Source organism: Anguilla rostrata, chromosome 9, assembly GCF_018555375.3.
Source record: "Anguilla rostrata isolate EN2019 chromosome 9, ASM1855537v3, whole genome shotgun sequence".
Classification (NCBI taxonomy): Eukaryota; Metazoa; Chordata; class Actinopteri; order Anguilliformes; family Anguillidae; genus Anguilla; species Anguilla rostrata.
Genome location: NC_057941.1, coordinates 5972627 through 6260984, shown reverse-complemented (window position 1 = coordinate 6260984; position 288358 = coordinate 5972627). Strand labels below are relative to the sequence as shown.

At 40.7% G+C, this 288358-nt stretch overlaps 8 protein-coding genes and 1 long non-coding RNA gene across 23 annotated transcripts; 4 read left to right on the top strand and 5 right to left on the bottom strand.

Moving 5' to 3' along the window:
• Nucleotides 1-17741: 17741 nt before the first annotated feature.
• Nucleotides 17742-55041, bottom strand: usp25 (ubiquitin specific peptidase 25). 3 transcript variants are annotated; one of them, XM_064349977.1, is made up of 26 exons: nucleotides 54809-55041; nucleotides 50928-51005; nucleotides 50342-50486; nucleotides 47656-47779; nucleotides 47229-47391; nucleotides 44879-44965; nucleotides 43614-43751; nucleotides 43080-43156; nucleotides 42673-42746; nucleotides 42033-42181; nucleotides 41267-41394; nucleotides 40782-40877; nucleotides 39462-39626; nucleotides 39050-39258; nucleotides 31412-31482; nucleotides 30990-31218; nucleotides 30123-30344; nucleotides 29690-29832; nucleotides 28128-28325; nucleotides 27449-27544; nucleotides 25818-25996; nucleotides 24492-24570; nucleotides 23173-23252; nucleotides 21792-21915; nucleotides 20623-20818; nucleotides 17742-18631 (listed from the first exon to the last, which is right to left on the bottom strand). In XM_064349977.1, the coding sequence occupies exons 1-26, from the start codon at nucleotides 54848-54850 to the stop codon at nucleotides 18459-18461; spliced, it is 3465 nt and encodes a 1154-aa protein (XP_064206047.1). In that variant the 5' UTR covers nucleotides 54851-55041; the 3' UTR covers nucleotides 17742-18458. The 3 variants fall into 3 exon arrangements, with proteins under 3 accessions (XP_064206047.1, XP_064206048.1, XP_064206049.1); XM_064349978.1 differs by lacking the exon at nucleotides 27449-27544; XM_064349979.1 differs by lacking the exons at nucleotides 27449-27544; nucleotides 28128-28325 and having other exon boundaries at nucleotides 54809-55039.
• Nucleotides 55042-76454: 21413 nt separating this feature from the next.
• Nucleotides 76455-119252, bottom strand: LOC135262772 (nuclear receptor-interacting protein 1-like). Of its 4 annotated transcripts, XM_064349974.1 has the most exons (4): nucleotides 119003-119252; nucleotides 114217-114307; nucleotides 113985-114001; nucleotides 76455-84051 (listed from the first exon to the last, which is right to left on the bottom strand). In XM_064349974.1, the coding sequence occupies exon 4, from the start codon at nucleotides 83616-83618 to the stop codon at nucleotides 80268-80270; it is 3351 nt and encodes a 1116-aa protein (XP_064206044.1). In that variant the 5' UTR covers nucleotides 83619-84051; nucleotides 113985-114001; nucleotides 114217-114307; nucleotides 119003-119252; the 3' UTR covers nucleotides 76455-80267. The 4 variants fall into 4 exon arrangements, with proteins under 4 accessions (XP_064206044.1, XP_064206045.1, XP_064206043.1 ...); XM_064349975.1 differs by lacking the exon at nucleotides 114217-114307; XM_064349973.1 differs by lacking the exons at nucleotides 113985-114001; nucleotides 114217-114307.
• Nucleotides 119253-172277: 53025 nt separating this feature from the next.
• Nucleotides 172278-177402, bottom strand: LOC135262771 (uncharacterized). The gene is made up of 2 exons (XR_010332317.1): nucleotides 177231-177402; nucleotides 172278-175859 (listed from the first exon to the last, which is right to left on the bottom strand). It is a non-coding gene; the product is annotated as an uncharacterized LOC135262771 (long non-coding RNA).
• Nucleotides 175052-186443, top strand: LOC135262770 (SAM domain-containing protein SAMSN-1-like). Of its 4 annotated transcripts, none has more exons than XM_064349968.1 (8): nucleotides 175052-175756; nucleotides 180677-180757; nucleotides 180889-181026; nucleotides 181535-181658; nucleotides 182297-182448; nucleotides 182667-182873; nucleotides 183264-183414; nucleotides 185190-186443. In XM_064349968.1, the coding sequence occupies exons 1-8, from the start codon at nucleotides 175616-175618 to the stop codon at nucleotides 185351-185353; spliced, it is 1158 nt and encodes a 385-aa protein (XP_064206038.1). In that variant the 5' UTR covers nucleotides 175052-175615; the 3' UTR covers nucleotides 185354-186443. The 4 variants fall into 4 exon arrangements, with proteins under 4 accessions (XP_064206038.1, XP_064206039.1, XP_064206040.1 ...); XM_064349969.1 differs by having other exon boundaries at nucleotides 175365-175756; nucleotides 180677-180761; nucleotides 180899-181026; XM_064349970.1 differs by lacking the exon at nucleotides 175052-175756 and adding an exon at nucleotides 179268-179458.
• A 1545-nt stretch (nucleotides 186444-187988) lies between these two features.
• LOC135262769 (glycerophosphodiester phosphodiesterase domain-containing protein 5-like) lies at nucleotides 187989-236112 on the bottom strand. 6 transcript variants are annotated; one of them, XM_064349962.1, is made up of 17 exons: nucleotides 235713-236110; nucleotides 212834-212991; nucleotides 205136-205239; nucleotides 202782-202875; nucleotides 202407-202466; nucleotides 201944-202042; nucleotides 201724-201817; nucleotides 200343-200488; nucleotides 199300-199382; nucleotides 197913-198063; nucleotides 197134-197355; nucleotides 196616-196773; nucleotides 196133-196280; nucleotides 195641-195723; nucleotides 194290-194304; nucleotides 192406-192521; nucleotides 187989-190912 (listed from the first exon to the last, which is right to left on the bottom strand). In XM_064349962.1, exons 2-17 carry the CDS (start codon nucleotides 212948-212950, stop codon nucleotides 190821-190823), a joined length of 1782 nt encoding a protein of 593 aa, XP_064206032.1. In that variant the 5' UTR covers nucleotides 212951-212991; nucleotides 235713-236110; the 3' UTR covers nucleotides 187989-190820. The 6 variants fall into 6 exon arrangements, with proteins under 6 accessions (XP_064206032.1, XP_064206035.1, XP_064206031.1 ...); XM_064349961.1 differs by lacking the exon at nucleotides 187989-190912 and adding an exon at nucleotides 191339-192305 and having other exon boundaries at nucleotides 235713-236112; XM_064349966.1 differs by lacking the exon at nucleotides 187989-190912 and adding an exon at nucleotides 191339-192247 and having other exon boundaries at nucleotides 235713-236111.
• A 6496-nt stretch (nucleotides 236113-242608) lies between these two features.
• Nucleotides 242609-249068, top strand: LOC135262767 (serpin H1-like). Of its 2 annotated transcripts, none has more exons than XM_064349959.1 (5): nucleotides 242609-242772; nucleotides 245468-246063; nucleotides 246233-246331; nucleotides 246501-246733; nucleotides 247091-249068. In XM_064349959.1, exons 2-5 carry the CDS (start codon nucleotides 245472-245474, stop codon nucleotides 247391-247393), a joined length of 1227 nt encoding a protein of 408 aa, XP_064206029.1. In that variant the 5' UTR covers nucleotides 242609-242772; nucleotides 245468-245471; the 3' UTR covers nucleotides 247394-249068. The 2 variants fall into 2 exon arrangements, with proteins under 2 accessions (XP_064206029.1, XP_064206028.1); XM_064349958.1 differs by having other exon boundaries at nucleotides 242610-242777.
• A 913-nt stretch (nucleotides 249069-249981) lies between these two features.
• LOC135262766 (retinal guanylyl cyclase 2-like) lies at nucleotides 249982-261707 on the bottom strand. The gene is made up of 19 exons (XM_064349957.1): nucleotides 261069-261707; nucleotides 259992-260810; nucleotides 258700-259001; nucleotides 257674-258028; nucleotides 256923-257007; nucleotides 256563-256659; nucleotides 256317-256451; nucleotides 256145-256225; nucleotides 255629-255805; nucleotides 255060-255216; nucleotides 254710-254859; nucleotides 254474-254622; nucleotides 254029-254192; nucleotides 253234-253426; nucleotides 252885-253059; nucleotides 252385-252483; nucleotides 252015-252109; nucleotides 251828-251913; nucleotides 249982-251255 (listed from the first exon to the last, which is right to left on the bottom strand). The coding sequence occupies exons 2-19, from the start codon at nucleotides 260734-260736 to the stop codon at nucleotides 251171-251173; spliced, it is 3330 nt and encodes a 1109-aa protein (XP_064206027.1). The 5' UTR covers nucleotides 260737-260810; nucleotides 261069-261707; the 3' UTR covers nucleotides 249982-251170.
• A 1654-nt stretch (nucleotides 261708-263361) lies between these two features.
• Nucleotides 263362-270606, top strand: LOC135262768 (alkaline ceramidase 3-like). Its single transcript, XM_064349960.1, has 11 exons — nucleotides 263362-263688; nucleotides 264908-265018; nucleotides 265198-265250; nucleotides 265538-265590; nucleotides 266388-266469; nucleotides 266931-266966; nucleotides 267813-267871; nucleotides 267999-268100; nucleotides 268732-268836; nucleotides 269002-269047; nucleotides 269135-270606. Exons 1-11 carry the CDS (start codon nucleotides 263589-263591, stop codon nucleotides 269186-269188), a joined length of 801 nt encoding a protein of 266 aa, XP_064206030.1. The 5' UTR covers nucleotides 263362-263588; the 3' UTR covers nucleotides 269189-270606.
• An 8622-nt stretch (nucleotides 270607-279228) lies between these two features.
• Nucleotides 279229-287719, top strand: LOC135262762 (neutrophil collagenase). Its single transcript, XM_064349953.1, has 10 exons — nucleotides 279229-279409; nucleotides 280715-280950; nucleotides 281027-281172; nucleotides 281770-281895; nucleotides 282072-282233; nucleotides 282615-282744; nucleotides 282840-282970; nucleotides 284065-284224; nucleotides 286723-286826; nucleotides 286912-287719. Exons 1-10 carry the CDS (start codon nucleotides 279257-279259, stop codon nucleotides 287010-287012), a joined length of 1449 nt encoding a protein of 482 aa, XP_064206023.1. The 5' UTR covers nucleotides 279229-279256; the 3' UTR covers nucleotides 287013-287719.
• Nucleotides 287720-288358: the final 639 nt, after the last annotated feature.

Sequence of the window (288358 nt, the reverse complement as noted above, 5' to 3'; positions counted from 1 at the left end):
CCAGAAGTTATTGAACAAGTATACTGTAAGTGTTAATAGTACATTGTCAAAATGAGTTTTATATGTTCTCTACCCTTGTATTGAATTCTTACATAGGAAGAGATCAATTTGGAATGTTCATATTTATCTATAACCAGATACAGGTACTGCAGTAAAGATTCATACAAAAACTTTACAAGTAATCCAGAAAGGCAACAAGCCCCCATAAACAGATCAGCATGTACAAACACACTGTAGTATATGTTATGCTCCTTCTGCTGCTTACTCAGTTAACAATTAGGTTTTAGATTTCATTCTAGAACCTTAAACCTTTCTAGATTCCATTCTAATGTAAGGTTTATTTGCTCCTATGACTATTGGAAACACTGACCCATAAGCCCACTTGGAATCTACACAGTCAAATGTGTTATGAACAAACAGGATCATCACCTGTTTTAAAAAGCATCTTCTGAAGTGGTTTACTTATTAAAATGGGGCTTACAATGGCCAGTGAATTCTACTGCAGCTAAATGGAAATCAGATCAAGAACGCTGAGGGTGGGATGATTTTTAACAGGTAAGCAGTAATGTACCACATACCATTACATAAATATTCCAGGCCTCTGTTAAGCTAACAAAAGCTGGGCATGTCTTAATGAACTATTATCACTTGTAATATTTCAGTGGTAGTCTAACTCTGCATTGCAATTTTCAGCAAAAAATGTTTACCTCCTAATATGTAAACTAAATTTAAACTCTATGTCATTGAATAATGCCATATTTCTGAATATTCAGGGCGAGCGTAACCCATTGAAAGTAAAGAATGAAGAAAAAGAGGAGTCTATTATGCTGTAACTCCAAAAAGATACCTCAACCTGCATTCTAAAAACACAATACAGTATATTCTATAACACAATTTATCTGCTTGTATTCTAATAAACAAAAATGAAATACTATATTGAACACCAAATACTCAAATTGACAACATTCATTTAACATGTCTTGTAAATGTCACCTAACTAATATTATTAAATGCAGCAAGTTTTTCAGTTTCTCTTGTTTTCTGTAATGTTTGCGTTTTCACAGCACTATCAAAATAAGTTTTGAAATGCGTATGGATCCACCAACTTTTTTTTCCGAAGATCACAAGATGCTGAGCAAATGAAACAATGACTGGACTGTGCTGCACAGCAGGCGCTCTCTATTGCAAGGTTTCAAAATGGAATAGTACGACATTTCAGGACAGGCACTCAAGCAATACCAATTACGCAAATAATATATTTACATTTAATACAGCAAGCAATAGGACGATCATAATCATAATTAATAATTCATCTTTTAATTTTGAACCATGAAACATGGAAAAAAGTTTCTAAAATAAGTATACAGGTCCACACAAGTTAAAAAATACTGCAATGATTTGAACACACAGTTCTCCAGTTACAATAATATACATATCAGAGGTCCCCAAACTATCATATCCATTATCCACAGATAAGATTTGTTGGGTTTATAAATCTTCATATATAGGTTATACATTTGTGAAGTACAGCAACAGTATTATCTTGCCATGTTCAAAGATTTTTTTAAATTCTTAGAAGGACAGACAGACTTTAGAAAGACTTTCCAGGCCAACAATATATTTTGTCACAACAGAGTAATATTGGATCAAGCCTTGCTTGTGCAAAAAATCAGCAAAAGTTAATAAAAACTCCTGCCTCTGCAGGTGTTAAAAAACAGAATAGCATTATAAAATTCAGGTTCACGTGTTTCAAGAAATGAAACAGTAAAACCAAATGCAAGGTTTTTCAAAAAGCCACAACTGGAAAAGCACCACAAGAGTTGCATTACTTTTTATCAGATGGGATCCTGTGCTTGGTATGTACAGATACATAGTCACCCCACAGGCCATGAACCCTCTAGCTCTCCTGAAATTAAAAAGCACAAAGCCGTCTTTTCACTGTACCCCCACGACTCAATCACAAAGATAAGGTACATGAAGAGACTCTTCTTTGGTAGAAGAAGCAGAAACCGCCCAATCCCAACAAGTTGTCCACACTATTAGACATTTTTCAGACCTACGCACAATAAGTTAGAAGTGAGGATTAAAGAGCATCTGTCTTCAAGGAAATCTATCTGTGCATGCCAGCCTAGTTGCATGCGTGCAACTTTATATATCACTGTATATATAAATATATATATATATATATATATATAATATAAATTATAGACATAAATTCAGGCAAAACCATGTGGCAGAAAGAGGGAGAGGTACACTCACCACAAAGAGTTGCAGCCTCCAAAAGTGTAAAAAGGCTCCTTTTTTTCCTCCCCTGATCTATTCCATTGCAGTGTTCCCACAAAGCTCCCCTGTAGACCCGAGCAGAAACTTGGAACTGCTAAATTGAGCCCCCTGGCCCCCCCTGAGAGGGATTTTAACTGCCTGTCAGACCGTATGCCGGCTTCTGCGGAGTGCAGCTGGGCAGTTCCAGTGTTCCCTGCCTCCAGTCGGAGCCCCAAATCCATTTCAGCCCAGCGCAACGGCAACCCAAAAAGTTCTCTCCTTGAAGTAAACAAATGCGTGGAGAGAAAGAGAGAAAGAACGAGAGAGAGAGGAGAGAAAAAAAAGAAGGATATTAGCATGGCTCGGGGGGGGGGGGGCCTCGGCAGCCTAGAGGAGCAGATTTTTTTTTTTTCAATCTTTCCCCTTCAGTTCGTGGAATCTGCTGCCTCGGAGAGAGAGAGGGGGGCGGGAGGGGAGCACGGCAAAGCTCCTGGACGAGGAAACTGCGCGGTAATCCCCGGGCCCGCGAGAACTTCCTCCCTCTCCGCTCCTAATAAGCTCCGCTGCCCCCTTCTCAGAGGGCTGGAATGCAAAGGCAGGGCTACGAGAGGCCCAGCCAGACAAGGCTCTGAGTCACTTCACCGCGACCCGGGGTCAGACGCAGCAAGTGTGTGTGTGCGTGTGTGTGTGTGTGTGTGTGTGTGTGTGCGCCGCGTGCGTTTAGGCAAGGGAAAGCAGTCCTCCTTAAAGAGTGCACAGCACAGAGAGAGAGTACGAGAGAAAAAATTAGGAGGAGGAGGATGGAGATGGGACAAAATGGGGGAGAGGACATGAAAAGTAATAGAGAGGACAGAAATCAGTTTATATACGTTTAACAGATATGAGTCTGCCGTCTACGATGTCATTAAACAGATCAGGTGTTTATTAATTGTTTCATTAGCACATGAGAAGCACACATTTGGAAATAAACACTGCTTTGCTTTCTATGAAAAAATGCCAATTTTCTAAGAACACACACATGTACATATGTGTATGTGATCTTACATACATACCTTTCTTACTAGTCAAAACTATTGTCAAACTGAAATTATGAAATTATTGGCATCCTATTGCTGATGTCACAGCACCTCTTGTTCAACTAACAGGACTACAACTTGTCTTTTTCTATACCATTTTTATTGCAGTTTCTTTAACAAATTAAAGACTCAAATATTATGGCTAGTTAATTTTAAAATTTGGGTTAAAGCAACATAAGTTAGAGTATGTATTACTAGATGTGTCAGCAGGGTATATGTCTAGGCACCTTGTGATGTTCAAAACATGTTTATTTTTTGCTGGAGTTAATTGAGTGACTCAATTAGGTAATTGTTTACACAGGATCAAAGATTTTATGGACAAAATAGGGAACTCTAGCAGTAAAATCAGCACTAGTGGGTTGGAATTAGCATCTGCATTGAATGCATATCATTTTTTGTTATTTAAAAACAATGAAATGCCAATAGCTAGCTAATGCACGAATACCAAAAATATTTCCACAAGGTGACATAGTTTCACTGATAAATCCCTAATCTTAGTTTTTCTCCCAGTCTGGGTGACCATGAAACCCAGTCACTTGTGACGTATGGGATAAGCCACCCAGCAGGTCCCCAACTCACTGCTTTATAACAAAACAATAAAGCTATACTGTCAGTCGATCTAGAAAAGATCAAAGGGAATGAAGAAAAAACATGCAATTACACGAGTCAACATTGCATTTTGAAAGGCAAAAAAAGTGAGTGAAGTTACTGGAAAGTCCTGCGTTTAAAGTTAATATTTTTCCTGAGAAACTGTAGGCCTTGTTTAATGCATACTACTCTGTACAAATAACTGAAGACTAGCAAGTGGCATATCCGCTCAGGGTCAACCCCAGGGATTTACTCTGTCCAGTACAGCACAATCCAATTTTTAATATAGTATAACAGATGTAGGAATAACCTGTTAAACATACAGTGCCATGAAAAAGTATTTGCCCCCTTTCTGATTTCTCCTATTACTACATATTTTTCACATGAAAAGGTTTATATTTAAAACAAATTTAAATGTTATGTCAGACCAAGGGAAATCTCTTAACTTATTTGATTTAACGAAAAGCATTATCAAACACCCATATCACCTATGTGAAAAATTCCCCCTTTAGTTACTCAATCATCTCATTAACAAAATTGAAGCTGAAGCATAAATTGGGTTCGGCAGAAAGGCAATGATCCAAAACACAAAAGCAGGTCCACATCTGAACGTCTGAAAAGAAATAAAATAAAAGTTATGGAGTGGCCTAGTCAAAGTCCTGACTTGAACCGAATAGAGACGCTGTGGCAGGACATGAAACGAGCAGTTCATGCTCGAAACCCTTCCAATCTGTTTGGATTAAAGCAGTTCTGCAAAGAAGGGTGGGCTTAAATTCCTCCACTGCGATGTGAAAAACTGGCATCAAATTATAGGAAGCATATGGTTGCAGTTATCGCTGCTAAAGGTGGTGCGACCAGTTATTATGTAATAGGGACAATTTTCCAAATCTAATTTAACTTGGGGATGACTGGTCGAAGGTTGAGAGAGCCAGATTGGGAATTTAGATAGAACGCCAGGGAACATCCTACTGTTTGTGATGACAAAGGTGTTCTAGGATCTTTAATGACCACACAGTAGTAACTCAGTTCTCCCAGGAGGTCTCCCATCCAAGGACTAACCAAGCACACAACCAGCCAGTCAGCAGGAGCAGGGTAAACGACAGTATGGCTGAGATCCACCAAATGAGCAGGCAAGAAAAACAATATCTCTCACTGTGTATGCAGTTAATGTAGCATTTGAATGGTATTGGAAATTTCTGTTCTATAAGCTTATTCTGAACTATATGCATATGCATTATATAGAAGAAAAACAACTTTGTCCTCAGCTTCAAGCTAAAAACAGCGTTTGGGGTCGCTGGGTGGTTCATGCAGTAAAGGCATCATTCTCCTCCTTGTGTATGGCTGAGCCTCCCAGTCCAGGATGGGATCCTGACTGTGCCATTGTCGACTGAGGCCATTAGCACATAATTGGCCAACGTGTCATACAAGGTTAGGGAGTGTTCAGTTGGCAGCGATCCGTATTTGCTTGTTCAACAAGGATCCTTGCTGGTCGATTAGGTGGCTGCAAGTCCACCTGTTAAGCTGTACACGGTGTCTTGCTCCCGACACGACTCCGTGCAAGCCTGATTTTCAAGCTGCAGTGTGACATAAAGTGACGCTTGGCATGACATGCTTTGGAGAAGAGCACATGTTTGTCTGCATGCTCTCGCAAAGCGATAGGGCTCCAGTTATGAGTGCTGATATATTATTGGGCATTCCAAATGGGGACAAATTTGTGTGCATTTTTAGTTTTGTTAGAATGTTTAATGGTCAGAATGCATTAACTTTTCCTAAGCTCGCCTCATACTAGTCACCTCCCGGATAACTCCCTAATCATCTTAAAATGATCTGACGTTTCACTCCCTGAATTCTCAGTTTCTTCCCTCATATGTACTCCCTTTTTGAATCCCTTCTTTTTTCAGCCAAGCTCTTGACCCCTGCTTCTCCTCATGCTACAAATGGCTTCTGCAGTGGTTTTTCTGCTGCTTGTCCAATGTCTAATCTGCAAAGCTGCACGTCAAGAGACTCGTACCGTTAAGTTTTCTCTCCCAAAACCCTGACAATGTCAAACTACTTCCCTCCACTTTGTCGTTTTACTCCCATATTCTTTGCACCTCGTACCTGCTCAGAATGCCAAGTTATTTCTACTTAGAAATACTGCTCCACGTGTTGACAGTTGCTTCTGACCTGTACATTCCAGCAATCCTGGTGATGGTAAAAAAAAAACCCACAGCCCTTAACTAAAAAATTCAGTTTCACATATATCAATTACTCTGAGTCTTACCTTTCCAGAATTCTGCTAAAATTCCATTGCCCGGTACGTAGAAATCCTGCTTCTGCAAGCTTTAAACATTGTGACTGACCTCTATCTATGCAGGACTCAGCTTGTTTCGTGAACGAAACTTTCCCAAGTGTTTGAAAAAGTAATTCACCACTTAACATTGTAAATGGACTGCATTTATATAGCACTTTTATCCAAAGCACTTTACAATTGCTCAGGAACACTTCGACACGCCCAGGGCAGGTGATCGAACCGGCAACCCTCCGACTGCCAGACAACCGCTCTTACCTCCGGAGCTATGTTGCCCCACAAATATGGACATTGCCCAATGTCCATATTTGCATTGCTGCCAATGACAGATAAGCGGTAAGATACAAATGTTTCATTATCAATTTTATGTGACACTTAGGATTTCTTGCATTACAGGTGGACAGCTAAGACCCCTTACCTATTACCATACAATTTCAGTGTAGTTGGCTAGGTGTACACAAGGGTGTTCAACTGAAAAAAAGGGTTGATAAAAACATTGCCAAAGGCTGCAACCCCTTTCAACCCCACAGAAGAGCATTTTAGATGGTGTCAATGCCCCTGTCATTGTTGGAACTGTGTGCCCCAATACAACACTGCCATTGCAGACTACCTGGATTTCCAGATTTATACAGTGTAGTAAAAAGTACTGTATCTGCCCATTTCCAATCTATTATTGCATATTTGTCACACTGTGACAAATGAATGTGAATGAATCTTTAGACAAAATGTTATATTAGACAAATGGAACCTGAGTAAATACAAAACTCATTTTTAAAATGATTATTTCATTCATTTCATGGAAAAAGTTATCAGACACCCAACTCATCCATTTGAAAAAGTTATCTACGCTTAAACCTAATAATTGGTTGTACCTCCTTTAGCAGCAATAACTGAAACCAAACACTTCCTTTAATTTGATATGTCTTTCACATCACTCTGCCCACACTTTGCAGAACTGCTTTAATTCAGATAAGTTAGTAGGTTTTTAAGCAGGTCCTGGCACAGCATCTCTATTGGGTTCCAGTCATGACTTTGACTAAGCCACTTCCAAACTTTAATTTTGTTTAATTTCAGCCATTAAAATGTGTACTTGCTTTTATTTTGGATTATTGTTTGCTGCATAAGCCAGTTACGCTTCAGCTTCAGCTCATAGACAGATGACCGGACATTCTCCTTAAACAAGACCAGATTAAAACCTAGTATATGGCTGGACCTAACACGTGATCCGTCCGACCAATGGTGTAACTTCATCACTCACTCAGTCACTCACTCAGTCAGTCACAGACATTCACGTTTGTAGGTACAGAGCAGAATTCATGGTTCCTGCAATAATGGCAAGTCATCCAGGTCCCAGCAAAGCATCCCCACACCATCACACTACCACCACTGTGTTTGACCGATTTTCTTACTGTGAAATGCGGTATTTGCTCTACGCCAGACATAATGTGACCCGTGTCATCCAAAAAGTTCCATCAACTTTTGACTAATCTGTCAAAATCTGTCATAGAACATTATCCTAAAAAGGCTTGGTGATCATCTAAGTGCTTTTTTTTGCAAATGAGAGAGGAGTATTGATGTTTCTCTTGGTAAGCAGTGGTATCTGCCTTGCTACTCTCGCACGAATCCCATTTTTGTCCAATCTCTATCTAATTCTGCAGTCATGAACTCTGCCTTTAGCTGAGGCTAAAGAGGCCTGCAGTTCTTTGAATGTTCTTCTGGGATATTCTGGAACTTCCTAAATGTCACTACGTCATCAGCTGAATCTAATGATCAATTAAATTTGGTGAACTGGTTGATTGAGTAACTAAGGGGGCAATTACTTTTTCATATGGGTAATATGGGTCTTTGATAACTTTTTCATTGAATAAATGAAATTATAATTTTAAAAAATGTTTTGTGTTGAGTCAGTTTTCCATTTTCTTTTGTCTAAAGATCTGAAATCGTTCTGTGTGACAAAATTTGTTATAATAGAGGAAGTCAGGATAGGGGCCATTTTTCCACAACACTGTAATAATATTGTAGTAAAGTATGCATCTCCAAACTTGCAACAATACTACAACAATACCTACTTTTTAGAAAAAATTTGCAATTAGAAATTAACTTCTTATTTAACTCTTGTTTATCACATTTATGGACTAGCATTAGACAAAAACAAAATAATTTGTTTTTGTGCACATCAAATAAATTAATAAATTAGATAAATGTAACCTCATAAAATGGAAGGACCAGATACATGCTTCAAGATATAGTATACATTTGTAAATAAAAATAAACAAAAGCTCATATTAACTAAACCATACAGGCAACGAAACCACCTTATCATGTGATGCAAATAACAATGTTATGGTTCTAACTAGTGCCAAACTTTCACTTTGTAAATTTTTTTTATCAATGATGTTGATCAGCTATCACATGATTAGCAGTGTTCAGATCTTTTTAACTACTAATGTACTGAGACTTAATACAAAATGAAATACCCTATATGAGGTACCATATTGTATTATTATAAGGAAACTTCAAGTGCAAAACATATCTTGGTACAAGTGCATTAATTCAATTTCTTAATTTACGACCACTCAAAAGTATATATGCATTTATACAGTAGCATGAAACCTTTTATCTACAGACATGTCCAGAAATGATTCCAATAGGAAATGTCACTTGAGGTATTGTTTAGTCTTAAAGGCAACATATTGCAGCAATAATGGTGACACGTGCTGAGCTGCAAATATTGTGAAATTGTTTGTTTCATTTGCTCAAAGGGAGCCTTTTACTCAAAATTAGTAAGTTTTCTGAAATCATTCATTTGAGAGTGAGTGTAACGGGCAACTTTTTGCACGAACAATCTGGACAAACTAGCAGATGTTATTCCTAAAAAATAAGATTTACCCAAGTGAGTAATACCTAAATGTAGGTACGGATCCAATCTGTCCTCTAGAGCAAAATGTATGGGCCCTCTGTGCACTGCAGGAGTGCCCCTGAGGGGTAACATATTATTACAGATGATTCAAATTACTGAACCTGCAGGAAGCAAACTCAACACTAAATCAGCAAAGCCTTGGGCAGAATATTGATGAGCCAGTCATGGAATGTGATGCAGGTTTCTTTCTTTTTTGTCGTATTCAGCTGAAGATGAAAAGTAAAAACAACCAGCTCTTTCCTTTTTTTCCTTTTTCCAGTTTGATGAGCGTAAGACTCGCTTTCTGTCGCTAAACTGGAGGGGTAAAATCCAGAAACTGCAGCAAAGTAGAAAGTAGAGGTGCGTGTATGGAAATACGGACTCTGTGATCTTTATGGAAATTGCCATCAGATGCACAATGAAACTGTTCAAAGTTCCAAATTTCTGGAAATTGCATGAGCAGCTGGGACGTCGGATCCCTTATCTCGCGCACGGTGTTCATCTATTTTTGTGCGGAGCGTAACAGTGCACAAGATGGAGTGTCACTGTCAGTTCTTTCCTGGCAAGCTCTCAGACTGCACCATTCCAGCAAATGGATGCAAATCAGATATTGTGTGCGCAGAGAGTGTAGATGGAGCGAGGGGAGGGGGGGGTGGGGGTTGGGAGGGGCCAGGGGTTGCACTGGAACTCATTTAAGGTTAGAAATGACCTCAGCGCAATTCATTAGTAAAATGTCATCTCAAAATGAAAATCGCAAAAAATCTCGCCCAGCCAGGCAATGCTGTCTCAGGCAGATGTGTTCTCGAGAAAAGCGTAGTTCTGAAAATGAGCACGACGCAACAAAAATTTCTACAACAGTGTGTGCGGAAAAGAAGGATAACAGACCGAAAAATACACAATGCTCTGCCGTGAGATTAGAGCTAATCCAAATGCAACAGAGAAAGCAACAGTGAGAGGAGAGGAACAGAAAGAGAGAAAGAGAAAGAAACACAGGGGGAGAGAGAAAGGGCTCAGCACAGTTTGCATAGCTATTCTAATTTCGCCAGCAAAATAATTAATGGATGGAGCTAATCTCTGTGAGAAAAGCAATATGTTGAACAAAATTCATTACCGCACGATGCAAATGAGTTCCTCACCAATGAAGTCACTGATTGGCTGGGAAGAGGAGCTGCTTGTTCGAACAGTGCACCGGGGCTGGATTGGCTGACGAGGCTCCTGGTAACGGTCTGGCCGGGCAGCGGCAGAGTCAGACACCAGCTTGCCTCTTGTTTGTCGACTGAAGGGAATCTTGTTCAGCCCAGCTGCGTCTCCATGGAAGTGGCACCTAGAGAGGCACTCCCCCCCGGTTTCCCAGCACTCCCCGGTGCGAGGCAGTGGCTGCCGTGAAAACACCAGACTCTGGCACGGAGCCCAGATGGCATTTTTCTCTCCGCGCAACTTTCATCTGACTATAAAGCGAAGCCCAACTAGAAAGGCTGTTAAAAACCATCATTAAGCGTTAAGTCAACTGACAACAATTTGTGCTATAGCTGGTTTTTTTTTCTTTCTTTCTCCCTTTTCTCAAGCTTCAACCAATTAAAGACCCGTCTGTTGACTGATGTATAATTAGGAAAAAAGGCGCTCTTGATCAAAAATATCCTCTTTGTATAGCTTTGAAAAAAAACTCCTTCATTGCTTTCCTTTTTAGTGCTTTCGGTGGATAGCTGTGGCATAGAACCAAATGGTACTACCCAAAAATATTCTGCTTACTGACAAATGCCTTAACCTCAGCCCCATTGTTTCCGCCCTGTTAATATTTCAGGGGATTATAATTAACCCTCTTGTATACCTTTACAAAATGAAATGGGTGTGGTACATCAGCAAAAAAAAATTTAATTAATTTAATTAAATAATAACAATAAATCTGAATATCTTTCACAGTTCAGCAGCCTGACCCCATATAATAGTGGAAAGCAGTCACATCAACTTTACCAGACAATGGAGCACCTACAGGCTTTCTTCAGCCGTCTACTTTATAACCGGCTGCTATTGTGTGCCGTGCCCAGTGGCCAATCGCTGTGCACCTCACTGTAGCAATGACACAATAGGTGCACCAGCCATACTATGTTGTCAGACCTAAGCCTGTTTACTGTTCATTCAAAAAGCACAGTCATTGAACAATGCTGTAGAATCGCTGTCTGAGTTCCCACTTAATATTGTCGGCTGAATTACACACGCGCAACAAAAAAAGTGTCACCACTTTCATTATGTGCAAATGCCGCCCCCAAGCTTGTATGGCAAAAAATAACCGTGGATCACATGGATGGCTATTAATGCTATGGTTATACACTTTGTTGTACGTCGCTCTGGATAAGAGCGTCTGCCAAATGCCTGTAATGTAATGTAATGTAATGCTGGGCAAAAGTGAACAATGAAATTTTGTAGTAAACATGCCCACCTATGCACTCAGCTGTATTCTTCAGATATAAAAAAAAAAACGGTACATCTAATGAATATTATTTATTAAACATTCCTGAGCAGAAAACAGTTATTAACAAAGCTTGAAAATGAAATGCATCCCTCCTCCTCAGAAGTTTCACCATTGATGCAAATTAAAAAAACGTATAATTGCATAACGCATAATTGCTTTGCAGCTTCATCTACTACTGTAAAAACATGTAGGCTGTGTCTAGTTCCAGTCAGTTTGATATCCAATGCAGAATGACACCCCTCAAATCTCTCCACAACAAAATACAGCCCTGTTTCAATGACACATTATCTTACCGTCATTAATAGGAGATATAACTGCAGTGTGCTTTGGGGTGACCCTACAATACTAATAACCAAAAATGGGAAAACTTGGTGTAGATTCCTATAGTGCATTATTCATTAGCTATTCACGAAACAATGGTGACTTCCATTAAATTGGCAGTACCATCAGGTAACCATTATCATTTGAATTTTGTAGACTATAAATAACGATGGACATTTTATATCTCCACACGCAAATCCTAAGGCAATGCTCACCAAATCAAAATCAAAGCTTGGTCATTGATTTAAGTTTAAGACCTAAGGGATCTTCTCTGGCTTTGAGAAATGTCGTGTCAGGTGTCACAGGATGTCTAGACAATCAGACAATGAATGATTGCTATGGAAACGTCTGGCTCTTATCAGTGGAGTGTGGCAGACTACAATTGAAGGAAGCCATGTTACAAAGATACACTCTGTCTGCACTTAAATGGCTAACCAATAAAAAAAAAGACCAAAAACAGCATTAAATCACAACGTAGGAACCGTTTGTTCCTTTTTTTAACACCGTCTCCCATTTCATATTAGCAAAGTATATCCTGCCGGTCAAGGATTGTGTATAAAACAATGGAATGGAATACAGCAAAAAAATTTCTGTATTAAATTCTATTCTGGTTCCTCGTTCCTTTGTGTTAAAACGTGATATTTGGGGTAGCATGTTACCAGTAGCTGTGACATTTAAAATGTATTATATATATATATTTTTTATACTTTATATATCAAGTTTTGATATATCCTTCTGGAATTTTAATTTATTATGTTTTAAGTAAGTTGAGTACATAGTGTAACATGTAATAATGCAGTACAAATGTAAAAATACAGTTAGCCAGTGGGTGGTAGTCACTGTCTTTCCAAAGCAATAGATAAAATAAAAAAAATGAGCTTCCCTTTCTCCTTACAGGAGGTGAGCCAAGACCAAAGAGACAATTGGGGCAGAACAACAGTATTTTGATGCAGCTGAAGAGGATGCGGGTTTGAGAGAATCTCAATCTAAATGTTTGAAAATCAAAACCTCCCAACTTCTTCACCAGCAAATTGCACTTTGGTAATATGACTCTATATATTATTTGGGGCATTTACGTTTTTTAAATCCATGACTTGAGTATGTTGGAGGGAAACTGGATCAACTATTTTGCGGTGTGGATTGCTACAAATGTACAGCACAGTAGTAATTTAAAGGTTTTAACATATGGTACTGAAAAGGTTGCTTCAGTCCAAATGCAAAATAGATTAAGTGATTTACACAAAAATATATATTAAATAAGCTGAGGCAGCATCTATACACACACCACTGTAGCACCAATATTTTATAAATCAACATAGCAAAGAAAATATTTACAATATACCTGTCCAACAGCTGGCTTGTATTATCTTTAAAGTCACATTTGCAAAGTTAAAATGCATATAAGCAGACTTATGAGACAGCCTCTAAAAGCAATATAATTTCAAGAATCCTAGTTCTTTAGACATTATTTATCATTCAGATAGCTTGTTTGGTTTATACCTATATGGTTTAGATGGATAACATGGTTTCAGGTACAGCAGCATAGCCATATAGCAACCTATGCATGTCAAGGAATGTACCAATAGTTCAGACCACAAGGATTTAAGGGATCACAGTGTGTCATTAGACGATAACAGAATTCTTCAGTCATATTCTAGCTAAATAATTCTTATTTTATATTTAATAATTTTTTTAATAATATAATTAATATTAATCTATAGAATATTTAGTGGTCTCCAACCCTGGTCCTGGAGAGCTACAGGGTCTGCTGGTTTTTGTTTTCACCTTAAAATCAGCACCCAATTGAGACCCAAGACACCAGGTGAGTTGAGTTAACTGTGTAATCAACTGCTCTAATTGATTCATGAAGTGCAGAGTCACTATGAAAACCAGTAGATCCTGTAGCTCTCCAGGACCATGGTTGGAGACCACTGAGCTAGAAAGTAGCTAGCTCCCATGACACAGAATGGCTGAGTGCACACTTCTTGACTGTAGAATTTAAACCAGTCAGAAGTTGGTATAATTACTTGTAACAGTATGGTGGCTCTGAAGTGCAAAACACAAAAACAAAAACTTTCGGCCCTGAGGTGCATATGCAACATACAAAAACAAAAACGTGCAGCCCAGAAGTGCAACAGTGCACTTCAGGCTACTAGTTTTTGTTTTTGCATGTTGCATCTGCACCTCAGGGCTGCTAGTTTTTGTATGTTTGTGTTTTGCACCTCAAGGCCGTTCCTTTTTGTTTTTGTATGTTGCATTTGCACTCCAGGGCTGAAAGTTTCGTTTTTGCATTTTCTTTTTGTTTTTGTGTTTTGCACTTCAGAGCCACCGTACGATTGCCACTGAATGTTTGTATCGTTCGGAAACGTTAGCCAGTATATCTCGATCTCAGAAAAAAACACCTTTTCAACATACAAAAATTCCAAGTTACTCACACATACAAAGCACTGTCTATAACTCATTCATTCAGACTGGCTACATCTAGGCCTTGAAAGTATTGATATCAAAATGACGCCAAGTTACTGTACTACAAACTATATAGGGTATCTTGCCTCACCAAACGTAAAGAACCTGTATTCCAAAGCAATGCTACCAAATGTTTTCTAAATTGTGTCAAGTCACTTGGCCCTGTGTGTATAAGCATATAGAACATGAACAGGCCAAATATACACTCACCGGTCACTTCATTAGGTACCTGCTAGTACCGGCTGTGGTCTTTTGCTGCTGTAGCCCATCTGCTTCAAGGTTTGATGTGCTGTGCGCTCAGAGATGCTCTTCTGCATACCTCGGTTGCAACGAGTGGTTATTTGAGTTACTGTTTACTGCCTTCCTATCAGCTCGAACCAGTCTGGCCATTCTCCTCTGACCTCTGCCCCCTGCCATCAACAAGGCATTTTCGCCCAGAGAACTGCCGCTCACTGGATATTTTCTCTTTTTCGCACCATTCTCTGTAAACCCTAGAGATGGTTGTGCGTGAAAATCCCAGCAGTTTCTGAAATACTCAAACCAGCCCGTCTGGCACCAACAACCATGCCACGTTCAATGTCACTTAAATCACCTTTCTTCCCCATTCTGATGCTTGGTTTGAACTTCAGCAGATCATCTTGCTGCCACGTGATTGGCTGATTACATATTTGCGTTAACGAGCAGTTGAACAGGTGTACCTATTGAGCAGTTGAACAGGTGTACCTAATGAAGTGGCTGGTGAGTGTATATGTGGATGGGTTTGTAAGAGTCAATATTGATTGAATAGACCTGAATATGTGAAATTTGTATCGGTATGTATTTAGCTGCCTAGCCTTTCTGTTGTGTGGATGATTGTATGTTTCTTGGTATAAATGTCTGTTCGCAAATGTGAATGTTACATGCTGCGAGGGAAATGTCCCCATGTGGATAATGAAGTATTGTATGAATGTATGTACAATATTTATTTTACATGCAGTATTTATTGTAAATAGCAAATATACAAGAACTTGTACATTTAGTAAAATTAACTTGACAACCAAATATGCATTCTGTAGGTATTCAGCACTAGTAGTTATAATTATGATTGAGTCATGTTTTAAAATGTAATGTGTTAATGGGGTGTTGCAGACAGTTCATGCGTAGTAATTGTTTGTATGTGGGTACATAGGGAACAGTGCGAGGTAACATGAATGTAGAAATGTGGCGTTTGCTGATATGAATGTTTTCTACAGTAGCCAAGTGAAGAAATGTAGTCAGAAGAAACACCACAGTGGTCAGCCTGTGTAACTTTTTAAGTTGTCTGTTGAAATGGAATCAGAACGTACCGAAATTAATGTTTTTAAGGGCTGAGTGTCTGTGGCTGTTGTGGTTATTTCCGTGGGTATCCCTGAAAAGTGCCAAGCGCTCGGTGCTGTATAGGTATGGGGCATGCCGCTCCACCAAGGCGTAACTTGGTGGGACGGCATACCTGCCATCCCAATGGTTGCAGTGACTAGGTGCATTAGGCCTACTATCATCCCAAATAAGCAAAAGCAAGAAAAACAAATTACATTTGTGCAGTAAGCTGAACCACTCCAGCTAAACACACCCACCCTTTCATTTTTTAGTTACATTCTTATAAATAGCTACAGCAATAGCTCTAATGCTTCCGTGTGTGGCCTAAGGGAGACACATTATGACAGCATGTTCATGTTCAAACATTTCAAACTGTTCCACTATTTCAAACTATTCCAGCACTGAACTTCGAACTGAACTGGAAGTGACGTCACATTTCGATCTCTACACTGCCAATAGGGAGTCAGTGACTCAGCGAGTCTTCCAGCCCCGCGGTAAGAGACATTCGCGGTTCTTGGTCGGACCTCAGGGTTTGGCCAATATGATGGCTAAGCTAGTTAATCAATGTAGGAAGCAATTGTTGAGCAATTCGCCAATCCATTGAATTCAACTATAAAACGTAGTCTACAATAACTGCCTAAGAGGCTTCTGCATAAGGTAAGGTGCAATAGGCTACTCACTTGATCAGGCAAGATATAATAAATAGAAATAACATTGTACATTTTCCCCAAAACTGCTGGACCAATAAGAAAAAAGAAAAAGTTTGCGAAACTGTTCTCCATAAAAAATGTTAACGCACATCAGGGTTTGCTGTTGATTTGCTGTCAAAGTAGCTTGTTTCAAAGGGCAGCAGTAGGTCATCCTTGCTGTCAGAATTCGCGATAAAGAATGTTTCAGGTATTATCCTGTGCTTTAGCCACAAAGGAGGTATAATAAAGTTAATATGGCTTCAGCTCCTCGCCCCTTCCACCCTCTCCATTTCATATGTAACACTGTATGGGTAAATGTCATGTCATGCACCACTAAGTGCACTGCCATACACTGTCTGTACATTTTCATATTTGTCTTTCAAAGTAATTGATTTCTTGGCCAAGAGAACAATTGAACTAGCCTGTTAAGTAATCCGTGGTTGAGACCACGGCATTCAATCAATGTTGAGAAAACCTGGATATAAGAGACCTAATCGGCATAAATCCATCATACATTCACATTCAAAGTTTGTGGAGGAAAATATTAAGTTAGTGTGTGTTTAGCTGAAATTCCCAAACCACTGAAAGCTTTTGCTTTTCTAATGCATTTGAAGGAAACTGTTAATCCGATTGTTATGAACTACAGAAAATAAAAATTTTACTTTATGATCTGAATCAGTTTCACAAATTTCACTAGGGAAGCGTTGCCTAAGTCACACACAATATGGATATAAACAATGACAAATTTTGATGATAAAAAGTCTCATCCACACACATTTTCTTCATATGTATACCTATAACTGAGACAAGACTGATGCTTAGCAGAGTATGTTCTTTAAGGGAACCTAACTGAAAGGTAGACTATACCTTTCAGATTAGTCTTTTCGGCCTTTCCTTAGTCCCTCATGTTTTTTGGGTCACAGCCTAATAAACACCACATGCTGGAGGAGAATTGGAATGGATATTGTGCTTCCCTCAAAGTTTTCCAAATGACTGAAACCAAAATATCAGGCGTGACCATCTCTGTATGACTACCCTTTTAATTAGCAAGGAGCGAGCAGCTCCTCTCCAGACGCAGAGAAGGAATAATCAATGTTCACATCGACACTACAGAGCTTGAAAGGACAACAGAAAGAACTCAAAACCACAAGATAAGAAAGCGCAAAGAGCATAACACTTTGGCTGTGGGGAGCTTCCCAGTGCATTTTGCCTTGAATAAATGATTGCTTGAGGAGGTATGAAGGTATGGGAGCAGCACATCCATCCATGAGGTAGTTATATATCATAAATGTTATGCTGGTAATTCAGTGTCCAAAAAAGTAGACAAAAATCAGAGCAAAGCATGTAATTATTTGGCCTAAAAGGGCCATAAATAAAACTTTATTCTCTCAGTATATTAACAAGCCACAAGGAGCTGTGGCCTACCACAGCACTTGAAATTTCTCATTCAGTTGCAGTCCTCAGGTCTGGTATAGACCCACTCTATATACTTAAAGCCATTGATGAATCTCAAGGTTTTATTTCTTCTCGTCCTTAAGGAAAGAAAAACATGATAATACTGTAACAGGTGAGAGGCTGAGCAGCAGTGGAATCCTTTCACTAGGAAAGGGGGGTGTGTTGGTGCGGGGGAGGGGGGGGGGTTGTTGGTGATGGTGGGTGTGGTGGTGGAGGTGGGGTTAAACCAAACAAACAACCAACCAAATGGGGAAAAAACTTCAACCTCGGTTAAACAAAGCTGGAGCAGCATGCGCCGAACTTCAAATCACTGCAGTTGCCATTTTGATTTTCTTTTTTTTTTTTGTTGCCCCTGTCCAGTCCCGTCCCTCTGTTGCAGTTGCTTTTAAAACATAACTGAAAGTGGAATAACATCATAATAGTAAAACCTATAGCAGCAAAGTAACACACAAAAAAAAACAAAAAACCAGTAACAGAGATATAGCAACCCCTGGTTTAAGGAAGGCATGGGTTAAAATTGATTCTGTAGATGAACGCCCAGGTGATGGGGTATGGCGTTGGGTTGGGGCGGGGGGGGGGGTGGTGAGGGGTTGGGTTGGCGCACAGCTCATCTCCCGTCAGCAGGTGTCCGGCTCAGGGAGGTCATGACACGGCTGAAGCGCTCGCACAGTTCCAGGGTTGAATACGAGGGCAGCTTGGGCGGGTCATGGAAGCTTTTGATCTCGGTCGAGCAGTCAAGCAGCTTGGGAAGGAAGTCGGTCAGCTTCTCCTGGAGGTGGGCTGCGGGGGGAGGGCACAATAGATGCTATGTGACGAGTTCTGTTCATTGTGGTCGCGCACTTATTTGTGTCAGGCATTCTTATCCAGAGCGATCAACAAAACTACTGTGGCTCAATGTATTAAATACATATGACACAGGAACGTCAGTACAGAACAACCAATTGCAGTATTTATGTACCATTCTGAAACACAATCCTAAAATAAAAAACACAGCTGTAAAAAAGTACCTAGCTGCGGTTTTTAAGAGAAACATACTTCCATGTGTACTACATGCTCAAGGGAGAGTACAGCCTTAAAAAATCAATCATAAGTTTGAAATGACGATAAATAATAATAACGATATTAACTTGAAACTCACAGGGACTACACACATTTCTTTTTTTTGGGGGGTGGGGATTTATCAAAGTACATTTCTGATAGTGGGCCAAATGTTATCCCTACGTAATTTTTCCGAGTGGGCTAATGTTAAGTTTGCTGACAAGCAACCAGAATCAAAGGGCCTCCAACCAGCAGCAACGCGCTCACAGAAAATTACTAAAGGATCCGACATTCAGCCCATTCCAGCACAACCAGTAACGCGGACTCTGAAGGTGATCACTGCCCACCATATCCACCAATATGCATCACTGAACCAAACAGGTCACGGTTATAGGGTAATAATTACTTGGAAAAACTATATTAAATAATCAAATTTCACTTGAAGGGGAACTCCAAAAATCATTATGTAATTTGATCTTCATATGAATTTAATTTGTAAAGTGTATGACAGTTACAAGGGTTTTGCCAACAAACAAAGTGACCATCCCAAACTATGACATCATCAAGGTACAATGCCTCCCCCCCTTTCTGCCACTATTGAGAATGTATTCACAAAATTTAGTCAAAGCTGAAACAAAAGACAAAAGTTTTTTTTAAGTTGTGATTGTAAACCTGAAATATAAAAACATAACTAATAAAAATTGGTTAGATTTATATTTTGTGCTCTCACAATCAAAGCACTTTACTGCAATGAGTGGGAAACTCTTCTCAACCTCCACCAATGTGTTAGCATCCACCTGGGTATGATTAGGTGCAGGTTGAGAGAGCTAGGCTGGGAATTTAGCCAGGATGCCAGGAACACTCTACTCTTTACAATAAGTGTTGTGGGATCTTTAATGACCACAGAGTTCAGCATCTCTTCTGATCTGACCACAGGGAAGATCGCCCCCTACTGGCCCACCAACACTGCTTTCAGCAGCAACTCAGTTCCCCCAGGAGGTCTCCCATCCAAGTACTAACCAAGCACACACCTGCTTAGCTTCAGCCAGTCAGCAGGGGCAGGGCACATGGTGGCACGGCTGCTGGCAACCTTTACCTTCCACTTAAAATAAACACCTCAATTCACTTCAACAGGAAGAGGAAAAAGTATGTTTTCCCAGGAATGTCGTTACTTCAAACAGTCTGTGGCAGACATGGGAAAAAAAATGTTTTTGGTGGAGTTCCATTTAATGATGGAATGATTAGACTATGGGTTCAAAATGCCAAATAGGATAGAGCTCCTAGAAACAATGTGAAGTCGGATCAGGTGTGGTGACCTTCCACCTGGTGTTTTTGGACATTCAGGTTTTTGTGAAACCTGTATGTTTGAGCATAGGTTTGCACATTTTTCTTTTGTTCCATCTCAGTTCGTCATAGCTACATTCTACGTGCAGGTTCCTTTCCATTTATAATGCGACTAAGAATGATTTAAGTACCGATAAAGCCTCAAAGACCCCAAATGAAGGTATTACGAAGTGATAAGAAAGTGAAAGTATCAAACTTCATAATGGGTGGAGCCATAATGAGCTGTCAATTTGTGCCTTATTACCAATTAAGAGCCCATGCTCTCTACACCATGTTTGGTTCTAATCACTTGATCACTAAAAGCATACAGCAGCTTCACTGATTTTTATGTCTCACTCTCCCACCGCTAGTTAGCGGTAGCTCTCTGCTCAGTCCCGACTGGTACTTACGCTCCATCTCCTGCCCCAGGTAGGAGCACCAGCGGTTCCTCATGTCCTCCACTGCCACCAAGTCCTTCTCCTCCGATTCGTCCACCAGAAGCAGGGGGATGCAGGGCACCACCAGCTCATTCATGATGTTCAGACCGCTGTTCACCTCCGGCTCCTCCCCGGACTCAAACAACGCCGTCGCATGCTCGTTCAGTTTCTGCAGGGGACAAAGAGCAGCACCAACCCTAATGCTTAATGGAAAACCAGCCATGCGGTGCCCTTATCTTAAATTTACTGTCTTCATTATGGAGGAGATCTTTATTAGGTGAAGCCCCGTGCATGCAGCACCTTAGCTAACCTTCAGTGGATTTTTGGGAACGATGTTCGGAAGGGAAGAAAGTTCCTCACGCATTAAAAGTGTAAGTGTTATTGATACGTTCCATTAAAACAGACCAAAAAGTAAATACTGCGGCTTAAAAAGAAGTCAAAGTGCCTGCTGAAGATGTAAAGGGACTGCCTGGAACCTCGAGCCAAGGTCGAGCCAGGACAGCGAAAGCTTTCTCAATAATGTGTTTACACTTACGGCACTGCCTGTTTCCTACTCCAAGTCTGGTGATTACAGTACGAGCGCGCTGCCAGCACAGGGTGACTGAGTGCATGAGCGCGAGCTAAAAGACCAGGGATTTCAGCACAGCCGTAGATTTTAAAAAGATTTGAAGTGCAGCTGGGCCTGTGTCCTTTTCCAGTATGGGAGTGGTTTTAAAATGTCCTGCCAGCAGGTACTACGTGAGCGAGGCTCTGTACTTGACAACGGAGGATTAGTTTCTTAATGTTTTCAAACAACTGTGCCAAAGTCTCGAAGGCAGGCATACTATCGTGGGCTGAAGTACCTTAATGCACAAAATCAGAACAACGAAAGAAAAAACAATGCAAATATTTCCATGCTTCCCCTAAATTATGTCACGTATGTAGTACTGTTTCCTATGCACTGCAGTGTGTAAAATGGGTTGCATCAATCAGATGTGATAGGAAAACGTCTACAAATTTCTTGTGGGTCTTTGTCACCGATGTTTTGTTAATGGCTACAGAACAGGTGACAGGAAGTCCATTGTGGCTTGACAAAATGGGATTGGCCCCGCTCCTCTGAATGCGGTACGCTGCGAGTCGATGGGCTGGAGTGTGCCACTCACCAACAGGCACTCTCTCCTGTAATGGCCTATCAGCTCCTCGTCATGGCCACGGTAAGGGCCTTTGGAGAGCAGCTCTCTGTTGTACTGATAGGAGTAGATCAGGTACATCAAAGCTTCCACATAGCTGGGGGGGCGGGGTGGGGGGGGGAGAGAGGGAGGAACAGACATTAATCAAACAGCGCCTAAAATGTGTATATTCTTTCATTAAACTCTCAGCCCTTAAAAAAAAAAAGACCAGGGCTCCTTTCTCTTGTAATGACACACAAGTGCCATAATCAACATTCCCCAAAAAGGAAAATAAGAGAAGGCCTTTCCAATACACACAAACAGATCCAGCGTTCAGAAAGGAGAAATCTACAAGGCAAAGGGTGACAAAAATGGACAAGAGGAACAGATCTTGGTAGAACTGACTGCTGGGGGAAACTGATCAAGGCCTTCACACCAAATAATTCTTACAGTGCTTCTCAAGGGAGGAGGATATAAGGGCACTGAAGATGACAGCTATTGATCCGTAGCCTTGACCAATTATTTTTTTAAACTCAAAACTGGGAATATAGGGTGGATAAAACATGCTTCCTCTCTCCAGTGTCACATTTAATTCAGCACAAGCAGCAATCCTAATAAGAACCATGCAGACAGTAGCTGTTAATTATGAATCAACACAGCACAGCAAATTCAACACATAAAAAGTAAACTGTCAAAGACACAGGTTAGAACAACAACAGAACATAGGTTTTTCCAGTGCAATTGAAATTTGAAAGCACAGAAATTCTGCAGTGAGTCTTCCAAGCCTGAAGATGGCAGCGGACTGTTACTTTCCTGCTTATTCAGAGTAAAAAAAGCATGTAGGCATTTATGACGATACATTGTAAAAAATAAAAAATAAAATAAATAAATAAAAACAATTTGTGAAGACCCTGAATACCAACTGCAGCTTTCCATGAGGGAATAGAATGTTTTTCCAAGATGTTTGAGAAAATCAGACCACCCAGTACAGCCCATTATGAAAATCCCCACTCGGGCCAAAATCTCTCATGCACTGAGATGACCTGAAACAAATGGAATCAGAGCCATTTTAAAGTATGTGCTGCCCTCTGTCGCCAGATGAGGGGATTACAGTTTGGCAGAACAAACAATGCTGTAAATTTAATTTGAGAAAAATGTGGAATGTGACAACTGACCCATGCAAAATAGTTCTGGAGAACCATCCATCCATTATCTATACTTGCTTATCCTGGTCAGGGTCGCAGGGGGTACTGGAGCCTATCCCAGCGTGCATTGGCCGAGAGGCAGGAGTACACCCCGGACAGGTCGGTTCTGGTGAACCATTTTACTTCGACAGCTGTAGATGTGCTTCTGGCAGCTCGCTGAGAGCTCTCACCTCCTCTTTTGAAAAAGTTCCAGGCCAATCATCAGGAAGATGGTCGTCTCCCGGAAATTCCGGTATTCCTGGTGCCACATCTAGGACAGCAAGACGTATAAATGAAAACATCAGTTTATACCGCAATAAATAAAACGATCAATCAATCATACTTTATTTAAATGGCACATTTCATACACCATTGTGGAACACAAAGTGCTCCACAATGAATTGAATGAGTTTGTTTTTAAAACCATCCAAGGACTGAACAGCCCTCAGGCCCTCTGGCAGACAGTTTCAAAGGCTGGGCAATAGATTAAATGATGCCCTGCCAAAGGTCTGAGTCTAGCTGTGACTAATGGGTTACTGCCAGAGGATCTGAGGGCCCTGTTAGGCACATACCCCAAAACCAAGTCAGATAGGTAGGGGGGGGTGCTAGGCCATGAAGAGACTTCTAAACTATAAGAAGAATTTTTTTTATCAATCCTAAAACGAATAGGTAGCCAATGAAGCGCCTTTAAAACAGGATATGTGTGCGCTCTTGTTTTGGTTTTAGTCAATAAACAAGCAACAGAGTTTGGGACTAATGCAAGTGATTGATAATAGATAATGACAAACCAGAAAAAAAGGGCATTACAGTAGTCAAGTCTGCTCATAATAAAAACATGTATTAGCTTCTCAGCACTTCCCTGTGTTAAAAATGGATGCACCTTAAGAATGGATTTATGATGATAAAAATAAAAAAGTATTTGTGCTGAATGTGTGTCTCACAGGCTTAGACAGCTCATGCGTAACCAAATGTTAAACATTGTCTGTTCGTATGTTAAATGTAATGCTGTAGTGCTTGTAATCTATTCCTGTTTACTTGGCCAGGTCTCTCTTGAAAAAGATTTCTAAACTCAATGAGAATAACATGGTTAAATAAAGCTTAAAATACAATTAATTAAAAATAATTAAATCACAATGCAACTGTAAATGGTATTCTTGGAGAAATGAAACCTAAATGTTGCCACCAGCCAGGATAATGATGGGCATGACTCACAATCTGAAGTGTTGCTAAAAACATTTAAATGAAACAAAATACAACTTGGATGCAGCAAATTTATTGAGTGCTGCTTCAACCTACATTCCACAAACGAACTACTCTGATGAACATGGTCAGAGGTCTGTAGTATGAAGACTTAGTTCCGTGGTTTCCTTCTAAATTCTCACATCTTTGCCGCAGAGGGTAAGCAAGTAAGCGAACATATCCATATTTAAAATATATATATAAAAAAAAACATCTAAGTACCGAAACAACGTATTGCTCTTGGGAACAGTAGGAAAGAGGAAGTGCTGACCTCATATTCTTCCATGTTCACTTCATCTGGCTTTATAAGGTCTAGTTTCGCACGTGCAACTTTCATGATGTTCTTACATCTGCAAGAAAAAGGCATTAGGACAGGCACTTGGTGACAGAAAGACGAAATGAAAGAGAGGGAGAAACTGCTAGTGCGGTAAGCTTGAGCAGTGTGCCGAGGGGTAAGCTTTGACCTCGGGCAACAAGTTATCCTTAATCACTAAAAGGAAAACGAAACCAGTTCTGCGGAAGTTCCCATTTAGGCCACACTGGCACATAAATCTAATTATGTTCCTAAAAATAGAAAGGATAGGAATGAATACACTTATGAATATGGATTACGATTACAGCCCACCTGCTTGTCCCACTCTGTCTGGGTGAGGCAGAGTTTTCTTTTTGTTAGCTAGAAAAGCAAAAACGTGTATGCATTTTCTCTCCGGAGATCATGAGATTTGCAACTGAACAGTGCGAAAAAGTGTGTGTGTGTGTGTGTGTGGGGGGGGGGGGTGGTCAGGGGTGGACAGAACACCTCGGAACAGAAGCGCAATGGAAGAAAGACGCGTTGAAGAAGAGAGGGGTTACTGCTGAAACATCAGTGACTTAACCGCAGACCTCAAGACGTAACGGGAAGCGATTACACATCTGCATTGCCTCACACCAGGCAGCCACTTGTATTTATACAATGTAGTAAACATGACTGAAGCCTTGGTGATGTGCAGGGAAAAGAGAAAGAGCAAACAAACAAAAAACAGAAACAGAAAATGACCAACTTTTCCAATGAGTGTCAGCACTTAAAGGATAATCCACAACCTGTAATGGGCATTAAGTCTCATACTCAATTTAGTACTGAAACTGCTTAGCTCGACGATGCCTATGGTCAGGCTAAGACAGCTTCTAGAAGCATAATAGGGAGTCTATGGATTTGTGTCTTCTGTTGGGAATTTTGCTGCCATAAGCTGATTTCTATACCAGCTAAATCTAGACGAATGGTGATGCTGACCAGAAATGAGCACTACACACTGGAAATCCACTGTATTCTCATCATGTTTTCAAGTTGACAAGACCTTGGAGTCACTCATTTCACAACAACTGTATGGGTTTGCTTCAGCCTTGAAACTTGGCAAAGCACAATTTCAGTTCAAATTCCCTGCAACAACAGTGACGTCAGCCGTCACAGTGCTGTGCAAGTAAGGGGGTTTACTGACAAAGACAAAGGAAACTCAAGACACGCACAAGTGAAAACTAGAGAATGTCATGGAAAGGGACGGAAGCGTTACTTGAATACACGTTAGCTGTGGTCACAGAAACACACGCTCATCGTCCGTACCGTTCATCAAAGCCCAGGTTGCGATCGGCAAACTGCATGAGGAGAGTCCTCTCCAGGATCTTCTTGGGAGCCTGGTTCTGGATGAAGTAGACGATCACATGCTGCAGCCGGTGGTCATTCTCGGGGGCAGTGTCCTCCTGAGCGAATCGCAGCAGGCGAGCGTACTCCACCTTGATAGCCTGTGGGAAGAAAGGAGATGCACACTGTCAGCCGGCAGGCCTGTGCCTCATCCGCCCCAGAAGGGGGCAGTAGTCTGCAGAGGGCAGGCACGCTTCATGCCCGTGGCGGGTTAGAGGAAACCACAAGATGCATTCAAGCACGCCCCAATGAGAATCGCCATGGTCAGCGGGGTTGATGCACGTTTATCTTCCCTGTAGTACATGCACATCGCTTTACATTCAGGCCTCCATCTACACCATCGTTTCTTTTACAGTTGTAATTTTTTGGCTGGACCGCAACAGCGGGGCCAGCCCTACAAACGCGAATGTCTGTGACTGAGTGAGTGACTGAGTGAGTGATGAAGTTACACCATTGGTCGGCCGAGTTATGAAGTTACACCATTGGTCGGCCGGATCACGTGTGTTAGGTCCAGCCATATACTAGGTTTTGACCTGGTCTTGTTTAGGAACAACCAGGAACTATAAAACGTTTTAAACATGGTGTAGCAGAGTTGCCGAGAGCCAGAAAAGAATCAAGTAGCTGCCACCACACTGCTCTCAGTGTGCGATCTAAAATTGTCTTGCGAACACACTGCCAACTAACTGGCTTTTACATTCTGTCCATGAACCCCAAGTGTTTCCCATGAGGCCAGAGAGGAACTGAAAGGCTAGAGAAAAGTAATATGAAAGTGTGAAGAAGCAGAAGTGCTGAATTATTTTTTTTTTCTTTTTTTACAAAAAGAGAAAATGATGAATTGGCTAATATGGGGTTGCTTCATGTTGAATGCAACTAATTAAATCTGAGGAAGGAAAGTTTGCATCTCACTAAGTTGTCTTAGAAAAGCTAACTTTCCTAGCGTATTGGGGAGATTCAATATTGTGAGGTTCTTCCACCACTTGTATATCAAAATACATTCATCAACTTTTAAACACAAAATATTTTCAACAGAACATATACAACAATTTAGCAACTACAGTGACATTAATTTCAGGAAAACACTACAAAAAACCAGCCAAAAATATAAACATGCAGTGTCACACAAAGCCTGCCAATATTATCTGTATTGCAGATACTAACTAATAACTTCAGACAACCAACGCAGAGCCTTGAACACAGTTTCTGTGTTAAAAGGACTGATTGATCAATTTCTTCATTCTTCTCTCCAAACCAAATACAAGGATGCACCATACAGTATTTGCACATCCAAGTGTCAACTTTGAACCTTCACAATCCTACATCAGACTGTATCAGACAGTGGTTGGAAGATGTCAGAGACAGTTCTTTTCCCTTCTCTTCCCAATACTGGATTTTAAAGGAAAACGGGAAGAAGGGAGAACAACAAAGAAGATAAAACGATGAGCTGAGAAGCAGGAGGCATGCATAAGTAGGAACATGGGAAGATGAATGGGAAGCATGCAGAGGATATTAAAAAAAATGGATGGGGCAGGAGGGAGGAGTGCGAGGGGATGTACCTTGAAGAAGGCCGCCTCGGGGCCACTCTTTTCGTACACACTCCCGGCTTTGCCAATGGCCAGTATAATACCCTGCATGTTTGGGGTCAGCATTGCCTGCCCAGAGAGGGAAGCCAGTTACTACATCACTGGGAGTTCACTTCCTGTCCTGTGCTCAAATGAAATAGGCCGTTCAGTTCAAGCCCTTTCTTGTGCTAGCAACCGACGACAGACCCGCGCGGCGACACGGTGAACCGCCGTGCTGTGACGGCTCCCTTGGCCTGAGGAACAGGCCAGGGGCTCGTCTCCTGGGACGAGCGCAACAGGAAACCCAAAAAGGAATGGCCTGTTCCCTAGCCCAGAGCTTTGCTTACATCTGAATACTGATGACATGCAAGACTCCAGTCGTGTTCAAATGCACAACATCAAGGTCTTAAACTTGACTGCGATTACACAACACGCTTCACATCAGAGCTCAGCCCTCAGGACCAGGCAGTTGGGAAATAAATCAGGTTTATTTCAACAAATGAATTAAGAGGTTTTACGAGTTTCACTTTCAGGAGTAGAGAAAAGCTCAGAAAACCGAACGGGTCACCAAAAGTGGGCACCCACATTCCCCTTCATACAGTAATCAAATCCCTGAGCGAGGGTTGGGGGGGGAATGGGGTTCTCAGTACCCTCCACCAGACCGGCACACTACCTCGTCATCGTACCCCCCCTCCTCTGTCTCTATGATGAAGGTGCCAACATGGGGGATGGCCACCTCAACCATGCGGTGAGCAGAGGGGGGCGGGGGAGTGGCCGCCTCTGCCTGGTGATCAGGGGGAGGGGTTTGGCGAGGGTTTGACACGCCTGTGGGGTCAGGGGAAGAGGATGTGGGTGTGCCATCGCAAGCGGGCTGTAGAAAGAGACACACAGACAAGGAGAGGGGGGCGGAGCAGGAAAATGGGTGAACTTAAGGCAGGAGGGTATGAGAAAGAAATGGAAACAAGCAGAACGTTACGTACGACTATCACCCTTTCACAGGAACTGTGCGAAATAGGAAATCATCCTGGAAATTAGAAAGTAGCCTTCGATTTAATAATGAGCCCCATTTGCATGCACTTCTGCACTGAATAATATGATAAAAAGATAAGATTCACTTCGGGCAAGTATTGTAGATCATTTGGAATCAGTCGTCAATAGTATTGGAAATAACACATTAAAAAAACATGATTGTTTTAGGTGGAGTTTTTCCTTAGGCTAAGGATTTTATTTAACCACCATACAGAACCAGGGGCAGAGGTTTTCCCTTTTAGGTTTTGCAGTTAAAGAAATTTAAAAAGTACTGCACTGTCATCAACATCTGCAGCATTTGTGGCAGGAGGCTGCATTTCATGACGATTGTAAAGGATGGGAATTCTGTCAGATCAAATGAAGAAAACAAATTAAACTGATGGAACAAGCTAAAGTGTCTGCCCTCCTGAAAACTCAGACCACTGTTGCCTTTCAACTGGCTTGTTAGCAGTTGTATACAGCAGGTGCATTCCGTTTTCAAAATATACAGTTTAAATATCAATCACGCATTAATTCATGAATTGAACTGATTGATGAATCTATCGATTCAGTATAAACACGTGGTTTAAAGTTAAAGTTGGTGCAGTGCACCATGTGGTATTTGAAACTTGTGGGATTTGGAATAAAATGTGAATCTGAGTAAAATTTCTGCAGAGTGTTCATCATAGGCTGCAGACATTTTAGACAAACAAGCAAAAAATACCAAATGTTTTCACCAGGAACCTTGGCTGACTTTGCTTTCACACAACGTAGCCAGGGCTCGGCAGTACCAGTTTTCCCACTCATGTTTGCAAAGCAAGTGGTTTCTTGTCTTATGGGCTTGGTCTGTTTATTCAGGGATCCTCACTCAACCTATTGCAGTGAATTGAGGATCGGCGGCCATACTATGAGGAGTTAAATGAGTCTGAAAGCCAATGAAATGGGAGGAGATGTTACAGCAGAAATGTGACCTTTTCCAAAAACAAACATACAGGTACATGAGCATAATCCTGACACACCAGACACTTTTCAGGAATATGAATAATAAATAAATAGAGTTAGAGGCTTGCACGTGTGATACCAGGAAACAGGGGATACATGCGCTTCCCCCCCCCCCCCAAACCTGAGGCCTGAGATCGACACCCTTTCATGGGAAAAGTGTGCATGTGTGAGCGGCTTCTCCCTCCTGAAGAGGAGAGAGTGCCTGCGGAAAGGCACTGCTCTTACCGCGGCTAGCAGGGCCTCCGGGCTCCTCTCCTCCTCCTGCTCGGCTGCAGCCTTGGAGATGGCCCTCTCCATGTCCTCCTTCAGGTGTTTGGAGTCGTCGGTGGGGGAGGGCTGCTCCATGTACTCCGGCTCCTGCTGAGGGGCTGGGAGGGGCAGAGATGGAGCAGTTTACTCTACACACAAGCACATGTACACAGTCAACCACACACGCACATACACACACTGCCTGTGACATTCCCTCACGAATACACGTATAAAATCAGTCACCAAAATACAGTACATACCCAATTTTACAATTAAACAGTCACAAAGCAGTGAAGAAATGCGTGCTTACTGCTTTCCAGAGCCAAAATATACGAACATATCATAAACAGAACTCTCCAAGATCACAGCTGTTAAAAAATACAACGGTAAAAATTGTACTATGACTGACCTGTGCTCTCTTGGGGGGCGGGATCAGTGCTCATTGGCTGACAGGATGACGCCGTGGCTGTGGCCGGAAGCTTCTCGTGCTGAGCCTTGCGGGCCTGCAGGGCGTCCCACTCCTCCAGCTCCTTCTCAAACAGCTGGTTGTCCTCCTTCACGTACTCCTTCAGGTCCGGAGGGAGCTTGTCCAGACCGCTCAGCATTTGCCCCGTCTCTTTGTCGAATTCCTCTGGACACACACGGCCACAAAATGCATTGAAGCTCTGCTGCCAGCTCTTTTTGCCTAACCTCACTGACCCTAACCCCTTCTGGTTTTAGTACTAACATAAGCTTGTGAGAACAAACATTTTGATCCATTTGGGCCTTGGTCAAGTCATTTTTAATCTCACCTAATGATCTTGCCAGAGCAAAAACAAATAGAACAACCCTTATAACAGTGCTGTAACCGGCAGTGATGTTAGCAGTTAGTAAGAGCAATACTACATCAGTGTAAAATTAGTTCACTGCAATTGTGATGCTAGAATACAATTGCAATTGTGATTACCATTCCTACTGAAAAGTGCCATGGGGTCTACAGCTGAGTCAGGACCTCAACTGATCTCAACTGAAAATCTTCCCTCTGACCCAAACAAATCCTGAGAGGTCCAGAGAGAAGAACAGTGGCAACTACTGGCCCATCAACACCTCTTCCAGCAGAAACTTAGTTTGGACATGAGAAGGGTACAGGGTGGCATGGCTGCAGTAGGATAGTCGCAACTGTTAATATCATTAACAACAATAGCAATGTTAACGCTTTGCATTAGCATTACAATTGCTAATGCTAAGTCACACAATTTTCCACTCTTGCTAGGGCTCAGGGGGTGTGACACCTCACCTTCTATTAAGAAGGGCTTTTTGTCATTGATGTACATGAGGCAGTAGGCACTAGCATTCCTGTAGCCCCCAAAAGAGTCGCGCATCAGCTCCTCCCATGACGACTTGGTGACGGCGATATCGTTGTACTTCATCCAGCGACGGTGGTGTGGGTTGTAGATGTAGGCCCAGTAGTGTCCGGCATTGGCCTGGCCCTCGTGGACCAAGACCGCGTGCAGCCGGTATGGGACCTGAAAAAGCAGCACAGCCAAGCCCAGCAGGCTTGCTCAGGCCTCGCTAAGATACTGACAACTACGTACACAAAACATGTTGCTATTAATGCATCAATAGCTGATATTTGTTGTCTCAACAATGCAGTGAAAGGACTTGTACATTTGATAGAAGAAAACATACAACCCATTTTTATGTGGATTTTTAACTCACCTGCATCATTGTCTTGTCAGAGTACATGAGCTCAATGGTCCTGTGAATTCTGGAGATGCTTGCCTGCAGGTCTGGAAGTGAAGACAGCAAGAGAAATAAAATAAGCTCACAGGAGAGACTGTGGGAGGAGAAGAATGAGTGCACAGGAAAGTCTGCCGCCGGGAGGAGGAGAATGAACACACAGGAGAGACTGTGTGTGGGAGGAGAATGAACACACAGGAGAGACTGTGTGTGGGAGGAGAATGAGCTCAGAGGAGAGACTGTGGGAGGAGAAGAATGAGTGCACAGGAAAGTCTGCCGCCGGGAGGAGGAGAATGAACACACAGGAGAGACTGTGTGTGGGAGGAGAATGAACACACAGGAGAGACTGTGTGTGGGAGGAGAATGAGCTCAGAGGAGAGACTGTGTGTGGGAGGAGGAGAACGAGCTGACAGGAGAGACTGTGTGTGGGAGGAGGAGAATGTGCTCACAGGAAAGACTGTGTGGGAGAAGAATGAGCACACAGGAGAGACTGTGTGTGGGAAGAAGAGAATGAGCTCACAGGAGACACTGTGTGTGGGAGAAGAATGAACACACAGGAGAGACTGTGTGTGGGAGGAGGAGACTGAGCTCACACTCACAGGAGAGACTGTGTGTGGGAGGAGGAGAATGAGCTCACAGGAGAGACTGTGTGTGGGAGGAGGAGAATGAGCACACAGGAGAGACTGTGTGTGGGAGGAGGAGAATGAGCTCACAGGAGAGACTATGTGTGGGAAGAAGAGAATTAGCTCACACTCACAGGAGAGACTGTGTGTGGGAGGAGGAGAATGAGCACACAGGAGAGACTGTGTGTGGGAGGAGAATGAGCTCACAGGAGAGACTGTGTGTGGGAGGAGAATGAGCTCACAGGAGAGACTGTGTGTGGGAGGAGGAGAATGAGCTCACAGGAGAGACTGTGTGTGGGAGGAGGAGAATGAGCACACAGGAGAGACTGTGTGTGGGAGGAGGAGAATGAGCTCACAGGAGAGACTATGTGTGGGAAGAAGAGAATTAGCTCACACTCACAGGAGAGACTGTGTGTGGGAGGAGGAGAATGAGCACACAGGAAAGACTGTGTGTGGGAGGAGGAGAATGAGCTCACAGGAGAGACTGTGTGTGGGAGGAGGAGAATGAGCTCACAGGAGAGACTGTGTGTGGGAGGAGAATGAGCTCACAGGAGAGACTGTGTGTGGGAGGAGGAGAATGAGCTCACAGGAGAGACTGTGTGTGGGAGGAGGAGAATGAGCACACAGGAGAGACTGTGTGTGGGAGGAGGAGAATGAGCACACAGGAGAGACTGTGTGTGGGAGGAGGAGAATGAGCTCACAGGAGAGACTGTGTGTGGGAGGAAGAGAATGAGCTCACAGGAGAGACTGTGTGTGGGAGGAGGAGAATGAGCTCACACTCACAGGAGAGACTGTGTGTGGGAGGAGGAGAATGAGCACACAGGAAAGACTGTGTGTGGGAGGAGGAGAATGAGCTCACAGGAGAGACTGTGTGGGAGAAGAATGAGCACACAGGAGAGAATATGTGTGGGAAGAAAAGAATGAGCTCACAGTAGAGACTGTGTGTGTGTTACATGCCAGGTTTGTGTTTTTTCTGTCGGACTCATTATCCCGTGAGGTCTGTTACGGGTCACTCCGCCATTGGCGAAGAAGAAGGAAGAGTGCGCCGTTTCCCCCCAATCCTCTTCTGCGGACCTGCCTGGCGGCCAATGAGGAACAGACCCACACCTATAAAAACCTAACACTGTCAGTTACACCTCGGTGTGTCTTGGATTTGAATGTTCGTTCACTTCTGTATACTCGTGTGACTTAGTGCTATTTTTTGACTTGTGTAAACGATCGAATTTCTGAAAAGACTTTGGATTTGCGTCTTTGGTTTGGTTGCTGGTTTTGTATATATATATTGGGAGTGGGATTTAAGTAGGTGTTTGTTTTCTTCACTGTCACTGTTAGTTTCACTTGTGTATATATATAGATACGGGCGTGTACCACCCTTGTATGTTTTTGTTCAGTTTAGAATAGTTAGAGTAGTTAGTTAGGTTCGGAAGATTTTCGGGTTTCAGTTAGTTTCTTTTATTTCTAGAATTGTTAATAGCTTATATTTCTGTTTGTTATCTTCTTTTGTTTGGTACCGCCCAGTGTTTCCCCTCCCGTTTGTTCACTGTATAGTAATTGTGTAAAAAACTTTAATCTTTAATAATCATCATTTTGTTATTCCCTGTACCCCTAGACCACAACGGGGACGTAACAGTGTTGGAGGAGGAGAATGAGCTCCAGGAAGGACACTGTGTGTGGAGGAGAGAAATGAGCCATCACAGGAGAGACTGTGTGTGGGAGAAGAATGAACATCACAGGAGAGACTGTGTGTGGGAGGAGGAGAATGAGCTCACATCACAGGAGAGACTGTGTGTGGGAGGAGAAATGAGCTCACAGGAGAGACTGTATGTGGGAGGAGGAGAATGAGCTCACAGGAGAGACTGTATGTGGGAGGAGAATGAGCTCACAGGAGAGACTGTGTGTGGGAGGAGGAGAATGAGCTCACAGGAGAGACTGTGTGTGGGAGGAGGAGAATGAGCTCACAGGAGAGACTGTGTGGAGGAGAAATGACACAGAGAGACTTGAGGGGAGGGAATGAGCCACAGGAAGACTGTGTGTGGGAGGAGGAGAATGAGCATCACAGGAGAGACTGTGTGGGGAGAGAATGACACACAGGAGAGACTGTGTGTGGGAGGAGGAGAATGAGCCACAGGAGAGACTGTGTGTGGGAGGGGAGAAATGAGCACACAGGAGAGACTGTGTGGGGAGAGAGAATGAGCTCACAGGAGAGACTGTGTGGAGGAGGAGAATGAGCTCACAGGAGAGACTGTGTGTGGGAGGAGGAAATGAGCTCACAGGAAGACTGTGTTGGGAGGAGAGAATGAGCACACAGGAGAGACTGTGTGTGGGAGAAGAATGAGCACACAGTAGAGACTGTGTGTGGTACTGAGGGTGTTTCGCGGAACTCATTATCCCGTGAGGTCTGTTACGGGTCACTCCGCCATTGGCGAAGAAGAAGGAAGAGTGCGCCGTTTCCCCCCAATCCTCTTCTGCGGACCTGCCTGGCGGCCAATGAGGAACAGACCCACACCTATAAAAACCTAACACTGTCAGTTACACCTCGGTGTGTCTTGGATTTGAATGTTCGTTCACTTCTGTATACTCGTGTGACTTAGTGCTATTTTTTGACTTGTGTAAACGATCGAATTTCTGAAAAGACTTTGGATTTGCGTCTTTGGTTTGGTTGCTGGTTTTGTATATATATATTGGGAGTGGGATTTAAGTAGGTGTTTGTTTTCTTCACTGTCACTGTTAGTTTCACTTGTGTATATATATAGATACGGGCGTGTACCACCCTTGTATGTTTTTGTTCAGTTTAGAATAGTTAGAGTAGTTAGTTAGGTTCGGAAGATTTTCGGGTTTCAGTTAGTTTCTTTTATTTCTAGAATTGTTAATAGCTTATATTTCTGTTTGTGATCTTCTTTTGTTTGGTACCGCCCAGTGTTTCCCCTCCCGTTTGTTCACTGTATAGATAATTGTGTAAATAAACTTTAATCTTTAATAATCAGTCATTTTGTTACTCCCCTGTACCCCTAGACCACAACGGGGACGTAACAGTGTGGGAGGAGGAGAATGAGCTCACAGGAGAGACACTGTGTGTGGGAGAAAGAGAATGAGCTCACACTCACAGGAGAGACTGTGTGTGGGAGAAGAATGAACACACAGGAGAGACTGTGTGTGGGAGGAGGAGAATGAGCTCACAGGAGAGACTGTGTGTGGGAGGAGGAGAATGAGCTCACAGGAGAGACGTTGTGGGAGAGAATGCCACAGGAGAGAGTGTGGGAAGAATGAGCTACACAAGGAGAGACGGTGTGGAGAGAGATGCCTGGAGAGATGAGTGAGGAGGAAATGAGCTCACAGGAGAGACTGTGGTGTGGGAGGAGGAGAATGAGCCACAGGAGAGACTGTGTGTGGGGGAGAAGAAGGAAGAGTTGAAGGACTACGAAGATGACGTCACAGGAGAGACTGTGTGTGGGAGGAGGAGAATGAGCACACAGGAGAGACTGTGTGGGAGGAGGAGAATGAGCACACAGGAAAGACTGTGTGTGGGAGGAGGAGAATGAGCTCACAGGAGAGACTGTGTGGGAGAAGAATGAGCACACAGTAGAGACTCTGTGTGTGTTACGTGCCAGGTTTGTGTTTTTTCTGTCGGACTCATTATCCCGTGAGGTCTGTTACGGGTCACTCCGCCATTGGCGAAGAAGAAGGAAGAGTGCGCCGTTTCCCCCCAATCCTCTTCTGCGGACCTGCCTGGCGGCCAATGAGGAACAGACCCACACCTATAAAAACCTAACACTGTCAGTTACACCTCGGTGTGTCTTGGATTTGAATGTTCGTTCACTTCTGTATACTCGTGTGACTTAGTGCTATTTTTTGACTTGTGTAAACGATCGAATTTCTGAAAAGACTTTGAGTTTGGATTTGCATCTTTGGTTTGGTTGCTGGTTTTGTATATATATATTGGGAGTGGGATTTAAGTAGGTGTTTGTTTTCTTCACTGTCACTGTTAGTTTCACTTGTGTATATATATATAGATACGGGCGTGTACCACCCTTGTATGTTTTTGTTCAGTTTAGAATAGTTAGAGTAGTTAGTTAGGTTCGGAAGATTGTTGGGTTTCAGTTAGTTAGTTTCTTTTATTTCTAGAATTGTTAATAGCTTATATTTCTGTTTGTTATCTTCTTTTGTTTGGTACCGCCCAGTGTTTCCCCTCCCGTTTGTTCACTGTATAGATAATTGTGTAAATAAACTTTAATCTTTAATAATCAGTCATTTTGTTACTCCCCTGTACCCCTAGACCACAACGGGGACGTAACAGTGTGGGAGGAGGAGAATGAGCACACAGGAGAGACTGTGTGTGGGAGGAGAATGAGCTCACAGGAGAGACTGTGTGTGGGAGGAGAATGAGCTCACAGGAGAGACTGTGTGTGGGAGGAGGAGAATGAGCTCACTAGGAGAGACGGAGTGTTGTGGAGGAGGAGAATGAGCTCACAGGAGAGACTGTGTGTGGGAGGAGGAGAATAGCACTCACAGGAGAGACTGTGTGTGGGAGGAGGAGAATGAGCACACAGGAAAGACTGTGTGTGGGAGGAGGAGAATGAGCTCACAGGAGAGACTGTGTGTGGGAGGAAGAGAATGAGCTCACAGGAGAGACTGTGTGGGAGAAGAATGAGCACACAGGAGAGAATATGTGTGGGAAGAAAAGAATGAGCTCACAGTAGAGACTGTGTGTGTGTTACGTGCTAGGTTTGTGTTTTTTCTGTCGGACTCATTATCCCGTGAGGTCTGTTACGGGTCACTCCGCCATTGGCGAAGAAGAAGAAAGAGTGCGCCGTTTCCCCCCAATCCTCTTCTGCGGACCTGCCTGGCGGCCAATGAGGAACAGACCCACACCTATAAAAACCTAACACTGTCAGTTACACTCGGTGTGTCTGGATTTGAATGTTCGTTCACTTCTGTATACTCGTGTGACTTAGTGCTATTTTTGACTTGTGTAAACGATCGAATTTCTGAAAAGACTTTGAGTTTGGATTGCATCTTGGTTTGGTTGCTGGTTTGTATATATATATTGGGAGTGGGATTTAAGTAGGTGTTTGTTTTCTTCACTGTCACTGTTAGTTTCACTTGTGTATTATAATAGTACGGGCGTGTACCACCCTTGTATGTTTTTGTTCAGTTTAGAATAGTAGAGTAGTTAGTTAGGTCGGAAGATTTTGGGTTTCAGTTAGTTAGTTTCTTTATTTCTAGAATTGTTAATAGCTTATATTTCTGTTTGTATTCTTTGTTTGTAGCGCCAGTGTTTCCCCTCCCGTTTGTTCACTGTATAGATATTGTGTAAATAAACTTTAATCTTTAATAATCAGTCATTTTGTTACTCCCTGTACCCCTAGACCACAACGGGGACGTAACAGTGTGGGGGAGGAGAATGAGCACAGGAGAGACTGTGTGGGAGGATGAGCTCACAGGAGAGACTGTGTGTGGAGGAATGAGCTCACAGGAGAACGTGTGGGAGGAGAATACTCACAGGAGAGACTGTGTGTGGGAGGAGAGAATGAGCACACGGAGAGACTGTGTGTGGGAGGAGGAGAATGAGCACACAGGAGAGACTGTGTGTGGGAGGAGGAGAATGAGCTCACAGGAGAGACTATTTGTGGGAGAGAGAATAGCTCACCTCACAGGAGAGACTGTGCGTGGGAGGAGGAGAATGAGCACACAGGAGAGACTGTGTGGGAGGAGGAGAATGAGCTCACAGGAGAGACTGTGTGTGGGAGGAGGAGAATGAGCACACAGGAGAGACACTGTGTGTGGGAGGAAGAGAATGAGCTCACACTCACAGGAGAGACTGTGTGTGGGAGAAGAATGAACACACAGGAGAGACTGTGTGTGGGAGGAGGAGAATGAGCTCACACTCACAGGAGAGACTGTGTGTGGGAGGAAGAGAATGAGCTCACAGGAGAGACTGTATGTGGGAGGAGGAGAATGAGCTCACAGGAGAGACTGTATGTGGGAGGAGGAGAATGAGCTCACAGGAGAGACTGTGTGTGGGAGGAGGAGAATGAGCTCACAGGAGAGACTGTGTGTGGGAGGAGGAGAATGAGCTCACAGGAGACACTGTATGGGAGGAGGAGAATGAGCACACAGGAGAGACTGTGTGTGGGAGGAGAATGAGCTCACAGGAGAGACTGTGTGTGGGAGGAGGAGAATGAGCTCACAGGAGAGACTGTGTGTGGGAGGAGGAGAATGAGCTCACAGGAGAGACTGTGTGTGGGAGGAGGAGAATGAGCTCACAGGAGAGACTGTGTGTGGGAGGAGGAGAATGAGCTCACAGGAGAGACTGTGTGTGGGAGGAGGAGAATGAGCTCACAGGAGAGACTGTGTGGGAGAAGAATGAGCTCACAGGACAGACTGTGTGTGGGAGGAGGAGAATGAGTTCACACTCACAGGAGAGACTGTGTGTGGGAAGAAGAGAATGAGCTCACAGGAGAGACTGTGTGTGGGAGGAGAATAAGCTCACAGGAGAGACTGTGTGTGGGAGGAAGAGAATGAGCTCACAGGAGAGACTGTGTGTGGGAGGAGAATGAGCTCACAGGAGAGACTGTGTGTGGGAGGAGAATGAGCTCACAGGAGAGACTGTGTGTGGGAGGAGGAGAATGAGCTCACAGGAGAGACTGTGTGTGGGAGGAGGAGAATGAGCACACAGGAGAGACTGTGTGTGGGAGGAGAATAAGCTCACAGGAGAGACTGTGTGTGGGAGGAAGAGAATGAGCTCACAGGAGAGACTGTGTGTGGGAGGAGAATGAGCTCACAGGAGAGACTGTGTGTGGGAGGAGAATGAGCTCACAGGAGAGACTGTATGTGGAGGAGGAGAATGAGCTCACAGGAGAGTCTGTGTGTGGGAGGAGGAGAATGAGCACACAGGAGAGACTGTGTGTGGGAGGAGAATGAGCTCACAGGAGAGACTGTGTGTGGGAGGAGAATGAGCTCACAGGAGGGAAGTGGCGCAAGGCGAGACTCGTACCCCGCGTGTCGGTCTCCACCTCACTCCTCCAGCGATGGAGGCAGCCCTCCAGCACCCGCAGCTCCTCTTCCGTGATGTGGCGGGGCGCCGGGTGCATGGGCAGGTCGGGCGGGAGCCGTGACTGCGTGAAGGGCTTGTGGATGGACACCCGTAGCTGGGGCCCGCTGGCAGGGGTCTCGGGCAAACTCGACGGGCCTTGGTCTGCTGTGCTGTGGGGCCAAGAGTCAACCAAATTTTAGAAAAACATACCCCATGAAAACAGTGACATGTTTTCAGACAAGCCAAGGCAAAGGAAAGAAATATGAATTATTCATTGCACTTTAATTAGCTCTGTGCATCAGGCCTCTAGATGCTTGATCTAAAAGGACGGAAAAAAAAGGAGCACATGTGGTGGAAAAGTAAAGGAGCATGCCTTGGTGCCGGCTGCAGTTGCGCTGTAGTGCCACCGGGTGGTGCTGCAGTATCGATGTCCTCCACAGGTGAGGTGCATACAGGCTTACTGGAGGCAAACTCCATGGCATACTGCAGCACGTCTGCCAGGGGGAACCTCTTGGGGCCCGACCCATAACTCAGATATCTGGGGAGGGAACGGGAGAAAGTGAGACTCAGTTGAGTCTCAGTGAGAGACAGTTTGCTCAGGAAATGTCATTTTTCAGAGACTGAAATAAAGGAAATCCAGAGGACATAAATTAACTGAATATGAATCTCACGTAGTAAGCCAGTTATAAGGGGCTGATCTTATGTCAGCTGTGGTAGTGTTAAACAAATTCATAACAATCCACTTTGTTCAGCCTTGCAGCAGAAAAGTGCAGTCAAATCTGGATCACTATGCATTTAGCAGCTCAAACTGATTTAAGAGCAGAAATGGAAGGCGGCAGATGAAGCGGATTTCTTTTTTGTTTTGTTTTTCTACGTAGCGTTTGCATTTGCACTGTGGTTTGCATTATCAGTGACTGACTGCAGAAAAAAAGTTCCACCCATTGTGAGGAATCAAAAAAAAGCCTAAGGGCACGGTCACACACATACAAAATTAACATTGGCAAATATTCGGCTCCCGTTCATTTCAATTCTATGCGAGCGATGGGGTGAATAAAACATTCGCTTGATGTGGCGAAGCAAATTCGCATCTTCGCTTCGCGTGGAGTTCAACTTTGGTGAACTCTGACCGGTGAATTCGCATCCTCAACCAATAGCAAAGAAGTGTGTGTGGTTGACCCCACTTGGCTGTAGTTTTCTTAGTGAACCGCTCATGTGTGATCAACAACCACAACCACGCAAACGGACTACAAACCAGCAAACTGATTTCCGTGTGCGTCACATCCTGCACTGCCCACATTCAGCACGACAAGATACAAATTTCGCCTCGGCAGGCGATGGTCATTCGCCTGCATTCGCACACGTGTGACCGCGCCCTAACTCTTCCTCTACTACCCTGCTGGACATAACTACAGACTCTCAATTTGACCATTTAAAAACACTTCGAACGACGACCCATTTTCTGCTTCTCATCCTCACATAAGGGTCCACCCATTATGTGGTCAGTGGCAAAAGCTGCTAATGTAACTACAGGGTGTACAACATTTTTCCATCTCCAGCTGGAGATTTAATTTCAGTGCCTATGTCTATGTCCATGAAATCGACTTTTTTTGTACGTCGCTTTGGATAAAAGCGTCCGCCAAATAAATGTAATGTAATGTAATGTAAAGTGCGATGGCGGTGCGAGCGAACAGACCTCTCCAGACGCTGCTGGAGCAGTGTCAGGTGTTCCTTCAGCCTCCGGATCTCCTCACGTTTAATGCGGGTGATGTCCCTGTTCCTGTCCATGTACCTGAAAACCACAATGGGGGCCAGTACAGGAAACGCACTTTGCGTTATTCCACGTTTTACATACCAGCATGACTCACTGCACACAAAGAACCCACAGCGTGTACGTGTTCACGCGGCCCGTCTGGAATGTCCGTAGCTCACCCTTCAATCATCATATGACGTTTAACTCTAAATGGGAAATTTGTTCCAAATTTTCTGTGACAAGACAACGATTTACCGAAAAATTAACCACTGTGGACAAACCCCTGAACACACTGCAGGCACACCAGGCCAGTGGCCTTTATAAGAAAGGAAAAACCGAAGCTCGGGACGTCCACGCAAACAAAGCTTCTTCAGCGTTTGTTTTCTCACAGAGGTGTCTCTCTCCGGTCCTGGGCTGTGCAGACTGACCTGTCCATGTAGAGCATGGAGGGAAACTCCAGCTTGTTGTGGATCTTCTCCGGCCGGCCCAACGCCTGATTGAATTCAAATCTGGACAGCTCAAAGGTCAGAACGGGCGGAAGCTCGGTGAACCAGTGCTGAAAGGAAAAACGGACAAAAGGTGTGAAACGGGACAGCGTACCTGCGCGTAACACGTTTCAGATCTAAACCATAGCAGAGCACCAGCACCAGTTTTACAACCTCTGCTCCCGTCCTCTCCTTCAAGGCCCGGCCATGTCTGAAAGCAGCACCTTAGCCGACGAGAATTTATCTGTATAAAGGGATCCTGCTTTCTCCCTCTCTGCACAGAATGCACAGTTCTGTGACATCACTACGTCATTACATCATCACGCTGCCTCTGGCTGCAGGGGCGGGGCCTACTGCCCGGAGCCCTTGCTTCCATGTGTACAGTAGCGCAGCTATTAGCAGGAAACAGCTGGTGGCTCACAGCCCAGGCCGGTCTATCTGCTGCCTGCAGAGGCCAGGACCGACTCCCTGACCACTAGCCCCTGAAATAGGAAGTTGTTATTGCCACTAACGTAGTAGAGCATGGAACCATATTGGATACCCATGTGTGTTCTCAAATTGCCTACATATGGTACAAATTCCTTTTAAAATACAGCTACTCATATGTGAAACTGCTTTACACTCATTCACGTAGGGTATAATATCAGCACGGGCACATGGTGTGGGGGTGTGTGTGTGCGCGTGCATTCCCTCTGGACTGGACGCTGACCTCTTGTCCAGACTTGGCAGAGTTCTCCGAGTGTAGGGACTCGATCTCGCCCTCGATCATGGCCGCCTCCAGGCACTCGTGGAGATCCTTAAAGCCATTTACTTGGAGGGGGTACTGACCAAACATTTCCGAGTTCTCAAACTTTTTTCCTGAAAAGACACACACACACACACACACACACTTCCTTTATTCTTGAACCTTTTATTCTAGATGCAGCTGGCAGGCTAAACACAAATGTACTCATGCAGAAGGAGCAAGGGTGAGAGGGAAAGCAAGGGAGAAGGGAAAATGAGTTGGCCGGAGACTTCCTAACTGGAACCACCATTCTAGCTGGATTAACATGTTCCCACCAAAGCAAAATATTACAGTTGTCCATCAGTGAACACAGAGGTTCCATAAAATGAATACCTGGCTGCAGTCTTACGGATTCATCAACTGTCATGGCTCTAAGACAGTATTGTGTGGCATTATAAGTAGTGCCAATCAGACATCAAGGGTCTTATAGATCAACAAAGAAGCCCAGTCCTTTAGAGTTGCACCATCTCATTAATCCAAGGTCACTTTCATTACCTGGGGCAAAGATATTCCAGCAGTTACATGGAAAGAATAGTTAAGTGCAATCCCTCCATCCCTTCCTCACCTTCAAGGACACCCACAGCCAGGAAGCGACCGTAGAACAGCTCCACCATTGGATTCTTTGGCTTCTCTCCCTCCCTGCAGAAAATATATATAATACAGTTGAGAGAAATGCCTTTTCTGTTGGCCCTGTGTGACTATGTTCAGAATGTGCATTTAAAATGCAGCTTTTTACCTGCACAGAAAACAGTTACTCTTGTAAAGGCATGTTCAGTTGAAAAAGAATTTGTGCAGCATAAACAAATGGTAACCAGTGGAAAATGGCAAGATTAGCTAAAAGGGTGGAGTCACTGTCAAATGGAACCTAATACTGCAATAACCGGCGAAACCATAAAACTACCATTTGCTCAAATGACATTTTAAGACAATTATTCAAAACCTTGTTTGAGCAAATGGTGGTGGATCACTCACCTGTCCTCTTCGGCCTTCATCTGAAAAGCGTCCTCCAGCCAGTCCAGCAGTTTGTGCGTGAACTCACTCACGTCCTGCTGTGGAACACAGAGAGGAGCCGGTGAGTATAATAGAGTCCGTTCACTTGCTACAAAACCACACTCTCAGCACAAGGCAAAGGCACACGAACAGGTATATATAGACAAGAACACGCTTTTTTATCCCAGTGTGACCAAAGCCTTGACTTTTAGCCTTACTGTTTTTTTAAGGAAGAAAATATTCCATGCAAATTATCAAAACATAAATTATTACAGAATACACAATTTAAGTTCTCAGTCGCGTTTAATTTCATCAGTAATTTTAACCATGGTGCCACCGCCCAACGCTGTCACACAATATCACAGAGAGGAGCGGTTTGAGACGGAAAGGGCCGGGGGGGAACAGGGCCGAACTTCGGCTCACAAGGTCAGAGCTGTCCTGCCACTGCAGCAAAGCCACCCCGGGGGAGAGGCTGGGGCCCTGGAAACAGACAACGGTGAGGGGCAAGCGGCCTACCTGCTGAGACTCGCTGGACTTAAAGGCGTCTTTGAGGATCTCCACTGCCCGGGAGGGGTCCACGTACTTCCGCTTGGACCCCACCATCAGGGAGAAAAGGTGCCTTAGCTCCTGCATGAAGGGCAGGTTCCTGTGTTCCTGCAGGTGCAAAAAAACAGGCAACCAAACATGTTAATACCTCTTCAACAAACCACAACCTAGATTCAACTGTATATTCACTGACTGTTCCATCTGTATCATTGCCCTGTATTCAAATCAAAAATTTGTTCTTAACAAGTCATAAATTCAAATCAAATATTAAATGACTGGCTTTGAGTAAAGAAGCTGAGCAATTATTGCCCCACTCCTCCCCTTCTAAGCGGCAAACTCCGTGTATCAGTTTGAGAGCTTAATTTAAAATCGGTTCATGCAGCGTTACCACATATTGTGACCAAAGATGATTACACGTCGCCATGCAGATTGTGAAGCTAATTGGTATTCTGTGCAGTCGAGGTTAAAGCTGCCTGGCTCTTGGTGCGTAACAACTGACAGAATACATTGCATTTCCCAATGTTTTGTTCCTTGGTAATAGTTTTGGCGCTAAAACCTATAGGCTGCCTAGCTACTTGCTGTGAAAGAGCGAGATGTTTCCCTGAAGGCCATGACCTCACACCTTCAGTGTGCGTACCAGATTCTGGGTTCTGTGCCCATGGAAGCAGCTAAGCTCAGATCCGCGGGAGAGCGCTGAGCATCCCCTGGTGCGTTAAGAAGCAGCGAAATGGCCGTGCCGCCAAGACTGCTACCCCGGGCTGAGAGATGAGCCAGGCGGCTCAGAGCCACGGATCCTGCAGAAAGGTGAACCCACCTTCGCTCGCGACAGACCTGTTAATTCCGCCCCAGCGCGGAACGTCGGTGACACGAGACGGCCCGGGCAGAAACCTGTGCGTTCCGGGGCAGTCTGGGCGGCCACACCGATTCTGCTCACAGCAGATCACGCGCACCTCACTCAATACCGCACGGCTGTAGGGAGGAGGCTACGGAACTAGCCGGACTCCACACCGTGAAATTATTTCAGAGGGACTTCAAGAGGACAGCTGCGCAGCTCAGCCCTGAAGCTGCAGCTCCACACAAATCCCCATTTCCCAAGGTCCCAAGCTTTCGGAAGAACGTGAACCCGTGGACCTCTAGGCCGTCACGCAGCGCTGAAGTCGTTAAGGCTCAGCGTGAGAGGGCGGCGCTCCCGCTGTTCTGCAGCCAATAAGGAGGATGGATAGGCGGGGGCTTACCTTCTGGTTTCGTGGCAGGTCCTGGACACGTGCTGGGGGAGAGTAGTGCAGCACCAGCCTCTGGAACTCCAGCAGGTTAAAGAGGGACTGCAAAGAGATGGGTAGAAATCACATGCTGACCTCAAGCACCCCAGTACAAGGGAAAACTGGACTGAACAGCACAAGGCTCCCCATCCAAGACTAGATTTGCTCCATTACTAGATGGTGTAAACTGTGAAAGGTAAATCAAACACGAGATATTGATGACTATGTCATGCAAATTCCAGGATAGCAGGATGTATCTGAACAGATTGATGGTACCTATACCAATTTAAATAAGGGGATAAAATAACAGCTGCAATACATTTCTCAGTGCTGGGGAGAAATGTGCGTGCACACGTGTGTGTGTGTGTGAGAGAGTGTGTGTGTGAGTGAGACACTGTGTACATATGTGCACGCATACATGCTCCTTCACCATAGAGGTCAGTGTTGACAGAGCTCTCAGCAGGTCCATGCTGGCTCACGGCAGCCGCCGCAGGGGGAGAGCTGCCTAATGAGCCCAGACATAAAGGAGCTCCAGCACTGGGACCCCTGACACTGTGAGTCAAACAGCACCGCAGCTTCATTCTGCTCCCCCTGTCATTAGCAGGTGAGCACGTACCAAGGCGCCAGCCCCGCCCAAGACCCGGGCTTTAACAGGGCTCGGCTCGGCTCGGCTGCCTCTGGCATTACGGAGCGCCGGCTCCCCTTTCTCACGGCGTCCACAAATACGCCACTCTGTAACGCAATCTGACCCCTTTACGACTCGTGTTAGCGTGATTGCAGGGTTTGCTCCTGCATTGAAATGTCTTAGGCAGGGCGCCTAGGTGTTTATTCGAGCCACCTACCGGAGAAATTAAATGCATATATAATTAAATGCATTTAAAGACACTGCAATTCCAAATACTACTAATCCTCTACAATGACCCCCTTACAATGTGTCACTGTAGCTGTAGGCTATATTTAACCCCAGCCCCCCCCCCCCCCCAATAAAGGGAGATATCGCTATACTACAAATAACATCTAAAAGTTCACTTTAATAGAAGCAACATAAATGTTTTACGCCATAACAATCAGTTTATGTTTAGTTCGTCTTTTTTTTTATCAATCAAAACAAGAAAAATGTAAGATGTATCTTAGTTAAAAATCACACTCCTAAACTTCTTGTCGACGAATGAAAATATAAATTCTGTGTGTGTTAAAGGAAGCTGCCGTTGGGCAGCCTGGTAAATATGCACTGCCCCCTTAAAGAATTGAATTACACCCGCTAGGCAAACAGCATGTGACTGCATATCTTGGGTTTGTGTTCCCTGGACATATCTCAACAAGGCAGACTGTTTTCAAACAGGGCTTTTAGGTATGCATTACATCATACAACATCTCTCTCAGTTAAAGCTGCAGCGACAATTACACGCACTTCTCCCCGATCGGCGTTCAGCCCTGTATCTTCTGTATGTCGTGGGCACTGAAACAGACAGTTGGGAGGTAGCAGGAGAGAGGAGGATGAAGGGGAAGATCAGTGCCATCCTGAGCAATTCCTCCCACCCCCAACCCCTACATGAGGAGCTGTGGCGGACGGGGAGCTCCTTCAGCCATAGGCTCATCCACCCCAGGTGCAAGACAGAGCGCCTGAGGCGTTCCTTTGTGCCAACCGCCATCAGACTGCATAATGACAGTGTCTAAAAATAAAATAAAAAAATACGGCCATGCCTTTTAAAGGACTTTGCTGCTGCACTAAAAAAAAAAAAGCACTTCTTTATTTTTAAAGCACAAATTACTACAAGCACTTTATGAATGCTTTCCCTTATATGTATATGTGTATATGTTGTTTTATCTGCTGCTGTAACACCAAAATTTCCCCACCTGGGGATTAATAAAGTCTATCTTATCTTATCTTATGTGACGCATGTCCATTTTGAACACAATGAAGCAAACCTGCTGTCAGGCTATTTAGGATAATTTCAACCTCCTTTATCATCCATGCTTATGCACACACTTCATTATAAACCATGTGCACTCACAGTGTTATGAAAAATACAGCCATTGACTGTATCTGGAGGTCAATGGAAACTTACTTAATTTTGTGCCAGACTTAAATTTAGTCCATTTGGCATCATTGTGGAGTCATTGCCTAGGGGTTGGTACAGCAGAAGCCTTGGCCCAGTTACCTCTGGACAGTAACTACATGAGTTTGCTGAGGTGTTTCACCGGATTTTTACAGTAAGCTAAATGTTGTGCCCTGTGTGCATTTCAATGACAAGAGAATACGCAGTCGCATGAACTGAAATGGAAGTAAACTTAGGGAGCATACACCAGGGCCTAGTTCTCTCACCTGGATGACAGCGCTGAACCAGCACGTGTTCCCCACATTTTTCAGGCCCACGGGACAGTTCTCCAGCCGCTTTCTCTCGTGGGGGTTGGGCGAGTCGCTCCACACCTCTGTGTGGGTCCGCTTCAAGCTGGCCTTGTTCTCCGCTATGCTAGCCTCCAGAACTCTGCAAATTCCAGACAAGAATTTTACTACACACAGTGAAGAAATACAGAGTTTTCCTGTACACCGATTTCTAAACAACATCTATCAGCAACGGCGGGCTGATGTTCTATATCTGAGGGCCTGATGCAATTTCAAAATGGATCAGTGTTCCGTTCAGCACAGCTTTTTTTAGTCACAAACAAACCAACGGAACAATTACGCCAGACAGAATACTTCACAACACGGTCAAACCGGAACGCAAGAGACACTCCCACTGGTCTCGCACCTGCTGATGGCCTGCTCTTCGTCCGTGATCCCAGTCTCCCTGAAGGCCCGGTTGGACTCCTCCAGACTGAGAGCAATGGCCCTTTGAAGGTCGTCCTTGTCATCTCCAGTCAGATCAATGACATCTGAAAGAAAACCGGTACATGTTCTCACAAATCCAGCAGACAGCCATGAATACCGTTAATAGCTACAGAAGACTTTATTTATTTATTTTTTACTTCAACTGCATATAAGCCATATAATTGTGAAGTGGTCTTTCTGTGTAAAATGTTATATTCAGAACTCAAGGATGCATAAATCATAATAATCCATTTTTATTTGCTGTGATAAATCCCTTGTAGCATTTCTGCCACATTCCACTCTACTGCTATAGCTGGGTTCCTCATGAGATTTCTTCCCAATGGGGAGTTTTTTCATGCCACCGTTTGCGGGTTCTCCCCACTGTGATTTTTTTACCTTGTGTAATTGCTATTTGGGGGTTCAGGTCTGGTGTTTAATCCGTTTGATCTTTTTGCACCTTTTCTTGCCTTGCTACTCTGTAAAGTGTCTTTGTGACAGTTCTCTGTAAAAAGCGCTATACAAATAAAATTGAACTGAATAACTACACAATGCTCGGCATGTCCAGAAGGTCACATCTGACAATGCGTAACAATAGACTTCTGAAACACCTCTGCCTGAAGTTAGACTCAAGATTGAAATACTTCTAATGTTAAAATTGAAAAAGACAGGCAGACTACACCTTCCTAAAAATCATTTTGTGATTCAACATTCATTCAGCTGTGACACTGCCACAGTTATCATCTAAATATTTGATGTTTTATTAGAGTGGATTTTGCCCTTTGAACAAATAATCTTTGTACGGGTAAATGAGTCCTTGCGAACCATGGAAAGCTATGGCTGCATCCAATACTGATGTGTCCACGGGATCCATTTTACCGCTACACAAGGCAAATTTTAAATAGGCATTGGTCCCTTTAAGGAGGGGGGTTACCCTCCCAAAATGGCTCCCAACTAGGAAGTGGGATGTATGAAGTAAAGTAATAAAGGTAGGACAGAAGGAGGAGGAGAGGCCTATGGTTTTTTGAATGCGTTTGTCATAGTGTAAAGTTTGTGGAAAAAACTGGGGCAAAATGCATCTACATGCATTCTCAATGGCCTGTCTGGAACTAGAGGTGTGGTGATATGTAGAGTTACCACTGTTGAAAGGAAATGACGCCAAGCACATACTAATACAAAAGTATTGGCTCCCTCCCATTACCGCTGGATTAAGGCATTTTTGCATTTTGTTGTCGATTTTTCCTTTTTTGTTGGAATATTTTTTCTGTTTTTTCCTTGAGACTTACCTTATCATCCAGTGGAAACACTTTTGTGGATGTGGGACTTTGTAAAGGACTTTTCATGTTTCAACTGGGTATATGTATATGCATTATATGGTAGGGTATGGTGTTTGATGTTGTATATAGTGAGTGCACAATTTTAAAAAATATGTTTTCACGGGTATCTATATACTGCGTTGGTGATTTATTAAGCAGTGCCCTCACCCCCCATGGTTTTAGACACAGTGGCTCTCTGGACTTATTTGTAACTAGGCCTGAGTATCAGGCTGTTTGTTACAGAGCCAGTCACTGCAAGGCAGGCATATTGTGCTGCTTGCAGACCAGACTTTGAATGATCCTTTTTAGAAAATACTGGATACACTTCAATTTGTTTTCAGTTCTTTTGCAATTTCTTCTTTTGAAATCCTACAAGCCCAAGCACGCTGCACATATCTCGTGCTTTACAGAAGAAAACTTGTTCTATCTTGCCAATACCCCATTAGAATTATTGGATCATTCTGAATTCCTTTTACAACCTTGAAAGGAAAAAAATCTTGCTTTTATTTTCTCGTCATTTTATCCTCCGACTGCAACCGAAAATCATGAATCATGCCACCACCGTGACACCAGCACCCATACAAGAAGCTCTTTCATTGAAGCTGGGGTACTCCTCCAATCAACTTATCCACGAGGCAATCCTCCATACTGTAGGTCCTCAAAGTGCAACAAGGGAGCTGGTGCTCAGCAGAGAAGCGGAGTACAGCCCTGAGGACACCGCTAGCCTGTGGGTTTACTGCACGCCCTTAAGTAGGCACAGTCAACCTAATGGACACACAACCTTGGCAGGATGAAGTCAGCTGTGTCCAGCAGCTGCAGACTTGCGGTCATAGTCTGCTAATGAGTTTATGCACTGGATTTGCACAAAGAAAGAAAAATTATCCCACCTCTCGACTATCTAAATCAGATAGAAGCTACGTTATTTTCCCATTTCAGCCGCTGACAAAAGATCAAAGTCTTACTCGAATATGACGCACTCTCTATGATTTAAGGATACGTTCAGAAATATGAGAGGGGCAATAAAACAACCAGGCGCACGGCGCTTTGTGTCACTATTGATTAACTGGTGGTGCACATACCAAAAAATAGAAAAAGTGGTTATTAAAAAAAGGAGGTTTGAGATTGCTTTATCTGGAGCCAATTTGATCATTTTTGGCTAGATTATTAAGGGACTGTGATTTATGATTGCGTTTTTGACTGGAGGAGATCTAATTACACTCTGGGACTTTGATGACAATGTTTATTTTACAAATACTTAGAAATCTCGCATCGCAACAGAGCAGGCTACTTGGTCGACGATGAAGCAACACCTACTTGTATCAGCCTGGCTGCCCACACTGATGTATCGGTCATTCCCGACCTGGGCTGTCTGGTAGTATGTGGTTTCATCCTGCTGGGGAACCTTAGCGTTCTTCTCGGTCAGAAAGGCCACAGCCTCCGCGAGGTCACCGTTGCTGACCTTTAACGAGACGCAACAAAAACAGAGTGAAGAGTGAAGATAAACATCGCCCGCTATCATCGTCCAGAGTTCGAACATACCGAACCACATTATCACACACATCTTGAAGCTATTTTTGATGCAGCAGCTGTTATTTTAAGAGTCACACACTTTCTTTTTTTTTTTTTATATGTATTGCTCCTTGTGGTTGTCCGTATGGTTTTCTTTGCATGAATAAAGGAAAACAAATTGTGATACTTTAATAGTTTATGTGAGGTCAAGACTGGATTATTTTATTGAAATTCATTCACATTTTCCATAAAAGCCATTCTTTAATATTTGGATATTACAAATTAATTTCACACATATGCTACAAATTTAGGAAACATCAAGACAGGGAACGAGGAAGGCGTCAACATATTACAGCAATGCACATCTTTGGTGTACACGACACTGCCGTACCTGCAGGGCCTGTTGCAGGAGCTGGACATCTGTGGTTCCAGTGACTTCTCTCAGCTGGTTCAGTAGTGTCTGTTGGTGCTGCCAGGATAAATGCACAGACAGACAAGGCTGTTCAACATACCGTTAACACACTTACAATGCACCCAGACACACTGGGGAAAATGACAGCACAGGACTCACCGTTATGTAAACTGCCCATTGTCGTTGGTGTTAATAGGCCTCATTCTGAAATTAAGGATCACGGTCTTCCTAATATTAGAAATAAATAGGTGAGTGCTGCGTGGTGCACTTTCAATTTTCTTTGCATTGAAATGGTGATTTTTTTTTTTTTGGGGGGGGGGGTGGGGGGTGGGGCTGGCATGTGGAGGATCAGTGAAATCCAGCAGGTTTGTACCACATTCAGCAAATGCAAGAATTCAATATACACTACCAAACAAGAAACACGTGGTTTATTTTCTTAACATAGATGTATTGGATCATGATCATTTGCATAACCAAGACTGCATCTGTGACGATCAAGTATGGCTAGGTACACAGTCAAGAAAACAGCAAATTCATCATCTACTAAAATTGATCAAATAATTATTGTCAATGTATTTTACGAAGTGACTATTAGCCAGTGTATCGTCTAAAACACAGTTTAGTTATCTGGTGATGGTTTTTATCGTCTTTACTCCTTTTTCATATTCCATTTTAATCAAATCCAGTCTTAATTTTCCAATAATTAGATTGGTGTTGAGGAAAATGTTGTTTTTAATTTTCTTTATTCGGTTCAAAAATGTTTTTCTACTGCTTTATCACAATTTAAACCAATGGGATTTACCACAACAGATTTATGGACCCACTTTTTACTTCTACAAGAAGATAGTTGCAACAAAATTTATGATCAAATGCTGGTATGACCAAGGACATTACTGTAGTGAGAGCCATTAACAGATAATCAGTACAGAGGTGCAGTAAACTCACATTTGATTAAATAGCCTAATTAAAATTAGCGCTTTATATAATTTAAATTTAAACTGGACAAAGAGAATTACTTTCAGCCCAAAAGTGATCAGGGCAATACTTTTGTGCAAATAAATGCACCAAGATTCACACACAGCAAACTTGGCTGCATGTCTTTCAGGCAACAGACCTAAAGCCTTGACATCATTTGGGCCTGCTTATACTTGTCTAAACCACACACATTTAGGCATGGCGACAAACTTAAAATAATGTAAGCACTAGTACGACGCAGGCTGCATTTTCCCCTCCACATTGTTGTCAAATACAGCTGTGGTGGTATCCAAGGCAACAGGCACTGCAAGTTCAACTGCAGAGCACAGGCCATTTCCACTTAATGTCAGGACCTCTTTGTGGCCACTTCAGCAAGAAGGGCCACCTTTCGCTTCTCAAAAAAGTTGAGTGGGGAACAACACACGCATCAAATCTAAGTGCTATAAATAATGCACCACCACTTTCTGTTCACCTTGTTCAGACAGAGCAATATGTAGCTGTTGTTCTATAATTACAGGAGTGACATCCTGTGCTGTAAAGACACCATGCCTCAGTAGAACCCTGAGTCTATCTGACCACTGGCCTTCAAATGAACAGAAAAACACAGGGAAATTGCTGAATGCTGCGGACAGAGCTCGTACACACATACCTATATCCCAGTCTGGTATGAAATGCAAGTCAAGAACACAGATGAGTAATATCTCAGGCATTATTGCCTGTGCATGGACCGGGTGACTTGCCTCACAAGGCTGACACAAACCCCCGATGCACACTGCATCCCCAGTGGCTGACTGCTGCCCAGGCTGTCTCTATTTACCAGGTGACCTGTACAAGTGAATGAACACTACCACACTAACAAGCTGATACAGAGCCAAGAACACAGTGTGGGCATCAGCCAGTCACTAGTTACAGCACTGTCCATCACAGTTCTAGTGTGCACAACCAAAAACATCACGCAAGAAACTGTGCTCCTGTAACAGATTCAATCTCCCTTACCATCAGTAAAATTAAATAAAATTATTTTAAGTGACCCCAGGACTCAGTTCAAAACTTTGTGCACACTACTAAATAATACTTTTCTTTCAAAACTACTAGTGAATATGATGCCCTCAGTGGATATTTATCCCTCATTTCAATATCATCATTAGATGTTTCTGAAAAAGTAGCTGGCTTGGGGATTTAAAAAATTCCCAATTTGAAAACGTATATATATATGGGATTGAAAACACTTGCAATATTTGTGGTTTCAAATATTGGCATGCATCTATTCACTCGATTATGCATTGATTATGTGAAAAAAAATTCACACTGCCAGTGTATTTCCATTTCTTTGAACTGCAGTTTGGCAGTGTGTTAGGCTACACTAAACATACATTTTATTTCCTTCACAGTTCGTTTTGTAAGATTGTGTTTGCATCCATTCGTACAAAAACATAAATAAAAACATGTCCCGTGCTTTACCATAAAATTGTGCCTTTAGACATAAAGGCAGCACTGTAAACGCTATTAAACAGTATCAGTCCAGTTATGTAACCAATTATGTGATTTACAAGCCAAAGACAGAAATGTGGGTAGGTTCAAGGCTCTAGGGACCTTTAGATGGATAGGTTAAGGTATTTCGTAGCGTTCCTTCCACGTGTATTTATGCAAAATGAGAATTTGGCTGATAACGCACAGTAAAAAACTATATGTAGCTAGCAGTATGGAAGTAACCGTATCCAACCGGCTGCAAAGGCAAATGCTCAACGTGCAGTGATTGCGCACTTACATTTCAGTATTGGTATGTAACACAAAGCGTAACAAAATAACTGATTTACACTGTATCATCCATGTCCTAACAAAACGTCAAGAAGATTGCGCATACAGTAATATTAGTTAGCAAGCTATAACCCAACTTGTTTGCAGCACCTTAAGAAATATGTCCACACTGACACCACTATGATTCAGACCGTGGACCACGTCCAAAATACTAGGGTCAGGCTTTAACTTACGCTGGCAACCCTGTATGTAAACAAATATTTCATAAGTGTAATTTAAGTAGCTAGCTAGATTGCTGGCGTAGCTAACTTATCCAAGCACACGGCGCGCAGTTGGTTTCTGCACTGAAGTGCAAGCTAGCTCGCATTAGCTATCTTCACCCAAGTTCTAGGGTGTTTGTTCGGCTAAAATGTTCGCAAACCATCGATTACAACATAACGTTATCAAATGTATCAATATCACAAGACGTTAACCACATAGCTAGCCGACTATGTTTGTCAACATGTTCACTTGCAAATAGTATAACTAGCGAATAATCATATGCCAGCTAGCTAATGTGAGTTAAGCAAGGTGTTCCACTTAATCGCGTGCTAGAGCCTAGCTAGCTCGGGAATGATGCTAGCTACTGTCACGCCTTTAAACCAAGTTAGCCAGCTAGCATGCTAGCTATATAAACAAGCTCACAAAACATTGTTTCGCGACCGAACACTATTACTAAGAAGTTAGATAGCTACATAGTCATAATTGGGGAATATGGCCCGACGATCGTAGTAGGTTTCGTTACGACAAATAGTCAGTCAATCAACTGAAAAGAATAAGGGACAACTACATAACGTAGCCGCTAACTCCTGGCTAATACAATTTCGTTCTGCTAACTTGGATAGCAGGCTAGCTAGCAACCTATCAAAACATGATCTTAGTAAGCGTAATCCGGCAATGTCAAATACAATACTTAGCTAACTATCGCACATTTTCATTACTAGCTAGCTTCTTAGTGATGTTCCTGAAAAAACGTGGATCATCGCACTCAATTGTAAGAGGTACCGAGGATCTTATCCCTCCTTTAGCCATTACTACTGAGTCTCTAGCCTGCATTACGCTAGCAGCACCTCCAAATACAAGCTTACCTTCTGAGAATGTTGCTGGAGGACATTCTGCTCCACGGTCATGGCCGGTTGAGAAGGAAATAAAATTTAAAAATACAAACAAGAGTAAAATACGTTGCTAAAACCAACAGAATTTAAAAACCAGTTAAGATGTCCCCCTTTTAATCAGCGCAATAACAGGCGCCATGGGAAATGCAGGCAAGGAAGGAAAAATGCATGTATCTATCAACACGATTGTTTTTCTGTATTCCATTAGTCGAGCCTGGGTAGACTGCATTTACGTCATGGGTCTAACCCTCAAACATGACGTGACCTAACAAACTATATGTGGCATCCCGAAATCTCAAGCGTCGTTCAGGAACCTCAAAGTAAACGTCTGAAGGTTTCACTCATCCTGCAGCGACAAAAGCATTAATGGTTTTACATATTCCATTGAATATATTCTTTTGAATATATTCTTCGGAATATACAGTTCTCTTCTTGGTGCAGTCGGTGGCCAGAACTGATCGTTTGTGCATCCTGATGAAATTAAAAAGTTCTACAGATTCTCTGGCTGAATCCTAACGCTCCTGTATCTTAGCAGAAATTAGAAGACAGCATGGTTTCATCTTATAGGTTTAATGACCTGATTTACACGGGTATTCTTCTTAGATATTGCAAATTACACTTTGGCCCCATAATAAGTCAATGAATTTCAGTCTGGCGATTAGTAGAAAGATGTACAAAATCCTAATTAACATGGCATGCACACTCGCCTATTTTTCATAACCATAGGTTTCTTACTGATAATCGCCCGTTTACCTCCTTACAATGGAACAGGCAAGGGCATTCACGTTTTATCAGATGTTTATTACGTTCCAGGACCTGCAATTACAGCAGAATCTTCCAGGCTCCTCTTTCTTTTTATACTTGAGACTTAGCTCTGCGGGCCTGCGGTGTCCCCTAGGGAAAGAGTTTACCCTTACATCCAATGGATAATTTGTTTTTTGTTAAGCATAAATCAAAAGGATTAGCATCTTTAATTAACATTTTTATTCTACAGACCTCTTACAAACGTTTAACAATATCTATTTGAAATAGAGGCTTAAATACAAAAGATGATGACATTCCATGGATTGAGATTTGGCATAATATCCAAAAATCCTAAATTTGTCTAAATGTTTTTCAAAGGGTGTATCTTACTCCTCGTAGGTGCTACAATATGAAGATTTCCCCTAATCTGGTGTGTACTCCCTGCCAGGGCGACAATATAGGCACTTTTTTGCATATGATCTGGGAGTGTTCTAAGGTTTTGATGTTCTGGAAATGGGTTTCCCAGACTCTAAAGTTAAAGAGGAATGTTCCTCTCTCTTGTAGGGTGTTGATATTGAATTCAGACCTTGATTTCTGTCAGCATCAGAAGCGGATCTGGTTAGCTTGTGTGATTGCAGCTAAAGTTACTGGTAACTCTTCACTCCTTGCTATGGCACCGTTGGGTCCTGGGGGTTTGTAGAAGAGGTGAGTCTATATCTCTCTGGTTGTATGAATTGTGTGTATGTTGAATGATATTTAAAACCTGAGTACAGCGAGGTACAGAAATAAAACATTGTTCACAAACAAAGTTCTACAAATTTTGTCCATCCATCCAGATGAAAGATAGGTTTGCATTCTATGCATTGGCTCACTCTAGACACATACTGAAGTGGTTATTTTTTAAAATTTGTCAACTGGTAAAAAAAGTATGATCTATACATAACCTATATTTTTATTATTATTATTGGGAGGGGGGTCTCACCCTGTAGATTGGCGTATGTGAAATTTCGACTTCTAAGACTCATGAGCGCTGCCAATTACAACTTACAGCCAATATGATAGGACTTTTTACCAAAATTTTTTTAGGTATCTCACTCCAGTGCTTCCTATGAGCAACTGTTTTCATTTTAATAACCAGGGTCAGAAATTATATAACATTGTTGGTGTTAAAAATACGATATGTACTGGAAGACGTTTTAAAAGTGTTACATAGTTTTAAGAAAACGAGTCTGTGAATGCATACGTACATTTGTTTGAATGTGGTACAGCACAAGTTTGTGTGTGTGTGCCTTGTGGACACTGCCACATTAGCTTTGTACTGTTTTGATATTCAACAGGCACAATATACTAAAGGTTTGTAGAAAAAAAATCCTATAAAAAAGACAAGACAGAAAAAAGATTTAGTCAGACTACCCTTTGCTCCCAGTCCTGGAGCACTGTTTTTCAGAGGAGCCAAGTTTATCAGTGAGCAGGAAAGGGTTGAGCCGGCCATACTGAAAGGTAGAAGGGAGAACAGATGATAACAGAGGTGGTTCTCATAGAAGATGAGTGCAGTTTAGCATCAGCCATGTTTTTTATTCCCCAGAAGGCGAGCTTCGGGAATGTGGAGGCACACAGAGTAGGGTTATAGCGTGGGCAGGAATGAGTGGTGTAATAACTAGCAGCTTACAGTGGTGGTGCAACCTTGTGTGTAGGAGGGAGGTCATGTGTGGAATAGTTATACTGTGGACTGAGGGATACAGAGAAATATATTAGATGGAGGGTTGTGCAGTGTGTTATCAAGATTTTGCAATAAAGTAGCTGCTATAACAGTCATTCCCATTAGTGGGATTTCAGAGGTGCCTTTAAGGATGCTGTGCGTGTGTGTGTGTGTGTGTGTGTGTGTGTGTGTGTGAATATGCACATATGTGCAATGATGACATGAAGATATGTAAATATGAAAATGCGTTAAAAACTTTGAGCCATAACATGGCTCGTGCTAAAGGATATTGGAACCTATGATATGCACTGAACCACTCAGTCAGACCACCCAATGGGCTTCTATTCTGTGTCTTTTAACCTGTGAGGTACATTTCTGTCTAGAAGCAGGGGTATCTGAGCTCTGAATAAAAAAGTAAGCAGAGAGTCAGAGATACCAGAGCACAGCAGCCATCTCTGCATCAACTGCGACTACTACATATTTCTGCAGGAGACAGAATAGTTTAACTATGTAGTCATAAGGACTTAACTGAGGACAGCACTGGTCAACCACAGCTTCACATGAACTGGCCAAAGATTGAAAAGACTCATTAAAATAACTGTTTGGAGCAGAATCCACAGAATGTTAAGAAAAGGTTTTGCTATAGCAGTGATGCGCAATCTGATCACTCTTCTGTATTGCATTATGCATGGCATCCATCCTTTATTGCTAAGGGTGCCTGAAAACAACTGACTGATTACCCTTAAAACTGGTCTGTCAGATCACTTGTTATACACTCTAAATGAATGTGGCACATTAAACTCCAGCCAATCAGGGTGATCAGAAATAATTCACTTATAAATCACCACTGCAACTGTCTGCTCCAGATTATTTGGCAACTTGAAGAAACAGTATGTGCCAGAGACATGTTTTATACCACCTGTCCAAACACAGGGAATAGACTGTCAGATGTGAACGATTTCAGTCTCTAATAATGACTTACACAGTTATGGGAGGGCGAGTGATGGGAAATTAACGGTGAAGCCACACTGTACGTCGGCTCCGCCTGGCGGCTACACCGCCTCCATTAATTTTGAATGAGAGGTGGTGGCATACCCCCGCAAGGCATGTTGGGATTGCAGGTGGCGCTGGGCAAGGCGGCGGGGAGATGGCTAAAGTTCAACTTTGACCCCCAGACAAGATAACGCTGCATTGCGGTAACCAATCAGATTTGATCTAATGATCCGTCAAGTAAATTGTCCCAATTTTTTTCAAATTTTAGTTGCACATTCTATAGTTCCACAATGGAAGACTCACTCGTAATTGCCTTTATTGGGTTTCCAAACTTTATACGATCTCCTACAGAGACACCGATAAGAGGAACGCAGCATGGAGAAAAGTCTCTGAAATTATTGGTGGCTCTGCTATGCAAATGTAGCCATTACTATTAGTTATCATTGTCCAGTGTGAACAAAAATCTTTTTTGCTGTAACCTAGCTCTGAAAAATGTTAGTCAGTTGCCTAACTAGGCTGTCTAATGTCTAGCTAGTGAGTAACAACCAACAATAACAACCACCTAGCTAGCTAACCAGATACAACTTTGAAGGCATTAGCTGGCTAATTAGCGAGAAAGTGTTTTTGTTGTTGGTTGTTACTCACCTCCGAGAGAGATTTTGGCAGGAGCAAAAGCCGGGGCCTGGGAGGAGTTTGGAGAGAGCTTCGAGAAGGACCTTGAGTCAGCCCCAAAGTGGTTCCTCAAGAGGGGAAATCAGGACACTGTTCAGGCTATTCTTAGCAGGAATCGTGAAACTGATGTCAACTGGGGATATTGTCAGGAGGTGGATGGAACACTGTGAGGAACTCTTGAATCCGACAGACACGCCCTCATTTTTGGATCCTAGACTGGAGCAATCAGGTGGATCAAAGTTAATCTCTGTGGCAGAATTCACTGGGGTGGTTGGAGAGCTCCTCTGTGGCAGAGCTCCAGGGGTAAAGGAGATTCATCCAGAAATGATGATGGCTCTGGGGCAGACCTAGGAGAGGCTGGAGGGATTATATCCGAAGGCAGGCCTGGGATCGCCTTGGGATCCACCAGGATGAGTTGGCGGAAGTCGCTGGGGAGAGGGATGTCTGGGTTGCTCAGCTTGCCCCTTTACCACCACGACTCTGATCTGGACTAGTCGGTTAAAGAATGGATGGATGGATTCTGTCCTTGCATATGTACTGATGCACACCTGGGACACTGATCATTGGTTATGCATCATTTCAGAGATGACTGTTCCTTCTTCTCTATGACCTTCTCTATGACCGTCCTTTCCATCTTAGAGGTGAGGGTTACTGGCTTTTCTCTGGAGCTCACTGTCATGGACCACCACGTGTCTGGCAGAGATCAGGCGAGGGGTGCTGAAGCCTGACTCTTGCACCAGAGGATGAGGTCTCACCAGCAGAGAGAGCCACTCATCCCCTCCTCTGCCACAATACACAGAAAAACAATCACTTAAAAATGTCCAAAATATTCAAAATACAACAAAATTTACTCAGTTGACTCATGTGATAGGTGCATATTCATTTAAAACTATGAATTTACCCTGACCGTTTAGACAATTTTTAAATTCTAAAATTTCTTTACACCGAAGGAATTACTTTCCATGGACCACCTTTTTTTCTGAGCCTCACAGAACAAGATATAAGATTTTTAAATTTCCATTCATCCCTCCACATTTAGGTATCCAGTGTGCTTGCACATCTTGTGCAAGAAGCTAAAGGAAACATGGAAGCCTCCATCAACTGGCTTCATGCACCAATGAGGAATTCCCATAGGAATCCATGGAATTGGTAAGCAGATGTTGTCTCCAGTTCTTATATATCTCGATGGGCAAAATCTTACTTGTCCTAAAGTCATTTTTCAGGAAAAATAATTACAATTTTCTAAAATTGCAATAGAGTTGTACAGCTTTGCTACGATTAATGAGAGCCTAACAAGCTAAATATCTGAAGATCGTGTTAGAAATGTGTGTCTGTGATACCATTATGTCTGCTGGCCACACATTCCCTTGATCTTATCACAATTACAATACAGTTTGTAGGTCAACTACTCCAGTCAACAACCATGCTAATTCAATCACTGCATGACAGCTACGCCTAATTGATAGGTGTCACAGGTTTACTACATCATTTCTATTTTTGTGTAAAGTATCATTCTTGTGCAAGGCTTGAAAATGTAGAAAAAGTAGTCATCGAAAAAGTTCTGGGTTCACACGAACGTTACCTGTATTTCTGACAACTGGTGTTCTTGTAAATAAACACAATTTCATAAAGTTCAGATAAATGTATCAGATTTGCTATTATGTTTGCATGACTTTGTGTTAATATCATCTTGTATTCACGTCACAGAACTGGATTAGACCTTCAGATATGCAAGTAAATGTCACTGAAGTAAAATTCACCACCTTCATGTAAAAGAAAATATTGCTTGTCACCCATCTGAAAGTCACAAATGCACCTTATTGCACAAAAGTATTTAATAAGATACTTGTGGGGTAGATATTCGTGGAAGTAAGGCATACCAAAGTGACAATCATACATGAATGTTTGATTGCATTTACCAGCTTCTACTTTGTAAATCCTTCTGCTTTGTCATTTTTTATCTATTTGCATAACTTTGGACTGTTGGAAAATGTTCCCCATCAAGCACAGCAGATGGCAGCAATGTGTAAGGTTGGTGGCATTTAATCAAGGTGGCAAGATATGAAAAAAGATTGAATTTGTGAAGACAGTGGGCAACTGGGCATAATACCCATACAAGAGCTTTCCATATTGTATAGCACTCACTCATAAACCTTGATATAGGGCAGAATCATGTACAGTGGTGTTAGACAATGAGAAGTTTATATTGAGAACTCTGTAGGCACTGCTGAGCGTTTAGTGTTTTTTGAGTTAGGTTTGATTTAGCAAAACATCCGTTTTCGATTTCATTTATTTTTTACAAACATGAATGCACCATGAAATAATGATACATGAAATTGTTTTTGAATATTTTTAACTGAAATTTCAGGTTTGTGTATTTATTTTTTATTTGGTGACTTTCTCCATTATCATGCTCTCTTGACTCTGCAAGTAAAGAAATTTTCTCTTGCGCAGGCAGGCAGGGTTCTGTAATTTCGTTGTCTTGAACAATGACAATAAAGCTCTATCTATCTAAGGCAGCAGCCGTCGCCATCAGTGTTCTTCATGAGACATGTTAGTAAGTAAACTAGTAAGATGGGCTAATCATTCGCCCAGTGTCGATTCATATACAAAATTATGCTGAGGAGAAACCAGTTAGTTTCCAATGTTGTTGCAATACATTTGTGTTGCTGGGTACAATCATGCAGTACATATAGGCTACCTCTTTGTTCCAGAACCAGCATTGTTTGTGTCGTGAGTAGGCAACTGGGTTCTGTCTGTTTCCGAACTGTCATGTTACTTGCATCTGCAGACTCCATTGTAGTTATTGCGATTATTATTTCTAAGTGAACTGTGTTGAGTCGCTGCCTTTTAAAAGCTAGTACTTAAAATGTAGGACACCGAGCTTGGAGAAAAACATTTTCTGCCGAAGCAAGACAATTCAAATTATCGAACCGACGTTGACCGATTAATTATTTAAACACCAAAAAGTTATTTGCTTGGCACTGTATGTTGGCACAACCAAGCCCTCTTTTCTGGGTACAAGCATATTAAAGTTTGACCTGGATTGGTTAAAGAAAGCAAACCAATTGTTAAAGAAACAATAAATTGGAGTTAAGGAAAAGAAAAACAGGGAACAATCTAGAACCTTTTCTCATTTTGCCTTTTCTGAAAATGGTTCATGAGAAAAAAAAATCCTGACCATGATGCATCTGATAAACTAATTTGTTCAGTGATGAAAAAAACATTGACCTTTTGGAAACTGCAAGTTACACCACAGTATCTGAGGAGTCTCTATGTATCCCCATTTCACTTCATTTCTCCATGTGTCCCTGCACAAAAATGGTGTTGGGTCAATCAAAACCAATTTTTCCATGGTGGTAGGCTACTGGATGCACTTATGTGAGGCCAAGGTCTGAACTAAATAAAACAATAGTCAGCATGATGCAGACAGAAGGCGCAGCAGAATTTTGAAGCCAGAGCCTTCCCAGAATGCAGCTCGCTTAGTCTCAGCACCTGCTCCTCAGTCATTTCGATGGCGATGACATGCCCTCCGCTCCCCGCCAGTTTGTGAGGATGTAGCAGTCTCTGCCGGGGCCGCTGCCAGGATATTACATCGCCACAGCTTCTCTGGAATCACGAGAGCACAGCCACAGTAGCTGCAGGGGAACAGCGCACATCAGCTCTGTTAGGTCCACAGTCCTACGAGCACTGCCAGCTTGGTCCACAGCAAAAGATTTCCTCGTTTTCTGTGACTGAGATAGCAGTTATGTCTGTTCTGTGTTGGCTTGTTTACTGACTAAATGTGGATATTTTAGAATTCACCATTGGAGAGTTTTTCTTACCCATCTTGTATAGTTTCAAATTAATCTAACGCGGAAAACCCTTTTGTTAAAAATAATAATAATCAAACAGTTTATTCAGATGTATTTTTTGAGAACTTGCTCCTACTAGACGTAGACTCTTTTCAATCGAGTGCTTTAAAATGGGCAATTTAGAAAACTCCAGAGCAGGGCCTAAGCAGTCCAGACATGCAACTCAGGCGGACAGTATAAATATTTTACTTTTCCTTAATGAGACTAAAAACAGGTTTCTGATATTTGGTATAGAAAACCACAATGAAGGACTTTCAGGAGTGGTTTCAGATACAGTAATTGCTGATGCCTGTGGCGATGTGAAAACGCTGTCAATTCTGCATTATAGGACTAAATGTGGCTAAATTAAATAAATAATTAAATACATAAATGTGGAATTAAATAAATCATTAAATATATAAATAATTAAATAAATGCTTCATTTTATTTCAAAATAATTAAACAATTCCCACCTCACGGCTATTTAATTATTACATGTTGTATTTCCGAATGGCTTTTTTCATTTCATAATGACACTTTTCCGAATGACGTATTTCCGAAATGCGTTTTTAAAAATGTATTTCCGAACTCCCTTTTTCATTTCATAACGACACTTGAAAATAAGTGAAACAAGTGTCTAAAAGGACCCTTGATGTCCAAATTTGCCCACAGTAAGCTTTATTGCCATAATGAAAATAACTCAACCGTTAAGTTGTTCTACCACAATCATTATTGCAGGCAGGAAGATCTCAAAAAAATGCGTTTCGAGGGCTGACATTAAATAAAAATATAAATGCGGTGTTTAATTTGGTAATCGGCTGAACGGCGCACATACTCTTGTAAATATTTTGTTGCTATGAGTAGCCTATATATTTGGCTATTTCACTCATTCATAAGAATATTGACAGTATGAATAATTGCCTATAGACCTATGTATGGCCTAGGTCTACCGACCTATCTTTGTATTCAAGACAGAAAGTGTCAGCTCTATTGATGACATTTTGGAAGTCAAATTATTATAAGTCAAATTATTGCATTCTCGAAAAGCGAATTCACAACAAAAATGTAGTGTAGGCCTACTTTCATCGTGTACTGACAACCCACTAGGTGGCGGACGTGTGTCTTTTTGTTTTATTTTATGGAAGAGGAAGAATGTAACCGGAGAAAATGGCTGTTTTACGTTTTATCTTTTTCTCTATCGATGCATGTGTTCGGGAAACCAGACTTATTATGAACGGACGGACATAAATGACCCACGAGGTGTTATAATTTCACGATTATTCCTTATCATTGACCAATCATTATGGCAATACACTTAATTAATCTGCTCGTTTGCATATTTAGACAATTTATATGATTAGAATTGTGTAGAACTCAAATTTGATTTTAGAGGGATGTTTTCATGCCTCCGTATGAATGAGTGAAACCATTTGGAATGTCATGTGGACAATAACAAGTATTTGCAGACATTTTAGTTGTATTATTTTTAAAGTGGTGGGCAGACTACTGTTCTTTTACGCCCGATATATCGTACAGGTTCTTGCTGTCTGTTAATTTACATTGCAGCATAAATTACCAGTTAATCTATATGGACGTTTTCGAACGTTTTACAATATTTGTAAGAAGTGAAACTGTATATCGTCCAATAAAATTGGCTATAGGGTGACAATAACTTTTTGGTTTAAAAAATGGCCTTATAGGAATTCAAACATTGTGGGTTCGATTCAGCTGGGGCGCTGCCATTACACCGTTGGACAAGGCACTTTATCAGAACTGTTTCGGTAAAATGTCCAGCTGTATAAATGGATAGTGTGTGAAAAAAGTAATCTGTGCAAGTAAGTCTGGATGAAACTGTCTGCTAAATGCTGAAATGTAATTTATAGGGACATTAATTGTGATAACTGGAATCCAATGTCCAAGTTGTGTGGATCATACCCCATTGTTTAAAAGTTCACATACATTAAGATAAAAACAGAAAATCACATCTATCAGATCTTTAACCTGTATACTCTGAGTGGCATAACAACATAAGTCCCATATTGTACACTCTAAAAAATAATTCAGCAGCCGAATGTGACAATAATAAATACAATAAAAAGTTACACTGGCTCAGTAAAATTGCTGAATATCGCTAAAGTGATTATTTGAGTTGGCCATACCTAAATAAATGTCTAAAAAGTTATTTTTGTTTGAAATTGACTTATATTATATTATTTTATTTCATTAAAAGTAATTATAATTTGACCAAGAGGTCACATTGCTTAAACATATTGTTAAACATTTTGTTGGAATTTACTTAAATTATTAAGAATAGACTAGACTTAAAATTATTATTCATTCCAAATCAAGACTATTCATCCTGAAGAATAATTAAATAGATGTTGGCTGCTGTTCTAGGGTTAGCCCCACCCACTTTCCCAGAGTTCTGTGTGGCACATCAAGATTCAGACTGATATTGCAAAATAAATGTTACAGTTGCTGAAAATGTTCACAAGTGTTTGTTCAGTAGTAACGTATTCTTTTGTCAGGGAAATTACCATTTCCCATCCCCACAGTTTGCAGCAGCTTCAGTGTATAGTTATTGAGTTAAGGGTGAATTCACACCATGTGAGAGTTTGTTGTATGTGGGAAGTTCCCCCTTGCATTATGCTTAATCAGAGCATTTTTGTCACTGCTAAAAAAAAGTGCATGTTTTCTAAAAGTACCTAAGCGATACAAAAATACAGAGTGTCTCACGGTTATACCTCTGACCTTCTGTGAAACCATATTAAATGCCCCTATCACTAGATAATATTGGTTAAAGCATGTGACATTTGTATGAAATTTCTGTAGGACTATGAATTGTAAAATTGTTTCCATAAATATTTTCCTGCCTGTCAAATTGCTGTAATTCTGCCTGTCTACTTTTGTTCATTTTGTGAATGCATTCGTACTATGCATTCTTGCTGTTGTTTTAAAAGTTGGATATTTGCTCTTTGACAACACGGAAATGTGGCAGAATCTTATGCTATGATATTCACACGGTTTCTAGCTGTAGTGCTGCTGATAGCCGAGACACTTTCACGTAGAGATGCGTTTGCTAAGACAAAGTCATTTAGACCAGGCTTTACCCGTAAAACATTTTGGTTGCGCTCATCCTGAACTGTAGGCTATGAATTAATGAGCAGATTTGAAGGTTTAATAACAATAATTAACTGTGTAACACCCCGATTCCCTGATTGATACCTTTATTATAAAATGCCATTTTAAGGCTTTAGTTGGAGACCTAAATGACAGAAGAGTCCACATGTTGTTACTCTCTACACAGGTATTATGCCTTGTCATTTTGTTTGTGTACCTTTTCTGTTTTTATTATGCCTCCGCGACGGCACAGCCGTGGCCAGAGGCATTATGTTTTCGGGTTGTCCGTCTGTCTGTCCGTCTTGTCCATCCGTCCCATTCTCGTGAACGCGATATCTCAGGAACGCCTTGAGGGAATTTCTTCAAATTTGGCACAAACGTCCACTTGGACTCAAGGATGAACTGATTACATTTTGGTGGTCAAAGGTCAAGGTCACTGTGACCTCACAAAACACGTTTTTGTCTTGAGGGAATTTCTACAAATTTGGCAGAAACGTCCACTTGGTCTAAAGGATGAAGTGATTAGATCTGGGTGGTCAAAGGTCAAGGTCACTGTGACCTCACAAAACACGTTTTTGGCCATAACTCAAGAATTCATACGCTAATTATGACAAAGTTTCACACAAATGTCTAATAGGATAAAATGATGAAGTGATGGCAGAGGCATACAACCGCGAGGCGGTATTTCTAGTTAATGTGTGTTTTCTTACTCTGTAAGCAGGACTCCCTTGTGAAAGAGACCTTGGTCTAAGTGGGACTCTCCCTGCTAAAATAGATGAATAAAGATTAATAAAAATAAATGAAATGAAACACCAGAAATCCACATTATATTTAAAGAAGAACAATAATAAGACAAAAGTGTTAACAAAAAGATTAATCTTTTGCTCCAGGCGATTCAGTAAACCTGGATAGTCATGAAGTTAAAAAAAATCTAAGTAGTAAACAGTCGAAATATCCACAGCGATGTATGATAACGATCTTCATTTGTGCCTATTTTATAAATGGGACAGGTGTAAACCATGCAGTAATTAATGTTGTCAGATGTAAGGAGATATTCATTTTAACTTTCACCATATCAGAAAAGCCACTGAAAATGCAATTGGAGACTGTGAGCTCAGAAGGACTTGGGCTGGGTGACACTGTCACTTCGTTCTTTTGAGAACTCTTTCAAGAGGGTTGCGCTTACTATTCTGTACATGTAGGCAGCCATGACCTCCTTTAGTCCTCAATGACAACCACTTCCTCACAAAATAGTACACTGTTGCCTGCTAGGGCTGGTTATATATGTCAACTTTCACCTTGTTACACACATCTATCATGAAAATTGGAAAATGGCAGTTTTTTGGGCCTGATGGGAGTCTACATCAGGGGTAGGCGATTCAGGTCTTGGAGGGCCGGTGTGTATGCAGGTTTTTGTTTCCACCAATTACAAATGTAAAAAGATTGGTGGCAACTGAATGGAAAAACCTGAAGAAATGAGATGAGTGGAGAGACATAATGAATGCAGATGCTTCCATACAGGTGTACCGCATCATACAATTATATATATATATATATATATATATATATATATATAGTAATATACATATTAATATTTATATTATTATTTATAATCATTATCTCCAGTACATAGGCCATCATGTACATGTGATCATGTGTTATGATGTCACATAACCCTTTCTGTCACTTGTACATGTTCCCAATCCTGCACTCTTGTAATTATTTGGCCTGATATACATGTAGGCTATTCTTCTGCCTAGTTAGGTTTGCAAATTGACAAATGTGATTGGTTTGCTAGAAATAGCTGTAAAAATAAGTAATGTACTTACTGAATCCGTGTTCATGCAGTGTCTCGATCATGAATACTTTTTTAATACTTTGATAAGCAGTCTGCCAATTGAATCATGTGTTATCATGTGTTAAACTGCTTATCCTCCAGGGGTCACTATAGGCACTGCAATGGTACAGTCAAGTGACTAATTGTACAATTAAGTTTCTAATTGAGACATTTATAAAAACAATTAGGTGATATAATATGAGGAGAGTCAGGAAGGAAAGTGAACATGGATGGAATTTTAAATGCTGTAAAAAGCCTGTCTTTGTCCTGCTGGCTTTTGTTGTTACTCAAAACTTAGCACAGCAATTGATCAGTTAAAACACTTGATTACAATTAACCCGGTTTCTTGGGTTGAATCGCTCACTAATCTTATGGGGAAAAAAACAAGAACCAGCAGACTCAGGACCAGGATTGATTATCGCTGCAGTAAGAAGAAAAATTCAACCATATAAAACTGTGGTGTTAAATCTTAATCAAAAACAATTGTGTGTGCTTGTGAACATCACTGTCAAACATCGCCTGTGCTTAATTGGTGGCAATTCCTTTATCAAGTTACTGAGGTGGTGGAAATGGGATAACTGTGTGGGAAGGGGTTTGACAAAGAGACCATCGTGACCTCTAGCTGGCAGAGGATTGAAGTACCATGTGAGAAAGCAAGGGGATACAAACTGGTGGCCCTAATTATAAATAAAGTGATGAGTATCTGTAACCACATTTATTTCATTTGTAGTGCACAAGGACAGAGCATTGCATGCAATTTAATAAAAATGAATCGTGTACTAATGGATGATCCATGCTTAATGTTGTTTGTTAATCATACACAGAACAAAAAAGTGTTCAGAATAATTATTGTAGTAGTATATCATATTACTTACCAGACGCAACTGAATGAGTAGATAAGTGCAGAAAAAACAACTAACCGCCAACACCAGCAAACAGAAATCAGCAAATGTTTTCTGTAAGACAAAAGAGTCTCTCAATATATCACCACAAAATCTACAGGTCAAAAGGCTATCTGGGGTTGTTTTTGAAAGGATGCCTTTGAAGACACTAGCAGTGCGACTGGGATGACAGCTACTGGATGACACTTGATATGCTGCTGTGAAGCTATAGGAAAATTATTGAACGGCTGAGGTCAAGACAGGGTTACTCTGGCCAGACAAAGGTCACAAACCCAGAGGAGAGGGCATGGAATTCTCAAGGGGAATACCTTCAGGGTCAGTGACCCTTGAAGAATTTTATTGGTGGGCAGAAAAGACAATATTATGTTTTTTAATCTTTTAGGATTTTAAAATCAATTACTCACTTTTTCAATTATAAAAATATTGGTGTATTTTCTTATATTTTGTTACCTTGTCATTTAGTAATGAGGTGCTGCAGCTCTTAAATTTATTATTTCTTCATACATACTGATGTGTTACTTCATCATGTGTGGATGATTAGGAGTAATCTGTGGCCCAATGCACACATTTTGGGGTCAAAGAGGCTTAAGCGTAAAAGGACCTACACTCCCTGAAGAAAGGGTTCTCCACTGAGGAACCCTATCTAGTTTAAGGGTTTTTTGTCAGGTAAAATGTTTCAGTCTGGGAGCTTTCATACTTTAGAAGGTTCCATAAAGAACTAAAAAGGGTTCTCCTTTGGAGAAAAGCCAAAGAACCCTTTTTTTCTGAGTGTATACAAAATACATCTTTTATGTTTTTTAAAATATATTTACTGCTAAATGTCGATATATTCACTATGGTTTAAATAGGTATTCTTATCCATTAAAAGAACTGGCTCTTATTGTCACAATCCATCTTGTCTGGATCCCAGCAGTCCCAATGCTGACTGTTGCTGGGACTCCCACAGGGCAACAATCTATTGATCATAAGCCGCGTTTCCACCGCAGGAACTATACCCCGGAACTAGGAACCTTTTGAGGAACTCAGTGCGTTTCCACCGCAGGAACTAGGGTCTAAATTTAGTTCTGGGGGCTTTGTTTTACCCCCCAAAACGTTCCTGCTCGGGGGGTAGTACTTTCCGAAAGTACAGGAACCTTTTGGGTGGAGCTTGCAGCGCTGAACATTTCTGATTGGTCGAGTACTCGTAGCATTTGTGTTGTATTTATTTTCCGCCATTACCCGCCATGTTTGAAAATATGCAGCGGCAAACCAATTTATTTTCATAATAACAAATCAAACTTGTATGTTATGCGGCGCAGTAGCCTACTTTTGGTTATAGCCTGTCAACGTCTTGGAATTATAACGTGTGCTCTTCTGTTCTTTTCTTGCTTTAGTATTCGTTTTATAAAATGCTAAGCATTCGTGCTGGGACAGCATATTACGTAGGCTACCAAAACATTCAAACGGATTAATTCGGTTGCTGAATATTTTCTTCCGGATTTTCTTTGTTAGCCCGTTGTAATTGACTCAAAACGTTTGTTACAGTTATGTGAGGTATGCGGTAGTTCTGCATAATTAACATTGGTGATACAGTACAAGCAAACTGGAAATCACCTTCCGCACTTTTTATCCGGGTAAAATAACAGGTTAATTCTAGTAATCTTCCCTTTAGCTTTTTCAGACTGCCGTAATTTTACTCAATTTTACTGCCATTTTTCAATTCCACGAAAAGACCAGGAAGACTATGGACTCATTTATGGTGCATGGTTCGCATCTGGAGGGCACACTTCGCTGCTCGGCTAGCAGTAACTTCGAAGGAAAGCAAACGGTGGCTGTACCACTACTAATTTACATTTTCACGCAAGTCCGAGTTTTCGTTCTATTCTTGTCATTTTGCGATTAGCCTATATGGAATTGACGACGAGAAAGTAATAAAACAGCAAATTGTTTACAACGTGTGCATGTTTTCTGCTGTTAATGAATGTGTTTGAGAGGATATATGAAAATCAATAAATACAAAAGTAACCATATATAGTCATTGTTGGTAACCCGTTGTATATAAGTGGAATAAACCCCTCCGGGCTGTCCCGGTTATTAGAAAATAATGTAGGCTACTTCGGTGGTAATATGGGGTTACAGAAGAAATCATATGACAGATGGACCGACGACAACGTCAGTGGGCTAATTTGCCTAATCTTCGCGGTACTTTAGACCCCGGTGGAAACGCAGACAACCATTGGCTGAAGGAACCTTTTAGTTCCTGGTAACGTAGTTCCTGGGACTGAAAGTTCCGGGTAATTTTGGTGGAAACGCGGCTATAGATTCACCTAAGGAGGGAGAGTTTCAGTCAGTTTTAATTAATTACCTGCCCAGTTCTGTACAACTCCTCTGCTTGACCAGGCACCTTCAATCTACCTGCTCCAGCTACAACCTATGTGAAGTTAAAAGAACCAGCATTTCTAATAATTGCTGTGCTTGGCTGTGCTTTCATGAATTGAGAAATTTAAGGGGATTGGACAGGGTTTACAATTGAAACTGGGCACTCCACATGAGAGAATAACATAAATTAATAAAAAATCTACCCGCTAAAACTTTAATTAGATCCAAACATAACCTTTTTTTAGCCCATTAACGTATGATAAACAATGTATTACAGATTCCACAGGCATAAGCAAAGTCCCAGCTGAATATAGATTGGCCTATTTATTTGAAAGGCTTACAAAGTGAAAAAAATATCCCAGGCTCCAGTAAGCTTAAGTATTTTTAGCAATAAATTATGAAATCTTGTATTTTAATTTACCCTTACTAAGGCGATGTAACAAAAGCATTATTTCATTGAAGTTGGCAACTAATAAACATTACTCTCATGAAGATACTTGCTGATAAAGTTCTGTTTATCTAGCACAAGCTTTGTGGGTAACCGGGTGATATGATAACCAAGGAAGCACACCTGTGCGTTGTGGTTTGCAACTGAATTGCCCTCGTTTTCTGTTCGCAGAATAGCAGATGAGATAGCAGAGCAGTGCCTCCATCTATAAACCATGACACAATTAAGATTATAGTTAGAGAGGGTTAAAATAGCCAGTTTTAATTAAAAAATGAAATGTAACATGGGTCTGATTTCTGTCATTGACACAAACTCAAGGGAAGGGAATTACAGCATATTTATTGAGGTTCAATCCCTGTTCTGTTTTCACATTTATATTTTAATTCAGTTTGTACTACTTGACTACTGATTGAGTCCTTTTCCCTCATTTAAAGCTCATGGTCATAAAAGAAGATCAAGATGTTAAAGACAAAGCCTCTTGCCATTTAAACATAAATTATTTCAGAGTTACAGATAAACAAACAGATCATTTTCAAGATTTAGCACTTTACCCTGGTTTAACCCTGTGACTGTTTTGCAAGTGCTGGAAGTGAGGGGTTGTTGGTAGTTCAAGTCTGATAAACATCTACACGATGGAGAAGTTCGCAGCGGGAAGAAAGGTCAAATTAAGTTTAAGAAAAGGGAAGTCATTGGAAGATCAAATAAAGAGTGAGCTGGGTTGGGTGGGTGGGGGCTGCGTACAGTACTAAAAGTACTGAGCTGGACAAACCCTCAACTGTTCACCCTTGCATACACAGCCTCTGTTCTCAGCACTCAAAAAAAAAAAAAAAAGTTTGGGTATAACCTCCGCTCTGGCTATGAACTCTCCAAGCCCTTCTCCTGAAAGCAAACTGTCGCAACATTTCCACATAATTCATGTCAGAACATTTCCTCGATCAGAGCCACAGTGCCTTGGAATACAATGGCCCCTTCAGTTTGTGACTCACAGGAGTACAGTGGTAGTAAACACTTCTTTGTTGATGTGGAGAAAATAAAACTGATGTGGAACCATGATGATTATAAGATGAACCCACCTGCTCTTCCTAGATAAGGGGCTTTTCTGTTAGAGTCAACAGCCTTTGAACAAGTGAATATGACTGAAACTCAGCCATATTTTTTTATTTATGATCCGCACACATCATGCTTCTCATTTATTTCCTCTAAGTCAACAGGAAAATTCAAAGCAAAATTAATCAAACCCGTTTCTCCAATTGCTTTCTCTGTGGGGGAAGATTGCACTGTTGGAGATTTTCTTTAAATAAGAACATTTTAATGTGTTTCACTTGCAGTGTTACTGTTGGATAATGAGAAATATTACAGCAGAGGAAGTTACTGAACCCTGAACACAGGGGTCATTAGAGTATGTTAACTCCTTTGTGAAAATTTGTGCAGTTGTTTATTGTTCGTGTACTGCTAACAGCAGGGCCACTGTGCACATGGTGAGTCAGATAATGAACACAATCAAGACCTATAAAACCCTTAGCTGTGAGAAGTGAAGGTGTGGTACTAGTTAATTCAGGGTGAACTATCATCCCTCCAAACATCACTCCAAGTTACTTTTGCGCCCATCTATTTGTCACGTTTTAGTTCCATTTGGTGTTTGTTGAGCATATGGTCTGCTCCATTTTAAGGCTGAAACCATTACCAATCCCCAAAAAAAAGAGATTTTGGACATGGTCACCCTTTTAGATATCAGTGAGTTGAGTTGAACTTGATGACAGTGCATGCCCCCTTATCCATGCTGCAGGAAAAAGTCGGTTTTTCCAGTGAAAACAGCATTTTAAACACCCATGTCTTGAACAAATACAGCTGTGGCTTCTTTCAAATTATTATTATTATTATTATTATTATTATTATTATTATTATTATTATTATTATTGTATTGCAGTTACATGGTTCCTTGATTTATCTCCAAATGCTTTAAAAACTTTTCTACTCTAGATAAGCTATTTTCCACCTAATCTAATCTCATTATACATCTAAACTATATTCTGACACCTTTGAAAGCTGACCATGATATGTCGATTGATTTTTCATTCATTACCACACCTTTCAGACAGAAAAGCAGGTCATTCTAACACAATGAGTTTTCACCAAAGAATATTTACTCTGCTTTAGAGCATTTATTCTCTCCTCAGAAATAAAATGTTTCTCACCCACTATGCTCAACGAGTTTCCGTTCCAGACTCCTCCAGTGAAAAGAAGATAACTGCCAGACATAATCGAGCTAAATTTCTGTTCAGAATGAAATCGATGCCAAAATGCCAATGACTGCTGGGTGAGGAATGGACATGATCTCCAAAGCAAGGCTCCAACTGATTTACTGAAATAACTTGTGTGTGGTATATGACAGTAGGGTAATTATGAGTAAGGCAAAGTTTTTTTTTTGATTTTGGCTGTGCAATCATTCATAAATCAGCTTTGTGTGGACTTGGCATTGTATGTGTCAAATACATCCACAAAGTACTTTTCCACGAGTTCATTTCCAAGTACTTGTTCCCAACTTAAAATTATATTTCTAGCTCCAGTTACATAATCGTAAGGTGATATGCCTGTATTCATTCAGAGCAGTTCTAGGTGCCCTCTGCCATTTCAAGGGAAGTTACATTCAAGGTCACTTGTCCCATACACAACTTCTCTTTGCTCAGCAATGACTAAACAGTCACTAATTATGAAATACATAATGTTGTGTGATTTTACAAAATAACACAAAGGTAGAGATGAATGTGCACTGAAGCAGTTTATCACTGCAAAAAAAAAAAAAAAAAAAATTATTAACAACAACATTGCATCTTTTAAATAAATAAAGCTAGCAAGCTACATGGGCACTAATGCACTGGGTTTCACTGTAATGCTGATAAAGGTAGCTAAAGCACTACAAGCACATAGGATCTGGGTTAGCTAGGCTTACCATAATTAGCCTGCTGGCTAAAGCACAGTAAGCTAAGTTAGTTAGCTAAAGCAAGTGAACAATAGATAGGCCTGTATGGAAGACCTAGAAAGGCCAATATGATATGAATTTAATGTGGCGTTATCACTTGCAGGTTAGCAGCTAGCTAGCTAATTACAGAGCCGTGTTAGGTAACTTCATAGCTAATACGGCTACACACAAGGGTACTAAGTGAAATCACATACCAGTAATCACTCACCCGATCCAGTCGTAACCTCACCTGCGACTCTTGCGAGAATATTAAACCGGTTTGATTTTATCTTAAGTCTTTAGGCACGGTTTGTGTGGTTTGTGACACACAAACGCTCGTATTGCCAAATGGAACCGTCTACAGCCAATTAGCTTTCGGCTCATTGTTTAAGAGTTGGTGCTTACCTACCCAAAGTAGGCTAGAATATAAAACCCAGTTGTACACCAATTAAACGATAGATAGCAATAACCCAAAGGAGAATTTATTCACAGTAAAAGTACTGGGTTATATAGTGGACATAGTGAATCAACTAGAGGCATAAAAGTTTTTGCCATGTGTGGGGTGATTTTATTGAGCTTTAGTATAATGATTCTTGTGTCTGATAGGGAGATAAGGTGATATCATATTGTTGCTGTAGTCTATAACATGGTTAGATCAGATGTGTTATTTGCTGTTTACATCAGCACGTCTGTGACAATCAGCATGGCTCATCCCTGTTCTCCTCAACCAAAGCTAGCCTAAATTCTGAACAATAATATAAACGCCTAAATGGACAAAAGGTTAATGGAACAAAGGGGGAGGATAATAATAATTCTCACTGGAAATTGCCCGTAGGTATGAGTGTGTGAGTGAATGGTGTGTGCCCTAAGATAGATTGGTGACCTGTCCAGGGTGTATTCCTGCATCTTGCTCAATGCATGCTGGGATGGGCTCCAGCACCCCCGCGACTCTGCCCAGGATAAGCGGTCATAGATAATGGATGCATGGATAATAATACTTTCTAGTGTCAAATTCTCCTTGTTTTTCTTTTAGCTGGCAGTACAGTGAGGTTCCATTTATGCATTGCATTCATTTGAACTGGTCAGATAGCTAGCTAGCTGATGGCAGACAGCGATGTATCAGGTTGGTGTACGATGGTGCACTTTGGGAGGAAGCTTTGTCATGACGATTTGCTGGCAGTAGGTGAGGGTGGCGGTATAATGGGGTGGCACTATTGCGTGGCCTGCTGTAGTTCTAGGGCCTGTACAAGAACAATGCTGCTTCCACCCCCTCTTGACCTGCTTTGCTGATGTGACCCAGGAGAGAATGATGACTATCACTCTGCGCTATCCCCCCCCCGTCCTCCCTCTCTGTGTATGTCAAGTCACAGCCACTGTACCAGCAGGAATTAAGGTCACAACTTAAAGCTTGATTGTACATGTAGGTCAGCTGAAGGCTTCATTGTTAGTTCCAAGTCAAACCTTCTACTGCTGCTGCCTTTCTGCACTGACCTACTAACAATGTAAAGGACTTGGTTTCACTCTATAATCAGTCCGCTCAGAACCTGCTGACTCAGTTTTATTTCTGAGGGGCAGGGTAATGGGGCCTACATATGAAGTCTCTGTTCTCCTGTCTGAAGAGAAGACAACAGACACGTTTGTAGTTTTTACAGGATTGCAGAAATTAATGGAACTGGTTCAATCTTGTGTCACCATGCAACAGTAATTATATAATTTTGGAATAAATACAGTATATACATGAGAGAATACATATATATATATATATGACACTATTATATATATATGACACTATTTGATGGGAAACCAAGAAGAATTGTACTGATGTATTGATAATATCTATTATTAAATATCAAATTAAATAAGGATGATATTGGAGTTTATGACATCTAAACGGGTACCAACTGTAAATGAATACAACGCAATACCATGTTTTTATTTTAGGCCTTCTTAAATGTTGTCATGTCTACTGAAGCTATATGTAACCATCAGTGAGGAGATGATGAATACAGACGAATGAGAACGTGGAAAGGAGACAACTCATATTTATTCAACTGTGCATTTTTAGTACTTTATTTAAAATCTGTGCAGGTGAACATCAAAATGAAAAACATAAAAAAAGAAATACATGTTTCAAGTTGCTGCATGTAAAGATTAGACCCTAGATTAGATCTTGCCACAGATGTCCGTCTTTAAAGCCTAATGCAGATGACAACACACTATGCTGCCCCCATCCTTCCTGAATTTTCACTGCACTGAATGTACCATACACAAACTGGTAAGTCTCATTTTATGCTGATAAAAAGAATAATAAATACAGATGTTCAATGCACGTTTGCTTTCAGAGTTTAAATATTTGCTCATCAGTCTATAAATCCAATTTAGCAACTGTTCATGTTTTAAGTAATGAGCGCTCAGTGATAAAAAGACCTATGTTAAGACTTTTACATTTTTCCCCACATTCAGAATTGATACACAGGGTCTTCCCATGCATCTGCATGCAACAGGCAGCAGTGTAGAGCATTAGACGTAACACAACATGTTGCCGAACAAAGATTATCATAAGCTTACAACATACAGACACATGCAAAAAAAGAGCATTTCATCCTCGGTCATGTTATGTACATATCACACAATTTATATTGGTTTAGGGAATTGAAAACTAGTACATTATCTTTTTCTTAAACAATACAAAATAGCTATCTTTCATAAGGAAAGTACTATTTACACAAATATATATATATATATATAATTTATCTTTTTTTATTTTTAAAACCACTCTTTAAACCTTATTTAATATAAAGAACATTTACAAATAATATAGAAAAAAGAACAATGTCACGATTAAGACTTTAAAATGTAAGTGACTGGATGTTGCATGTGGCCTGCTGTTTCTGGAGTTAATGGGAAAAAGAAATATAATGAACCATGTCAGGCAAATGCAGGTGTCAAGGTCATACTAAATTCTGCCACTTAATTATTTTTTATTTGCCAGTGTACTCTTGTTCATACTGTAACAATGGCTTTTTTCCCCCCTCATTTACAAAGGGGACCAGATCTGGGCTACATTATTCAATAACATTTAAATAACAGGAGGATCAAATGAAAATGTTGGACTAGGCCCTTATTTTGCTTTACATACAGATATTACCTTTCATATTGTCTTAAAGGGGTCAATAACAAGATGTTTCCTTCTACATAATGCACAGTATACCTCAAGAGCCCTTTCACATATGGCATTCAAATTCTAGCCTAACACCTTCTTATGTACCATTTAGTTGGGGAAAAAAATGTGATAAATTTGTTCGGGTTTCATATTGTGCTATACATTTGCTAGATTCAATCAACATTTTTTCCTTTGATGAGCAAATACGTGCAAGTGTTATTTTCTTGATCAGATATCTTTTCATTTCATTTTGGTGATTGTTAAAATGGGCAAACTATATTTGTGAAGAACAACATTTACAATTATTAGCATGTCAAAGGACAAATTTCGATTGAACCCAGGGCATAGGTTCCGTATTGCACTACATTTCCCAACATGCAATTATGTAGCTCAGAACGGCAAACATTCTACAAGCTTATTGTGTTGGAGGACTGCCAAGGCTCAGAAACAAAGGAATCACAGCCAAAACATGCATTGTGCATGCCATCTACACATGCTATGGTCACATTACAACCCCACTGTCAGGAAGTAAAAGTTAGTGTAGTAGTGTGCAATTAACTACAAATGTCCTTCCACTGTACCTATTATTTATCACAGATTAATCCAGTGTATTCTTATAACAAGCATTCTAGAAATTACTTATTTGTAGCACAAAATTTAATTCAACAGTACAATATTAGTATTATTGTAAATGGAACTGTGGGAGTGTGTTCAGCAACCATGTCTTTTCCCCAATAGAGTTATCACAAAGTCTCAAATCCACCTTTATCACTGATCTTGCAAAGTGCAGACTACAGTACTTCCAGTTCAAAATACATTTGCTACACAATTCATTTGTACATCCACCCCTCTACTGGGATTCAAATGCATTGGATTCAGTATAGTTTCACAATGGTCACAGTATCTGAATTATGACCACCAGTGAAAGTGCATTCATATGCTGTTAGTACATCTGAAAGAGCTCTCAGGGTAAAGGCTAGAGTTTGAATGCCATAGACTTGCCCAAGTGTCCACACTCTGAGCACGAATGAAGGTGCATTCAAATTGGATGGTGAATGAGCTCTTCCACCGTCTTAAATGTCATTTTGTAAACTGTGGAAATGTCATTGTGTGTTTGGAAAACAATTCTTCACAATATAGCCAACAAAATAATAAATGCATTTCGAAAGCAAAAGGTCACAACACTGATATACAGGATCTCTCAAAACATGCCATAAAAACACCTTACAACACCAAGAGGTTATTCAGAAACTAAATAAAGAGTGATGTAATGTGCAAGGGGACTGTTAAACCAGTATTTAATATTGCTTAATTCAAACATTGCTGAATTAATATTAATAAACGGTCAACTTTGTCCCTTGATTGCCATTGGCACTGATTGTATCCCTGACCTTGTTTAAGCAGTCCATTCCTTGAATGCTGGACCCTGCAGATCTTAGATTTATCTTTTTCAGTTTTCAGTTTGCAACAGACTGACTCATGCTTGCAAATGAACAACAACTACAACCTCTGGGAAGTGGTGTCTGGAGCTTGTCAAATTACACTTCAATTACACTTCAAAAGCTCAAACTCTGGACTGAACCTCCCATTATACTCTTTGTGATATGTTTTCTGACTTTGGAAAAATTTGAATTCTGCACTGGACCCACTGATGAGATTGAAAGTCTGCAGACACTGCTGCCCTTCTACCACTGGAACTGCCCATTCCTGCCCTACATGGTGTTCACTGGTTTCAATGACAGTGAGGAGAAATCAATGATCCATGCATGATCTTTCCAGGCAGTTGACATTATTGAAGTATTGAAAAAACAGATGCAGACTACATCCATATTTTGTCAGGGTTAACTGTCTCGAATTGTTGGCCTTTTCACAGTGATTCCGCAATGCATAGTGTTAACGGGTCTCTCATATGGATGTGGTATTAATGATTTGCTGTCCCTCCCATTGCCTGACCTGTACCTTCAGTGAAAGTGTTTCACTGGGTGGTCAAATCAAATCATGTATTGTTTGGCCGTATATGGCAGGGGTTAATTAACAAATGCCACAGGGCTTGCAAGAGAGTTGGAAATGGCTTTGCACACTGCATGTATAGACTACTGAGTATGTCTCTCAGATTGTTAATGGGAAAACATGAAATACAAAGTATGATGATTTTAGAACTGCCTTTATGGAATAAGTTCAAACCACCCCCAATAACTGTATTAGACAAAATCTGAAAAGCTAAGAGACTAACATGCACTCACAGTACCCATCTACCTTATTTTCAAACATTACTGGAATGATTTAATTGATGTGGCAGCATGAAGCAGTTGAAGTAACACGTGGAGGTGTAAAGTGTAGGTGATGCTCACCAAATCTGGGGAACTAATTTTTTTAAATCCTCAAAAGCATTAAGATTTTGTACAGTTTCAGTTCGGACAAACTTAACCTTGTTTAAAGATAAGACGTAAGCCAGAGAAATATTAACAGATTATGTACAAAGGTAAACCATTTTTTTATACAAAATACACTTTGGGTTCCCAATGTTTTGTGAATAAGTCAGACCATGTTTTCACAATCTCCTTGCCTAAACTAGTTACTTCTTTGAAAACAAAACACAAAGTAATAAAATCAGTAAACTTGATAAAAACATACACAAACTGCAAAGGATGAAACAGTCTGGAAATGGCGTTCCCTTTCCTTGTCTTCATATTTACCAAAACTGTCATTTTTCCAGAGACCCGTTTAGTCGCTCGGTAACATGGCCGTGTGACTTGTCCTGCAGTGGGGAGTGATGTGTCCAGCTCAATCTGTGGTCAACATCCCCCCTGTCAGCCATCGGCTCCTCTTTCACCTTCATCCCACAAAGCTCTGCGTCGCCCCGCTCTCTGACCTCTTTTCGTAGGTGAGAATAACCTTTCTGAAGCATGTAGTACAGTATGGGGTTGGACTTAGTCAGACGTGGAGAGTCAGAGCAGGAGTCCTGTTTCTCCTCACCACTGATCAACCACCGGATGGGGCCCTCAGACTCTCTCTTGACAGGAATGAGATTCAGTTTTGGAGACTCCTGACGTGCTACGTGGGAACCCCAGGGTGACCCTGGCATGCTGGTGCTTGCCAAGGCTGTGGTCACTGTTCTGAATTCAGCAGGGCCAACTCCCAGAGGATCAGGGTTCCAATGAGAGTTGATGACGTCATGATTGTAACCTGGTTTGTTTGTGACATTACCATTGGCCCTGTAGTTAGCCTGCATGGTGGAAGGGCTAGTGGAGGTTCTTGGATGAGAGAGATCCTTTAGACAGTTGTCAGAGAGGAGAAGCTGCTTCAGAACATTGAAACCCCGCCCATCTTGTGGAGGAGATGTGCTCTGGGGACACCTGATGGGAGCATGGGCCTCTGCAGGGCTCAACGGCTTCCTTTGTTCCGGTGTCCAAGGGATTGAAAAACTATGAGTGACATCCTGATGAGTAGGTCTGTCCACTGTTCGTAGATAAGGCTCACTAATCAAGTGATCCTCCAGTCCCATGCAGAGCTTTCTCTTTTTTGGAACAGATGGGCCTTGGTACTCCCCCCACTCTTCCTTCATGTTACTGGCATGTATATCCATCCGCGTGTCAGCTTGGAAGGTCCTTGGCCGCTGCTTTAAAAGCTGGCTGAGGAGACCATCCTTGGGGATGCCTTCTGTTGAAGAGGGTTCTGCTTTTACATCTCTCAAGGGAAGAGACACAGGTCTGAGTCTTTCACATCCCCTTTCTTCTATTTGACATCGTTCCGTCTCTTCATAACTGTTAGATAGATGACCTTCCTCTCTGGGTTCAGTCTTGATCTTAATGTCCAACAAGGGTCCACTGGGAGTATCATAGACCAGTGATTTGTCGACTTGCTTTTCGAAAGAGCCCTTAGTTGCTGTTTCATTCTGCTTGGCACTGGCTTTCTCCTTATTTGTGGGAGTCCCCAAAAGAAGCTGCAGAACTGTGCGCCTCTCCAGAAGATTCTCAATCTCTGATGCAGGTGGTGGTGACTCAGACACAAATGGAATGCAGTTGACATGGGATCCCTCTAAAACTGGGGTCCTGTCCCGTTGTATTGGAGCAGTGAGTCTCTCCAGCAACGTCATGGGCTTTTCCACCTGAAATTCAAGGCTATGTCTTTTGGTAGGAGACATTAGGGCTTTTGGCGAAGGGGAAGGAGATGTGATTGGTAATCCACATTGTGCTAAATTCTGTAGTAGTTTACTGGCGCTAAAAGCCGGCTCATGAATGTTATCTCCTGAGCAGGACTTTGATTTGCACAAATCCAGGGGGCTAGACTGGATATGAGCAGAGGAATACAAACTGTATGGAGATGCAGTACCATTTATGTCCCGTCCATGGGATGATGTAGGCAAGGGATGAGGACTCATATCAGTGAGCCCAACTGGAGGACTCTGTGTCCTAGTTTCCTTACACACAGCAGTTGGGGTCAGTTGACCTGCAGGTGCGCTGTTGGGTTTAGCGGTTATGTCATGCTGTAAATCTGGATTATCTGCAGTTTTGTTTACCTTCTCATTATTTTTGTGATCCAGAAGCAACTGCATGAGGGTGACCTCATGATGGGATTTTACGTCTGGGCTGTTTTTGAGCTGTCTGGACTCAATGACCTGCGACCCTGGAGTCTCTGGCTTCCACTTATTTATCAGGGACTCTGTAAGTTTGTCCAGAGATGTAGAGGAGGACACTGGCACCGAGCCACGGATCCGACTCTTCACAGAGAGGTCAATTGGAGAGCAGCTTGAGTATGAGCTTTCGACATCACTGCTGTCTTTGTTGAGGCTGTTCTCATGGTTGGAGTACTCACTGTCAGACAGCAGGGGTGATCCACGGCTGGGGAAGACACCGTAGTCTTCATCCAGGTGACCACTGCCGTTGATGGGCTTCTGTGGATTGTGGTGGTTCAAAAGGAGCAAGAGCAAGCTGCTGCAGTTCTGAGAGGGTCGTGTATTATGTTTGTCAAAGGGCCGTTTTTCCTTGTAAGGATGCGGAGTCCGTGGGGAGCTGACCGCCCTGCTCTGTCCTGGAATGAGGGTTGGGCTCTGTTTACTAGTGTCTAATGCCGGTGGCCGGAGTGTTCCCTTTTGGGCATTTAAGGAGCTTAACATGTCTGGGGCCATCTGAGGCTGGCCTATGTTGGGCAGCTTCTTATCCTGTGTTTTCTGTGTGGCTATAGCTGCCAGCCTCTCACTGGCAGATCGGGCAGATAATTGTGCTTTTAAGGCCTGCTCTCGGGAATACTGCTGCAGATGAGCTTCACTGGAGAGCAGCAGGGCCAGCTGACTACAAGCCACACTAGGTTTTGGAGAGGGAGTCGGGCTAGACCTGATCTTCACCAGATTGGCCACAGCTTTCAGTCGTGCTGCACAGGAGTCGGAGGTGGCTGGCTGGGCGGTGCTCGGCATTGCGTGGGGGGACTCTGAGAGTCTCTCCTGGCTGGACCGCCGGTGGTAAGGCACACTGTTATGGTTCTGCAGTTTGCTCTTCTTCATCAAGCCCTTCAGGCGACTGGAAGCAGTCTCATAGCATCGGAGATCCTCCTTGTCAGCACGGGTACTCTCTTTGACCTGGGCATCCTGCTCCTTCACATTCGGCGCAGTCTGCTGCGACATCGCCACACTCTGCAGTCGGGAGCTGAATGACTGGAGCAGGGATGCCAGCATGGTGCTCTCAGCCTGAGGTGAGCCGTCTAGGGCTTCGGTGTGGCGATCTCTACTTTGCCCGTTGAGATTCCCTGCAGGTGCAGGCCCCCTCCGGCTCTCAGGCTCATTCCAGCCTTCAGAACGAAGCAGCCTGGCCTTTCTAAGGTGCTGTGTGGCTCCACTGGGAAGTGCATGCCTGTCTTCCTGTTTAATGCCATGACTTGGCTGCTGGTAGGCTCTCACGGCCTTGTTGCTCTGCTCTTGGTTGCTATGTCCCGCCTCAGATCTCCTTGTTGCCGTGGCCCCTGGCCCCCCTGCCACTGGATGCATTAGTAAACCTTCCAGATAAGTTAAAACAACAGAATCCTGGTGCGTCTCAGAGCCAGGCTCTTCCCCATGAGTCATGTTCAATTTTATTTTCCGTTCTATGGTTTTTAAGGTTTCTTGAAGAAATATGTAAATGCTCAGTTGTACAAAATTAACTTTCAATTGTAATAAATGAAAAAAATGGGCTTGGTTCTCTAATATTAAAGATGCCACAGAGTAAATCCTATTCCACTCCAAGGGTAAGAGTAATTTGATGTAGAAAATTCAAGCATAAGTAATGCCTTTAGAGGGCTATCCAGCTGGCATGCCTTGGTGCCAGCAAAACCTTGACAGTCCTCAGTAATTTTGAATGGACTTATTCCAGCAGCCAGTGAGGAGTCAGAAGGATTACATCAAGGCCCTGGCGATCCATTGGGATGGTAAATGTTTGGGATATCTATTTGGAGGACGTGGGGGCTCTGGGTTCCAGACTTCCAGACTTTCCCAACTTCAAGCCGGGGTAGATAGGGTCCTGAAAATACAAGAACAAAGCAAATTTAGTCACAGACTTCCAGAAGAATCCAGAAATTTCCTGCTTCACCCACCCTTGTAATATTCATAAGCTTATTTAAGATCACACTGCTCTATCCACCACACATTCATGCCTTTTCAACAGTTCCAACATTTAATAATTTCCCCATGATTCAATTATAAGAAACATTCTGAAAGCATTTTTATGAATATTGATTTTCATTCTGTGTAAGGTGGCAGCCCCCGTTAATGTAAGTATTTACAATTACTTGATGATAGCAACGAAGCAAATTGACTTTACTTCAAGAAAACACCAAAAATGCTTGCTTAAGGGAAATCATAGTGATGCTATAGTGAGCACTGATTTTGAACAAGCAATGTAATTGGCTTAAAAAATGTTCCATTGTGGATGCAGCACACCGCATTAAAAATCTAGTTCCTGATTCCGCACCAAGAAGTTTGTTGATTTGTGTGTGTCAAGCTGACCGCTCTTGTTTCACATGCAAAGGATAATTTCTAAGGGTTAAGTCCCACATCTCAGTCATATCTCCCATTTGTCAAAAGCATACCAGGCAGGGCTGCATCAGGGAAAGGAAAAAAAGTGATTTTCTACATGTCAAGTTTAGCTCTAGCTTAAGCTTTAAGTGAAAAGACGGCTCAAGCAGGATGTACACACACTCACACACTGCACTGCGCTTTTAAGTTTGTCTAAAAGGAATGTCTCGTGAGCAAAGATAGACTGGTATTTTACAATCAGGCACGGCAGGAATAGAATCAAACTTTAATGTAACAATGACATGTGTTTTTTTATGGTTAACTTAATAATGGACACCTACAAAACAAGCAGTCCTACAAAGCCAACTCAGCTTTTCAGATATCAAGACCCCCAGCAGGTATTTAAAGAAACAAGCTGTAGAATTAAAGAAAAATGTGCTTACTGTGCTGCCTATTACATACAAATAATAGTCACATAGTTAAAATGATTAGGGCACCAGAATTTTCAACATGTGAAAAACAACACTCCTTTTGAAACAACTGCATTACATTGAGATGGACAGCAATTATTGCATCATGGTCTAAAAACATTCCAGTAAACTAGTGCAGCTATTGCAAAGAACTGCATTTACTGAAGTCTATGCCACACTTCAAAGGGTAAAACAGCAACAGATTCATGGTTATCCACTAGCCATGACACTGCACCAGACTGTTAAATCAATGAAGATAAATGACATCATAAGGATGATAACTACATCTGTGGAGCAGTGATGGCAGCTCCTGAAGCACAGCTAATAAAAAGCACGGCCCTGCCCTGCCGGTGCCTGGATCGTCTCAGTACAGGGAGCGCACGTTTGGCGTCACGTTGCATGGCAGTTTCTGAGCAGCCTGCAGATAAAAGTGCCATCAGGTCAAGCCCCCTCTGCCAAAGGCTCCTGCTCTGCAACCTGCACTTCTCTAAGCCTGTGTCAAGATGCCGGCAGACAGCAAACAGGCCTTCAGCTTCAGTGCAAACTCTGCAGTTAACAAGGAGCAGCGTTGCATGCATAACTATTCTGTTCAGTGTATAAAAAATCCCTTATTTATTCCATATACCAACCATAACATGATTCATTATTTAAGCAGGGTTTTGAGCACAAGTTTCTGGTTGTTAGATACGAATCACTGACAGAACACAGAGCTAGGACAGGATGACAGCCTTCAATATGTGTTTAAAAAAAAAAAAACTGAAATGCAAGGGTACAGATATATGTGTGTGGGGGATATATACGATATATGTGTGTTGAAGATATATAAGGTGTGTGGGGGATATATAGATATCTTCTTCACCTGCCTTAAAGGTGCCTGCCTTGACTTGAATTAACCTGCCCTGACCACAAACTTGCAGTAGAAATGACTTAATTGTCTGAATATTATGCAAATGTAGGCGAAAGCCAAAAGAGGTTGTCAACTTTCAAGGTGAAAAGGTGAAGAAAAAAACAGTAAACTGCAGGAAAAACAGACACAATACACTTATTTACACTTCTCCTCAGGGGGGAAGAAAAAAAAAAACATTAATTCTCAATGCTTAAAAGTGAATTTGTATACCTGATAGCCATAAGTAATTATTTCAGAACCTCTAACTATAATCTGGTGGAGTGGGTCTAGTTACGCATAAAGCTTCACCTTAAATATACAAAAATAAAACTTTAAAAAAATTTTGATCCAGCCTTTTTCTCAAGATCAGCTGAGGCCGATTCACACAATTTACAGGAAGCATGGCTCTGAGGTACAGATTCAATGAATACAAATGAGAATTGACCCGCCAGACCCTCCCCCCAGTCACCGAGACAGTCTGATCAAAGTCCTGACTGCGTCCAATGGTCATCTCAGAAGTGGCTGTCACCAGCCAACATCGACCTTTGCCATATCTGGCATTGGCGTGGGGGGGGGGGCAGGTGCTCTGTCAGGCCATAATTCCACAGGGCAAGGATGTGCACCTCAAAGTGCAACCCTACCATCACAAATAATGCCAATGCCCGAAGCTGCCAGAGACTAGACCCTCTGTCTGTCAAGTACTCCACAGCCAAGGCCACATCCCAGGGGTTGACATACAGGTCAATTTTCAGTAGGCCAATGGTTTTTTTTTTAAGTTACTGGCCCACATACTGAAACTACTGGCCCATTCTCAAACCACTAGGTTTTGATGCTGCCAATTTAGTATTGTCATTCAGGCAGGTCTAAATTATAATTCAGACAAAAACAACACTATTTCTATTCATTTAACTTAAAAAAAAAAAAAAAAAAACCCTTTCATTTTTCAACTGCTTATCATTTAAAAAAATATACAGAAATGTATGTATATTTATTCTCAGCAAGACAATGATCCAAAACACAAAAACAAGCCCACATCTGAATGGCTGAAAAGTCCTGACTTCAATCCATTAGAGATGCTGTGGCCATGAAATGAGCAGTTCATGCTCGAAAACCTGTCAATTTGTCTGAATTAAAGCAGTTCTGCAAAGAAGAGTGGGCTAAAATTACTCCACAGGGATGTGTAAGACTGATATCCAATTATGGGATGCGTTTGGTTGCAGTTATTGCTGCTACAGGTGCTGCAATCAGTATTTAAGTTTAAGATCACAATTACTTTTTCACATGGGTGAAACAGGTGTTTGATAACTCTCATTAAATAAACGAGATAATTCAAAAAAAATGTCTTTTGAATTTTGTTTAAAGTTTTTTTGATTTTTTGATCTGAAACCATTCAGTGGGGCAAATATGCAGTCAATAGAGGAACTCAGGAAGGGGGCAAATTCTTTTTCATGGCATGGTAATTGCACAATTAGTGTGTAATCTCTATCTCACATGGTGTACTAAAGGTCAGGACAGGAGTTGTGTGCATCAGGATTAAATGAGCGCTGGTCTCGATCAGTGCTTGCCAGAGCACCTGATGTTTGTGTTTTCTGACCGCAAGTACAGTTGTACACGGTACCCAACTAACAACCTCGCACATTTGTCTCAATTTCACGAAAAGCTAGCGTCCTCAGAAATTATGTCATTTTTAGAGGACAGATCACAGATCATAGTTAGGAAAGTTCCATTTTATGGTCATGTGAGCATAAGAATCTATCGAAAAACAAACCTAGGGAAGAACGTGAAAAAAACTGGCAAAACAGATTTTCTCTCAGATCTTCAGAGCAAGGGTCCACTAATCTTTCAAATTTCTCACGTAGAAAGAATATGATAATAAACATTTGCAGAGCTAATATGACAGTTCAAGCTGATGCAAAGTGATACAAAGACGATATATAGTGTTACATTTGTACTCCTGTTACAACTGTATGCAGACTCCAAACTTGGCAATTAAACTTCCACTAATGGCATGATCGTGCAATTTAAATAATTTCAGTACTTGCAGCATGTTTTCTTTATAAATTTGCTTTGGCATAGTATGTTTCTTCTCTTGTACCGTGTTTCCATGGTTGTGTTTTCTTTAGTATTTATTTTTGTATGCATTTTTGAAATTTGCATCGTTTCTTGGGGTTTTTCTATCCCCACTGGCAAAGCAGGGCCACTAAAAAACAAAAATTACTGGCCAGGAGCTCTGAGAAAATACGGTTGGGCCGGCGGGCATGTGGCAATGTCAAGCCCTGCATCCTTATAGATCAGTTAAATCTGGCCTGTCAAATTCCTGCCTAGTACTATTTAAGCTCTGCCTGGCCTTTGTATGCCCCTTTGCAACTGCCATGTCTGAACTTTTAGGTATTTTGCACTAGGCTTGGCTAACTGATTCAGGCAAACAGTGACATTGCATTCCATAAAAAAGCAGATTATGCAACTTCTGTTGTTCCTGCAAAATTACTTTTGGTCACTTGTTTTTTTTTTATACAACAGACACACCCACTATAAAAATGTGATGCCATGTCACGCACCGTTTCAAATGGTACAAGATATGGCATGTAACTCAAACAGTTGATAAAGTTAAAAGACAAACTGCTTGACTTCTACCACAAGCTTCAGTTGTGACCTCACTTGAGCATGCTGACTAAACAAAGACCTCGTTTAATTAGGGATAGTCAACAAATACGAATAATACCTAAGCCAGGATTATGTTTAGTTTCCTTGCTGTCTCCACCCACTAGGTCACTAAGCAGTAGTTCACTGCTATACCCAATGAGTGTGTGCTTCATTTCAGTTTGCTGTCCTTTGGGATGGATGGTTCAATATATACACATCCTTTGAGGGTTTTTAACAAGACTTAAAAAAAATGGTTCTCAAAAACCAGCAAATCAGAAAGCACAAGAAAAACTGCAACAGCTATGAAATATCACTACAGACGAAGCAACATCCCATTTTCTGTCAATAAAAAACACCCTTTGTTCTAGTAACAGCTTGGTGTTGATGTGAACAGTGTTTTGGAATGCAAAAAGGGGAAATGAGCATCAAGACTCACATCGCCATTTTAAAAGGTATAAACAAACTGGATTTATAATGGCGCAGCCATGCTCACGCTCTACATCCCTCATGACAAATCCCATTATTCACAAGTAAAGCACTACACGACCTGACAGAAAATATGTGGCTATTACAAGATCTTGTGGTACAAATACTAAAAATGACCTGTCTGTGGTCTAAATCTGTCCTTTGGATGGGGAAGGTAATGCATTGCTTTTGAGCCTCTGCACTGCTGGCAATTACACATTATCTTTAATAAAATCAAGAAAGCATCCAAGGGAATTTAAAATGATTTTACAGAATGAAAAAGAAGTAGCGTCGCCACAAGATCACGCTGTGCCTGCCTTCGAGTGTCCTTCCTTCACTTTGAGCCACTCGGTTAAAGAACGTCCCAAACATTATCGGAAGCGGTCAGACACCTCGGAATGAACAGCACAGAGAAAAGGGATGATTCACGTGAAAAAAAGGGGGACCAGCCACAAATGGCTGGGATTTCATATCCAAAGCCAATCTTCCATCGTTCACATGAAAGGTACAAGATTAATTGCCCCAAAAATACTGGATAATAAATTACCTCCATTGCTCAGGAATTGTAATCCATTTAAGCTATTTAAAATGCATGATAAAAAAAATGAAAAAGCTACAGGACCCACGATTAAAGTCAAGGTCATTCATGCAGGCTTTCGACTTGATGCAACAGCTGGCGTCCACACAAAGCTCTTGGTCTTAATAAAAAGTGACAAACCTGCCCTTGGTATATGTATTGCTAATATCCGAAAACTCTTGCTTAGCAGATGTGTCCAGTGCATTAAAGGTTAGAGTTTAAAGGAGAGACAAGGGCTAAACATTATTAAATCACATAATCTGTAGCCAGGTTTCAGTATTTACTGTACAGACTCAGTCGGGGAACTCACACTGCGCTACGATCATCCAGTCAATGCACAGCTTATATTTTCATGACTACATGTTGACAGGAAGAAAACCTGACTAAAAAAAAACAAAAACAACTAAAGATATTTGGTAGAACTGAACTTCTTGAGCAGACAAATTCTGTCCACCTTGGATAAATCATTTTACTGCTGCTATTGTAATAGCCATGCAAAATGCTATTGCACTACAATATTTATGAAATATAATTCAGTGTCATCATATATCAAGTACAACTGAAACAAAAAAAAAAAACTATTTGATGCCAACAATGCACTACCAAAAACAAGCACGTGTGCCACACACACACACACACACACACACACACACACAAAATCAAGGCCCAGACACTTCCACTGCACTAATCATTTGACCCACCAACTGCAACTATAAACTCCACAAAGGGGCACATCAACCTGACCTACATTCCCATAACTTAACCAAAGGTTCCCGAAGGCCAACACAATGCACAGCACAGACGCAAGCCCCACATCATTCCTGCGTATCCCAACAACGCAAATGTCACCGCCACCTCAGGAGAAGCAGAACTATGGGCACACACAAAGATCAGGTACCTCCCTAGAACCCTGTTAGAGGACGATGGGTTTGAACTTCAGGCCAGAGTGCTCCGTCTGAAAAGGCCGCAGAAGAGAATTTTAAATAAAGCATGGTCGAGATGGGATCTATCTGTGTGATCGGGGCCCTTCACAGGCTGATCCCACTCTCCGGCCTGCTGTTCATTCAATTCTCGGCCAGAACACATTGGGGAGTCAAAGACTGATAGATGTGAGCAGATTAATCATTTGACCAATTTGGAGACTAACAGATGAGGAATTGCTTAACTTGCGTAAGGCAACATGACTCTGCACTTTCCAAATGTCCTCCAGAATGTCTCGGAACATTAGGATCTAGCCTGTTAGTGATGGTACGCCAAATGTAACTAAATGTTAGTGTTTGTCATAAATATTTGTGCAGTTGTGGAAAAACCCACCCAGAAGCCTTTTCCCGAAAAGGGAAAATTCCCGTTGAAGGGTAATGTAAATGCACAAAGAGCACATGATAAATGACAGGCCTTCACAATCTGAGGCCAAGGGTGAGTGCATCACAGTACTCATGTCGTACTTCTGGATATCCTTTTGGCTCCAACAGTTGTAGCTTAAAAGAAGGATTTGTCTGCCAGGATATGACAGTACAGTACATATTCACCCTTTGAAATGATAATTTTATGGCTTCGAGATCTTAATAGAGTTGCAGCAGTCACACATCAAACTGCACTAACCCCCCATGTATGAAGCCTTATATTTTGGCCTGCTTCTGACTGCCATTTGACCACTGCACTTTTTATTGTCTGAAAAAAGCCAGCCAGAAAAAGCCTGAGAACATGACACTGAAGATAATGGTGGATGTCAATTTGCTTTCCCAAGACAATGTAATAAACTGTTTTCAAAGCTAAACAGCACTTTGGACCAAACTCCAGAATACTGAATTAAAGAAAGACCTACTTTATTGGTTGCCCTTAGATTCGACTAGTCCGTGGACTTCTTCTGTTACACAATATCCTCAGGCTCAGTGTCACTGAGATTAACAAAAGTAATGCTTTTAGTAACGAGAAAAAACATGCTTACTTTACAGCTATTTAGCATTTTTTAACCATTGAAAACGGCTAGGATAATCAATTTTATGCTTGTGCAAACAAACGGAACTACCAATAAACTATTGTCTACCTCAATGGCCAGTTTATGAACAAAGCATAAACTGAATGCATTCACAGGCTACAGCGTATAGCCTTGCAGATGAAAGTACCAAACCCTGAGAGTCTCATTAGCTTTAGATAGGGTTCATTTTGTTTACAGCCTGTCTGCAAGATAGATTTGCTACTGATCACAGGATGTCACAGGAGCCAGAACAAATCAATATGGACACATTGTATGAAAATGGTATTTTAAAAAATAAATAAAATGATGATCCCATTTGAAGAAATACATGGAGCTTACCCTTTTGATGTATGTTCATGTAAGTTCCCCAACAAGGCTGCAAGGCCCTAAGAATCACCTCAGAAGTGTACGCATCCAATTCAATAATGTACAAAAAACAGACATGTATTCAAACATGTCGGAAACCCCCATCTTTGTAACACACAGAAAGCACACTGCTTTATGGGTCGTCATAATCTTTGAAAGATACTAAAAAGCACCTAGACACCTAAGCACCCACGACTGTAAGAGAATTAATTATTTGGTTGGACGTACCAGCTTTATTAAAGCTTCCCAGCAAAGACACTGTTGATTTACAGTATAAGTAAGGTAAACTGCAATTCCTTTTTGCATTCTACAAGGCAGAAAAGTACATGGACTATGAAATAGTAAAATATTATTACAAAGCAACAATGTACAATATTTCCTGGGGACATTGATTGATCTGCTAACTGTGGCTTTCTTATAGTGGTATGAAAAATAATGCAGAAAACTCGTAAATTTAGGCTATACGTTTTTCAGATGTTGAAAATGTTATACTGACAAAAATTTAATGAATGCTCCTGGTTAGTAAAGCACTTTACACAGAGCTACATAATACACTACAGTGTAAAGCTAAATCACTAGAACTATAAAACACTGAACACATAAAAACTGCAAATACAGGACGAGGCCTGGGCTTTGTCTAATGAAATGTTCCCTTTTAATATCTTTGAGAGCATCCTTTAAACCAAACTGACATTATTAATTGAATCTCTTTAATCAATTATATGCACTTAACCTACTAAGAGATAAAACGATTAAGTATAACCTTTCAGAGGAAACTTCGGCAGCATCATTCCAGTTGGCAGGTCTGTCCCGGAGCACAAGCCAACAAACACCACGGGACATCTCAACCCAATGACCTACGTTCCCCCGCCCCGCGCTGCACCGTGCCCAAATGCAGATACCAGGGTGACCGCGTCTGCTCTCGAGCTTACGCGGGACACTGAGCCGTAACAAGTCACAGCTCACCACCCCTGAAACCTGTCTGCACCAAAGTCAAACCAGGGATCCCACAAAAAAGTTCCCGCCTGCTGTTTGCAGTCTGGATGGGCCGGGTGCAGGATAGGTGACGTGGGGGTATTTTTGCTCCCCTATTAAAAAAAAAAAAAAAGTTTCCGTAGCCAATATAGAAGCAAAGGGAAATATGCATTCTTCAAAAGGGATGACGTTAGTAACCCTGTCTTACATGGTGATAACAGACCGAAAGACATTGTGGTTTCTCTCTGGTTCCTTACAGTACCGTTTCACACAAGTACTTCCTATGACAGTATAACTATAATGTTTTCCACTGCCATAAAACAGAAGCTGCCCAAAGATCACGCTGATTAAGTGAACTAAAGGAAGGACAGAAGAGGTACTCTTCTTTCAGATGTATTCTGAGAATGTTCATGTCCAGGTCAGCTTTTGCCCCCAAGTACAGATCACCCTCATGATATTGTATAAATAGCATTGCGACGAGGAGCTAGGTTTACAAACCTGGCTCTGCTTTCACTGCCACTGTCCACATGAAGTTTAGAAGACGATAGAATTAGACAACTACATTCCACAGCTCTGCAAGCTCCGTGAGATGACAAGGCCTGAATATTCCTTCATAAACCGCCCCCTTAAAAAATGACACGCTGATGACACACTTTAAAAAAATAAACAATAATTGATCCAGTACATACGTTGCACTAGGTTAATTAAATATATATTTCCGCAATGATAATTAGAATAAAACTTAAACTTCCTATAGCAAGAACACTAAAGTTATACAGCAGAACAGAGGCGACGAGGGCCACAGTGAAGTAAACCTGGCATGTTTTCTGCATGTAATGCAAATACAGACCCAATGTGCAGCCTTACCTTTTTTTTTTCTCCTGAGCAGAGATGCCAAGTGCAGGTACAGTGTGGTAATCAATTTGCTCTACAGGCAGGAATGCAGGAATGCTCCACAGGAATACTAATGTGGCTCCCTCTCTCTCTCTCTCCCTCTCTCTCTCACTCCCTCCCTCCCTCTCTCCTATAGTTTGACACCCCTCCGTGCCCCAGTCGTGAACAATGCGAGGGGAGGGCAGACTGTCTTCTGCCCAGATAACTGCTGCCACTAATCAAGTCTACGTGTATCAGGGCATTGGGATTAGAGAGCTCATGCAGCTTGACTCAGAGGCTGAAAAGCAGCTACACACACAACAAGGTCAACAGTAAACCTTCAGTAACCCGGCCGTCCTTCTTTCTTGTTCTCTCCCTCTCCCTTTCACTCACACTCCCTCTTGCTGTCTCTCTACTTCTCTACAAACAATATTACAGTCTCTCTCTCTCTCTCTCTCTCTCTCTCTCTCTCATGCATGGGGGTGGACCACTGGAGTGAACTAATTCATCAGATTTTACTGCTGATGGCTGTGTAGCTTCAGGATATTAAACAGCCTCCTAGAAGAGTAAAACCAGTAAGGTGGCATGGGGGAGGGGGTGGCCATAACAAACCCAAAAGGGATTATGGGAGATCATGACAAAACAAAACAAAGGTAAGTAAGTACTCTAGACAAGAATACAGGGACAAGCTCCTAATTGCCTTTCCTTGGAATGGTGGCAATTTAATACAGGAAACTGTCTTACTGGTGCCTTTCTTGACAAGTTTAGGACTGGAATGGTCAAACTGCTGATACAACACAAATAAGAAGGATATTAAATTCTCATTAAGAAAGTGGATAAACATTCTTTAATGTCTTGCCTATGCTTATTTGAAAAGACTATTTTAAAAGGCTTTTTAATGCTTTCCTTGTCTGTGTGAGGCAATCACACACAATACCACCGAGTCTTTTCTCTACTGTTGCTCAGTTACTTAGCACCTCATTCACATTAATTCTACATGCTCCCAAGTTCATTTGATTCAGTTTCAGTTCTTACACTTGCCGGAGGTACCGTGAAGTAAAATTCCTTGTTCACACATTAGCTGCCACGACAGTCAGGCAAAAGTGTGGAAGCACTGTCAGTGCAGAATTTGCACCGCCACAAATGTTTCGTTATGTACCCAACTAGTCCAATTACTTGCACAACCTGACAGTTTTTCACACAGCACGAATAAAGGGGTCAAGACTAATGCATTAGCTACAGTAATAGTCAGCTACTCCAGCAGACTGGAACCCAGGCTAGGACAGCAGACGAAAAAAAAAAACAAAAAAACACATAGCCAAATGAAAAAGAACTTTAAAAAAGCACACTTGGAACTAATTCCCTCTGCTTCTGCTGACTATCACTAAACTGTAGCCTGAATACAGACAGGAGTGAGGAACTGTAACAAAACACCCAGGGGAGAAAAAAAAAAAAAAAAAAGGTTGGGGATAATGCCAACAGCTCTACCCTTGACATACTGACATCAGGCTACTGTCATGTGACACTTTGTCATCTGCCACCTGGCAGGATCCCCACCTTCTCACGACCTCATCCTGCAGTGACCCGCACCGCTGAGCTTGCGCGAGGCCCCTCCCACCCCTCCGTGGGAAGGTCGAGCGGGTCACTGTGTCCTCATCTGTAATCCTCTGCCATTCGTCAGCAGCCGGGCTAGAGGAGGCAGGCTCGCTACACGGGGAGAATGCCCAATTAGGCAGCTGTCACACAAAGCAGACGCTGCAGAGCCATCCCTTGTTGAACGGAACGGCAGCTGCGGATGCCAATTACGCCAACGTTTTAACCCCTTCAGCCCACCAGGGAGTGGGGGGGCAGCCAGCCTAGACAGTGGAGCTTGTTTTTTTGCGAGAAGGCGAACTTCACGGTTTTGTCATCGTTGCCATTTTTGCACCTTTCATGTGCATTGAAAACAAAATGCACCAGGAAACTGCTGTGCCGTTTGCAGCCTGTCTCTCCCCCTGTTTTTCACCCACCGTGTCTCTGTGCCGTCTGGGGCCCAGAAAGAACTGGCTATAAAGTTCCAGAATTAGACAAGTTTAATCAGAGATAAATGAGACCCCGGAAGGCGGAAGGCGCTGACTGCGGGGCAGAATAATCTCGCCATTCTTAATTAAATGACCGAGGAAAAGCCAGTGCGTTAAAAAAAAAAAAAAGAAGTGCGCCTGGGTTTCCTGCCTTTTTCCCCAGATGAGGGAAGCGGTTAATAAGAAAACCTCGCACGGCCCTCTTTGCTGCGTTCAGCGCAAACGTGCGACAAAAAAGCCACGGAGGAATTCTCAAGGAAACTCAAAAGGAGGAGGACCACAAGTACGGTTCGCTGAGCGACGGCCGTCAGCCTTGTGACAAGGGCAGACGCTGAGGTAATTCATAATGCCCTCATTCAGCTCCTTCTGCTAGCTGGAGCCTTATACTCCAGACATTGTTTTGAATGTTGGTGGACTTGAAACGGATGAAGCCTTTGAAAATTAGGCTAATATCTTTAGCAAACTTTTTTCTTTCTTTTTTTCCCCCCCATTTTCCCCATCTGAGACTTCTTTTCACCCTAAAGGGCAAGTACAGGAAAAAGCTAGAGCCAACTAGAGATATCCTACCGCTGGCAAGGGGCAGCCTGCGGGCCCCTGGCATGCTTCTGTGAGGAGCTAATCCTGCAGTAACATAATGAACCCCACTTTAACCCACCATAGCTCGGATGCAGTCAGCTATGGGCTGTGGCTGCACACTCATTATCATAGCGACCTACTGACGTGGCCCGTGTCTGTGCTATACTGCAGGGCCATGGTATGAAACCCGCACCAATAGGGAATGCAATTTTTACAACCGGATATTAAATGAAGCTAGGTACAGCAATTCACAATCCTCAAGGGTACAGATGCAGCGCCCAAAAAGAGTTTAAACCTGCAACCATATGACTTTAAGCCTACCCCCTTAAACTACACCGAACTACTGCCTTCATCCTATCAAGATGACAGAATGGGTACAAATGATCATGTGTGAACAGATACAATTATACAGTGCGAGAAAATTAATTATTTACTTGAGTGGATGAATTGTTCGCCATTTGTCTCTGCTATGGATATGTACACAAAGGTCACTGTGGTCCACCCACACTTTAAATCCTGATTTTAGGGAAGTAGCATCTGAACTTGTATTGCAAGAGGAGCAATGGGGATTTATTCTGCAAATCCTGTCTGAGCAGAAAGTTGAGTGGAGACCGAAAATAGATACAAGTTTGACAGCTTGGGCTGGTGTTTTCTCTCACACTGCCATTTCACCTGAGGTACAAAAACGTCATGAATAATCCAACATTTCTCCACCATCAACTGAAAAGCCTACACTCTCCCAACCAACTATTTTGTAGAGCTGTTACATGAATGACCTAAAATAACTTTTGCCTGTCAAGAGAAACTGCAAGCACCGACCAAAGATACAACTGGTTTCTGCTATGCCCAAAACAGAGATTACAGACGGACAAAACAATGAATGCATTCTTATTCTCATTCTCTGCAGAACTACTGCCGAATGGTAATCTCAACCAAGGCAATTTTACCAAACATTTAATGCCAGTGCATGCATAATCCTGAGCAGTGAATCTGATTGAAACAGCTGAACTTGGCATTGTTACGTAGGTCTAAATATGTTTGGCAGCCTATCTAATAGCCCACCCTTGTTGATGTTAGAGGCCCTCTTGGCCTTTTGTTTTGTTTAAATAATTACTTGTTGCGCTTTAAGGACTAATAATACAAGGAAGTGCAATACGACACTCTATGGCCATGATCCTAAGCAGGCAGGGTGGAAGGAGTTAGTCTATAGAGATTCTGCCTCTTTAAATAACTCTCTCTCTCTCTCTCTCTCTCTCACTCTCTCTCCACCCCCCCCCCCCCCATTTTTTCCGCTCATTGTGCATGCGCGTGTCAACTACAAAGCACTTTTCAAGCCTTTCGGCTTTGCTCAGTACATGTGTACCCAATAAGTAAGAGACATCATAGTTGTTTAAAAAAAAAACAACAAAAAAAAAAAAGGCTTAAATCCTTCGCCGAAGCAGAATTCAGAATATAAAGTATGGCGGCGGCGGTGGAGGGAAGGCTGAGATTGTTGAGGGGTGCTAAAGGCTGCTTTTCCGTACGCGTGGGGCGGTGATGAATTTCACAGCATCTCTGCCCCCCCCCCCTACCCCCCACCCCTCCCCGTTGTAGCTGAATGTCACGGGGCGAGAGCGTGTGACCTTGAGCCGCATCACTGGCACAGCCAGAGCCGCTCTGCCTGCAGGCATCCTTGAACTGGATCTGCAAGACAAAAAAACCTTCACACCCGCCTGATAGACATCTCAAATCTTCTCAAATGATTTTTTTTTTAATCTGCGCTGCTCTTATCTTAACCCCAGTGTGTGTGTGTGTGGGGGGGGGGGGGGACAGGGAATTATCAGGATGCTGTATCTTTAACCTTACTACTGAGCCGATAGTCATGGCATTCCGAATGTCTGGCCAATACATTTTTAACCTCCTCGCAATGTCATTCGCTTTTTGGGGAGTGAGCGGCTTCAGCCCAAACTCCACGGAACATCCATGAAAATGGATGACACCATTATAGGCCATTTCTGGGAAATTCACTGGGTTACAGGCCATTTTAAGGACCACAGGACTTCAGAAAGGAAATCGTGAGATCCACAATGTTTGAAGGTGGCTAAGTTTGCTGACAGACATCGGAGATCCTTTGAGGCCCAGTGGCCCATGGTGTGAGAATTAAAAAAAGTTCCGGAATATTACGCCTTCCTCCAACATTCATAATTATGGGAATCTCCGTAAAACTAGCTGACTAATAATTTGGCATTCACAACTGAATAGGTAGCAGGACTTCCTTCACAACAGGCTTACCCTGAGGGAATACTTTTTGAACTACAGAACCTGTAAAATGAAATTACTTCTGGCTTAGTGTGTTTATGTGCTGGATTATACACAAAAATAGCCTTTGTTAATGTCAAAGAATGCATTTCAATATTTATATTACACAGTGGTGTTGGGGGGAAAGGGTATAAGAAGTGGTATTGCTATGGTCGCAGTGTATTTTGATTATACACTGTGAACATTTTAATATTAATTCTGTAGACACAGGATCTCCTATTTGCCAATCTTGTGAGAGCCTAAATTAAAGCTGGTATGTGCCAAGCACAACCTGTGCCATCCTTCCTAGCAACCATTTTGGTTATGATTATGGTTATATATTAGGTTAGCGTACTAAATCAAATCTCTCAAAGCAGTTTGATATAGGCCTAGTTAATTTTTACCAATTGATGTATTTTGGATTGACTTGTTAGACTGGTTACATTCGTGCCTATTTGGGGGAGTCGGTTTCTTCAAGGGGGTGGAGGTTGCATTATGTGCACAGGAATGCACACTCACTGATGAGTAGCAGGGAGAGCCCAGCAGAGTCAACTTGCTCAATGTGAGCTGCAGTTATGTGCTGTGCCATTATTCTGTTATATCTTGTACTGATGCATGCCTTGATTGCCTTCATGCTGGCTGACAGAGACAAAAGACAGTGAAAAGAGGGAAAAACTAAACAAAAAAACTAATTTTCTGTTTGCTCACTTACTTCTATGTTCACGGTGAGACCGCATCATTGGAAATATGATCAATGCAATGCTGTTGATGAAGAATCACCCCTAAATGTGCAGACACATTTAGTAAACTATACTTTGGGTTGAACTACTCAGGATGTACAGCCAAAGCATTCAAAGGATAATTTGCAGCGTTTGGATCAGATTTACCCAGTACATTTCTGACCGGCATTTGCATTCCCAATCGGGGTAGTTTACAGATGGAGTGGATGTGCTGGAACTCTTACCATGTGAGCGATGCCAGTTTCCCAGAGTCCCCAAGCCCTCCTCACGACTGTAATGTTATCACATGTCAGTTACCAGCCTCCCTGTGACCAGCTGTTCCCATCCTGCTCTCCAGAGACTGCTTCGCTCCTCAAAGGAGAGAACGTTTCACCAGAACAGCAAGGGGAACTTTTAAAACATCCTCACCTCAGCTACTGGTGTGTGTCCAAAGTTGTTATTATGGATATAAAAATGTTGGTGTAGCAGTAGGAGACATGGTCTCAAGTCAGTCTCCATTTGCAGATTCTGGTGGGTGCTACTGTGTGCCCTCCCGTATTAACACTGTCGGATATTTCTATTCCCAGAATGCTATTCTCTCTTTGCAGGCAAGATTCCCAAAGGGTGCTCCATTTGTCAAAAGATTGCAGTAAGAGCAGGGAATGGATGTCAGACATTTACTTCCACAAATAGTCATGATACAAGGGAAGGCATTTCTGAGTTTCAGTTCAATACCTTTTTTGACAAATGACACAGCTAATTTTGGTCCGTATAATGTGCTGGCCCCATTTTGCACCTAATCCCGTATTCTTGCCCTCCTGCTCCCTTTGTAGAGAGGCTTGTCAAGTCAACTTGCTTGTTGACATAGACTGAACATAGAATGAAATAAAGCCACGTAACAATAACACCAGTGATTTTCTTTTCTCAGCATTGTCAACATATCCTATGAAAATACCAAAACCGAAAATATTTCTGTTCAACTCTCAGTACTTTTCGACATCTTCCTACTCCATTCAGTGTTCAACCAGGAAAGACATTCATTTGTGTTGTGCAGTGAAGTCACTATCCATAGCACAGAAAGCCATATTTTCATTATCAGAAAATGCAACTTATTATCACAAAAAACATTAAGCTTTTCAAGTTTTTACCAAAAATACTTCAAAAGATCGCAAGTTGTTCATTTCCATTTCTATATTTTCAGTATTTCTGTGCCACACCAAAATATTTTCCACAAAAAAAAGCGATCGTTGTCACTTCATAAAGTTGTTTCAGTAAAAACCTCAAAAAGTCAGGTTATTTGTAATGGTGATCCATGCTGAAAAACCAACAGTATGTCTCTTTGACTTGTTTTAATACCTATGTCTTCTGGTATATCACTGTTGGCTAGATGGACAATACTTGCTTGTAGGATAAATTCATTGAGAGTTGGACAAAAACATACTGAAAAATTTTTAATTACCAGTGTTATCTCTATCACCCTCCCTAGCATCCATGAACGGAGACTACAGTTTCACAATCAAACAATTTGTCAGGAACCAGCCAAGACCTTAGTCAGTGAACCAAACCTACATCTTCTGCAAAGCTTGCAGACTGGGCCAGCCAGCAACATCATTAGTCTTAATTTAGCCTGCAAAATTTAAATAGGGTTTGCTCCTGATGCCAAAGGATGTCAGATAAAGGATTAGGTTGCACGCAGCATATAAAGTGAACACCTGTCAGGGACCCTGATAAGCAGCAGAGGAGCTTTCAGAGTAGAGGTGAAGGTCTCGGGACAAGGTCAGGGCCGGAACACGGAGCGGTGGTCCTCCTTAAGACCGACAAGCGAGAGGCAGGCAAGGTATCCAATCAAACAGAGATGAAAGAGAAAAATGTGAAAGTACTAAAGGGTGGAGAATATTATGACTAAAATGATGTACCGCATTACATTTTTTTAGGCCTTCCACAAGGGCCTCTGGCTCCAGGCACCAAACCATCCCCAGGAAAATGAGAAGTTAGACAATATTACATGTACGTGTGTGTGTTTGTCTCTCTTTCTCATACATTTCCAGGAGTTCAGATGGATGGATGTGGCTCTCCCTTTATCATCCCCATTGTTATACCAGGGAGGAACAGTGTCTGACCCCATGTTCCCTTGGACACTCAACACTTATCTTAGATAAAGACTGGCTCCCGATTTAAAGCATGATTTTGTAGACCTAGACAATGTGGATAAGGTTAGAGGTTATTGTGTGCTTATTCAATATTCACGATGTATGCAAAATCATTCACTTAGTTAAATTTCACAATATGCTTATGTGTTAACTGTTTGCCAATCAGATTTAGAATTATGCATGTTATTAGTAAAACCAATCATGTATTTGTACTTCTCAATTATCAGAAGTAGGGACTGCTCTTCAGTTCAGATTGTCCCCTTGCTGTTTGTGCTGAACTCTCTCATACGGACATACCTCGTTTTGGCTAGTTATTATAAGGGGATAATTCCCTGATTAACAGTACATAAGTCAAACTAAAGTCACACACATCCTTGTGGCCCATATAAACATGCACATAGCACTTTGTAAACACTTTCAGGCGCAAACACATTATCACTGACTGACACTGAGCAACTGTATATCTCTTCGCTGATTCTGTTGAGTCGGTATAGGAATAAGGATGCGAGTAAACGTTCCACTGGGACACCAGTGTATGAAAAACACTGAAGCGTCAAAACAATCACTACTGAACTACATTAAAATAGTAAAAGGTATTTGTTTGTGAACTGTCAATATGTGATAACGTGCATATTGTTCTTGTGTTTTTTCCCTCTCTTTATCATTTATGGTACACACCCCTTAATCTTTTGCATATTCTCCTTTGTGTGTATCGAATCATTTACCATATCTATATATTTATTGTTTAAAGTTTGACTTTCTCTTTGATTTTGTTTAACCAATGCTGTTTTCTTCCAGTTGAGAAAACTTAATACATTGAGAAATACTCAATTCAAAGGTATTCTATAGTAAAAAAAAACAACAACTGTCCTTTCACATATTGTACTTAAAGGGAAGGGGGGGGTGGTGGTTGAGGGGATCAGCCAAGCTGCTAAATTAACTTAACCTAAACTATTAGGGTTATTTTTTCCTCGTAATTTTGAATTACAATCACAAAACCTCCATCAATTCTAGAAAAGACACACAGACACACACGCGCACACACATACATAAAATGTATGAAAATATATTTTGTATTTTTTAAACATTTTTAAATGTAAATGTTTCATCACATGAAGTCACAGCCAGGTACAACTTTCCATTAATTCTAATTAATGTAGAGTTAATCTTGGAATACGTTCTATACAGTACATTTTCAGATTGGTCCCAGATGAGTCATACTGGCACCAGCACAGTAATGAATCTGCCAATTCTAATCATGCTGTCCATCCATTTATACCATTTTAAAAATGCAGTACGGGTCTTGTCACAGTGAATGGGGATTCCTTATAACTGCTACACGACCATACACAAATAAAGTTAATTTTGTAAAACAGGAACAAGGACCCCCCAGATACCAAACATCGGTCATATTGATCTGGTTATCAGAGGCTGGAAGCTTAATGTAGGCTTGGAGGCACAAACAAGATGCAAGGGAGATTATCCAAATACCCTGCATTTATTTATACCACAACACAAGTTCATTTTACTGAGAAGAATTATTGAAATGTTTTCCTGTTATTGCTCAGCTGGCGACATAATGTAAATAAAAAAAAACAACCAACACTTTTTTGGCTGGACCGCAACAGCGTGGCCAGCCCTACAAACGCGAATGTCTGTGACTGAGTGAGTGAGTGATGAAGTTACACCATTGGTCGGCCGGATCACGTGTGTTATGTCCAGCCATATACCAGGTTTTAACCTGGTCTTGTTTGTATTAAAATCCTGATCTGTGGCTCGCCCAGCGAGGGTAATTTCATGATCACCTTAATGAACTGCAGCTGATTAGCAGACCGCAGGTTTGAGGAGCTACAAAAGACCTTATCTTCGGCAGGGATATTTTTTCATACACTTTCACTGCAGGAACATAATTACATAGCTGCGTTGACTGAAGGAGGATATCTCACACATACTGCCGCCTTTCTGCTCAGCTTCTGTGAGCTGAAGATGACATTTCTATGAAACTGAGCCTGGAAAATTAAAAAAAAAAAAATATTTCAAGCAGAGGCAAGAACAATCATGCGAGAAGAGCAAACAGAGCAACCTCCGGGAGAGGGACAATCACCCCGGCCCACTCTGCAGGCCGAAATGTGACAGGAGTTAGGGGAGGAAGGCCTTTCGGCACAGCATGGGGCAGCTAATCTACAGCTCATTTACAGCTTCCTTTCTGCAATAAGACAAGCCTTTTGCGAGGTGGAGGCCTCTCACGCTGACCCCATTCCGTGTCGCTACGTGTCGCAACAGGACCCCGCACAATGCGCCCCCGCCCTTCAAACACCCAAGCCCCCCCGCCCCCGCCCGCCCCCCCCGACTCCCCGACTCCCCCGCAAGGCAATCAAGTCACAAACAGCTCTCCCTCCTGCCCCCGCGAACTGCGAGAAAAATAGGTCACCCTGACCCACTTTCCGGAGAGTTCTGCTGAGTCTGATCAAGCGGCCCTAAGGAGACTACCTTCATTAACCCCACGCATCAAAGAGCACCGTTCCCATGCCTTCAGATATGTATAAAATCCTTATCGGTCAGCCGCCATGTCAGCAGCGCCCACCTTAACTAAACACCACTCCAAGCCAAGGCAGCTGGGATAAGACGCCGTTCCACTGTGTTCATGCTTGCCATTCCTTGTTCAGTTTGAAGACCATCACTTCCGCTAATGGTGTTCATTTTACATTTTTTATTTAAGAGCAAAAAAAAAAAGACTGTGCAGGACAGTCTGAGGGGGATAAATCTTCATTCTTTAACTTCAATTTCCACAGAAACCAACTCGTAAATCCCTAAAAGCTTTATTATGTTCTACAGATGTTTCATTTATTTTTTGAAGCATCTGCCCGCTTTGCTTCATGGTTTCACAGCGTAGGAAGCAGTGTCCGCTGATAAGATGAGAACACGCATGGCTGTCGTTGACTGCTTTACCATTTGTGTTCTGCAACATGATAATTTGTTTTTGCATGACAAGTAAATGGTCAGATATTGATTTTTTCCCCCCCATATTACACAAGAGAGTTGTGTCTTCAAAAGGAAGGCGGTTGTTATTTCAGTGACAGGCATACTTTCATGCATGGCACTGAGGGCCACTGAATGAACCCAGGGGCACCATTAGAAATAGAAATGACCAGAGGGAATAAAAATAGACTTTCGTGAACTGGGGGACACTGTTGTGCCGCGCAGGGCACTTGTGCGTGCTAATCTGTTGTCTGCGTACCCCCCCGCGAACTACAGCACGGGCCTAGGTACTATCTTCAGTCCGAGGCAAGTAAGTCACATCTGAGCGATTCACAGGTAATGATAAGTATTCGTTCGATTGTTGTCATCTCCACCGATCTGTGACGAAATCCGTGTCTTTCAAGTTCATTAAGTGCTGGGTTATGAGAAACAGAAAGAATTCACAATTCACAGTTGCGCGACCTGCAGCTATGCATTGTGGTACCAGATATACTGGGGTTTCACACTGGCATAGGCCATAGGGTATTAAGGGAAGTGTATAGTTAATGCAACTGCACCCACAAATAATTGGTGACCAACATTATCTCAAAATTGTAGTTGTGAAGTTCACTACCTGGATGAAAAATAAGAACCCTCAAGAGACATTAAATTCTTTGTAATACAAAACATAACAATAAAATTTGTTTTAATGTTTATTTCAATTAGCCCACCACCTGTTTAATTTGTAAAGTACTCTAAATACCATTTAAAAACACTGTTATAAATAGAACAGGGGTTATCCTAAATGAAACAAAATAGCTGTGGTTTGAAACCTCCAGTTCAGCCACGTAATAATTCCATCCAGTAACCACCGTGAAATGCCAAGTGGAGCTAATCTATCAAAGTAATATGATCTTGTGTTTTTGTTTTCAATCAAGAGAAAGCATATGACTGCAATGATCTAATGAAACAATCTTACAAGCACATATGCCTGGCGTTTGATTGAAATGTTTATGTTCGCTAAAGAAACTGAACACCAGGGAAGAAATGTTGAGCACAGCCGACTCGACATAGCTAATAGGGTTATATGATACCTACAGTGTAATCTGTAATGAAGGCTAGCACAACATACCACCATGTCGCTTACAGGTGGAATGAAAACTTAATGCGAGCTCTCCGGCATAGAATTAGATCAGAGGATCTAACTTTTAACCTTAACTTTTACTTAACTAGATCACGGAACTTTAAAAACAAAAATGAAGCTGGTTTTCAGTTCAGGCGCCACACAAACCACATTGAAAAGGTCAGGCCACATAGACATACAGAGGGCTTCGAAAATGTTACATCCACGCTGCCTGTGCCAACCTCACATGTAAAAATAGTGCGACACACATTGCTGCACCTTCCGATTGCACATAGTGTCACAGAAACCAACTTTTCAGAAACTTGGCAGTTGTGACTGCCTTGGAACGATAACAAACCATATTTGAAATGGTTGCGAAACCCATGGAGGGGGCATGCTTCCGTATGTTCTGTCTCAAGGTGGCCCCGGGTCTCTGTGTTTCTCTGAACACTACCAGGGTTTGATGCCACCGTAAAAGCGACCCTTTAACAGTTGTAGAGCACAAAGATATAAAGCAATTACTCAGGGAAAAATACACAAAATTTATTTACCACAGACTGTCTAAAAAAAAGAAAAAAAAAAGAAAAACATTTTGTTGAAATGTTTTATCATGTATTTATATTTATTTCAAAGAATGTTATGATACAGTTCATTGTATGATATGTAAATGCAACTATAAGGCTACACAACTTAGGTGCAAGGAGCCTCTCTTATGTCATGTATGCAATAGCAGTATGAGTTCTTGGAGACTTTGACTATAGGCTTACATAACCATAGTCACAGCAATAATTTATGTGAAAGCATAATTTTCAAAATCAATTCACGATACTGAGTACTCTCTGTGGCCTTTTCCACCCTTCAAAAAGGAAAGGAAAACCATAAATTCAGCACTAAAATGTGCACATTTTCAGTGTTTGAGAAATGTTCAAAAAGAGTAAACAGTAAGCTTAAGATTTACCATCAAATACACAAACCGCAACACAGGATCAAAAGATTACTGGAGACCATGTGTCTCCAGGCACATCATAACATCTTATAAAACAATGCTGACCTTGCCATGACCTCCCAATTGAATATCAACCTTGAGCTACAAGCAAGAAAATGACAAAAGCTGTTTAACACATTCACACATGTCAGCATGTCAGTTTGAGGTCACATGACTGGATATGGGGACTTGGATGTTGCTTAACATCAGCCTTGATGATCTGATCAAGGTCAGGTCATAATTTCAAGACCAGAAAAAGACAATTGGCACTGGTTTTGAAAAATCTGAATCGGTTTACTCAGGCCGAGAAGCATTTCCCTCCAGCGCTCAGCCAAGGACATCTTCAAAAAAAGTCCCAGATAGGCCACATGGTTGAAAATATTTTGCCAACTAGGAAAACTAATTGAGATGCAAAAGTGACTGCATGCTCTGCTGATGAATATAAAATTCAGGGAGCATACCCTGGTTCTGAACAGGGAGAGCACAGCAGCTACGCAAAGGCTAATTCATAGAGGGCAAAGGGAAGCTTAATGCTACTACTGCTTCTGTCTCAGTGCACGGCATAAGGTATTCACTTTTTGCCCCGGCTTCATATGCTAAAATTTGCAACATAATATCTGATCTACAAGTTGTGTCTGTGCACAAGTTGTTCCCCACTTCCTGGAGAACTAAATTCAGGGGGGAAAAAATCCTAATAGCTACTCCTTTAATGGTCAGTAAGCTTTTCCTGAGACCAGACCTACAGTTTACAACTGACATTGCTGTAAACTTGCTCAGTGTTCCTTTTTCAGCACTCATTTCTTGTTTTTACACTTTGGCAATGTTCACATCGAACGCATTGAATATCTTGGCTATGCCAACCGCCTTGACCGAATCCCCGGAGTGTAAGCCTACACTACATGCGCACTCGAGCTTGAAAGATCCCATGTTGCCCGGAGACAGCCAAGGACTCTGATCGGGCGGAGAACATTCTCCCATTCACCTTGCGCCGTGATTCAGCAAGCCGTGTTCCTCGAGCACCTCCGTAGGAGTATTTTAAAGTTTTGCAAGCGCTGGCATCACAAAACTGACCTCGCGTTAAAACCTTCGCCAGAAACTTTCCTCAACACTGAAGCACCATATATAATCAGAAAACATGTTGCAGTTAAAAAAAAAAAACAATAAAAAAAAACACACAAACACAAAAAGCATTACCTTCAAATAAATAGACAGGCTGAAATGAGGCTTTCTCCTACTTAATAGCATGTTCCCTGATATATCTCAATATTTATTTTGATTCTGGGATGAATAATAAATCAATATTTATTTTGTATAGTTCAATGTACAATAGACAGTTTTTTTTTATATTTGGAGTACATAGTTGAACATTTTCTGCTGGTAAAAGAGAACATTTTTACAAATGTAAGGTAAACAAAATTCAATTGGCCATAGCATATATCCGTATTTTCCACACATTATCCAAAGTAATCTACTTTTATAATGACATGAAAATCCCTTCAGTCTTATGGTAATAAATTAGAAACTCATTCAAATACTGACCAGAAAATTCTGTTGAAATAATACATGAATAACAATGTGAGGGCTAAATACATAAAATACCTCAAAAGTCCCACGATACATTTCAAGCTCTTAATCGAAAGGTCAAATACTGAATATGGGCAAGCAGGGTGGTCACGTAAAACAACTGGGGTATTATCCGTGAGACAGTGTGGTGATTTAAAAAAATTTCAGCTCTCAGAAGAAATGAACTTGCCTGGGCTCTCCACATTTCAATGTTGCGTCACAGCAAACAATTACAGAGAATCAGACGTCCAATGTGGTGATCTGTTTTTTTTACAGTTAGTGTAGCTTGTGAAATGTGTAGTGAGACGAAAGAGCCAGCTTATGCAACAGACTCCAATGGTCCTGAGATCGCATAAGGACGAGAGGGTAGAGAGAACAGTAATCCCGTGGTGAACATCGTCTCTTGGTTGGTGGGTCAGTAGAGTGTCTTCAAAAGCATTTAGTGTCCTGATTGGTGGAACGTGTTGTCAAGTGTGAGGTTACCTTTTAAAGTGTCTGCCCACTATCCTCTTTTTCTACTCTTGATACATGATCAACTTCTTTAAGCTACAAGGGCCTCTTGGTCCTTGTCTTGGTGCTCCATGCAACTATCAAAATCAAAAAAAGCAATCACAGGACACATGCCCTTCCAAGCCGATGATTTCATTTCTCTTCAGTGCTGGCATAATCTGAAACAAACAGCTCCCTATGACTCCCACAGAGAATCTGATTCGTTGAGCTGCACAGACAAATAAAGAGATTTTGCCTGCAATTATTCAACAGACATAAATCAACTAGGCTGAAATTCCCCTCCACCTGACCGTCACCTCTGTTTTAAATGGCCAGCTTGTTTTGCATGGCGGCATTGTTTTCAGAGCACAGAAAACTGTCTTGCACTCTGATCAGGCAGAACTAAAGTTGATTTTGCGAAACCCTAGGTGATCTCAACAGGAACTAGATGGGCTGAGAATTAGAGTTCGGTTGATAATTAAATTTTGGTTGATAACTGCTTTGAAAATGATCATGATAAACATCTTATAATGATAATTGCATTAACATAAAAAGACAAAACACATTTGGAATGTAAACTACTCTAGAGGCCATAGCCTGTTTCATTTAGGGAATGGGAATTTGGGAAGAAAAAAAACTTCAGTTGCATTTAAAAACAATCACATCAGTAAAGTAGCAACTTTCAGCTACTTTAACCTTAAGTTAAACTTATTTTTTTTAACTTTCATTGCTACAAAAGTACATCGTTTTGAAATAAACATGTCAGTTATCATTAAAAAAGTGCTGCCGATAGGTTCAAAATGGGCCTACTCAAGATTAAATGCTAAAAAAAACCTATCCTGTTCACTTTCTGGTTTCATTCCGTTGCACCGGCAGTTTACAATCTGTCCTGGGCCCTGTTTCACGTACTTCGCTTAAATAATTCAGGATAATTTCAAGCGTATCTTATCAAATTATCTCATTAATTAAATTTGGCTTTACTCCATTTGACAAACGTGAATTATGAGTTGATTAGATAATCTAGGATGTAATCATCTCAAATAGGGCCTAACTGCACACACCCGCTCTGCTATAAAGGGGAGATTAATTGTTTTACAAAAACAAAGTTGATGCCCCTTATACAGACATAAAGGGAGGTAGCACTCCTCATTGCGGGATCACATTACACGTTGAAACTGACAAAAGCAATATTTTTAATACTTCTCATTAATACACCACTGTTGTTGTTGTGGTTTTTTTTTTGTGTTGTAGATCACCACACAACACTTAAGGGGTCATATGTTTTTCTCCTCAATGAACATGCATGATACTATCAAAACAAAAGCCTAACTAGCAAATCAAACAGCCAGAATGGCCTAAATGAGAGAAGCCTGGTGATAGGGCTGGGTATCGAGAACAAATTCAGAATTGGAACCGGTTACAAATTTCCAAGAACCGGAAATTTGTTAAGAAATGAGCGTTTTGAATTGGCTTATTGAATTCTGAACATTTCTTTTCAAAGGCATTTGCGATACGTGAAATGCAAAGAACTTTAATCAACTGTCAGGACCTCCTGTGCTTATAGGCACTGCCGCATCTCCCTCCCAGGGATGTCACACTGGTGTGTGACACTTGCATATCACATCACATCCAAAAGAAACATCGCTCGCTATCAAGCTAACGTTATTATGACAAAAGCTGCTTTTAACTAAGATGCTTTTAACTAAAGTGATTAGCTATGACAGCACCATTTCACCAACGTTAATGTTAGTTAAAAGCAGCTATGATAATAGCATTATTTAAAACAGCTTTTTGCACAGGAGCACATACAAGATTATAAAATGCGTTTATTTAAAAGTTAATAATCCACCGACTGACAATAATAACTCCATGGAGCGCAACAGATTGTTTTCCCCCATCTTGGATGCGGCCTTTATTGTGTGACGCGTTATGCACTGCCTCTATTTTACTTTTTACCAAAACGACAATTTACATTTCAGGGCAGCTTAAATCTGCTGAAAACAAAGGTGGTTTTGCATACAGCACACGTTTGTTTCTTTTCGTACTCAAACAATATGACAAGCATTGGAACCAGTATTCGTTAACAACCGGATTCGATAAGCAGAATTAGAATGGTAACCAGAGTCTAAATGATACCCCAACCTTACCTGGCAGATAACTGCAGATAAATTAATTAGGCCAAGGCCTACGTAAGAAGACTTTGATCCACTTGCTTTTTGATGTCACCACACTGAAACATTAAATAATATTATTGTTCAGTACACGTGGCAGCAGGTCAAAGTTAAATATAAAAATATATTGCAAACATAGCCTTTTGCCAATTCAAATTCTACATTCTCAACTAGGTGATGTGCAAGTTAGTGGGTTTTTTTTCTTCGCCTCATTTAATTTTCCTCATTTTCTACTGTATTTATTGTGCACTTAATGCTTGTTGGTTTTAATATGCTTTTATTCTTGTCCTCAAATGTGAAGCATGGTGCATTGCATTTTATGTATGAAACAAAAAAAGATTATTTTTGGGCCTATATTTTCTGCATCGCAAACAGCATATAAAAATGCACCAGTGCTCAATACAGTGTCTATATCACTGTTATGGCTCATTTGGCTGTGAGTTGTGCACTCCTATTAATTGCTGGAGGTAGGCTATATAATTCCCTCACAACTATAGCAGTTGGGCTTATGAAGTAAATCGTACAAGTGACTTAAAGGATCTTGCCGGTCTCTAACAACACGTTTCCTTGTAAAGTTAGATTTACTCATCAAACCCTAATTCACGTTCATGAAACCTGAATTTAGGATAATTAACGAGATAATTTTATAGGATACACATGAAATTATCCTGGACTGATTAAGCGACATAGGCTAAAAAAACAGGGCCCTGCAGTGCTAAACAGCCTTTCAGAGGGGACGCTGGTTGCAGGAAAGCTCAGACACTTTCCTGCAATTGGTGCTAGCAAGGGGAATTATTTGGAATTGGCCTTCCATCAGAGCAGTGGATCACTCTCAACATAGAGTTGAGCAGATGAGCTAGTGTTTCCTTCTTTACAAGGAACCGTTTTAGAGTGTGAACGGCAAACTGGGTTTGCATAACTTCCGAGTGAAACCCAAAATATTGCCATACTACTCATTTAGGGTCATTTTTTTCTGGCTGGGTTGCAGCCTTCACTACTGTCTGCTACATTCGCCATGACCTTCATTATGCACACTATTGACTCTGCGTGCGATGAATGACGTTAATTTTGCTGTAATACACAGCAACAGAAAAAGTTTATCTAGAAAAAGCGTGTCTTGTTCATGCCTTAAATCTAAGAAGATTATAATTCAGAAACGTTATGAGTATCTACTATACAGTGTTAGGTTGAGTACTGTAACATTGTTCAGATGAAAGAGTTAATTTCTTCATTAATGTTCCAAAATAACATGTATTGAACGCATGCTGTCTGTGAAGAAAAAATGCATTGGCCAACAACTGAACATGAACATTAACCTGAATTGAAGGCCACTCCTATTTTAACAGGACAGAGTTGGCAAAAATATACAGAAGGCAACATTTAGCAAGAATAAGCAAATCCTGAACTGCTAGAGGCTGGCTATAATCATTGTTGAGAATTTCACATATCACAGAGCAAGCAAGTTTTACCCCCATTTTATTTTTTTGTAAATGCAATACTCCTATGTGGAAATAAATCAAAAAAAACTTGCAGATGTAATTTCATTGCACATACTGCCGTCTTGCTGTGCAATATATCAATCTTCTCAGTTATTCATAAATTCTAAAAATTCCTTTTTAGTTAATTGCCTGGCAGATTTAATTTAAAATAAAAGCTTTTAAAAGAGAAAGCCGTAATTAAGTTTGGATATCTGCTCTCCCCCACCTCACCCCGCCCCACCCAGCCCCCCTCACCCCCCCTTCCTCTTTGCAAGGCAGGAGCAAGTACGTGTGCAGTGTCAGACGCCTGCATTACAGTCAGATCATTACGTAAATCTCTCCTCGCACAGCTTATTGTACCAGACACAGCGCCCTTGCCCGTGCTCTGAAGGTTCTCAAAAGGACAGCCAGCTAAGAAGTTGTGAAGGACGTCCCCTCTAATAGGCCGGCACCGCAGTGGCCTTGGACTTTGAATTCTTCGCTAGGCAGGCTCATACATCAATCCTTCAGCTCGCACGGACGAGCCTGTAACCTTCGCGCGACTCGAGATCCGCCAGGAATGACTGGCATTTCAGTCAGCTCCGCTGCTCTTTGAGCTTTGCTGGATATAACCTAGTTAAATTAAGGCGTCGTTGAATAACGGTCCCAAGTCCACAAAAACCCGACCGCGGCACGGCGTTACGGAGCGCCCTGTAATCGGCACTTTGCGACCCGCCGTTCCGACCTTTGGCCTTCTGTACTCGGGGAACATCGCGGACGACACACAAAAACAAGTATGACAATCACGGTCAGAGGGGTCAGCCACCAGATCTTTTCATGAGCTTGTGTCAACACTGACAAGCCTTTCGCCGATTTACATACTTGTCCACACACTTCCAACTTGCGACAAAAGCCTACTTTTTTTCCCTAAAGAAGATGCCCGTCGCGCTTCAAGCCAGCTAAATAAAAGAGCACTGGATAGGTGCTCAACAGCCAGGACGGTCAAACTAGAGTAAAAAAAAAAAAAAAATCTCCTTACACAGACACTGGAGGAACACTGAAGCACACATTGCTCAGGGCAAACGACACTGTTGAACAGGGAAGGTAAAGGGAATTATAGCTTTAAAATGAATGTCTTGCATATCTGATTCATTGATCCATTTTATTTGTTTGGGGCCATACGTCCCAACTCAACATCTCAGAAAAGGCGCCTGAACAACTATAACATATTAGTGTCTTCACAGCCAATATTTGTCTTCAGTGGGTTGCACTTACGATGCATATAGGTGTACAATCCTGCATTTTGTCTAGGCTAAGCCCTATAACAGAACATATACCTCAGTTGCCTCCGTGTTAGATTAAAATGTCATCTCTGTCGTGCATTTCTGTTCCTGAAAGATGAGCAGGAGCAAAAAGACATGCTTTCAAATGGCTTTCACCCTCATCCTCTGGTTTAGGTTACATAATGTGTTAATCTGGGATCATTTGCATAGATTTTTAAAGTCAGAAACACCAGCCGACACACTTGTAGGGCTGCAGTTAGCATGCTCAGTTAGCACTAAGCTGCCAGACCAGTCTTCTTTGTACTTCTTGAATAAAAGTATTTGTTGTGTTATATTATTTGTTGTGTTATATCATTGTCGTTGCTGTCTCTACTCAGGTGTGGTGTTTGGCTTACCTCACCTGCGTTCATTTCTGCAAAACAAAAAAGTATAAATAATTAACCACAGACTGAAGCCGCAAGGAATAAATTGTGATAATTGCGGAGTTTGTCACAGCCATAGTGGAGCTGTCCAACAAGCTGGTGGCTACCTGCCTGGCAGCAATGCCCATCCCACACCTTTCCACACGTTTATTATGTGCATCATTATGTGCAATACAAGGACATTACAACAAGCACGTACATTTACCTGTCCTGCATCACTGTCAGATTTCACTCGCCTCCCTTGTGGCCTTCGCTCATTTCCTTAGGTACAGGGTTTAAAGTCCTCTGCCCAACTCCTGTTGTAAACATTACGCGGTGTGATAACCAAGCAACAAAGGTAATTTTCACTAGGCAAGCGGTCAACTATTTTTAAAATTCTGGACAGTTTTTGATGTTCCTGTTGCCAGAATCACAAATGTTTTAAAAGCATTTTTTTTTTTTAAAAGCCATTCCGGTTTCACAGCCACAGTGCTGTCATTGTATGTTTGATAGCCATGCCACCAGAGGCAAAGGAAAACATAGTCAAAATCATACTCTTTTCATTGAATTGTTTGCAGTTTATGCATAACAACATGCATTATGACTAAGATTATCATTATTATACTGATGGTGATTATTATTATTATTATTATTATTATTATTATTATTATTATTATTATTATCATCATCATCATGACCATCATCATCATCTCATTAAGCAGATATTACCAAGTGAAATTCTGGTTAGGGTGCCCTCTAGCACCCTAACCAGACTAGTAAAAATGAACAAAACATTATCTGGGTCCTATTTCTTGTAACCGGCCTTTAGGCTATATCTAGACTTCATTTTATGTTAAATTCCTGAAAGACAGAAATTCAGAAAAACTAGAAATAGGCTACCGCCTCGTGGCTGTATGCCTCCGCCTTGACCTTTGACCACCAAAATCTAATCAGTTCATCCTTGAGTCCAAGTGGACGTGTGTGCCAAATTTGAAGAAATTCCCTCAAGGCGTTCCTGAGATATCGCGTTCATGAGAAGTGGGACAGAAGGACGGACAACCCGAAAACATGCCTCCGGCCACGGCTGTGCCATCGCGGGGGCATAAAAACAGAAACTACACATGTAGTACATAGGTGTGTTCCGTATGAGCTCAAGTTCTCAAACCACTAGCTGAAGTAAGAACCTCAACAAATTGTTTTAATTCAGAATATTGCTTTGCTCAATTATTAAGCCATGACAGCAGCAAATACCATCATATATTATTGGCAATGTTATGAATTACATATTCAAAATAAAGTGTATTTTGAAAATATAGGCTAATGATAGTAATGTCTCCATCCATTCTATCATTGCATGCAACACAGATGTGTAGCTAACCTCCCTTTTAATCATGTCTGATAACAAAACATGCAGTCTTATTTTAACAACACAATTCAAGCCACGATGACAGATGCATGAATACAATGCCTTAAGACTCAATTTTTGCATGATGACTGTTACAATACAAGTGATAGTCAACCAAGCTGCAATGGTGACCACTATTCCATTGGTTAAATAACTGATGTGCTTGGACTTTAGAGTTTTACATCCACACTGTGCCCTCTTGGAGACGGGCGTAAACAAAGCCTAGGGCAGTATGCAATTTATCTACTCTGCCTAGATTTAACTTAGAGATTCAGTGTCTAAGAAGCCCTCCCTTTTCTATAAAGTTACATTCAGTATCTAAACACCTCAGTAATGCATTATTACTGTCTGTTTATTTCAGTTTTGCTGGTTTGTTGAGCTTGCAAAGGCACAGACAAAGGAACCATAAAATTTTGCCTCCAAACTAAAGCATGGGCATATAAATCATTTTCTGAAGAAAATATAATACATATACTGGGAATTCTGATACAATGGTAAAATTTTACAAAGGATAAAAAGTACTTGCTAGAGCTGTAGTTGGGGTCATTGGATAAAGTCTGACTGCCAGCCTCTCCGAGAAAGAAATTCTATAAATCTCAAGTGTTGAAAACATTTAGAAGGCAGACTGCACTGACTAACCAGGTCAAATATTTTTTGAAATGTCAACTGCAAAGATCCCCACAGAGTGCACAGACTCAGTTTTCGTTTCGGTTGCTCAGTGGTGCATCTTCACAACCTATACCACCAAATCTGCTTGTGTTTGGTCGTTTATGAACCACACTGATCACATGACACTGCTGCCCCAATGTTTCCTTGAAAGACACTTGTTTATACAAAACAAAATGCACTTGATTGAACCAAGCATTCACTAAACAGCTGTCAAAAGCACTCACAGGACAAAAGCACTCACACCTTTGCAAAGCCATGAACCCCAACAGGTATTATCAACTACCCAACACCACACAATCAGTTCTGGGTCCAAGTTGTTATTGTTATTGCCAGTATTATTTTCTTTAAATTCAAGGATAATCGTCTTTTATCGGAGAACGAAATACAGTCACTCATTGTAATAATCACACACAGGTGGTACATTGTCATGAAAGGAACTTGCTCTGATGACACCATTAAGTGAGCTGAATATGGAATACTATTTAATAAAGTTGGTTGAACACCAAAAGCAACAGTATCGTACAAAGGCATTTTTTATTGTTGTATTCTTATTGTGCTAAGGGTGAGCACAATATCTAAAAATGGGCATGTCAAATATCTAAATGCTAAAACTGTATAAACCAGAGAGAGAAAAAAAGAAATAGGCTACTTTCTTAGCAGAGATAGAGGGCAGTATGGTATGAAACTTTAAGTGCATTCCTAGTTCCTACTAGTAGGGTGACAAAAAGTCAATTTCCGAATTAAGAGAGACATACAGAACTAGTACTGCAAATTCATTGGATCACAGTGCAATGCTTTACTGCTGGTCTACTGTCATGCTGGTGTACAAATAAGCTATGGCCCCATTGATTTAAGTCTTACCGAATAAATAATGGATAGCTACTGTTAAAAAAATGTAAGCAAATACTGCAGACCAGAAGAGGACGAAGGACTACAGAAAAGAACGACCAGAGGAACAGACACAGATAGCAATCTACTAAGTAAAGTTTAAGACTCATGTTCTTGACAAAGGAATTACTTAAGGCCACAGAGAGGCCAAGTGACTTTATTTTTCAAAACCTCATAGGAAAATGTATTTACACAAATAATCAATCAATCAAAAAAAGCTATCTGAAAAGAGCAGCAATGTAGGTCTCCTTGCATGAATAACACTAAGCACACTCATTTGTTGTGAAAGGGGAGCTAGGCAGCACACATGGGAGCACCTGAACCAACAAAGGGAAGCCTTAGCATGACCTTTCCCCGTGACTTTTACGACCTTTTGACTTCGACCTTTGACTTCTCTGGCCTACTCATCGATTGGTATGAGGAAAAAAGTCATTATAACTTCCAACCCTGCAAATCCCAAATCCATGCATTTTTGACATTTGTCATTATGTGTATTTTGTATTACAAACCCAAAGTGAAGATGTAACCAGACAATTACAATCTAGTATCTAGAAATTCAATTTAAAACTCATGAACTAAAAACAGATTAACAAAATCAATGTGTATCTGAGTTTTTGGAATAATATCATGAACAAATGCCAAACAATTCACAGATAATTGACAGATAATGTTACATCAACTACAATGCATTTAATTTACTACATAAGTGTTCTCCTTTCACTGAAGACTTGACTAATTTAGATTTCCTTTAAATTATGTTTTGGGTGTACAAATATTCTTTTTACACACAATAAATTGTTACAGCTGGATATTTACTTAATTCAGATTAAGTAACTTGCTCAAGTGTACATCAGCAGTGACCCACCTGGGAAATGAACCTACAACCTTGGAGCTGCAAGTTCAGTTACCTAAACATGATGCTAACCCCTTTATATACATCCATGATAAACAACTTACTATTATAAGTCAACAAACCAATTACTTACATCGAGGCACTTTCTACAATACACAAAGTACGGCATCCAAATACAATCACTAAGATTTTCCCAATATACAATAGGCTACATACAGTGAACCTTCCAGTGGCTATCTTATCCAGATAATACAGTCAACATGCAAACTATAGCTATCCTAACCACGGAAATTAAGTTCAGGGGAGAATTTGGACTGCTGTGGGGGGAAAAAAAGAGACCTATGTAGCCATTTGCATGTGTGTGCATCAAAATGTGAATTGGAAGGGTGCCTCCAACATGTAGGCTAACAGACTTCAAGTCGGAAATATTATTTACAGATGGATATCAAAACTGCAATGCTTATGGTGAAGCAATGACACAGATAATACTAATAGTAATACTACTACTACTATTACGAATAATAACAATACGTTGTAATAATAACAATACTACTAATAATACTTTAACTTGAGCACAACAACAACAGCATTAATGTTTAGAAATGAATATATTTTAACTAGGAAGCTAGCTAGTTTTTCCATTTTTTATAAACTGCTTCATTTTAACGAATGAGCTGTTATTAGGCGAAATCGAATTTTGATCAATATAGTCACAGCCATGCAAGCTACTGCCGTAGATGGACAGAAGTGTAAATTAGGTTATCATGGCATAGCCTAAACAGTCACAGCATGCTGAAAAATTCACATCCTCACAACATGCTTGTAAGCTAAATCGTAGTCGAGTAGTTGATACTCTTCAAAAGCATTCATACTACAGTCACTGACAAAATATAACATTTTTTATTTTATTTTACTACTACATTATGTTGAAATACAAGAACAAAATGGAAACTACCATTAGAATACCACTGGGTGACACATCACTTATTCTCCACTTTAACGCAGCGCTTCAGTTGCTGTCAATATGCACTCAGATCGATGTGCGTTATAATATAATTAAAATAAATAATTGTATCTCACCAGTAAGCATCATAACATATACATCTGCAAAACAGCAAATGAATGGCGTGGATAAGAGTTTTAGAGACTCATAATTTATCTGCCTGCTTTGTAGCCTACATTCAGTTCCACACGTACCTGCTTCGGGAGAACGTAGACAGCACTCCAAGGGAAATATGCTGCATCTTTGGAAACTGGGAAATCCTTCGACAGTCTGTGGTTCAGTTCGCATACGCAGACTTAAATAAGAGGTTATATTTCAGCAAAACGGTAAAAGCTTTCCAAACGAACAGAAAAATTTTGCCTAGCTAAATTCATCGAAGCAATCAGGCTCCGCACCCTATAGTAGGGTCTGACGGAATTGTTTATTCTAGGAATCCCCCAGCACTCGAGAACTCTGCAATGTTCACTCCTCCTCTCCTCAGCACGGACGCCACCCTTAAAGGTGCAGTGACATTACTGACCTGTCACACAGTTTCCATGTCGTAGAACAATAACCAGACATGATAATACTGTATATATATATATATATATTCACAAAGTATGCAAATCCAAACAAGGCTTTTCTTGATTACTTCCCATCAAAAAACTGTCAAGATATTCATTAATGGCCTACTTTTAAAGTTAATGTTTTATGATATCAATCAGTGGGGTTGTAGGCTACAGTGAAGGTGGGGAATATAAATATAAACAATAAATAATCACACTAACATTTGCTTTCTTTGTAACCAAATTAATTTCTTGTTTTAATGGGAAGCGGTCAACTGGGATAAGGCTAGTCCCAACAACTTTGCAGCCTATCGACTCAATAAGTTGTGTTTTGTGTACACGGAGTCCAGTTATTGGATTAGATTGTATTGCTGTCTGGGATCGTTTAGGCCTAATTAGCCTAATCTCTCAAACGTGAACACAAATTACAAACAAATAGGCATCACAACTTGAAAAGTCTCCTGTAAGAAGCAGAGGTGAATGTATAGTCTGATTGTTTTGCCTAGCATGTGTTATTAACCTACTCCTCTAACTCCTTGCCAAGTTAGTCATGCATACAAAGCACTATCTATAAGCCATGAATTAAAACTTGCAAAATGTTGGCCTGTCGTTAAAAGTATTGACAGCAAAATGAGGCCAAGTTACAACAAGCAATAGTGGCTTACCTTAGCTCACACAAATTAAAAAAGCTCTATTCCAAAGCAATGCCAACCAGTGTTTCATAAATTATTTCATGTAACCTGGCTCTGTGTTTTTTTACCATCTGAAGAGAATGGGATCATTCAAAGTTCATGTGTCACATGGAAGTGTACAATGGCAATAATTTATAGTGGGAATAATTTGCAATTCAGCCGTGTTACACCTTTTTATTTTAAAAGAAAATAACTACACTATATATTTGAACAATTGTCTGTGTCCAGTGCTTTAGGAAAAGCAAATCATGAATAATATGCATTATTATTATTATTATTACACAATTATTATTTCCACAAATAAAATTTTATATTAATATTGTATAAATATATATATTGTAAAATAAATTATAATATTGTACATTATTTGGATAAGCTTTATGTGACACACAAATATGCAGTGCATTAATGGGGCAAACGTACACATGTCTGGATAGGTTTGTAAGATTCAATATTTATATAAAAGGACTAAATATTTGAACATTTTGTCTATATGTATTTATTCATCTCCCCCAGTATAAATGATCGCATGTTTCTTGGTGTAAATGTCTGTTTGTGAATGTTATACGCTGCTAGAAAAATGTCCCCACGGGAATAATGATCTATTTATCTATCGATGTACAGCATCTATTTCACAATTGGTATTTAAGTTGCAAATATACAAGAACTTACCAACCATTGTACGAGTATAAACCTATCCTTTCTGAAGTATTTTCATCTGCTGTTTAAAACATTCATTTAAATAATGTCTTCTTCCATGAGGCAATTTTTTGTATTGAAACACTTTGATGCAGACGCTTACGGTCTGAATGAGCACATTCTCTTCAGACGGTAAGATGAAAAAAACACAGGCCCAAGCTACTTGAAATAATTTAGGAGACATTGGGTAGCATTGCTTTAGAACGGAGGTTGTTCAATTTATATGAGCTAAGATAACATTTGATATAAATACTTTTAATGTCAGACCTAGATTTAGCAAGTTTTAAGTAATATCTTATAGACAGTGATTTGTACTGTATGTATGAGCAATGTTTTTTTTTTTTTTTTGTACATTGAAAATGTTTTTTGTTGATATCAATTAAACTGGGAGTGTGGCTGTAGCCTATGCTGCCCATCTTTGAAATGTTAAGTTGAAAAAGAAAGAACAATTTGTCAAGGTGTGACTATTATCTGAGTCTTCTAAGGGGTCCCCACCCCACATTTCAAGGACCCATGTTTCAGTTAACAGTGGTGATGGGTAAAGTTATTGGGGTCAAATGGGACTTTGAGTCCATAAGGACCAAGCTTGTCTGAAAAGTGATCAATGATACCAGTACCCTTACCCAACATGCTGAGCTAGAAACGTGGTCAGTGACAGAAACTGGGGGAATGAAACAAAAAATCCGATACGTATTTTGGGATTTCTATACCGCCTTTGTGAAGGTGCAGTAAAGTTCCCAAGGGTTTCTGCCACAAATGTGTATACAGTACATGTAGACTTGTATAGCTGGAGTTGTTAGAAATTGGGCCTCTGTGTGTTTCTAATGATCATACCTTGGCCATCTCTTTCAGAACTTCAAAAAGTTGAAACCAGGTGAGAAATGAACAGAAATGAAAACAAAACTCAAATTAATTCACATTCTGTGGTTGAACTGTGCCATTCATCAGTCTGAGTGCCATAGTTTCCTAAAGGAAAACAGAATTATTAATGAAATCAGACAATCTTATTTAGATGATTAACACTTTGCAAATATCCCAGTGCTTAATGCATAAGAATATTTTCACTGTAAAACACATTTCATTTTTCAATGTGAGTTTTGTTTATAGTTTACTGGTACTGGTTTAAAGACAACACAGTTTGATTCATTTTGTTTCTTTTTTCATTTGGCTTCTTCTCTTCATTCTTCAGATAAATCTAAAACCAGGGTCACAAGGAGGCAATTTAAACTATCTGGCCTCAGTAACCTTTGAACCTTTATGACCTTTCATCTTTGAACTTTTGCATCAAAATGCCCTGTGAATGGAAATGTAATATCCACCCATTCATTCCTTACCTTGCAGCAATTCTCTAACCTCTTCCCCTTCAAGTCATTCAAAGGAACACGGTTTAATGAACTTTAACCTTTGACCTCTGATCAGTAGGCAACATGAGTTGTTACTTGGAATGAAAATAGTTTCTACTCATTTCTAGGCTCTGTAAATAATCAGATACGATAAAAAAGCTTGATTAAAACTGTGCTCATATCTTGATCATCTGTTTATTGATATGAAAAATCTAGGCTGGTGCCATGGTCAAAAACCAGAAGAATGTTTTGAAAGATCATCACATTAAAAGCACTGCTACTACATAAAACAAGGACACAGAGTGAGGTAAGATGTTACAGTGATGCTTAAGTTTACAATAGAAAGGCTAGATATAGATTATCCCGCATATTTCATAGGACATATGTTTATAATTGCACAGACTGTTGTTTAAAATTGTTGAGGAGAAAGGCTGTGCTAAAATATCTTTTCGAATGGCCAGTGTCCAAATAGTTTCCCTCCCCATCATGGCAGGTCCAGATCATATCTAAGCAAGAGGAGAGGTAGGCCTCTGTTCACCCTACCCTCAGCGTGTTTTGTCCTTGTTGAGCACTTTCAAGAAACCCTAAATTGAGAATGTCAGCCACATCCAGCAGAATGCAAGATTTAGGTGTCATAAATTAGGTTGCACTGTACACAGATTACATTCCCCATATTCTAAAATATAAAAATGTTAAAATTTATCTCCCAGCGGGATATTTTGTTTTCATAAAAAATGAACTTTATAGAAACACTCTTGACTGCCGTAATAGAAATAACCTGTCTTAATTGTGTAAGATTACAAAGATTACAAAATCATTACAAGAGTTTAACATGTATATACCAAATACAACACACATTCATGAAGATGAATGTATAAACATGTGTTGTATTTGGTATATACATGTTAAACTATTGTAATGATTTTGTAATCTTGCATGATGCTATGTTCTTTTTTAGGCACAGACATTGCCAGAGGCATTATGTTTTCGGGTTGTCCGTCCGTCCGTCTGTCCGTCCCGTCCGTCCATCCCATTCTCATGAACGCGACATCTCAGGAACGCCTGGAGGGAATTTCTTCAAATTTGGCACAAACGTCCACTTGGACTCAAGGATGAACTGATTAGATTTTGGTGGTCAAAGGTCAAGGTCACTGTGACCTCACAAAACACGTTTTGGCCTTGAGGGAATTTCTTCAAATTTGGCACAAACATCCGCTTGGGCTCAAGGATGAACTGATTAGATTTTGGCGGTCAAAGGTCAAAGGTTCAGGTCACTGTGACCTCACATCTGTCCCATTCTCTTGTGAACGCGATGTCTCAAGAAAGCCTTGAGGGAATTTCTTCAAATTCGGCACAAACATCCACTTGGACTCAAGGATGAGCTGATTAGATTTTGGTGGTCAAAGGTCAAAGATCAAGGTCACTGTAACCTCACAAAACACGTTTAATAATGAATAAGTATATACACACTCGTCGTCCTCTCCGCCACTGCCTCCACACTGTCCAGTTCCAACCTGACCACCTAGCTGGCCTTCCTTAACAGCTTGTTGAGACTGCTGACCTCCACCTTGATACCACCACCTCAGCACATCACCGCGAAAAACAGAGCACTGGCTACTGGTTGCCGGAGGCATACAACCGCGAGGCGATATTTCTAGTTTTCTTAATAAAAATGTTCAGTCTTAAAACATATGCCATGGTAATAGACTTTTCACTGAGCAATAAAATAGGCAGTATTGAAGATGTTTACAATATATGTCTGGCAAGTTGTTCATATGTAAAGTATGCACCACACCACCACCACATCATAAGTAATTCTATGCATAAACTAAAATTCTAAAAGCTGTGTTAACTGAGGCTGTACATCATCGGCTGTAATGAACATTTATCCCTGAATATGATAAACAATATAAACATTTTTTTTTTAACCAGGCACTAAATAATTATCTTAAAAACAGCGTTCTTGCAATTGTTAATCCAACAACAACAAACATAAAGAGGGAATACATATATTATAAATGACTGCCTCCTGGACAAGGGTGTCATGAGGTATGTGTACAAGAGACTTTGGACCAAAGCACCTGATTTCTTGCAGGCAAGCAACAAAGGATGTTAGCTGACATTAACCTTTGAACCCCTATATTCAGCTGAAATGACTCTCAAAAGGAAGTGCAAAGGTCTTTCAGAGCCAGCAGGTGCAAATAGGGATAGGGAGAGATGGAACCTCACACTGGAACATGACCTTTGGACATAAATACAGGGTAGCTGGTCTGGTCTCAGGGGCTGGGAGGAGAAGTAGATTACTCATTAACAAGTTAAATGTGGGTTTGTTTGGGCTGGTAACAATGGACAGGAAACAGCTAGGGTTGCCACTGTGAAATAGGTATCAACAAACTGGTGAACATTACAGTGGGTAGGTTGTTTTGCAGGAACAGATTCCAGATGATCTGTTGGTTTAATCTTTCAAATAGTGACGTTACTATTTTGGCGGCTCCAAAGCAATCAATCTTTATTTCTGTATAGGTCCATTTACCATCAAGTTATCACAGAAAAAAACTTCATAATATAACATTTCTAGAAGGAATAAAAAACCCCAATTGAGCCTGGGGAAAAAAAAAACCGTAAAATTGGGGAATGCCAAAAAGAATAGCTCATCAAACAGAAACACGGTTAGGTGAATTGCTGTGAGTTTGATAACTTTTCCTGCTTTATCTTTTTCTGATAAGTTGAACCAAGCAATGAAAGTGAGTGTTTGCAAGTTCTTCAGGGGAAACATTAAATGCTCAAGGAAGATGCACAGTTGGATCTTTGAGGTTAACGAGATGAAGAGGCTGGTATAACTCTGCTATAAAAGTCCAGGCACAAGACAAATTAAACCCTTTGTATTATAGAGTAACCCCTGTTATTTCTGGGAATAATCAATAGGCACTGTTTATGTATGCACCTCATGTACACTGCAGGTCAGAGAATAGAATTATGCCATTATGAGTGCCCAGGAATTGGCAGCAACGCTGATGGAATACTATTTAGGAAGAGGTCCTTCTAATAATGTATTGTATGCCACGGGAGAAATCACTGAATGAATTTGTAATATTCCTGTTAATTGTGGATAATTTAGGAAAATGCCAAGCTTCAAGTCAGCAATGGCTAAATAAGGGGGAAAGAAGGTTAGTAAATATATAATAGTCTTGTTCTCCATCGAGGTATCTTGTATATTTTAGAGGTAACAGTAATGATTTGTATTGGCGATGATTTATGATCAAGATTATTACCAGAAGTGTTCAGTTTAGTGTTTTAGTGTTTTCATTGCATTACTTTAAACCGTTCATTCAGCAGGCACTTATACAGATGACTTTACAATGTATCATATTAGTGCAGGGACAGACTTCATCTCTACATTTCACAATCCTCTTGTGAGTTCTGTCAATATGCAAATCCCTCTCTCTCCTTCTCTCTCTCTCTATATATATATATATATCTAGCTAATTTTTGTAAAGGGCATTGGAGCAGTGTACGTACATGCACATACTTTCAGTATGCACATACATATGTACACTGCCCCAATACCCTCTACAAAAATTAGCTAGACAGCACTGGAACTTCAAATGGTACTATGGCTTGGTAAAACTATGGCTATGGCTTGAGCTTTTTGGCACACTGATGGTGAGTTTGGCATCAGAAGAAGATGCTTATATTAAAAATAACTTCATATGGCAAAATATGGTGTTGGATCTTTTCATTATGGGTTGTTTTGCATCTGTTGGTCATGGGGCTGTTGCTAAAATCAACAAAATCATAAACCTCAAATCATAAATAGACATTTTAACCAAAATCCTGGTTAGGTTCCTATTAGTTGAATTAATCTGTGTATTTCAGTCATGTCACTTTTGTTTGTGCTGTACATTATCTAGTGTTTATTCCTATTAGATAATTACATTCCCACACAATTCAATTAGATTTGGGTGTCATCAGGAGCCATACCTGGAAATTTCACAGGCTGGTGGAAAAACCGTGAAAGGATTGGTCACTTTTTGGCTCACACAATTTTTTCAGTCAAAAGGTTTAACCAAAGTAAATTATCTCCAAAGCTCACACAACCATTGACACTGCTTCTTTTGGCACAAACAATTCTGGAAGCTCCTTGGTATAAAAACCTCATTAAAATTAGGTTCCTGCACAACAAAATACACATGAATATAACAAAGTCCGAGGTCAGGAGGACTGCTCCAGAGCTTAGCCTACCATTTAAAGGTACATCAGTCATTTTGGCTCCCGTACACTACTATACAAAAATATTTTCTATGGACAGAAGATTTCCTTATTGCATTATTAAAATCCAGGTTCTCTGTTTTAGCAAAGTCACTCTTATCTGTCTCCTGTAATTTTACTTGTGGCCATGTTTATAAATGTGCAGACAACCAAACTACTGAGAATATATCAAAGCATAGATGGCTGTTTTGGAGAAATATATGCATTCCAACCTCACTGCTTTCTCTTGCAATAATACTCCCCCTTACATACAATCTGTATTCACGTTGTAAATGATACCATATCACTTTGCATGTGCATCACAGTTGTCCCACTGATAGGAGGTAATATAAGATACTATCTCCCGTGAGATATTATTACTTATGTTAGGGTGGTCCCATAATATTTTTTCCTCCTTGTACTTTATGAACTGTGAACATTGTTATCTCTTTGAAATATACCCTTAAGGGACCTATTAAGGCTATTTACAATTAATAAACGGCACGATTTAATTTATTTGAGAAAGGGGCTAAATATTTTATCAACATTCTGACATAAATTATACATTTGCATGTGATAGAAAAGAAAACCAAACAAATATAGTCTCAGGACAGCAGATTCCCCCCCGTGTAGTTTCCCCTGTGTAGTGGGTTTGACTCCTGCCATGCCACGTGGTGTGATCCCTTCTCTATGTTTTAGCCTCTCTGCATTCCTCCTGTCTGAATTGGACAAAAACACGTAAAAGGACTGTCTGCTCTCATTTTAAAGAAAAAACATGGCCTCATGACACATGGCTATGTTACTCATCGTACCGGACGGCAATAGCAGCTGCTTTAAATGCCTCTGTGACGGTTCCATGGCTAAAAAAACTGGACTCCATTTAGTCTTCATCTTTTGGAAGGAACAGCTGTAATTACAAAACTGAAGTCTAATTAGAGCAAAGTTAATAATTAACCTACCATGGCTGGTTAGGTCATCACTTCCATCATTGACCCTCTTGAAAAAAACGGAAAGTAATGGGCGGGCAAACAAATACAGTGTTCTAATAAACTGAATGCAATGATTAAAGGGGGGCAGCAAGGTGGTACAGTGAGTGGCACTGGCAAGAAGGTCCTGGGTTTGAGTCCCAGCCAGAGCTGCCCCAACCCCCCAACTCCCCCAACCACCCCTAACCCACCTCCCCCCCATCACAGTCTAAAGGCTAATCGGAGAGTCCAAATTCAGTGTTTGAGTGAAAGTGTGAGTGAAACCTGTCCAGGGTTCATTCCTGCCTATTGCCCAATGCACGCTGGCGTAGGTTCCAGCAACCAGGCCCAGGAATGATCAGGCTAGATAATGGATGAAATGATCAAATATACGTTTCTAATGTCTTGCACAAGACATACAATTTTCAAATATTTGCCTGAAGCCATACGTAGGTCCAAACAAACAGACACATTTAGATAAATTTCACCCTAATATGAATAAATCACTTTAACATGTTTATATTTGTGTTTGTGTGTGTGTGTGTGTGTTTGAGAGAGAGAGAGAGAGAGAGAGAGAGTCAGATAGACTATTAGCTCCTAGTTTTGAAACTTGATTGATGTGTACTTATGACCCTGCAGAAAATATTTTAAAGCTGTTAAAGTATTTGAAAAGTATTTGAAAATATATTACATTTTATATACTATGTACTGTTTTGATTCTTTGCATGCAAACCACTCTCTTCACCACCGTACTATATATGAAAAATTACAGTCAGAAATGTCCTTTCAAAAAAAAAACCAAATATATAATAATTTGTATATCACCCAGCTCTGCTCTGATCCATCCAGAATCAAATTTTCAATCATCAGTTAGTATGAGCCCTGCTGGTTGCAAGGGGGCTCCGATCCAATAAATATACAGGCCATCTCATGTCAGACATGCAATCAGCCCAGAGGACAGAGAAAACAAAAGGTCAAGGGTCAAGCAGCTTACCTTTCCTCCAGCCTGGCTAGCTGAGGATCCTGCTACAGGTTACTTCAGTTTGTGCAGGGCTATTTACATTCGGTTGTCCTACTTTCCCATGATCCGATAATCGGAGAACAACCTGGGGTGTTTTAACTCTTTGGGTATTACAGTGTACAAGGGTCACACAATGGTGGACCCAAGGACTGTAACACACCACCCAACCTGAAGACAAGAGAAGGAAGCAAATTTTAATCTGGATACGCTCAGAAAAGACACTTATGTGGCCTGTCACCTATCCTTGAATGAACTACAATCCTAAACATAATGTTATTACACCATTACTCAAAACATATTGACATATTAGGGCTTTATAAAGGTCAGTTAAGTGAGTGAGGAACAAAAAGAGAGTGCATTCTGCTTTGATAGCATATCACAGCAGATGTAAATAATGTATGAATATTATACGCTGCAGCTGCACGCACAGGATTCAGTGACTTAATATATCAATTGAAATGCCTCTGCTTCTTAGATTGACAACGGTAACATTAATCTCACATTTTGTGTGTGCCTACTGTATTTGCATAACATGCATCTGAGCTGAAAAATGCGCAGGGAGGAAGTTGAGATGTACCTTCAAATAATACTCCACTGTCTAAACAATAAAGATTATGCCACATTGTAGATTGATAATGGGGTGATTCACACCTCAACCAATAAAACCCATTAAACACAGTTCAGCAAAATATAAAAATAAATCAGTCCTTATTTCGTATCTGAGAAAACATAATTTAGCCTCTTGTTTTAATCCAGTTTATTTTTGTGAAACAATAAAAAGTCACCTGAGTGTTGGCTTAACACAGTAGTCAGTTTCCATTGTGTTTCTGATACTAAATAATGATCATAATATGGAACACAGAAACAAACTAGGCAGCCTGACCTTGCACGCAGACTGAAATACAATCTCCTTAATGATCCGTGGTCCCATAATACGGTTCTTCATATCTCGCCCTACTGTCCCCCTCTCTCTCTGGCTGCTTGGTTTGACTTTCTTTGAAAGGGCCCCGATACTGATGGGCTTCTCTCCCTACATACTTTGATATCAACGGTATCTGTATTGTCTAGTGGTGCCATCTTTTCCTCTAGTCAAACGCGCTCATTTGAAAATGTCTTTGAAACCATTCTGTCAGTTTTCTGACACTGCAGCTGCACTGGGTTGTCGCCATCTCTTGAGCCATGTGATTGATCAAGAAGTTTGCCAGCTGTGAATGCCAGATGCGATTGTGGAGCACCTATTACTGCCATGTTAGTCAGCTTGGATTCGGTATGTCTACACAGGCAGAATGTATGTTGCCAGGTGAGCTTGATGCAAAGTAGGTTTGAGGAGTTGCTGCATTTGCTCAAAAAATGTGATCACATCAGCAACTTTCAGATGCCATTTATGCAATGTCTAATTACATCGATGTGCAAGCCAGGTGGAAGCTCTTTCATTTGTCAAAGATGTCATACATGGGGAAACATTTTTTTCTTCCCTCATTCTCATTTGATTTTTCTCACTTTAACCATCTTAAAAAACCAGTGCTCTATTTGCTTATCACATTATCGTACCCAAGGAAATGCACATATGTAAAAGTGATAGTTTAAACAGTGAATTTTCTCCTGAAGGGACAGTAAAAATATCTATCTTGGGATTTGATCCTATAACCATCTTATAGATGTAACAAAACAGAAACATTCAGGTCAAGCATATCTTGGCCTGAAACTAGAGTGAGCTGATTGTTTGAAATACAACAAATACAAAATGCCTGTAACAGTAAGATGAGGCATTAATATAAAAGTATATACAGTAAGTCCAGATACAGGGAACACATTGAATTGGCAAGTATAGCTGATCTATAAAAAAATCCTATTGTTATGAACAAAACTCCTGTTTGCCTTGACCTGTTGGCGTTGTTATACATAGAAATACATAAATTAATTAATAAACTGTGCTTGCACCCCTTTAGCAAGTATGAGAATCAGTTTAACCGATCACTTAGGCAACAAAAATACAATAGTATGGTAATAATGGAGGAATTAAATAATAATTTTGTCAGAAGAATAAGTCAAATGCACCTCACAGACTTTGCATACTTTAAAATAATAAACACCAGAATATTAATGTCTGGTACCTGCCACAAACAAGAGGGTGGCCCCTGTACTCACAGATTGCAGGTTCAAGCATGGGATATGTCGCTGACAATAAATGGGAGTTTTCAGTGCCAGTAAAACAATTGGCTTTGTTCTGTCAGTGGTAGGGTGGGCTACACAGGCCAGGGTTACTATGGTTACTGCTGCTTTAGCTCCTTTCAGCAATATACCAGGCATTCACAGGGTGCCAAATATCATCGGGGTGGACTGTACAGTTTAAGCAGCAGGAATTTACTAATTGGACAGCTGGAAAGTGCATTAGAGGAGTAAATGTACTCCAGCGCCTACAGTAACTGGTAGTATAGAGTATGTTCCAAAAATCCCGGAAAATATGAAATGCCATGCAAACACATCAGCACTTACACAAGAACAGGTGTGCAGCACTGTTCACTTCATCAACAGTGTGTCTACAAAGTCGTCATCTAAAGGTTTGTTTTGTGATCTATGAATCTATGACTTGGCTCCATCTTATAATAATCAACAAAATAAAAACACAGCATAATTCAGTTATGATATATACAGTCATATAAAAGCATGATACAGATTTTCATTAAATTGGGGAGATGTTATTTGAAAGCAAAAAGAATGTATTATTTTTGTCTGAATTTCACATTTTCATCATGTGAACACAGAGGTACTCCTTATGGATTTTCATTAAAAGAAGGATGCATTATTTAAATAATCAGCGATGGGACCATATAAATCATACAAATAATTTTGACACAGTAACTTCCTTTTAAAATATTGGAAAAACCTGAAAAGCCACGCATTTTCTTATTAGCTAGAGAGAATTGTGAGGAGAATATCTCTCACCCTTCATTCTTCTGCAGGGTGGCGGCTTAATGAGAGCCATCTTTAGATAATCACATGCTCTGTGACATCATTTTAGGATCAAAGAAAAAAAAAACAAGAGTGTAGAGTACAGCACAACCAACTTTAGAGATGGCAGGGACAATAAAGAGGAATGCCAGAATTACTTACCTGCTATATGGTACTTGTAAAAGCCCAGTGATAACAAGACTGCTCTCTTGTGAGATCCTGAGTCTCCAGGTGCTAAGGGGTTAAGGAAAGGCTGTGTGATTTTTGCGGATTTCAGCGTAAAGCGAATAACCTTTGTGAATTATTTAGTTTATTGACCTCTGCAGGGATTTGATATGAAGGTCGTTCTCTACTGGCAGAATGAGCACTGGCTGGTCCTCAGGTGACACAGGCAAGGTCGCACGTCTCTCTCAAGTTAATAATATATTTGTCACACGCTGTGTATTAGGTGGCGACTCCGCACCGTTCCTCCACTTGATTAGCAGCACCAATAAGGGTTGCCAAAGATGATAAAGTAGATATTGGCTTAAGGAGATGTGTCAAATGTCCCCCGGCATCTCATTCCTCTGCACTTGTTTTATTGTTCGGGATGAAGGTTAAATCAGCCGCTGAACAAACAGGGAGCCTGGCCTCTAGGTAGCCTCGCAGAGCGGAATATTGGCTGCAGTCCTGCCGGCCTCCTAATTGGTGTGTGTGAAGTGATTGTTTCATGCCATGGAGCTCTGTGTAGATGTGTGTGTGTGTATCTGTGTGTGTGTGTGAAAGTGTGTGTGTGTTTTGGTGGAGGGGTGAAACAGGGGCTAATTTCTGACCTGGCCATCACAGATAAGAATCTAGAAAAGCCATTTACTGTTATTAACAGTTCCATTTTGGCACCATAAAGAGGCACTTTGTAAGAAAGCTTGAATAAATAGTAGATTTATGGTACAATAAATTACAGTAGGGTTTCAAATATCAAGACTGCTGTATTATAATTTCCTCTTCAGACTTTAGGTGCTCTGGGTCCCAGGCAATGCTGCTTTAAATCCCCACCCCCCTCCTCTTCTTCCCAGGTTATTACAGACAAAAGCAACACATTATCGATTTAATTATATGAGAGGCATTTAAACTGGGAAACTCCTGGAACTAAATGGCATAGTTCTTCTGTAATTTCCACCAGGATCTCAAGGTTTCATTCCTTCCTTTTATGGAGGTAGCTGGCTGGGGTGAGGGGGTCAGGGTAATAGGTGGTGCTGACTGACAAATTAGGGCAGAAGAGGATCGCTCCGTACCCCAACAGAGTGGCAGACACATGGCACCACATTGCCGTAAGCGCTTGTGAGATGAAACCAGTAAAAACGGTGCCAATATTACACAACAGGTTAATTGGCAGCAAGCCGAAGTGGGCATTACACTTGCCCTCTGTGTGCAAAGTCACACAAATCAAAATGAATTCAAAAAACACAGTGGGAGAAATCCATGGAGCTGCCAGCTGAAGTGAATGTGAAAAGGCTGGCCCTGGGGTTTGGCGGAAGTAGGGAGTGGGCAGAGTGATGAATGATGGTAATGATGTTGGGAGGAAACACATAAGACACGAAAGGTAAGGTGCCAGAGGAAGTCCAACAATGACTGTGTGAGAGGCAATAACATTTACCCAACGCTGGCCATTCTGCTCTTTAAGCATCTGCCAAGTAGACTTAAGGTTCAAGTGACGACGAAATTAAAGAGGTTGGAAACGCTGGTTACGTTCACAGCTTTGACAGGGACATGATGTGCAGTCCGTTTCTCCTTAGCCCACACTGTAAATTCAGGCTATTTACTACTATGTGTCCTGTGATGTATACTGGCCATTTTGAGCCTGGATGGTCAGCAAAATTGCGTGGACATGGTAAGAGAAAGCCAATTCATCGGCACATGGAATTAGCCTCAGTCAGGGTGGAGTATTTTTGTAAATTCCAAACTTTCCCCAAGGATATGAAATTAAGGTCTGGGCCAGATTAAATCAACATTTTCCCCCCACCCATCCTCTAATTATGCACATTATGCCTGGTACCAATGGCTTTTGTGTGTGCGTATGGTGGGAAGGGGGGGGGGGGAGGTGGGAGAGAAAAAGAACAATCTGGTAATAATTCCAAGATAGTTTTTCTCTCTTAAATGCAAGAATAAGGTCCAGATTTAAAAAGCAAATCTACATGCAGGGGCTAAAAACATTGATATAGCTATATGTTACCTGATCATCAGAATATACCTATGGCAAGGCTAAGGCTAATATTCTTATCGGAAAGGAATACCAATATTATCTTGCTAATAATAAATAGTGTATGAATAGGTGCACATGCTGTTGACCCATGCTTCCCCACAACTGTGGTACAGTGAGCAGAAGTAGAGTTAGAGATTAGAGCAGAGGAAGTAGAGCAGAATCGAATAAATTGAAGTAGAGCACAAATTAGAAGAAGTAGAGCAGAATTGACCTTGATATAATTTTATATATTTAGTATATATTTAATAAACATCATTTCCAAAGTTAAATGCTAATTGAATATTGTAAGACAAGAACAAGAATTACAAAGCTAAATTTGAAGTATATGGCAACTGGAGTAATAAGAGTGGAAAAAGAACCATTGTTACAACTAGTAAACTAATAGTAGCATGGCCTGTATATATTGACTGACATTAATGCTATACTGATAGCTGTAAGCCACACTGCAATGTAATGTGTGACCAGCCTCTCAAATCATGTCCTTGTAGTTGTCATTACAGTCAGAAGCTACCTATATATGTATGTACTCTCACAGAAATCCTACTTGAATGTAACCAGTGTGCTGCGGTTTCCTCATGAGAGATTAAAGACAAGGACCCACTCCTGCTGCAGCCCACTAACCTGCTGTTGTTGTGTCGTGAAACCAATTCCTTTCTTGTAGTTTCTTGTAATGGATGTAGATGATTAGATTAGTGTACCCATACAGCACAAAGTGGTGGATCAGCACAGTGCCTGCTCTTGGTTCATGTCCATAAAAAAGCAGGGCTCTCACTAAAGGAGTTTATTATGGGGTTATTGATTCCATGCATACAAATTAAGAAGGAGTCTTTCATGGCCAGAATGCAGATCCCAGACTCCAAGACAGGAAAATCACTTTTAAAGCAAAAAATGTCCTTCTGCATGCACATGTACAGTGACAAATTGATGTTCACATACTCTGTGATACAGGTTTGAGATTAGAGCAGTTAATAGAATATACTGCAATATATTATGTGTGATTGTTTTTGGAAAAAATATTACATTTATATTATACAGAAATGTACTTAAAAAATAATAAAGGGACACAAATTCAAATCCTAATTGTAGCAGAATTTAAATAATGTACTGACCATTTAGGAGCCAACCTAGAATACTGAATTGCAATTTCAGACTCTACTTTTCAAATGGTATGAAAGTCCTGTCCAGATATTTAAAGAACAAATGCTGTTCCCTCAGGTGAAATTCAGGTAAATTTTTTTTCTCATAATCACAGGATGAAAGGTCATAGATCGAAGGCCAGCTGCCACAAAGAAAGGGTGTTACTGAGTCAAATAAAGCTTGGAAATTCTGTTACAAAGCATTGTGACTTGAAACCTTTATTTATCTGATGTTGTTTATTTTCCGTAGGAGGATGAGTTAGTTGTTGGAGTAGTGTTACCTCAGGTGGAATTCAGATTAATTTTAGTTGTTAGTCCTCGTGTGAAAAGTCATAAACCAAAGATCAACTGCCAAGAAGAAAGGATGTCATGAGTCATGTCAGTTTTGGAACCACTGCCATGAAGCCTCGTGACTGTAAAAAAATAGGATTGTTGCAAAAACGAGGCCAGGTCATTTCTTGAAAAATGTGTTCATAGCTTTTATTTGGCCAATCAGTCATGTATCGGACAAAATGTCAGTTGTTTTCCTGCTTTATTTGCACATACTCTTTACGATATCTCCCACATTAGCCCAAAAACTCTTCCTTTCCACTGTGAAATACAAACACTGATTGTCTGGTTAAAGGTGTAAGCTTTCTCAGGATCACTTGAGGATTGACAGAGAAGACAATAATTGACCTCATGATTAGAATAGCCCCGGGTTTCACTGGTTAGGTTCCAATCCAAGCAACACTGTTTCAGACCTCATTTGCAACAAGACAGTCCATTGTAATAGCAAATAAAACAACATTGATTTTGTCTCTAATAGTGTCTTGCTTTGTATTGATCAGTGTAAAGTGCTTATCATTCATAAGGCCCTGAACTTTCCACTGTTTGGTATATGTCTCATCCTGAACTGTAATCAAGCAGCACTGAAGCTAATGTATGAATCCTCATTTTACTGCTGTTAAAGGTATGGGTTTTTAATATTATCATGTTGCAAGTATCAGCAGGCTTGATATTATTACAACTATATAATAAATAAGATTGCATACTTATTGTTATATGTTATTTGTGTTGACAACAAACCTGGTGAGGACAAGTGAACAAACTTTGTTGTCAATTTATCAGTGAGCAGGTCAGGTTAATTTAGATAAACAGTCCTCCAGTGAAGGAGTAAATAAACCATACCACAGTACCATACTGCTATCACACATTTTCTACTTCCAGGGACACAGACCTTCTAAAAAAATCTATACTGGGCCTATTCAGGCCTGATATATGCACAGGCACAGTTGACTTAATTGAAAAATTGTGCACCATGGCTGGTTTGAACCTTTAGAGTTTGGTGGTTAAACGCAGCAGCAGTGAGAGCAACACATGCCAGAGAGCAGCAGGAAAGTCTGGTGAGAAATCAATTACAATGACAGTTATTTGAAACTCTCGAAATTCTAGTTTTTTGCTATGTGAGCCACAGCTGAAGAAAGACTGGGAAACCATTTTGCCAGCCAAAGTCTGGGTATTAGACCGTTATCATCTTAGTAAAATTATTGTATTCAAATGTTCTTTTTACACATAATTAAAGCTCGTCTGACAATAGTTTGTCACCTATTTCACCAATTTGTACATTCAAAATATAAAGTGGTATATTTTTTTAATTCAACCTTTAAGAACTGTGAGAATGTGATTTTCCATTTTTTTTCCAGTTATGTTTAAATATTAAGTCACTAAACAGTGAGACGTTACCACAAGGATTTGCAGGGCTGACATTGTGTTAGAAAGCCAATGTCCCCTGACAGCCGAGGCTGTACTGCACACTCTGCCCTTGTTCATTTCCTTAGGTTCAGTGATCTGCACCTGAACATCAGAGCCAGGTCAATCCAGCAAACCTTTCCAAACCCTCGTCGTAGTGTTCGCAACAAAATCAATGAGGTAATGCATCGCTGAGTGGAAGAGAAGGGATGGGTTAGGCCCGGCTAGTTGTCTGACGTCTATTACATGCGTCAGTGGCTGAAAAACAAACAGGCAGCCCTTGCAGTCCTCACATCTCCATCACAAGCCGCTCTACCCACCCTGGTGACCTATTCTTCCTCCCAGGAGGAAACTCACAGAATCCATTTCAGCAAGCGCCAGCCCACACCCCCCCCCCCCTCCACCCCGTCCCCCCACCAATCCAAACACATACCATTGTTCTGTGGTTACATACTCTTTCATTGTCATTCCTCCGTCCCCCCTGCCATAACACCGATCCTCTTAATTCCTACCCTTCTGCTGCAATTGGAGATTCAGTGTTATAATTTATTTAACATAGTGCAGGTCACTGGTATAGTGCAGTTATTCCAAAGTTCGAAAAATCTGTTAACAGTTTTTCCCCCAAATAGTTTGTTGCTTATTTAAGGTCACAGTGGAACACAGGGGTTAGGAATGTAACCACTCTTAAAACACCTAGGGTCTTCTTATTAGGTATTACAAAGATCAGACTCTTACAATCTGTGAATCAGGCCATGATAAATATGAATATCTGAAGCTCTGAAGCTTGTCACTCACTAGCATAGCACCCAAGTTGAGAATATCACTTATTTCAGTTAAGGTCATGCTAATTAAGCCATGGTAATTAAGATTTAGATTGGTTATTTCAAAAATATCTGGATCTAGGATCTACGATCCTACATGCAGCACCTGCTGAGCACATGGTCATACTTCTTGTCTTACTGATTGACCTGCAGACAGTGGAAATGAAAACAGTACTTGATAATTTCAATGAGAATAATAACAGAACAACTACGAATCTGTAAACGGACATCACATCAGGCTCTGGAAAGCTGCCCCTGAGAGTCAATGAAAAAGAGTGGCCACAAACAAAAAAAAACTAAAGATTCTTGTCCTCCAGTCATTCTTTACAGCTAGTTTTAGTTAGGAAACATGCAACAAATGTGTACTACACCAGACCACTGATTTTGTTTTATTTTGTTTGTCTATTTGATTTTAAGAGGACTTTACGTAACAAAAATGGAAAATGGATTGTGAAAAAATACTAGACAAGTTTGATTCAGTAGTTCTAAAAAACACAGCAATGAGCCCTCACCCTATACTAGATATGGAGCTTCAGGAAAAACAAAAAAACAAAATCAGGAATGTAGACAAAATGTGGGTAGCATTTCTAAAGTGTTAGATACACCTATTCTATATGACCAAAAGTATGTGGACACCCCTTGGTCTGAGGCTTTTTTCCATGGTTTGGGCTGGGCCCCATAGTTCCAGTGAAGGCAAATCTTAATTATACAGCATCCAATCACATTATAGACAATTCTGTTCTTCCCCAACATTTGGGGTAAGGCCCTTTAATGTTTTGGCATGTCAATGCCCCCAGGCAGACAGCGAGGTCCATATCAAAATGGTTGTTGACAACGGAGTGGAAGAACTTGACTGGCCTGCACAGGGCCCTGACCTTGGCCCTATCCAACACCGTTGGGATCAGTTGGAAAGCCAATTGCGAGCCAAGCCTAATCGCCCAATCAGTGCCCGACCTGACTAATACACTTCTGACTGAATGGAAGCAAATATAAAGCCTTCCCAGAAGAGTGGAGGTTGTTATAGCAGCAAAGGATGGACTAACTCCATATTAATGCCCATCATTTTGGATGAGATGCTGGACGGCTGGTGTCCACATACTTTTGGCCATGTAGTGTAAATATTAGTAGTGTTTGCTCAAGCAGCACAAGCCTGTCTCTGTAAACCACTCAAAGTGGTGCTCTGCCCCCTATGAGTCAGCCTCCACCTGAAAAACAACATGACATTTGTTCCACTCGCCTCCTCCGATGACCTTCATCCTCTCAGCTTCCTGTTTGACAGGCGACTGCAGGGAGACCAGCACACATCAATACGCAGGTCTCTCACTGCCCTGACTATGAGCTTAACCTGCACCTGTTTGGAAATTTCAGCCTGATTTACTGCCTTTAACCCCATCTATAGGGTCCCCTTTCTTTAACACAAGCCTAAAAATGACATACCCTAAATAAAATGGTTATTATTCTTGAACCCTTTTGATTACAGGCATAATCGATCGTGGTATCTTCTGAAAGGTAACCATTGGAAGTGTGTTTTCCATGAGAGTCAAAATTATTTTAAATATTACTGAAAGAAAGTAACAGAACCTCAAAGACAGTGGAAGTATTTTCTCACCTAAAAGTTTTTTTTTTTTTTTTTGAGTGAATACAGATGCTTGTGGGTGTGCTTGGTGGACTTAGCCTGCCACAATGCAGGACAAATCCTGGTTCAAATTTGACAGCAATACCACCGAAAATGAATATTCAGCATTGATTTTTCTAAGCTATGTCGAGGTAGGCTTCTAAAAAGGCCATTTGGAGACTCCAAAAGGACACTTGGTAACCAAAAGATATAGGATAGAGGAGTAAAACATTATATATATTGTATACTATATGACAGTGTAAGACGTGTGCTGAAATTAGCTCACTTTCCCCCTGTCTTTCAACCACCCTCTCTCTCTCCCTCTCCATCACACTCTCCTTGCTCTCCGCTTGCTACCTCTGGCAGCAGCAGGTCTAGAGGACTGTAGAAAACTACATTAGCCATCTAGTTTACTAATCCGTTGATTGAGGTCCATCGATTGAATTTTTCATCAAATACCCCACCCACATCAACATGTAAAACATTTTTTTTTTTTTAAATCAGGCTTACTCCTTATTTATAAGCGTACTGAATAATAAAAAATATATTCTGAGAATATATTTAGATTCCAACTGATATAAAATGGGATCAAGTCCTTCACTGCACATGTCCTCTGGTATGGAGTCAAAGCTGTCTTCATTGTCCTCCTCAGACAAACAACCTTTTTTAGTCATAAAGTCTCAAAAGAGTTATGGTTTGCTTATGCAGGAGAAACAATGTATGTTCTTTAATGCAAGCCTAACAAACCATACACCGTTAAAAACTATAATAGCTTACCATTGGCTAGCTGTGTACTGGGATGAACTTATGCTGTCCAGATTGAGTCATTGCTTGCACATGGCAGGTCCCATTGGTCATACTGAGGGACTGCTTGTCCAGTACTTGTCAGAAAAGCTTGTAGGTGGGCTTATCTTGTTTCAGAGTGTCTATACAAAGCAGAGATAATAACATTCCTGCACAATACTTTCAGCGTTTATGCAACATCAAAATGGACAACAATAATTTCTCTAGAGAATTGCTATATAAACAATGGACATTCTATTGGTGTTTCTCCAAGTTAGAGCGCTTTTTGAAACTAAAATTACTATGGAAGTCGTTCACTGGATTCTTGCACTGATAAGGATACTGACTTTACCCTGATTTGTCGTCTATGGATTTCCAAAACCCATAGAAGGTGATGACCCCCCAAGCTTGTTTTCCACCCAACATGCTACAAAAAAAGGAACCACTGTTGGTAAACCACTGGCATCATAAAATAGTTTATGAATAGTTTGTGAGTTTTAAGACTTTCAAATGGTATACTGTTTGACCAGATTGACTGAAAATGTCAAAATTTTAATTAAAAAATAAAAGAAACCTACTCAGTGCAACAAAAGGGGTTAATTTGACTTCTGGTGCATCAGAGGTAAGCAATGTTAAATGCAAAAGACATTGAGGTTTTTTGCATGAAGATCCATATCATGGCAGCTCATGTTACACTAGGGTTACAGAGATCTCAAACCAATCATGACATTAATTTCCAATGTTTGCTTTTTAAATGGGAAGATATTTATCAAGTTATACATAGACTTAAATTACACTCCTGATTTCCTTTCATTCTTCACATCCACAATGGGTTCTGACCAAAAACAGAGCCTCCTGCCTCCCACCCCCCTTGCACAGCTGGATGTTTTTGTAAGCCTGCAACGGTGATTTTGCTTCTACTCGTTGGCCTTGTTATTTTCAGAAAGGTCAGCTGGAACCATGACTCCCCGAGCTAGTGCGAGTGGTTTACTTTAAACAGAGATGTGGTTTAGGCTTTTCTTTTCCGTCTGGCAGGAGACGTTCCTGAGCAGTGCAGGGTCACCGTGATCCCTGCCTGCAGGGTCCCTCCTCTGTTTGCAGCATAATCTTATCTCTGCCTCCTACTCACTGCTGTTGCTTGAAGCCATCTCAGGCTGAACAGGCCACAACACTGCCTTCGTGTTTTCCCCCATTTTGCTTTGTCCTTCTGCCAGTATCCAAATCTCTTAAGTTTAGTTTAGGCAATGAAAATTGTGCCTCCTGAAGGAAGAATAATTCTAATTGTACTGAACTACATCAAATACATTTTTATTTCCTTTCGAGTATTAATTACATTGGCTTCACTTTCCATTAAGCTAATACAATGCCTTCAAAAATGCATAATATCCCTCTTGCAAACTATGTTGCAGTAGACAAACTTTACGCATTAAGTAATATGAAAAGTATTTAAATATGAATAAAATCTGAAATGAAAGGCTGCAGAATCTTCAACCCTCCAGCGACAAGATTGAAATGCGGGAATAAATACTCTGAAGAACTCAGCAACGGCAGCTTGGAAGGTAGAGTTCTCACACAATGCAGAGAGCACATTCTAACATCCAACTATATGGCCTCATCTGACCCCTCATCCAGCCCAGTCTGCTCTTCCTCCAGGAGGGCTACTGCATGTTGGTCAGGTGGTCCCTGAGGTGCATTCCCATTCAGGCAGGTTGTTGCCATGGAGTCCGTTTCCAGACTGCCTTGAAGCAGTAAGCAACCAGCATGCAGGGCTCTGCTGTGTTGGACAGAGCTGGGAGCGGATGGCAGATCTGAGCCTGGTTTCCTTCAGCTTCATGAAATGAGGGCTCCAGAGCTTCACTGCTTAGTCTTACAGGAGTTACAACAGCCAACAAAACAGTTTGTTCAGTTAGATCTTGAGTTATTCACTCCACAAAAAGCTATTCACTTCATGACAACATTATCATTTTCTTTGTTGTCACTGATCAATTCACCCACCTAAGCTATTTTTCTAAGTTACCCAAACCAACAGATATAGTCTACGGTTTAACTGCTTTAACTAGGCTAATGTTACTGTAGCTACCTTGAAAATACCAAATAATTGAATCCACCTCTAAGTGTCTCTTTCAGCTAGAATGTATGAGTGTTTGCATGTATACATGTATATGCATGTCTCTCTCTACATTTCATTATTATATGGTTCATACATTTATATTCATTGTTATCAGTCACTTATAAAAAACATAATTTTCAGCCTACAAAAATGGCAAGTTATGCATGAAAGACACTGTCTATAAGTCATTAAAATAAAAATCTAGGCCTGCTGTTAAATGTATTGATATCAAAATGAGGTCAAATTACAGCAAACAATATTGGCTATTTGAGCTCACACAAATTAAACAAGCTCAAAGCATTTCAAAGCAATGCTATCCAACGAGTCCTAAATTATTTCATGATATGAATGTAACTTTGGACTGCGTGTACCTTGGTTTTACTTGCATCTGACTCAATTAAGTTATGAATGTAATTGAAACGGCTAATGACTACTGTCAAAGCCATTTGAAGTCAAATTTCATAGTAGGCTAAATATTTTCTGAATAAAAGAGCAAAATTTGAAAACTGTCACATTTATAGTGACTCTCCCCTACTCTAACATGCTGATGTTGTCTACTCTTATGAATGGCCACACTGACCTTGTGCCGGAGAGAAGTTAACACCCGCAGACGTTAAAAAACAGATGCAATTACCTGATGTTCCAGCTGATGGGCAGCAATGTTAACAGGAGAAGACCAAGAAGATCACGAGGCAGTAAACAAATATCTTGTGGTGTCTAGCAAAAGAAACAGTTGTAAAATTGTACCACAACTACAGGAAGAACTCAAGGCAGCTAGCAAGATACCAGTTCCCTTGACTACAGTGCAACAGCAACTATGATTTACTGCTCTAAAAGGATGTGCATCTGCCTTTTCCCAATGTTTTTGATCCAGTGTTGATGGTGCTTGGCCCACTTGAGTCTTTTCTTCTTGTTAACAGCACATAGTATGGGCTTTTTTGCAGATACACATCCTTCCATTTTGAATTTAGATTGCATTAACCATGTTTGATTGCAAATCTAAAATTGTGCAGAGCCAAAACAAGAAAAAAAATGTTTTTGTCCCAAACAGTATGGAGCTCACTGGATACATTCTGTGGTACTAGTGATCTTTTTTTATGTTTTGTGCGTACTGCAGATATTTTGCAGTAAAAAAGTATACACTATCAAAAAAGGAGAGAAAATGATAAAATACAGCAAATTTGGTTTTCATTGTAAAAATGGTACAAATCCGCAAACCTCCAGAAAGCATGAAAAGCAACTCTTCACAGGAGACTAAACTATCTGGGAAGAAAACAAGGCTTTCCTCTAGAGAGCTCTAAAAATTGATATGTCCCTTTTGCTATATTTAGGGTGACCTTAAAAACAACGCAGACTAACTTTTTCCCCCCGTACAATACTCAGGCTTGCAGTCTTTATTTTTATTTTTTGTAAATATACATACCATTCAGATAATAAAGGTAAATATCCACTAATTTAAGCACATTTTATTTAAATAGCCACTCTTGGAACTTACTAAGAACAAGTATCCCATAATGTAATGCTCAGTCCTTGGAAGGGCTGGAGCTGTGGAGTATTTAGGGGAAACTAATCCCATTTAAACTATTTCTCACAGGGTTGGAGGCAGTGAGAAACGTTATCTAATACATGCCTCGAATAATTAGGTTATTTCAGCCTTGCTTGTTGTTACTCAATGATTAGCCTAGTCCCTGATGGATTCTCATCAGGGTGTGTTGACCTTGAAGAGGAGCATGCACAACTGACAACTCAACAAAAAGCCCAGAACATGCATACGGAAGAAGCAAGGAGGCCTCAACTTCAGTCTCCCCCAGCAGTGGGAAATTCTGGTCCTGGAGGGCCAGTGTGTATGCTGGTTTTTTTTCACACCAGTAAATCAATTGGCTGTATACGCCAACACTAGTTCACTCATAGATTAGATCACAGAAAAATGATTCGTATCATGACACAAGAAGTGTCTTTATCTGTCATTCATGTGCTTAATGTAGCTAAAATGTGAGATGTAAATGTTAAGGCCAATTAAATAAGTAACACCAGAAGTTTCCATGAAATCCAGGACCAGATATGGCCTCCTTGCCCATATCTGGTCTAACCGGTGTGGAAAGAGCTTTCAGGACATGCAAATAAAAAGGAATTTAAAGAAGTGCTGTGAGCAGAGCTGGTTGTTGGCATAAACACTCTATGGTCAGTCAGTAATAACCTCTAAGAACATTCCAGAGAAAAAATGTTTTATTAGAATTAGACTAAAACTGCTAGTTTTTGTTGACTAAAACTACTTTTCATTTTTATCAACTAAAACTGTACAAAAACTAACAATATTGACTTAATGACTTAAATGTGACTAAAACCAAATGTGACCATGTACTTTAGCCAGAAGACTGTGCCTAAAACTAATTTAAATTGAGTGTTTTTTGTCAGAATTTTTTTTTTTTTTTTTTAAGTAGTCAAATTCACAACATGCCTATGCTATTGGTTTTTATTCGAAAAGGCCACAGTAGTATTAAAAGAGAGATCCACCCCCAAAATGACAAAATTACCTAAATTACATGTATTATAGCTTTTTACCTTTATAGCAGTGCCATAGTCCAAGAAAGGAAGCATTTTTTAAACTGCCTGCCAGAGAGGCATTTGACTCATTGCTGTGGAGATTTAATACTCTGAGATGAGTGTTCTGTAAAGATCTGGATGTTCAGCCTGGTGACTTCAACATCCCATTTATGCAGGCCCAACCCACTGAAAACCTCTAAAGAAAACAAACCTGGGTAAATGTTATTCCCATATTTTTTGTTATTTCAGCAACCAAGTTTGTTTTGACGTGAGGCAGAATACCTGAAGTTTACATATTAGCTGGCAGTCCCAATTATGAATGGACAAACACAAAGCCCTGCATTTATCTGCCCAACGTTTAACCAGCCTTTTTATTTAGTTGGAAAACTGAAGGCTACGCAGACCTCCCTCTCACATCAGCGGTTTCAATTTTGTGTGAAGCTCTCTGATGCATGTGATGCAACCTCTAGAACAGCACTGAAGACTACTTATTCACTGCTGTTCTCACATCCAGGCAACGACAGCACCCCACTTTACTGCCATATTACATTTCAGGCTACATGGTGCCCACTGCCTACTCATTCAGTGGTGAATAGCCTCCAGAACTGGTAATGTTCTTTACAAGATCTCCTCATCACAGTAAAAGTAATTATCTGGGCTATTCCCTCCAGCAACCGCTCAACCATTAAAGGATTTCTTACATAATGTTGCTATACTCATTTTTTTTGCAACTGACCTGTTTCTTATAAATTCTGCATGATTCTGCATGATTCACAGATGGGATTCTCTGGGATTGATTAACTAAACAGCGCTGTATCAAAAGATCCTCCCTATCCTTATAAGAGATGGTGACTTACTTAACTGCTATTAATGAGAGAAGTGATGTTTTGATACTTGACAGCTAAATAAATGATTGTGCTGCAGTGTGCAATACGCTATTGCCATGGAAGTGAATGCCCTTCATAACCACACATTTTATGAATATAAATGGTCAGCTATCTTATGTAAACAAGCTAAGTGAAACAACCTTTGAACTGAATTGCAGCAAGTGAAATCTTTTGTGATTTGTAAATGCACAATGTACAGATTTACCTGCTGCGGTTCAAAAGTAGTTAATTCATTTATGTCTTTAACATATTTATTGGAATTGGTGATCGACCACACAGTGAACAGAACCATTTAACAGTGCTGAAAGCTCATTTAAACTAAGGGGTTGATCTCTGTTTAAATGAGCTTGATGGAAGCCCGCCTTTCCCCTTCAGCAGACCGTAACCGAGAAGAGTTTCAGTCTGCGCCCTACCAGCCAGCCCCTGTGGCAATAAAGGTACGCGACTACACATTCTTCATCTTCTATTGGTCACATGGCTTTCAAATACAACCCAGAAAGACAAAAAAAATGGCCATGCCGAGAAGCACACTGAAAACTTTTTAGAATAACAAATACAGGCAGACAAGCAAGGACTGGGCAGCAGTGTGCACAGTCAACCACAGTTGCCAGTGCATTGAAGTAATGACTGAGCACGGCTGTTTTATAATATTTTCTTGGTGAACTATTAAAGGCACAGTATGCATTTAATAGCTGTTAGCTGTGATAATATAATGTGTGCAATGTTGGCTTTCAGTGTGACGTAACTGCCGATTATTTCACACTGAAAGTAATTGAACTACAGCAAAGCTAACTTAAAGAGAAATGTGGCTTGCAAAACTACAATTACTCAAAAAATGTAGTTCAGGCTACGTATTATATTCCCCAGACATGACACGCATGCTAGCAATGCCTTCTTTTTGCACTCAGGGAGAAGCACTATACGGCAAGTGGAGCGGAGCTCTTCTCACTAATCAGGATTAAAGGGGGGAAAAGAGAGAGGAGGCGCTGTTTGGTCAAAGGGGTTTGGAAAAAAATATTTTAGGGCCAAAAGCATTTGGTAGTTCCTATATTTAACTACCCCTCAAAATGACAAAAAGTAATTAACTGCTTCAACCACTATCAAAATGTGAACCTATACTAAACAAAAATATAAACGCAACACTTTTATTTTTGCAGCCATTTTTAATGCATTGAAATAATACTTCAAAGATTTGTTCTATGTGCACAAAGATCATATTTCTCTCAAATTTTGCCCACAAATTTGTTTATATCACCGTTAGCTAGCATTTCTCCTCATCAAAAAATACCTGTACTAATGAGATTTAACTAAGACAGTTCTAGTTTCTCAATAGATCCAAAAATATGTCATTTAACAATGCTACAGCTTTATTAAGATGAATGTGTTTTATGTTGCATGGGCTGAGTACAGTAGCTTTGGTTTAACGTTGGTACTTCTTTAACGTTGGATCCCTAGAGTCCCTAGAGATCTCCGCTATGTACTGGTCAAAGGTTTCCATCTCAGCCCAAGAGGACAGAAACGACCTAATAAATCCCACAGAAATGGTATTCACACTCAGAGCACTATAAAATGAAGCTTAACAAGGCTTTTCACACATGCATCTTTGGTGTCCACATGCTCTGTTGCCTGGTACAGAGTGTTACAGTACACTGTGTGGCTGTGAGCTGAAATCCTTCCTATAAGGAGACTAGGGAGTTGACAATTAGGAGACAAGGCCATAGAAGCCTTGGTCATGAAAGGAAACACAACTCTCAGTTTTAACGCTCTGTACAGTTCCCCCTTCTTAGCTCTAAATAGCTTTGGTAAGCTTCTTTTATGCTGCTTTTGATAATTCACACTGTATAAAAGAATGGGTATTTTGCTGACCAGAAAACAAGTTTATTTCAATATCCAATTAAAATACATTGTGGAAATTACATTGTTCATTTGGAGAGTTCTCAGAGAAACAGCAATGCACATTTGCACATTTCAATATGCAGGCATCATGTGAACACCAGATTTACAATTACGACCATACTGAAACACTTGCAGATTTGTTTTTTTTTTGACGATTTCTGCCCATCCAACACAAACTGCCCCCCAGATCCCAAAATCACACTGTGGGTGATTCCAGCTTTGTAGAGGTGTAGTATACACACGCTACATTCTAAGGGAAAATGCATCTCATTTTTAGGTCAACAATAGCACTCCATTTTAAACTGTTACAGGCAGGTTTTCCATGCATCCTGGAAAACATCAGGGAATGTAAGAAAATTGCCAAAATGTAGTGAAAAGCAAGCAGTTGTCCTGGAAAATATTTTTAATGCAACGTTAAACTTTAAAACCTAACATCTTCAAAGGTTAAAGGCTGCAACCACAGTCCGTGATCACAGTCCATGCAATCCAAAATTTCAATCTCCTCATTCTCGCAAACGGGGCGGCGTTTGGGGGACAAATGTTCCCAAGATTTTAGTGGAGATCAGCTGCCTGTCTTTATTCATTTATCTTCAAACACAGACGCAGATCCTAATTGCCCTTCAGATTAGATACTTATAGGAATTAAGTGCTTTATTTACAGACTTTACTGTAGGATACACCCGCTGTTAGCAATCCATTTGTAAAATAAATAAATAAATGGACATCTTCCACGCAGTTAAAAATGACCAGACGTTTACAAGCTTTAACAATAATATTTCACAGTAAAAATATAATAACCAGCATTTTGCTGTGAAATCGGGGATAACCTGGATTTTACAAGATTTAACAGTAATATTTCACCATAAACAGTTGTAATAACATTTTACCGTGAAATCAATTGCTACTTGGATTTTACAGTTTTTAATATATTAAAAAAATAATATTTCACAATTTATCCAGAATATTACTATGAAATCAATGCAGGCTGAACAATATTACAGCAGAATATGGTGTTATTTTAACTGAACTGCATTGAGTTGGCTACCAGACGGATACAGTCCATATTAAGCAGTAATATTAATTAAGGTTTATTTCAGTGTTCAGGTCTACTGCCAATGGGGTCCCCTTTGTGACAGTAATGTACACAGCTATATATATCTTACATTTTTATATCTTGTAACTGAAATGGTTGTACTTTCATATTTAAGGCTTTGTAGCTGGAATGTGTTGTGCCAGATTATGGAGGTAACTGTTAATGTTAACATAACATTAGCCTAGCTATCTAAAATTGCAAATTCAATGAATGGATGAGAGAATGGATGATCTTTTGGCACTAAGTAATTTATTATTTTCTTTGGAAATAAGGTTGCTTATGAGTTAGCTTTGTAAGCCACCGATATCTGATATTAAAGCACTAACGTAAAACAATTTTGGAAGTGGGCATTGCATGATGTCATTTTATATTTAAATTATTTGTCAATGTGTTAGTTAATTCAAGTTTTAGGACTGCAGTGCCTCTCAGGAGGGATGTACATCAAGCTGTGTTGTGTGATGAAAGAAATGGGGCATCAGTCTCTCTTGGCTTTCAGTAATGTTCTTTGTTGTATTGGGTGTTTGAAAGAAAGAAGCATTGTTGCATGTGCCTTGGAGAAACAATGGGAGAAATGTCTTTGAAGTTGAAAGCTTTTGTCTCGGCCTTTTGTCTACAGGTGCTTCTTGGGCATCAACCCAGAGAGAGGCTCAAAATCAAAGAAAAGGGTGAATTTGCAGTTTTCTGAAAAAAAAAAAAAAAAAAGTTGATTTTTGGTGAATGTCAGTGCAGACATCATTTTCTGACTGGACTGTATACTGTGTTTACATTGGAGGTTTTATAGCTGTATTGCTGTTTATTCACTCCTTCTCCATCTTAGTAAGTCCTACGCAAATAAATTTTGGTAGCATAAAAAACTGCTAACTATGTTAAATGGATATTGTTTTTGTTTTTATTTTAATTGACCTGATTAGAAAAGATGGTTACATAACTAGGTAACTTACAAACGCCAGAACCGGAAGTGACCTCCCACTCTCACATGCATTGCCCAATCCCAAAAAGAGCACTCTGGACTTGCTCACTATTGACTCGCAGACTTTGATGCCATATTTCTGGGCACAGGTGGGGCTTGAGGGGGTGTACAAAGGATGATACAGGACAGGACTTTTGACGTCACCCAACACATAATAGGTTGCTAGGAGACGGAGACGCAACCTTGCTCAAATTTATACGACAAGCGAGGAGGAGGCGAGCCATGCACCCCTTGAACCAGGCAGTAATTTTCACATGCATGGTTGAGTCCCATTGTCTGGACTCGTGGACTCAGAGGTACATTCCCATCAAGTTCATGAGGGCGTAGGCACAGGTGCAGCTAACATTTAACACTGATACATTTTGAAAAGCAGTAACGAGCATTCATAAGGCCTGACTCATTTCTACATAAAGTGTTGTTTTTTTCGGGAATTCTATCGCTTGGAGTTAATTTCTAAAACATAAGTAATGCAATTAGGTAACTGTTGCGTTGCGTACCGCTGTCGAACAGGAATATGGGCACCCTACGTAATTGTCAGTCTATTTGTGAATCTGTCAGTCAGGTTTAACTATAGCATCTATTTATTTATTTATTTATTTACCTAAGGTGCTTGTATGTGCCTTGCTTATGCATTTAGGCAAATGCAGGACTCTTCTTACACAATATGTATTCTTCATTTTGGAGCGGGAAACTGTGATGATGTGTAAGCAACAGAGAATGTATTGGCTAATTATTACAATTGTTCCTCAAAGATACAAACAAAGCTCCACTAGAGAAAATGCTTCAACCCTCCATCCCCACCATTGTGGCATAACTGGAGAAAATAACTTTGCCTTCTTACAGTTAACCTCAGGGCTAATAATAATAATAATAATAGCCCTGTAATAGATTGGCAGCCTGTCCAAGGTGTAATCCTGCCTCTTGCCCCATGCACGCTGGGATAGGCTCCAGCACCCCCGTGACCCTGCTCTGGATAAGTGGTTATAGATAATTGATGGATGGATGATAATTCTAATAAACTTCAGTTGTAGAGCACATTTCATACAGAAAATCAAGCAACTCAAAGAATTTAAAAGTGGAATAAAAAAGACAAATATAAGGATAAACTACAGAGTCACACTACACAGAGTCAAATACATGGATAAAATTATAAAAACATAAAAAAGAGGATACAATCAACAATTATTACATAAAAGTCATCTTAAACAGTGAGTTTTCAGCAGAGATTTAAACACAATGCAATGGACGAAGTTTCTCTTATTTTTTGTGGTAAACAGTTCCATAATGTGGGGCACACACAAAAAAAGGATGCTTCACCATTTTGTATATAATTCACCTCTGGAACACACTTAAGTGCTAGGGAAATATGTGCTCTCTTTATGTTTATAATTTGTTTTGTGTATTGCAGGGATGCCTGTTTTGATTTCATGTGATGCTGTATTTGTACTGTGCTGTACTGTTGCACAGATTTAACAAAAGGCCACTTCAGGGGCCTCAAAGGCCACCCAGGTCAGTGTTAACGCATGCTTTGAGTAATTAGTCACACTGTCGCCAGTTGCCGGAGAAAGCAAGGGTTGCCCTCCTCCAAAGGTTACATGGGGTTAAATGTCATGGAGGGGCCAGCACTGAAATGAATGCAGACAGGAGGGCTGCAAAATCGGAGAACATGAACAGCAACAACACCATGGGAACACAGGAATATGAAAATGCATTGCTCTTTGAAGTGAGCTTTCCCATGCGCTAACAACAACGTTAACACATTAAAAAAAAAAAAAATTTTAAACGGTACGGGATATTCTGTTAAAGCAGTAAAATATAGTTTAAGAGTGCTTGGACCACACAAAAAAATAAGCAGTTCATATAAGCTTACTATTTCAGAGCCTTTAACTTTGAGTTCTATTAAAACAACCTTGAAGAGCTGGACCACTGTTCATTTAAAATCTTAATCAGTATTTTAGTTTTGGAGAGGTTGACCGAACGGTTGTCGAGTTGAGCTCTTGGTTGAGTGATCTATAATTTATTCACATTGACCCTATTCTAGTACTCTACCCCACTTTGATGTTTTCAGTTTTACTTTTTCTTTTGCAATCAATTATTTGTAAATGCTGAAAATTGTGATTTTAAAAAGTCGCAGTTTCATAAAAACGTTTTTGAAAATGTCATGCTGATGAAAGCTTACAGTAACGACAGAGAGAGAAGACCATGGATATCTTCTTAGGCCAAAGAGCCCAGCCTCTAATATGAACTTGTGAAGGGTGAATGGAGCCTTTGGATGTGTGTGTGTGTGTGTGTGTGTGTGTGTGTGTGTGAGAAGGGGGGGGGGGTCATTTGAAAGCAAAATACATAACCCCCCCCCCCCAACCCCATCCCCACCCCCACAGTCACAGCAGCCGTGTCAAGCTAATGTGGATTGAGGTCTACAAGCTGCGGCAAAACATCTCAGGGTCCCCTGACGGCCTCACAATCACCCGTCAAGCCTCACTCTGAGTGAAGGCTGATGACTGACATCACCTTCACAACAAATGTGGGTCGGAGAGGAAGGGGGGCAATCGCAGCGATGCTTAGACACAGATTCACTCCCGTGGGACGGGGTATTGCCGTGAAATATCACACTTCGGGTGCATGTAGCGCCGTTCCCATGGCGAGCGAGTGAGCGAAAGCTCTCCTGATGGACATTTTCGTCAGAAGAAGGACCCATCTTCATTGAAACAAAACACTGAAAAAACTGAACATTGCTTTCCACAAGGCAGATTTAGTAATTCAGTGAGATTAATTGCTGGTATTGTATTGCCCACCAAACATGGACTAAGTTTTATTAATGAATCATGATTGCTTTTCATTTTAATGGTCAGAAATATGTTAAAATGGCACTATTTATTCACAACCCCATATTTTTGGCTAATTATCCTTGGTGCCAGCTTTCTGTCTTCCAAGCAGTCTTACCCAAACTATCCAGTTGGTATTCTGTGGTTTTCAGTCTGTAGTGTCCTTATATTAATATAAGCTGTAGTTCAATGAGGCTGACATCATTATTTGTTTGTCTGGAATAAAAAATAGCTTCACACAATCAAACTTATGACAAGAGTTACATTAACACCCTGAAAACTATTGATGATTATGGCAAAACTACTGTTCCTGACCAGACACAATTTCTCTGATCAGTAGAAAATGCAGAAGTAGCAACTTAAAAAAAAAACATTGCTTGAAAAGATTATTGAAACAAGGTGAAAAACCTTGATTGTTTATAGAACTCAGAATATTGTGAAACAAATGTACTGCCAATTTTTTGCAATGCTATCAGCATTTTTATAAATCACTCCATAATCTCACTTTGTGAAACTGGAGCTTACAGACCTGAACACAAACCCACACTGTAACAAACTGCTACAAATTCAAAGATGGACCATAAGAGCTCAGTTTCATCTCAACTTAGACAAGACTGATTTTTCAAATACTAAATTGTCAGTTTAGATGTGGACTTATGAAAGATTTACTTTCTCTCCTGAAAGGCCATTTGCAAGAGGGCAGAGAAAATGACTGTCCTTTCAAAGCATTCTCAACCCCAGCTGGAACTGCTGCACAGACCCTTGATGCATCTTTCACAGATGACCCCGAGGACCCCGAGTTAGATGTAGGTCTTGAAAAGGTGGATGAACATTCTCTTTTCAAAGAATTTGACCATTCTTTGAAAAAGCCAGGCAAAGCTGTTATTGCCTAGATTAGTGATTCATACCATTGTTGATGAATTCCAAGAAATTTGTGACCTTGGGCAGGCACATGTATTTGTAAAGTGGAATAAAAAAATATAATGCCTGACATTAATATTAGTAATTTTGCAGTGAAACTTATTAAGTTCTGCAATCATCTACTTTGTGCAGATCAGCATCTGTCTTTAAAAACAGCTTGAACTATGTTGAACCAGTGGCCTTGTACTTGCGTAAGGATGATTCTTGGAAAGATTTATTTGCCCTGTATGTCCCTATTAAAAAAAATGCTCAGTGCCATTTCTGAGTTGCAGTCAGTCAATATACAGTATGATGAAGCATACTCATGCCTAGCTTAAAAACATATTTTGAAAGCTATTGGATGGGTAGAATGCATTAGAAAATGTTTTATTCATGACTGAAGGGTCATCTTTAGCCTTCATACTATATCAAGATTTATTTGAGGTGGTAAATCCATTGGTGAAAAGAAACATAAGGTGCTTGCTATTTATCTCATCCTAGGTGACATTCTGCCACATAATAGATATGAAGAAAAACACATTTGAATGTACAAAAATGATGAGTTACTCACATATACAAAGCACTGTCTATACTGTAAGTTATTAATTAAAACTTGCAAAATCTAGGCCTGCCATTAAAAGTATTGATTTCAAAATTAGGCAAAGTTACAATAAATAATATCTTAGCTCACACAAATTAAACAAGCTGTATTCCAAAACAGTGCTACCCAATGTTTCCTAAATTATGTCAAGTAACCTGACCTGTTTTTTCATCTTACCTTGTGAAGAAAATGAGAATATATATTTTTTTCCGATATCTGTTTACTTAAGATATCATTTCTTTTTGTACTGTGTTTGTTATGAGTAACCGATAATAGTAATGCATATACAGTAAATGTAGGCTGTGAGAGAGATATGCATACACATAAATACATGCAAACACACATATATTCTAGCTGAAAGGAACACATAGGCATGGATTCAGTCATTTTTTCCTTTACCATGAATGACAAATAAATGAAAGTGTATGTCATATTTTTAAATGGAAATGTTTCTAATGTATTATTGTGTACATGACAGACCTGCTAATTGTTTGTATGTCAGTATAGGATCTATAGGATTAGCTAACATTCATTTAGAAACATGATATTTGCTTGGTAGCTAAAGTAACCTAGTTAAAACGTAGTAAACAGTAGAAACGGCACAGTGGTCGATAATGTTACTTTCTGGACCAAATAACAAGCATTTCAGTGCTTAATTTTGGTGGCATCTGTACTAAAATATTTTACACTCACTCTGTCAACTCATTAGCATGCTAGCTAACATTAAAGTCAAAATGCTGAAAGCAAAGCTGGCTAAAAGCGTGGGTGTATTTTACCCAAGCAGGTTCAAACAATAGAACATGCTTTTGCAATAAAAAAAGATATTCTTAACTGTCGTCGAGCTCATTCTTTTAAAGGAGGTAGACGACTGTTTCAGGTTTGAAGTATTGTTTTAGCAGGACTATTGTCAAAATGTGAACCCTAGCCATGAAACAATATAATGTGGGGAATGTGGGCCTGACAGAGAACAGATATCAGGAATATAAACGAGTTTTCTGCAAAGACTATACAGTTGCAAAAGCAGTAGCTTAAGTTTTTTTTTTTTAGGAAATTAATAGTTAGCAAGAAAGCCAGTGCAACAAGTTAGAGGAAGGATTTGAACCCATGCCTCTCACTCGTCCAAAGGTCCTGTGCTACCATTGAGCTTCTAGGGAAGGGCTGCGGTCACCAGCATTTTTTAAATTAAAAAACACGTGCACCTCTATATATCCATTTTGCGTGTGCATCCGATGTTTCCATTGGCCGATGTAGCTATATGTCCAATGGGGAGACCTATACTTTGCGGGCCCAGAGCATGTGTGATGATGTATTTGGCAGGAAAAAGAAGAAGAAGCAGAAGAAGGATGTCACATGCTACCGTGACACCCCTGGGAGGGAGATGCGACAGTGCCGGGGAACACCATTGGTTGCAGCATTGAGAGAGAGAGGGCGCAACCTCACAAACTCTACCATCTTCACCCTTCCCCCTCACAGGTCCTGGGCGAAAACAATAAACTAGAACAACAAATTAAAATAACAAAGACAAAAACAAACATGGAACCGTCCAGACCCACGGCGTAACTCACTTCCGCAGACACTGGCACCACCTGCGCATGCGTCCTACTAAACGAAGCACCACCTGCGCATGCGTCCCACAAAACGTCCCTCAAAGGTCGTCCATGAGTGAATGAGTGACCACGATTTGCCCATGGCAGCAGTTCCTGCACACCATGGGAAAAAGTAAAACAGAGCAGCAACTATTTCAGTTCCCCGCTCTGTAGCTGGCCTGCTTTCTAGCAGACCAGCTCCTCCTACTTTTCATTGGCGGTTCACTTGTTCCCCTCATTGTAAAAGAAACAAAACTTAAATTAAATGGAACTCAAATAAAAAAACACGCTCTCGGATTGGTCTTGGCTGAGCCGGCTGGTGGAGAGAGCACACGCACCTGGGCTGCTCTCCACAATTTGGGGCCGAGCCCGGGAGCTAACACCGAGAGCGCAATTATGAGTTTTGTTTCGTTTTAGCACTAAAGACCAAGAAAGGAATCCTCAGCTGAAAAGTTGGAGGAGCTGGACCGGGAAGGCTGGTCAGCTACAGAGCAGGGAACTGAAAGAAAGGGTGAAGTGGTCCGTTTAATTTTATTTAATCTATGTTTGTGTGCGCTCTCTCTCTCCATGCGACAGAAACGGTGTTCTCCAGTATTGCCGCATCTCTCCTCCCCGGGGTGTCAAGCTTGGCGTGTGACAGAGGCTATATAAAATTGTCCTTCAAATTTCCATGGCACACTTGATCTTAGCCACACAGCGCACTAGTGTGCCGTGGCACACCATTTGAAAACCACTGGTTTAGGCTCTTGCTAAATTAGTGGCTTTACTGTATGCACATTTTTAGTAGGAGTGAATATATACAACCAGAACTGTTCAGTCTTATCAACAGCACATACAAGAAGCTGTTGACAAGAACAGTGCTAGAGGCATCAAATTTGATTCACTTTTTAACCAGCTTAGGTACTTTCATGTTTGTCAGACTGGATTGCCTCTTTCCAAATCTCTGTGAGGTAGGTCCCTGTCTCATGTGAGCTTGCACAGTTTATTAATTATTTGGTAAAGGCTATATATTACCTATATAGAGTTGAATAGATGCGTCACTCAATATAAATATCTTGGTACAGATGCTAAAGTCAAACCTCCTGAGATCAGACCATGTATTGAGACATCATCTGGACACGCTTTGTAAAACTGGTGTCTTTTGAGAATGTTACGTCTTTTAGTCGAGGACAGGATTAAAAATCCCTCAGATAATGGGGGACGGTACTTGAGCCAAATTGTTGGATATATAGGTACACCAGTAATTACTTTAGATCAGGTTGAATATTTGAAAGTCCTCATTGTGGGGAATGCATTCATTTTAAGGTTAAGACCTTTCCAGGTCACCTCCTTAAGCCAAAGAATCACTATCTACGTCACTACGCTGAGCTCATCATTAAGTATGGGCCTCTTGTACATCCGTGGATATTAAGATTTGAAAGTAAGCACACTTACTTTAAACAGTGTGCTCAAAAATTTCCACAATTTTAGATACCTCTGTGCAACTCCAGCAGAGTGGCACCAGCTTCATAAAGCATACTTTGGTGCTGGTAGGTCATTTCTGCCCCTGATTCAGAGCAGGGAACTCAATTTTATAGTAGTGACTACAATGGCAAAATCAGGTAGGCAGTTGCTTCATTTGATTTCATTCCTGATGCTACAGTAGCTGTAAAAAAAAGTTTCAGGCACAACCGTATGTACCTTCCAGGGTGCCGGTGAGAGCAGAAAACATTCAGAGGGCATCCAAAGAGTTCATCGCACACAAGGACAACCCGATGAAGCCTATGGTGAAAGGTGTTGCTTGTAATAAAAGGCCTTCTTGTGTGCAATGAGCCCTTTGGATTCGTTTTTTTTCCAGTTTGGAGAAGAGTTGGAGAAGATTTGCATTACATTGAAATGTTTTGATTGTTCTTTACTGTACAATACTGTTCTTACAGTACTTTATTCACAACTTCAGTTACCAGCTAAATACTGTAATTCATGGAATTACATGTAATTACTTCAAAACAGCTACAGTGAAAAATCTGTTTCACAGTAACACATTGTGATTCTTATTTATAGACATCTATTGGAATTTTATGGTACTCTATTGACAATGTAAAAGTTTTTTTTTTTTTTTTTTTTTTTTTTTTTACAGAGTTGCACTTATGCTACAATATACAGCCTCCGTTTTGAAATGGGCTTCATAACAAACTGTAACAGAGACAGGATGCAGCTGGGCTGCTCCTGTGGTTCCCAAAAGCGGAGATTAAAAAAGTACAAACGAGAGTGGGAGTGAGAGAACTCATCACGTTGGTGGCGCCTTGTATACACCTGGCTGAGCAGCTCCTTCCTGTGCTACTGTTTTTATCACACGGCAACCCGTGGGCAGTTAAACTAACATAAGCCAGCAAAAATGTATTTTTTAACAAAATGAGGGTAAAGCAGTACTCGTGTGTATGTGAAATACCGCAAGCGGTAACTGAGGTGAAAGACTGACCCACAGTGAGAAGCATCTGACAATCCCTGTCAGTGATGTTGGACTCGTAATCAGCTGCCAAAGAGTTTATCTTCATAACTCAGAACTCAGAGAATATGAAGTCTTTCCGTCCTCAGTGACGTGCGGGCGGTGCTCAGACTCAGATAAGATCTGGGGGTGGGGGTCGGCAATGCAGAGACAGGCAGGATGCAGGGGACACGGCAGTTACGAGACAACGTTTTTTGGAAGGGGCTGGACCGAGAAGCCCGCTTCCGCCACCTGGCCCTCCCTCTTGCCTCTCCGAAGTGCTGACGGGGCAGCTGGGAGGAAATGGCGCAATAAAGGGAAGAGCTAATGAAAGGTCGGGGAAGGTCAGCACCCGCGAATGCCTTTGAGGGACAAGGGCGCGGAGGAGGGTCATCCACTCCAGGGGTGAAATGTTTCACTCGCTCGTTTCACTTGAGGACAGGGCGTCAAACGTAAGGGAGGGTCATTGGGACCGGCCCGAGGTCCCGACCCCAGAGACCAGATTCTGGGAACGTTGAAGGAGTCAGGGGTCAGCAAAGGTATGCAGGAGCTGCGTAGAGGGTGATGAGACCACATCATTGCTCAATTTTTGACAGGCGCTCCCGTGTTGATCCCTCCCCCCTCCTGTCTGTCTTACTCGTGATTCTAAAAGATAGCTGAAGGAGGCAGTTTCTCTTCTGCTTAAATGAAAGACCGCATGCAACAAAAACTCAGAACCAACTGGTAACGGTTTTGGTGAGGTCTATGAATTATGGTTTATGAATGATTATTTCCTAGAAACACTGCTGTTATGTGGAATCGTTCTTATGTGCAAACTTAGACTGAACGATGAAATGACAGTCCAGAGGAAGTAGTACAACTTTTCGTACAGAAAGACATGTCCTGCCTCTCATGAAATAAACAAGAAGTCCTGAACAGCTCAAAATAAATAATCAATGTATGCTTCCAGAATCCCACAGGAAGAAATTAGGTGAGTCCATGAGAGGCCATTATGCTATCTCCAGGGCACTGGATAATTAACCCAAGATATAAACAAGATTAAGCAGTAAATTGGAGCAGGCCTGATTATCTAATCTAATGTTGTGTTTGATTTTCAGCCCATCAAAAGATATATTGACAAAATGGAAGTTTTTTTCTTGCCCCACCAATCATTTCATTACCTTGTGTGGTCAAGTTATAATTTGTTACCATTATATGACATAAGCTTAAAAAAGTATGGGTCAAAATTAATTTTCAATATGGTCTTGATCTACAACACATCATGCTTGTTAATCCCCAAGTAAAGGTAGTTCAACTTCAATTCTGTCATTAATAAATGCAAATTTCTTTTTGATTACTTGTGATTAACAAGCTTTCAGAGTATCACCAATCAGCCACTGATTTGTTTTGCATCAATGTGTATATCTCTCCAGTGCATATACAGTCATTGTATTTGACCTGAAATTGGTTTGGGTCAAACCTATTTTCCAAAATGAACTGTTGATTTTACCTTGAGTGGCAAATTAAAATAATTGATCCATCCACTTTTTTCTCATTGGATCACATTGCACACAACTTGCGTCTGAGGAGCATGATGGGAAAAACCTTGCGTTAGCATAATAAACAATATATCAGGGGAGTCGACAGAGACTCATTAAATAAAATAAACCATCAGCTTTGTTCATTAAGGTCCAGAGAAATCAATGATGGAAATTTTTAAGAATTAAAAGTTTCAAGGTTTTGAAAATACCTATATTATCGCATTCTACTTTTAAACATGTACAGTACACTACTCACAAGAGAACTAAAACTGAAGCATTGCATTTGTGTTTAAAAATCATTTAATGAAAAAAGGTCGTTCAGTTGTTTTATATTTTAAATTATTTAATGTGATGTTTAAACTGTAAACACCACAAAGGTATCCTGTAGAACAATGTAAACTTCACATGAAATAATCAAGAAGAAATTTCTCATGATGGAAAACGATTGCGAACAGGTTTAGAATAATTACACTTTTAAAGGTAATCATTCACCTCCAAATCCAGTATTTCTTACACACAAATTACTAGTGCAAGCCAACAATATTGAGCATGGTGTTTTTCCCACTTTTGGTTGGTCCAGCATTCAGCTGGTCCCGACCCATTTGATTTAGCCTCTCTAACCCCTCCATTTTGTTTTTAATTTGCTGACAACCTGAAGGCCTGAAGATAAGCTTTATTGCCCACAGTCGTATATCACAGGTAATTTAAGCATCTTAATGGAGAGGCCTGTTTGGACAACTTATTGATGCTGGGAAAGGAGGTGGGAGTAAAGATTTCAGCTCTCTAATAATGCAGGGTTGCAGTTGGACCCAGAAACCTTGCGTTATATTAATCTACCCTGAGCACACTTAACCACAGCCCTATTGGCAGGCAACTGTGAGGCACAGCAACATGTTGCCATTAAAAATGAACTAGTCCAGAAGCTTATTCCAGCACAACATTTAAACATTTGTATTTTAAGCAGAAGGCTTATCATGATGGCAATCAACACTGAAGCATCAACCAACCCCCACCACTCCAGCAAAAGTAATTTTTTTTTGCTTTAATGGACACCATTGTACGATGCAAAAAAGTGTAACCATTCAGAGGCATACCAGTTAATCTCTCACAGATATTCTGAGGAAATTCATAAATCTATCAAGAGGAATGTACTCATTTACATGCTAGTCTGATCATTCATTTCCTTTAAAAGTTTGCCACTGCCTTTTTCAAAATACTGTAGAAAAGCAATAAGTTCCTGTGAAATGTATTGTAACAAAAGTACAGCAGCACCCTCTGATGGATAGAGAGAGAACAGGCACCTGAAACAACATTGCATAAAACTGTCAGAAGGTCAGCCTCCCAGTGGCAACAAAGGTAATTTACCACAGTTTTTTAAAAATTATTCTTGAAACCTAATAAGATACAGCTTTCATGTTATACTAAGCAACATAAGCAGAGTAATTACAACTGCTGGGTTATTTTATTTTGTGGACATCTGGATTACAAGAGGGAAATGTGATTGGTTGTGGTTGACAGGTAAATTACAGAGATTCTCTGAAATTTGATTTTCTATGATTTTTCTTGATCTTCATGACTAACATATTCTATGACTGTGGTTCAGCCCATGTTAATACAATGGGGGCCTACTGTAGGATAAAGCCTTAACAACTCACAAGGTTTCTATTGTTTTCCAATTTCATCAGCACACTGTATAAAAATGCAAACAAGTATTAGTGGATTGATTTATTAATTCATTTTCTATTACCTGGAAATTCTTACGAACAATCTTCTAACCAATTCCAAGCAAACAGTTTGAACAGTAAGAGAAAAAGCCTATGCACGCAGCTGCACTGTTTCTTCTTACCCTCGGTCGAGGGATTCAAGTGAAATGCAATGCATTGTTTGGGGCAAGATGAATGCCTGAGAATGACAAAATAGGCAGAAAATAAACTATTTTTCATTAGATGTCCAAAATAATGCTTCCTTGATTTAATGTATTGTTTCACATCAATGCTGTATGGTTATAGGGGGTTGGCTGGCTTTTTGAAAGGCCAAAGTAATCCAATATACTAAAAGGGTTCAAATTTTAATCTGAAACACTATCTATAATTTGATAATTCAATTCACTCCACAGCATGGCAGTTTTTTTAAAATTTACTATATACATACAGCATATCAAATAAAAATTTATGATTAAAAAAAAACACCTGTTTTATGCATTGAATAGACAGTGAACTGTCCAGTGTTAATTCAACTCTTACAGAGTTTATCCTGTATGAGTTCACTCTGGCCATAGTGGACTCAAATACTTGGTAGAGGTGATTTAACATTGAGCATAGTACTGTGTATCTTCATTGAATGTGGATAAATTGATGTCTTATTATTTGTTATAAATCACATTCTCTACTACAAATATAAAACATTTAGGCTAGAATATATTTCTTCTCAATGTACTTAGGTAACTGGAAATCGTGGTAAACTACAGTGCCCTTAAAAGTATGGTGATGGGAAAGTGAAATTTGTTCTTTTCACTATATATATATACTTAAGGCATTTGGACTTGAGATAAGAATATGAATATGAGGCAAAAGGAGTCAGCTTTTATTTAATGGTATTTACACCTACATGCTGTATGTTTCACCATTTTTCAGAAACAGCTGTTTTTGTTTTGAGTCTCCCAATTTTCAGCTCAACTGACAGTAGTCCTAAAATAAAAGAAAAGATAGGATAATACAATTTTGTAAATTACATTAATACTTCACAGACGATACAGCAGCATTGATGAAAAAATATAACATCCATCCATCATTCTTCCAAAGTTGTGAAATCTTCCAAAACCAGCAATTCATGCAATTATATGCTTGTTAGAGTAAAAATGTAAATAAGGGAGTAAAAATTGAAATGAAACCATATTTATCTGTTCATTCATTGTGGCCAGAAGACTTGTTGAGGATAATGAGTCGCACACAAACGGTTTAAATAAATTCTTAATGGGATCTGTAAGAACAGTCCAAATTGCAAGAGTATTGCATTCTTAAATTCCTTGAAGTGTGTCAGCAGCCAATGTTTGGTCCACTTTTAACCGCTGGCCTTTCCTCTTTGACAGACATGAATCAGACATTCTATAGCTGTGAACTCTCACTGCACTCTCAATTAAGGCCCAGGGACACATCAGGATGGAGACTGATAACCCCCCTACTTGGTCAGCTCTGTACATGTCACTGTGTCTCCATGGGGGCAGCCAGTGCCAGAGAGCAGCATGGGAACAATGTCCTAGGTGTTGCAATCTGTGCAGGAGGAAATATCCAGGATAAAATCTGCTACTGTGGAAGGCAATAAGAGCATAGGCCAACCAAACTCAGACACAAAGTTCACTGTACATGCAAGCTGTACACCTTTAAATCAAGGGGAGCAAATCAAGTGACCAAGTAACTGCACACAAAATTTTCACACATTGAAATAACCTGCCTTGTGCGGTGTATTAATTCTGTGAAGTCTGTGCTGCACATTATTGTTCTGAAAAACATATATCGTAAGATAAGATACAGTGCCTTCACAGTATTGAGACCGTTACGTTACAGCCTTATAATAAAATGTACTAAATTCATTTGTATTCTCTTCAGTCTACACACACACAATACCCCATAATGACAAAGCAAAAACATGTTTAGAAATTTTTGCAAATTTTTTTTTTTAAACTGAAATATCACATTTACATAAGTATTCAGACCCTTTACTCTATTTTGTTGAGGCACCTTTGGCAGCGATTACAGCCTTGCGTCTTTTTGGGTATGACGCTGCATGCTTGGCACACCTGTATTTGGGGTATTTCTCCCATTCTTCTCTGCAGATCTTCTCTGTCAGGTTGGATGGGGAGCGTTGCTGCACAGATATTTTCAGGTCTCTCCAGAGATGTTCGATCGGGTTCAAGTCCGGGCTCTGGCTGGGCCGCTCAAGGACATTCACAGACTTGTCCTGAAGCCACTCCTGCATTGTCTTGGCTATGTGCTTAGGGTCTGTCAGAGTGGCCATCAGGTTCTTGGTCACTTCCCTGATCAAGGCCCTTCTCTCCCGATTGCTCAGTTTGGCCAGGCGGCCAACTCTAGGAAGAGTCCTGGTGGTTCCAAACTTCTTCCATTTAAGAATGATGGAGGCCACTGTGTTCTTTGCGACCTTCAATGCTGCAGGAAGTTGTTTGTACTCTTCCCCAGATCTGTACCTCAACACAATCCTGTCTCTGAGGTCTACGGACAATTCCTTGGACTTCATGGCTAGGTTTTTGCTCTGACATGCACTGCCAACTGCGGGAACTTATATAGACAGGTGTGTACATTTCCAAATCATGTCCAATCAATTGAATTTACCACAGGTGGACTCCAATCAAGTTGTAGAAACATCTCAAGTATGATCAATGGAAACAGGATGCACCTGAGCTAAATTTTGAGTGTCATAGCAAAAGGGTATGAATACTTAAGGAAATGTGATATTTCAGTTTTTATTAAATTTGCAAAAATTTCTAAAATTCTGTTTTCTCTTTGTCATTATGGGGTATTGTGTGTAGATTGATGAGAACAAAAAATAATTTAATCAATTTTAGAATAAGGCTGTAACAAAATGTGCATAATTCGGCATATTTTAAGACAATCATCCTCCTTAGAGATTAGCCTCTTTTGGTGACCTGTTGCTCTCTAGGCTCAGTCCACAAATCTTGGCAGGTTTAAATATAAATTGCCTTTTTGCTTTGGGGAAGTCTGTGATGTTTCCAATCTTAATCAAAGACAAGAATGTAGGTCAGATATGTATTAATCTTCCACATTTTTCAATTTTTTCCCATGGCACTTCAGATATCAGATATTAAGAAGATTGCAGATTTGCATTTTGTGAAAATAACTACCTACGTTCCTTCATGCACAAATTTCATTCATTCTTTCCTCTAAAACTGCAATGGAAAAAACCAAAAAGAAAAAAAAGGTCCAAGCTGAAGTCAACTCAATAGAGTATTTATTGCACTGAATAGTTCGCAGATCAAATAAGGATTACAATACAAGACTCTAATTTAACTTTTAAACATTCATGAAAGCGATGTTTTAAAGTGAACATATTATTGGAACCCTGCGAGCTAGTCCTGGAACTAAAACAAAGCGTGGCGAGTCCTCAGTTTGGCTGCTGTTGTAGAAAACCACCTTTTTATGTTTCACCTTCAAGGCTTGCCCTCGTAGTTCTTGTCTCTCGTGAGCCACTAGTGAACAGATCCGACACCCCTCGTTTAAATGATCGCTCAACCTGCTTGCCCTTCCCCGGCGTCTGTGAATTCTGCCACCTGCTCCTTTTCAATAATGACATCAATTAGTACCCTTTGTTTGGCAACTGGTGTCAATTAGAGACCCAAACGCAGTTTTGTGCTAAAGCCAAGGTCACATCCATGAAAGTGCGGTTTGCATTGCAATTGATCTTAATATCATCTTGATAGGGGTCACCATGCCCTCTGAGCTTACACTCAGCTCACCTAGGTGAGCAAAGCAAAGTGAATCTCCACAGGTCCTTACCAGCTCTGATGGCTGAGGTCTGCAGTTTCAAGATGTCCTCTTAGAAAGGAGACACACTTGAGGCCTACACATCATTACGCTGCACTATTTTATTTCGATACAACACTACAAAGCTTAAAACAATGTGCTATGCAGCTATCGTATGATCAATCGGCAAATGACCTTGAGAGTGGAAAGCAATTGGACAAAGTTAAATGATGCTATATTGTGCAAATAGCAGGCACAAACTTGTTTTAAAAATGCACATATGAATGGACAAAAAAGACCAAATGCTTTAAATCCTTCCCTGCTGTGCATACTTAAGGGTGTCTGAATGCTTCTCTATATTATGCTACTGTGTACTGCTTGTATGGTAACAGCAAATGTAGTATTCGCCATGTGCCTTAGATCTGAATCAGCTGCACTTCCAGTAGCAGACCCCACACCATTATGACTACAGCTTCCTATGCCAACCACTGGGCCGATCTGTAAATGGACATAAATAAAGGGTATGGGCCACATGTTGCTTGTGTTTAAAACAGACTGTTAAAAGACTGTGGGATTGGTGGGCCCATTTTACAGACTCTTGAACTTCACAGTAGGCTTCTACAGGTACCAGAACTTGCAGGCCAAAACCATTATGTGGCTGCCATTGGAATGAGGCCTAGAACTCACCTGATATTAAATTTATTAAAGCAATTCGCTTTCTTTATTTGAAAGCAGAAAAAAAAACTAAAGTAATAATAACTGATCAGCGTAGACATTGACTGGCCTATTACATGGCACTCATTCGGACAGAAAGAGTACATCATATCAGCCTCATTACTGAAGATTAGGCCCTGTCGACCCTATTATAGAGAGAACTGAGCAGCCCCTTTAAAGTAGAAAGAAGATAAAGTAGCTATGCACTTGCTAAAAATGTACTCGTAGGCCTATGCCCATGGTGAGCGCGGCCCATGGGCATGTGGTCACAAGCACCATCTCTCTATTTTATTTAGTAGCTTATTTATTCGTTTTACCCAAAATGAATAAGAATTAGATTTATTTTTTTTGAGTGCATAAAGTAGCCTAGCGGCGTTTTTACGTGATGTTTTACGGTTTTTAATGCCTTTCAGGCCTTTTGGTAACAAAGCAATAACAACACATTCTTAATGCTGCAATTAATTATGCCAAAACAGCAATATGGTCAGGTTGTGTGATCTCTGTGAGATATTGTGATTATGGAGCCTGTTTGTTATCAAAGCTGTCTTGGATAGCAATGGTTCCCTACATCTGGGATTAGGCTACTGGATGGATTTAATCTTGAATTAATCTGTGAGACAGTAGGCAGGCATCAGGACTGAGGCTGTTCTCTCTGTCTAGGACACATTACCACTCCATTGTCCACTGCTCGGAAGGGAAAAGCAACTAAAAAATGAACCTCTTCTGCTTTTCATTGGTAAGAAAAATCTGTGATGCTTCATAATTTGTCTTGCTTCTGCTGACAACATAAGAATGTTTATTTTATGATTTTTTATTTCACTTGTGCGCTGTTCTTTCATTTCACAAAAGTGCACCACAGTTACTACACGAATGATCTGTGTGGCTGTAAAATTATGTCATGTTGAACAGGATGTTCTGTTGGCTTGCTCAGAGCTAGCTTGTGATCTTTATGTTGGGTTTGGTTAGGATATTCAGATGTGTTGTGTCGATTTATGTAAAGTTTTTAACTTAATATGTTTTTGTTTTTGGCTGATGTTAGTTAACTTAATGCAATTATGATTCATATTAAACCAAGTCAGCACATTCTAGTTAACCATAAACATTTAAAATCAGGTTTGTGTTATGCTTTAAATTTCATTTTCATTTCATTTCAATTTGGAATATTTCCTTGAAGCACATGTCTTCTCTTGTGCAGTCTACATGCACAACAAAGTCTGCAAATAGAAAAATTTAATCGACCAAACTGCAATAAAGCAGTGGAGACAGATGAAATTCAAACACAGAGGTCGGGGAAATGTTGGTGGTGCAGAATTAATTAACAGCATAGACTCTGAGCTCTTTACCAGGTTATGCAGGGAGGAACATGTCCAATTCATGGATTAGAAATAAATAATCACCATGCCCCAAGATTAAATGTCTATTTTCAGTCTCACTGTGGTCATTTTGCTGGCAGCTCAACATATGTACTGATACTATGCGCTTGTGCTAGTAGAGTAATCAGACTACACCCTGACCTAGGTGAAAATCCTGTAGAAACTTATATACTGTAGATAGTTTTTTTCTAATTAGAATGAGTTCTGTGCTGTCACAGTCAGAACTGTTATTTTACATTTTATATATCAAAGGATTCTCTTCTTGTTTCATATTATTTTTTCTTATATATGAACAGCAGTGCAAAGTAAATAGAATGCAAAAGGTGTCAGGTGTACCCTATCACAGGTGATTTGATACTGAAAACACTGCTGAATTGGGCTGAAGCTATTTGCTTGCTTAGGTCACAGAAACTGGGCCAGTGGGTCTCATTTCATTGTGGATACTGGGACATGAATAATGTTTTTAAGTATAGAAAATAGTTTTTATGTATTTATGAGGTCACCAACATAGCGTTTTCAATTTCTGGGGTGACAGACAGTCCTTCTGACTGTCCATATATCTTTTCAATGTCCCAGGACAGGCAATAGAAAGGAATGTAAACAACAAATATTTTGCTGCAGTGTCTCAAATCTTTAATTTACACAATGGATCTACGTCAATACATATCTGTTCCTATAACATAAACAATAAAGCCCAGCTTTACTAAGCCATTCGTGACTATTTTCTGTGAGGGCAGGGAAGGGTGACCAGACGCGACTAAACAGGGGATCTATAAGCTACCAAAGGGCACTCCAGTAACCACGGAGTCTCGTGAGAGACGAAATAAGAAGGGGGTGCTATACTCCTAGGGGACGTATCCCAAATAATGAATAACAAACCCCTAAACGGGTAACTGAGGAAGAAGGAGTATATAAGGAAAATAAAGGAACAGGGAAATGAGAAATGAAAAATAAACAACTTCGAACCGAAGCTGAGAAAAAGAAAATGTCTTTTAAAAAACAAACAGAAGATGTTGAGGCCAACTAAAACCAGGGGGAAAACTGGTTAGTAAGAGGCAGAAAGGTTTGTGCCCCGAAGGTGACACAATAACCCCTTAAAACCGCCAACCTCAGAATCGGGACAAATACTGTCCGAATACCTTTTTCCCAAAAAACAAAAACAAACTAAAGTGAATTCTTTTTAAATTCCTTGGTTCCTAAGATCCTTACACCTTACTCAGAAACGCGACAGGGAACTGGCTAGAGCAAAACACATTACACTCAAGCACCGTTCCACTGCCTACTGACGCTTTAAATACCCAGCCCCAGGTGTGGCTGGTAATCAGCGGAAGATGTCAGCAACCAACAGGTGAACCAGATCAGAGGTAATCCTGCAGGAATGCAAGGAATGTTAGAGCAGGAACAATCATCCCACAGGAACCAAAAATAACGATTAGCCAAGTGGCTAATCTGCAAACTCGAACTAATCGTCCCCACATACCAAAATAACGATTAGCCGAGTGGCTAATCGGAATGCTAACCACTGAGCCGGTGCAGGCACAGAAAAATGATCTACCCTGCACAGAAACCGTGACAATTTTCAGACACAAATATGACGCACTCTGCCCCAGAAACGTGTCTTATGTATCAAAGAGGTGTACGGTGGTGGAAGCGCTGTATGTGTGATCCACATGAGTCATGTCAAGGTTGCGCTTCTCTCCTTAATGCATAGCCTACGCATTTAAGGGAGGATTGTGCAAATAATGGGCAGAGTTGTGTGGCAGATTATGCATTCCATTGAATTTACTAAGGTTAACACAATTAACAAGGGTTTGATTTTTTCATGACATTTCTCTGCCTCTGAAAAGAGCAGCAACACTGTTGACAGCAGCCATCAAATGCAGGCTGCATTCTAAACTGCTGGAAAATAAATTTAAAAAAGCACTAAAAACAAAAAAAGAGAGACATCAATCTATGAATCCATGCCATCTGCAACTTCTGTGATGAACCATAGTCAGCCATAGAAATAATTACTCTTCTGACACTCTTCTGACATGACACGAATTTCCCCTATGCTTTTTAGGAGGGCTCCATGGACAGCCTCTATGAGCCAGTCCACAACACCAGTGGTGCAGGGGAGCATATAATTCCCAGCAGGATGCGCAGCCGGGCAATACTCCCGGAGCAGAGCAGCGAGTGGCACGGCTCAGTACCGGCATTCCCAGTGGTGAGCACAGCGCAACCTACTGGTAGAATCCTCTGTGTCAGAGCATGCGCCTTTCCAGTGCGTGTGCGCACCGAGAGCTGCTACAGGCTACTGTGAATGCATCGCGGTACATTCCAGCAGACAAGTAATTGGACATAACAGGATTAAATAGGGTACTCGGTTTTAAGCTGTATGTATCTGCTTCAAAGGTATTTTTGAGATTCAGCACAAATAAAATTTATGGCTCACGTGGTAAACAGGAAAATGTAGCGAGAGAAATCCTAAATAGTGTGCTGTGTTCATTTGCTGTTTGAGGGACATATGTAAACGAGACAGGTGAAAAACAATGGAATGTATTACATGGTTTTTGCTTGATGAAATGTCATGTTACAGGGATTAACATTAATACAAGTATATGGGGGAACATCTGGACAATATATGCATGAATAAAGGTGAATTGGGAATTACGTGTGGCACAATGCATAAAACCATAAAACAAACAAACAAAAAACATTTAAAATATTGTTATACAAATATACTGAAGACAAATGAAAACTGCTTGCTAAATTACTTTAACTCTCATTCTAAAGAAGCTCTTTTGTTTAGGCAATGTTGCAAAAATAAAACATTTTATTTACTCAATTTCTAATTAGAAACATAAAAAATACCATGTATCATCTATATGTGGTATATAATAGTTGGTCATGATATATATATATATATATATATATATAGCAATTTGGTGACAGTGCCACTTGTTGATAGTTTATAAAATCCCAGGTTGTAATGATAATAAGGTGAGACTGGTAAAGTTTTAAGATGCTACTGCTCTCTAACCCCACTAAAGTTTATTCATAAACTTCACATTCTAGTTTGTTTTCCATCTCAGGAGCTGTCCCAACCTGGCAGAACCCATTCAATAAAGAAGAAGAAAAAGTAAGTGGACCTGTCTTGTATAATTTAAAATGGCTGCCATTTGCCTCCATGCAAGCAAAAGTTCAGGACCTAATTGTCACCTATAGTATAAAGGGTGAAAAGGTAGGTCCTTAGGCTTAGGCTTACCAACACCAACTGTTTGGAACATCATTAAGAAGAAAGAGAGCACTGAGGAGATCAGTAATCGCCTGGTAGGGCAAAGAAGTTAATGAAGAATAATTCCCACCATGATGAAGAAAAACCCCCGAACACCTACCCAACAAATCAGAAACTCTATTCAAGAGGCAGGCATGGATGCATCAGTGACTAATATATGCATGGATGTATCAGTGACTAATATATGCAAATGCAAACCACCAGTAATTTGCCACAAACACAGGATGGCCACGGTGTGGGGGTGTTGGAGAACCAGAAGCGATGAATATAGGGGAACGAAAAGCTAACGCTACCGGAAGCGTTAGACACAAAGTCCCGAAGGACAAAGGAAGGGGAACACCCGAAAGTAAAACACAAAACAAATAAGATCCTTGGGAGAGCAACTCCCGCACACAAAGGATCCTAAACAACAACAAAAAAAACACGGAGTAAAAAAACCACTCCGAAGGACCCCCTTGTCCAGCCGTAAAACTGGCTCGCGAAACCAAAAGCGACCCGTGAAAACCAGGGCGAAAAAAGAAAAGGACCAGTGGTACAGAGGCGAAGCTCTGGTACCAAACCCAAAACTGGTCTCAAATGAAAAGACAACTGAGTAGCAAAACTTACTCAGCGAAAAGAAAACCCTGAGACGCAGCTCAGAAAAACACAAACAAAATACATTACCCAGGACAACGTCCCGATACCCACCGGCTCACACGAGCTCAAAATAAAAGTATAAATGCTCTTAAGGTGTCAGAATGCGCTCACTGCGCTAAGAGACTGACTTGCCTTAAGAGGACACAGAACCAACCACAACACAGTTCAGTAAACAGTCCACCGAGCACCTATACCTCTACTGTACCGGCTTTGTGTTAACAGGATTTTACACAGAAGCGCAGATGGCTGTTCTGTCAATGCTTATAAAGGCACCTCCCCAGGTGAAAATAATTGGGAAATCAGACACCTGGAACAAATGAAGAACTTCTCAAAGGCCAGGTGCCTTCTAGTAGCAGCACAAGGCCACTACACCCCAGAACCATGACACGTGGGGGCCAAAAGGAACACTCTCAGATCCAATGCACCGCCCCCATCTGTGAAACATGATGGTGGGAGTGGTTATGGGTTGTGCATGTATGGCTGCCTCAGGTACTGACTCACTTCATTGAGGATGTAACTGCTGTTAGCAGCAGTAGAATGAACTGTGAAGTGTACAGGAGCATCGTACCTGCTACAAGTTTGAGCAAATTTTAGAAGTTTAAAATTTGCTCAAACTTGGTGAGCAAATACATGGTGAAAGTGTATAATAATATCCTTAAATGAAAGCTGAGAATATACACTGTCATACATTCCTTCCCATTTACATAGGCTAGTGTAAAAATGTTAGTGAGGATTAAAATCAGTCTGCTTCTATGTGATTGCACCTTCAAGCACTTGCTTATTTTAGTGGAATTGAATTTGATAACTTCAATATTGTTTCTTAGTGTTTTTTTTTCTCCCCAGATCCACAAATGATTTTCAACCCCCTGGGCATCTACTGCATGTGTGTGATTTCTACAGGATCGGGATTAGGATTAGGATTGAATTCATTGTGACTAGCGCTTGGGATTATATCACCCCTTTGACCCATGTGCTGAATTAATTTCATCTAGACTCGGAATGAGTCAACGAGAAAAATGAGATGAGAAAAATGAGGAGTGAGAATAAGTTTTTCCAGTTGTGAGTGTGTCATAAATTCTGGACCTGTTGTGCATTAAAGATTAAAGAGAGCTTTGAATGCTCAAGTATTTGTATCAATCCCTTTGACTAGCACTTTAGAGTAAAAAACCAATACAGTACATTTTTATTAACTGAGTAAATGTCCGTTTGAAATCATAGTTTTTAGGGAACATCCATGATTCCAACAATCTGCTCTCCAGGTCGACAATTTAACCATCTAAGCAGTTGTGATTTCTCTCCCTTTTTCCAGGACACTTTCTCCAAAATCAACATCTGATATTGAAGCATTAGGTTTGTATATTCCATGCATATTTTAATTAATTAATTTGTGGAATTAATGAAATATAAATCCAACAATTAATTTAACTAATTGCAAATGAACAAAACAAAATATATTAGTGTATTATGAAAAATTGTAACAGCACTTGCCTGTTACATGTTTGGATTTCTGCAAAGCGATCAAACTCTTTTTCAGCAATGCATTTAAAAAATATCATTTTCTTGTCTTTACTTGTTACATAACAACTGTTTCATCTTTATTATATGGTTCTTATTTTACTTGTAAAGTTCTAAATAGTTAGCCAGCATCACATTGCTTGTAATTGGTAGCTAATTATCTGTCAAGGAATAAATATATATATAAACTTATCGTGAATTATCTTATAGTTTAAAATTAAAATATTGAATAAATCGAATAAAAGTGATAATGATAATAATGATAACATAATGATGACACATTGCATATTAATTTATTTATGTACAGCATATTTTCGAAGGTATGTGGGCACCTAAACATCACACCCGTGTGTACTTGTTGAACATCTCATTCCAAAACCATGGGCATTGATATGGAGTCGGATACACCTTTGCTGTTGTAACAGCCTCCACTCTTCTGGGAAGGCTTTCCAGTAGATTTTGAAACATGGCTGCGGGGATTTGCAAGATTTGTGGATTCAGTCGCATGAGCATTAGCGAGGTTGGGGACTGATGCTGGGTATAAGGCCTGGCTCGCAGAGGCCATTCCAATTTATCCCAAAAGTGTTTGATGTGGTAGATCAGGGCTCTGTGCAGGCCAGTCAAGTTCTTCACCACCAAACCCAGCTAACCATTTCTTTAGTGACCTTGCTTTGTGCAATGGGGCATTGCCATGCTGAAACAGGAAACGGCCTTCCCCCAAACTGTTGCCACAAAGTTCACTGGAACTAAGGGCACTAAGCATTTCGCCAAACCCCGATTCATCCGTCAGACTGCCAGATAGTGAAGCGTGATACATCACTCCAGAGAACGTGTTTTGTACTGCTCCAGAGTCCAATGGTGGTGTGCTTTACACCATTCCACCTGGCACTTGGCATTGCGCATGGTGATCTTAGGCTTGTGTATGGCTTCTCATTTCTTGAAGCTCTCGATGAACAACAGTTCTTGTGCTGACGTTGTTTCCAGAGGTAGTGTGTAACTCTGTAGTGAGTGTTGCAAACGAGGACAAATTTTTATGCGCTACATGCTTCAGCACTTTCAGGAAAAATATTTGTGCTAAACTGAGGGAGATGTTTCCTGGCTGTCAGATGAAGATTAAATAACAGAATTAACAGAGCAGAAATGAGCACAATTCCAACCTGTTGATTTCGACTTTTTAGCGATGGGCACAGATCTCATACAGTCCGAGTTTCAGGTGGAGGGGGAGACAGAGTGTCCCAGCTCAGCTCTGAGAGAAGGGAAAATAAACTTCAAATTCAGGTAAAAATCACATGTAAAACCTGGCATATACAAACAAGAGCCCAAAAAATTAATTAACTCGAATGTGCCACTCATGGAGCAGAATATTTAGTTAAATACATGAATTAGAATTTCCTGTAGTACATAGGAAAATGTAAAGAGATAAGGGTACCTCAGTGGTAATAATTCATCTCCATAATCATCTCAGTGATACTTTCTACCTCTGGACAATAATTTTATAAACTACTTCTGCACAGTAGTTCATTCAGTGTACATAATGAGACCATCTGCTGTAAGACAAAACACCACTACAAAGATTGTGTAAGTCTCTAACAAAAATGTCATTAAAAAATCACCTTCACTACGTTCTGGTACTTGGTATAAAAATCATAGTTTTGAGATAATTGTTACATGCATACTAAGAGATGAAACACGCACAGTAAAATGTCCGCTCTGGAATGTTGGACCAAAAGTTATCTGTTAGGAGTTGAAATAAACACTGGACATTTTCCTGTGTAGACTAGTAATGAGCGAAACACCTTTTTCCAGCAAAGATAAATCTCTTCACATAAATGATAATTGTCCTGTTATGCAGTACAGATGGTAATGTTTTGCCTCAGTAATCCCTTACACACATGAGGGGGTTATTTGGTGGGGGTTAGGGGAAGAAAAAGCCTGTAACCTATGAGTCAGAAGGATTACAGTAGATAAATTCCCAAATTGATGGGATGGACAGAACCTTGACCTGTCCGCTAACCGCTAAAATGGATAACCACTAAAAATAGCTGTTTATGATTTCTGTCTGCATTTGTTGCTATGGCAATGATACCATGTTGGTGATTGTGCTGGTGTTTATGTAGCTTCTGCTTCAGTGTAGCCCACAACTTAAGTTTCCTAAATAATTGTCAGGCCTTTTCAGTGATTTTTTGTATTACCAGTTTCTTGATTGACAAATCAAAACAGACAGACGTTTTGCGTAGGCTTTTCATATCTTTTTTCAATGAAAAGGCCTTTGGTGCTTCTGCGTGTTGCGGGAAATGGGTGTAAAGAGACACACCTGCACCACATGGTAAAATGTCAGCACCAAATGGCCTGCTGCACCAGTCACAAAGACAGATTGTGGCTGATGGAACACAAGGCCATGCAGTATGTGAGCTGGTGGTCAGGTGTGTGATTGTGTGATGCAGGTACCATTGCCTCCTGAATCTCCTCTGTCACCATATTGACAGTCTAACTGAACGCTTCCCCAGATTGCGGACACTGACACAGGGACAGGGGGTTCCATGGGAACACTAAAGAGAACACAGAAGCTCATGGGGGGGGGAAGAACAGTCCAGAGGTGGGACAGGGCACATCTGAGATGAGTGGTATGCCCTGGGATGGCCTAGGAGAAACACATGATGGACCCCATGTTCCAAAAGTCAATGTGACAAATATAAGTACTTAAACCAGCAAATTAATTAAAGGTGTTGAAAACACAAAACAATGTACATACAACTTTAAATGTGTAAATGGATCATTTTAAAAAGGCACTATACAATATAACTAGGCTATATTTATTATTAAGCTTTAGTAGACTTCTTTAGAAGAATGATTTATTCCCAAATGTAATGCCAAACTTCTTGGGAAATTTGAAAACACAGTATATTCTTGTTTAAACAGCAAACGATTTTCACCCAAAATAAAGTTGAGAATACACACATTCAATTATCTAAATTTATTCACACAAATTAAAAGTATTGAATGTATGCCCATGTAAATACACATGTAATAATGTTTAAGTGTTACCTAGTTGTGTCTTTGAACAACAATACAATGGACTGGATTCAGTTAACATTTGAATTACAAATACATTTTCCTTTTATATTCACAAAGCAGTTGAGTTCATTTGGGTGATATATGAACTTGCCTAAGTGTCTTTGTGAAGAAAAAACAAATTAGTGTTTCAATCCAAATGTTTAAATAACAATGATTAAATCCACACCACTGCCATGCCTGTAACATTTGGGCTGGTTAAGTACCCAGTGACATTGCAAAGTGCCATATCAAACACCATTAGCTTGATTGATTAAAGTAATTCAGTTTCAATTTTGACCTCCCCAGCTCACGTCCCGGACTTCTTATTGAAGAACGACAGCCTCGTCACATCACGCACAGGTCCGGCAAAAAACCAAGAGCAGAAGCCAGGCGAAGACGCCCAGCAGCGGGTCACCGGGAACGACGTTGCACCTGTGGTCCAGACGTGGAGCCCCGAGCCACGCCCAGGCCATCAAAGCTGTGGCAGCTCTGCTGAGTTTCCCCTGCCCTGGGACATCCCCCACCACACCTGCCGCAGGCCCCTCACCGAGTATCACATGTGCAATTACGACTTTACCCTGCCCCGCAGCGCCAACTGGGAAAGGTTTGAGTACCTCTTCCAGGAGCGCCACCGCAGGACGCATCTCGCACCATCGCGCATTGTCCACTCAATCACCGATCTGCATATCTGTGATCAGGTGAGTCAGCACTGAACATGCTGCGATGTATGTGCTCAGCGACTCCAGTGCACACTAAGAGGGCGGTCAGTCAAAGCTCATTTGTAGGAGCCCCAACCTGGTCCTGTGAACCGAAAAGAATTCTAAGAATTCAGAACAAATTATTATTTTTTTTTGGGGTCGTTTGTGCCTCTCTTCAGACCAGCCTCTTTGGAGAGGGGTAGGGCTGTCCTTGTGATTATATTATGAGAGTGAAAGTGAAGGATGCTTACTTTATTGGAAAAACTTTTAGCATTGTGAACAGGTGATATCAGAAGGGAAGGGGGTCATGGGTGAGTATACAGATTATAAATAAGATTATGTATGCAATTGTCAAACAAGATAATTTTTATCTGCATTGACTATTTAATGCTCAATAACACTGACAGAGACATTGCAGTTTAATTTGAAAAACAAAGCCTTTGTTGGCTTTTAGCTAACCATCTTGTTGGAACCTGGAAAGAACATTGCATTTATATTTTACCCATGGTTATTGAAGCTTGTGTGGCTAAATAAAATATCTCTGCAAGTAATTACAATGATGGTCAGAGCATAAGAGGTGGATTTGTGATTGCATATTGATTGCATATTTAGGCGTTAATAATACAAGTGTGATTTCCAAAAAAATGATTTGTTTGTTTCTGGAAGGTCAGTTGCTTCAGTGGATGCTTATCGTTTCTGTATCTGCTGTCGTTGCACGAGGGCATTATGTTTTGAAACTCAAAATGCTTTTTAGAACATTTGGCTTAAGTTTGTTTTGTCAGGTTTCTGTTGCCTGCTGTAGTTAATTTTTATCGCTAATATTTCTGTATCAGATTGAGGTAAGACATAAGCAGTCAAGACACAATTTTTATTTCTTAGTTTATTTGTCAAGTACCCTTAGGGGCAAGGATGGTGATGGAGGATGCTTGCCACCATTTCTTAGGTGGCCCTTGATTGTGTTGCAAACTGCATTAAGGATAATGTGATAATATTTGACTGCACTGCTATTTCTTGAATCATTCTTAGTTCACTGGCTTCTGTTCGATCAAATTGAAACAGTCTTAAATTTATTGAGCAAAAAGAAAGAAAGAAAGTCATGGAAACACTGGAGACTGGCTTAATATATTAATTGAATGTAAGGTCCAAACCACTTCATGCTTTAACTGAATTATATCCTTACTTGCCTCACAGTTCAATTGGCCATGACAACTGTTAAATGTCATAAAGGAGAAATGTGCCCTTTAGTTTGATTGAATGTAGAAAGTAACATAAGATTTAACGCTGTTTTTCCGCAAAGCATAGTGTTGATAACAAAGTTATTATCAACCATTATTAATTCTTACGTCAAAAATTATAGCAATGTAATGCAATTCAACTGAAGTGCCGCCACATTTTTTTTTTTGTAAAGCAGTTTCACAGGAAATTAGATAGTAAAATTAATTCTAAAACTGAACAGACTCGATGACAGTCTTACCTGGGTTCTTCTTTAAAGTGCCATTGGACATAAAATGGTCCACGTTCATCAGGAAGACATGTGGGGACTAACAGGGAACTTAAAATTAAGTAATCAGAAAGAAACTTTTGCAACACCAGGGTTTCGCCACGCTCAGCTCTTCCTGTGCGCACTATTCATGGTGTAGGACTTCCTGAAAACAATAAACTGCTTTTGCAATAACGGCAACAAATATGATAAAGTCCCATTTTACCCAATTATTTACAGGAACACAGATAATAAAGTTTTACAGCAATGAATCATGAAATCTTGCTTCTCAAACCATTTAATTTTCATCACATTTTTCATGTCGGTGAAGATGTGCGTACGTGTATGTGCACAGATTAGAGGAGACAGGGGAAGGGGAAGAAAGGGTGTATTTGCTTACATGTTTGAGAAATTTAAGAAAGTAGGGCATTGATGACTGGTGGCCATGTCTGCTCTAAATGTTGCATTTCGTTGTTTGTGGAAGCAGTCATTCTTTCCATGGATATACTCAGTCAGGTCAGGCCACTGCATACTGCTTAGTTATTTACTTGTTATCCAGGAGGACAGTCTTCTTGAAGACAGTCATGGCAATGTGAGTGATTCAGGAACAGTGGTTGCAGAGTAAGCAGAGAGAAGAGGAAGGTGGAATTTGTTAGTCCAAAAAGAGAGATAGTTTGTTGATCATTTCTTGCCAGAAGTGTAGTGCGGGTGGACAGTGCCAGGTTGCATACGGTGTTTGAGGGACATAGTAAACAAGCGTCTGATTCTAGGCCCATTTGGTGCATTTTTTGCCTGTAATATGTGTTCTATGATTTATTTTATATTGAATGAGTTGTAGGTTCGTATTAGTCATGGAGAATGGATCCAGTGGTTGGCATTGGGTCTTAGCAATAAAACATCCCCATTTTTTTATTGGGAGGGATAGGGTACGGTCTGCATAGTTGAGTAGTTTGTATAGTTTAGTGATTATTTCGTAGAGGTCGTAATTTTAGTATATTTCATTATGGTTTGAGGCTGTAAATTAGTTTTTTTAAATTTTTATTTTGTCGCATTTTGGCAGCACGGGGTTGGATAAAAATAGCAAATAGGGATGGAGAGAGGGCGTTCTTGCCTAGTCCCCCTTTGTAGTGCAAGACTTGGTGATATTAATCCATTAGTTGGGACAGTGGCCATTAGGGAGTTGTAAAGTGTCCTTATCCTGTTGATAAATACACCACATGGCCATACGTATTTGGATACCTGACATACATCATCTCATACAAAATTATGGGCATTATGGAGTTTATCCAACATTTGCTACTATAACAAACTCCACTCGTTTAGGATGGTTTTACACTAGATGTTTGAGCATTGCAGCAGGGATTTGCTCCCATTCAGCCAGAGGAGCATTTTTGAGTTTGGGTACTGATTGGGCGATTAGGCCTGGCTTGCAATTGGCCTTCCAACTGATTCTAAAGGTGTTGGATGGGGTTGAAGTCAAGGCTCTGTGCAGGCCATTCAAGTTCTTCCGCAACGTTCTTGACAAAACCATATCTATATGGACCTTGCTGTGTGTCTGGTGGCATTGCAATGCTGAAACAGGAAAGTGCCACCTCTTCGGGAAGCACTGAATCGTCTAGAATGTCATCGTATGCTGTAGCTTAAGATTTGCCTTCACTGGAACTAAGGGGTGTGCTGATGGTGCCATATTCCTCCAATGGAATTCTACATGTTAGTAGACGATATGTCGTGTTGTATGCAGACCAGGCCAGGTTGCACTCAACACTCTATTAAGTGGCTTTATACTGGATTTATATTGGTCTTTGAGCAAGTGTCCATTGTGCTTATCTGAAAGGCAAATGTTCAAAAGAATCACATTAGGACAAATTACAAATTTACTTCCCTGTACTGGATGATTCAGTTTTTCTCAACATAACAGCACATCCTGCACTCTTGTATGGCTTTCATATACCAGAAATGATCTGAGCACACAGGCACCTAAACATGCAGATGTCAGCGAAGTGTTTTTTCCCCCTTTCACAGCAACATGTCTGGTTTTCGTCAGCGTCATCTCACATCCTGTGTGAGGAAGCCCAGTACTGCGCTGCGCTGTTGTTTAGTCGATGAGCTACCTGGACCTATGATATCTCTTTTTCTAAAGGCTGACATTACAGAATAAATTCAACAAAATGCTACAGAGGAAACAATCAAATGTTTCAGACAAATCAAAGAACAAACCAAAGGTAGGAAATTGTCAAATGGCTAATTTACTATTTTTCTACCCTTAAAGCTCAGTGGCATTTTTAACTGTCTAACAACTACTCCGGAGAGCAAGTCATAAACGTGTGTATGCCGAGCAGGTGTGAGAAGCAGACTGTGTGTTATGGTCTCTCTGATGGTCAATTTACAGCGATGCGCCAGTGCCAATGTGACAGATGTGGTGACTGGCCCTGTCAAAGGTCCGGTCACATTAATCAAATGGATGAACTGAATGCTTTATTGCATTGGACTGCTATGCCATTTAATAGAGATTGCACGGATTGTCGGTTTACGTGATTATTTTGGAGTACGGTTGATGAATCAGCAGATTAAAGAGGACCTTTTCAGATGTTTAATAATAAAAGGAGCGGCAGACGGATTTAGCTCATCGTTTTAACACTGACAGTGCGTTGGCTCCCTAATGCACAGGCAATGCTTAGGACCTGGCCTCTGCACTTCGGTGGCAAGAGTTAAATGTGGACTCTTTCATCAGTGGTGGCAATCTACTAAAAAATGAATTGCTGATAATCTCCCTACTATAACACATCCAGTACCTTGAATGAAGCTCAACCAATGTTATTTAGAAGTTGTTCACTTTAATGTTTTTTTTTTGCTGTTGAGAGTATCTTTTCAGGCAGAAATGTGTGTGTCAACTGTTTTTGAATAGGGACTTTTCAGACAGAAATACGTGTTCACTTTCTTTGAATAGTACCTTTGCAGACAGAAATACACACATTAACTGTGTGTTAACATAACTCAATATCAGTCAAAGTTATTCATTATAAAAATTATTACTATAAATTATTAATTTGTGAAATTATAGGTCAGTTGTCTATAAGGGTTTTGCTTAAAAACCTTCAGCTAAAGACTTCCACTCCTTCTTTTTTTATCAAGTAGTCATGGATCACAGTTATGGGTAAGGGAAGTACAGAATGAGCAATAAATATTAGTGCTTCATGGAAAACTGTTTCAAGCACAGTAACCTTAATCTTGATACAAATACTTTGTATCAATGCCAAAATGCACTTTGGAAGACATACAGTAGTTACAGCCACAGACCACAGAATTTTAAAAGCCGCTCTCCGATGTTCAGTTGAAATGCGAACGAGAACAAAACATGTTCTTCCTGGATTACATACAGCCTGCTGTCAGTATAGCACTATATTCAGCTGTAGTGAGAAGTAATTTTTCCTCTTGCACAGCGATCAACCAGCTTTGGGAGATTTGATGCCTTCAGAAATCATCCATCACCAAGCAAGCCAGAGGAAAATGGCGGGGCTCTGGTAAGTAAAATAAACTAGCTCAACTCTGTAATGCAAAAAATAGTACGTGAAAGCAAATAGTAAAATGTGCCTATGTTACTATGGTTGCCAACACTGCCAATGTGTGTGTGTGTGTGTGTGTGTGTGTTTAGCCTGTTGAAGGGGAGTCTGAAATTGAGAGCTGTGATCAGAGTAAACATGGCAGCATTGGAAAGAAAATGAAGGCCATCTCCTTGACTATGCGCAAGAAGATGGGCAGGAAGTATGTGAAGGCTTTCTCAGAGGAAATGGTGAGTGTGGTGAGACACCCCGGCCGCATGTCCACACTACACCACACTTATGAGATGCGCCGATGCCTCTGCAGGTTCTGTTCTACTCACTCCACAGAACATACATTACACTTTCCCTTTTGTGTTTACACATTCTTGCCCTTCAAGAATCGAGGGTAGAAAACATTGAAAAGCTTGGCTAAATACAAACTTCCTCAGGGTTGAAAGATCCTACCTTAATTTCTGTACTCAACAAGACAGAGGAGCAAAAATAGGTTGACTACAAACACCTTCTACGTGTCAGTTAGGGAAGGGAGTTGGGGATTAACAGTTTTTCGGGCCAGAGAAGGGCAGTGCCCTGGAGCAAAGTGGGATGCTGAGCTGCTTTGCAGGAGGAATTAAACAGAACGGCTTAGCACTGGGCACCACTGCTTTAAGTTTCCCTTTCGTACAAGCTCCACCACGCTGACAATGACTGAACGCACACGTGGTCGAGTGACAGCCATGCATGTGTTGATCTTGAACCCAGGCTGATGATGTGGACCACGGAGGAGAGGAGGAGGGGGAGGCCGAGGGTAGCCGTCCCCTGGGAAAAGGTTCCAGGAGGACTAGCAACTCCCTGGAAAGCCTTAACAGTGGACAGAGCTCCTCCAGTAAGTGTGTCGTCCGCACGATCCCTTTGTCAGCTTCTGCCCTGAGGTGATTCTCATCTGATGCCTCAGATTGAAGACAGAGGAACATGGATGTGCTATTAAAATTACACTGTCAAACAAAATGTGTCCAGCAAAAATTTGAGTGCATTTTACCGTGTTTCTGAGTCATCGGGTTATATTTATTAATTCCTGTACTAAACGTGGATGTACACTGACAGCTTAAGTTGTCAAAATTTGAACTTAAGTTGATTCACATCAGTTCATGAAAATTAAACCTGAAAACCCATGGAAAAGGGATATTATTGATATTTATTAAAGTTTCAATATTGAAACTATAAACAATACAATTCCATTAGAGATTAATAGTTTTGAGGAAATCATACATATACTGCTGTAAAATTTTTCTATTACTTCCACTTCCCAAGTATGGATCTGAGCAGTTCTGTTCAGAATCAAAGTTGTTATAAATTGTTAGCAATTTTAGTTATTACTGTATGTGTTAGTGCAGGTGCAGGATCAGATTTTTGAAGGGTTCACATCGGCCGATTCAGTAACTGCTGAAGGATCTCAGTCTCAAGCCTTCTTTTGGAGAGTTTGTGCTCCATGTTCATGCTTTCATATCTACTGTTGGTGCTCAGGCGGTGTCACCAATGGGTCTGATAGCTCCACCAACAGAGACAGCCTGAGACTGGAGGAGGACGTCCCGTACACCGGACATTTCTGCGGGAGAGCCAGGGTTCACACTGACTTCGTCCCAAGCCCGTACGACGCAGATTCCCTCAAACTAAAGGTAGCCCATCTACGGCCATTAGGCCATTCTCAGTCTTACTCAGTCAATCTGCATCAGTCTGAATCGTCTATTCAGGGCTGTGTCTGTAAAGCCTGCCCAGAAGAACGATCATGATATTCCAGTTCACAGATCCAAAGGATTGCATTTGACTCTCAGCCTCCACCCTCTGTCAGTGTGCTGCTGTGCCTGGAGTTTATTGTTTACCATTTCCGATCTAGGTTGGGGACGTAATTGACATCATCAGCAAGCCGCCCATGGGTATATGGACCGGCATGCTCAACAACAAAGTTGGAAATTTCAAATTCATCTACGTTGACATCATTGTCCAGGAAGAGGCCGAACCTGAAAGGGCGCGGCCACAGAGGCAGAGCAAGCACCTCCAATCCGGGACTCTCCAGGAGCTGCTGGAGGGCCTTCATTTACAGGTGACGATCCGTTAGTGAATTCAAGCAAAGTCCATGTGCATTTACACCAAATTCTTTTTGCGTTGTTACACGAGGCTTTAAAGCCAAGGGGGAAAGTGTCAAGTTAAAGTGCCAAAATATTCATACTGTAAATTTGTCTTTCTGTGGATGAATTAAATAGTGGAGTGTTTTTGGTGTGTCTAACAACAAAAACAACAACAACAACAACAGAATCCTTGGGGTTCCTTTTCAAAAGCATAATGACTACTTCCTGATGATTAAAAAAATACACATTTAAAATAATTTCAAACCTTAATTAGATATAAATGTTAAATGGCAATTTCAATTGTAAGATTCCGATCATTTTTCCAGAGAAAAGTCTGAGGTGACATATGAAATTAAACATTTCAGGAGTACACCTCATCGCTGCTTCTCAATGGCTATCAGACCGTGGAGGATCTAAGGGATTTGAAGGAGAAACATCTCATTGAGTTGAATATGATGGATCCAGACCATAGGCATCGGCTGCTGGCCGCTGCAGATTGCGGCATCGACGCAGAGAGTGAGTAACGATGCTGGCTGCATCATATCAAAGTCTTAAGTCAGGGCTGTGGTTCTTTTGATGTCCTGCAAGAGTGCTTTGCCAAGTCATCACATATTCTCAAAGCCATTTTCAGTTACGGGACAGATTCAGCAATGACCTCCAAGGGAACAAAATGTACTGTAACGTATGCAAGAATTTCTGAAACAAATCTGTAGCCACCATCCCTTATACCCTGTACATACAGAACAGGGTAGAGAACAACCTTTTCAACAGAGAGTGGCATGTAGAACATGGAAGACAAAGCGGTAAATCAAGATAATTAAAAAATACATAGCGTGCGGGAAATTACACATATAAACACATTTGATAACGTTTGGAAAAAAGGGCCTCTTTAGAATTAGCAGGCGGGGGCCTCTGACAGGAAATGTTCTTTTTAGTGTGAACTTTTGAAGTGACTGTGGTTTAGCGCTATCTGATGGCTTACATTTTGGTGTTGAATAAGAAATTTGGTTTCACAAAGTTAATACCACTGTTTGTTGATCGAGCATGAAAAGTATCATTGCAAAAAAAAAAAAAAAAATACAAAGAATACTGAATACAAAATTAAGTTTAATTTATATCTAGCATCAGGCTTAACGGTTTCAAACCTTGTTTCAGTCTCCATGAGGAGAGTTAATACACCTTACTAATGCGGTTCACCTGAAGGTTTTTTTTTTGTTCTGAATTGGGCTGGCTGTATAGACAGGTCTAAATGAGGACATTGTTGGCCACGTGGTGTTGGAAGTGGTTGGCAACTGACGTGTAATCCAGTCACTTAATTAAAAGCAAAAACCCCGGCTAAAACACTTGGTATGAATTAGCATATTCGATGTTGCAAAACCCTTTCTAGGTTTTGTGTAGTATTTCCTTTTTCCACAGCTAAACTCGAGTTCTGGTAAAGACATGACATCACACAGATATTGAAACAGCAGACAAAATGTAGTTTGGGTGTGTGTCTTCAACTCGGTATAGAACCAACTACAAGTATCAAATATTCGATTCAGCCCCTTAGGGACAAGTCAGGGGTTTTGCCTAGCATCCCCACTAACAGGGGTGTAGCACAAAATTCTGGGCCCTATACATAAGCAGTCTCTGTGGGTCCCCTTCCTCTCTTGATCCATATCCCTCACGCATCATTCCAGGCTTTTCGAGGGCCCTCCCCCCATTCAGGCCCTGAGTAGTCAGTCCCACTTTTCCCCCCACTATGACGCCCCTGCCCACTAATCAACTTTCTACAATACTTTTACTGAAAAAAATCAGCCATTATTTTGCTGTTCTAGCAGTGTCCAATAGTCCAGAATGCAACAGCGTGGCTTTGCAGGGAATTTGGGGAATGCCCACGGTCTCTCACTTTGCTTTTAACCTTTAAACTGAGTTCTGCTAGCTAGCTAGCTAGCTAGCTAATGTCAATCTAGCTGGCTGTGTACACTGTACCCCTTCTCACAAAGGGGGGGGTGGTGAAAGTAGTTCTGGGTAATGAAAGAAAGTAACACACTGGATCAAATCCAGAAGACGCCAGACAGAATAGCAACTGAAAATTTGTGAATAGTGACAAAGTTAAACACATTACACGTCAGATAATAAACCCTGGAATGGACTACACATTTACTGCTGCACGTTTACTAAGTGATCTAGCCAAGAACTGTCCTTTAAGCATTTGGGTTATTAAGATGAAAATGCTCATCTGCAGTGTTACTATATTATTAAAGTCTGCTGGCAGACCGATTTCCTGACGGCCTGGACTGTTTTTGCAGCACAAGGTGAAAATGAGACGGCCGGCAGCCCCGGAGCAGAGTCTCAGTCAGCCAGTCCGAAGATGGATGATGACTGCACAAGAGACTCAGGCTGCTACATAACGTCCGAGCCCACCGACAATGGGAGGGAAGACGCAGGAAGCCACCCATCGACCCTGAGTTAGGCCGAGGCCCAACTGCAACTGTCAGTGTCACACTTCTTCTCCTACTTCATTCTGTCACCATCACCTAATGTGCAATTACATTACATAGTGTCCCCCACTGTGTAATTCTGGCCCCAAGTGGTTCCACCATAGAGCATTAACACTGGAGCTGGAGAGGGTAGAAGGGCCAGGCGATGAAGCCTAGGAAGTAATGGGAAACTAGCCTCTACTGCGCAAAACAGCTTGCCGCCCATTGAATTCAATTGAAATTGAGGGTAGAAAACCAAGGTGATTTAACAACCAAAGAAACCTCATGTCAGTTCTTCATGATCATAAAATTCATTATGTGTGCAATTTGTTTGGGGAAGTTTGGGGAAAATATTGAAATTTATTTACTGTACATTTTCCCAAAATATTAAACATATTTTTTTATAATCTGCTTTTCATATGAAACGTATATGTAAGGATTGTTACTTGAGTTTCAAAATACCATTGGAGAAGTTTTATTTTGCCTTCAAAAGCTTGGTATTCCCCATCCACTTTAATGAGGAGCTCCATGCTTTGCGCTCAACATGCACAGTGCAGGTTTACTTCCAGGGCTTCACAGCTTAGGTAGGGTGAGGTCATGCTTTCCTGTCTAGTATAAAATATGCATGTCTATGGGTTCCATGGACCTCTATATTTATACTGTATCTAAAGTATTTTTTTTATTTTTTTGTTTCATTCTGTTCCTTATACCACATGACCAGATTCCCTGACTTGACAACATATCAAGTGACTCCTTGTCAGACTGGGTTACAAGAGTGCATCTGAGGCCAGGGGAAACAGCTAGGACTATTTTGGCACAGTAGCGGTCGTTATGGGACATTAGCGTCCATGCTGTAGTGTCTATGTTTGTGTGTGAGGATGCACTTGCTTTTATGCTAGACAGTGTTAAGCTATTTCCAACAGCCTTGAGATCTTTTACTGAAAAAAAAGAATACACCGTAAAATGAATGCACTGGGCCATTGGCAAATACTGTATATACAATAACTTGTTTTGTATTTCAAGATACTATGTGACTGTAGAATACACACATGCATTACTAAAGTAATAAAAAGGTTACTGTGAGTTTGTTCTCATTTCTTTAAAATTAGATCTGGTACATGTTGTAGCCTACATTGCGAGGTTTGATTCTTTGATTGAGCCACATTTGTCACTGACAATCAAGAGAACTGAATGGAGAGTGCTGGCTCAAAACTATTGCTATGTAAGTACGCGTTGAACAAAGTTGTTGAATAACCTTATGACAGTCAATTCATGAAATACCACAAAATAAGGGTCATATACATACTTTATTGAACCTGTGGTTATTTGTCCTCTGCATTTGACCCATCCTAGTTACTTAGGAGCAGTGGGCAGCCACAGTGCAGCGCCAGTTCTGAGGCTAGTGCCTTGGTCAAGGGCAACTGCAGGAGCGCACCTAACATGCATGTCTTTGAGATAACAAGCATGTCCCTATTTTCAGCTTGTCTTTATAATGTATTTTCCTCTCCATTCCCATTAACATAAGAGCAGCGGTAATACTGTTTTACTTTGCTCCTGCCTCCCACGGTTAAAGTGTCAGATATGGTTTTTGAGTGCTCACATTTGCCACCTGGTGGTGGTTGTTAATCCATTACTTTTTCCCTGAAAAAGGTATTTTTTATTACTCTGAAATGTACATTATTTTTCAGTTTTTGGTAACCTAAACTTTTTTTTTAACCTCTAGCAATTTACTACTTACCTTTGTATCATTTCAGGTCATTCACTGGACTTGAACTGCTTACATTTCAATAAAACTGTAAAAATAGGAGTTTTCTAAAACTTGTTATCGGTAGTGTATGTACAACTGGTCCTTAATGTGGCCACTTATATTTTTACCATTGTATGACTTACTGCCTTTGAAACTTAATATTTTAAAATAAAAATTTAAAAGGTGTCTGCATTTAAACTACTTTGTAATAAACAATATCTTTTGTCCAAGTGCTTCATGGATACAAAACTATGAAATAACGCAATAATTACGTATAATAAAATGGCCAAATTTATCTTTTATCTCAATACAAACAGCAGAGTGGCATGAACTGTGGTTGTAGGAGCTTGGAGGTCTGAAGTTCATGTGGAGCTCCAAGCTTCTACAACCGCAGGTTGTACCACTCTGCATTAAAAATGTACATACATAACTTGTGAACACTCCATTCACTTTGAAAGATTGTACCTTAGGGACATATTCATTTATGGTAATTATTTCCATTAAGAGTGGCATGCCATTTCTAGAAAAAATTGCATTAGCCTACCCCAAGCTGGATCATTTCCAATCCAGTCACTTGCCCCCTGGTGGGGTAATACTGTAGCTACATGGTTAAAGCTAAAGTTACGCCCAAGTACAAATAAATTACATACTGGTTATGCAGCAAATTGTACTGAAAACTATAATCGAATCTGAAAATGAATGTTATTCTTTAATATTTTGTTTACTTAGTTTTATAATCATTGGTGACGAGATGTTCTTTAATGTGGTTCAGTTCATCCCCGAACACAGTTAGGAATGTACAAGCAGTTATACAAGACAAATACATAGAACCTATTCGCATATTGAATGCATATAATGTATGTATAAATGCTGTGGAACCATTTGAAGTGAGTCAAGAAATTTTGCTTTATTAGATTTGGGTGGGGTAGGGATAGAGGGAGTTAAATAAATTAGCATTGCACTGTATCTAAATGAATTATAAGAACATAATAATGAGCCCCGTTTAGTGAAATTTGAATTTCTGAATGTTCAAAAGACTTCCAGGACATCTCTCTCCAATGATAGCTTGCTATTGGTTGACTGGTATTGATCTAAAGCTGATGATTCGAATATTCATTCACAGAATAAAAAATACAATGTAACAAAAATGAATAAAATAAAAAAACAGACAAAAGCAGCAGTGATAACATAACACATTCACTCATTTCATACAATGAAGATGTTTCCAGCACATCTTGGACACAATACTAAAATCTGTCCCAACCAAAATACAGTATATGTATTACATTTTTTAGCAGGCTTACAGAGTTGTAATACGATTCAGTGATTCAATAGAAAGATTGTATGAGACATACAACCACAATTCAACAGAAGAAGAAAAAAACGCTACTTTGTATAAAAGGTTCTCTGTAGCCACGATTAAAGATGCTATGATGATGCACTCTTCCCTGGGTCTCATGTGAAGCAGTTAAATTGAATTCAAGAGGCGTCTTTAACCTACAATATGAAAGGAGACATAACAAATACTAACTGGTAAAACTGCCTTCCAGCAACACACAGGGAAGAGAAGCCTGTGGGGAGGAGACAGTTGTTTGTATGGGCAGTGTACCAGCCTGAAAGGTAGTTGGTTTTAAAGAAGAAAGAACATCAGAATGACCCCATTTTCTTTTGGAAAAGTTAACATAATGGCCTGGATTGAAATATTAAATATGCCCAGGCATTTTATGTGCAATTTTTAAAATTTATTTCACGTGTAGCTGAATTTCTCATTCAAATAATTCATTTTAATTTGCTTTTACAAATAAGGACCTATTAACATGAATCAATGCCAGAGCGTTTTTTGTGACATCTACTTCAAACTACTACTTCTACCTCTCAAAAGTATTGCTGTTGTTCTTTACCTGGATATTGGCAAATTAAGGCAGCCCCAGGTAGTCCACTGATTGGGGCAAACTAATATGGAAAGATAACAATAAATGTGGGTGCAATTCAGCTGATTCATTGTTTTCTCCATTTTTATACCATACTGCATAACATATTCTTACTTAAATCAAAAATTGCATACATCAGCACTGTTCATATATTTCTACAAACCATAAATTTAATGTCATGTTTAATAAAATATGACATAAGCAGAACACATGCAATGGACTTTTTTTATAATCTGATAGTCAAGTGCAGTGAATTTTCCTGTGGAGGATGCACAAATTGAATTAATACCCAAAGACTAGAACAACATTACTGCTTGCAATTAAACCACATCTCCAATAGAACACAATATCTGATGCACATTCTATGGCCATAATGTACAGTTATAAGCACCACACCACGTAGCATAGCACAGGGAGGGTGGGAGTTCCAATGGTTTCATTTCACATACTTCACATACATTATTAGAAAGCGCACACATTTCACCAGGTTCAGTTAATGGGTTCTCGTTACCTGAGCAAGATATCCATATCCTCATGTTTTTAGAGTTCCAACCCTTTAATATAGCCACTGGAAAATCAAGCACAAAGTGCTGTATCCTTAATTTAACATGAAGTTCCATTTAAACAAGATTTACCCCTTTTCCTCCCGGTGTGGAATTCCCAGTCCCCTGTCCCAAATGCTAGAATGTACTCTGTTCACTGGGCAGAATGCAGACAACCATATTCCCTGTCAGCTCTCGCTTCTTGCCATACTACAGTGCACAAGTCCGGCTCGGACAGACACGAGTCGGAGATAGAAACTTCACGCCCAGCTCATCAGGCGAACACCGGATCGACCAGCAGGAGTTGCTATCGAGGGATGAGGTGCTTTGATCCCAGCTGGGTGAAACCTTCCCCTTCCCTGGGGGACTCTGGGGCTGATTGTGTGTCGCCCCACAGGGCCACACAGGCCACGGACAGCACTGGCACCGTCCGGATTCCACACCAGACTGTGGAGCCCATCCACACACTAGAACAGGATAACTGGGATTGAGCCCCCCCCCCCAGCAGAAGATTACCCCTCTTTGATATAGTTTCCCCCATGTGCATGGTTTTTAAAAATCTAATAATATGTCATCTGCAATACGTGCTTCCTCTTGGATTAAAAATAAACCTTTTATATCACAAACACGCAGTGTACTAATTGGTGTTGGTTGGTTTCCTACCGCAAACCATATCAGATGTGTTTTAACAAGACAAGGCTGGAAGCAAAACTGTTTCCCTGAAGCGCAGCAGCCAAGTAACAGCAGATTGCCTCTGCGTTCATTACTCTATGAGGATACTGAAAAGAATGAATGGGGAAAATGTATATAGCCTGGCCTTAATACCCACAAGAGTTTGGGGCAGTAGAGGAAAATGGCTGCCATCTGAAACAGAAACCTTAAAAATAAATTTCCCCTCCACCTCCTTGCTTTGAAAGTCGGCTTTGTTGGAACTTGTTCTTGGTGACCACCACATGTTTAAATTCTATGCGGAATATCTTCATGCTAAACACAACAGAAATGAGAGCCATTTTTACAAAAATGTACACAACCAGTGAAGCTTCAGTCTTCAGTCCACAGTAGTTCAGAAAATATATTCCCATTCATTGGTGTTTTGACTGTATCCTTTAAAACAGTCGTGAAAAAACAAAACAAAAAACAAAACAAAAACATCACTGAAAGAAAGGAAAAATCACTTTTAAAAAGCTTGGTCTCTTTCTTTAGTGGGTAGAAAGTCAGAGATACAGTGCCAGTTCCAATATCAGTGGGCGATGCCTTCATTGGTGTAGCCGTCGTATCCGTTCCCCGAGTACAGCGACAGCTCCTCTGCGCTGCTGGTGCCATTGTTTATTTCTACCAGGACGGCACAAGAGAATCAATCAATCCATCGACAAATACATCTCATCTTCATATAGCACGCATATCAACTGCCATTGCGCTCGGTTACGACCCGGTCTAGGTCAGATCGTAACAGGAAGAAGGAAAAGGGGAGCGAGAGGGGAATGGGTAATAGGAATGAAAACTACAGACAGGCGAGAAACTCCGGTCCCTATCTGCCAACCCGAAACTAGCTAACTAGTCTTCAAAGTCTTGCTGGGTACAAACGCTGAGCTTTTTTAATCCAACAAGACCCCAATACATTACATACCACAATGGTAAATGGTAAATGACGCAAAGAATCATGACTATTCCAGAGCATGGCGCCAAGCAGAAGAGGTTAACAACCTCCACCCAGTGTTACGTTCAAAAATTAATCAAAAACAATTTGCAAATACTGGAGTCAATACACAGCAAGCAGAAGGGAAAAATGAGAGTCGAGGTTGAATTGAACGAGTCAAACACACAACATCCACTGGGCAAACAAACTAGGGCCAAGGCAAGAATCAGAGTCGGATAAAACGAGTCAATGGTCAAACACAAACCGTCTAAACCAAAAGGTCTAGGCGAGAATTGAACAAAATAAGCTCAAACATGCAAAGTCAAACAGAGTATTCACTATCCACAAGTACCCAGCATGAAATTCAAAGAGCCAGTCTCCACTGGTGAATGGCAATTGGCAGCTTTTGCAAGCCAAGTAACCAGAAATGGCCAATTTGATGACGAATCGAAATTATGAGAGAAGCATGCAGCAGAGACAACTATAAACAAAAAACTTATGACAGAGGTCATGATGAGCTCACAAAGCACATCACAGAAGAGTGACGAGACCATATTTTCCCCTCCTCCCTTCATTCCAACCTTGCTTATTGCTAGGTTTTCTCTGAAGAGCAACTGACACAAGCTTACTTTTATTATTTCTGAAAGGCATCTAACTGCAGCCAAACTTTTAGTCTTAGCTATATAAAATTTCAATAAGCCATCAGGGAGAGAAAACTTGGTTGGGCACACCAAAAATATTCCAAGTAGCTGGCGTTTACAAGATATTGTAAGGCTTGTCGTTTCAAACAACTTTCATGGTTTGGTTTGTTTTTGGGTTTTTATTTTCAGAAAAAAAAAACTCCAAGAGCCCTTTCACCAGCTTGATGGATTGCGATCTTTTCTGATTAGAGTTGACGGAGGTGGAATGGGCAGCAAAACTCACCTCTCACATCCTGTAAGTACTGAGCTCCCATGCAGGAGGGGAGGGGAGGGGGAGGCGGGGGTCAGGCAGTTAGAGGCTGTGGAGTGTTGGGGCACAGTGGAAGGGTACTGGAGGAGACGGGAGGATGGAGGAATGGAGGGAGAGCAGACGCACACGAGACGCACTCTGAGACAGAGGAAGCATGCGTCAGCGGCAGAACTGCGAAGCAGGAGGAAGAGGAGGACGAGGCTGCGTGAGGGCCCCGCCGCGTCTCCGCTCTCTTTACCTGAGAAGATGAGCTTCTCCTTCATGAGGCTGACGTCGCGGCTGGAGCTGCGGACGGCGGCGGCGCTCAGCATGATCTGCTCGGGGTTGTAGCTGCGCATGCCGCTCAGCCTCCACCTGCGGCAGGGTGCGGGGGCAGAGTGAGCAGCAGCGCCACGTCGCATCTACCGCCTGCCCTCAGGGATCAGCGCTCTCGTGTCAATGAACGCATGCACAGATGCATGCATGCACAAGTGCACGTACGCACAGATGTGCGCAGAAATGCACGCACGCACAAACGCATCAAATGCTTGTGAAATATACACTATATGACCAAAAGTATGTGGACACCCCTTGTTCTGGGGCTGTTATTCATGGTTTGGGCTAGGCCCCTTAGTTCCACAGTGAAGGCAAATCTTAATGCTACAGCGTACAATGACATTCTAGACGATTTTGTGCTTCAGTTTGGGGAAGGCCCTTTCCTGTTTCAGCATTACAATGCCACCGGGCAAACAGCGAGGTCCATATTGAAATGTTTATTTCAAGAACGGTGTGGTAAAACATAACTGGCCTGCACAGAGCCCTGACCTCAACCCCATCCAACACCTTTGGGATCAATTGGAAAGCCAACTGCCAGCCAAGGCCTAACAGCCCAAAGAGTGCCCGACCTCTCTAATGGTCTTCAAACGGAATAGAAGCAAATCTCAGCAGCAATGCTCCAACATCTAGTATAAAGCCTTCCCAGAAGAATGGAGGTTGTTATAGCAGCAAAGAGTGGACCAACTCTGTATTAAGGCCAATATTTTGTATGAGATGTTGGATGTCACGTGTCCACATACTAGCCATATTGTGTATGTACACAGGCATTTAATCAACTGTCGAAAATCATCAGTAGTTCCTTTAGTTGAAAGATCAGTTAAATAAATGTCTTGAAAAAAACGTTCTTCCCTGAAAACCATCTAGTTTTTCGCACATATAACCAACATGTAACAAACTAAGGAACAAGAAAACATTTCCACTGTTACGCTCCATACGGTGATTTTCGAATGGATATACACAGTAAACTACATCTAAACGTCAAGTGTATCATATTCTAATATATGGGATCTCTAAACTCAGCTGTTTAAAAATGTCAACACATAAAAAATGAACATATTGGACAGGCAGATACAAATATATTAACAGACATTTAGCACACCCTATAGCCATATATCAAGAGAGCTGAAAAGTAAGACAAACTGAACTCATTAAACCCAAGGAAAATTAAACTGTCCATAGAAATATTATTAAACAGCACAAGGGTGCACTCAGAGTGGAGGTAATGTTGAAGACTGAAGTGAAGTTTACTGTGGAAAGTAACAAACTCTGGGTCCTAATAGCTTCAGCCTGTTTGTGTTTCTTATTGCAATGTGCCAATAACATTTCCCAGATTCTACGGCAGTCTTTCCCGTGAGATTTACAGCATAGGCCAAGGATGGGGTTCTGGGGCCAGAACACTGAGACAGGGGCATAAACAACACAGACATTTAGTGTACTGCAATTCTGTTTGCCATGCCAACATTACTTTAAGGCGCAATCTGTTCACTCAAAATTTATGCACCAAGTAGGCCAAAATTTAAAAAAAAAAAAAAAAAACACTGACCAGGCATCAGTCATATGTGGTTATTACAAGGCCTTCTTTATGGGTTATCATTCCACACTTTTTTAAATCAATAACAGAAACAAGGAAAGGCAAGTGTATACATAGTGAGAAGAGATGGCAGAAAAGCGAGTGTGAAATGATGAAAAGAACACAGAAGAGGCAGAAAGGGGGGAAGAGAGAGCAACAAATGAAAGATGGAACAGGAAGAACAGTGGGGCAGCATCGAAGAAAAGCATTATGGGTCAGGAGAGGAGTCCTCGTTACCTGATCATGTGACAGCTGAGAGGTGCCAGTTATAGCAGAGAAGAGGAGCATGCACACCAGGCAGAGAGAGAGAGAGAGAGAGAGACAGAGAGAGAACAGGGTGGAGAGGTCAGTTCTGAAGCTGGAAACACCCTCACACACACAGTCCCTAGGCACAGACACCACAGGTACACCGACATGAATGGAAAGTCAGAGAGAATGTGCAATGGTTCGCTTTGTATGAGAGGCATGCCAACACCTGGGCAACACAATTTACAGGAAACAAATGAACTAAGATTCTAAGCAAATAAAAAACATAATGTAACTTAATGCAATGGTGAACTTTTACAAGACCGCTACTTCTTAGTGTATGATCTTGAAAACTATGTTTCTTTTCCTGATTGGGAAGCAGACTGCCACAAGGGGAAACTCTTCTCGCAGGCATTATAATACACACTGAATATTTAAGAGCCTACACCACAATTAAAATGCAGTTGAAACATGCAGAAAAGTACTCTTGCCATTCCTGGCCATTTTAAAGAAAGCTTAAAAAAGACATTTATCATCTGTTGAATATAGGCACCATTTGCCCATTGTCATCACATTGCTCAGCAGTTTACTAAAGTTTATTCCAAATACATGCCTTAAACAAATGAAGGCAAACATATATATTTTTTTAAATCACATGAAGATGATCCAACAACAGCATCTTACTGCTCAAACTATGAAGAGGGGCTGTCATAGATAATAATAAAAAAAGTTTAGCTATAGATAATTTCATTGAAGTGGGAAATTCTTTCTTGAAAGCCATAATATGATCAGCTGACTCTACGGTCAGTTGGTTAGGGCTCCTCAGAAGGCCAAGACACCATGTTTTAAGAGTAACAGTTGTGCAAGTGGCTGTGGTTAAGGTCGTCTGCTAAATGCCAGTAGCGTAACGCAATTTAATGTAATGAGCCCTGTGCTTTCAATTACTTGTGGTGCTTGTGAATGGGTAATGAATGGACAGACTGAGCAGAAGTCATGGCCTGCACCCATGCCGCACAGCATGTGCACTTACAGCTGCACAGCCCACCACACCCTTTTAAACACAGGTGACTGTTCAGTGTGGTGGACAGACAACCGACCGCACGTCAGTAAGCCTTTCTGCTTTATTTGAGGAGATCCCATTAAAACTTCTCTGGGCATTACCGAGCTAATTAGCAGAACAACAATACACAAATACACAAATATGGATTTAATGAGTGTGAATGTTTGCAAATAATGCACTCCTACTCAAGGTACTGACAAACATAGAGCATTCACTTAAGAGCAAAAATATCACAAACATTTTCTGTGATTCGGGCAAACAAACAGTGAAAATGCTACTTACTTTTGGAATGCAAATATTCCTATTATAATAGCGAAGGAAACAAGATCCGAAGTTATCCAGACCATGCAGTATTCCTCTGGACTCTGTGACAAAAAAGAGAGCGGTCGATTTTGGCACTCCACTAGATGGCAGTAAAACGTACATTTTAACACACCGCAAATCCGACTGTCGATCAGGAGCTTGTCTGAATTGCACAAATGTCATCCTCACAGAGGTATAAATCATGCATTTTTAGAAAGAAAACATACTCCATTGGCATGTATAGTTTCCCATGGATGCGGTTTTGTAACGGTGCGTGCTGGAGGAAGCTTATGAGTAAACTAGGAATAAACTGGGGAGAGGTGCAAAGATAGTGGTGCTGGAGGAAGCCTATGAGAAAACTGGGAATAAATTGGGCAGAGGTGCAAAGACAGAAACAGGGAAGAGGAGGACTGCAGTGTGTCCTGTGTGTGCCAGGTGGCAGTGGTGTTGTGTGTGGGGAGGGGAGCTTACCATGAGCCAGATGGGGTTAGGCACCTTTTTAAGGATTTGAGGGGCGTCGGAGGAGATGGAGGACACGCCGCTGCACCACAGGACGGAGTAGAGCCACGGCTCGTTCACAGTGTACAGACTGAGGCTCATGTTGTTCGCCAGGAGCTCCCTGTTACACACACACACACACGCACAAACACACGCACGCACAAACACACACATGTGTGCACAAACACGCGCACGCACAAACACACACGTGCACAAACACATGCACACACAAACACACACACGTACACAAACACACGCATGCACAAACACGCGTGCACAAAAAAGCGTGCACGCACAAACACACACGATGGGAGGAATTTGCATTCGATAATCATCATTGTGGTATATTACCCAGCCCAATAATGTAACAAATATTACTCTGAAACTAGCCAACCGTAACACAGTGATTGCAGTTCAGTCCTGAGTCTGGGACCTGAAGGCAGGCCGTGAGCGTACCGGATTTCCACCGCGCTGGTCTGGCTGTAGTGCAAGTGGAGCCCCACGAGGCCTTGCTCCCGGGCAGCTTCCACAGACAGCTTGGCCCCGGAGATCTGCTGGAAGCCTGGAGCCTCCTGCTGCACCATTTCCCGCCCCCAGTCTGGGGTCCACATCACCTGCGGAGAGCAGAGTCGCACACTGAGCCACGCCTCTGCAGGGCGGGGCCTCGGGGGGCAGTGCCCTCGCCACCGGCCCCATGCATAACTGACGGAAATGGGCTGTAACTTGGGCATTTCAGCATCAATATGGAGCGGAGCGCGAGATTCCAGGAATACAAGACCAGGTTAAAACCTAGTATATGGCTGGGCCTAACACACATGATCTGGCCGACCAATGGTGTAACTTCATAACTCGGCCGACCAATGGTGTAACTTCATAACTCACTCAGTCAGTCAGTCAGTCACAGACATTCGCGTTTGTAGGGCTGGGGCCCCGCTGGTGTGGCCCGGCCAAAAAGCAGCGGCCCGCGTCCTCACCTGCTCCTTGGGTATCCCGGATCTGCGGAAGGCCTGCAGCGTGTCGTTGACCCAGCTCCCGTGGCGCGGGTGCTCGGGCGGCGGCCTGCGCAGGTTGAAGACGACCGAGCGGTTGGACCGGACCACCACGCGGAGCAGCTCCTGCAGGCTGCACACGGTCTGGTTCCCCGCCCGGTTCAGGTCCCTCTGGGACATGGACTGGACCGTCCGGTAGGGGTCGTCCTAGGGCGGAGGTGGACACAGCGGCTTCAGTCATAGGACCCGAGCCGCCTTAGCACTTGATGTGTGTGAAGCACCAGAACTAAAAATTATGTTGGCAGTTCTGAAGCTGCTGCATGTATCAACTTGCTGGAGTACAGCTCATTCTACACATGACATCATACCAAAAACAATAAGTCACATATGCTGTACAGTATATTCCTTATGCTAAAGTAAAATAAAGATCTAAATGCTAAGACCTTCTTCCATTAAAAATGTATTTCACGTATTTCATCTGTCCATCAAAAACATGATCAAAATACCAGAACATTTTTTTGGTATTTAGGTACACCTTCTCATCTGAGAAAAATGTGCCAGAGTGTGTGTGTTTTGCACCACCGCGGCAGACACACCCAACGTGGTAGCAGAACGTTAGCGGAGTCAGCTGCTTTGGATGCAGATTGCAGAAAAGATACATGGACAACCACAACAGACGATCCGTTAGAGCTTCTAACAGCGCAGGGATCGCTGTAACGCGACGGTGCTAAATTAGCAGGGTCCGCTCGTTAAAGCTGCGGCACCTTTAGAAACCACTGCCCCGCGTTGAGGGAGCGCAGCTCGGTCCAGTTGAACAGGGACGCGTCGTTGAACTGCCGGGCCGGGAAGACCTTCGCCACGTCCGTGGTCCTCCTCAGCGTGCGGTCGCGCATTAGGAAGGGCACTCCGTCCAGACTGGGGGAGCAAAGGGCTGCATCAGCAGTGTGCGCACGTACAGTACACACAGACATGCATAAATGCAGATATATATACACACACACACACACACACAGACACACCCACACACACACACACACACACACACACACACACACACACCCACACACACACACACACACACAAATGCATGAATGCAGATACACACACACAGACACACACACACACACACAGACACAGGCACACACAGACACACACACACAGACATACGCACGCACACACACACACACACACACACACACTGTGAGACTGAAGCTCTAGTGTCTGAGACTGCAGCTCAAAAGTATATTTCTTTAACTGTAAAGAATTTGTGAGACTGAAGCTCTAGTGTCTGAGACTGCAGCTCAAAAGTGGATTTCTGAAACTCTTAAGAGTGTGAAACTGAAGCCTTAGAGTCCGTGAGACTGTAGCTCAAAAGAGTTTGAGACAGAAGACTGATACTGCAGCTGTATAATTTCTACTTAAAGACTGACGCCCATGGAACTGAAGTCCGACAGAACTTGTATCTACTGCTAATTGCGACGCTCTCTCCTGAGACAGGACCCAATTAATCACAGTAAGGTCACAGGCTCACTGCAGTCACGCCCACCGAGCATTATGGGTATAATCTGTGACACTCATTAATCCTCATTACAGTGCCTGAAGCAGCTTCGCCACAGGCCACCCAGACCGCCATGTAACAACCACAGTCATTACTCATTGATAAGTACGCTGAACTAGCTACAGGGTTTTTCATGAAACCACTACTGTACACTGTTTCTGTTTTTGAACTTGGAAACACAAATCCGTACATTTTCAGCCTCTTCCATTCCTGTAAAAAATACTACGGAGAGCATTTCACCTCGCACGTATACTATCTTTCACAAAAGCCCAATTTTTACCTTAACTCTGAGACAATATCATTCACCTCACACGAGCATCAAACAGAATGGACCCTGTTCGCTCGCCCCTTGCACGTACCCTCCGAACAGAAGCCCACATACATTTGTCAGAATCATGCTTGTACGACGGTAGAACCCGCGTGATTCTTCTAAACGAATCAAGAAAAAGCAGCACACCGCCTGTGCCCAGCCGTGTAAGACAAGCGGCCACAGTAATGAGTAAGACTGATCCTCTGGTGGAGAGCAGTGATGTAAGACTCGGACGTCTATCGATTCCCCTCCCTGGCACAGAAGAGGGGGGGCGGCTGGTCACCTGACGGTCACGTCGGCCTCCAGCCCGTTGACCTTGTGCTGCACGGCTTTGTTGAAGGACATGACGGTGTTTTCCGGAGCCAGCTGGAAGGAGAGACGCCAAGAAGCAAGCGTCAACACCTGCCTCGGCCGGAGGTCTCGGCACGGCAAGGCCGCGCGCGACCTGGCAGCCTCGGAAGCATTCCTTTGCGCTCTCGAACCATCCATGTGTTTTCGACGTGGAATTTGCTGCCAGCGTAGAGCACATGAGAACGAGTTCTGGGGTCCGGACACGCATGTTCTAAGACACATTCACCAGTACAGCAGATTCAAAGACAGAAACAGTTCTCTCTTATAGAAGAGATTTTAATCTCAGTAAGTTAACTGGTATAAATAAAGGATTTTTAAAAAACTTCTCCTTTAAGAGTTAATTCTATCTCTAGCTGCACATGGATACACAGTGGGTGTCGAGCTCCAAGTCTGTTCATTCAGCAGGTGAAGTGTAACAACACCCTGTTCCTACCATGGGAAAGTTCAAACATCAATATCGTTTGACCTTTTTTTAAAACTAACATTCCTCCAAGAAAAATAGAGCCCACTGCGTACCAGTCTTAAGGGACATGCCAAATTCCATCTAAAATATGACTCAGTATCACTACAAGGCCTATGCTTTCACTTTTGTTTTTGCAGGAACTTGAATCCTTTAGGCGTAATAGTGAACACCTAAACAGGATGACAGAATTCAATTTCATTTCTTGAAATGTGAATTCAAATACAATATATAACACTGAAAAAAAATGCTAAAAAGTGTTTTTCACAGTACTTATTAAATTCCATTTGTTCTTCACTGTAAGTCAAGTATAATCAGTTGGGATTCCAATACCAATTTCAAAATAGTGACACAGAGTTCAAAATGTTCCATTATCTATTAGTCAAAAGGTTTATGGTCCTAGCATGGCAACTTTAAAACTGCAGGTTCTGTCATTAAAAAGTAAATTATAAAATAATCTCCAATCAATAGCGGACTCGGGTCCCCTCAATGGCTGGTTAGGTCAACTGACTCACCATTGGTGCTCCCCTATGGCCAATGACATCAGGCCGTTGTTTTAGACTGGCCCGGTCCATGAGGCACGGGGAGGTGATGGTGAGGGGGGCCAGGTAGAGAGCCAGGAGGACACTCAGGTAGACCAGGAGCACGACTAACTGGAACCCTAAAGAGGAATAAGCTTATGCGTCAACTACACACAGTATAATTACAGGCTACAGAAACTGTACACACAATCGCTAAAACTCAACAAAAATTCTAAATGTTTAAAAGATTAAACACATTTTCCCAGCACTAACGTTATTAAAGTAATACATAACCATTTCCTTTGACAGTGTCCTTTTTTCACCGTGATTTGCGTAGGCTAGTATTAGCATTAGTGCAGATTATTGGGTGAGGTTATGGTATGGACATGGGAAATATGTTCCTTGATCAGTTTCCAAGTAATAACAGGCATCTAATTAACATTCCCTGAAATGCTTCACAAAGAACAGAAGAGAGAAAGTGCCATCTGGTCTCACTTAGAGCAGATTACAGAAAACAAACTGAAATCGGCTCAACTGAAATGTAAACTGAGCTAACCTATTGCAACAGGCTGGAACAATGAAAAACCATGTAAGATATAAACACTCCACAGTGCCTGTGTGAGCGATGAGCCCTGCTACTACACCCAACACTCAAACCCAGCACCTTTTACTGCTGTATCCCCTCAATGCATCTGAAGTTGTCCACTACTCATCATATGGCACTTTTTCTGCGATTAGCGTTCTTATATAGGCGACAGTGTTAGCTTTTGAACTCTGCTGCTCTGTGGCTGCTTTCATAACTTTGTATTTACAAGTACATCTTGGCAATAGTTTTGGCTGCACATTGGTTTAAACTGAAATGCCTGTGACAAATGTCCAATTATCATAGGAAGGAATGCATACATTTTAGAACTATGAAATATTGTTTGTTAATGAAAAACACAGACAAAGAAGATGTACTACGGTGTATGAACATAATGTTGATACAGAGTGTAGTCATTCCAACTTTGTGATTGGATCAACACCCTGGTCACAACTCAGACTCCTTATGGGAAACCTCACCTAAAAGAATATCACTGCCATTCTGCAGTCCTTTTTTTAATGGTAAAAATGAAGATGTGCACTTGCAGAACCGTAACACCGTTAGTCAGGTTTATGGATGAGCATTACAACGGCGGAAGAAATTTTCACAGGATCTTCATGTTTCACCCTTCATGTGAAATTCATATGAAATTCACGAAGACAAGAACTAGTGTATGTACGCAGAGTTCAGATACAGTACTGTATGTTGCATTACTGCATGTTGTCAACATCCATAGCTTTCTGTGATGAAGAGATGCTGATCTTGGATCAGTGGGGTGACGGTTAAACTCACTGGTTTTCTCGAAGCGGATGACCTGACCGGCCATCAACCAGCTCAGAGCCGTAATGGCGACCAGGGCTCCTAAGTGCAGGAAGAGACCAGTTGCCTGCGCGGAAACAGAGACACACGCTCACACAAACGCCGCAGTTCCTGCTCGAGCCGTACACTTGAATGAATGACAGGTGAAGGCAGAGGGGGAGGGGGCGGGGGCTGCAGAGACCAGTGCTCTCACCTGCAGGGAGATCGCGATGATGTCCCACTCCTTCCCCCACAGCTCGTTGATGGAGATCACACCGGTGATGGTGGTCATCATGGCGGCTGTCACTCCAATCTGCAGAGGCACACACACACACACACATATTAACACTGGTAGTAGCAACAGGTGTAGGCTGTGTGCTTTGATCTTTAAAAAGACAATAGGTGTCATAAGACTGCGCTCGGTTGTTTCCACTGTTAGCAGTCTGTCATCATGAGACACACATGTATGTACATACGAACGCACGCACGCACACACACACACGCATGAAACACACGCACACACACATACACACGGTTTGTGTGGGGTGTTCCTTGCGCTAAAGAGTTTGTGGCGAACTGCTTGCCTTATAGTGTGCGTGGAGCATTATTTGAGCCACAGTTCGTGTGGAGAACTAAATGCGTTACAGATGGTGTGGAATGATGCTGTGGAGGAATACCTTGTGGAGCCAGTACAGATTCAGCTGCTGTCCCACTGCTACGTGACAAAGTGCTAACATCTGAAAAAGGACAAAGGGGCCAGGTGTGCAAGAGCCAATCATCAAGCACCAAAACTGCTACATTCAGCCACATTTTTATTTGCTCAGCAAACGCACTGCGCACATTTGCATATTATCCATTTATTTAGCATGGGGACAACGCACCTCATGGACCACAGCTTGCGGTACAGAAAACCTAATGATCTATTTTTACAAACATCAGCTGAGACTTGCATTTCCTATTCTATTATGACGCCCCTGTTATGATTCAGTATGACACAAAGCGCCAGGCTGAACGTCGAAAGAGCGCACTTCCTGTCGGACGGGACGACTCACCATTAAGAAGGACACGTAAGTGAACCCCGCGGCTGTGGTGGCGAGAATGGGAACGGTCCCATCGGTCCACTCCCCCGACCGGTTGTACAGGACCCTGCAGGAGAGAGACCCAGAGTGGGCTGCGGTAGCGTTCCAGCAGATTCACAAGACGACAATACAATCTGGAAATGCACTCACGCCATCACAAGCGACTGAGGCTGGCCGGACTGCTCTGTAAAAACCTTGCCACTCTTACAGAGGTTTATAATTGTGAAAGCAGGAGCGCTATTGCAGCGGCGGCTGTGAGAGTAGGGCACGAGTATGAGAGCAGCAGAGAGGCCTGAGGTTCGGTACAGTGAGAGGCAGCCGGCTTCCTCTGCGTCTCTAACCCCAGGGCAGCTGATAGCTCCCGAACGGTGTGAGGCGGACGCCGCGAGGCCCTCGTGAGCCAATCACGCACTCTCGTCCCCATCACTCACTCCACAGGATAAGGCCGCTCGTCGAGGAATAGCCGACGGGTCACGTGGTGAGCAAGGCTATTCTATTTTTAACATCCCCGGCAGAGGGAGCGGTCTGGGCCCCGTGCTGTACGGATGGCGGGTCTGGAGTGGGTGGAGATAGCCGCGGGAAAGGAAGGGGGAAGGGCGGCGTTGAGGACGGGCAGGTGCTGCCCCTCCTGAGAAGACGGACTAGAGGAGCACGAAGACGGCCGAGTCACTCGAAAGGTGCCCGGCCTCGACTGCAGGCTCTGAGCAACGTGGACTAACAATGTTCAACCGGACATTCATGGACAATATTCCTTTTTTTTTTTTTTTTTTTTTAAATAGGTTTTTTCCTTTATTTGATAGGACAGTGTTGAGAGACAGGAAGAATTAGGAGGAGAGAGACATGCGACAAGGGTCGGCAGTCGGATTCGAACCGCCGACGTCGCGGCTCGCATTGAGCATGTGGTTAGCGCTCTACGGGCTGCGCCACTAGAGGCCCATGAACAATATACTTCAAGAGTATCAGAATGTTTCGCATTAAAATAGCAGACAAACAAGTAATACCTTTCTTGCTAGATATCAGCAACCACCTATGGATTTTTCCCCGCTTTGCTCTCTCTCAGGGTTTGTCCGAACAGACAGCAGACACCAATTAATATTGAATTTATTCCCATCGGTCAGCAGTAATACCTAGTTCTGTATCTCACACTTTATGAGTCCACGCTTTTTTATCCTTCGCAGCTCTGGGGGAGTCACGCACGTCCGCGTTGAGAGCGATGATGTCAGTCCCGCCGGCGTAAAGCCTGCTCCGGGATAAACGCTTCGCCCCTGACGCGCCCCTCAAAGGTTTTGGGCTTATCGGCACGGCCGCTTTCGGCCTGGCCGCGTTTATCCTTCCACAGGCAAGCGCGGGGGTGGGGGGGGGGGCCTCCAGGGCTCAACGCTGCGCCGTGCTGACCGAGGAGGTTCTCAAGGCGCAAGGACGTTTGCAGAAGACCGCTGCGGAATCCCTGCCCAGCTATTTCAAAACATTTCTCAGCTAAAGTTGATGCTGGAGTATAATTTAAATACCAATGTTAAAAAGCAGGTGCAGCCACCAAACTAAAGTGTTTTAAAGCAAAAATACAATTTTTAGTCTTTAAATGGCATTTCAGGGAAAATATGGATATATCCTAAATTTTTATGAAGTGCTTCATTATGTGTGGTGAGCGTCCAGCACAAAATGGCTGTCATACATTATCCAGGTGGGTGCTACACATTGGTGGTGGTTGAGTTGAGTTTCCCCCTCATCACTGTAAAGTGCTTTAAGTCACCGGCCAGTGAGAAAAGTGCTACACTGTATAAATGCAAGGAATGAAATGCACGAAATTTTTACATGTGTCTGTGAGAGCTCTGTGTGCGAGTAAAACAGGAGCGGAACTACAGTACACAAACACAAACAGCAGCTGGACCGCATGCACGTTTACAGGCTTCATAAACGGTGCTCATGGCAGGCGCAGCACACGCTGCTGATCAAAGCCAGGAATAACACTGCTCTATTAAGAGTCCCCGCACGGCCCCGGACCACAGCACAGCGCTACCATATTCACCCCTGAAAGATTACACTTAATGGCCTGATTATTAGATTTCCCACAGTTTCGTGTCATTATTTTCAAAGCCCTGACAGATCTTTCATCTCTCTGAAGCTGCTAACCACAAAATAAAGCCCTGTAACCCAGCTGCCGCCCCCCCCCCCACCCCACCCACAGCCCCGCTCTGCTCTGCCCTGCCCACCTTTAAGGCCTGTTGCCTCTGTCCAGACGTCACCAACCCAAGGGATGAATGACTCTTTGTTGCTGCCTCCTGCGCCTCGTCGCAGACGATAAAAGGAATCAGACGAGCTGCACTCACCAGTTAAATTCGCCGTAGTCATTCTGCGCAGCCCACCAGAAGTAGGACCAGACCAGGAGCAGCAAGAAGGTGGAGGTCAGGATCAGGAACCACACGCACTCCCACTGAAACACAAACAGACACAGACAAACCGCCATGACTGTTGCTACTGTGGGAACGTCAACAGAGAGACTTCCGTAAGAGGGGAGGGAGAAGCAGGCGAGACGGAGAGGAACGGACCGGACGTAACCCTCAGGACATGAACTTAGACGGGTTCCTTTCTCAGCGCTCAAAACAAATGAGAATAATTAAAAGAAAAACCGTCCAAGTAGCCCAAACTCATTAAGAATGAATCATATATACGCTTGCATATTTCTATAGCAAATGTACAATTAATGCAATTTATTGTCATTTGGTGATAGCACCAAATGCCATCAACCGGCCATTATTTCATATATATATATATATATATATATATGTATAGATACATAATAACACTCATATAATCTACAAAATTACACAGGTAGTAAAAATTTAGAGTGATGTGACACCCAGTCTCCCCACAGTAATGAACCAATTTACAAAGGTTACCATGAGAGGCAAGACTGGCCATGCGATTGAGACTAATTTTGGTAATTGATTAGAATTTCTGTGCAGAGCCAGCTGCATTCTAACAATGATGGCTCTATTAATAGAAAGCCAGATGAGAAGACAGTGTGCAAGGAATAGATGGATTTCTTCAATGTTGGCCACGACTGGGCATTTCAAAAAATGACAAAAGGACACCGATCCTATGGTATTACCAGTTCCCAGGGGCCTGGACTTTTAAGATCAAGTGTCAAGTGTTTAGTATTACCATTTTGAACAAGTGCACATCTTACTTTAAATAAGTCATGAAGCTTTTTAAAAACTGAACAGAAATGATTTCACCAAGTCAACACAGTCCTTTTCTCACAATGTATCTATAATGTAGACATACTTCAGTTTTTACACTGCACATCATCCTTGCTTATAACCTGTAAACAGTTTAAAAGAAGACCATGGTACCTACAATGGTACAAAAAAGCATTTTCATTGAAAGATTCGCTGGTTTGTTACAAGGTAAAACTGTATGAACACAAAGGGTCTTTAGGGGATACTTTTACTCTCTTCCCATAAATGGCTTCTTGCAAACTGCACTGTGGCTGATTTATATGGGATTCCACAGGAAGTGTGCAGGGAGAGAGATGACATTTCCATCCATTCAAGGTCAGCACTCCAGCTGGACTGGCTTTTAGCATGGACACGTAATGATGACCCAACCCCCAAATCCTGGGAATGGAGAGCAAGGATGACACTCACTATGATTAAAGCTATGCGTCTCTCTCTGGAGGAGGGCAATATAAAAACAAAATGACCGAACCGACCTTTCGGGTCAAACAGTGCGATCAACAAAAGCATTTTCACTCTAATACCAGGCTTTTATTCATCTAGATTAGCAATCAAAGGGAATGGGTGGTGGAACTCCCTCAGGGAAGCAGAACCTGATGCCTTTAAAAAAAAAAGGCACAAAATTCCTATGCAGCTTAGACACTGAAAGTCGGTGAGCCAGGTACCCTGTAGGCTTCATTGACCATCAGAAAGCCTATAAATAGAGGGATAAAAGGATCAGGGGTAATTCCCTTAAGCAGCACTGTAAACACTCTCTCCTTGCTAAAGGTGCACAGAGCCCTCCAGTGAAGAGCCTCGCTTTCCTGGAGCAGCAAAATCGCAGGAGAACCAACCGCTGAAAATGGCATGTCTTTTAATGAGTGAAAACTAGTGTGATATGAATTAGGACTACCGCACAATCATTCAAAAGTTAACAAGACCAGGTCAAAACCTAGTATATGGCTGGACCGGCCGACCAATGGCGTAGCTTCATCACTCAGTCACAGACATTCTCGTTTGTAGGGCTGGCCCCGCTGTTGCGGCTCAGCCAAAAAAATGAAGGCACGGGATCCATGTGTAGTAGCATTTATCTAGACTTTATAAAAAAAGTGTAAATCGGTTGTTACATGAGTGGTCTGTGTCTGGAATTTCCCTTCTTGCATACAATGCACTGTGCCAAATAGCCACACGTGTCATGATTTTCAACGAAGAAAAAATAACAAACCTACTAGACAGACAGACAGACAGACAGATAGACAGAGAGACAGACAGACAGATAGATAGACAGATAGACAGATAGACAGACAGACAGACACGCAGACAGATAGACAGATAGACAGATAGACAGATAGATAGATAGATAATTTATTGTCCCCTACTGTGAAGATTTGCCTTTGGCTTCACCATAGTTACAGTAAGGTCAAGCACACACACAATACAGGCCACAAACAACCTAGTAGATTAGATTAAATTAGATTATACTTTATTGTCAGATTTCTCTGAAATCTCACATATAAAGGAACACACACGCATTCATACAGTAAAATAAGACAAACAATACAAACAGCTATGACACACTTATTAATTAAATGTCGTTTTTATTGTTTGTCTTATTTTACAGCACATAACATGTCACAACAGAGGCTTGGGTACTTGACCAGTACGTTATACAAGAGTGTTGTCTTTTAAAAATGTTAAATTCTCACAAAATCTAAACTGAGCATTTTTTATTATTATAGCACTTGTATATGTAAATGAAATCACTTTATTATCAAATCCCATGTGAAATCCCAATAGCCTTCTTCTCTGAACAGCATTTTACAGTGAAAAGGTAATGCTTATAGGGCAATAATTAAATAAATACAAAAATAAAACTAATAGAATTAACATACATTTAATATTGAGGATATTAAGATATTTTTAGGCAGCTGATTTTAACTCTTGATCCTAACTTCATATAATTAATCAACTGCTGACTATTGACAAGTGAGGAAAACACAATGTCTTTTAAGTCCATTTTCCCCGAAACCATCTCTCTAAATTGCATGGATTCCATGCAGTAATCTGATTTGAAAGCCCAGCGAAAACAACTTACACAACAGAAAGATGTGTCAAGAGCTTTTAAAATGTGCTAGTGACTGTGACTGAGAAACACTATTTCGTCACACAAGCGAGATGCAAACTTCCCATTCGCAGGACCGTAGGTCAGGGCCTGAACACACAGCGGTCTGCTAAATCTAATTCTGCAGGCCACGGCTGAATTCAGATGTGACAGTTCAGTTGATAAGGACCAGTACACAGAGTGAATTACTAAAGAAGCTGCACATTGCATAAACGCACTTACCATTTCTGCTTCAACATTCACATTACGTTCAAATTGTGAAATGAAATCTGACGGCCCTACTGTGGACTGTGTGGGGACACACGGAGGAAGCATGTGACGGTGTTATGGGTGCACAGATAAAGGACGGGTAAATAGAAAAAGATTTCCACCGTGCCAGAATGACAGTCACTTCACTGAAGTACAAAGTGGTGGAGACGAGAGTCATTAACCACCCAACCAAACCAGGAAAAGCGTATTGCAGCTGGGTTTTCCTGCGTCAGAGCAGAAGTTTGGTTGCACTGCAGAACTCTAAGAATGCAGATGATCTCTCTGTTGACATGGCATGCTAACACCCTGCCCCACCCGTAAGCAGATGACAGCGAGCTTCACAGCACCCCACAGAAAATAAACACCAAAGACTAACCCGGAGCCCTGGTATTCAAAAAGAACTACTGCACTTTATCTGATCCTTGTTATCTTAAAACATATGCCATCTCCATAGAAGATAACAAAAGTGGCAGCAAAATTAAGGAGAAAACGAATTTCTGGAACAAATCAGGGTCAGGGAGAATGCGTACTTGGTTTGTAGTTCCGACAAGCACCTACTCCAAAGTTGTTCCGTCACTAGGAGCAGCTTTACTGTAAATATAAAAATACCGGCTCTAAACATTGCATATCTATCAGGCATATTTACACTTCCAAGGGGTGGCTATTATTAGATGGCATGAATTACCTATATAAAATCAGGCTCCTGCTCATGATTTTGTAACCTCTGTCCTGCTTTTTAATTACTGTTACACTGCCGTCTCATTCCCCTTTTGATGTTTCTAACTTATTTGCCTACTGTCTTATGTAAGTTTGTAACTTTGTGTTTTATGTCAGGTCCCCCTTGCGAATGGGATTTTGAACACAATGGGGTTTTCCTGGTTAAAGGCTAACTAAAAAATAAAATAAAAATAAGAATCTAAGTCCAGTGTAATGCATTTAAGAAAAAACTGCCTTTTGTAACTTTTTTCTCTGATTCTTACATATGTTGCCACTCAAAAAGTTTCTTGCAATATTTAGTCAAAATTAAGTATAAAATGCTATTGTGGTTAGAGTGAATTTTTCCTTTTGCCCCAGTTTGGGGACAGTGGGAATTTAATATGGCCCCATTACATACAAGACATCATTTCATAATAGTTAGCACAAGTGTCTCTGCTCAAAGCCAGCACACTAGGCACACTAAAAACGGAGACATCTTTCTACACTGTAAAACCTGTTTGAGTAGGGCTGAGTGCCATGGTGATGCATAAGAGCTGCTGTGGCCAGTTAAATAGTCCGCAAAAACGACTTATTTTTCTTCTGAAAAAATACTCAGTTGAGCTGCACACATTCTTTTACTGACAGAACACAGCATGGACCCTCCCCACGGGCGTGCAGTTGAGCCACAAATCCGCAGTCCGCAGCGCCTGACCGTACGTTTTAACTGTGTGACTCAAGAAAGAGGGGCTTCAAAAAAGTAGCTTACCCTATTTATAATGCCTTGTGAGTAAGACAAAGGCTAGGTAAATGGAAAACTGTTCAATTATTACTGAGGTGGGATCTGGTGTCGATGTGTACTCCCCTTTGCTCATTGTCCTCATTGTCAGAGAGGAGCAGAGAGGCTTCAATAAGCCACAGCACAAAGTGACCTATTCCGTTCAATGGGGTTCCTTTCAATGGGTGACAGACACATTGTGAGCAATTTTCTATTTCCTGCAATTTGGAAGCTAAAAACAGGAGCATACAAACTGGCTGGCATAATGAATGGCGGCATCTGAATCAAACCAACCCAGTAAGCAATGGTTCATACTGTTTCGGGAGGGACGCCAGTCCTCTTTGCAATGGTCAATACTGCATTTACAGGTAAACCAGGTAAACCAACCATGTGTGTGACGGTCAATTGTCTGTCAAGCATGTATGGACGAATGTCCCTAACCACACAGTGGTAAAGCAGATGAAACAAGCCAGTTAGGGAAAATGTGTACGGTGCGGAGTTCAGACACAACGAGACACAGACACAAACTTGTTTTCCAAGTACCCAGGATTATTCTCAACAGTGTACTTACTGTATTTTCCTAATCTCTCCAGAGTGGCTATTCAGTGAGTGAAAATTAACTCTCCATGAGTTCAATTAACTTTGAATGAGAGCCCACAGTAGGTGTCATCTCATAAACCACAACATGGGTTCTCTCATGGCAGGAAGTATCACTTAAATCACAACTCTTAAATCTATCATCACCTTTTTAAACTAGTAAGAAAACTCACAGAAATTTACACCATATTAATGCTATAAAAAATATGTAAAATAGTCTCTCTTTTAAATGTTCGGATTCACCATTTTTTAAATATACTTTCATCTCTCTCCATGTTCATGTGCAAGCCGACACAACCATTGTAAACTGACTAAAATTATATTCTAAGTAGTTTCAAGCTTCTACATCTGTACCAGTCATACCAACACTGATTCCACCTTCTCAAAAAAAAGACACACACAAATAATTGCCACAATGACTAATCCACTGCCTCACACAACACATTTTTTAAAAATCCTGCTGAACACATACTGTATGTGTAGTGGATTATAAAGAGTTTTATCAAATCCTCTCACACTTCATAAAAAATATTATTAGACACTTAAAATCTACAATAGAAACAGCCACACTGTTGAACTAGTTTTCTAAAAGCGTTATGTAGAATATGCGGGCTTCACAAAGGACAGGGAAACATCTCTGCAAAGATCTATTCATGGCAGAGAAGTTTTTTTTTTTAGAGAGCTGTTGAGAATCAATGCTCTGGGAACTGACACACAAGCCACCCCGGCCAAACATTTGCAAAGGATCTCCTTACTTTAAAACTCACTTATTCAAATAACAGGTGTCGGCTGAGTGCACGCTCGAACGCTCACAATCCTCTACAATGCAGCCTATGTACACAGATGGATGATAGCTGGACGACTGTCAAAGACCTCTTCAAGGGATAAAGAAAGATCACAATCAAATCAACACTGAAGTCAACAAAAGGTTCTCCCGTGATCGTAGTGCTCTGGACGCACAGCTCGATGATGGATCTGTGGAATCTCAGAATGACCGAGGAGTGCCCTGATTGGCTGCCGGTGGGTCTGCTGTGGGTAACGGGAGATGTACATTGGTGCCTGGCGTGGGTTTTCAGTAAAGAGCCATCTGAAAGCAGGGCTAGTCGCGCCTTTTAGCATCGATTTCCAGGTAGGGACCGACACCATCAGGGCCAACTCATCTCAGTGCCAGGGAGGAGGGAAAAAAGGGTCCCGTTATATTAAAATCCATCTTAGATTAAATTCACCGTCCTGGGTCATCAGTGAAGCCGCTGGCCCCTTTATCTTAAATTAAAGATCCATACGGTGGCAAACGAATGCTACACTACAAGCAGGTCAAATCAATGACGTGGCAGAGGCCTCTGGGAATGTGAAACGTTGGGTCAGGTTTCCCTTTAGTCTGTTACCGCCAGACGAGGAGGAAGAAAAGCATTCTCTGTGTAACAGAGTCTGGCTCCCTATCAGATCAGTGGCAACAGAGCCCTTAAATATTCTAGTTCCAGAATAGTAGTTACAGGAATGTTAAGCTGATTGATCCATATAGCATACAGAGTAACACAAACATACCGTGAACTTAGCCTTTGTCGTCTCATATCATTTTATGAAAGGATTCAACCAAACAGATACTTTGCTCAGTGTTACATTCTATTGCCATACAAAACCACATACAGTGCTAGCACAAATTATTGACACACTGCATTTATGAAATTATTAATGTAATATTTCCATTTTTGACATGATAAATGCAAGATCAACATTAAAAAAATAATAGCCATTTGTGTTAAAAACAATTTAAAATCATAACATCTTCCTATATGTATTAGTTCACACTTACATAATTGAGCATTCTAATGGATCTTACTGTTGGAAATTTTATGAACAGCTAGCACATTTATTTTTCTGTCCAGTTTTTTCTAAATGATATGATGACATTCAAGCATACATTTTTTTGGCTTGTATACTTTCTTAAATTTTTATTACTAGTCGTCACATGATGTCAACACTCATGGTCAGATAGCCGTTTTGAATGCATTTTTACAAATGAAAATGACTCTAAGAAACATCATTAAAAGCTTTAAAGTTTTAAAAGGACCAAGCTTCTTTAAGCAGTGTTTCCATAATTTGTGCCAGTACTGTAAAGGTACAAAAAAATGGAGCAGCACATTCAAAAGGAGTTTATATTCTGAAATCCCAATACCATTTCACTGTATGCACTGTGTGTGTGTGCACATGCAGCTACGTGTGTGCAGGTAAGAGAGAGGGTGAGTGCACACAGCATAAAGATTTTCACTGCCTTCAGCGGCCCGCCTGTGTGTGGTTGTGCGGGAAACTCGGCTGCTTTTGTCTGGACGGTGCACGTGAGCGTGGAGCGACCGGGTGGCCAATCCCTCACCTTGCTGCTGTCGTCATGTGACCGCTGGTATCGTTTCCAGCGACATCCATAGATCCCGGTCAGACATGACAAGCACAGCTGCCGCTCGTAGACTTGCAGTGGCTGGTGCTTTACCATGCTCCCTCAGCCCACTAACATCCCACTGAGAGCGAGGGATCCTGGAAAAAGAACACACACACACACACACACACACACACAATACGGTTAAATCAATAATAGGGCACACGGTCTGGTTACCTTGCAATCTCAGAAGAACGCCAAAACTAGTTCATTTCATGTTTCAGAATGATCTCTGGCTACACTTACACGACACTTACAAATACATAAAAAGAAATGACATGATATGAAATAAACACTATAGCATCTATGGATTACAATATTAACGGCTTTATGGCCCTTCGTTGGTTTATATATACATCTCTGCACTATGAAACAATGTTTTTTTCATTAAACAGGCCAAGCCAATCTCCATACTCATTGCATGCCATGACTACAGTGCATCACCTTGAGGAATATCACTAAGTTCAGTACTTAATAAGACACATTTAACATATTTTTCCCTTAAATAGAGCAAATAATTCCCCCCCCCCCACATTTAACCAGTTGCAGCACGTCTCACTGCGTCTGCCTGAGACAGACTATGGCTCTGTGCTGTCTTACACACCACAGAGGTGACAAAGAACAGTCCTCCTAAGAACTATTACAATTAATATTCTGCAGAAGTCTTAAGCTACGTCATTGCCCCAAGCTACCAGGAAACTTGTTTCACTGCCCATGCCAATCACCAGTTTCAATTCCAGCAGTGTATCGGTGCACAAAGATCCTGCCCAAGGTCTTCCAATATTCCAAAACCATTTCCATTTTAGTGTGAACTGAACCATCCTGAACTAACTGAAATCATATAGGGCAGATGCCTTGGGCATTCCTTTGGAAAGTTTTGATAAGAATTCTTTGAACAGAGTCTGCAACAGAAGACCAAAGCTCTATGCTCCACCGTAAGGGTGCCCTTGCAGCCTGATGTCTGTGCATGATGCCAGCAAATCAGAGGCTGTACCTCAAGGTGGCCTAGGCAACCTGGTCTGCGTTCCTCAGGGAACCAATCAAGTAGCTACTCCTCTCTCGGTCGGTACTGAGATTTCCCCCCAGCTGCTAATCACCTCACACATCAATTCCATGCTGGGTCAGCTTGTTAACTGCAGACCAAAAATGTCCAGACAGTCACACAAGGTGTGTTCATTCTGGAATTCAAATTTGTTTTTTAGGAAAGCATATGGAGGAATTACTCAAGTTATTAAATAAATTCAGCTTAAACCTCATCAAACTAATGCCAGACATTCATAAATCCAAAGTTTAAAAAAAGATCAAAAAGAATATCACACTATTTCTTTGTTGCAAGAGTATCAGAGCTAAGAGCGACATTAATAATAATATTAATAATAATAATAATAATAATAAATTATTATTGTTATTATTATTATTGTATTTTCTTTTATATTTCATGCACTTTTCATAGCGCTGAAATTACTGCAGAAGGGTAAGACATTTTTAGCCTTTCAAGTCTTTGCACCATACTGAACAAATGCTTTCACAGCATCGGATTAAACCGCATAGCCTAATTATTTTAATTTAAAAAATACTAATTAATGGTGGCGTATTATTAGCATCTGTACAAAATTAATCATAACGTGATTGTGTTTGGGTGCAAGGGACAGCGGTTTGCTTTGTGCACCAGCATTTTGGAAATTGTGAGCGGTTCGTATGTGGTGCTCAGAACCACTAAACAATTGCTTTTTGTTTCTTGTGGAATTGAATTTCCAATCACCTAAAGCAGTAACTCTGAGAGCAGTAATGTCTTCCATAGTTCACTCTAAGCCCCAACCATTCAAATGCCAATACTGACTTGGAGACTTGTGGAGGAATGCATAAACTGGCCATACACTGACATCATAGTGGCAAGACGGGTTTTAGGGTATTTCTCATCTCACTGCACGACAGCAGCTGCTCCGCTTGACTGGCTGCCTGCTGCTTGCCTGTGGCACCTGCACAGTCGTTCAGTCCTCCATTGCAAGAACTGCGCAGTTTGATGCCTTCAAAAACGTCAAAAATAATGGGCAGAAAGATGTTTTTTATTTTTTTATTTTTATTTTTTTTACATTTTTAACATCATTACTGCTGAGTAATACTCTCCACCCCACCTTGTTCTTCATTATTAGAATTATTTTTTTTTTTCCTGTTCTGATGGGCTGCAGCAATGAAATGACCGACAAGCTCTTTTCAAACATGTTTGACGCTGTGCTGTACACACACAGCGGAGGTCAGGGCTGGCAGGGTTAACCATGGGCAGCGGTGTACATTCAATATACATTCCCACAATTTAATGCACATATTCATTGGCACTATACACTTTATATCTATAATTACACTTTATATTTATAATATTTAAGACTCTTATTCCAATTTTCAATATTCCCCATCTTTACAGGCTTTGGTACTGCTGCTAGTGTTCTTGCTCTTTCTACTATGTAGCTATATTTTTGATGTGTTGCTTTTATTGCACATTGTTGTTGATTGTTTTATATTGCAGTGCTAATTGTCTGTTGTACTGTTTTGTCTTATTTGCAACATTTTTGTGCTGCTGCCTGTCTTGACCAGGGCTCCCTTGAAAAAGAGATTTTTAATCTCAATGGGACCTTCCCCGGTTAAATAAAGGTTTAATAAAAATATATAGGCCTATATATTTTTGATGTTCTTGTTATATTTTTTGCTTACTACGTCGTTGTTGCTTGCCATGTCCTAGGAATTTCACTGTTCAGAATGACCCTGTGTTATACTGTGCACTTGATAAATAAAAAAACACTTTGACTCTGGTGCGGTGTGGTGCCCTGAGCCGTACGTTTGTTGCACGTTGTACGTTTATTTGCATTTCTGACGCCGTGTTTGGACAGACCGTGCCAGCGCGGGGGCTGCGCTTCCCGTCATTAAGATGCCAGGCTCCAGCCCCGTCATTACAACCTCCACAGGGAGGGCATGTTCCGTGCTAAACACACACACACACACCCGGCTGGCACACTGGGTGAGGCGGAGCAGGGAGGTGGCCACCTCTGTGATTCCGTGAACCACCTCTTTTTTCTTAAAATAGTAGCAGCAGCAGTCACCGTAATAGTAGAAGTACACTTAATAGCTCTACTCGCAGGAACAGGGTAGTAGCAGTAGTACTGCTGTATGCAATTATAGTGCCGTGAAGAAGTATTTGCCCCCTTCCTAATTTCCTCTATTATTGCATATTTGTCACACTGAATGGTTTCAGATCTTCAGACAAAATGTAATATTACGCAAAGGGAACCTATGTAAACACAAAATACATTTATTTTTTAATTACTATTTCATTTATTAATGAAAAAAGTTATCAAATACCCAAATCACCCATGTGAAAAAGTAATTGCCCCATTAAACTTAATAACCGGTGGCACCACTGTTAGCAGCAAAAACTGCAGCCAAACGCTTCCTATAATTTGATATCAGTCTTTCATATCACTGTAGAGGAATTTCAGGCCGCTGTTCTTTGCAAAAATACTTTAATTCAGACAAATTGGTAGATTTTGAGCACAAACTACTCGTATCAGGTCCTGCCACAGCAAGTCAGGACTTTGACTAGGTCACTCCAATACTTTAATTTAGTTTCTTTTCAGCCATTCAGATGTGGTCTTGCTTTGTGTTTTTACAACACAATCTTGCTGCATAAGCAGATTACACTTCAGCTTTAGCTCATGGAAGGATGACTAGACATTCTCCTTAAGAATTTTCTGGTACAGAGCATAATTCATGGTTCCTTCAATAATGGCAATTTGTCCAGGTCCCGAGGCAGCAAAGCATCCGCACACCGTTACACTACCACCACCACGTTTGACGGCTGGGTAAGATGTTCTCAGTGGCAGGAAGTAAGTACATGTACTTTGTTACTGTAGCCTACCTAAGTAGGATATTGGCGACTTTGCACTTTTGCAGAGTATAAACAATATCAGCAACTTTCACTTTCTACTCCACTACATCGATAAAGAAATGATGTACTTTTTACTCAAACACATTCTATTGAAAAACTGTCGTTACTTGTCACGTTTGGTACGGTTGTTCGTCAGCCGAATTTTGTCTGGATTGGCTGGCAAAAAAATGGAGAAAACATTCTACGGTCATTTTTCTCCCTCTTTCAAAAATGACTTGGTTTCAACACGAATGGCAGTGAATGACGTCTATCAGGTCAAAACGTAAACAAACACAATATCTCAAAAATAAAGCAATTTTGGGAAAAATGGTCGAGGTTTATGTCTATGTGGCCGATGTTGACAGTACTTTGGATGTCCTTACGATGACACATTGTATTTGTGAGGCGACAGTGCTACCCAATGCACCACGTGCCGCCCTTGAAAACAGTTATCAAATACCAAAACCAAATAAATAGAATTAATCAAATAAATTAAATTATAATATTTATGTTTTGTGTTTATTCTGTTTCCCTTTGTCTAATATTGCATTTAGGCTAAAGATCTGAAAGCAGTATGACGAATATGCAATAATACAGCAAATCAGGAAAGCAGCAAATACATTTTTGCTGCACTGTAAAGTAATGCAATGCAATTTTTTTTATGATTAGTAACTAGTGGCTAGTAGTATCATGAAAAGTGAGAGGGTGGGCCACTGTTTAAAAGATCTTTTGTAAAAGCCTTTTAATTCTGTATAATCTGCTGAATTGTTTTGCTAGTTCTCAGAAATTGGCCAAAATGAGTATGCAATTAATGTGCTGTTTGATTATTAACATTTATTACTGCAATAGCCATTTTATACAATGAGTCATAAACACTGGCATTCTTTAGTAGGGCATAGTTCTCTCCATGGATTTTCGAAATTTCCTCTGAGGCACACACAGTGACTGAGGCAGACTTGTTGCTCCGGGTTTTATTTTCCTTGAATATTTCACCGGCCCCCCAGACCTCCAACCGTTCTCTGCACAATGTTCTTGGCAACCAAAGAAATGTATAAGCACGTAGAACCTTTCCACACAATGCATGTAGAAAAAAAAAGCTATGTGGCTCAGTGTCTCCAAAGCACAGTATGTTCATCTCCCCAGTCACTTAGCTCTTGTCAAAATATTGGTTGTCTGGGTAGCAAAAAAAGATCTTGGCAAAAATGTGTTGTTTTCCCACCCCACTTGAAGACACTCTTTCTCTATTTTCTGAGGTCTCTGAAATCTGTTCTGCAGCCTCATTTCCTAGTATCAAAGAGGCAGAGAAAGCAGTCTACAGCAGAGGAAACGGTTCAGCATTTCCCCACATTTATTAAAACAGCAGCGCTGAAGAGGTCTATGAACAGGATCCTCAACCCTGACCTGAGGCCATAGCAACCCCAATGGAAGGCACGCTGACTACACTCACACATTTATTAACTCTCTAGTAAAGCACCAACCTGCAGGCTACAGCTGAGTCAGACACCGGTAAAGTCAAACAGCGTATTAATCACAGGATTCACTCGCTGGGTCGTCATTTCTCATCCAAGGACGGCTGACAATGCTTACATTTTGCGGATCTCCATTTATACAGTTGCCGATTTACAGTAGTAAAGCAGCTCAGGTTAGGCACGTTGCTTGAAGTCACAACAACGGCATTCAAACCCATAACCGTCTGATTCCAGGTCCCGTTCTGGAGCCATGCTCAGACGTGGTTCCAAACTGAAGCATGAAATGCACTCCAGTGTGAGCATGCCTGCGAGCGTGTGCGTGTGTGTGTTTCCAGTGAAATACCAGATTGGCTGAAAAACACATGGCTGTGTCCTTGGTGACTCATCAACGTTTGCTTTTAATTGAGCTTTTTACGAGCGATTCCCCCCGCCACCCCCCCTTCCCCCACTGCAGTGACTCGACCAGCTGCTGACACCACACAGCCAACTCATTCTTGGAAATGTCAATGCTGTGTACAGCAAGGGGGCACAGGTCAACAAAACAGTCATTTCACACATGGAAACATCCAAAGTCACAGAAACACAGACCACAGGCCTCAGCTGAAATGTTTTAGAACTTTGCCATGTGGAACAGCATGCAGCTGTGGAAGCACCCAGGTGAACTAATTCCCCTCAAATCTCAAATATTCCCAAAATCCCAGGCACATGCAATGGGATTCAATCAAAGGCATTTAGACTGTTTATGGGCAAGTAAATCAAATAATAATGGAATAATCCTCTGGATCCCTCTGGAATAATAATTATTCCAGAGGGTTTGATTTATTTGCCCATAAACAGTGCCTAAAAGCCTCAAAATTCCTTTTCACTGAGTCTTGTTCGGAACAGTTTCCCTAGTGGTCACCACATGTATGTCAAATACTCACTCAATCCACAAAGGTGGGATAGAAACCGCTTCTTGCTGAGGCTAAAAACTCAACTCCATAGACCTTATCTTCGGATGCATGTAGAAGACCTGAGCTTAAAAAATGATACTTGGATGAGAGCTAGGTATGTTCTGTACATGTGTAGCTCATGTTTTACTTTTAAACACATCCCCACATTGCTTAGGACAACTTCATTAATGACAAATTATTTCAAATGACCCATTATTTAATCCTACAAACTCTTACATACTTGCAAAACCAAAATAGCCTGTGCCATGATGATCAGGATTTTGTTAGAAGCTTTTCCCTATTTTTAACTACTGCTATCTCCCCCACTGTCTCAAAACACCACCACAGAAATGTGGCATGATTTGGCATGGTGGCTCACACTGTAGGAGGCTAAGCTATATATGCCCATACAATGTGTAGGTTATTAATTGCTGTTCATGTTGTTATTATGATTATTATTAAGATCATTATTATGTATTGATATGTATACATTTTTTTGAAATTTTTTGACATTATGTCTTAATTGATTTGTCATACTTCTGTGTAGTGAGTGCACCATTTTAAAAGCGAGGTTTGTTCTTAACTGGCCTTCTCTGATTAAATAGAGCCAAGTGATCGATTGAATTTAGAGAGATTTCCAGACTTGATAACGAGTTTGCTAGCCGAAAACTGCACTAATTGTAACCATACTAGCTAGCTAATAAATACCTTACAATAAAAGGCACCTATTAGCCTACTACCTGGACATTTTCACTCTGCACTCAAAATTTGCGGGGGGCAATGTGTGGTCAATATCCACCCTATTGAAGTCATATAGTTTGGTCCTAAAGAGTCTAAATTTATGAGGTATACGATCAATTCCAATTATAGCCAATTATAGTGAAGCCTGGCTGCTGGAACCCCTAATAATATTGATCAAGTGGAGATATATATATATACTTATTTTTATCAAATCCATTCTTAGATCATTATAATTTAATAATTCTATAAAAACAGTAAGTATTGTAATTGGAGACAGGCAAATAAATGCTTTGCATTGGGGGAGCTCACCAAATAGCTGCAGAAATTTCACTTTCGCTGCTATTTTGTAATTTGGCTAATGAGTGTGAGGAGTGTTGAACAGTGATAAACAATTATAAAAAGGAAGAGCCATCAAAGCCATTGATTTGCTTAAGAGTTTTGAAATTGTTTTCGTAAGCATTACTTTCTATTATAAGCTATAAGTTTATATGAATCACTAATATTTATTCATGATAATGATTCCGATAACTGTTAAGAATTTAATTCTCTAAATCGTTGATAACTTCACACTACATGAACAAATGCTCCAAAGATGTAGGCCTAACACTTGTATGCGACCATCTGTTTTTCTTGATGTCAGGCAAGCAAATAGTCCATGCTAAGGAAAAACCATGCTAAAGGCAATTTAATTTCCCCAGCAGTTAACACTTTATGAAGAGTCAACACAGGCCACTATATGAACATTTCAAATGAGCATTAAAAAAGTCATGTCCAGACAGTAACACAAAAGTACCGTAGCACTTCAGAAAATGTTACCTTCTAATGCATAGCGGTTTTAATAAACTAAATGCTGTGCCAATCTTTCAAAGCAGTCGAGTATTAGCAAGCCTCTGGAATGCTCAAATATTGACTGAAAACATTGTGTTCACTTGCTTGGGCTTGTTCCATGCCATAAGAATCACTGGTTGCCCAGGGGAAAACCAAGGGCTTGACACTGGGTGAGAATGAGATGAACCAAAACAGGATCTCACAACAGCGCACACCAAGCTATTCTGAAACATGATACACAAACATACAATTTGAAAGCATTCACTTCAATCGGGGATAGAATTTTATCCTGATACATCATCACACTGAATAAACTGGTTCGGTCATAAATGAGAACTTCCATTTCCCAGACTGTACATGCTGCACAGGAAAGCAGTTAAATTGCAGCACATGTATTCTGGTGATTCCTCTATAGAGAATCTTATTAAAATAATTTATTTTACGATCTTGCACTGCACCACAACTGTGCATGCATCCATGCACAAACCTTCACACAAACACGTGACCTCTTCTTTGGCTCATGACCAACCTTTCCACAAAATCTTGTGCAAATCTGTGAAACCATTCGAGAGTTATGCGCCGTTTTGTGAACGGCCACGCTCATTGCCACGCCCCCTCTTGGTCAATCGGCCTTACTCAGCTCTACCTTCGGTCATGACCAATGTCCATGCCAGATTTCAGCCTCCTGGGGCGAAAACTGTGGCTGCTACAGGGTGGGACACTTTTTGTGGACCAACCGACCAACCGACAGCCAGACCTATAGAGCTGCGGTCGCAGCTAAAAATTCTGGGTAACCAGAAGCAGGACCAAACGTACACATCTGAGACACTACATATATGGCCTTAGAGCCACTGAACCCTGTTCCCAACCTTTCAGGACAGACAGGGGACAGGACATCATCCCTGAACATCTGCACTATATGCCCAAAGCAGCTATACATAGGTGTCTTTTGTTCAGGCACGGTTCACAAAAGCAGTCACCCTGTCAGCTAAATGTGAATTAGGCTGAAAACTGCAGGCTATCTGGCACATTCTATGCAGTATACAGACCATTCAGTATTCAAAAAGTCAAGCATGCCATGTCAGTTTAACAGAGTGAGGGAGAGTTTGTTAAACACATTAATATTGTGGTCAACATGCTCAGGTCAATGGACAGTTGCCATTCAAAATACTTGTCGATTTGCATTGTGCAGAACTAAGCATTAAGATATTGACTGAGCAAAGTGAGGGGTGAAGAACTGTGACTCCTTAGAGACTGACTGGGAAAGCGGAAGAATGTTCATCTGCAAGGACCACACTTGCTCTAAAAAAATGGCTGCCAAACAGCCTTTGAAATAATGGGTTTTTTCATAGATGGCCTCTCTCCAATCACATGCGTGTGGCCACACCCCCCATCGGCCGTGTTTGTTCAGTGAGCTGAACAGTCCGGTTTCCATGACACTGGCTGAGATTGACAGCTTTAAACAGCTTTAAAACCCATAGCTAATGAGACAGTGGTAATCCAGACCAACGGCTTAGAATCTGCACACTTTCTGCGGCCGCCACTTATCAGGAAGCTCCAGTTCCTCTCTTCTTGCTGACTTCCTGTTGGGAATGTGGGGTCATATTTAGTCAGACACTTATACTGGGCTAGACTCACAGGTTGTATGGGGAAAGAACATTCACTAAGCCTTCAGCAAGACTACTAATACCATTTTTTTCTGTGCTTTAAACACATTAAAGCTTTATATGATCTGCCAACCATTTGTGTGTGTATGTGTGTGTGTGTGTGTGTGTTTTAACAATAGTATAATATGAGGACAACATTCAATAAGACTGTGACTGAACCAAGGCAGATTGAAATTCAGCATGGCAGCAGTTTCACCCCAGATCACCATGAATAGCACATATTGGCAGTCACTACTGTAATTCAATGTTACCTGCGGTAACTAAGCCTCACTAACGTGATTACACAGAGCCGCCATGTGATCAGATGTACGCGAAAGCTGCACTACAGCACTGCAGGACACACTGATCAAAGCTGTGGCACCACAAGGCAATCCAGCTTATTTCCAATACAGCAACTGGTGGTTTCACTACAAGAGCTGTATTCCCATATGACTATACATTTTGCATGCATCTTGCATGGGTAAGCAACTGAGGACATCGCTCAAGGGGTGAAGAGGTATGGAATGTTAGTAAGAGTGTAAATGGATTGGTACAGTGATAATACCAAGAAAAAAGAAAAAAAAGACACACTGACTGGTGTGTAAGGTCTGTCTTCCTAGACAGCAAGTTAGGATTCATGGAAACAAACACTTATGTAACACAGTTTAGTGATGCCTGAAGATTCATTAGCATGTACAGTATCCATAGCCTAAGGGATCTCAGGTTTCCATTGTTACAACGCATAGGAAACAAAAATTATCCAAAACTATAATTTATGGAATAGCTGTATGTTGTATCCTCACAGAACGTCATCATGCTGGAGTGTTACGAAAGCTACTCTGAATTAGAGAAAGTAAACATAGCTTAATTTGCCAAAAGAAATGACCACACATAAACTAAAAATGCTGATCAGCAAGGCACATCAAGACCAGCAGTAACACAAAAAACACCATCACCAATCACCTTGCGCTAGCGAACAATAACCCTTTCCATACACGCAGCCTTACCCAGCAGAACAGAGTTGGCATTCAGAAAAATTACTCAAAATAAAGACCCAGCAACATTTACAGAAATGTTCCACTTTGACATTAGTATGAACAAAGCCATAGCATTAATGGAATAAGCCTGCAAGACTTGGCTTGCTCAGACATACACCCAGCTAAGTTGTTTCTTATTACTCCAAAAACTGAAGCAAAAGTGACAGTGACAAAAACGGCTGCAAACTCTGAGATCTACGTCAGAGAACATTAAATGTTGATTAACTATGTCACTTAATTGGCTGAGATCGTTGATCACTGTGCAGAACTGTTTACCTCGTCTAATGGAGAGATATCGCACTTGAACTTTTTCATCTAGATATAAATCATCTATTGTATTGTAATGGTAAGTCTTCTTAGTACCAGTCTCATTTCAGTCTCTGTGAGCTCACATCTGCATTAAGTGCAGATTGCATCTCGTAGTAAGTAAACAATATGTGGAAAATGTCATGACTTCACACAAGTCGCTTCAAGAGTCTAGCTGGAGAAATGTCACTTCAAAAAGACTTCCAAGGGCACGTGAGTATCCTTGCGAACTCCCTCGAACTCTCGCTCCGTTCTCACCCTGCAGCCTCACTTTAGATGGAATCTAAATGGTGGACTCCGATTCGGTCACATGGCAGAACAAGGATGGATAAAATAAGTGCTTGGAACGAACCCTTCAATTCAATCAACATCAACTGAATTCGACTAATTACCACAGATAAAAGCAAAAAAAAATTTTTTCATTTCTCTAAACAAATACAGTTGTGAAATCATCTAAATTAACTTGCCGTGCTGGCTTTGTGAAATTTGTGAACCATGTGGTTTTTATCATATGAAAAAAGTTAAGGAGAAATGTAGGTAAATTCCTGAAACATTTTACAGAATAGCCTGCCACCTGAGGACAGTGTGACAAGTCAGGCATAGGAGTGAACAGTGGGCCAGATGTTAGAGAAACTTTCCTTCCACTTTGCCTCTGAAATATGGCGTGTTCTCTCACGGGAAGGACAACATGCTGTTATCTCACAGCTGGACACATTTTTGAGGGAAATACTGCAGTCAGCAAATTACTCAGGGGTAACACAAGCTATCTAACATCAGATACCTAAAAAAGGAAGGGTATTGTACACATGCACACACAAAATGTGGAAAAACAGACATCACTGGCACCATGACTGCAGCGTATAAGTGTTCTCACTTCACTGTTCTCACATTTTCGTGGCAATTTCCATGATGTCACTTTCCCGGCTATAACTTTTAATTAAACATGAGATATGAATGTCTTATGCATGCGATGAAAAGTGAACAAATGTGTTTTTCAATTAGCAGCGCTGAGAGAGACTATATTTAAATGAGGCACGACAACAGGATTCATTTCTTTTGCCATTATCTGGGAAACTGAAGCAGAGACGGCAAGAGACCGCCCAGATGTCGGTGCTCTTTGATTAAATTTGGCTGATGAATGAATGCATGGCATCTTTCACACTTCCAGCAGCAAATCGGAATCAGCCATGGCTAAGCATCACTAAAGGAAATAACATTTTCAATAATTCATATATACGGCCTATATTAAACTTATAAAAGTCCGAAAAACATCTCTCCCCTGCACTGCAAATGCAGCCCGCTTCTTTCAGTGATGCCCTGAAATAGTTGAACCAAAAACTATTTCTCAGGATCCAAACAGAGGAACGAACTATGGCTACCACCTTTCACTGATATTACAGCCATAAAATAAGCAATACAAATTATCCCAGGAATCATCGGATTGACTGCCATGTACCGCCAACTGCACTGACAACACATTTTCACCTTCGCTCTCCTTGGTCTCACAGTCACGAAGACAGCTTATAACATTAGAGCAGTTACTGAGAGAGATCTTAGCAGGACGTGTAAGCGGTTTGTCTCAGGGGAATCATCCCTGGGGAAGTCATAATGAACCCTAGCGGCCCGTCCACATAACAAGCCGTTATTTGCACAGTCCCTCTCCTTCTGGATGTGGAAGAAGCCATAAGAAAACAAAGTTGTAAAGCAGAGGATGTTATGCCAGAAGGCTTTTGTGGGTCACTTGGCTGATGTTGCAGTGATAATTAAAAACAGCAGGACGTGCTACTGAAAGGAGGGGTGGGTTGGATGCCTGGGGCAGCAGACAGTTAACCAGTTACCACATCATCCCACATGCATAGCCTCTCCCACACAGGGGTCCACAGAAGCAACGTAAGGATACAGAATATATAGATTGGCGGCCTATCCAGGGTGTATTCCTGCCTCTTGCCCAATGCACGCTGGGATAGGCTCCAGCACCCCCCGCAATCCTGCTCAGGATAAGCGGGTATAGATAATGGATGGATGGATGGATATATACCCTATATACAGAAAATAGTGTGTTTCCTTGCTATTTATGGTAATGGGACACATTTCAAGTCATAATTTTTGGTGTTACAGGGTAACATTTCTCACCGAAAGACGCAAAACCATTTGGCCATCTACACGCCGATCTCAGCTGAAATGCTGATGCCCATGGCTCAGAAACTGGTCAGAATGGCCAGAAATCCTTCCCATGCCTTCAGCTGGAAAGGAACACTTGTTCCACAACCTGCGTCGCAGCCACCCGGGACCCAGGAACTCTTCGGCACCGAGTAAGGAAACAGCAAGCTTGTTCATTTGCACTGCTGTCTGGCAGTCCGGCATGGGTTTCAGAAATCTGGTCAAACACTAGCATGATGGCCAAGCTGACCCCATCACAGGGACAGCTGAGCCATCTACTTTGAATTCCTTTGGCTACCAAAGATGGTGCATTATCAGAGACAATTAGAGCACTAGGTTATTGGCCTGGAGCTATACAATTCCATTCAACAACCAGCAGCACTATGGATTCAAAAACACTTAGACTACAACTCAATTACCATCTTCATTTTTCCATTCTGGACTACATTCTGTCTTGGTTAACAACTGGGTCAAAAATATTATCCATATACACAATTTAAATAATACATAATATAACTTCAGATGTTCGCAAAATGAGTAAACACTCAAATATATAGTAAATCCCAGATGCAAATATCTAGCAAATCCCAGATCCTCTTAAAAAAGATTTGTCTAAAATAGATTCATCAAAAATAACTAGCCTATTTGTCAAAATTGATTTTCTGTAAAAAAAAAAAACTGTCAGGAATTTCACTAGTGTTTAAAGGATTAAATTCTTTCAAATAACTATTTGGCCCAAACTGACAAACCAACAAGCTTTATGAGAACACTCCCCAATTTGGCCGTTGACAGTTGTGAGCATAGTGGCCAAGTACAGCCTCTGCAAACAAATATTGTCTAGTCGACTCAATTCTCTTTCCTTGACCTTTTTATGGGCACGTGTGCTAACATATGCTAGCCCCTTTCCCTTTCGATTAAATGTAAACAGATTTCTGCTTTGTTTTGCTTACGTAAAAGTGAGCTCATTATCTCACCACAGGAGGACCTTCACCCGAGACAAAGGTGCATTGTAAGCCCGGGTCCCTCAGCGCAACCTGAAAACCAGGGGCTTCGTGGGCTAGTCTTTCAGGGGCCACGTCTGAAACATCTCATTTAAAGACGAAAGTGGCCCACGTGCTTCTGCCTCCAAATCCCAGCCTTCGGAAAACATCTCACGTTGTGCTTTTCTTTCTTCTCCACAGGGTCACTTTCTAAAATATCATTTTCTGATTTTCCCACCTATGGCTTCATATTCTCGAAGAAAAGCAGCTGAAGTTCAGCTCTTAATCAAAGGCACCGAGTAAGTATTTTGAACTGAGGAGGAAGCCGCTGTTCAAATGCTGAGGTGCACCGCTCGAGCCATTGCTGTGCATGAACTCAGTCCCCTTATAAAATCTCATTCCTGACTGGGCCTCCCAAATAATTTAGGCAGTGCTACAGTAAGCCCCATCTGGCTGGATTAGCTATAGCCCCAGATGTGCCCAAATCCACTTTGACTTGCAGAAATACTGTGGGCACCTGCACATTCTGGCTGTGCGCAAAATCCTTACACACACTCAAAATGAGAGGGAAAATAATATTTCATTAATATCAACTAGCATTTTGAAACTTCCCAGTCTGCCACTTTCCTCTTCTCAAGGTTTGTTTCTAAGTGCATACTGATCAGCAATCATGTTCAGCTTGAATTCACATTAATTTTGTTTAATGTCTTTGCTGGCTTTTGACAGTTTCTCAGCCTTTCGTTTAGATCCAGCTCCTCCGCTGTTTAATTTTCCACTGGAAGATTATTTAATCTCCATTGGATTTACACACAACCTGCAAAAAAAACTTCTTTCCAGCAAGAAACATAATGTACAGTATGTACTGCAGTCATGAACAAAAACTATAAGGCGCACAAAAGAATGGCAGGAAGGGTCACTTCAGTAAATGTGATTATGCAGCACTAATTTCATCTCTGACTGTGCAGAGGATGAATAAGGAGATTTAATAAGAGCTACCCTTGTAAAGCAAAAGCCCCTGATCAGAGGCCACATAAGAAGAAGGACCACAGTCCACAGTTCCACATCTGAATTTCGGTAAATAAATTAAATTAATAAAGTTTTGGAGTGGCCTAGTCAAAGTTCTGAATTGACCCAATATAGATGCTGGACCTGAAATGAGAAGTTTGTACTCAAAAACCTACCAATTTGTCTGAGTTAAAGCAGTTCTGCAAAGAAGAGTGGGCAAAAATTCCTCCTCAGGAACGAAGCAAATACTTTTTTTCACGGTACTGTATGTATTTGGAGGTATAAGATCTATTTTGTAATAGGAATATTCCCGCTTCTAATTTTTTAATTTGTTTTATTTGTTGTGGGGCCAGGAGGGGGGAGGGTAAATGTGCAAATGTACTGTCCATACTGTATGTATGCTATGTCTTAAAATGAAAATAATTGGTCTACATCCTGAACATTATGGAGCTCGCTGTATGTAGCCTAAGTCCCACATTGAACCTAGGCTGGCTGAGAAAACAGAAATCAGTGCATATGCGTATGTCATGTGGATTTCCTAATGTAGCTAATTAACATCAACTGACGCATGCAAACATGCCCTGCTGACACTGTGCATTGCATGACTGACAGTCCACCAGCGTCCATACACATTGCTCATCAGAGCCATGCCAAGCATCTCTCTTCTGAGGAGCAGAGGCAGAATCAGGTTCCCTGTCACAGGATCTTCAGCTTAGCTATCATTCCACAGCCACAATGTCTTCACTGTCCTGTGCAAACATCCTCCTTTGCACTCAGCAACCCGGCCAATTTCAGAAACTCATCACAGGGCACAGAGAGATTTCTGCATTTACACACATAGTCAAAATTACACACAGAAGGTCGCTCAACTATGTTAGGCTAGAAAAAACACTATATTAATTTTGACTTAATCTAGAATTTTCCATAAATGGTTAATCATTAATTTTGTAATTAAGGTAAATGGGTCTCTTCAATGAGCCAACCACTGGACCACTTTGATCATTTTAGTTTAACTGCATAATACAGTGATCAATAGAGTGATGGGGGGAATGTTTTCATAACATTCATGCTTTGCTGTTTCTTTTATTTTCTATTTTTTTCATTGTTTTACTGCATATAAATTTGGTACATTGTTCGTATATTGAATTTTAAATAAAAAGGTTACCTACTGTAAAGTGCCATTTGTTATGCAGGCATACCCTGTGTATTGCAGTACAGTGGAAGACACCTGCCTCTATTCTCAAAGAACACAAAAGCAGAACTGAAAGATTTCTCATTTTTCCATCAGAGATGGCACAATTTTTTCTTTGCCATCTCAGATCTCACAGTAAGCTTGCCAGAGGAACAGCTTCGTAACTGAGCAGTGCAGTCCTGGGGGTGTGCATGTATTTCAGTTATTCTAATGTTACATTATTTCTTTAATTACCTCATTCCAGCAGCGATTTCTGGGCAGAAGGGCATTAGATGGTGCTCACGGTTACTCACAGTACTACCCAAGTAGTCTGTCTGCACCAGTATTTTATATTTCACTTAGAAGTTACCATTAATGATTAAACAGATAAAACATCAATAGGCTACCACAGTTGTTCAGTTGGCTACCACTGCCGTTAAAACGTAAAGGCTTACAGTCAGGAAACCCAAGTGGATTCAGACAATCCTTCCATGCCATGGCAAATACTAGTAGATACAATTTTTTCAGAAGGACATGAGCTTTTATCTGCTTGGATCTGGAATGCTTATAAGCTTACTAATAGCTTTAATTTGTTCTCAAATTATAGGCTACATCGATAAGCATAATATAGTTTATTTTAGTTTTCTGTGACAAAGTGTCACGCCTGGCGCCCGCCCTGTGTTTTTTCACCTTTTTTCTTATATTAATTTGAGCAGGTAATCTCTTGACGCCATTCGTGGAAGCCAGCGATCACCTTTAATTGCTTCCAGCTGGGGGGGGCGGGGCCGCGGATTGCTTAACCGTGGTCAGCTGGGACCACACTTTTTAAAAAGGCTGCGAGTTCTACCAGCTCGAGCTCTCTTTTCATTTTCAGCAGCTTGCCTTTTTTTTGACTCACCAGCGTGGTAGCTTGCCAGCTTGCCAATTTACCAACTCACTGCGCTGCACATTTTGGCATTTCCAGCCAGTTCTTTGTTTGTAACTGTTTGTTTTCGTGTAATAAATTCTTGTTATTTCTTCACCCGGTTGTCGCGTGATTTCACGTGTCGGACCTACGAGCCGGTTCGTCACAAAAGACATTGCATCACAGCCTTCAACATTTCAACACCATATGCCTTCTGTTCTGTGAAGCTCCAGTGATGCCATTTCTTTATCACTTTAAGTGGATAAAACAGGAAGGAAAGGATGAGAGACTGGAAGTACCATTAACGGGAATAACCCTCTCAGTATGCCAGCAAAGACTACCGCCATACAGAGGGTACCCAAATGGGATGAGTTAGCTCATGGTCACAACCTTAATTAACTTCATTCTACAATAAGAATCCCTGTTACTGGCTCATTTTCTACAGCCTAGACCTACAATTCAGAAGCATACACGCTTACCTTTATAATATTCACACCTGTAGAAACAGTCGACTATAAATTACTAACAATCCAGCTGTCCATAAAAGGCTGAATATCATTACATTACATTACATTACAGGCATTTAGCAGACGCTCTTATCCAGAGCGACTTACACAACTTTTTACATAGCATGTCAATTTGCCAACTCACTGCGCTGCACATCCTCATCATCAAAACCACCATTAAAAATGCATAGAACAATCTATTTCAGCAATGATCAAGGCCCCCCGAATCACATACTTAATATTTTTCAGTCGTGATAATAAAATATGCTCAGTACTGTGGGAATTAATGGAGAAAGAGGCAGCACAATCCAGGAAGAGTGGTTAAGTCGTTTCTGACAACACAAAGTCACACACACCAGAATAATGTGAGCTGTAGGCTACCTGAAGCTCTTCAATACCCGTCAAATACGGCAGCCCCCTCCCTCCAGATACAGTATGCCCTAAGTACTAATGAATAGATAATTACCAGCGTTAAAACATTAACTAATTTGACAAAGTCAAAGACATAAACATATTAAAACAATGAACAATTTCATTCAATTTCTCATATCTTCTCATTCCATTTTAAATAGTTAATTTGCAAATAAAATCAAAAACAAGTGCATGGACCAATCCTTAATTAATAATATTACATTAATTAGGCCTATATACTAACATTTCAGAGCAGACGCCAAAGCCTCCCTATAGCAACAGGAGTTCATTTCAGACAGTAACTCAGTCAGTCCGCTGCCCAGATACAAATTAATAGCCCTGTGATTAAAATTCAATTGAAAGACATCCAACCACATTCTATCGAAAAACTCTTGCCCAACAAATCTGAGAGGGATACCAAATGACCAACTTGAGATCTCAGCAGTGTTCAGCAATTCTAAGGACAGCATTTATGCACTTTATCAAGGGTCTTCTCAAAGCTGACAAGATCATGTCGTCACAGACTGACCGTCAAAATAGAACCATGCATACAGACACACATTATTAAAGAAAATCAATCAAGCTCAAATTAAGTAAAGGTAAGATGATGAAACAATTAAGCCTGTCAGCCCATTTCCTTATTGATATTTTCACCACACTCATGGAAACTATATATTTCAATAGATAAGGTAAAGCAAAACAAAAAAATGCACTCAGTATTAGGGACAAACTGATACAATACACCCGTGCAAAATACTTCAGCTGTGTGGCAAACAGCTGAATAGGTCAGATTACTGAAGGTTGTCAACTTCATTTAGTTGTTCATTTTTAAATGTACAGTACATCTGTTTAGCACAAAGCCCATGATATCACACAATGTGCACTAATACGAATGGTAAATGGTAAATTGACTTTATACAGCGCTTTTATCCAAAGTGCTTTGCAATTGATGCCTCTCATTCACCCATTATAACACACACTCAGACACCAACGGTGAAAGGCTGCCACACAAGGTACCAATCAGCTCGTTGGGAGCAATTAGGGGTTAGGTGTCTTGCTCAGGGACACTTCTACACGCCCAGTGCAGGGGATCGAACCGGCAACCCTCCGACTGCCAGACAACCTCCTAAGCTATGACCTATTACTGTGTACTGTATACCCTGGAACTGGAGAGGCAAGGCATAAGAAATGACATCCCATCTTAAGAGAGTTTTCACATTTGACTTGTTTCAGTCGACTCAGAACGATGACTCAGCATTTGTTGTGCATAAGTGTATATGGTAAACAAATTAAAACCCAGCTGAAACCAACCAAATTCAGGCCACCTCCAGGTGGGCTCAGTACAGTGAGGTTCTTTTCGAGGTCCCCTTAATGTGTATACTGTGAACATACAGCGGCCCCAGTCTTCTCTGCATTTTTCTGTACACTTTAATACCTCAAGACTTGCCATACATTGATTCTATGCAGCTGCAGCGACTTCAGAGCATTGTCGGCAAAATATAAATAGCAAAATGGCTGCTGGTGGGCCTCGGAGGATTGTGTGATCAGAAGAAACCTTCTTGCATCAGCTTCCTCCAAATGTAGCACAACCGAACGATAAACACATCTGCAGAGGCCATCTTGAAGAAAATTACCCATAATCAGAGATTGACATAGGCTAAGTGCTACACAAGTATGCATTAATGGCAAAAAAAGATTAAAAACACAGCAAGTTTATATCATAACGGTGCAAATGACTACCTATTTTTAGGTACACATTCCGTTAGGACATAAAATTGCCATGTATTTGAATCTTTTTGCTGTTAATGCGTACTTGCATACCACTTATGTCAACCCCCGCCCATAATCCAATGTTACAGCAGTGGGGTCTGAGCACTAAAGGAGCTGTTGTGTGAACAAGTGGTCTGAGATCTCATCAATTCTGAAGTGGACTAGAAAGATAGTCCTCTTTCACATCCTCTTACAATGTGAATACAAAAAAGACTTCATTTGAGTTCATTTGAGGCAGGTTCATTTAGCAGAACTGAGTTTGGTTCATTATAATACTGTATGAAAACTAGAAGAGTGCGCTCAGTAGAGTGCAGATCTCCGCCAGGCGTGTCTGTCCATTTGGCAGCAGTTGTTGATTGATCGCTTACGGCCCCTACCGGCCGGTTAGGAGGAGTGAGGAGTTAGCGCTCAATGTATTTCAATGGACAGTGATGGAAATTAATTCAAATAAAATACTTGTCGTTGATCGATTTGCAAAATATTCCAGAATTCAGGTCCTTGGCCTGCTGTCAGCACGCACAACAAATATTAGGCTGATCGGTCCCGTTGTATGCGAGATTAGCTGCGGACTGTGACACACACGCACAAACACACACACGCGACCAAACGCATAATCCCCTCCAGGCTCACGCCTGTCGGAGATAAAAACATCAGACCAAACAGTCCCCAGTTTCTGCTTCATGACTGGGCTCCTGTGAAAATAGCCAATCATTTTAAACTATGTCCTTCGTATACACCTGCCCTTGGTCAGTGCCTTCTAAGAACGAAGTAACGCCCACCATTTTGTGATTTAGCATGTACAACCAACCACAGAGTAATTACAAATGAACAAGCAAGCGTAGTTTCAGACATGACTAGCAAAACTGGCCACATTAAACAAGTCACTGCATAGCCAAATGCAGAGGAGGTCTGGAAAAAAGTTGAGCCAGTTTATTTTGCAGGACAACGACAATGACAAAGGAGCTGCAGTCAGCAGTAAGTGGTCAATGTGCTCTAACCTACAGCTAAGTACTAGGCACATTATAGGCAGGCTGACCTATAGTTGCGATTAGATATAAAAAGTTTACTATTCAGACAATCCCAGCGGGATCCTAGATTCTTGAACAGGCTCCTGGGTTTCCTCTGTGGCTTTAAATTCGTGAGTCAACTCCAACGCAAAGATACACAGTGTACTGGCTGATATACGGACACTATGTTTGCTTTTCCCCTTCTCTGCAGTAACAGTGTGGGCAGGAGATGGGAGAGGCATTCCTGGTCAGCTAACCAATCAATGCAGAGCATGTGAAAAAAACGTGCAAAGCCCACCCAAAACAGCGTGGCTCAAAGGGTAAAAAAAAAAACAAACTGGATTTATACATATATATTTAATTTATTTCTATATAATTTTCCTTAAAGGCATACTATGCAGGATTTTTAGCCTTGCTGGGGTCCGGTGTGTACAATCAAAAAAATATCCTCCTCCATCCTCAATCATGCCTACTCACCTCTGTTATCATATTTTATATCTGTTTTTATACTATTTTTATATCAGCTTTTCGATAGTTGTCACCACTGAGGAAAAGCAATTCCAAGGTCGACTCTGGTTTTGGAACTAGTTCAGGCAGCTTGTTGTTTTGTTTTGCTGTGCTTGTGCTTCTACACCTCCGCTATTGAAGTAGCCGGCTAGCTAGCTAACTATAAACACGGCTGAACCCGGATCCTATCCCATATGCTCTGTAGCCACACTCACCCCTCCTCACAGAGAAAAGAGCATCATGCCAATAAACGTCCCGAACACAGCTTAGAATACAGAAAGAGGAGCATGAATATGCTAAATGTGCACAAAGACATACATTTCCAGTTCATCACAGATATGACTGAGCATGGTTGTTTTCAAGATAAAAAAATAAAAATAAAAAAAAACCTTTTTGGTACACCTTGTGGGATAATATTAAATTGCTGAATTACAGTTTGTTTTATCAGCTTGTTGGTTGCTCTGTAAGACTAATCACCTGAAAAATCTAGAATCTTCAAATGACATCCATTCAAAGAATCATCTTTGGTCATGATGGATACAATTCTTTGTCAGATGCAGTGGAGTTTCAAGCTGTACGCATGGCAGAAAAAATCTAAATGAATTTTAAAGGATTGACATTTCAAGTGACTTAATCACCATTAACTGTTCTCTAAAATAACTGGTTTCTTTGGACATGGTGAATTAGTGTTGTATCAATTGCATTATTTATTTTTAAAATTTATTTTCCTTTAGACATTTGATTCCCTATGCAGAATAGGAAAACCACATGTTGAAGTGATCAAAAGCACTTTTGTTTCCTCCCTTCAGGTGAAGCATACTAGTCAATAACACTTCTTAGGCACCATAACAATGTCCTGTACAAAGGTCTAAAGTTGCTTGCTTGCGATTGCAAAACTCCTAGACTACAGCATAGAAGAATGTTGCAATTCTCTGTAGTACAATCAGTATCTTGCCACGAATAACACCCGTATCTCTCGCTGTGAAAACAGATACCTATCCTACTGCATATTTTATGAGTCAGCAAACATGATGGTGACAGGAATGAAACGACGCAAGTAGAACCACTGAACTGTTGTTCCAGTAGAATTTGAATCATCCAGCAAACATAACCAAGTAGCCTACCCAAACTACACGAACTAGGCAATGTAGCTTGCCACCTCGCTCGTTCTAACGTTACCTGCGCAGACAGGCAACTTTTTTTTACTTGCTTGAAAAAAATAGCCCCAGATGCCTGGGTATAAAGGCTACGTGTAGGACTGCCATTTCTTCACAGGTAGCTAACTAGTTATCGCAAACTGCTTTAAAATTTTGAACTAACTACTGGTAGCTGGCCAGAAAACATACACCGAAAAACGACACTCAAATATATCTGTTTTGATTGTCAGCTGTCACTTGTTTTTTTCAGCTTGGCTGACACCAGTAGAATGTGACGTGGATGATAAAGTTAGCCAACGTCGCTATAGCTGGCTACTAAACTACATTGTAGCCCACAAACCTGAGCTCACTGCAAGCACTCACCTTCCACAGTGGTTTCAGTCTGAGAGGTTGGCTTCTGAGCAGTTCAAATCGATTTTCTTGGTATTCCAAACAAAGCTACAGCTATTGTCTGAAGTCAATAAGAGTCGTTCAAATAGGAGTAAATGGATATGATATATATTAATGAAATTAGCAGGAGAAAAAGTACATTGACGTGCGAATTGAGCGTTCAGAGCCCCATACTTTACAGTTTTTTTTTTTTTTTTTTGTAAACTAACGTAAGCAAGTCATTTGCATCCACAGTTATGTTGCCCAGAATTTTGCGTGTCTTCGTATTTCCAGTGAATATTTCAAGGACTGTGATTTATCAGAGGTTAAGTCGCTAAGCACTCCACATAACAGGCGAGTAATAATCCAACCGAAAACATTGTAGGTGGGGCTGTTGTCTTTATTCCCCGCCTTCCTACTTGCATTGGCAAAAGAGCGCAGCGCAGTCTCCGTGGAGCACGAGGCACGTGCTGAGGTTGAGCTGAACAGTTTTTTTTATGATTTAATTTGCCTATTTACAGAATTCGCAGTTTCACTCTGAGCTCACTAAATTGTGGCATACTATTCATACGTATTTAGTAGTCATGTGTCCATGATGATTATGCGCAAAAGCGAAAGAGCACAATCTAGTTCAAAAGTACCATTTCCATCACTAAAAACTAATGTCGATCAAGTAGATTATTGTAGTAGCATTTGGAAAGTGTGTTGATCAGTCGCTATGTACGAACCTTGAACCAAAATCCGAAATAAGCAATAACGAAACTGCAACTATTTCGACGGCCTCGCTGTTGAGAATAGCAGTGTCATGAAGTGCACACTTTTTTTTACATTTTTAAATTGTGTATGGCAACATTATTCAACTTCATATCACCGTTTGTATTGTCGTGATGTATATTGTATTTGGATAAGCGACTTGGAAAACTGCATTGAACCTGAAGGTAATGTTTTGCTATGAAATCATGTCATGTTGCATTATCGCAGCTGTTGACATCATAACATATTGTTAGACAGTTATTATTTTTGAATTGCCATTCATTTTTCATTGTAGGACATCAACCAACTTTCTGCTGGGAGAATAGACTTGTAGGGTCTGTTGCAGTGTAGGCCTACTTAGATTTTTCAACCTCTGTTCAACCTCAGTTTACCTCCAGAGGTTTATACCTGTAGACCACAAAACTGCGTACTATGCAATTCTGTGGTTTAGAACCTGAGGTTTAAAGTCCAGCTAATCACACTGCAGTTGACCCGTTCTGTTTCGTACAAGACATAGAAATAGATCTCAACAAAAACACGTTTTCAACGGACAAAAATGGCACGTTACGCAAATAAGGCACTGTCTATAAGGGAGTAATTAAAACTTTCAAAATGTAGGCCAAGTTACAAAAACAACACTGGCTGTCTTAGCTCACACAAATTACAGTGGTGGGCGGACCGATTCTTTTCACAGTATCGGTTCCTTCGAGTTGATACATGTAAATGTATCGAACCTCCCAAGTTTTGATACTTTTTCTAAAAAATGGTGTCAGTTTCTCCGTGACACCCTGTTATAGTACATGCAAGTTCGACAACTTGTGCTGCACGCCCCACCAAAATTCTCTTGAAAGCATTACCATTCATCATGTATACATTTACATTAATAAAGATAAAATAAAGATAACAAATTCATCATTCTGCATCCTACTTGTATGTAGGTAGGCTATGTAAGCCCAATACAATGTTACAGACATGTGACTTGACTACATCAATTTGTCGTTCTTTTTGAGGGGTAAGTAGGCTAGCAGACGTCCTAGTTCGAGAGAACGGTTCATTCGATCTCGTTCAGTGAGTGCAGGGTGTCTGTCTCGAGTCAAGTCCGATTGAACTCGCTCATTCATTGATGTCCTATAGTTAGAGAGAACGGTTCATTCGATCACGCTCATTCATTGGTTGTTCCGCTTGCTATGCTTTGAGCGCTGCATCTACCCTAGTAGGCAGCAGTTTTGAGTACTGTTAGGGTATACTCCACCAAGCAATAAGTTGGCAGATGGCATACCTGCCATCCCAATTACCTTTATTAAAACACAGTCCATGACTTGCATAGCTCAATTAGTATTAATATTCTGGTTATTACAGAAACCAGACATGTCTGACATAAAGCAGCCTTTTTATATTGCCTTTGAGCTCTATTTGAAATGAATATGTTGCACAGCACAACTCATCCTTATGATACAACACGTGCCAAAGCACATACTACTGTAAGAAGTCATAAATCACCAATGGTTCCTCAGCCATATGGCTGGATGTAGTGTATGACAGTCTTTGTCAGGCATTGTACATTTAATTTTGGAAATGCAACTAATGATGAGTGCTGTGTCATTGTGTTTTTGGCTTTAAAACTAAAGTACAGCCCACATTCTCAAAAGAAAAGAAGATAATAATAATCTAACCACCCATTCTCCTTTCCAAGAAGCGCACACACCTCCCATACAAGAGAATACTGCCTCTCCAACATGTCATCAACCTCTGATGGAGGTTGATGCTATTTATTTGTAAGCTAGTTCAGTTAACACTTTCTCCAGCAGTCATGTGATAGTCTTTGCTCAAGGCTGAACCAATTGTCTTTTTCAAATTAATGGAGGCAAGAAAGTGCCTTTTGCGATAGATGAATGACCCGACTATAATGATACTTATTTCCAATAATATTACAGCAACTTCCAGACAAAAATGTTTAATTTTCAATGTGATGCAGTCAAAACAATACTGGCGATCAAATGAACAAGTGGTCAAATAGGCCATTTTCAGAAGACTAGGGCCATGTATTTGGACAGGGGTAATGAAAACCTAGTCATGTAAAAGTGATCAAATGATACAGCTCAGTGCGTTCCCATTACATGCAGTCCAGTGACAAAGATGAAGGGTACACTCTTTAGCCTTTTTGCAAAGCATTTTTTTTTTTTTTTTTTTTTTGCCAGCAGGGTATACTGTATCAATTCAGTCAGAATCAGTTGGATTAGAAAAAAGGAATAAAGTACAATATGCAAGAATGCAACAAACTGGCAGTGAATTTTTATGCCATCTTCCATGTAAATATACACAAAAGCAGAAATAAACATAGAATTATGATTTTAATATTGTAAATTATCCCACTTAATATTTGGAATCTGTGTTACCATTCACACTAACACATTTTATATCACTGTCTGTACATGATGTTGCCACTCCTTTGGAGAGGCCTCAGGACTGGTGTCCACAGACCACTGACAGCTTTGTAAAGGAGACTCCAAATGTTTTTTGCCAGCCCACTCTAACTGGGCAGTAGTTCTATTCTAGGACTGACTGTTAAGAGATTAACACCAGGCTTGAGAATTTACTGCGTCACATTCTTCTAATCTACTAGAGGCTTCCAGAGGGTTTACCCAGTGGAAGGTGCACCTTCACCACGACTGACAGGTTCTTGTAGTTCATACTTTTAGAAAATAATTAAATACTGAATATTGATTTGTACCGCTATTTATCACTGTTCCATTAACATGAAAAAATCAGGGTCTCTTCTGGATGATACATCGTTTTCTAGCAGTACTGCCAGAAGCAAGCAAGCCATCATATGTTAGTTTTTTATAATAAATAAATAGCTTCCCAACTCAGAGATATCTTTCCAAGTGGCCATACGAACATCGTTTTCTTTTAGGTTCAATACAACACATGAGCCACAAAAAATGTGAAATGTGAAAGTGCACATTTATTATTAATATTTCTGAGCTTTCCTTTCCACTTTTGGACAAACATCTTTGAGGTTTGTTATATAAAAAATAAAAATAAAAATTCAATGTGGTTTAATAGGAACATACTGCCTTTCTGTGATTTCTACAGGATCATTCCTCCCTATCTGTATGACAGTCTGTCATTTTCAATCTCTTCTCTCAAAGTTATTTTTTACTCCAAAATGTACAATTACACTTGGGTTTTTTCTTAGGTTGTATTGTAATCTCCAGGTCATACTTCTGAAAGTGAGGAGAAAATGGATGCTGACATGATCTAAAAATATGTTTACCTTTCTTGTTTCTTACCTTTCATACCTGTCCTGCCTAACTTTAAGAAGGATCTTTAGTCACACCAAGCTGATACATCATAAAGTAATTCCTGGTCTTGGGTATTCCCTAGTGGTGACATGTAAAATATACAAGTTACCTTGTCCTGTGACAGTTCCCTGTGGGCAGCTGGTTGGTATTGCCAGATTTTTCTCTCAATAATTATCATTCACTTCCTTTACTCTTATCCAGATCAACTTACAATGCAACCGCAAGTGCAAGTGTGATCAGGGCTCATTTGAGAATTTATATCCCCATAACTGTATATTGAATTTGTTTAAATACTCAAATGAAGTAGCAAATAAAGTTTGTCTTGATAATTAGTATATCATGCAGATATGTTAGGCTTAGCTGTTCATAATTAGGTTTTAAACAATATGCTTAATTTATTTGACAGAGCCAAGCTATTCAATGTGCTAAACACTGCTTTTTTTCTGAGAATGTTTGTTCCTATTTTTTCCACTAGAGGACACTATCAACCAACTATACTATAATCAACTTTAAAAAAAAATAAATAAAAAAATATCATTAATATCGTTCATGGTCAGGTTATTGCTGCAACCTTAAATAGTTTTAAAGGCTTAATAATAATAATAATAATAACAATGTCATGTGAGACTTCTGAAGGTGGCTTGAGAATGTACTTTAATTTACTGCCATTTTATAGGCTTGCGTATTGATAGTGATTTAGAAAGCAAATATAAGTTCAAAGACCATTGTTTGAGTCACAGATTAAAAACATATGTGGACATCATTTCCCAAGAATTGTGTTGTCTTACATGAATAAGTTTCCATCCTGTGCAGTGTATTATGTATGGTTTTAGAACTTGGAGCAGGAAATAGGATAAAAGCTGAAGGAAATAGGTCCAGTTCAGCAATCCCCTCCCCTTCAGGTCTCACAATGGAAGACTTCTCAATTTGGTATTAGTAACAGATTCATCTAAAATATCTTTATACTAATAAAATATCAAAAATTGATGACCTTATTTTATTGTACATTAGTGAACCATTATATGGAATAAAAGTATAAATGTATAATTATTTTCAAGAGAAGGGAAATATGCAAATAATTATGATATATCATAATTATTTGGCTAAATAATGTGGGAATCAAAAAATCCTCAGCTGATATTGTTCATATTTTCCACTGCAGTATGGCACTAATGAGTGGAAAAGACTTATGATGATGAACACACCCCTGGAAAAGAGCTGAGTGTTTTTTTCTGACAAGTGTCCACATATTAGGTCTGCATATCAAACCTTTTTAGCACACATGAAGGTTTTACACAATGAAAGCATTCAGCGACTGGACGAAAACGAATGCATGAAATACTGGCCTCATTTCTAAAAGTGGTCCAGTTCCTTTTTTTCGTCCCTCGCATCAGTTGTACTATTGTTGTGCCGTGGGGTGGCTAATCAGCAGCAGAGTGGCCATTTCACTGAAATTAATGAAAGTATGTGCAGAGTAAGCAGATGTCACAAAGACAGAACTCAATGCCATATTCTGGTGTTCTAGTCACTAAGCCTATTTTCACTCAAAGGGCAAGTGTGTTTTTGGATGGGGTTTATGTGTACTATGACTCAGACATTTTAACAAGTCCAGCCCTGCTGTATGCAGATAGTGCTGAGGCTGGAACTAGGCTTGAATACTTTATAAGCCGCCCCAATACACCCCAAAAGTTTGGCTTGTAGAAACCCCAGGGGTACAAGCATTGTCGCTTACCAAATTTTTAGTTTGTGAACAAGCCATTTTCTATATTAAGTCCATAATTAGTTTCACTCATTATATGCTCATAAGAATTGTCACCAATGATACTTATGGATGCTTAGGATACCTGTTGATTTTTCCTAATTTGTTTGTCTGTTTAATTAAAGTTCGGCATGAAGGTAAAATCTGTAAACATGTTTTTTTTTTTTTAAATCTTGAAAAATATAAAGCAGTGAACATCATTTGAGAGCCACTGGATAAACCATGCATTTTAGAAAAATAGAAATTTATATCAAGCTTGGACCTTAGCATCTGCTATTTCTATATGAGGATAGCATTTTTACACACTCCTTTGATGGCAATGGCACCAACATAATTAATAATGTTTTTTTAAGAATAATAACACAGATGGCAAGTTTTGATGTTACTACTGCATTATTGTTGTCTGTTGAATGTGTTGCCTATTTAAAAAAAAATCTTTTTAGTGATAAAACAACCCATTTGTATGGGGACGTCAGACAGGGGCCATAAATTTGTGCTTTCTGTGAAAACACAACCCTCCCTTCCCCCACTCCTGGTATCTTCTGCAGTCAGATGACTCCATTTGGGATGGTAGGCACTATTAGAAGAAGGGGGAGGGGTGAGAAAAAACTACAAGCCAAACTCCCAGAAATTTGCGTGCACCCAATTGTGCTGTATGTTCCTTTTACAGAATGGTTCCCTTGGTCCAAGTGTCCAATGAACATGATCTGCTTCCTTGTATTCTTTCAGTATCTGACTGCTATTTACTGTCAGCGGCACAAATAAACTGTAGCTCTGTATAAGCACTCTGTATCACTGTATGCCAAAATGGAGATAATGGTGCTCTGGTGAATGGAGTGGTACTGTTGACCCTGCTTTAGAAACAAAAAACAGAATTTCAATTAAAATGAACTTTTTAGTTCAATTATTATTATTATTATTATTATTATTATTATTATTATTATTATTATTAACTTGTTGTTAAGCAGCACTATTACAGAGCTGTAGGTAGGTGAATGGGTGTGTTAGAATAGGCTCTAGGACCTTGAGGAGGGCACAGTTCACATATCACTGTAACTGGATACCGTGGGAGGTCTCACCTCTTTGCTGAAAGAATGAAGAATTTCTCATTTAAATATCCCTTTCCAAACTTCCCGAATTTTTCTTTCCATAGTATATAGACCACTTCTTAGAGGTCTGTCTGTTTGGAAGTCAGAGGGACAGGCAACAAGGCAAGGAAAAGCATCAGGAAAGCCTGGTAAGGTAAGAGTGAAGAGGGGACAGACTGGCTAGATGTGCATGACTCCAATTGGAATCATGTGTTTATAGATTTTTGCTATAAAATGTGAATGCAACTTCCCTCAGTCAATAACTTAGAATGACACCTGCCTGTGGTGATGATGACTGTGAAAAGAATGCAGCTTTTACATAGAGAAATGTTCAAACAAATTGAGGTATTATTTCTGAGCTTCATTCATTCGTTCCTAATATTTTTACTGCGTGGAATAGATTGAATCTGCATTGCATGGTTCTGCTTCTTAACTACACTGTTCTAAGTAACAGGCTGCACCACATTTGTGTTGAAGCATGATACATATAATTTAGATAAAGGCTCTCATTTATAACTTCATTAGCATAGCAAAAACTCACAGATTTCCTTTCACAGTGGGAACAGTACACAAAAAAAGATCTTAAATCTTTCAGCGGTAGGAAGTGACTGAAATCAGACGTCTCCCACTCCCTTTCTCTCTGGAATGCAACTACTGTTCCTCTGTGGCTGTGCTGATTGGACAGAAACCCCCTTTATCCCGTTAAATTCTATGTATGCATGGAAATTACAGTAGATATGAACTATCTGCATGGAGACATGCATATGGCAAAAATGATAAAACTCTATGATAGCAATGAACATTTTGTCTTTAAGAGAGAACGACTTGAAGTCTATGTCAGTGCAGTACATACAATGAGGGACCAAAAGACCCAATGAAACTAAAAAAAGAACTAACGATACATATTTGGTGCAATCTCTGTCTTCCTTAGTTTTGCATACTGTTGTTGTGCTGTCCTGTTCAGTAAAAGAAGCTGCCAGCAACCAGGCTCTTTGTGAGCCAGAGGAACATATTTTCTCTCTTTTTTTTTTAGACGTGGCATATCATGGGTCAGGGTTTCATGTTCTAGCATGTATAGTCCTCTTTATGTGATCAAGTACTGACATGGCAGAAGGAATCCTATTCTTTATCTCCACTGAGTGAAAAGGTTGTTGCTCAGTATACACATTTGAAACATTTGAAAGGCTCAGCAACTCATGATTTGCACTATGAACGATATTTCTTAAAAGTGCCATATCTTACTTTTTAACATGGTAATTCAAAAAAACATACACAGAGCTTGTGGTAAAATGCTTTTAAAATTAGTTTTTAAAATTTTGAAATGCTTTTCCTCAAAAAGATTGTATTGTATATAAATTTGTAACTTCAAATATATTTTATGGTCCATAAGCCATGTTGTGTTTATGTCTGTTAGGACATTAGATACTGGAGGTTACCACTATTACAACACCCCTGGACCAGTAGCGCGTCCATCTTTTTCTCACAAATAAAATGCATAGCTGGTTGCCAGCATGAGTTACAGGGAAGAAATGGATGTTTTGATGATAAGCGTACTGCTTCCCCTGAGAGCCAGCTAAGCCCAGCCTGCTGGAAAAGGATTCTCCAAACTGTGTAAACAATGAAGAACACTACAATTAGCTGTCAAGCTATTGTTCTATCATAGATAACATCCCTGTACAGACTCTTGGTGGCAGTGTAGTATAATGGGGAAGCTCGCATTGTAACCTAAAGTTCAAAGGTTCGATTCCCAGTTAGGACACTGCCGTTGTACACTTGAGCAAGGTACTTAACCTGCATTGCTTCAGTATATATCCAGCTGTATGGATGCAATGTAAATGCTGTGTAAAAAGATGCGTAAGTCACTATGGATAAGAGTGTTGGCTAAATGCTTGTAATGTAATGTAGTCAACAAGCATATCGAACGATAGAACTCACAGTTATCCCACATAAACCAAAGCACCTCACAACCAATCTGTATAGCTAATGCATGGCTATAATATATTAGCTGTATACATAAGAAAAAAGACTTCTAGCTAAAATTTAAGATTATCGCTTGAGATGTTGGATGCTACAATAGCCAGCTTCCTGTCACACAATGTTCAGTGCTATACCACCACAGCGCACAAAGACACAGGTTGTAAGAGAACCTTGCAACAACTTGCAGAGGCAGAGGTTCAATCGAGAGTGAGGCATGGGTTGGGATTGCAGCTCTCCCTTGTTGAACCCTAGATGGGGTTTCAAATAACCTACTGCTCCTTTAGAATAACACAGTGGTCTGTCAATAAATAAGACCATAAACTGCAGAGCTTCTGTAAAGGGTGTAAAACAGTGCCTTTCCAGACTCCATGTCAACAACTTTATGAAATATTTGGCCTAAAGCAGTTGTTCTCAAACTCGGTCCTGGGGAAGCCCTATGTATGCTGGTTACATGTTTCAGTGCTTGGAGAGTTTTGGCTTCAGTTTGGTTCAAGCATGTTATAGAATCTGATGTGGCTGTTATATAAAAGATTCACTTGACTATGAGCATTCCAAAATCAAGTTCTGGGACAAATGCCATCAAGTTCATCAATGAGTGGGCATCCAAGTCAACAGACTGTTAGAACTCTCAATTATAACCCTTGTTCATTTTGCATTTAGCCCAGACTATAATTACATTCCACATTCTAGACATTTTTTGAAAATATCTGAATTGCCATTTCATCTCAGTTACTAACACGTCACTTCAGTAAGAATAACTTGCTTCACATTAAAATAATAACTTACCAAATGTGTGTTGCAAAATGACAGAGATAAATTCTAAAACAAGATTACATACATTAAAAATATGAAATTGTATTTTTTCAGGTCTATGTTGCTGCTTACATACCTTGAAACCATGTGGTTGACATATGTGGTAGCTTTTTGCCTGGTGTTCGCCACCATCACTAATGGAGACAAGCAGCTTTTGGCAGACAAGAGTACCAGCTTGGCCCTAAACCTCTACCACAACATGGTCAAGGAGAAGAACCAGGGGAATATTCTCATCTCCCCAGTGGTGGTGGCCTCCTCTCTGGGCTTGGTGGCCCTTGGGGGGAAGGCGTCCACTGCCTCACAGGTTAAAACAGTCCTCAGTGCTGACAAGGTGAAGGACGCGCAACTGCACGCCAGCCTGGCTGAACTCCTGACAGAGGTCAGCAACTCCACAGCCCGCAATGTCACCTGGAAGATCAGCACCCATCTGTATGGCCCCAGTTCTGTCAAATTTGCAGACAATTTCATCAAGAGCAGCAAGAAGCACTACAACTGCGAGCACTCCAAGATCAACTTTCGGGATAAACGCAGTGCCATCAAGTCCATCAATGAGTGGGCATCCAAGTCAACTGACGGCAAAGTGCCCGAGGTCACTAAGGACATGGACAAGACTGATGGAGCCACGATTGTCAATGCTATGTTTTTTAAACGTGAGTAGACTTATTTTGTAATTAAAGTGCATTCATCTTTTGTTGGGACATTTGACATTTTCTAGTTTCCTGTCATCAAATAAAGGATACTTACAGATCACAGTGATCAGATCACAGATGTGGATACCAGTCATTCACTATTGAATGTTGCTTTTATCCTTCTGAACAGCTCACTGGGATGAGCAGTTTCATCACAAGCTGGTGGACGACCGTGTCTTCCTCGTTTCTCCCTCCTTCACAGTCAACATTCCCATGATGCACCGCACAGGTGAGTGACCTCACGCAAGCAGTTGGCTTTGCAGTTTTTGGACTCACGTTGCAATAAAGTGAACTTGGACCACCCTTGGAAAGATACAATCATTTGGTCTACATAACCAATCTTGTATTAGACACAGAGTGTAGACAAGAGAAAGATTGTACATGATTACCTTCCTCAGGTATCTACAGCTTTCATGAGGACACTAAGAACAGCCTGTATCTGTTGAGCATGCCTCTGGCCCACAAGATGTCCAGCATGATCTTCATCATGCCCTACCATGTGGAGCCTTTGGATAGGCTGGAGAAACTGTTGACCCAAGAGCAGCTGGACACCTGGCTGGGCAGCCTGGAGGAAAAGGCTGTGGCCATCTCCCTGCCCAAAGTCAGCATGGAAGTCAGCCACAATCTGCAGGTACCCACTCTGATATAAACCTCTCATCTGGAGTCCCAACTGGGATGGGAATTAAAAAATGCATATGGAAATAATGCTGCTTTAAATGAGGTATTGGGAAGATGAAGGGAAATAACTATTCACATGGCGTATGACAATAGTCATGAAAATATTTCATAACAGGGTGTTTTTTCTCTTGGTTTTGTACAATGCTGAAGATAATACATATAATTAATTTACACAGCTGGAAATTTACTGAAATGATTGAGCACCTTGCCCAATGGCACAACAGCAGTGCCCTACCTGAGAATCAAACCTGCAACCTTGTACAAGCCCAGTTTACTAACCATTATACTACATTTCTGCCCTTTATCTTAGAAACACCTTGGGGAGCTGGGCCTGACTGAAGCTGTGGACAAAACCAAAGCTGACCTGTCCAACATCTCAGGCAAAAAGGGCCTGTACCTGGCCAATGTCTTCCACGCCTCTGCCCTGGAGTGGGACACAGAGGGCAACCCCTTCGATGTCAGCATCTTTAACACAGATAAGCTGAAGAACCCCAAGCTGTTTTACGCAGACCACCCCTTCATCTTCCTTGTGAAAGACAACAAGACCAAATCCATCCTCTTAATTGGCAGGCTGGTCCGGCCAAAAGGGGAAAAAATGAGAGATGAGTTGTAATTCTGGTAAAGGTCTTTGGTAACACGTGTTTGTGTGTGTGTGTGTGTGTGTGTGTGTGAGCTAGGGTTTCTCTGTGCACTTGTGTGTATGTGTGTATGTATGTGCATGATTGATGGGTAAAGAAACATGAATGTAGAGATGTCTGTTACCTCTTGAGCTCATTCCATTAGATCACATGTGGACTGACATCTGGGTCTATTACCTGATTCACATTTCAGAAAGTTAGTTTTGCTTACCTCGGTGTTATGTATTTTTAACCTTTAATGATATGTGTCAGAAACAATGCATTTCTAAAACATTTTGAACTCCATGCGTCACACAGAAGTTCAAAGAACCATCCGCTATCATGTGACTTGTTTACCTGTTTAATGGCAGATCACATGACTGACAATATGCTTACATTAAGTATGATTTCTCTGATAATATGTGTTGAATCTTAGACTATCTTTAATGTTTAAAGCAGAATTGTTTTTACACATGTTATGTAAGATTATCTGGTTGTAGTACTCACAATGTTAGACAAGCCAATAATTCCCTCCTGGCTTCCAGTAGCCATAACATTTGTTTTGTTTTTTAGTTATTGGACATCTGCAGGATATTTCACAAAGCAGGATTACTGAGTTAGCTGGATAACTGAGTGAGTGAAACTCAGTTGCTGAGTGGTTTTACTCAGGGGAGTTCTCCAGCTAACTCAGTAATTCTGCTTCATGAAATACGTCCCTGCACTGAAACTGCCAGTCTGCACTAGTCTGCCTGCAACTAAAAGGTTATGTGTGAGTAAGGTGTTTGACTCAGTAGATGATGTTCCGCATCTTCATACTGTGTCAGGTCATGTCATTTCTCTGTCATTCTATAGCCACACAAACTCTTTGGGAATAATTTGATAATATGTGTGTTTGTTTCTCTTTTTTATTGTCAAGAAAATGTGTGTCCAGGTATTTACAGTGGGCTTATTTTTATGTGAAGGGTTAACTGTTAGTTAAAAGACCAATCTCTCCACTAATGCATTTTCTTACCAAGTCAAAGACACCAGTGACTGTAATGTAATGTCAGCAGCTTTTAACTGCTCTAATCAACCTAATTTCATTCTAACACTGCAATGTTAATGTTGGCTATTTTACCTTTTTTGAGAAGTTACATGTTAAACTAGTCCGTATCAGCTATTTAATGAAATCATTGGTATGAAAAACACGACAAATTTTGGACTAATTATGTACCGTTATAATGACATTAAATGGTTATTTCCCCAGTTCTCCAAATTGCTGTGGTAAAACATTTTCATGTCGGGCGGGGTGCGCACATAGTTTGAGCCTGGTTCAATACAAATGCAGTGTGTGTGTGTGGACTGATCTTGCAATCGCATTTGTAAGACCTAGCAGTACAGGAAACTACGCTAAAAACATGGGACAGTCTGAAAATGAACTGCCGTTCATTGGTATCAAAAGGCCTTATATAAATAAAAAAACAGGACAAATCCTAAATTAAATGAATAATCAAGATGATCTACGCCAAACGTTAGATTATTGCCGCTTTTGTGTCATTTCTCATAAAGCCTGACTGTGTTTCATCAATAATGACATCTAAAGTCCTGTACGCAAGGGATTAATATTGCAGGACAACGTTAGTCATGTATTTTTTATCATTGCATGAGTGATTTCAGTGGCCGATCCGCACACACACAAAAAAAAAACCTTTCCCTTTATTACTCCCCAACATTACTGAGGGAGCATGTCTAATTGGCTGTTCCCGGATGTATTTGTCACACATTCCTGCCTAGCAAGAAAAAAAAAAACAAGAACACGTGTAACGTTATACAACTAGAAAGAAACTTATAAATGTTTCTAATACATGCCAAAAAATACATTTGAAAAAAAAAAATACTTCAAATATATGAAGTATTCCCAAAATACAGATGCGCAATTGTACAGCTGATATATTTTGCTATATTTTGCGCTTCATAATGCGCCACACATTCTCAATCGGAAACAGGTCAGGACTGCAGGCAGGCCAATCTAGCACCCGCACTCTCTGTTTACGCATCCATGTACTTGTAATCCGGGCAGAATGTGGTTTGGCGTTGTCCTGCTGGAAAATGCAGGGACGTCGAAGGAAAAGACGGCGTCCGGATGGCAGCATATACAATGCATATGGGTGGCCGTGAGTGACTTTTGTTAAAGCAAATATAAGCGTAAGAAAACGTTAGTGTAAAATATGAAAATATCTACCCGAGGGCGAGGCAGGATTCGATCCTTCGACCTCTGGCTTTCCAGTGCGTAACTTTGGCAGTCCATTACCACGACACAACTATTTAATGCATGAAATTTCATGGTCAAACCTGTCCGTAGTTTTAAAGAAGAACACAGGCCAGTAAGCACAGCTGAGCTTCGGTTGAATCCATATGGCCTGGCGATATTGTAGCCGGTTAAGTGAACGTGCAGATGGTACGTCATAATACAGTGTATACATTCAGTGAACGGCGGGTAGATGTGGTGCAAAAGCAATCATTGAGAAGTAATAGACAATTATTAGTGAGGAAAAAAGCAGGTTAAAGAAACTTTAAAGAAATAAAAACAAACACACAGTAAGTATTAAAAAAAAAAATTTTAGTAATGCAATTTGTGCATGCTCTGTTTCTAACAATCTGTTAAAGGCAAAAAGCATGTTTTTTTTCCATGATGAACAAATCAAATTAAATGCACCAGCTGCCGACTGACCACTGATTTTTTTTGAAAATTCAAGCGCTAGTTACTGTTGCTGCAATTTCAGAAATGATTTCAATCATTTCCCAATGCTGTGCATGAGATGTATTGGTTAATTTATTGAATTCATGTTTTTAAACACCGTGATTTCTGCCTTGTTTTTTTAGTTTTCTGTGATTTTTAACAACTTTTCGTGTGACTGCTCTGTGACATTAGCCAATATTTTATGGCAAACACCCAGCTTTAATGATTGCCTGGCTGCTTAATCGGTACTGTTTAATGATTTAATATTGAAATAGAGTGATTCTTGTTGTACAGATTTTCTCAGTGCATCGTTGATGTCTATTCTTGTGCCATAATTTACACCTGCTCTTTAGAAGAAGATAAATTTTGCGTGAACTTTTGTAAACTCGATGGAAAACATAATCCGCCACACTTCTCCCCGCCCATTATTTACTTGACCCTCCCTTAAATGCATACTGATTAAGGAGGCAAGCACGCCTTGCGATCGACGACTCACGTGACTCACAAAAGCATTAGTAAATCTGGCCCAAAATTGGATGTTAAACTTCTTTCATAACCTAATTAACATCAAATACAGTTGAAATCATGATTCTCCAACCCAGCTCGATAGGTATAGTTATAATTATGACATCTACTTTGCACATGCTTGATGAAGTGATGATGTCTAAAATAAAGCAATAAAACAATAATATTTTATACTATTTTAAATCGTCTGCATGTGATGGAAAGAAAAAAACAAAAAACATCTGTTCTTCCAAAGAGCCACACAGTGGCCAAATAAAAATGCACATTAAAGACAATTCCTTTAAATAGGTAAGTGATGCTTGTTCTTCTCATACATATACTTCCATACGCAGTGCTATAATGACCTTCACTTTATTAGTGCATTCTCTCTGCTGTGCTTGCCTGTACGAGATTAGACAATTGGTAATCCTATTACCGTTCTTCAGATAACCCAGAGTTACCAGGCAGAGTGATAACCCCCGTCTTACTCTCCTGTAGCTGCAGGGTAAAGGCTTTTCTGTTCTTCACCATTCCACTCCTCTTGCTTCCCTCAGATTCTGGGCCCGTCCACTGGCCTGTTGGCCTTCCGGAAGATAGACTTGATTTCATTGGTCACCATTTCCTGCCAGTTATCGCTGAAAGGTATCAAAAGTTTCTGGGTTTTAACTGCACAGTTGCACAAATATTTAGGAACTGACTGCAGATTATATTGAATAAGTTGGCACCAGGCTGTAGAAACGGTGTGGGAAAAGATGTGCATATATGTGTCTATACACCATCTGCTAAACTAGCTTCCGGACTATACACCATCTGCTAAACTAGCTTTTCTTTTGCTTAGTAGACACCTGTTACATGCAGTGCACAGCATACAAAATACATTACAATCTCAGACAGCATATAAACACACACACACACACACTTCCCATTACCTACATTCATTCCGTAACCTCTGACCCTAATCCTAACCCCAACCACCACATGCCTAATCTTAACCCTAACCTTAACCTAACTGTAACCCTAACCCTAAGTCCTAACCATAAAACAGCCCCTTGACCTTGTGGGGACCAGCAAAAGGTCCCCACAAAGCATCATTTTCCTAATCTGTCTATCCTTATGGAGACATTTGGTCCCCACAAAGATATTATTATAAGTTCACAAACACACACACACACACACTCACACTCACACACACATCTAGATAACATACCCTGGTTTGATCTCTGGAGGTTTTGGCAATGGCTTGGAGAAGTTTGCTTTCCCAACAAGCCAGTATGTTTCCTCAATGCCTTTACCCTGTTGAGAAAGACATGTTTCTCATTTACATAACTTCCTATTTTCAAACGGCTTATAACCCTGATAATTTGGAAGAAAAGTAAAGCAACAGTTTTATTTACCTTTAGTTCTGTCTTCCCCCTCACATCTATTAGGTACCCCTCATTCAGAGACCGAAGGATCTTCACAGTGGTGATATTGACATGAATTCTAAAAGCTGAGGGAAAACAATTCTTCAATTAAATAATGAACTTTCCTTATATGAATCAAATAGGCTGTGACAGTTCAGCCTTGTGATAATAGAGCCAATTGTGTGTAGCCCTGTGTGGCTCCCCACCAGTCAGCACTCACACACTCCACATATAAAACTAGACCAAAGGGCCCATCCATGCACTAGAACAGTGCCTTAAAAGGATGAGCCACCAGCAACCCCTCAGTTAATTTCTTCATTATAATGGGTCACACATACACATTGAATAAGACGCAACTCACGCAGGCCCGTAGATTCCATACGCGAGGCGGTGTTGATCGTGTCTCCAAAGAGGCAGTACCGAGGCATGGTCAGACCCACAACCCCAGCAACACATGACCCTGCACACACAAAGCCCCCCTGTCACCACAAGCATGCATATTTTACATAAAATTCAATATTGTTCACACATTAACGTGGCTTTCATTACAAATAGACACATTCTACAGATTATACAGGACAAATATCTTGCAAGATTTTGGAAAAAACAAACAAACAAACAAACAAACACTGATTTAATGTGGTATTGACATATAATATGGCCCTGGCAATGAGTGAAACATGTGTAGGAAGGCTAGCAAGTGCACACCATCCCTTTAAAGATGGAAAACACTTTGAACAGTACAACAGAAGGCCTTTTTATTTACAGCACCATGATGAGGAGGAAATGATGAGACTGGGCTTCACACACAACCCCTGCCGACCTGTGTGCATTAGCCATAATCTGAGATGCATTTCTCACCTGAGTGTATGCCAATTCGAATCCTGACCGGGACACTTGGCATGTGCCTCATCTGGAAGGATCCTACGGAGCTGAGGAGGTTCAGGGACACATTGGCAATCTCTGCCGCATGCTTGTTTCCATTCCTCTTTGGCAGACCGGAAGCCACCATATAGGCATCACCAATAGTCTCCACCTGAGGGAAAAAGCCATGCTTATTGCTGAGGGAAACGTATATGTTAGAAAACTATAATGGCCATTCCTATGCCCTCGCTCAAAACACAAAAGAAAATTCAAATGGAAATTTAGTATACTTTAATAAATAATTGTTTAAAAGAAACTATTAAAAGGAGCCAAAATGGCTGCTTACTTTGTAAACATCATGGTTGCAAAGCACGGCGTCGAAGAGAGTGTAAAGGTCATTGAGGAGATCGACCACCTCAATGGGTTCACTGAGGGCAGAGATGGTGGCAAACCCCACAATGTCGCTGAAGTAGATGGTGACCTGGTCAAAGTACTCAGGCTCGACTGTGGCACCTGTCTTCAGGGCTTCTGCAACAGACCTGCAGGCAGGAAAAACAGAAGTGCCTGAGGTGTAACATTCAGGAGTGCATTGTTTCATGTTCAAGGCAGGTGAAAATGGCAGTTAAAACCCATAGACACCACAAAGGTAAGTAAACCATTGTTAACAGTATTGCATTACAATACTGGAAATATCCACAAACAGCATTGATGGTCTTCCATTGTTAAACCAGAAACACAGTACTTGGGCTTAATGACAATCAGAAACCAAATTGTTACATTTATTTAGTTTGTTTGCTCATGGAATAGAAAGAACATATAAAGCATTAAAATCAATCCTCCAACTAGAATGGCTTTTCCGATTAAATGTAATATGGACCGTGTCCACAGTCAGGACTGTAAATTTCCATTATAGCAGAGGTGGAAAATCCATGTTCAGAAAGTAAAAGTTCTCCGCAGCCTTTTGTTCCAATCATCTGGATTTGCTAATTAGCACAGTTCTTCCTCTAGTAGGTAAAACTAATTAGTGATTCATGGGTGGAAGAAACACATGGCAGCACTTTGACTTTCTGAACCCTGGATGTTCCACCACTGCATTATAGAGTATGTTGTGAGTTTTGGCAGGAACAGCAAGGGGACGCACGGTGGCAGCATCTCAGAAAGGAGCTTCTCAGTCCTCTGCTTCTCCACCTCGAGCTCCTCTGTTCTCTCCCGGATCAGCTCCTCCAGGTTGCTGGAATACTGTTCCAGCATGCGCAGCATGGAGTCGATGATGTTCGTCTTCTTACCTTTATTAATGGTCTTGAACTAAGGTGCATATCACACAGACACACCAATATACAGTCTGCTGTTAGAGCTGCATTATTGGAGTCAGTCAACATTTGTAATTAACAAATGCATGTTTTTTCTTTCACAAACAAAAAAGCAAGTTAAGCACTCTTCAAAATGAAATCCTCAAATGATGGCAGTTAAAACCTTAAGACTTATACATTTAGCATACAATAGCATACATTTGCACACATTAGTGTACTTATTCATTATTCTCCCTGGTGTGATCATGTGATAAAGAGGAACAAAATGCAGCTCACTCGGTCAAAGATCTCCTCAAATGTAGGCCGCCGGTCCGGCTGCTCGCTCCAGCACTGCTTCATCAGCTGGATACACTCCAGGGGGGCCTGGTCTGGGGCCACTGTGGGCCGGCACAGGGGCGGGGGCTTTCTCACCTTCCTGATGATCTCTAATGCGGAGGTAGGCCAGAATGGCATGAGTATTTGGCAACACAGAGGGGAACACTGCATCAAACACATACCTCAAAAAACCTTACCTTCAGCAGGCAGACCCAGCATGCAATAAGGTGGTCCACGAACCACCACTTCCTGCAGTATGATGGCGAAGCTGTACGCATCTCCTTCGTAGGTCCCTTTCTGGGAGATCTCCAAGTCCCGGAGGAGCTCAGGAGCCGTCCAGAACAGTTCTGATGAAATATGCAATACATGTCCTCTTACCCATTCATGTGACACATGATTTTTGTGATTCCCCGTTTATGGTAATATTTTTTCAACAAAACAACATGAATTATGAAATGTTTCTCACGAGGACACATTATTGCTTTTTCTAAGGAAGAGCTGAATTTTGTGGTATTAAAGAAGGCAAAAATCCACCCAACAGCTGTACCTTCAGGAAGAGGCAACTCTTTTGGAACATTCTGGGTATCCAGAAGCTCACTGAAGCCATAGTCTGTTATTTTCAGGACAAAGCGCCCATCCACCACACAATTACGAGACTTCAGACGTCCGTGGGGAAACTCACGATTGTGCAAGTATTTCATGCCCTGAAAGACACAAACTTTACTTACCAACAATTTGATCAAGCTCGTAAAGATATAATAATAATAATAATAATAATAACAATACTCATAATAATAATATGATACAGTACAAATTAAATTAGTGCCTAATGATTAAACCTAATGATTGCCTGCCATACTGTGGTGAAGACAGAGAAGGTGAACAAGGATTACAAACTTTTGTCTCAAACATTTACAAATAAGCAGTCATTGATATACTGTATACATAGTGCTGCTTTTATCTGATTCTCTCAAACTGAATGAATGTGGCTTTCAGCGCAAGGCCAAGAAAGGCCAAACTTATTTTTCCTATTAAACTTTTGCCCTTTCAGAAGGCTATAAGCCTCGCTGTCCTTTACAATCCTGTGCCACAGCACCCCGAGACAGTGAAATGGACCTTGATGAGGTCGAGTAAGAGGGAGGACTTGAACATCCAGTCCAGCTTGACGTCTTCATTGCGCAGCAGGTCTTGGAGACTCCCCCGGGAGCAGTGCTCCGTTACCACGGCGAACATGTCACAGTCCACGAAGAAGCCCAGGAACAGGTTGACATTCTCGTTGCGGAGGTCCTTCATCTGGGGTTGTCCAGCACAAACGGTGTTAACTCAAAAACAATTCCTCCCACTGCCATTGGCAGCTCTGTTCATGTCAGATTACAGCAGCAACATTGCTAGCATCTTATTTTATTATTACTTTAATCTCATATTTGCATTCGTCATCCCATTTAGTCAATTCTACTGAAGAAGGAAAGTTGATGAATTGCATTTTAAATACTAACACAAAATGAGTCTGATGAAGCACAGTATGAGTTAAAGAAAGGTGATGTATTTAAATTATTTCACTGTAATCCTGTTACCTTTCTAACCAACATAACCTCTCTCAATGCTTTTCAGAGGGATAAGAAACAAAGATACCTTTGTAAAAAGTCTTGTGGTGCTTGGCTTAACCTCTTTGAATTGTCCTTCTTTGAACTTTTTTAACCACACCCAGTCACCCTGTAAATAAAAAAATCGCTACAATTAGCAAAGGTTTCAGAAACCATCTGACAGGTTTTTAAAAATCTTCCAAGTTATTTCATCGCAATACCTCATAAACGGCAACATTTGAAGTCTCATGTGTTGCTGTTGCATTACTGTTCATAGAGTGGGAGCCGTCTGCAGAATTCCCACTCTTATCGCCAATTTCACTTTTGAACTCGCTGAGGTCTTCCAAAGTTATTTTCTGTAGGACACAAAAATAAAATTATTTCACGCAGCCTATTGTGTGCAGTTATGTGTGACCAGAGATGGTCAACAAATCTTTTTGAAGTACAAGTAAGTTGGGGGCACTTGCCATGTTGCTGAGTTCTGGCTCAATGAAGGTGAGGTCTTCCAAGGTCAGCAGGATCCGATTGGGCCCTTTCACCAGCTGCATCTGCTGGATCCGCCTCCTGCCAATCAAATAGGCATTACAGTTAAGAAAAAAAAAACAACAGTGTACAAAACTGTATGATATGGGACTTAACTGATCACGTCTGTCATTACACAACTTTCCTTACTGTCTGCAGATTGCAAATCAAGAATCAAAGGAAAAATGTCCTATTCACTTTTATTTCAAATTTGGTTTGGCAGTTTATTCAATATTGAGTCAAAACTGAATGGCACTGTGGTCCTTGAAAAGTAAGGACTGGAAATAAAACAGATGATGCCTTACCTTATGAACAAAGTTAAACCCATGCTACCAACAATAAGGGTAAAAATGAACACAACCACAAGGATAACATTGGTTAGCTCCACACCTAAGAAACAATAGAAAAAGACATCAAATATGGATAAGCTTTTTTAAGGTGAATCAGTGTATGCTGTTAAATAGCCATGAGGGCATGAAAATACAAATTCAATGAGCGATTCATTCTCATCATATTTTAAACTTGACCTACTCTCTACTTGACCCCTCTATCTGACCCCACATACTGCCCTTCTATTGTGAAGAAGGGGTATTTATCACTCAATCAAAGCTTTTATCTACTGTATATATCATGATATTTTCAGTTATAAACAAAATCGAACAGCTCTTGACCGGGATAATCGTTGTTGCCATCTTGGAACTTCACCGATCAGTAGATGATCTCCAGTTACCCTTGCACAGATGCTGTATTTTATACGAACCTCAAAAGGGCACGGTGTAAATTTGTTGGGAAACCCTGACCTCAACATATTTTCTATTTTCATATTTTCAACAGATTTCTGGCGTTCATTAATGTTACCACCACTTATCTACTGCATAGGTTACAATGGCAGCCATTTTTGAAATGGAATGAGACGGTCAGCTTATAATGAAAATAATCCATATTCATTAAAAAAAGTAATGTAAATAATATACTGAAGCAGTGAATTGCAATGCCACAGCTGATTCATTCAGTGGAAATAATAGTGTATCATACAGTACTGAGATGATGTGTTACCTCCGGTGCAGACGCTATCGGGCTCAAACCAACAGCTGGGATCAGCTGGTGGTGGGGTGCCTCCTGGGAAATGAATGGACCGGCCTGCGAAGCGCACCAGGTCGGTGCTCAAGTCAACCAGGTAGGTGTGGTAGAGTTGGCTTCCCTTTCCATCTGAATCGAGGATCACGTAATTGGTCAGACCCCTCCCAAAACTGTCTGTCTGTATCTTCTGATTGAAGCCGTTGAATGTGAGGCTCTTGGAGAAGGATGCCACATTGGTCCCGGACAGCCATCTGCCAGCCTTTCTGGAGTTGTGCATGGCTTTGGCAATGAAATAGATCCCATTGTATATTGTCCCAAACAGCGGTGACACCTGTAATGAAAAAGGGCAACAAAAAAAAATAAAATCAGACAAAAACTATTTTCACATGATTTGGGACTCGGAGCCAGGGCCGGCCCTAGGATTTTGGTGGCTCTAAACAAAGTGCTGTATTTAGTTGTGTTCGGAAAGTTGTGTAATGACAGACATGTGATCAGTTAAGTCCCATATTAAACAGTTTTGTACACTGTAATGCCTATTCGATTGGCAGGACGGCAGAGCCAGCAGATGCACTGTCCCAAGCCACCCTTACTAAAATTTTGCTTTAAAAAGATTTAATCGGTGTTCACACTAGTATAGGTAGGCTTGACAGTGTCCTTCAGAGCAGTCTGCACCACTCTACACTTTTCACTCTCTGACCTCCCTGCCCCCAAGTCCCTAGTTTAAATAATCCTGTGCTATCCTAAGCATACCCTGGGCCAGTGCAGCTGTAAAAAAAAAAAATACAAAATGCAAATTCATTGAATGACTGAGACTGTTAACAGTCCTGTAGTGCTGGATATAAATGGGATTTAATTCTGAAATGTGGGCTACAAGATAATTCTGTATATATCTGTAACTTATCCCTTTTAAAATGTAGCCAAACACCCACGAATGGACAACTATGCACTGTCTGGGTGACTACCCCATGAGAAGTTGTTTGTGGAGAGAACAGCGGGACTCACCTGCTGTGGGTCAGGTGCAGAGGAGAATTCGCCCCCGCGCTTGGCCATGCTGTACGCCTCATTGAACGACATTAGCTCAGAAGCCACGGTGATGGTCAGCACGGCGTCGTACGCCTGTCGGAGCCTGCCGTTGTCCCGCAGTGCGGAGTACGACATGTTGGCGTACGGGAGGCTGTAAAGCAGGGAGTCGTACGGCACGAAGACGTACCTCCCGCTGGTCAGTCCAGCTTCCTGGGCTTTCAGCAGAAATGCGGCCTGCGGCTCACCGCCAATCAGCAAGGAATGCATGCACATGATAATGACTGGAATACACAGAGACAAATGGTAAATGGTAAATGGACTGCATTTATATAGCGCTTTTATCCAAAGTGCTTTACAATTGATGCCTCTCATTCACCAGAGCAATTAGGGGTTAGGTGTCTTGCTCAGGGACACTTCAACACGCCCAGGGCGGGGGATCGAACCGGTAACCCTCCGACTGCCAGACAACTGCTCTTACCTCCTGAGCTATGTCGAGACAATGGCAGGATTCATAATGCGACAATCATGGTTGCTTCTTATGCCTTCCACTGATTTGTTCTGAGAATAGATGGCTGCTAAGCAACACAAGCACCAGTAATTTCACATTGTGTTTTCTGAAGCAATGACAGAAGGAAGAAACATTTTTGTTGCCTGAGGATAGGGGTAGGTATTATATGAGGAGCCAGGCAATGAACTGATCTGCCTTGTCCCACACTTCAGGACACCTGCTTCAACACAAAGCTTTTTAAGAAGAGGTAGCGTTCTCATTATTAAAATTTACATGATCAAATATTTTGAAACACAATAGTTCTTGTTTTTTAAAATACTGTTTTCTTTATATTTTATAGAAAGTGCTTCAAGTATATTCACCTAATTTACTTAGAATGAGTCATAAGAACAAAGACAAGGGTGTAGATACAGAATAGCAAGTAAAACACCAGTAAATTACAGAGCGAAAAAGCAAGACTTGCACATACAGACATACGACAAGTCCAGTTCATAAAAGTCTCTATATGGTGCTCAAAATGAAAAGAAACCTTTCTTTTGACAACATATCTTACCCTATGATAGTTTCACATCAGATTTTTACCTCAAATAAGGGGAGTTGAGGAGCTAAACATAGGACCTCTTTTTGGGACCAAGCTTTGACAATCAAAACAATTGGACTCTTCTTTACATCAACATTACCTTGCACTGGATCTCATAGTTTTTCTATGGAGGCAGATGCTCAGAAGACATAAAAGCAATTTTCATTAATGAGACGCTCTTACCTTTTACATCTCCAGCCTGCTGAATTCTCCTTAGAGTCCTTTCCATCTCAGTGGAATTGTTCCCAATGGATGCAACAATACCCACAGGTAGTCCTCGGCTCCTCAAGGAGGCAGCCACTTTGCTGGCCGTGTCCACCCATATGTCCTCGTTGGAAGAAACGATGCCTATGCTGGCCCACCTGAAGTGCTTTAGTACGGTGAACAGAACCGTCGTTGGTGAAGGCAAAGCCCGGGCAAAGGTTGGGTAGTTGTGTCCTTGATCCAGTTCGTAGTTAACACAGGCCCACGAAACAATAGCCTTGTTCCAATTTTTCCCCAGAAGCGCGGCTGCGTTGCAAAACCCAGGATTCAATGGCCCGACGAAGGCTTGGACGGAGCTCTCATACTGCACAAATTTTGTCAGTGCCTTGGACGTCTCGCAAGCCTCCTGGAGAATCACAAAGTCCACTTTGCAGCCCAAATCTAAACTGAAGTCTTCATTTATCCGGCCCACTGCCAGCTTGGCTGCAAGAACAGGATGGGCTTTTGGGAAGACTGGGTCACAGTTCCAGGGTCCCAGCACCCCCACTTTAAAAGTCAAGCCCTGAACACAACATGGAGACATCAGTACCCCTAACATTACCCATTGTAAAATGTTAGAAAATGGTAATGGCGTGAAGCTGTGTCTGTGCTTGAGGAGAGAAAAAGAGGGATGGTTTAATAATTCTGACAGAAAGCCTACAAAATGAAGAGGAATATTTTGCATTGTTCTAACTGAATCTCCGGATCCAAGAGTGCACTGTTACATTACCAAGCCTTGTACGTCAAGACAAAACACACCTGTGAAAAAAGGAAACATTTATCAACTGATGACAAACATTCAGTAACAGAGATTCACTTTTTGTTGCCCTTATAGCACCACAATTTGTTTTTTAATAACAGCTGTAAAAGATAGATGTTTAGCATATCTGATGACACTGAAAACCAATGCCTAGATTCATCCATAAGGGAAAGGTATATTTATTAAATAAAACACACAAAAACTCTGTGCACCCATGATGAACAAACGAAAATGGAATATTTTCAAAGAACACTCACCACTCTCATCTCCGTCTGTCTGTTCATACCATTTACTGCACAATAGTTCTGTTATCCAAGAGTATTATTTTTGCTCTCTTTTGTTTCTCCTGGTCTTGGCGTCACAGCCTTCACTCAACTATCACAGATAACGGCATTTACACGCAACTTCTGAAGAAATCGATATGCTTCTCTTCTCCCATAAAAGATTGGGTGTAAAGTTTGTTTCCAGCTGACAGACACGTTAATTGTGTCATTTCCAAGACCCAGCCACACATAATAATATTTCTCAGACCGGTCCGAGGAGATGCATTGTGACTGAGTCTTCAATTCCGGCAATGAGAGAGGATTTCGGAAGCCCTAAAAGGTATTTAGTCCTATGTAATATGCTCTGAGAAAAAAAAAATCACTCGCACCATCTAGTGTATGTGAAGAAATCTTTAACATTTTCCATAAATTTTGTCTGTCTACATTTCTAAGCTCACGTGGCATTAATATAAGGTTCACCAAAGGTTTGACCCAAAATAAAATCCTGTATAAAACTTAATTCATTAATCAACAGAAATGGCTCATTTTACCTTTGGGGCTGAAGGCCAACATCTCTGGTGCTCTTTCCAGCAAAGTACTAGCAAAGCTTACTTGTGGACAAACCCTGCATGTCACAATCTCACCTAATCCATTCACAGTCAGGCACATAATAAGAGGATTGCATATAAATGCTGGCACTTCAGAGGGAGATTGTGCTCATATAGACACAGCATTGAAGGCAATAAGAAGTCATGCTTCAGAGAAGAAAAATATGCACAATAGTATCGGTGTTATTAGCAGATGCTTGTATTGTACTGTATATACGTCAAAGAATTTGATAATTAAACTTTTTATTTGTTTACACAGAATGTTCACCTATAGTGGCCTTCTTAGTTACAATATAAACTTTGAAAAATACAAAACAAAAAAATATAATTCACTGCTACTGAATTTGAGTATATTTTGGCCTTTAAGTACCCTTAAAATCTTCAAAGGTTGATATTGATTTGTCAAACTGCATGTAGTTATATTAAATGTGCCGCACCATACCAGGCATGTGACTACTTGTCTCTACATGTCATTGAGGACCAAAAAGAAAGTGTTCTGGAGCTATGTGTAGCAGGTAGGGGTGAAGATGATTGTGCATGCAGGTGTCTGTAAGTGATGCCAGTCTTCTGCTGACCCATATCCTTTAAGCTGATGAGCCTCTTATATTACACCTTGACACCTCAGTTCTGCTGCCACAAATAGGCTATAAGAAATGTATAGTCAGCACCTCAAGGCATAGGTGCTGAAGACAGCCAAAGCCGCAAACAATGTAGAGATGTGGACAATGAAACTATTGTTAAAGAGGCAACCGCTTGAATTGTTCTGTTCCTTGTCATGATTGGTCATAATATTGATTGAATGATTGATTGAATATTTTCCCATGTAATGCCATATCCTCCCAGAGAAACCAATGGACCACATGCAATGGAGAGTCTGGATTTTAGCAATGAAGGGATGATGATGTGCATTGCACTAAACATTACTGCACAGCCATACTTCAACTTTTGCAGTTGGTGGACCCCAAAAGTATTTTTACACTTATGTCACATTCATTTTAAATTTCAATGCAATATGCTTGGCTGCCCAATTTCCCTTCATCAGTTTGAGCTTTACAATCATAAGTGGCAGTTATTCTTTAAACTTACCTTTCTAAACAGCAACATGATTTCCTTATTTATTTATTTTTTTCTGGTGCATGTAGCTTTGAAATACTATACTGCATTGTATGGTATCTACAACTGTATGCTTCAATAAAGTTGTAGATGTATAACAATGTGATGCATTTCCTATCTCTGACAAATCTCTACAATTAATGACACATATCTCTAAACAACACATGCATAACTTAAATTAGTTTTGATAATGTTTGCATTGTTATATGGTTAGTTGATGTTTGAGTTATTCAACAGGCATCAAGGCAGGCTTCTGCCTATCTAGCCTTTTACAGTGTTAGTGTTAGGCAGGATTCTTAGTAGTGTGGGAGTAGTTGCATATCTCACCAATAGGGATGCAGTGTATTTTCCCTAAAAGGCTTAACTAGGTTACCATCAATCCTAGGTTTTCACATTTGTGGTTTCTGAGCATTTACCTCCTACCTCTACGGTTACTGTTGCTCATCCCAGATTTATGCACCTGTCTTCTCATTCTCTTTCTGGATAAGAGAGTCTGCCAAATCCAAGTAATATAAAACATTTAACAGCACTGGTATTTGTCTCTGATTAATACTCGTTTAAAAATTTTATTGGAGCCTACTCTAATACTCAATTGATAGTGATCACAACATCATAATGAACACGAGGGAAATCGTGCTGGAGTTCAGTTGTTGTTGCCTCGCGACTACCCTCACTTGAGATCAGATTGCACCACATACAGCAGTTCCTGTTTGAGTTGAGATAAAAGTACGTTCCTATGGTGATTTAACTGCACTCCCAACTCCGGTGGACAGCTAACTGTTCAGTATCCATCATGGCTCCTTGGGAGAGGCAAGGATTCTGGGGTCCGCCGACCTCAACCTTAGACTGGTGTGAAGAAAACTATGTTGTCTCCTCTTATATCGCAGAATTCTGTAAGTACGCCGTATATGAAAGTGAAACTAACAATTTTACGTAAATGAGACCATTGCGATCGGTCACTGATGCTGTAGAAATACTGATCATTGATCAATGATCCGGCACTGGTTCGGGAAGCGCCAAAGAGAAATAGCGCTCAGTTCGAAACGAAAGCCTTATTATTTGCGTCATTCACGCAAACCATTCATTTTCCAACCATGTGACTGAACAAAATAATAACTGTTACAGAGTTAATGATGCTGGGGTATTCGCATGTCAATCCGGGAACTAGGGACTATCCATCCTGTTGTAATGATCGGGTCATTATTGTTTTACAAACTGAGAAGATAGACCGATGGTTTTGCGATGTCTGTATTCTTGTAGGCTATTGTACGTAGGCTAAAAGTTGTAACGCAGTGTTACTGTAACACAACGAATACACCCATCAGGGAAAAAAAATAAATAAATAAATGTAAAAAGTTTAATGATCCACTTACATTTTCATGGAGCCTCCTTTTCACAGTTTAATGTCATTTTCAGATTTTGTTTAAATATCTCTGTTTGTTTATAGCATATTTAGCTTGTGAAATATGAGAATGAGGCCTACAGCTATGTATTATCTGACCAGCTACCTGGGCCAGCACCCACACCATTGTTTTCAGTTAATGATAATGATCATTTGTAAGGTGCGCTAAACCTGACAAGAGGTATGAAAAACCTGCTCCTCTAGATTTGTATTTTGCGTAGCAACCCTTCCATGACCTTGCTCTGTCTTTTGAGACAATGACAAAATACCATCAGTTTGTGAACAATAGCAGATGTGTAACTATCATTGAGTCAAATAATTTTAAATATATAACTTGCGCCCCTTATGTTTCATTGTACACAGTACCTATGCAGTTCTCATGGCCTTCTGTAACCCCTCTTTAGACCCATCAGTGGGTCTTGGCCCACATAACTGCCTTTCTAGTGATTACAGACTTGTGTATGCTGTGTTGAGACTTGTAATTCAGAGAATTAAAACAGCATGGTTTAATGGAGGGGGGGTTCTACAAAAAAGCTCTGGGTTGTGGAGCCAGTCAAGAAATAAAATTCTTTGTCCCAAACATTATGGAATTCACTGTATAAAGGTATTGTTTCACTTTCCTGAAATATGTCTATGTGTCAGGTTCTCATGTAATTAAACTCACAGATTTGTTTTCTGACACTGATGCATTGTACTGTGTCCTTCCACAGGGAACACCGTGAGCAACCTGATCATGATTCTACCTCCAATTTATGGTGCCATACAGGCTCTCAAAGATGGCCTTGAAATCTGTTATTTACTTTCATTTTTGGGACTTGCAGGTAAGAAGACTGGATTTCCAAATGCTTTCAGTCTGTAAGAGTCTGTAAATGTATTGCGAAATGACTGTCTTCAGCTACAGTTGTGTGTTGTTTGTTAAATCGAATGGCCCACAACTTAAACTTCATGCTGTTTTTGTTTTTGCAAGTTCCTTTTTGAGTGAACGTTTCGCTTTTTTCAGTGGTCGGTATTGGCTCATGGTGCTTCCACATGACTTTGCAGTACGAGATGCAGGTGAGCAGTTGTATCTGTATCTGATATTTCCTTGTGACCCTCCCACTGAAAATCGGAAATAGCACCTTTTCTATTCCCATAATGCATTTCAACACAGGCTGCATACCACTTCAGATAAAATGTGGCCGTGTCTGAAAAAGGGAGTAGCAGGTTCTTGAAACAAGAGTCATGCTAAGATGGTGAAGGGCAGAAGGGCCATATGAAACTGAAATAAACTTTAACAGAGGATTGAGGAACCTGTTTTCATATTCATTATTATTCTCCCTCATGTTGTTTCTCTCCTGTAGTTACTTGATGAGTTACCCATGATCTACTGCTGCTGTGTCTTTGTCTACTGCCTGTAAGTGCTCTCTGCTCTTATACAAACGTTCAGTTCCTTCTTATCTGGCTGTTTTGAGCCGAGCAGGTTTTTGACTATTCAGTCAAGTCCATATGGTGCATAAAAAAAGAGACTAAAGTGATTCCATTTGTGCTTCTTTGTGACATTTTTCATTGCACGCCTGCATCCAGAAGAGTATTTCTGATCTGTCAGACAGGTGTTTGGGGGTTTTTCTTCATTATGATGAGAATTCTTCAGCCATAAACTGTAAAGGCCTGCCTTGTCCTACCAGGCCCTTTGTGATTCCTGAGCTCACCAGTGCTCTCTTTCTTCTTAATGTTATTCCAAACAGTTGATGTTGATAAGCTTAAGGTTTGGCACATCTTATTTTTCTCATTTGTCACTCTCAAACCGGTTCCCTTGACCTTCACTCTGATCCCCATACTGACAATTAAGAGACTCCAAATGCAATAAAAAAGCCTAGAAGACAATACAAGATCATGAAACCTCTCTTATACATACACCAAGGAAGCAATTGAACATACCTGACTAATCAGAAACACCTATGAAGAAAGTTATCCCAAACCTAGTGGTGCCCTGAAATCGGGGACAGTGTAAAACAAGTGCAGTAATTTCTACATGGTAAAACAAAAATGTATTAAAAATACCCTTAAGTAGAAGCTGAAAAGCTGCACTTTAACCACATGTTACTTGTTTGATTACAAATCTAAAATTGTGGAGTACAGAGCCAAATAAATAAAAAACATTATGGAGCTCAGTGTATATTCATGTACAACATACTCATGGTACTTTTCTAGATGTGAATGCTTCAAGCAGGAGAAGTCAATCAGCTGTTTGCCCATAGTGATATTACTTGCGTTCAGCGTTATAGTGACTGTGGTAAGTCTCATTATCTCCCTTTCTATTTGGAACTTACTTAATAGTAGACCCTAATTTAATAAAAAAAAAAAAAACTTTATTTGTAGAGCACCATGCAGAGAATCAAGCAACGCAAAGTGCTTCAGAGTGGAATAAAAATACATTAAAAATAAGGTTAAAATATCAGTCAAATACATGGATAAAGTAATGAAAACAAAAATGTTGATACTGCACAGCTGTATACATTTATACAATATATTTTAACCAATACGCATTATATTATTTTTGCATTATCAGTGCTGCCTTATAGAGTTTTTTTCCATCAAATGTATTATATATATATATATATATATATATATATATATATATATATGTGTGTGTATAATATGCAGTTATTTGTCTTTAGATAATGTGAGTTTTTGATGTGTATGTGAACCTTCTGACCATTTACCTTTTGATATTTTATTTCCATGGGTGTTTAGGTATACCTACAGTGGAAGGAGCCTGTATTTCATCAGGTAAGGAGAGCAACACTTACTATCCCATATTTCACCATTCGTTTGTTTTTCGTTAGTAATGTTGGGAGATTGGACATACTTGTAAAAAGTGAAAAATCTTCTCAACACTGTAATGGTGAGAGTTACTGTCCTATTCTGCTGACCAGGAGAGGGTAATCCTTCCCTGGGCTTGGATGTCCACGTCCCGACATTCTCACAATATGGGAGAATCGGCCTTCGGTTTTCAGGATTTGTTTGTTATCAGCCAGGGAATCTAAGAAAAAAAAAAACATTTTACAATAGACCAAGCAGTTCAAAAGTGATAGACCAATAAAGGAAGCTTCTTCTTATACTGCCACCATCTGGCCAATCTGGGTTTGTTTTTTTACCTGAGTAGCATGTGGGAACAGGAAGCGACCTTCCAAAATTTTTTACTCTACGATATACATTTTTAAAAAAAATTTTAATCAGAGCAATCCCAGTAGAGTTCTTGGACCCCTACAGAGGCAGCATGTCTTTATTGCAGCTGTCTTGTCTACGCCGACACAAGTTCACTCATAGAGCAGATCATGGAAAAATGTTTTATATGGCGACACAAGAGCAGTCTTTGGCTGACATTCATGTGCTTATTGTGTAGCTAAAATGTCGGAAGTTGGCATGAAAACAATAAACCAATACCAATCTTGTTGTCCACCTCAACCCTAGAGTATGTGCATCATTGCTCATAGACCTTAAGACCTGAATGACAATTATGTTGGAATTATATCTGATACAGCAAGTACCTGTTATTTTCAGGGTGTAGAAGAAATTGACAGACTACTATATCTGCCTTGTATATAATTATCTAATATATATGTGCTTCCTCAGGTCATGTATGGAATAATGGTGGGAGCCTTAGTTTTTCGTTCTGTCTTCATAGTTTCATGGTAAGTATATGCATCCCAATGCAAACTGTACCTTAATACAGGTTAATACAGGAGTCAGGTTTTTCAATTACGAAGTTTGCATTAATATTCCATGTAACTGAATGTGACTAAGTGTTTCTATTTACAGGGTATATCCATGGCTCAGACCACTGTGCTACACATCTTTAGGTCTGTTCCTGTTGGGCTTCATTCTGTGGAACATAGACAATCTCCTGTGTGATACACTAAGGTAAACAGCTTATGTTTAGGCATTTTTCAGATGTTCTTATCCAGAGAACCTTACATTCTTTACATACAATTCATTTATAAGCTGGATATTTTTCTGAATTAAGATTAAGTAGCTTGCTCTGGACAATGGTAGTGACTCAACTGGGAATCAAACCTGCAAACCTGGAGTTACAATCCCAAAATTACTCCACAGCATTGTGAAAGACTAATAACAAATTATAGGAATGTTCGTTATTGCAGCTGAAGGTGGTGCAATCAGTGATTAAGTTTAAGGGGGCAATTGCTTTTTCACATGGGTAATATGGGTGTATTTCATTAAATAAAATAATAACGTACGGTTCCCATTATCAAATATTACATTTTGTCTAAAGATCTGAAACCATTCAGTGTGACAAATATGCTATAATATAGGAAATCAGGATTGGGGCAAATACTTTTTCTCAGCACTGTGCAGTACACATATTAGTCACTGTTGCCAGTGCACCCGTGTGCTTATGAAGTTATTTTATAAGCAGATTGTGAGGAGTAAGAGAGATCCTTATAAAGTGTCATTGTCGCTTTGAGCTGAAGAATGCATGGCGTCTTTCACCTCTTCTGTCTTGTGGCTGACTCTCGTTTCTTCTTGCCCACAGAGCAACTCGAGAAAGGCTGCCCCCCATTGTAGGTGCAGTTACTCAATTCCATGCCTGGTGGCACATTCTAACAGGCGTGGGATCCTACCTGCATATTCTCTACAGGTAAAAATAGTTTTGGAGTTTAGAATGATCGCACACTGTAGAGGAAAAGAACAGGAAGCGGTTAAATGTTGGTCTACTAGTTCATGAAAATGAAATTGCCTTTGGGCTATGCTCCTGATCAGTATGTACTTCCTCTGAAAATCTTGATTCTGCTTCTTCCAAAAGCATCCAGATAAGACGCACCTACCTCAAACACAGACCGAAAGTGCAGGTCAGTAAGACTGACTAAACTAAAAAAAAATAATCCTCTAAGGTCCTCTAGCATTGTTCCCTGTGGTGAAATGTGAATTGTGCTCAGTTTATATGTAGATTTTGGCCCCTGATTGACACTGAGTCCCAGAAGAGCAGCTGAGGGTGAGTTGGCATCAGAGACAATGCTGCCTCTCCACACAAGCTGTGGTGGCATGTCGTGTGGCCGCACTGGAATTCCGATGACTTCAGTAAACTCACAGAGGCTTCGAAGAGGCTTCTCTCCCATCAGCTCAGCCAAAAGAATTCCTCTTCTCAGCCACACAGAATTCTCAAGATTAGTGTTCTCTAGGAAATGAGTAGCTGTGTTTTCATGATACTTAATGGAGTAGGCCAGATGTCAGTGGTGAACATGTCAGGAACTTTTCACATTGATCATTAATCATTTTAATCATTATATTCATACAGTGCACGCACATACACATACACACACACACACACACACACACACACACACACACACATACACGTACACACACACATCACATGCACTCAGGAGATTTAAGGGCTTATGCATGACGTGACCCTTGACAAAGGGAAACAAGCTTTGGTTGCTTTCTTCAACATGGGAAGAAACGAATTTAAGTGATGCTTACTTGTTTCTAGTTTATTATGAATATTATAGACCTTTTAACATAAATATGGTTCTGGCAGATGCTAGAGATTATGTTATTCTGAATTATAATTTTTGTGGTTTTTAGCATCCAGGGGGTTCTTGATGCTACCTATGCCAATATTATGTCTGGAGGAGACCATAGGCAATGTTTGTGCTGGTCACAAACAGATTAAACCAAAGGGAATGTTATGCCATTACATTATGTCATTTTATTTATTGTTTTTAAAAGTAGATGTGTTGTGTATGTTAAATTCATTTGCACAATTTGGTGCAAGAAGTGCATCTCAATGATTATCACAAATCTTTTTTTCTCAGTTTTTTTTTTTACTGCACACTGTGGGACTGAAATGATCTGACTCAGATCTGATGTGATCTGGTATCTGTTATGTGCTATTACCAAGATACACAAAGTTCAATGATAGAGGATACTCACAAATAACTTCCACATCCACTGACATAACTATGGTGGGATTTCTTCGTTCATCAGCTGTAGAGGCCTTCCTTGGCCTAGCAGGACCTTTGTGATTACAGTTGATTTTTGTAAGTCTAAGGTTTGGCCTATGTGTTTTTTTTTTGTTTTTGTTTTTTCTCAGCCTCGTGATGGCTTTTTTTTTACTTTCATTGGCATAACTCTGGTCCTCATGTTGACAAACGTTAGTAACTGACTCCAAAGGCAATCAAAAGCCTAGAATCAAAACTAGGTACTGAAAGCAATCCTATACCTGCAGAAAGGAAGTAGCTGAACACACCTGACTGATCAGGAACAACTGTGAACGCATTTGTCCCAAACAACTTGGTGCCCTGAAATAGGGGGATATATGTATAAAAAGTGATGTCATTTCTACGTGGTGAAACCAATATGTATAAAAATACCATTTAATAAATGCTGATAATCTGCACTTTAACCACATGTGAATTGTTTGATTACAAATATAAAAGTGTATTGAGCCAAATCAAGAAAATTATGACTTTGTCCCGAATATATACACGTGTCTAACTGTTTAGCTTAGAGTGCTATAATTTATTTAGCCAGTGGGCTAGTAACATTATTATTTTGTGAACATTTAACAGTTCTTTTTAGCTACTACCTGATATGTATTAATTTAGTAAACAATGCAAAGTATGAAAAACCTTTGTCATGGAAAAGTAGCTCTCACTAGTCTCTGGCCAAGAAATCTGTCTAGTTCACCACAGTTTCTCTTCAGAGCACAACTCAATCTTTCGCCATGCCCTGTTGTTTCTCCTCATCCCTGACTGTTCCCGGTCCATTGAACACCTAGCAGACTTGAAATTATAAGGCTGTGGCCCCATCCTGAGTGTTGGAAAGAGGATGTTTCCACCTTGTTGGTCTCAACCATAAATATTTGATTAATCGACAGTCAACAATGGGGTTAAATCATGCTGTTGTTGCTTATTTTCTCACTCACTGTAGCACTCGCTATTTTCCCTTTCCCCTAAGTTGTGGAAAGTTCAAATTCCCCATATTATTCAGATTTGAGGTGCACGTGGCCAATTGCATTATAAAAGCAAGCACACAGATGTAATTCTGAGTGTATTTTATTTTATTCTAATCATTGCTGCATCATTTCCAATATCATGGTATGCAACTAAGATGTTTTAAAGCACAATGTTAAGTCTTTAACAGCTTGTTTTAAATGAATGTTTTGGTAGCCCTTGAATGACACACAGTTAATCATCTGCTGTTGTGGTTTAGCAGTTAAACTGTATACAGCCAGCTCAAGTATAATACCTCTATATACTGTACTGTTCTCTGGCTTTGTCTTTTATATAAGCACAGAACACAAGTTTTGGTTATGTTTGTGCCAAAGATATGAGAGGAATTTTGTGCCAGAATTGTATTATAGTTGTTGTGATTGTGTACTGTAATGAAATGGTCCAACATTTTTACAGCTAATGTGTGAAGCTCTTGTGTTGGACAACAGGTATACAATAGTCTAGAAATCTTGTATGTCAACTATGAATGAAGTATGAATGAACCATGCCATAGCTCTGCTTTGGAGTTGTAGTGATGATTCTCAGATGATTTTACTGTGTAACATTTTGTCTAAATGTATTTACCTAGTATTCATTCTTAATTGTTCTTAAAAGTTTGTGTAAAGGTAAATTTTTACTGTTTAACTTTTTGCTGTTGCCTTTACAGGAAAACATTGTATGTCATGACATTCTTGCGACGAGTTTAATTTATTCATGATACTGTATGCGAAAAGATGGTTTGCGTTTTCACTGTCTCCCAAGTGTTTGTCATGTTTATTCATTTCCTTTTGAAACTTCCAAAATCTTTTGAATCTGGAGGAGGGCATTCAATCACTGTAGTTTGTTTTCCTTGAACTTTTAACCAATCTGTTATATTCTGTTCATCGCAGCACTGTAGGGGTTTGATCAAAGGCCTCCATAGACACTGAGAAAGTTGGATATTACCTTTTGTATATACCAGATATTTTTACTACTGTAAGATATAAATTGTGTCAAGACAATGAATTGTGGCCTTCTTTTGCAACCCCCAATTTTAAATGCAGCTATTTCAATGTTAAAAAGATTCAGACAATAGTATTTCCCATAAATTCATTTCATGCAAGTAACAGCAGAGGGCAGTAGAGCACTTAAAACTGATTTCTGATAGGCAGAGAGTAAATCTTTGGTTTAGTGTACCCTGCCCTGACAGCCTTGTGAAGACCTACATATAAATCCAGCCAATTTTACATTTTCACCGAAATACATGTTCAAACAACATTTTGAAAGTCAATTAAAGATAATTAAGTGAAGGGTTACTGAAATCACTGGATAGCTGAAACCCATTGGTTATGCTATGGTTCGGCACATTGAGGGAAAAAAATCTTAAATTGGAGATGATATTAAAAACAAACCATTCGTTGTTCCATTTAGTTCCAACAGAATTCACTTTTGTTTACATGAAAACGTGAAAATGTCTCTTTGCTGTGACTCAAGATCCTGTTCATGTGTAAGCCACTTGTGTGAGTCATTTCACATTTTGCAATCTTATCCTTGTAGAAGGAAATTACGTCCAGTCAAAATAAATGTTTCATCATGCAGATCTGAGGTGTGCCTGATGGTTGCTGTGTAGCGGGAGCTCATCATCACAGACATTTCAAAACGCACAATGAAAAACATTTCAGCAAACAGACCAAAAGTTTTTTTTTAAATCTGGAAAAAAGTTCACCATTTATGTAGCTTCTTCTGTATCATTTCATTTTAAGAGTGCAGTTTCCAAACTTGTTAAATACACTGTTTTACACTTTGATGCTCAAGCAAACAGACCACTTCATCGTTAGTGATTGCTCTGGGGGAAAAGGCTCCAAGGTGCATTTGCATGCAATAAACGTGAACAAAGTTTTCAGTGACCACCTGAAGAGAATTTTCATATTTTAGTGTATTTCAGAGCTTACAGATTTAAAACCTGCTTCCTGTCTTGCATAGAAGATGTTAAGGCCCTTTAGTCTATATTCCCAGTCACATTCTTTTGCTGAAGCACTAAAAAATTGACATTGACACGTTCTTTCACAAATAAAAGTAGGATTTATAATCCTGAAACTTTGTTGTGGTGCACCAGGATTATGAAAATATGGTTAAGATAAGACTTATACTGGTGGTAAACCACATACTGGTGGTAAACCAAGGTTGGTCCACAAAATAAATCAAGCTTCTTGGTTTTGTTTCTGTTTTAACTATTTAAGTAAAGCTGTGATATACATCTTTGGCTTAAATACTCAGAGTTAGACAGGGTTATCAGAGGACTGTCCTGAGTCAACAGATTTACATTTCCCTCAGGTAAATAGTTTGTTTGAATTTATTTTTACAATGCTTAGCAAGTCACAACAATGCTACCCAAACAAACACAACTGAAAGTGGAACTGGAACACTGCTGTAAATATTGACATCAGCTAATTTAGAATTGGTTGTTTATGTGTCAAAACTGGAGTAGTACAGTTGCAATACACTAAGATATGAGCCACATGTGCAAGGATGTCACATTAAAACCTGCTTTTGCTATCTTGCGCACCACATGCAAAGTGTTTTCAGAAGAAATGCATGCTATATAATTTCTCAAGCGAGCCTGTTTGAAAGGAGGAAACTATGAAGTCTAGAAGATTAATTGAAATAATTGCACAAACATTAGTCAAAAAGCACAAACATCACAAACTGGAATGAAGCAATCAAATAATGGTGAAATGTATTTCTCACCGAAAGGGGAAATCCGCTTTTGCCAAATTTTATTTGTTACTGTCAGATGTTATGTTCACAGTATACGGAAAGAGGAGTAGATTTAGCGCACAGCCGCCAAATCAACACATCAGGGAAAAAACCCTGAGTATCAGCATGGTAATGTAATACCATGCTCTAAAAACATCCTATAAAGAGCATTATATATGTTAATGTGTAAACTCAATAAATACTAAGGATGAACACATCAATGTGAAAACAATGAGGAAACATTCTGAAGACAATTAAATGACAACTATCTTGAGAGCATTTGAGGTGTATATAGTTAATTGGTGTGGGTGCCATATAAATATGCACTTACACGCTAACACACTCACACACACACACACACATACAACAGTTTCTAAAAAATGGTAAAACAATATAGATGCATGTAAATACCATGAAATAAAAGCTGATCTGTGCTTTTGTTCACATTTATCTTTTGAACTTAAATCAGAATGCCTTAAGTAAATTATATAACAAAAATACCAAATTTCATTCTACTGTTAGCATGCTTTCGGGGAGCACAGCAATGTATTTGCCTGTCACGACTCGTGGGGGGTTCGGACCCAAAAGCAGAGGGAAAAAACTCAAAACTCCAAAATGGGAGGAGAACAAAAGACTTTACTCAACAAAAGGGCAAACACAAATGGGGAACAGAAAAGGCCACGATGGGCAAAAACACAAACTCCAAAAATATCTAATAAAACAGAAAACAAGAGGAACTCAAAAACACGGGCAGGGCAGAACACAGGCAGGCAGAGTACAAGGGCAGGTACATATGGTCAGAAAAATACACAAGAAGGAAACAAACACAAGGAACCAGCACCCGAGTCAAGCGGACAAAGAACTTAAATAGACAGGGGGTAACAAGACACAGGTGAACTAAAAAAACAATCAAACCAGAAAAGGAGGGGATAACAAGACACAGGTGGGAACAATGATAGAATAACGAGACAATAATGGAAAACTAAAATAAATAATACAATTAACAAGGGGGAGCAGGACACAAAACAGAAGTGCTGCCATCTGGCGGCCCAACAAGGGAAACACAGACAGGAAAACACAGAACCATGACATTTGCCTATACATTGTTTAATTTGGCTGGGGTTGCTGGGGATCATTCTGATCAGATCATGCCTTGTGTGTGGATGGACTACTTGTCCGGGTATCAAATCTGGAAGATTCCAGCACCAACTGAGGAAAAGTCAGTCATGTAGCGGCTTCGCCCCGGGAGTTGACCACGTCTCATCCAGTGCTGATGGCTGCCTGCAGACTGCCTATTACCGTGCAAACTCAGCTGGTGGACTTTGTGGTAAAAAGAAGCAGCAGCCATTTGAGGTACATTGCCATTGTACACACAATGATATTATCTGCCGAGCTCCGGAGACTGGGAGACAGGGTAGATCCTTCTCCATGGATGTCACCCGCAATGATCGTGAAACAAAAAAACGAGCCGGCTCAGGCAGTGTGTAAAAGAGAGCCTAACAAGGCGATGATGATGATGACAGTCACCCGCTACCACACATTGAGGAAGTTTCCCACGTGCTGTGGGGGCACTTGCAATTTCCCAGGGTTCCCACTCGTCCTGGAAAACCTGGAAATTTATCGACCAGTTTTCCAGTCATGGAAAACAAAATGTTCTGGAAATATTTGTGAGGTCCTGGAAAATTGTAGGCTAGGCTATAAGTCAAGCTGTTAAACAGTATGTGTAGAGCTGAGGTTGCATATTTTTCTGTATTTTCTCTGTATTTTTCTCCGCTTTTCTCATTTTTATTAGCTGCTGAGATTACACGGCAGCACGAAGTTTTGAATGATTATGGTGCTTGCACACTGCCCTCCTGCCCAGTGAGTGGGAACCATGGTACCGCTGCACATCGACAACAAAGATCTTACTGCCTTTATCGCTCACAATGGACTGTTTCACTAAGGTGGTCTGGCAAGTGCTCCAAGAGCTTTCCAGAGGAGGTTTGTCCCAGATCGTGGCTGGTCAGGAATTGCCCGGTGCAACCCGTACGATAGAGGATCACTTATACAGAGACCCCTGAGCTCCACGAGACGCGGCTCAGGACTCTGTGTGGCTTCGCCTGCATCAGTGGCCTGAAACCCAATTTGGAAAGGTGCCATTTCGGCTTTTCTGGGTCGTCATTTCAGGCTCTGGTCTTTGCCCCAGCCCAGACCATGGCAGTGCTGTTACCGAGGGCCCTCTTCCTCCTCACGTTCCTGCGCTTTGTGCATTCTTGGACATAACAACATAAGATATACTTATTGAACCCCGTGGGGTAATTTGTCCTCTGCATTTGACCCATCCTAGTGGCTTAGGAGCAGTGGGAAGCCACAGTGCAGCGCCCAGGGACCAACTCCAGTTCTGAGGCCAGTGCCTTGGTCAAGGGCAACTGCAGGAGCGCACATAACATGCATGTCTTTGAGTGTGGGAGGAAACCGGAGTACCTGGAGTAAACCCACACAAACACGGGGAGAAAATGCGAACTCCACGCAGAGAGGATCCGGTCGGACCTGGATTCGAACCCGGAACCTCTTTCTTGCGAGGCAACAATGCTAACCACTATGCCTCCATGCCCACCCAACATGGTACTCACAGTGCATTCAAAATGATGCAGCTGTGATTGAGCCGCTATGTGCTCTGCTAAGAAAAGACCCAGAGTTTTGGGTCTTTTGAGACTGATACTGCAGGAACAGACATGTCAAAGAAATTGATAGCTTCTAGACCAGCTCTTGTACTCTATGACCCTGCTCTACCTACAATTTGTCACAACAAATACCTGTGAGTACGGTGTAGGTGCAGTTTTTACACAGCTCCACATAATAAATTGTGGATCTTTGCTTTATCCCCAAGAGAGAAAATGCTACAAGTCACCCAGGCTGTTTTTTCCCATTTGTTAAAATACACAACACTGTTGTTAACAGGCCTATGTTTTTCGATATGCAATTCTCACAAATTCATGAAGCTGGTTGCAACAATAATTCTGGCTAACAAGCACTACTAAAAAATTCCAAATTTGTTCACAATTTAAATTAATTTGTTTACTACTATTTATTAAATACTTTAGAAATAAAATCTTCACTGGCCTCAAAACAGTACAGATTAAAGCCCAGTTTACAGAAAAATTGCTTTAAAGTATACAAAGTCATCGTAATTATAATGATTCAAAATAATAATTTTTTTTTTTAAATCACCATTTATTTTAGGAAAGTCATTACTCACAGTTAGCATATAGTCAATATGCAGAATCAGCCGATGGAAAAGCTTAGGTGTTTACTGGTATATTTATTCTTTTTGTACAATATTTCTTATATTATTAATAATATTCATATTAATAATTGTAAAGAAATGCCACTAAGTCTTAGTCTAAGTAAGATTGGTTTTAACATCATGATTAAATATAGCCATCCTTTCCCCTTCAATTTCAGAAACAAACACTTACACAACACAATATCATGAGATTGGTAGTCTCTCAAATATTTGAAAAAAAATAAAATTTAAAAAGGTAATTAAAATATTTGAGATAAATTGACTTTGGTTAAAGTTAAGGATAAAGCACATTTCGGATTGACTGTTCTGGATCAGCGGCTAAGTTCCTTGTTCAGCAATTTGGCCTCACCAGGATATGACTACATAGCCTTTTTTTATCAAAAGCCCTTGTACAAACAAACTATTCCATATTCCAAACAATCCCATATAGTGTACTAATTCTGCCACTGTTCCTTCAGCAAACACTTAGTCTAGCCACTGCTGGGGCATGCAGGAGTAATACTGTGGACACAACAGAAACTTTATCTGGGATTAATATAGTCGACAGGAAAGGGGGGGGGTGCTTTGCCTGCCTGTTCACTGATCTTTCTTACTGCTCCTACAAAGAACTTGGTGTTCAAAGGACACCAGTGTGTTCTGGTTAAATGTACTATTAAGAACGATGGTCAGGTATCTTCAGGATTTTATCAATTCCAGTTCCAGTATAAACTCTGGTTAATGATTCACTTTTTGATTAATTGGGACAGGCACCATTTTTTGAACAGTGAATGGTTAAGAGTGAATGGCTTTATGTTGTACATTGCAACAGGGATTTGCTTCCATTCAGCCAGACGAGCATTAGTGAGGTTGGGCACTGTTTGGGGGTTTGGGCCTGGCTTGCAGACGGCTTTCCAATTGATCCCAAAGGTGTTGGACGGGGTTGAGGTCAGGACTCTGCAGGCCGGTCAAGTTTTTACACACTGTTCTCGACAAAGCCATTTCATTATGGACCTCGCTCATGCTGAAACAGGAAGTGGCCTTCCCCAAACTGTTGGGGATATATGTATATATACACACACACACACAAACACATACATTTTTTTCTTTTTTTCTGAGGATTTGAGGCACAGCTGATGTCAATGGTAAATTGTCAGACAGTTCTTGTCTGATTATGCACATTAAATGCTTCTGGAATGCTGAAGCAACTGTAACATTAATAGGAATGAGATGTTTGTTTCTGAATTTGATCTGATTGGTCCTCAACAGATAAAGAAAGAGAAATACAAGAACCCAAAGTCAAGAAGCTAGTCCTCTAGTCCTCAATGCTGACCATTTGTGATTCGGCTCCTGACCCTATTTTAGAACCCAAGACAGCTGGGGAGGAAAACAAGTTTTATTGTTATATTTGATATGTCTTCTTTGTGACCATTCAGAGAGGATAAAATGGTTGAATCAAGCTGAAAAGTGGTATGCCAAAATATTTCTGATAATGTGTGCCTGAGTTGATAGGCTAGTAGCCTGTCTAATCATCATAACTAACGGCTTCCAGTCTCCACATACTTCCTTTAGCCATAAAAAGCCCTAATGTTATGTTGTGGATGTGACAAGCTGTGATGATGTGCAGCCAAAGATTATCAACAACTTGACAGTCTTCATGTGGTCGATATTAATATTTTTCTGCTTTGCACATTCACACCATACCTAGGCAAAGGTCTACAATGGCTGCTGAAATCCATCATTTGGGATCCATTCTATATTGTATTATTTTTATTTGTTCACTACATTCCAGTCATTCAAGACCACTTCTTCACTGTTCCATCACTGCGTATATGCAAAACAGCTGGTGATCGCACTTTAGGATAACCACATATTGCGCAAGTCGAATAACAATAGGCCTACTTTTGTTCTTTTTAAAAAAAAATTTGGGGTTATGCTTTTTCCCTTTGCATCAGCACATGCAAATCCAGGACGTAAACGCACACTTATGGGTCTCCTGTTGTGACACGAGATGCAGGTAATTATGGCTTGGATCCAGGTGTCCCCTGTCTCAGCATTTAAGCATGCAGATGGTCCAGCAGACACTTTGCATTGCTTGCCTGAGGAATATGTGGACACTCTGCTGGAGTGTGACTGTTCTGCTGCCACAGTGTCTGCTGATGGCTCTTCCACTGCCGCCACGGAGACCAGAGGATGACCAACGGGAGTTTGCGATGGTATTTATGATCCAGAACAGCATCGACACTGCTCTTATAAGAATGCAAAAAAAAAAAAAATTGGTATTGCTATAATGAATCTTTTTTTTTTTTTTGTTAACTGGGATGTGACCCAAGCTGAATTTTTTGCTACTAAAAGTCAAATGTTGAAATCTGAAATGTGCTTTGTCGATTGCGTTCAATGAGGGCAGGTAAAGGAGGTAAATCTTCAAGAATTGTGCCAAGAGGATTAAAAGCAAAAGCAAACAAAATTAATAATCTGAAATCAGTTCCAAAATAACCATGTAATAAATCCATGACAAATCTGATATTTCTTTCAGCATAGGGTTGGCATTTGTTTGTTTTTTGTTCTTTTTTCTCAATGATGGATAATTTGAAGCCTGTAAGGTTTGACAAATTAAAATTACAGGAGCGTCTCACGTGTTGTATGAACTGAAAAAATATGTTCTGTTTACCTATGCAGAGGACTACAGCTTTTAAAGTCTTGGGGGCAGGTTAAAAGCTTATGGAAAACAATTATGGCTGTGTGTTTGTCCTCGCAAGTTGACGGTGTTACAGGCTTTGTGATGTTTTCACAGCTTTCATAACTTTCACTGTTTTTTTCTTGTTTTTTTTTTTGCCATTGCAGCAAATTCCCCCCATGTTAGTGCTTTCTGGGATTTTTTTTGGCAGTTTTGAATGATAACTGTCAATGTTAATGTAGCCAACGGTGTGATTTGTATTGGAATGTAATCACATTGCCAAATGCTGGGAGACACAAAATGCAACAATGTGTTCCGGTTCTGGAACGTGCTGGGATCAGTTTCCCATCCTTGTCAGCTGTTGCAGTCAGATGATTGGCGGCCCCTATCGACAGTGATGATGCCGACACTCCATTTCCAGTGTACGATAAGGCTGCCGGCGACAGCAGGCATCCCATCAAAGACTCAAATCTCCCAATCTACAACATGTTGTACCAAAACAAACTTTAAAGAACCAAAAAAGGATACACAGTAACCCTGTATTAGTAATGCAATTTCAACAACTTTCTTTCCGGGATGGACCAAAGCGATTAAATGCTCCAGCCAATCAATGCATTTTACTCATAGGCTATTTGTTCTTAGCAGCAATTGTTCGCTAATTAAAAAAAAAAAACATTAGTAAACCATTAATACATCAATGTTTTTAAAACACTGTCAAATCTGCTGCTTTTTCAGTTTTCTGGGATTTTTTTGACAACTTTGCCATGACTTTTCTGTGATTTCAGCCAATATTTTCTTTTATAAACACCCAGGTTTAACGACAATGTATTTCTATCTAATCTAGAAGTATTTAGAGAGCTTCTATGGATTTAAGCCCAATTCTGGGCGGCAGCGGCGGATGACGGAAGTGGACGCGTTCCAGGACAAACTAAAAGAGATGCAGCGGTTCTTCGGTCTTGAGGAGACTGGAGAGCTAACGCCCTGCACCCTGAATGCCATGAGGAAGCCCCGCTGTGGACTGTCAGACGTGGTGACATTTGAGGACACCGTCAAGTGGAAAAACATGCGTCTGACATATAGGTGAGAGAGCTGCAGCGCACTGGGAGGGGAGGGTCAATCCTTGTGACATTAACTCTTGCATATGTTCATTGCACAGCATTACAAACAGCCCAGCAGTGAGATACTCACGGGTGAGAAGAGCTGTTAAGAAAGCATGGAGGTTGTGGAGCAATTTCACACCACTGCGATTCCTGCAGAGGCAAGGGGAAGAAGCTGACATCATAATCTCCTTCAAAACCAGAGGTGATCATGAAATATGAATATATTTATTATGTAGGATTTTTACACTTACCTAACAGGTAAATAAAAACCTGTTTTTATAGAGATTCTAGTCCATAAAGTGAGAGTATACCAGATTATTCTTGACATGAAATAGCCAGATACACAAATTCAATTTTTGGGCCACTCAGTAATAGTCAATGGTGTACCATAACCATCAGCTCAATATCAGTTCAACCGCCCTCAAAAGTGGCTACAAACAAATATGCTACATTCTATAATGAGTTTGGAAACAATAAACAGAGAAGGATCTCTACACTGTCTGTTCTACAAATTGGCCCACAATTTGAATAGGTAATTTTATAGTCAGTGCATCTGCATATTGTAGTTTAAAAGATGTTTGTGAGTTAGTGAGTCTTTAAAATATTCTATAAATGCGACATTCCACATTTATTCAATCGGTGATTTCAATTTTAGATTTCCATAAGGGTGGAGTGAGTCCGTTAAAACTTGTTACACTGTGTTCTGAACGGCTTTGCAGAAATATATTTTCTGAGGTGTCTGTAAAGATTGGGTGGGTTAGTTGTAAAAGTACCCTCACCATTACCGGATCTGCCACAGATCATGAGGACATCTTTGCTTTTGATGGCGTTGGGGGAATCCTCGCGCATGCTTTCCAGCCCGGAGATGGCATTGGAGGGGATGTCCATTTTGATGAAGAGGAGCGATGGACTATGAATTCTAGTGGTAAAATTTGGGTATAGGGGAGCACGGAGGAGTGCAATATTAAGCATTTTCTTTTAAATTGTTCCTGCTAATGAATCAAGGCTGTAAGAAAGTAAGGACCTCTTCGTAATATTCGGAAGAAAGGTGGAGAAAAGATAGGCAAAGCAATAAGTGTGCACTTATATCTCCTCTTCCAGGAATCAACTTATTTGCTGTGGCCGCACATGAGTTTGGCCACGCTCTGGGTCTCCCGCATTCTTCTGACCCAGGGGCCGTCATGTTCCCTGCCTACAGCTTTGTCACAATAAATGAGTTTGGACTCTCCCATAACGATGTACAAAGTATTCAGAAAATGTATGGTAAGCGATGAATCTCAGAGAATTAGAGTGACAGTTTTTTTTTTTTTTTTTTGTGCTCATGGTTATGGTTTGGCAACTTGCCATATGAAGTGCTGGAGGTTGAAGTGGCAGGTACTGTGCCCTCATACAGCAAGGTAATAATTACTGTAACCTGAATTGAGATTCAATCTGTGACAGCTAAACAACAAACAATAAATGAACAATGAAATTAGTAGTTTTGGATGATCTTCATTTGAATTGGTGTACAGTAGGTAGATACATCCTGGTTTAATAGCGTTCACTGAAAATCCCGTACTGTTTGTCTTTCATTTTTTCATTTACCCACACCCCTAAATTTTATGTCCTCTTAAGTGCTAACCAGCGTAACTACATGCCTCTCAGGTGTCAATCCAGATGTCAGGGCCATGTCACGGCTGCGTCTTCCTCCGAAGACGCCTGAGAAATGCGACCCGGGACTGTCGTTTGATGCTGTCATGACAATGCAGCAGGAAATGGTCTTCTTTAAAGACAGGTAAATATAGGCCAGTCCTGTCGACGTCAACGTCAGAACCACAGAATGCTATGCACCAGTTCCAACATTGATAAAATCATGTTTTTCTTTTTCAGATTTATGTGGCGAACTCACCCAAACTTTGATCGCATAGGCATCACGCTGATAACTAGTCTTTGGTCGGCTGTCCCTTCAAATATCACCGCAGCATACGAGACTTCAGAAAACACCATTTTGTTTTTCAAAGGTAATGGACTCTTGTTGATGATAATTTAAACTTAGTAAACTGTTTAGTGCAGGTGATCTGCCTCCAGTCATCAGCAATCGCTTGCTAGTGAACATGACTGTCTACCACGTTCTGTGGTTCTGTAAAACCTCTAATCAGCCACTAATATTATTTTCAAAATGTAAGTGAAAATTCAGCTCATTCTGAAAAAAATCATATATCATTAGGGCTGGGTATCCCTTGAAATTTTTCAATATCGATACCAAGAGAATATCCATATCAATGCTTCTGTGAGCCTTCTATAAACCAGTGTCCGACCTCACTAATGCTCTTCTGGCTGAAAAGAAGCAAATCCCTGCAGTAATGCTCTAACATTTAGTATAAAGCCTTCCCAGAAGAATGGTGGTAGTTTTTGCGGGAAAGGGTGGCCCAACTCCATATTAAAGCCCCTAATTTTGGATGAAATGTTTGATGTCAGGTGTCCATATACTTTTGGAAATTTAATGTACCGTTTATCTGTTGGATCCTGCAGGACGAACTAGTCCCCGATTTGTAATAGGAATGTGATTGTGGTATTAACTCCATTTTGACCAGAAAGTGATTTTGAAATGTTTATTTCCTCTCCTGTAGAACGATCGAGTGTGCGGCATGTATCTTAAGCTTGGGTCGGGGTCGCATTTTTGATGTGATACCTATCTTGCGATCAATAATAGCTGTGCAAAAAGTTGCATTTGACACCATAAGTATCCATTTTACCTAAATGTAGCCAACCTTTATGCTGCATGTTCTTATTTCGTGTTGCTCATGATGGCATGGATCGTCCGCCTTCAACTTCAAGGCACAGCGTCACAAAGTTTGTTCAAAGAGCTTCATGTTGATTTGTCAGTCAAGTCACCTGGATGAAACAATGCCAGTAGAGATTGGCTGGCTACAAAAAACAGCATTTGTTTAACAAGTACCAAAAACTATGAACATTTGGTACCGTTTTTTTCCACCATTTTTCAACACACATTAGGACCAATTTATTTCATTCGGTGCCATTTTTCAATATGCAACCCTACATATCGTACAGTACACCTTGTGTGTGTAATCGGAGTAAACCGTATGTGTTTCAGGTTCACAGTACTGGGTTGTGCAGCAGCTGGACCTCTTGCCTGGATTCCCAAAGGACATTTCTGAGTTGGGGTTCCCCAGCAAAGTGAGAGCAATCGATGCTGCCCTTCACTTTCGAGGAGCACGGCAAACGGTTTTCTTCACTGGGAATGCATGTTGGCGGTATGAATGGCTGATATTTGTATATTTGGAGATAATATATAATGCATACCATTATTTTAAAGAAATTACATATGCAGTATATATGTACACATCGTTATACAGTATGTACTGTATACATACATACATACATACTCTGAGTTCCATAATATCTGGGACAAAGACTCACAACAATTCACACGTGGTTTACCATAACAGCCCCCACCAGCCCATTCACATGTAGTTAATGATAACAGCCCCCACCACCCCATTCACATGTGGTTAATCACAACACCCCCGTACCACCTGGCAGGCTTTGGATCTTTGGCAGACCCTTTTGGCCTCCACACTTTGCTCTTTTTAAAAAAAATATTTGATCACATCTGTCCACAACACTTTTTTTTTTGCCAAAACTCTGCAGGCTCTTTTATGTACTTCTTAGGAAATTGCAATATGCCCATCCTGTTTTCGTAGCTAACATGTGGTTTGAATTTTATTATGTAGACTGTACTTCGGTTCATGAGGTCTTCTGCGAATAGTAGTCACTGACACATCCACACCATCCTCCTGAAGAGCGTTTCTGTGTCTGTCAGGACAGGTGTTAGGGGGTTTTTCTTCATTCTGGTGAGCATTGTTCTGTCATCAACTGTAGAGGTCTTCCTTAGCCTACTAGCCCCTTTGTGATTACTGAGCTCACCAGTGCCCTTTCGTCTTAATGATATTGCAATCAGTTGATTTTGGTAAGCCGAAGGTTAGGCCTATGGCTGGCCATTTTTTTCATATTTCTCAGCCTCATAAAGGCTTGACTTGACTTTCATTGGCACAACACGGGTCCTTATATTGACAAATGCCAATGCTTACGGCAATGTCTTTTTTCATGAATAAAGCCCCATGCTTCATAATCTGTGGATGTGGCTGGTCGCACATTACCATTGTAAATGCACGTTACCATGTGTATGTATGGAAATGTGTTTCCTTGACTCGTTTCCCTGAACATTAGTATGTGCACAAAAAACCTGAGTATGCACATTATAGGGCTTTTTTCATTTACGGTTTCATTTCATTTATTCCGTCCCTCTGATTGATTCATACCGACTAGGTGGTATAAGATAAGATAAGATATACTTTTATTGAACCCCGTGGGGCAATTTGTCCTCTGCATTTGACCCATCCTAGTTACTTAGGAGCAGTGGGCAGCCACAGTGCAGCGCCCGGGGACCAACTCCAGTTCTGAGGCTAGTGCCTTGGTCAAGGGCAACTGCCGGAGCGCACCTAACATGCATGTCTTTTGAGTGTGGGAGGAAACCGGAGTGCCCGGAGTAAACCCACGTGAACACGGGGAGAGCATGCAAACTCTGCAGAGAAGGGCCCCAAGCCGAGATTCGAACCCACAACCTTCTTGCTGTGAGGCAACAGTGCTAACCACTATGCCACCGTGTCCGTAACATGAGCCTGCGTGTACCTTGGTTTTTACTCGTATCCAACTTGATTAAGCTACGAATGTAATTGGAATAGCTAATGACCGCTGACACGTCAAAGCCGTTTGAAGTAAAAATTTCATAGCGTTAGGCTAAATATTTTCTGAATAAATAAGCAAAATCTGAAAATGGTGACATTTACGGCAACCGTCTCCTACTTCAACGCTGTGACGACGTCTCCTCTTAAGGATGGCTGTGCTGATCGTGTGCTGGAAAGAAGTTAACACCCGCTTTTCCCAGACCGTAAAAAACAGACGCAATCACCTTTGCCGCCACGTCCACAAGCCATGATGAATCAGCTATACTAATCATATGCATAAATTTCCATCCCATTCAATCCCATACTTTTCTGGTCAAACATTCAGAACACCCTAAAATATATGCATTTACCCAACCACAAAACTTTTATGGATTCCACTTTTCTCTCTGTGGCAAACACGCCTGCCACAGGCCACCGAAGTGGCTTTCCTTGGGGCCCTCCAGCACAGAGACACAGGGAGAAGATGTTCGAACAGTCCAGATTTATTTCACGAGGGTTTGGCAAGATGGTAACAGCCAAAGTGAGCAGATGTAACCCAGTCATGACCGAATGGGGATGGCAGATTTAACCTGTGCGCACTGATTACCTCACTACGCACAGGTGCAGCCACCCCTGTTCCTGGGCCCAATTAGCCTGGCCAATTATCCAATTCCTAACCAATTAGATAACTAGCCAGGTCTAATTAGCTTGACCCAGGGCAGGTGTGGCTGCTTAAACCAGCCATCCCCACACCACACTCTCCTTTTACCAGCACAAACCCCTGATGTGGCGCCTTAGTAAATATGGCCTCTAATGTGAAAAAAAAAACCTTTTTGTGAAATCACTAGTCTGATGCTGTCAAATTTAAAAATGAAATGGCTTCTGTCCTGTCTTTAAACATCAGAATCAAACAGCTTTATGCGACCAAAGCAAAACAATAAATCTGCCAGGTGTTTGAAAAATGAAGAGTATTTCTCTTTGAATGTAAAATGGCTGGATTTTGTAAGTGCTTGTGTTTCTTTCAGATATAATGAGGAGCAGAAACAGATGGAAGAGGGCTATCCTAAACCTATATTCCATGACTGGCCGGGGGTAAAAGCACCTGTGGATGCAGCTGTGTTTAATGCAGGTAAGAATCATATTTTAGAGTCTTTAATTCAACTGCTAGAAACATAAAAATATTCTGTTTATCATTCTCCATTGTTCTCCAACAGGTTTTGTCTTATTCTTCTCTGGGAATCTGCAGTATACATATGACCCCATCCAGAAATACATTGTTCAAACAACATATGCCAATAAATGGTTACAATGTTAGATAGTCCTGGGCCAGAAATCATTGCATATTTTTTTGCTTTTCCTCAACTAAACCGTTCACTAGCTCAGATAAAATGTGCGAATTTCAAGCAGCATTCAGATTATCTGTCTGCTGTCTTAGTATTAAATGGTACCCAAATATTTTCTTCATGGAGTATTTACATATTCATTAAATTAAGCTGTAGCAATCAGTAATAATATAGTAAGGTGAGTATGGATAAATTCACGGTGTCGTACCCAAAACTCCCACCACCTTCACCAGGATGCAGTGTATTCTGGAGACCAGACCATTTGTGTCAAACTGATTTCCTTTACATACCATAACAGGAAACACATGATGCAACTTCCAGGATATTTTCTGCTAGTATGAATGCAATGTCTTTTTGCAATTTCACTGGCGGCCAGCCAAGTAGCTGAAGTGGCTGTTGAAACTGGATGAGAAAAATTAACGTGACTGTATTTTGTCATGTATGACTAATTACAAACCTGCCGGTTCGAACCAGCCAAAATGTATATATGCAACAAAGTAATTTCTGTAAATGTATCTATTATATATTACAAAATATATCAATTTAATATTACTATTTGGAATTCTGTATTTTTGTAATACCTTTTGCTATGTTACTTGTACTATACACTTTATTAATAAATGCAATATATGTCAATATAAATAAAGAATGGGCTTTTCCAGCCGTGAATGTCACAAAATTACCCATAAACAGTGGCACAATATTGGGGGTGTACAATTATTTGAAGTGCTGAATGGGTCCAACATTAGGTTCTGGATGTGTGGTTACAGTAACTGTGCAGGCATGGGATGTCCTGTGGTGGTGGGGCCCAATGGAAATGTTTTCACGGGACCCCGAATCCCTGGTTGCACCCCTGCTTTTGACATTGTTTTTATATTATGTGAAGCAATATCAAAATATTGAGGAAGGTCGTCTCAGGTCATTTTTACACAAAATGAAATTAACACAATTATTGTTCAAACAATGTATGCCAATGAATGGTTACAATGCTAAATACTCCTAGGCCAAATAACATTGCATATTTTTTTTTGCTTTTCCTCAACTAAACCGTTTACTACCTCAGATAAAATCTATGAGTTTCAAGCAGCATTCAGAATATCTGTCCGCTGTCTTAGTATTAAATGGTACCAAAATATTTTCTTCATGGAGTATTTACATATTCATTAAATTAAGCTGTAGCAATCAGTAATAATATAGTAAGGTGAGAATGGATAAATTCACGGTGTCGTACCCAAAACTCCCCCCACCTTCACCAGGATGCAGTGTATTCTGGAGACCAGATCATTCGTGTCAAACTGATTTCCTTTACATACCACAA

Excerpts from the sequence above, each read along its gene's own strand:
- LOC135262770 (XM_064349968.1), top strand. The coding sequence starts at position 175,616 with ATGTGCAATTACGACTTTACCCTGCCCCGCAGCGCCAACTGGGAAAGG. Across the intron at positions 175,757-180,676 it reads ATCTGCATATCTGTGATCAG|CGATCAACCAGCTTTGGGAG; the intron begins GTGAGTCAGCAC and ends CCTCTTGCACAG. Across the intron at positions 181,659-182,296 it reads CAGTGGACAGAGCTCCTCCA|GCGGTGTCACCAATGGGTCT; the intron begins GTAAGTGTGTCG and ends GTTGGTGCTCAG.
- LOC135262772 (XM_064349974.1), bottom strand. The coding sequence starts at position 83,618 with ATGACTCATGGGGAAGAGCCTGGCTCTGAGACGCACCAGGATTCTGTT.
- LOC135262768 (XM_064349960.1), top strand. The coding sequence starts at position 263,589 with ATGGCTCCTTGGGAGAGGCAAGGATTCTGGGGTCCGCCGACCTCAACC. Across the intron at positions 265,591-266,387 it reads TGTGTCTTTGTCTACTGCCT|ATGTGAATGCTTCAAGCAGG; the intron begins GTAAGTGCTCTC and ends GTACTTTTCTAG. Across the intron at positions 267,872-267,998 it reads TCTGTCTTCATAGTTTCATG|GGTATATCCATGGCTCAGAC; the intron begins GTAAGTATATGC and ends TTCTATTTACAG.
- LOC135262762 (XM_064349953.1), top strand. The coding sequence starts at position 279,257 with ATGCAGATGGTCCAGCAGACACTTTGCATTGCTTGCCTGAGGAATATG. Across the intron at positions 279,410-280,714 it reads ACCAACGGGAGTTTGCGATG|AAGTATTTAGAGAGCTTCTA; the intron begins GTATTTATGATC and ends TATCTAATCTAG. Across the intron at positions 280,951-281,026 it reads AACATGCGTCTGACATATAG|CATTACAAACAGCCCAGCAG; the intron begins GTGAGAGAGCTG and ends TTCATTGCACAG.
- LOC135262769 (XM_064349961.1), bottom strand. The coding sequence starts at position 212,950 with ATGGTAAAGCACCAGCCACTGCAAGTCTACGAGCGGCAGCTGTGCTTG. Across the intron at positions 202,043-202,406 it reads ATCTGTACTGGCTCCACAAG|ATTGGAGTGACAGCCGCCAT; the intron begins GTATTCCTCCAC and ends GTGCCTCTGCAG. Across the intron at positions 196,281-196,615 it reads ACCAGCGCGGTGGAAATCCG|GGAGCTCCTGGCGAACAACA; the intron begins GTACGCTCACGG and ends TGTGTGTAACAG.
- LOC135262767 (XM_064349959.1), top strand. The coding sequence starts at position 245,472 with ATGTTGCTGCTTACATACCTTGAAACCATGTGGTTGACATATGTGGTA. Across the intron at positions 246,064-246,232 it reads CAATGCTATGTTTTTTAAAC|CTCACTGGGATGAGCAGTTT; the intron begins GTGAGTAGACTT and ends CCTTCTGAACAG. Across the intron at positions 246,734-247,090 it reads AAGTCAGCCACAATCTGCAG|AAACACCTTGGGGAGCTGGG; the intron begins GTACCCACTCTG and ends CCTTTATCTTAG.
- usp25 (XM_064349977.1), bottom strand. The coding sequence starts at position 54,850 with ATGACCGTGGAGCAGAATGTCCTCCAGCAACATTCTCAGAAG. Across the intron at positions 51,006-54,808 it reads TCCAGCAACATTCTCAGAAG|CACCAACAGACACTACTGAA; the intron begins GTAAGCTTGTAT and ends TTATCCTGGCAG. Across the intron at positions 50,487-50,927 it reads TCCTGCAACAGGCCCTGCAG|GTCAGCAACGGTGACCTCGC; the intron begins GTACGGCAGTGT and ends GTCTCGTTAAAG.
- LOC135262766 (XM_064349957.1), bottom strand. The coding sequence starts at position 260,736 with ATGCAAAATATTCCTCTTCATTTTGTAGGCTTTCTGTCAGAATTATTA. Across the intron at positions 258,029-258,699 it reads CTGCACCTGACCCACAGCAG|GTGTCACCGCTGTTTGGGAC; the intron begins GTGAGTCCCGCT and ends TTTTCATTACAG. Across the intron at positions 256,226-256,316 it reads CAAATGTTGCCGTTTATGAG|GGTGACTGGGTGTGGTTAAA; the intron begins GTATTGCGATGA and ends TTTTATTTACAG.